The sequence below is a fragment of the Phascolarctos cinereus genome, unplaced genomic scaffold, assembly GCF_003287225.1.
Source record: "Phascolarctos cinereus isolate Bilbo 61053 unplaced genomic scaffold, phaCin_HiC Scaffold_1;HRSCAF=81, whole genome shotgun sequence".
NCBI classification, from domain to species: domain Eukaryota; kingdom Metazoa; phylum Chordata; class Mammalia; order Diprotodontia; family Phascolarctidae; genus Phascolarctos; species Phascolarctos cinereus.
The window spans coordinates 229,981,988-230,270,345 of record NW_027555514.1 but is presented as its reverse complement, the minus strand read 5'-3'; the positions used below and the strand labels follow the sequence as shown (position 1 = coordinate 230,270,345).

Here is a 288,358-nt window from a genome sequence, read left to right as displayed (position 1 = left end):
TACCTTTATCAAGGTCACTGATAAAAGTGCAAAATGTTTAAAGAGGGGTCAATGATATTCCCAAGGACTCAGAGAACCAGGAAGAAACTTAGGAGGTTGCTTACTCCTCTTTGACAATGCAGAAGATCATACACTGTAAGAGTTGGAAAGGATCTTAGAGGTTATCTCTACTTCTCATACCTAACCAAGAATTCCTTCTTCATCACAATAAGCCAGAATTCACCAGTTCACCTAGACTAGGATTTATTTACCTTTTGATCAAATCTGAGTTTTTCCAGTTGGGTGCCTTTCTCCCAATACTTCATCTTATCGTCAGCCCTGCCCTTCAAAGGCTAGCTGGATAACCTATAGGGGCTGATTTCTGAATGAGAAAATAGTAAAGGGAAAAACCTTAGTCCTAATTCAATAATTGGCTATTAACATGAGAGAAATAATCATTTCTCTCACTTCTAAGCATTCTCTTCTTCAGCTTAAATAGTATTTCCAATCTATTCAGTCAATTCTTATATGGCATTCTTTCCAGACCATCATGGAAGGCCTACAGGAAGGCCAATGAATCCATGCAGTTCTCCCCAAAAGAGGGAGCCACAGGTAGATGGATCAATATATCATGGAATAGATTAGAGAAGGTGAAAGTGCATAGGGCCCATTCTTTTGCTGATATATTAATGGAGGCCACTGGTTTATATGACTTTTTAGCAAACTCTGGGCAGTTTGTTGGGGTGGGGAGGAGGGAAAAGAAGGGGAGAGGGAAGCACAGGAAACCTAGGATGGTATCTTAACCTTGGAGGATTATGAAGGTCTCCAGTGAATATGGAAGCCCACCAGAAAGGGAAAGATAATTAGCTTGACTATTTATGAGCTCAGGTACATGTCCCTTAAGTTCTGTTGGCTAAACTAAAGCCTAGCCTAATTCAATGTTTTCTTAGCCTAAGTATTTGAATGGCAGTCGAGGGCCTATATCCTTTTGTTGTGGAAGCCTAAACATGAGTCAAATTTTATCATTCCCAGGAAAAACCCTGGGTGCATGCAAAATGAGCCAAAATGTGGTGTACTCCTAGGAAATCCTGGATGGGGGCATGAAACAGAGACTTATATATGAGAATCAACCAAGATTGCTCCTAATCCTTGTGATCTTGAAGCTTTTGGTAATTGGCCAATGGTCACACCAGTTTATAGCATATAACTTTGCATTTGCCTATATTAGGCTCTCTGCTTTTTTTTTAGGATGTATGATTCAGTCTGTGTGACTAAGTGTTTGGTTCAAGGTGTTTCTAGTTTAGTTTGTGTGTTTCAGTGCCAGTGATTCAGTCTGTATGTTACAGCGTGTGTTTTATCTTCTACATTAAAGAACAAGGCAGGGCCAAGTCTATACCTAAACAGAGTAAGGAGTGATGGACTTTTGATGTTCCTTGCCCAGCCCCAGCCCACCAAAATTTCTTCTTCTATCTTCTTTTCTCTCATTTTTTTTTAAAATTTCAATTATTTTATTTTCCTCTATCTTCTGAAATGCTATTAGCAGGGGATGCTACCTGTCATTGTACAATCAGAGATAAAGGATTGAAATGGAAAGACAAGGGATGGCACTCAAGTGCTATCAGATTCTTTTCTGAAAAGAGGTTTTCTGTTTCCTTTGTTTGGTGAGATTAAAGAAAGACCACCAGATCTGAGAAAAGTGAGGGTAATATTGTGGAGTGCCAGGACACAGCAAGAGCGTAACTGGGCCAGAAAAAAAAGATGAATCTTAAATGTGTCATCCTTTTTGCCCAAGAATAACCCTAATTTCAAGCCTCCCAAGGCCTACTGCCCTTGAATTTCAGCAATAGTAACAATAGAAATCAAAATACTTGAGTTCTTCAAGGCCCTGTGATTGCTTTAGAATGAGTATGTGCTCTACTAAGCATTTTGCTGCCTTTACTGAAGTAGGTAGTCTTTAAAAAGAGTTGAAAGGGAATAAAAATTAATCATGGTTATCTATTGAACTCCTCCTAGTGACAGTTCTAAACTTTCCCTTCTCTACTCAAGCTGTCCACATGGTCCTCTCCTTAACCTTTTTCAGCTAGGGCCCTTGCCTCATGCTTCACTGAAAAAAAAAATGAGACCATTGTTAGAAACTCTATCTTCCCCCCAGTTCCATAATTCAAATCACTTTAACAGCACCCTACCCCATTCTTTTACCACTCATTCTAGTCACAGAGTGTGAGGTGGTCAGGTCCCTTGCCAGTGCAAACCCCTCTACTTGTGCCCTCTTGTCTGCTAGGGCAACTTGTCCCTTCAATCATTCCCTCCCCAGTTTTCAACTGCTCCTTATCCCCTGGCTCTTTCCCTGATGCATTCATATTGGTTCAATTATCATCCTTTGAAAGCAAAAGACAAAGATGAAGAAGAAGAAGAAGAAGAAGAAGAAGAAGAAGAGAAGAAGAAGAAGAAGAAGAAGAAGAAGAAGAAAGAAGAAGAAGAAGAAGAAGAAGAAGAAGAAGAAAGAGGAGGGGGAGATGAAGAAGAAAGAAGAGGAAGAAGGAAAGAAAGGAAGGAAGGAAGGAAGGAAGGAAGGAAGGAAGGAAGGAAGGAAGGAGGAAGGAAGGAAGGGAGGAAGAAAGAAAGAAAGAAAGAAAGAAAGAAAGAAAGAAAGAAAGAAAGAAAGAAAGAAAGAAAGAAAGAAAGAAAGAAAGAGAAGAAGAAGAACCTTGGCCCTATTATTTCCTTCAAGCTACACCTTGAATGTACACTAGTACATAGAAAAACTCTTTAAAGAGAAGTCTGCACTGTTTTTTTCCACTTTCTCATCTCCCACACCTCACAAATTTATAATCTGATTCCCATCCCCACCTTGGCTGGAATTCCTCTTTCCTAGCTCATCAATGACATCTTTATTGCTAAATCCAATGGCCATTTCCCAAGTTTTCATCCTTCTTAATTTCTCTACAACATTGATGATCTTCTCCCACTGTACACTCTCTCCTCTCAAAGGTTTCATGGCATTGCCCTGTGAGAGGGTTTTCTTCCTGTGTGAATGCTCCATCTTGTTCTCCTTTGCTGGATCTTCGTCCATGCCCTGTTCGTGTGTGTGTGTGTGTGTGTGTGTGTGTGTATCTGTGTACCCTACAGGGCTCTGTCCTATGTCTTCTTTCTCTCTACTTCTACTACAGATATTCTTAACATTCAGTCTATGAATCTGTTGATAGGTTGCTAGCTAGCTAGATTACATAGACAGACAGATACAGAGATATAGATAATTCTATTTTGATATAATTGGTTTTCTCTGTAATTTTATCTATTTTGGTTTTGGGATTTTTTTGCATTTAAAAACATGATTCAGAGAAAGGGTCCATAGGTTTCACTAGACCATGCCAAAGAGGTCCATGAAACAAAAAGATTCCCTGCTTTACTTTTCCCTTTCTCTCCCAGTAACCTCATCAGCTCCTGCGGGTTCAACCCCTCTCTCTATACAAATGATTCCCAAATCTCCACATCCATCCCTCATTTCTCTTCTAAGCAGTCTTGTATCTCCACCTTCTCAATAGATATCTCCATCTGGATATCCCATAGAAATTTCAAACCCAACCTTCCCCAAAACTGAATTCATTACCTTTTCCCCTAAACCCACTTTCTCTTCCTAACTTCCTACTTTCCTGTCAAGAGTGTCATTTTTCCAGTCTCAAGGTTCACAACTTAAGGGTCATTCTTTTCACTTCATTCTTACTGGCCTCCATATTAAATCAGATCTTATCTCCTGTCATGTCATATATCTATTTTCTATACGTAACACATTTTACTCATCTGTAACCACGTCGTATCCTCCAAGAAGGAAAGTAAGTTCCATGAAGACAATGACTGAGACACTTTTGTACCTGTGTTCCCAGAACCTACCACAGTGCTTCACACATAGCATATGCCTAGTAAATGCCTGTTAATTGATTGATTAATTAGGGATATGTCTACAAATAAGGGGCAATATATGAGCTATAGTACTGCAAAGAAGGATTGGTGAGATTGATGGGAAGAGAACTTTAGAGCAGTGTCCTGAAAGACAGTGGTGAACAGTGTCAAGTGCTACAGAAAGGTTAAGAAAGATGAAAACTGAAAAATGCTTATTGATTTTACAATAAAGAGATCACTGGTGACCTGGAAAGAGCAGTTTTAATCAAATGGTGGGAATGGAAGCCAGATCACAAGGGGTTGAGAAGTGAGTGGAAGGTGATAAGGAGGAAATAGCTAGTAACAGACGAGCTTTTCTAGGAGTTTCACTATGAAAAAGAGCAGAAATATAATGACAGCTTGAAGTGATGGTAGGGTCAAGTGAAGGTTTTATAAGGATGACAGAGTTCTGGGCATGATGTGGGTAGCAAGAAAGATACCAGGGCATAAGAAGAGGTTGCAAATAAAGGAGAGAGAGACAGAAGGAGAATTATTGAAAGGCAAACTTATACAGTCAATATAGATTTTGATCTGGAAGGGACCCTCTAATACAGGTCTTGAAATATAGCTTTTTCATTTTACAGATAAGGAAACAGATCTGTAAAAGGATCAGAGAAATGAAATTATTTTCTCCAGGTCATGAAAACAGTAAGTGGCAGAATCAGGACTTAAATTCAGGTGCCCTGATGCCAAATCCAGTGTTCTTTCCCCTTGAAAGAACCAAACTACCTCCTCCAGAGGAGATGGAAAGGATTAGAATCAAGAGCTCAAGTATAGGGATCCACCATTGGCAAAGAAAAGGACCACTTCATCCTCCAAACCTGGAAAAGAGGATGAAAGAATGAAAAACACTGCTGAGATGAGATTTGTCATTGAGGTTTAGGGAGGAAAGGGATTGCTTAAGGGATGGCCTCATTTATTTCAACAATCTATAAGGTGATGTCCTTTGACAAATACAAGAGGGGAGGAGGTAGTTTGGAACAGCCATTCTGGGTAGTGCAATCAGTGAGGAGTGAAAAGATTGGTGCACAGCAATGAAGGACCCATTGGATATTAGATAATGTCATTTTGTAATAGGCCTAGTCAGGATAGTCTAATGACTTTCTCTAGCTGCACTCATCAGGATGTGAGTAAAAAGGTGAAATAGCAGAAGCAATACAAGGTTGGCATAAGGAATGGGATGAACAGCTCAAGCAACAGGGGAAATAATTCAAGTGTCAAGGAAAATGTAGAGTTAAACTACTTAATGGAAGGGTCGAGATTTTGGATACAGGAGAGTGAAACCAGGGCAAAGTAGGAGCAACGTCCTAGGAAAGCAGGAATGTGTATAGTGCCCGGAGACTATAGTGACAACAGAGAATAGGTTTAAGTGGGGTGAAGCACAGGGAACAATGGAAGGACAGGAGTTTATGGCAGCTAGAGGAATTTCAGGCATTTATTAAGTGATTACTATGTGCAAGGCCCCATGCTAAGTTGTGGGAAATCATGCATAGATATATAAGACAACAATATATGAAGAGCAAAAGCCAAAAGAATATTTTTTTTAATTGAAGAAGGGCATAATTTGGGGTGGGATAGAAGGATAGAACAAGAAAAGGTAGGAGGTAGTACTCAAGCTAAGTCTTGAAAGAAGCCAGAGGTAAAAAAAAAATATAGAGGTAAGGAAACTTAATTTAGGTAAGCCAATTTATCTGAAACATGGTACATGAAGGAAAGTAATGTGAAATTAGATTGGAGCCAGCTTGCAGGACTTTAAATGCCAAGTAGGGGAGTTTGTATTTTATCTCAGAAGCAATGGAGAAAAAGAAGTGACAGAGTGAGATGTGTGCTTTAGGGGTACCAGACAAGGGAGAGATTGAAAGCAGGAAGACCAATTAGAAGACTATTGCCACCGCTTAGTAAGAGTTGATGGGGGCCTGAGCAATGGTGGTAGATGTATGATCAGAGAGAAGAGGGCAGATTCAAGAGTCGTGGGAGCAGAATTGGCTCCAATATTTTCAAGGAATTAAGTCAAGAAAACCTCATAAAAACTTCTCGTTTCAACTAACAAAAAGAACAAAGATGGGTGCTTAACCACAGGACTGAGGAGGGCAAATATATATTCTGTAAATTTTCCTATAAGCCAATTAAGGCTGCAAGGCACATTGTAGTAATTAAAATTAAACTATGCATTCATTTTCTTCAAGTTACAGGGCCTGAGTGATCCGTTTAGGCATATAGAGTAAAGAGACCTGATCATTTTGGTTGCTAGATTTTAAAAATCACTAGACCTCAGTTGTATTTTTGTGCCGCCCACAAGAAGAACTGCTCATCTCATCTAAAAGTGCCATTGTCTCTACCCCACCTTCCCAACCACTTACAAGTTTTCTCCTGTTTTCTGATTATTCCAAGCCTTTTGAGCTGCCAGGAGGAATTTATTCTCCAGGGTGCACAGTTTTTTGGTTTGTTTTTGTTTTCCCTCTGCTGCGTAGTTACCAGGAAAAGTCAACTTCTTTGGGATCAAAAGGGTTTCCAATTTCTGTGATCAACTGTATGCAGTTAGGTATTTTCAGAATGTCCTGAATGTGGAAGTACTCAAAAGCCCATAATCTGGATAATAACGGTCTACGATGGCCACATCCCTCAGCAAAGTCTCTTCAAACCTGGGTCAGAAAACTCACAGTGTCTTGTTTGGCTCAAATGCACTCCAAGCTGGATTGGTTAGAGTATTTCTTTAACGTTACATGATATGGGGTGATTTGAGGTATCATTCTGTTCTACTTTCTCTCCCTGAAAGACCTGTCCAAATCCTTTCCCTAGTTAATTGTGAAGGAATGCTGCTCCAGAGACGGTAGGTTGGAAGTGCTCAATATATCAATCCAGATACACTTCTAATGAAAGGCAAATTAAGCAGCATTTGTTTTCAGTTCATAGGTCTCCTTTAGAAGATGGCTTTTGAATGAAAGTGAAATACCTTCAGTTGCCCAGTATTGGAATTTGCAAATTCAGACATGCTAAAGACCACCATCCGCAGCTACATTTTTAAAGGACTGAGCCCAAGCAATTTTCTGTCCTTCCATTTTCACAGCCAAACAGTTCACTTGAAAGAATTGAGCTGTAACTGTGTTCTAGGGGATCTAACCAGAGAGGACCCAAACTCTTTCTGTTTGGGTCACCACAGCTCATTAAAGCAACTATGGTAAGGAGGATAGGTAACATGTTCATAGAGCTAGGGATAGGTCTCCTGCAGAAGGTGGGATGTGAGCTGAGACATTTTTGCCAAGAGGCAGAAATGAGGAGAGGAGCCATTTCAGGCATGGGAGGCAGTCAGTAAAAGTCATGGTGTTGGGAAATGGAGAATCGTGTGAGGAACAAGAAAGCTAACGTTACTGGGTCCTAGAATAATCAGAGGGGAGTAAAGTGTAAACATACTGGAAAGGAAAAGAGAGGACAGGTTGTGCAGAGCATTAATTGCAAATTTAATAAAATGCAAATAAAGCATTTTATATTTTATGCTGGAGGTTATAGGGAGCGCTAAAGATTGTTGAGTAGGAGTGGTGACATGGTCAAGCCTGCAGTTTTGGAAAATCATTTTGATAGTTGAGTACAGGATACATTTGAGTCAGGGAGAATAATCAGAAAGCTATTGCTATAGTTCAGCTAAGAGGTGATAAGGACTTGTACCAGGGAGTGGCTAGGTGAATATGGGAGGTATGGTGAAAGATCATTAAAAGCCAAAATGGATTCATCAAAATAGGACATACAAAATTAACACCAATTATTTTTACTAGACTTGGTCATCAGGAAAAGGCTATCAATATAGTCTTCCTAGAGTTTAGAAAGGCATTTGACAAAGTGCCTTACATGACTTACATGGTTTGGATAAGGACGGAATGAATAAGCATTTATTAAACACCTAAATACGTGGCACTATCCTGAATGAAACAGAAGTCAGAAAATCCTTGCTTTCAAGAAGCTTAGACCACAATAGGTGATAGAATTCATATAGGTGACAAGGATAGTAAGTGTCATCGTCAGATGAGCTGTCCAGGAGATTTAGAGGTATTTAGTCTAAAGAAGAGAAGGCTTACCAAGAATATGCTTACTTTCTTCAAGCATTTAAAAGTCTGTCATGTGGAAAGAGGATTAGACTAGTTCTGCTTCGTTCCAGAAAGAGGAATGAGGTGGAAATGTCAGGGATGCAGATTCCAACTCAGTATAAGGAAAAAGTTTCTAACAATAAGAATTATCAAAAAGTACAATAAAACTTAAGTAAGGTAACAGATTTCTCTTCACAGGAGATCCTCACATATAGGCTGAACACTTACACATTAAGCACAGGGTTGAAAGGATTCTTGGTTAGGCGTGAGTCAGAGTAGCTGCTTCTCAGGTCCCTTCTGACTCTGAAATTCTGATTCTGTGCATTGGCAAAGAGGATTGACCATCTTTGCGAAATTCTTTCTGGTCCTTTGATTCTATGGGAGTGTCCTTAACCCCTCTTTAAAATTTTCACACTTTTATCAATTACTTAGATGACAATATAGATGCTGTTCTTGACACACCCTGACTCAGGTCATTCTCCAGTTAGTATAGGTTCAATATTGGGACAAAATGAGATATATCCAGGTCATTCAACCGTTAACAAAAGGAGATTTACTTATCCATGGCAGGAGAAGAATATTGAAAAAGGATATTTATTGAGAATCCCTTGATTTAATTCAGCTGAGGGAAGCTCCCATCATGACTCACTATGGAAGCATCTGAGAGGCCCCCATATCCTTAGATCTTTGTGGCTACTTTGTATTTGGGCAATGAGGAAGTGACATTAACAGTCTCCACCTTTAGTCTCCTGACCCAACCAATTCATAGAGATCACCTCGATACCTTTTAAGGAAAAAGATAGCCTAACTTGGTGGAGGGGGGGAGTTAGGATAATGCTCCACAAATATCATGCTTATCAAATTTGCAGATGCCATAAAACTATGAGGGATAGCTAATATGTTGAAGTAGAGAGTCAGGATATAAAAAGATCTTGACAGACTGAAATGATGAACTGAATCTAATAAAATGGAATTTAACATGAATAAAAAATATAATATGAATATGAAAAATATATAATATTTGGGCTAAAAAGTTCAAGTATATGATAGAGAAGATATGACTAAAGAGCATGTTTAAAATATGAAAGCTTTAGATATGAATTCAAGATAAGTCAAGAGTGTGATATGGCCATCAGAGAAGCTAATTCATTCTTAGGTTTCGTTAAGGGAAGCATACTATCAAAAATGAGGTAGACAATAGTCTTTCTGTACACTATCCTGGTCAGACACATATAGAATGGTTCCGGACAGCACACATTATGGAGAACAAGGATAAGTTTGAGCACATCCACAGAAAGGGGATTAGTGTGTCTGAGTGACTAAAAACTGTGCCATAAGGTGATCAGTTACAGAAAATGGACATTTCAACCTGGAGGAAAGAAGATTTAGAGAGGATGCACACGATCACTATCTTCAAGTAGTGACACAGGCACAGTGCCTGGCCCTTATGTATAGCAGAGGCTTAATAAATGCTGATTGACTGATTGATTGAAGGCCTGTCATGGGAGCAGAACTATAAACAGTGAGGGAATTCTGTAGAACAAAGACTCTCAAACTGGGATCCGCAAACTTGATTTTTAAAAATATTTTAATAACTCTATTCAATATAATTGGTTTCATTTGTAGTCCTCTGTATTTTATTTTATGTATTTAAAGTCACGATTCTGAAAAGGGGCCCATAGGTTTCACCAGACTTCCAAAATGATCCATAACACACACAAAAAGGCTAAGAGCTCCTATTAATGATAGAGATTTTCTGCTCAACATAAGGAAAAGCTTCCTTCATTACATCTGTCCTAAACTGGCTTAGGTTTTCTTAAGAGATAATAATTTCTTTTCAGTAGAGGGTCTTCCATTTGGAATTATAATCCCATTTGTTTGGGATGTTGTTGAAGGATGTTGCAGATATGTACTAGTGGTGGAGTGGACAGAAAGTTTGAATTATGGTCAGAGAGATTTGAATTCAAATCCTACTTCAAATACTTGCTATGTGACCCTAGAAAAGTCACTTAACCTCTCTGTGCCTCAGTTTCTTCATCTATAAAATAAAAGGGTTGTAGGCCCTTCTAGCTCTAAACGTATAATTCCATAATTCTATGGAATAGCTATCATCTAAGTTTCTAAGTTTTAAGATCATTTTATTTGGGAAATTGCCTTCCTTCTTTACACTCTAGTATTGTTACCATAATACCTGTGAAAATAAATGTAAATGTATAAATATATTTTCCATAAAAGAAATCAGATCACCCTTCTCTGCTTTCTCACCAAAAAGGAAAAGAGGAAAAAAGATACTAGGTTTCAATAAAAGAACCACTATACCATGCCACTTTTTTCTGCAGTGGATCCTTAAAATCCTGTATTATCCAAGGAGAGTCCAGGGTTGAAAATCTCACCAGGGTTTTAAAGAAATATATTTGTGGAGGAGCATACACTTGCCTTAAAAGTTTCAAATTTACACTCATCCTGAGAACATTTAGCCTATTTACACTTGGTGCTAAATGAGAATTATATATTAAGTGGTATAGTGGAAAGAATATTGTTCTGAGAATTGGTAGACTAGTTTTAGCTCTGGTTCTGCCACTGACCTCTATGTGATTCTGGACAAATCACTTTGCTTCTCTAGGTCTAGTTTCCTCTTTCTTTGGAGTAGATTGTCAAAGCCCTGGGAAAGCCCTGGGTGATGAAGGGTTAACAATAAGAAGCCATTGCCTATGGGCCCAGGTAAAGAAGGATTTTAGTCTCTAGACCAGAGCTCTAAAGACAGCAGGGACCTTAGTGGCCAAGTTCTTTGTTTATTGGTTACAAAAAGTCTTGTAGCTGGTCAAGAAGCTTGAACATTCCAGAAATAAGTTACTAGGCAGAAATAGAAAACAATACAGCTGGGTAGGACAAAAATGAGTTAAGATGAAGGGGCTGGAGTAGAATCTATTAATGCATCAAGTGAATTCAAAAGACTAAGGTTAACAATGAAGCTATTAGACAATAGTAAAAACTATATATATAGTTAAAAGAAATAAGTAAGAAAACTATTTTATGCTTAAAGGTATTATATGCAATGAAAGAATATCAATTCATATATATATATATATATATATATATACATACACACACATACACATGTGCACACACACATATATATGTATATATACACCAAAAGTCATGGTATCTAAATAACTGAAGATAAAGCTTATTGAACCACAAGAAGAAATTGAAAAAAACAATAATAGTTATGGAACTTAATGTGCCCTTTGCAGACTTAGATAAGTCTAACAAAAAGATAAGCAAGAAAGGAGATTGGAATAGAATTTTAGAAGTTAAATATGGTATACCTCTGATGGTTAATGAATAGGAATCACAAAGAATATACATATTTTTCAGCTTTACATGTCACCTTTACATAAATTGGTCATGTGCTTTATAAGGCATTAAAAAAAACTTCAGGGGCAGCTAGGTGGAGCAGTAGATAGAGCACCAGCCCTGAAGTCAGGAGGTCCTGAGTTCAAATCCAGCCTCAGACCAAATACTTGACACTTACTAGCTGTGTGACCCTGGGCAAATCACTTAACCCCAATCATCTAAAAACAAAAACAAAAAAGTCATAAGTGCAGAAAATCAGATACGAAACACATTCCTTACTAACCACAATCTAATAGAAACTATAATAAACTGAGTAATTTGAAGAAAGGATTCAAACTTAAATGGGGACTAAAAATCATGGAAACAATAGATCATTTTATCAAAAAAAATATGAGAAAACATGCCAAACCTTGTAGGATGCAGCCAAAATAGTCCTTTTCTCATTTGAAGGGTTTACTTTTGCTCCTATAGGCAATAGGGAGCCACTGAAATATATTGAGTAAAGAGGTAGCATAATTAGAATTATGTTTCTAGAAAATCACTTTAGTGGTTGAGTGGAGGGTGGATTGGAGTGAGGAGAGACTTAAGATAGGCAGAACCACCAGCAGGCTAACTGTAGTAATCAAGTCATGAGGTAATCAGGGTCTGTATCAGAGTGGTAGCAATATTAGAGGAGAGAAGAAAAATGACTGTATTTGAGAGATGACGCGAAAGTGAAATTGAAAGGCTTTGGCAACAGCTTGGTTAAGTTGGGGGAGGGGGGTGAGAGATAGTGCAGAATCCAGGATGACTCCTAGGTTGTGAGCCTGAGGGACCAGGAGGATGGTATTGCTCTCGATAATAGTGGTAAGGGTGGGGGGGAGGGTTAGGAGGAAAGATAATGAATTCTGTTTTGGACTCATTGAGCTTAAGATGTCTAATGGACATCCACTTCAAGATGTCTAAAAGTCAATTGGAGATGTGAGATTGGATATCAGGAGAGAGATTGGGACAAGAAAGGTAGCTTAATATCCAATCTATATAAGGAATTGATGAAAAACTATATAAACAAGAGTCATTCCCCACAAGAGAAATAGTCAAAGGATAGGAATAGGAAGTTCTCAAATGAAAAAATGGAAGCTATCAAAAATCTTATGAAAAAATGCTCCAAATCACTAAGAACAAGAAAAATGCAAATTAGAACAATTCGGAGGTTCCATTTCATAGTCATTACTTTGGCAAATATGACAAAAGAGGAAAATAGCAATTATTGGAGATGCTGAGGGAGTATAACCACATTGGTTCACTGTTGGTAGAATGGTGGACTAATCCAATCATTCTAGAAAACAGTTTGGAACTATACCCCCAAATCATTAAGCTGTGTATGTATGTGTATATATATATATGTATGTATGTATGTATGTATGTAGTTATGTATGTATGTATGTATGTATGTATGTATGTATGTATATGTATATACTTATATTTGGTCCTGCAAAACTGCTATAAGGTATGTACCCCAAGGAGATCAGAGGGAAAATACCTATGTATACAAAAATATTTATAATAGCAATTTTTCTTGCAGCAAAGAACTGGAAACTAAATAAGTATCCATCAGTTTGGGGGAAGGACTAAATAAAGTGTGTTATGTGAACGTGATGGAATATTAATTCACCATAAGAAATAGTGAATATTATAGTTTCAGCAAAATATCAAAAGATTTGTATGAACTGATGTAATTTTGAGAAAAAAGTACAAGAGAACAAATTAAGCAATGATCACAATAATAATAATAGTATAAGAGGAAACAACCCTGAAAGATCTCAGAACTCTGACCAAAGAATTGACCAATCATGACTTTGAATGATTCAGGATAAAATATACTTCCTACCACTCAAAAGAGAGGTGATTAGCTAGACTCTAAAGACATAAAATTAGACATTCAGTCTCAATCATGGCCAATGTATTGACTTATTTTGCTTGACTATATGTATTTATGACAAAGGAAGGGGTAAGAAGGAGGTATATTAATGATCAATGATAAACATGAAAAAGAACACAAATAAAGCATTTTTAAGCATATAAGGAAAATGCTTTTTTGCAGTGTGTCAAACTTAAATAGAACTAGATCCCTGCAGGTGACATATTGACTTAGAAAACCACAAATTGATATTATCTATTTTGTGTGTGTTTTTTTACTTGTTTTGTTAAACATGTCCCAGTTACATTTAATCTGGGGAAACAAAAAAAGAACAATTTTCTTACTACCATATAAAACTTATATTTCCTTAAAAAAAACACTAACAGAAGTTCACACTTTTTTGATATAATCCTTTGTTCTCTGAAACTTTGAAATGTTGTTGATTGTTTAGTTCATAATCAAAAAGAAAAAAATTTAAAAGAAAGGAAAAGTATTTTCAGGGCTATACTATGAATATTCTCTCTGAAGGATGCTGGAAAGAATTCCATGCCTAGTAATGGGATATTCCCAATGGAAGGTGTCTGCCTTTATAATTCACCCTGAGACCTTGTGCCAGAACCCAAGTTTGGTGACCTCCAGGGCATGTGATAAGACTTTTGAATTTAATTAAATCTGTGATTCATCAAGCCTAGGAATATTTAATATGAGATGACAAGGCAAAGCTATATAATATAGATGCCTTTGCCAAATTTTTATATTTTCAAATACAGAGGATATTTTATCACAATTACATCAGTGGACCAGGGAAGAGAAAACAGAACAGCAAAGGGGTGAAGATGATGAAGTAGGGGAATGAGGAGTTGGAATCTGATTCTTAACTACACTGTCAATTTAAAGTAGAGGGTAGTGAAGGACTCAGAATCCCAGCTTTCCCATTTCTAAAAACAAAACAAATATCTCTCTCCCAACCCCCAAAGGCAAGACAAGAAAAACCTACAGCAGTCATTTTAAAACAGATTACTCTAAATAGTTTGCGAAGGACTTACTGGGAGAGTAATGTACAAGGAAACCAACATGAAACCATCAATGGGAAAATGATCCCAAGTCTCCAAACACTATCTAATGTCAGACCCCACAGTAGAGAGGAAAATAAAAAGATCAATATGTCCCCCAGGAAGCTAAATGAACAATTCATGCCTGTTTGTCCCTTTGCCACTAGCAAAGTTCAGTCCCTCCTTTTCTCTTGTGGTAACCTTGTAACAGATTTCCCTGCCTTCAGTTTTTCCTCACTTTAACCTATCCTCTATACCATGGGGTTCTTAATCTGGATCCTTTGAAGGGATAGATTTCAAGAGATCCATCAACTTGGATGGGGAAAAAAAGTACTTTATGTAAATTTTTTCACTAACCTTTGTTTTCCTTTATAATCCCGTGTGTTTTATTTTATGCATTTACATTGTTCTGACAAGGGGTCCATAGATTTCACCAGACTATCAAAAGGGTCCAGGACACTAATATGATATCATATTAACCTCCCTTGCTTAATGTCTTCGGAGCTGTTACTCTTGTGTAGCAAATAAAGTACAAACTCAGCCTGGTGTTCAAAGACCCTCCACTTTGTGACACTACCCTACCTTTCCAGATTTCTCTACCCCTGCTACTCTAGTCATGCCTTATTTTCAAGCCAATCTGATCAACTCATTTCCAAAAATATAGCTTACATTTGCCCACTTCTGCATCTCTGTTCATTGTGTTCTCCTCCTGGAACATTACCCACCCCCATCCCCAAGCTCTCCATCCCTGCCTATTGAAATCTCATTCATTTTTCATGATTTCCCTGACCTTCCCATTCCCCCATCATCCCACTCCCATCCTAGACTGCACTCACTTTTCTGAATCATTTAGAACTTTATACCTCCCATGATGATGCCTCACTACAGCTATTCATGCCTATGTCGGCAGCATAGTGTTGGAAATAGGACCAGATTAGGAGTCAGGAAATGTAAAATATAATCCTGTGTCTGTCTCAGACTAGCTATGTGACCTTACATAAGTTAAAAAAAAAAGACAAAAAGCAAAGCTGACTGAGTAGGAGAATGGGAAGGCATATATTCAGAAATATTACCTTAATACCAATGAGTCATTCCTTTTTCTATCCTGTCAAATGCAACTGTATGATACAGATTGACTAAAACCAGATCCACTTTATGGCCTCTGTTTCACACCATTTCTAATAGGAAATGGATCAGACAAGATCCCCTCCACCAAGCATTCTGTCAGGAAATTGGTCACTGGTGAGCGGTTCTGGATAAGCAACCTTGTATTGCTAGAGTCCAAATCTCCTGACAGCATCTATTGTAACTTGGAGGCATGGGAAACCACTTCATCACCACAAAATGTGCTTTGGAGCAGGGCCGAAGTCAGGAATGGGAAGTGTGATAAGTGGGGAAATTCCCTTGAAGTCTTTGGAGCTGCTCAAAGCCATGAGCTAAGGAGAGTTCTTTCAAAGCTCAGAAGAGAAATTCCATTTTCTCTTTCCTACACACCAGTTTTTCCATTTCAGACTTGAGTCTTGCGGGGTTAAGTCATTTAATGAATGAAGGATTGTGTGGGTATTTCCAGGGGTTCACCATGATTTTCCTACATTAAAAAAAGGAACCTATATGTTCTCTTGTTTTCCCTTTAAGAAATAAGTATTCTAGTTTACCGTTAACTGACTGCCGCTCACATACTTCCTGAATAGGGTGCCTGCCTATTCTATGGGCTCCTATTATTCTCTCAAGAATACCATCGCAACTCAAAGATGAGTTAAGCATTGGATGGGGAATGAGTATCCTTTGACCAGCTAAATTGTCTATCATTGGAATACCTTTTGTCCTCTTTTCTAACGTCCTGAATGATATAACATTCAATATGTATGTATATTCATATGTACACGTATCTATATCTATATCTATATCTATATCTATATCTATATCTATATCTATATCTATATCTATATCTATATCTATATCTATATCTATATCTATATCTATATCTATATCTATATCTATATCTACATCTATATCTACATCTACATCTACAGCTACATCTACATCTACATCTACATCTACATCTACATCTACATCTACATCTACATCTACATCTACATCTATATCTCTACTTATATCTATATCTATATCTATATCTATATCTATATCTATATCTATATCTATATCTATATCTATATCTATATCTATATCTATATCTATATCTATATCTATATCTATATCTATATCCATATCCATCTATATCTATATCTATATCTATATCTATATCTATATCTATATCTATATCTATATCTATATCTATATCTATATCTATATCTATATCTATATCTATATCTATATCTATATCTATATCTATATCTATATCTATATCTATATCTATATCTATATCTATATCTATATCTATATCTATATCTATATCTACATCTACCTATCTATCTATCTATCTGTCTATCTATCTATCTATCTATCTATCTATCTATCTATCTATCTATCTAGTTTGTGTGTTTATGAGAGGGAGAGAGAGAGCTTGAACCAAGGTTTTTTGAGCTAGCAGGCCAGCTCTTTGCTCACTAGGCTACGTTGTTTTCTATTATTGTGGGTAATTGAGAGTTAATATACCGACATGCTCACTCACACTGTCTCTGTCTCTGTCTGTTTCTCTCTCTCTAGAGAGAGAATATTTGTGTGTGAGAGAAAGAGAAAGAATATTTGTGTGTGAGAGAGAAAGAGACAGAGAGAGAGGGAAAGAGAGAGAGAGAGAGAGAGAGAGAGAGAGAGAGAGAGAGAGAGAGAGAGAGAGAGAGAGAGAGAGAGAGAGAGGTAATGTGGTACTCTAGGCCTCAGTTTCCTTTTCTGTAAGATGAACACATGTCAGATTTAACTGCATAATGCAGATTGAATAAAACCAGATCCCACTTTGTGGCCCCTGTTTTATATCATTTTTTAATAGGAAATGGATCAGAACAGATCCTGCCAACCAAGTATTCTACCAGGAAATAGGGCATTGTTAAGTAAGCCTTTCTCACCAGCAAATGACTGGAAATGTGGGGGAGAGGGAGAGGAGAAAGAATGGACTTGATGACCTCTAAGGTCCATTCTGGTTGTAAATCTACCATCCTATAATGCTTTGTATATATGTAGTACAGTGGCATTGATCAGGAGACTCCTAATAATTGATATTCCCACAGCCTAGTTGACAAAATTTACAAAATAAAAGGCAGATAATACAGACAATGAAGGGTTAAAGTCTTAAATTAAGTGGAAAGGGAGCTCTTAGATCTAGTTTGGAATTAAAGGGCAGTTAGCCATTAGCTGACCACTTAAAGATAATCCATACCCCTGACAGCTCTTTAAAAAATGTTGCTTAAGTTGTCAATTAAGGCTGGAGAACACTCTAAGAGCAGAGAAGAGAGACAGCTATGCAAGAAGAACTCATCTCTTAAGGGGGAAATCTGTCCTTTCTCTCGGAAAGGGAGATCATTTCTTTCTTCTACACCCTCTTTATTAACAATGGCAGTAGTAGGCATCACACAGCAATCAGGGAGCAGGCCCAATCTACGGAGGCAGGGGACAGTGTCAATGATTATGAATCCTGTGATTTGAGAAGAGGACCAGCCCTGGAGAAGAGCTGGCCCGGGGATCCCAGCTGAGACTCTGCTTAAGGGGAGCAACATGAGAATACCATGAAAAGGGAAAGGACAGAGGCATCCCATTATGTTAGAGGTATAAGTTTCCTGCTTCATATGTGCTTCTTACAGGCGTTGCTCTTTTCTAATGAACTCTGTGTGTGTGATCAGCTGTCTCATCAGAGCTGCATGTGGCTGTGGGAGAGTGAACCCCAAGTTTATGAACAAGTTTTGTTACTATTATTTGTACGATGCCACCTCAGTAAATGCCTTTGTTTTGAGCTAACTGAACTACTAGCTGACTATTAATCACAAGTATACTGATGGGGGCTTATGAACTTTAAGAGTGGAGACTCACATGGTACCTTGAACCTGAGGATAGCCCAAACCTTTAGTGACCCTAACAATGAATGTGAATTAAGGGTTGACCTGAGGGGACTATATAGAGAGAGTAGGGACGGGGATAAAATCTGTGATTTTTCACTGGCAATGAGAATTCTCAGTTGAGGAAACTCCCTCTACCAATGCCTATCACCACATGTCCTGTATCTTATAGTCTTAGTAGCGTAGAGAGTACTAAAACTATAAATGACTTGGTCACATAGCCAGTATGTATTAGAGAGAGAATTTGAATTCAGGTCTCCCTGGCTCCAAGACCAGCTCTTTATCCACTATTCCATTCTGCCTCTCATCAGGGCCAAAGAATATATATATTTCAATAAATCTAGATCTGTAATTTTTGTCAGACCCTTTATCCACTGGCATAGATAAAAACTCTTCATTTCTTTACTAGGAAGTGTTCAAGAGCTATCATGGCCAACAATAACCGTCACCTGGTACCCATCTGGTAATGCATTTCTTTGGACATAGGTTGGCTTTTAGGTGGCAGACTTAGAATCCATAGTCAGACCTTTGCTCAAAGCCTTTGTGGCTTATTAAAAACCTGTCAGAGCTAATATTCCCCCTAGAGAAGAAGCCTTTGAGAAGCAAGAATATCTTCTGTGCCATAGTGATATTGGAGGATGGAAGAAGTTATCTCCTATTAAGAATGAAGAGGATTCAAAGATAGATGGACAATTACACATCATTTAGTCCAATCATCTCATGTTACAGGCAAGGAAACTGAGGCCTAGAGCAATTAAGGTCACTGAGGCCCCAGGTCACACAGGTAACTGAGCCAGAATGTAAATGTTTTCCTCAATTCTAATTTCAGAACATGTTTCTTTGTTTTTTTCCATTATATCAAGCAATTTGAACCTACTTATAGAGATAGGGCCTGAAACTCCCATTTCACTGGTATTAGGAAGTCCTTGTTGAAGAAATTCCTCCTACTAATGAAGACCAGTTCCTTCTTTGCAGGTCATTGTCCTAGAAAACTACCTATAACACTAAAAGGTTAAGTTTCTTCCCCAGGGTCACACAACCAGTACGACCTGGCTCTGAGGCTAGCTCTCTAGTCACACCACACTGAGGCTATTTATTTGTGTGGTCGTGTATTTAACCAAAATAAAATTAACATCCTCTTGAGAATTTCTGAAAGACTTTGTAATAATCCCCTTGAAGCAGAGCTATCAATCTATCAATCAATCTATATTTATTTAGCATCTACTATATGACAGGCATTGTGCTCAATACTGGGGATACAAAAAGAGACAAAAGATAGTCCGTGCCCCCAAAAAGCTTACAATCTAATCAGGAGCTTACAATCTATCCCTGGGGTTTTACAAAACCAGGATTGAAAATCACCAATGTACCTCTTTCCTTATTAGATTCAGCATGTATAGATAGTCCCAAATGTTTCCTCAATCCTAATACTTCACTTTGTCCACAATCACACCTCATAATGCAAAATTACAGTGGAAAGGATACTGGGCAGGAGGTCAGAAGATCTAAGATCTAGTCTAGTCCCTACTCAAACAGTCTAATTGTATAATTACTAAGGTCCCTTCTAGGTCTGAAATACCAAGAGGAAAAAATCTAAATTGTAAACCAGTAGACAAATTCATGCTGTTATTCTGAGTCCTTGAATCAAATGTCAATGTAAAAATGTCATCTCATTCTTTGACATTTTGACAGTTGGTCCTCCTTTCTCTCATGAGGAGTGAAGATGTTCCCAGTCAAGACCTGAAAAGTGTGACTAAAAAGTAATGAGACTGGTTTTATTTTTAAGTAAATATACCAGAATCTACATTCCAATGAGTTACCTTGAGAAGTCACAAGTTCATGCCAGGCCAGCCTTATCTCCCACCACTCCCCTACATAGTCCATAAATTTGTACCAAAGATGTTAATGTTGTTCAAAATATTTTCAGAAATCTGCTCTTGGAATAATCTTCAGAAGCAATTTGTGGATCACCCAAGAAAATCAGTCTTGTGATTTTATATTCATATCCAATTTTTAATCCTTTATTAATGATTGATTCATTAATTCAACAATCACTAACAATGCCTATAAACAATGCATTTTTGTATATATGGGATCTTTCTTACTGTCAATAATATTCTTAGTATATGATTCTGGTAGTGTGATCTCTGGGGCAAAGATTATTTAGCAAAGAAAAATTTAGCAACTTTTCTTCCATAATTCTAAATTGTTTTCCAGAAGAATTGAACCAATCCACCATCCCACTAACAATGAATTAGCATATCTTTGTCCATGCAAGCTCTCTTAAGAGTTTTCCAATTTTTTTTTATCTTTGTTACTTTGATGGAGCATGAGGCAGTACCTAACAATTGCATACTTTTATCAAATAATAGATTTTTTTTTCTGATCTAGAGCTCTACTTTTTTTCATTTAAAAAATTTTGTTACATTTTAAGTTCTGACCTGTCTCTCTTCCTCCCTCCCTAGAGAAGGCCTCTATTTGACATGATAGATAGACAGTCAGACAGATAGATGGATAGATGGATAGATAGATAGATAGATAGATAGATAGATAGATAGATAGATAGATAGATAGATAGATAGATAGATAGATAGATAGATAGATAGATAGATGGGTGGACAGACAGACAGACAGACAGATGGATAGATAGATAGATAGATAGATAGATAGATAGATAGATAGATAGATAGATAGATAGATAGACAGACAGACAGATAGATAGAGATAGAGATAGAGATAGAGATAGAGATAGAGATAGAGATAGAGATAGAGATAGAGATAGAGAGAGATAGAGATAGAGATAGAGATAGATATAGAGATAGATATAGATAGATATAGATATAGATAGATATAGATATAGATATAGATATAGATATAGATATATATAGATATAGATATAGATATAGATATAGATATATAGATATAGATATAGATATAGATATAGATATAGATATAGATATAGATATAGATATAGATATAGATATAGATATAGATATAGATATAGATATAGATATAGATATAGATATAGATATAGATGATATAGATATAGATATACACAGACATATATATATACATACATACATACATATATGTAAAACCATACTATACATACTTCTATTTATCAGTTCTTTCTCTAGAGGTGGATAGCATCTTTCTTCATAGGTCCTTTGCAATTGATTTGACTATTTATAATGTTGAGAATAACAGTCATCCACAGTTATTCTTCGAACACTATTACTATATGCAACATTTTCTTGATTCTGATTATTTTACTCTTCACTATTTCATGCAAGTCTTTCCATGCTTTTATTCTTATTCCTACAGAATTTATTCTATTTGTGTAAAAGCTTTTTAATTGTTTAAAATCAAGTGGTTTATTTTGTTTTATATTTTTCCCATCCTTTCAGAGAATCACAATTTTGCAAGTGAAGGGGTCCTCATTCATCATCAAACCCAACCCACCAAAAGGAATCCTTCTGCAACATACCTAGCAAGTTATAAAAGAGTCTCTGCTTAAATTCCTCCAATGATGAATAACCACTACCTCTGGAGGTAGCTCATTCCATTTATGAACAGGTCTAATTAGTAGGAAGTTTTTCCTGAAATTAAGCCTAACTGTGCCTATTTATAACCACCAATTACTTCAGGCTTTGCCCTGCGGGTCCAGACAAAACATATCTAATTCTTTTTCTGGGTAATAGCACTTTAAACACTTACTGAGCTATCATGCATAATCTCTCCCAACCTGGCCCAACTAAGTCATTTTTCTCCAGGTTAAATATTATCAATTCCTTTGACCCATTCTCATATGACTTGTCCAGTAATGAAGTTTCTCCTGTCTATGATTGTAAAATATACATATACTGTCCTAAAATTTTATGTAACTTTTGTATTGATTAATTAGATATTAATTATAGTATGAGGTTTAGGCTGCTGATATAAACACAGTTATTTTCCACCAAACTAATTTCTAGTTTCCCCAGAAGTGCTTGTTGAATAGTCATTTCACCAGTTGCTTTCTGTTTGGGGGTTTATTGAACACTAAACTGACATGTTTATTTGTTTCTAGGTCTTGTTTATCTAGTCTCTTCTACTTTTCTACTTTTTAACTAGTGCTGTTGTTTAGTGGGTTTCAGTTGTGTCCGACTCTCTGTGACCCCATTTGGGGTTTCTTGGCAAAGATACTGGCGTAGTTTGCCATTTCCTTCTCCAGCTCTTTTTACAGATGAGGAAACTGAGGCAAACAGGATTAAGTGACTTGCCCAGAGTCACACAGCTAGGAAGTGCCTGAGGCCAGATTTAAACTCAAAAAGATTACTTTTCCTGACTTTAGGCCTAGCATTCCATCCACTGCACCACCTAGCAGCCACTAATAATAATAATAATAATAATAATAATAATAATAATAATAATAATAATGGCTATCATTTCTATAGCACCTCCTATGTGCCAGGTGGGATTTGAACTCATGTCTTCCTGACTCTAGGCCTAGTGCTCTACCCATTATGCCACCATACCAGGTAGCTTTATTAATTGATATTTTCTAACACTCTGAGACTTGATAATTCCATGATTTTTTTTCCCCAAGAATTTTCTATTTTCCCCTCTTTCAGCAATCTTGAAAAAGAATGTCTTCAAAATTATGTTGCTTCTAGGGCAGCCAGGTGGTGCAGTGGATAAGGCACCAACCCTGAAGTCAGGAGGACCTGAGTTCAAATCCGACCTCAGACTAAACACTTGACACTTACTAGCTGTGTGACCCTGGGAAAGTGACAACCCCAAATGCCTAAAAAACAAACAAAGAAAGAAAGAAAGAAAGAAAGAAAGAAAGAAAGAAAGAAAGAAAGAAAGAAAATTATGTTGCTTCTAGCATCAAAGCCAATCATTTGCAGTTGATCCTAGTCTAGTGTAACTGCTTTCCCTAGATTTGAATTCTTTACTGCTATTCCTATTTCCTCTTACAGAGCATTAAGGACTGTGATGTTAGAACCCAAATACAAAATTCCTCGGGCCTTAGTGAAGAAAACTGTTGCAGAGGTATTTGTTAATTTTTTCCCTGTTTTTATCTGTTCATTGTCCTCCTTTCAATTTCATCCTTTAATTTTCTCAGGATAATCTGACTGAGTTGAACCTCTCATCACTCTTTCCATATATTCCACTATTTTTTTTATAGGCAATACTGCTTATAATATTGTCTCTTTTTTGTTTCCTCTAACTTGGCATTGATTTTTTTTTTTTGGTGAGGCAATTGGAGTTAAGTGACTTGCCCAGAATCACACAGCTAATGAATGTTATATGTCTGAATCCAGATTTGAACTCAGGTCCTCCTGACTCCAAGGCCAGTGTTCTGTCCACTGTGCCACCTAGCTGCCCCTTGGCATTGATTTTTCCCTTTACTTTAACAAATCAACAGTCTGACTGTAGACAGATGGTGGCTTCAGAAATGATCCCAACATGTGTAAACAGTCATTGACTATTTATTTGAATGTGATCAGTTCCATTCTTATGATTTTTTTTCAGTGTTTCTCATGTCTGGAGCATCCCAAATCTCTTCTTGAAGTGGTATATTGTATAGTCATGATATTGAAGCGAGAGAATTCTGTATGATCTATAAGCTTTTGGCCTCTCTTTGTTCATACGCTTGAACCATATTTTCCAGTGTATTTTTTACCATCCTTCCCTATGCCTACCTTTGCTTTAAAGTTCCCAAGTATTAAAGAATGTGTTTATTTAATTTGGAGAATTATTGTTTTTCACTGAGTCTCCCTGCCTCTTTAACTACTACAAAAAATATTGACACAATATGAAATTATAATAGTCTTTTTTACAAGTGTTCTTTAAAATACTTTGATGACCCAGTATTTCTGACGGATTGATGACCTAGTACCCAATGAAATTGTTTCCTGTTGTCTTTGGACAAACAATAAAAGCAATATTTCCAATTCCTTTATTTACCTCTCCAAGGATAACTCATAAACTATCATCCTCTCATTTAGTTATGACTTATTTTATGTAGGTCTCATTTATAACAAAAATGTCTAGATTGATATGAAGCAGCTCCTCCAGTAAGTCGGTCACAGCTCAAGAATTTTACATTTAGAGTACCAACTGCTAAGTTCATATTTACAGAAGGTCTAAAAGCTATGTGATTCTTTCTGCCCTTTGCCCTCTCTTTCATAGTCCTTCCAGAGTCACTGTAAAAGTAGAAGGAGATGCATAAGACAAAAGGGCATTTTTGTAGCTTTGGGTTTTTTTCATGGATTGACAAAGCCAAAAGAATTAATCCACAAGTGGCCAGCTTTCTATGACGAGCTTTCTATCATTAGTTAGGCTCATCCTTGGAAATAAAAAATAATCCATCCACAGGACTATATCCAAACTGTTTCCAAAATAGTAGAGCCTTCAAGACTTTGTGTTCTTCCAGCACAATGCCACAGTCCCCCTATGCTATGATGAGGCTTTGGAGTTGGACTTTGTAGACTGCAGAATACAGAACAAAAGGATTAATACGGGATTGAAATGCAAGATAAGTTGAGATGCACAAAGAGCAAGTGCCTAGTTGTCCTCAATGAGTTCAGGTTACCAGGCTTCATGAATCACATTACAGTGTATTGAAAGAAATTGAGAATGTGATTACTAAGCTTCTATGGGTATTCTATTTTTTAAAATTATGTATAATGAGAGGAATGCTTTGGGACTGGAGATGAGCAAATGCTATCCTGATTTTTTTTTTAAAAGGCAGATTGTCAAAAAAGCTCAGTGATAATGATTTCAATTCCAGGTAAAGTCTTAGAACATATTAAAGGAATGATTTGCAATTACTTTGAAAAAGGAAATGGTGATCATTAAGAGTCAATATGAGTACATTAAGAATATCATGCTAGACTAACCTTATTTCCTCTCTATTACAGGTTTATCTTGATAGTACATCAGAGAATGACATAGTCACATATACCTAAACTTCAGCAAAGATTTGACAAAAAGGCTCATGATACCCCATAGACAATATGAGGGCTGTTCAACAAGATGAATTCGTAAGTGACTGAATGACCAGAACCCAGGATTGTTCATTCATCTGTAGATGTCAGCCTAGAAAGAGGTCTCTAGAGGAGTCCCCAGGGATCCATCTTTGGGTCTAATCCATTGAACATTTTTATCAATGCCTTAGAACAGTAGTATAAAAACTAGAATAGAAACCCTGCAAGCCACATATTGCCTTAGAAAACCACAAATTAACATTAATAATGCTGTATCGTATTTTTATTTATTTTATTGAACATTTCTCAATTACATTTAAATCTAGTTCAGGCCTGGGGAGAAGACTGGCAAGTTTGATACCTCTGCCTTAGATGAATGTATGGATGGTATGTTCATCAAATTTGCAGATCACATGAAACTATGTTTGTGTCTCTATATACAATATATACCTATACATAGGTATATATTATATATGCAGACACATTTATATAGTTTCATGTGATCTGCAAATGATGACTATACCATTTGTACATTACATATATGTATCTAGATATCTAAATCTAGTTATGTGTATGTATGTATGTATACATGTTGTTGTTCAGTCATTTCAGTCATGTCCAAGTATTCATGACCCTATTTGGGGTTTTCTTGGCAGAGGTACTGGAGTGGTTTGCCATTTTCTCCTCCAGCTCATTTTACAGATCAGGAAACTGAGGCAAACAGCATTAAATGACTTATCCAGGGTCACATAGCTAGTAAGTGTCTGAGGCCAGCTTTGAACTCAAGAAGATGAGTCTTCCTGCCTCCAGGTTCAGCACTGTATACCACCTATCTGCCCTGCAGATTAATAGGTAGATCTATATCTATATATGTATATATGTACATGTGTATATATGCATGTATATAATTTTTATTTTGGCATATTTATATTTACATACATATATAATATAATGTATGCGTGTATAAATGTGTATATATATACCTATATATATATACACAAATATGAGATAGAGATGTTAGAATTAGAATCCAAAAAAAACACATCTTAACAGGTTGGAACCACAGGTTGAATCTAAAAAGACTAAATTTAATGAGGCTAAATGTACCTGAGTCAAAAAAAAAATCACCAAAGTGCCTAACAGAGAAGGCATACCTAGACATTGCTCATGGGGAAAGACCTTGGTGCTTTTAAACAGACTCCAACTTCTATTTGCATCAACATGTTGATGAGACAGACAGAAAAAGCTGCCACCATCTTTAACTCTATTAACAGAAACACAATGTCTACAATGAGGCAAGAAATAGTAATCCTGCTATTCTCTTTTCTGGTTTAGCCTAAATCTAGAATAAGGTGTTGAGTTGTTTATTCCATTTTTTTGTGAAGGATATTGTTAAACTGGAGAGCTGAAAAGGGTATGGAGGCCTGGAAACTACTAGACATCAATAAGTTGAAAAGTGAGGATATTTACCCTGGAGCAGAGAAGATTTGGTGAGGGTACGATGGCTGTTTTCATGGATTTGAAAGCCTATCCTCCGGAAGAGAGAGATTAGATTTTTTTTTCCTTCCGCAGAGGGCAATACTAAGAGAAGTGGCCAAAAGTTGCAGATACTCAGAGTTTGGCTCAATATAACAAAAAAAGTTCATAACAATGTAAAAGGAGACCAGCCAAAGGGGGTCTTAGTCTTTGGAGCATGTATAATGGGCTCAACCTGCTGCCAGATCACATCAGGGCTTTGGCAAGCCTGCTTCTAAAAATGCATGGTGATGTGGTCATAGAGAAGCCCTGTCCCTGATCCAGACAACGTGCAAGTATTCTTTGATTCTTTTCTGTCTGCTTACTGTGTGGAGAATGTAAGATATTTATTTGGGTTTTGAGTCAGCACTGAGGAAGCACACATAAGAAACTCCAACTAAGAAATTCAATCTCTCTCTTTCCTTGGGGTGAGCTCAGAATAACTGTTGTAAGCTTCTGAGTGGGTGGAGAGAAGAGCCACTTCAGCTATCATACTCTTTCCACCCAGGCAGATGCATGGCCTCTTTGAGAGTCTGTGTGTATATGTATGTGTGTGTGTGTGTGTGTGTGTTTCTTGCTTTTGCCATTGTTCAGTTGTTTTTCAATTGTGTCTGACTCTTCATGACCCCATTTGGGGTTTTCTTGGCAAAGATACTAGAGTGATTTGCCATCTCCTTCTCCAGCTCTTTTTACAGATGAGGAAACTGAGGCAAGCAGGATTAAGTAATGGGGTCACATAGCTAGTAAGTGTCTGAGGTCAGATCTCAACTCAAAAAGATGAGTCTTCCTGACTCCAGGCTTGGCACTGTACCCACTACACCACCTTTCTTGCTCTAAGGTGAATGAGTATTGAAATGTAAGCTTCAACCACATGAGCTTCATGAGGTTTGAGGAGCCTCCAAATGCAAGTGGCAGAATCTGGGGGAGGAGTCAACTCTGAGCCAGCTTATCTAAGATGTGGTATCTTGCAGGCAAGAGGTTACCCAAGAAAATGAGCAGCATGGTAGAAATGTTTTGTAGCCACCATATTAAGTTCAAGTCTACTCTTCCCAGAGAAAAGGCAGGTTGGAGAGGGAAGAAGGAGCCCTTGGTTTCAGAAGTGTTTGTATTTTGCTTCTTGCTATATACTTTCAGTAAATATCCCTTTGTTAAAGCTAATTGATATTAACTCACTATCAATGGTATTGAGGAGATATCAACAAGATAAATGATAGTGGAATGCTTATCACTGTTGAGATACCAAATGGGGATTCCAGCTAATAGTGTTAGAAGAAACCCACAGTCCCTCAGGGGTACCCCTAGAATCTCAAAGGGGACAGCAAGCCAACCACACTCTGAGGACGTGATTTGCAAAAGTGAGTGTGGGTAGGGATGCCACTGCAGTGTCTCAGTACCACCATCATAGCTATCTCAAAGAATGAGTCTTGGCAAGCAGTAAGCTCCTCTTCACTGGAGTTCCTTAAAGACTGGTGGTATAATCATTTATCAGAGGGCATTCCTGTATGCATACAAGTTGGATCAGATGACTTTTGAGGTTCCTTTCAGCTCTGAGATTCTATGAACCATCTGTGACTCCTTCCTTTCCCTCACCTTCTACATCACTACACATAACATCTACCTGGGTTTAGACCCTCATTATCACTTATGTGGACTATTTAAATAGCCTCCTAATAAGTCTCCCTGTTTTCAGGTTCTCCCTTTTCTATTTTGTTCTCTATACATCCACCAAACTGATATTACTTGAATACATAGTCAGGAAATGTCATTCTCATCTCAAAATCGCTGGTGTCTCTGTTTTGTTGTGGTTCAGTCATTTCTGTCATGTCCAACTCTTTGTGACCCCATTTGGAGTTTTCTTGGCAAAGATACTGAAGTGGCTTGTCATTTCCTTCTCTAGCTCATTTTACAGATGAGGAACTGAGGCAGTCAGGGTTGAGTGACTTAGGGTCACACAGCTAATAAATATCTGAGGTTAGATTTGAACTCAGGAAGAGTCAGCTTTGACTTCTGACCTAGTGCTCTATGCACTACGGCACCACCTAGTGTGGTGTCGCTGTATAGCCTGTCAAATAAAATGCCAAATTTTCAGTCTGGCTTTGCAGGCTTTTAAAGCTGAGAACACACTGGCTCCCACCTACCTTTCTATTGGTATTTCCTGTTACTCTGCTTCTCACTCTTTTATGTTCCCATCAAAATGGCCCATTTGCCATTCCCTGTCCATGGTATTCCATGTCCAGGTTCTGTGATTTTTCACAGGGAGGTTGGAATGGTCACTTTACTTACCCCTAAGTCTTTAGAATCACTCGTTTATTTCAAAGCATAACTTGGGTGCCAACTTCCAGAAAGGCTTTTCCTGATTTCACAAAGTTTTTAATATTCTCTCCCTCTTAAAATTACTTCATATTTCTTAGTCTATATTTTTATATAAGCCCCACCCCATTTGATAAACTATAAACCACCTGAAGGCAGAAACTGATTGATTTTTGCCTTGTGTTCCTAGAACTTAGCACAGTATGAGATATATATATGTATATATATATATATATACATATATATAAAATATATACCAACATATATTTATATATATATAGTAATAATATACTATTATATATAGTGCTATTATATAGTACTTAGCACAGTATGATGTATATATAATATATATTAGTAAATGTTTGCTGAATTGACTTCAATAGCACCCCTCCCCAAACCCTGTTCCCAAACCAATTAGCCATGCCTGTCATCTTCTCTCCTCTCCTCTATCAGGGATTAGTTCTGTCTAGCTTAAGCCTTACCCAGCCAAACAGCCAGGACCACATATTAACCCAAACCTCTCCTCTGGGATGAGGAATAAATGGCATGGTATTGTCACCCTCAGTTTATTCACTTATGTCCAGAGGCAGCTAACCTGAGATACATGTCCTTGCTCCTTCCTTCATGCTCCAGCCAAGCTTTTAAAGGTCTCTAATAGTTCATTCTACAGAGTCTGGGCAAGATGTTGAACATAAAAGCCTTTGTGCCTGACACCTACTCACTCCTTTCTTAGCCATGTACCTTTGGAGAGCCACCAACATGGAAATGCTGCCCCACACCTAGACAGGATTTCTCTTTGTGTGACAGAAAGACTAATATTATTCCTAAGCCACATGCTGCAAGAAACTGAGCTTGGTTGGATGCTCTTTCTTAAGCTCCTGGGGTCTGGAAGGAAGCTGCCGGGTCTGGTTTGATTCTGCAAGAGAAGCTTGTTTTTTTTTTTAATCTTTACAAATAGTCCTCTTGCTGTTAGGGAGTGAGCAGCATACATCATCATCATCATCATCATCTCTTCGGCAGCCAGAATTTCTGGGGCATGGTCCTCATTAAAGCCTTTAGTTGCAAAGCTTCTGGAGACTTTCCTTTGATATTTAGAAACATCAAGCTAAAAGGCTATGATGGAGAGGAGGAGGTCAGGCTAAAGAGGATGGTGGGGCCATTGCTTTCCCTGAGATCACCGGAGTCCCAATAGGAGGAATCATCCTTCCCACTTACAAAAAAAAAAAAAAGCAGAAACAGCAGAAGCAATCAGACCTACAAAACAGAAGCCAAAGCTTTCCTAGAAAGAAAAGGGGGGAAAAAATGAATCAGAGCTGATGGCTTCTCAGAGGTAATTCAAGAAAAGGGAAATGTTGTGCCCTTACTGGGCATGCTAACAGGCTTTGGCCCAGCAGGCTCTAGCCATCAATGAACTAACTTTTCCTAAGGCCTAGTTTCCCTGCTGGGCAGGAACTCAGCACTCAGACAGGGCTCTCTGTGAAGACCATCTTGCTGCTGGCAGCCAGCCCATCCATTCATAAAATAAATCCCTTTGTGATAAGAGCCAGGTTGAGAAAAGGATGCAATGTGTGAGCAGGAAGCTGGGCTGGATTCTGGGAGCATTCCAAGGAGAAGTGCAGCATAGAAATCATGATGAATCTATATACACATGCATGTCCCTTTGCCCAAGGGATGTGATACTAGCAAAGTGTGCAAATCCAATTCCTGTAAATCAGTTCTCATTTTTAAGACACTAGGGAAGCTGGCCAGCTCAAGGAACCTTGCAGTGAACCTTTTCATAGGGGGAGTAATCAACTCTGAATTTATCTGTTGTGGAATCAAATAGCAAGTGTTTTCTGAAATCCCACTATGCACCATCCATTGCACTAAGCACTCTGCAATTTTCTTGAATTTGGCCTCCCCTATTCTTGGAAGGCCTCTATAGTGAGCCATGAAAAGAAGCAGAAAACTGTTTCTCTTCTTTCTTTGTCTAAGCAAGATGAGGAGAAGCCCCAGCTGGTGTGAAATCTTTGTGTTGCCCCGAGAGGGCATCAAACATTTGGTCTCTCTCTGGCTAACTCTGCTGCTCATTCACAGAGACAGTCCTCTGTGAGATTTGTTATTGTTCAGTCATGTCTGACTCTTCATGACCCCATTTTGGGGTTTTCTTGGCAAAGATGCTGGAGTGATTTGCCACTTCCTTTTCCAGCTCATTTTACAGATGAGGAAACTGAGGCAAGTAAGGTTAAGTGACTTGCCCAGGGTCACACAGCTAGTAAGTACCTGAAGTCAGATTTGAACTCAGGTAGATGAGTCTTCCTGACTCCAGGCTTAGCACTCCATCCTCTGCACCATCTAGCTGCTCAGTTTCCTCATTTATAAAACAAAGATAATAATAGTGCTTAGGGTTGTTGTAAAGGTCAAATGACACAATATACATAAAGTGTTTTGCAAACCACAAAGCATCATATATATATATATATATATATATATATATATATATATATATATATATATATATATACACATATATATAACACACATATATATATAACATATATACATATATATGTATATACATATATACATATACATATATATACACACACACACATATATATATACACATATATACATATATATGTATATACATATATACATATACATATATATGTATATACATATATACATATACATATACACATATACACATATATATGTATATACATATATACATATATACATATACATATACATATGCATATACATATACATATACATATACATATACATATACATATACATATACATATACATATACATATACATATACATATACATATACATATACATATACATATACATATACATATACATATACATATACATATATATATGTACATATATATACATATACATATATATATAATATATATACTTGCTATTATTTTTATTAGAACTTAAAACAATTCCTAAAGTTTTCTGTCCATACAGAAGTATCATGGCATAGTGACAAGAATGATGGATTTGAAATGGGAAGACTGAAGCTCAATATTCCAGCTATGGTTGGATGAGCTATGGGCAAGTGACCATCTTCTTGGGTCTCAGCTTCCTCATCTATAAAAAGAATTCATAAGACTAGATGATCTCTAAGGTACATCTCTTCCAGCTTAAAATCTCTGCTCCTGTGACATACCCATAGTGCCAATGCTATATTTTCATAACCCTTCCCAATCCAGGGGATGCCAAATTCCCTTCTAGGCTGATTTATTAAAGATCTTTGGGGGAAATCTACTCTTCTGCTAAGATGTAGAAATGGAATAGCTCCTACCAGCCTAGATCAGCCATGTTCCAGAGCTACTGAAGATCAAAAGTGATGAGAAACATGTTGGATCAAAGCTATTCAGATAACTTAGGGAGGCAGAATACAAGTCTCCACATAGGAATGAAATCAGATTGTTGCTGTTCTTCAGTTGTGTTTCAGTCATGTCCAACTCTTTGTGATTCCACTTGGGATTTTCTTGGCAAAGACACTGGTTTGCCATTTCCTTCTCCAGCTCATTTTACAGATGAGGAAACTGAGGCAAACGTGGTTAAGTGACTTGCCCAGATCACACAGCTAGGAAGCGTCTGAGGTCAGTTTTGAACTCAGAAAGTTGAATCTTCCTGACTCCAGGACCCCATGCTCTATGCATTATGGTGCCACCTAGCTGCCCTTTGCTACTCCCTTATGAAGCTATCTTTCATCTACTCTGCTTAGCCAATATATACTTGGTAATTAACTTATTGATCAAACGAGAAAGGAAGAGGATATAATTCACAACTATGAAGACCAAAGGATAAAAATGATTATAAAATATAAATTGGATTATCCTGACTACATAAAATTAAAGAACTTTTGCACTAACAAAATAATTCAATTAGAATTAGAAAGAAAAAAGCTAACTGCCATAAAAATGGCTCATATATGTATTAATATCCCTAGAGTGTGATGTCTACGGATATTAATACATACATGAGCCATTTCTTAATAAAGAAATATTTTGAAGGATATGAGCAGATAACTTTCAAAAGAAGAGAAATGAGCTTTCAACAGCTACATTAAGTACTTCTATTTAAGAGTGGAAGGAGTGAATTGTGTGAAGTAAAGCTAGTGGGTTGTGATAGGGAGGCAAAAAAAGAATAATTGTAAGTGAAACTTTAAAAAAAACATAACAGGGAACACAAACAAGTGGTAAAATTATGTTACTAAAATTAAGTGAAATCAACAAGTATGTAATAAATAATAAATTTTAAAATAATACATAATTAATCAACAAGCATTTAACAAATTTAATAATTAACAAAATTAATAAATGATAAATAATAATTAATAATATTTAATAAAGAATAAATATAACAAATGAGAATAAATGCTTGTTATTTACATTAAATTTCATGTACACTTTAAAAATAAATCATAATAAGTTTATTTTCATATGTAACTCTATTTTCTGTTCTCTGAATATTAAGATATTAAGTTCATAATTTTAAAAGTTAAAAGAAGGGGAAAGTAATTAACTTCCTAATTGATAAACTTCTGAAAAGAGTGGTTATGAAAAAAAAAAACAAGCAAACAAAAATCCTAAGACACCTGACAATTAGAAAAAAGATTCCTGATCACACATTCAGTTCAATTCAATAAACATTTATAACGTTCAAGGCTCTCAGGCTGAGGATACAAAGACAAAATATAAGGTCATTGCCTTCAAGGAGTTTATACTTGGCCCAGGTAGGTGGCGCAGTGGATAGAGCACCAGCCCTGAAGTCAGGAGTATTTGAGTTCAAATCCAGCCTCAGACCAAACACTTGACACTACCTGTGTGACCCTGGGCAAGTCACTTAACCCCAGTAACCAAAAAAACAAACAAACAAAAAACCTAGGAGCTTATACTCTAACGCATGTAAAGTATAAAGCATAAAACATGCTAGATATGTTGAGTCAACTTTGCTTGGTAAAAGTTGATTTTAGGGTTATTGCTAGTTATATTTAGATTTCATAGTCATTTAATTACACTGTTTCTACCTTTCATGATTTCTAAAGTCTTTGATTCTAATTGGAACCTTTCATTGTTATTTGTAATTAGAAGTTGAACATTCTATGTGCTATTTTAATAAAAATTTGTATCTTATGTACGTAACCAGAGCCACAAAAACCATTTGTATAGGATTCTCCTCATTTTTGGAGATTGATTACTGCATGAGAGGTAGAGTTGGTAAGAACTGGAAAGAAGAGAAATTCTGATCTTCTAGTTTCCAGTTTTGAAAGAGAAGTTAGGCCATTACAGAATTTCTTCAGGTCCCTGAAGGGAGAGAAAGAGACTGGGAAAAAGCTGACAGGTAAAGGAGTCAGCATTTCAATCACATACCTATTCCCAGGTTATAGAGACTTTGGACAGGTTCCCCTTGGATGAGACCTGAAACTGTCTCTTGGTTGAGATGGACTATCTCACTTGCACTAGGAGAGTTCATTCCCCTTGGTGTATTCTCTGGTATATATTCTCATAATTTGACTTTCTCTACTTTGCCATAGACTTACCTCCTCTTCCCTCTAATGAGAAGGCTAGAGGGTAAAGTACCAAACTCCTCCCGATGCCTTCCATTATAGAGGGTAGAAACTGGATTTTCAGCTCACTCCACTTTACATCTGCTGTCCTGCCTCCTTTCAACTCCACAGAATAAGATATGCCCTTTGCCAGCTATCCCTTAGCGCTCATACACACACACACACACACACACACACACACACACACACACACACACACACACTTTCCTGCCTTCTTTTGTATGTCGTCTCTTCCAATTGTATCCTTAGTGCTTAGCATAGTGCTGGGCACATAGTAGGTGCTTAATAAATGTTTGTTAGATTGGATTGGTTTATTTGTTATTTTCTACATGTATTCATTGTGAAATTGGTATCTGGTGCAAGAGAGTCAAGCCTTGGAAATAAAGCTTGGGGTAGTCCTTCCCTATTGAGGGATAGTGATCAGGAGCATAGCTTGAACCTAAAAATTGTCTTCTCTATACTCACAATACGTAAGGGAGTAGATAGATATAATTCTAGCCTAGTACCTCATCTATCTGAGGAGAGCAGAGTGGCCAGCCCTGGGTGCCAACCTTCTGCTTCCCATCCTTGCAAGAATCAAAGGGATTCCTTTGGGAAGGAAGAGATTCCAGAGATATCTATTCATGTTTCCCTTTGGGACACATCTAGACAGACCCATGTGGATACACACAAACTTCATGGACGAAACAAAACAGAGCACGTGCGCACACACACATATACACACACATACACACACATAAAATACATAGAAATCTACATATAAATATATACACATTATGTATATATAACATACATATGTAAATAACAAATACATATATAAATATGTTAAAAATACATAAAATAAACAAGTGGGTGAGATGTCATCTGCACGTTCTTCTCTCGGGAAATTCATGCCTGGGTAAGCCTAAGTAATAGGTTGCTATTCAAAATAGGCAGCTATTTACCTTTTGGTAGTTAACCAAAGTATAAGCAATTTAGAAGTATTGAAAAACCTCTATAGTAATGACTAAAATACTCAAACCCTTTGACCCAGAGAGTTCACTGTTAGGCATATACACTAACGAGGTAAATGACAAAAACAAAAAAAAATCCCATATATACAGCAATATATTTATAACAGTATTTTTGTAGTAACAAAAAAAAAACACTACAAAGTAGATGCCCATTGATTGGGGAAGTGGATAAACAAATTGTGGTATATGAATATAACAGACATTGTGCAGTAAAAAATGATAAATACGAAAACTATAGAGAAACATGGGAAGTCTTATGAACTGAGGCAAAGTGAAGTGAGCAGGGCCAGGAAAAGATATTTACAATGATGATAACAATGTAAATGTAAATGACAAAACAATTAAAACAATGCTCTGAAATGAAAATCTTCAAACTTGGTCTCCTCAAAAAGAATTAATAGAAAGTACTTCCCCTTCCTTCTTTGCAGACACTATGAATGTGGAACACTGAACAAACTTTTTTGATACATTAGTTAGTTGGGGAGACTTTTTTTTCTTTTTTATTATTTGTTATGAAATGACTCTGGTAGGGAAGGGATAGAATGGTAAACATGGGTAATACAAAAACAAAATATAGCAGTAAAAATTATTTTTAAAAATAAAAGCTTCCATAAGACATATCTTGGAAACTCCAACCTTCTCAGTGATAGGAAACATAACAAAGGTATTATTATTTTAATAGAATGAAATCTTCTTAAAGAAAGGGATTCATTTCTTTCTTTTCCTATCCTAGTGCTTTGCACACTATGAGCATTTAAATAAATGTTTGTTGAATTATTTAATTGAATTAGCATTATAACTGTTACAGTTTGAGTCTACTACCCCAAGCAATGGAAATTAAACAATGTAGACATTATGGGTTTAGAATGAAGGGGGAAGAGTAAAAATTCTCCCATCTTTGGCAAATATGTAGGTTTCACATGCTCTCCATATGCTATCTCCTTGAATATTCTTTATTAAGATTACATTTAAAGGAGTCTCAGAGGCAAAAAAAAAATCCTCAGGAAATCTAGAAATTCTTCCTTATGCCTGAGTAGAACCCATTATGTATCCAAGATGGCTCCCCATTCTCTGCTTTATCCAATATATAACAATAACTCATAACAGTATCACTTTAATAAAGAACAAAGCACTTTCCTCATGTAAGGGGGTCTTAGATTACCTAAGATGGAGGCTCCCACTTGGGAGCCAGGATCTGCTTTTAGGAGGACTCTATCTCTAACTCTCTATCTCATCTGTCTCCTTGGTCTGTCTCTGTCTCTGTCTCTTTCCCTCTCTGTCTCTCTCTGTCTCTGTCTCTCTCTCTCCCCCTTCCTTCTCTTTCCTCTCCTCCTCCCCCCCAACGAGTGGTGTCAAGGGGTGAAGGATTTGTTTATTCCCTGAGTGGCATCATGATAGTAATTGGAGAAGGGCCTAAAAGCACCATCCCTTTCCCCTTTAACCTCACATCCCCCAAAACAGACTGGGGGTTTTGGTTTTATTTCATTTGTCCTTTTTACTTCTAGGTGCAGGGAGTAGAAGCTATGGAAACCTTGAAGCCAGTATTCCATGTTGGATGTTGTAACCAGAGCAGCAGGGCAACCCTGAGAAGCCATGGTTGCAGGGGGCAAGTCCAGGAGGGGCTTGGATTTGGAATTTTGTAGGACTAATAAACCTTAAAATATGAGCCTAATCCTCCTTCTCTTCCCAGAGACTGAGAGGGTATAGAGGGATTATGCCCTCTCTCTTGGGGGAAATGTTTATAGATATATAGAGATATAGATATGTATGTATATACGTATATGTGTATGTGTATGTTCTTTCTATACCTTTGAAATAAATATTCCTTTCAAAAGTTAATTTATGAAGTGGTTAAATGGAACTATTAAGGGGTTGCTTGGACCCCTAAAATTGGGAAAACACAATTGGTGGGAGCTTGAGTCAGTAGAAGAGAGGAAAGACACTGTCCAGGCCCCTAAAGATACTGGAAAATCCTAGGGGGGAGTGGGTCGAAATGTACTGGTCTCCTGGCAGTGGGAGACCAGGGTAGTCACTCTATACTCCTATTAACTCTGTAAAATCAGTGTAAGTATTATAATCCCTCTGATAGAGGTGAGGAAAATGAGACTTAGAGAGGTTATGACTTGCTCAGAGTCACATAGCTAGCAAGCATAAAAGTCAGGATTTAAATTCAGATTTTCAGATGCTATCAGTGCTCTGTCCACTTTACCAAGCTTTATCACTACATGGTACCATTGGCATTCCACAGTCATGAGGGAAAGAACTGAGTTCGATTGTGATTAACTACAATGCCCATTCCTTCAGTTTCTATGTTTTCCCTCAAGTTCCTCAATATAAGGCCCAACCCATCTTAACTCCACTCCCTCTCCATCCTCTTTGCTTTATGACATTCAACAAAATGGTTTACATGGATATATTCAGTCATGTGTCAAGCTGAAAGCTAAAGTCAAATCCAGGATATTACATGACTGATTAAAGTAAAAAACAATCTACAACCAAAGTTGAACCAAAACAAACAAACAAAAAATCCCCAAACCCAAAAGCTTGGATAGTCAATCCTTAAGATAGAATGAAACCTGGTGTGGGCATACCAGACGGGAGCTTGATGGAGTGGGGGCATCCAATTTAGTGGTAAAAATAATGAAAGTGGTGTTAAGGAAAGATACTGGAAAGGCAGGCAGGAAGCAATGACGTTATTCCAAGGGAAAAGCCTGCTGGGAGGGAACAAAATGCCAATGGAGAGTCATTGGTAAAGAGACAGGCTCAGATTTTAAGGATCGTGTCAGACAGAGACTTGGAATCATGTTGATCCCTCTGTGCACCATGACGCCCAGGGGAAAGCTTGCAAAGGAAGGAAAGGTGGAGGGGCAGTTCCGTGTAGCAAAAGTACTGACTCAGTCACTCAGATAGTGTTTGACAGTGAAAACTTTGGTGGTGAAATGCTTTGAGTTAGGATTCAAAGAAGGGGAAACAAAGGTCAAACAGTGATGGGATATCAGTCCAGACCACCAGCACTGGCAAGAAGGAGAAGTGAAGAATTTCCAACTCATGCTCAAAGTATTTGAAGTTTCATGGAAGCACATTTTTAATGAAGGCCAGACACAAGTCCAGCCAGTTAGACCACTTGTCAGTTTCCTTGGGAGGAAGACAATAGCTGCTCATTCTAGCCCTTTGACAATTGACCCTTCCTCCAAAGAAGTATGGGCTACCTCCACAGGGCATCAGTTAAGTGGCTAAAATTTATATAGGTTAGTAGCTCACTTAAAAAAACCAAACTACCTAAATAATTACTGACTCAAGACTCTGCAAATGTTTATCGTGTCTACCATATACAAAGCCTTCTCCCAAGTGCTTAGGCTACAAAGACAAAATGAAAAATGGACCTTGCTCTCAGAGAGTTTGCATTCTATAGGTGGGGGTGGCAGGAGGGGGGGTATACAATATTTCAGACAAATAATTTGAAGAAGAGAATGATGACAATTAAAGGGTATGAGATTCCCAAATTATGGAAATGAAGACATTAAACCCAATTGAGACACCACCACAATGGAGACTGTTTGTTTATTTGTTTTTCTCATCCTTTGAATCTCTCTCTGGGAGTTATTACTGGGAAATTGCTTAAGTTCTAATCATCCACCTCATCTTCTCTCCCACTAGTGATAGGAAACAGTGTAGGGTAATTTGAATGATCCCCTTCAATGCGGAATGAGACCAAGCAGAGATACCTGAGAGAAAGAGGACATCAGATTTTGAAGACGGTTTATCTGAAGCTCATGTCAGTAATTGAGAAGCGCTTGGCTTTAGAAAAGGAAAATGTGTTCCTGATTCCTGGGCAAATTTTTGTGAGGCCAGAGGGAGAATGTAAGGCATAAGGGAGGAGCCCAAAGCCAGAGGTCCCTCAGCTAGCACTGCAGTAGAGCTGCTTGACATAGCATCTTTTTTTATCCTATTTGAACTCTCCCTAAAACATTTTTGTGTTCTTTGGATCATATAGTTGAAAAGGGATGTGACCATACATTGATGGTGTCATATAGTAAACTCCCTAGATTTCAGGGGTGAGGGAAAAGTGTACCTGGGCCCTTGGTGTCACCTGAAAGCTTTTGCCAGAAGTATTATATTATGACCATAATAATTCTCTTAGGACAATCCACTCATCACCCAAAATCTCATCATTGTGAAGATTGATTCCATTTTGATACTTAACACCTCCTCAGCATCCTTACATGTTTGTCCCCTCTGATTGGACTGGAGGGCAGAATAATAGATTTCTCCCACTGCCTCCCTCTATAAAAGGCTCAGAATTTTCTAACTCCTTTTCTCATCAGCTTTGCTTGGTTTCTACTCCATAAACATCATGGCTACCCTCTGGCAACCTCTCCCCCAACCTTCAGCTTTGCTTTATTTCCTTCCCTCCCTCCATTCAATTGTAAGCTCCTTGGGGGTCTTTATTTTTTGTCCTTTTCATGATTTCTATCCTTACTACTTAGCACAATACCTGGCAAAGTAGGTGCTTAATAAATGTTTGCTGACTAATTGATTGACTAATTCTTAGACAGTTGTGAAAGACAGTGGTATATTGGAAAGTGCACTAGATTTGGATTCAGAGGGCTGGGGTTTAAATTCCAACTATGTTACCTACCCTTGTGAGTTTGGGTAAGTTACTTACCCTCATATTCCTCAGCTCTACAAGTTTTCATCCTGTATTTCCCAACCCCATTGTCCAGTGAGGTAGGGTAAGGAACACTGGCCTAGGAATGAGTCAAATGATCTGTGTTTGAATCCTATCTCTACAGTTTTGTAGTTGCATGGCTTCCAACATGCCACTGACTTTCTCCAGCTACAAAATGAAAGAATGGAATCAAAAGATCTTTACAATCCTTTCAGCTCCAACATTCTAGGATTCTATACCCATAAAAATAAGTAAATAAATAAATAAGATGCATGGGAAACAAAGAATCCCCAGGATTGAAAGGCTATGAGATCCCATGTTATATAAATCACTGCCGGGGGGGGGCACTTAAGAATATGGGAGAGAGGATTAATAAACAAGAATACCTCATTATAATAATGAACTTATTTTAAAACTATATACAATATAATGGCCTCTAAGGTCCATGTGGTTCCCTCCTCTGTTATTTAGGAAATTTACTTTAGGAAAAAAAAATGATGAATACAATCACTCTGAACCCCCATGTAAGAATTTTCCTAACTTTTAGGTAGCATTTGAGCTCTCTGCCTTAATTTACATGCATATCTATCTCCCTGACCTCTGTGGTTGAGGCAAGACTTGGTGTGATGGAAACATTTGAGTAATGAAGCAGCAGGTTATCTTACCATGTGTCTATTGATAGACCAGGACTGGCAAGGGAAATTGGGAAAGAGCAGACCGTTTTCTTGGAACTTTTTGAGTAGGTTGGTATTCAAGGGGCACTAACCTGTTTCTTCTCTGAAATGCCTGTAGGGTCCATGGATCTCCTCAATATCTCTCTTCTCTGCCACAGTTCAGTCTTACTTTCTCTTTCTCCTTTCCTGATTGCCCCCAGGGCTCTCAATTCTTTCTGAATCAGATCAGCATTACCCTACTCCTTTCTTTCCACTTCCAACCTCTCAAAATCTCTACCTGGTTCTGAGATATCTCCTTTTTTTTTGTAGCAGTTCTTCTGGGGAAGAGAACAGAATAAACATTTATATAATGCCTAGTATTGCAAAGCACCATGCCAAGTATTTTACAAATATTATCTCATTTGATCCTCACAACCACCCTGAGAGGTAGGTGCTATTGTTATCCTCATTTGACATACAAGGAAACCAAGGCAATAGAGGTTAAGTGACTTGCCATTCTTTTTTTGTACTCAGAACTTTACTTAGCTATCAACTTCTGAGCATAGACAAGCTCTACTCCTTTCTTACCCTTCTCTTGGACCTGTTTTGGGGTGCTGAATGTCTTAACATTTAGTGGTGAGACAGGACATACATAAGTTTTCTTTCAGGGTAAATTTTTTATTTCTATGTTCATTTGTCCTCTTGGAGCAATTTCCTTTATGGGACAGGATTCTTCAGAGCTGAAGTGATTTTTTTTCCTTAAGTTATAGTTCTTCCCCACAAGTTGCTTCCCAAAGAACAGTTTATATATTGGATCAAAACATGAATCAACACTTGGCAGTTATCAAACTTCTCTCCTCTCCTAAGTCACCCCTGCCCTATGGATGAGTGCCTTAATCAAGATAAAATTAGAATTTTTAAAAATAATATTGATCTGTTTTTATTTCTTTCCTTCACCTATCCCTCCTTTAAAAAAAGGGCATAAATAAATAAATAGATAGATAGATAGATAGATAGATAAATAAATAAATGCCCATAATTCTCTTCCAACATCAGATGAGAAAAAAGTAAAGAGAACAATAGAAACAGAGAACATGACAGTTCTAAGAAAACTCAGTTCTTCTCTCCCTGTCCTCTCCTCTCTTTCTCTGCCTTCTCCTTTCCTCCCTCCCTCTCTCTCTCTTTCTCTCCATACATGCATTTATACATTCATGCTTCGAAAATACAAAGTGTCTGAAGTTCAGAGGAGAAAGATTGTAGGGATTACAAATAGCTGAGGAAAGAAGAAAAGCAAAAGGGAAAGGAGAAAGGGAAAGATATACCCAATTGAATGCAGGATTCCAGAGACTAGTAAGGAAAAATAAGAAAGTTTTCTTAAATACAGAGAAATAGAAGAAAACAATAGAATGGGAAAGACAAGAGATCTCTTCAAGAAAATCAGAGATATCAAGGAAATGTTTCATGCAAAAAATGGGCATGATAAAAAACAAAAACAGAAGCAGAAGAGATTAAGAAGATGTGGCAAGAATATACAAAAGAACTATACAAGAAAGATCTTGACATCACTGATAACTAAGGTGGCCTGGTTACTGATCCAAAGCCAGATACCTTGAAGAATGAGGTCAAGTGGGCTTTAGGAAACATTACTAACAATAAGGCTAGTAGAGGTGATATAATTCCATCTGAGCTTTTTAAAATCCTAAAAGATGAGGCTGTTAAAGTGCTGTGCTCAATATGCCAGCAAATTTGAAAAACTCAACAGTGGCCACTGGATTGAAAAAGATCAATTTACATCCCAATTCTAAACAAGGACAATGCCAAGGAATGTTCAAATTACCAAGCAGTTGTGCTCATTTCACACACCAACAAAGTTATGTTTAAGCTTCTACAAGTATGCTTCAGCAAAAAGTGAATCTAGAATTACCAGAAGAGCAGGCTAGTTTTTGAAGAGGCAGAGGAAATTGCCAATATTCACTGGATTATGGAGAAAGCAAAGGAGTTCCAGAAAAAAAAAAACATATACTTTTGCTTCACTGACTACACTAAAGCCTTTGACTATGTGGATCACAAGAAAATGTAACAATAAGTCCTCCACTTTTCATCTTCCCCAATTAGAAGGAGTAAGCGGTGCCAGGAGCAGGGGCACTAAGGAGTAGTGAGCTTCCAAGTTGATGTCATCTTACAAGATCTTGCCAATTGATTGGCATTTGCTCTCTTTTTTTTTTAGTTCTTTGATACTATAATAACTGTTGTTGTGTTTTGATGTCTATAGGACCAAATGTCTATATTATGAGAAGCCAAGAGAGGAAGAAGAAATGGCAAAAAAAAAAAGACGAAGAAGACACCGAAGTGGTACTCAATGCTGGAGAAGGAGAACCACCATGAATATCACTGAAGCCAAGGAAGGAAAGCATTTCAAAGAGGACCTGATCTGTGTCATTAAATGCTACATGCAGATGAAAGGATGAACACAGAAAAAGTCATTGGATGTAGGATTAAGAAGTGACCTTTGAAAGAGCAGTTTCAACTGAGCAGTGGGGAAAGGCAGAAAAGGCAGCCCACAGGAGTTTAAGGAGTGAGTGGGTAGAAGTGGAGACAGCAAGCGTAGGGTGCTTTTCCTTGTTTGTTGTTTGTTTGGGAGGGTTGTTGCTGCTGTTGTAGTTTTGAGAAATTCCACTGAGAAAAGAAAAGCTGGAGGATGATCATTTGAGAGGGTAATAGGGTTTGCTTTTAAGATAGTTGATCCCTAAGTATGCTTATGGGCAGAAGAGAAGGAGGCAATGAAGAGGAGAGAGATTAAAGATGCAAAAGAGAAAGGAGATAACAAATTAACAGAAGGTTCTAGAAAGGATGTAGCAAGCTCTCAAGTGGAAGGGTTCACCTTGGCCAGATGGAGGGACAATATTTTCTCTGACACAAGAATGAAGGGAGAGTAAGGTGGTGAAAACAGGAGGGGGAAAAAGTGGAACTGGAAAGGAGGAGAATGGAGTGAGCTCATTCAGTTGACCTTGATTGTCTCAGTACAGCTTAGTAAGGAGCAAGAGTCTCTACATAGCCATTTATGCCACTTAAATTCCCTTTGTTCCATAAAATGGATGCTATTTGGGGCTCCGTGCTCAGAAATCACTCAAAAGCATTTTTGTAGCTATTGAAAAACTCCAACCACAGGTCACATACCCCCAAAAGGGGTACATAATGTTAAAAATTGTTCAGGTGACTTTTGTAATGCTCTGTAAAGTTTACTTTTCAGTGAAGGTGCTGAGAGCAAGCTTTCACTGAAAAATGATTTCTAGAGCCCAAGAGAAAAATTCTCATTACTGGCACAAATATGTACATGCCTCATTTGGATAAGTGCTCATTTCCACAGGATCTACGTCTGAAGGCAGAGGGATGAAGAACTTTATTACCTAAGTCATGGCAGTGTGAGAATATTAATGGCCCACACTTTTCTCTGTTGTTGTTGGGGTTTTTTTTTTAAATAAATAGAATAGACCATCTTCTCTTCCCCTGCAGTCTTTGGACCCTCTCCTCTTTGAGAAATCATAGAACCAAAGCAATGACACCAAGAAAAACTCATGACTGTCTGATGCACAGAGGAAGGAAGGGAAAGCCTATTGTCAGTCTGACATGCTTGTCACTTGGAACTATAATCTTTTGCCTTTAGGAAATGGGAGAATCTTGTATTATCTAAGATAGTCTTTTCTAACAGCTGACCCAGCTCTAGAACCAGATTCATTCTTTTTAAAAAAATTTTAAATAATATTTAATTTTCTCCCAATTACGTTAAAACAATTTTTAACAGTTTTTAAAGTTTTGAGTTCCAAATTCTATCCCTCCCTCCCTCTCTCCACTACCTCCTCCCTGAGATGGTAGGCAATCTGATCTAGGTTATACATGTGCAATCACATAAAACATTACCAAATTATTCATTTTGTACAAGAAGACTTGAACCAAAAAAAAAAAGAAAGAAAGTGAAAAATAGCATGCTTCAGTCTGTATTCAGACAATATCAGTTTTTTTCTCTGGAGGTGGATAGCATGCTTCATTGTTAGTCCTTTGGGCTTGTCTTGGATCATTGTATTACAAAGAATAGCTCAGTCATTCACAGTTCTTCATCATAAAATATTGCTGTTATTATCTATAATGTTCTCCTTGTTCTGCTCACTTTACTTTGCATCTGTTCATGTAAGTCTTCTAGGTTTTTCTGAAATCATCTTGCTTCTCATTTCTTATAGCATCATAATATTCAATTACAATCATATACCACAGTTTGTTCAGCCATTCCCCAATTGATAGGCATTCACTCAATTTCCAATTCTTAGCCACCACAAAAAGAGCTGCTATAAATTTTTTTTAACAAATAGGTCAATTCTTTTCCCTTTTTAAAAAATCTCTTTGGGATATAGACCTAGCAGTCTGGTATTGCTGGATCAAAGGGTATGCACAGTTTTATACACCTTTGGGCATAGTTCCAAATTGCTCTCCAGAATGATTGGATCAGTTCACAACTCCACAAACAGTGCATTAGTGTCCCAGAACCAAATTTATTCTTAACTCTATAACTAGTATATTCATCAACAGCTATTCCACAAACATTGATTTAGCACCATGTGAATGGTGCTATGGAGATACAAAAATCGATGGTATGGTTCTTTTCTCAAAAAAAGAACTTAAAATCTGAAAAGACTAGATGGCATGTATCCAGATGAGAAAAGTAGGAATAGTATTAGGCCACTGAGGTTCTTAACCTGATGTCTGCAACTTGTTTTTAAAACTATTTTGATAACTGTATGTTAGCATAATTTCAACATAATTTTGACAATTGTATTTCAATATAATAAAATAATTCACTTAAATCATTCTTCTTTCCCTTGAGTATGAGTGGTTTCGCTCACATGTTCTCTTTCTTGCTTTCTTGCTTGCCTTTGTGATCCTGAGTATAATTGCTGGTCAGAAGTCAGAGAGTTCTAATGAAGAGCTCCGGCTTTGTAGTTAGATGACATGTATTCAAATTTCAGCTTTACTACTTTAAGAGGGTTGTTTGGGCCCCTGTAGCCCTTCTTCAGTATGCCTCATATCTTTCATGCCCCTTTAGTAGATTTTGAGTTTTTTTTCCTATAATTCTCAGTACTAGGTGGCTCAGTGGATAGAGCTCTGGGCCTGGAATCAGGAAGACCTGAGTTCAAATTCAGTCTCAGACATTTACCAGCTGTGTGACTTCAGGCAAGTCACTTAACCTCTGTTTGCCATAATTCACTGAATAAGGAAATGGCAAATCACTCCAATATCCTTGATGAGAAAACCTCTGTTTTTTTTCCCCTTTTGTTCTGTTTCTCCTTTCACAATATGACTAATACGGAAATATGTTTAATATGAATGCACATATATAACCTCTATCAGATTGCTTGCTGTCTTGGGGAGAAGAGGGAGGAAGGGGAAAAAAATTTGGACCTAAAAATTTATTTAAAAAATGAATGTTGAAAACTAAAAAAAGAAAAAAAGGAAAAAGAAAGAAAGAAAATGCCATGGGCAGTGTGATCTACAAAGTCACAAAAAGTCAGACACAACAGAATGACTGAACAACTACCCAGCAAATAGTATAAGACATCTTGGAAGGGCCCTGTTCTACTAATCTTTTGATAATTTCTACTTCTTAGCAGGTAATTCTTCATTTTTCATTGACCCTTTTCCCAACATACCCATTTCATTTATCTGCTGATGAGAGGAAAAGAGAATAGAATGAATGTTGCTGCTGGGTTCTGAGAAATGGAGAAGGAGGTTTGAGGAAGTTCCTATCTGATGGCCTCCATCTTGGTTTTTTAAAGGATGGTCATTTGTTGTAATGGTGGAATCTCAGGGAGCAGTTAAAGGATGAGAGAAAATGAGAGAGGAAATTGTTTGGAGTAGTCATTGTGAAGATGAAGTGCTTAAGCTTTATTCATTCTACCAAAATCATTGATTATCTGCTGTGGGCAAGCCATTATCCTGGGCTCTGAATGATACCAAAAGGACTAAGGAAGAATCTCTGCCCTTCAGGAGTTTCTACTCTAATAAGAGAGATAAGATCCAGTGGAACCTGTGGTCTCGAGGCCACATGTGGATTTCTAGGTCCTCAAGTGCCGCACTCATTTTGGATTCAGTCAAAGGGCTGCACTTGAGCACCTAGAGGGCCACACATGGCTTCGGGGCCACAGGTTCCCTACCTCTGTATAAGGCAGAATATGACAGCATGTAAGAGAGTTACAAAGTATTATTGTTCAGAGAATAGCTGTGGGGAGGGGAATCACTTTCAGTTGTAGGAATGAAGCAAGGCTTCATGGAGAAAGTGGCGTTTGAGTTGAACCATGAAAGATTAGTGAGAACCAGACAGAGGAAGAACCGAAGGAACAGAAAGAGATGGGAATTAGTTCTTCTGAAAACAGTGACTGGGAGTGAAAATTTATAGATTTCTCCCTTGGTTGGCCAATAATTTCTGAATGTGAATCATATATACATAGGTCAATTAGATGGTCTGGAAGATTGTAAATAAAGTGGAAGATATTTTTCCTATAGGGGCTTAGCCCGCACCAAAGAAATTTAGATTTCCATTGTCATCAAAACTCTGATAAGCTTTTTGAGGTATCACACTACGGGGTGCCACGTCATCTAATGGTTCATCAATAACCAAAAAGAAGAGGACAAATTTAAAAGTCCAGCATAGCCTACGGAAAGGCTGAAAGGTGGAGTTGGGTGATAAGTTCTGAACCAATCAAAATCTACCAGACAGGAATTAGTGACCTTGAGACTTTAAGCTTCCACAGGTTGATCAGAACCCTGGGTCAGTTGCATCAGTATGACCCACTGGTTCTGAAGGTGCATAAAGGAAGCATCTACAAACAATAAACTACTGGGCTGCAGCCAGATTTTCAGGATTAAGGCACTGCTTCACAACATAACACTCTGAAGATGGCCACATGTGGGGAGCAAATGGTCAACCTGCGGCAAGCTGCCGAAGATAATTTGGAATCCTAAGGCCATAGCCAAAGCATAGAGAAATCCAGATTATTTAGGGAGAAAGGCTCAGGCAGTAGAAAAGGAGAGGGGAGAGGTCAGGCCCAGTGAAAGGCAACATGTAGGAATGCCTATTTTAACTCATATGGCCAGGAGAAATTTATTACACATTTCTCACACTTCAGGGATTTGCATATATTGACCATTTTCAGTACAGAGCCTTTCCAAGTGTGTGTAGCAATATCCAGTTAATAAACCCCCAGTGCAAAAGTGAATTAAAAACTCAGGAATGAATGTGACTCCTAAAAGAATAGCACTGAATGTACGAATCTGCTTATTTTTTTTTATTTCTAAATGAGAGTGAATATGAAAAATTCAGAGCTAGAGAAATGTGAAGAAGATACCTTCAAACCAGTAACTATGATATCCTATACCCCAGAAGCAGAAGTATGCTAGAGCTAACTTAAACCAGCTTTTAGGAGATCTGGTTGTTAAATTTCCAAATGAGCATTTAAACCTAAGAAACTGGCAAACATTTCAAATTAAGGCTTGATTTTAAATTGTTTTGTTGATCATGTACACTTGAGAAAGTGATAGAGAAAATGCAGCTTCAACTTAAAAGTGTGCCCTGCTACATTTTTTGGAGAGCCACTTGTTAAACACTTACTGGTACACCTCTGCAAGGAAAAAGTAGAATCATTCATCTGGAAGGTACCTGAATAGGTTTTCTTTATTCCTTTGCATCAGAACTGCCAAAGCAGGACAGCTGACATGCTTTCCTTTAAAATCTCTGATGTAGGTAGGACTGGCCAACAATAGACCCCGTGAAACAACTTTGAGCATTTGGCCAGCTAAGTTTTAATAGTCCCAAGGGATAAGGCTGCCATCACCTCCCTTGGGCGGCAAGTCATGGCAGGTATCAATGGACCTCCCTGGGCAACAAATAGCAAACCTACTTTGTTCAAGGCATGGTGCTAATCCCTGAGAAAACACAGATAAAATAAAAGGTAGTCTTGGCACTCAGGGGAATTTACAATCTAATAGGGAGTAAGAGACATGTATGTCTAATTATAACAAAAGGCAAGATGTGTTAAGTGCAAAGGAGAAATCCACCTGAAGTTCTAAGAAACATTGGGAAGGGAATGATAATATGTGTCTTTTTTGGGGTAGAGACTCTGCCCTTTTTAGTACTTTGCAAATATCAGTGGTCTAATGCGTTCTGTCTCACCGCCCAAATTCACGATTGGTGGGTCAGCTAGGCTATAGATTTTTAATCCTTTATTTTTTCTTATGAAACAATTCAATCTATTCTTCCTCATGATTTTTGCTTCTCATCTCTATCATGGTTCTTAATTTGGAGTCTATGAATTCATTTTAAAAAATATTTCAGTAGCTGTATTTTAACATAGTTGGTCTCCTTTGTGTATTTTAAAAGCCCTTTTTCTGAAAAAGGAGTCCATAGGCTTCACCAGGCTGCCAGGGGAGACCATGACACAAAAAAAATGTTGAGACTTCTATATAAGGTAGGGCAACCTATGGCACTTGGTGCCACTCAATGTCATCCGAAGCACATAAACCCACCAAATGTCTGCTTTTTTCTTCTTCTCCTCCTCCTCCTTTTCCTCTCTTCCTCTTCTTCTATATTCTCATTACCTTCCATCTTTGATCTCTCCTTTCATCCCCACTTCTTGTCAATAACGTTGGCCTTGCTGCCAATGGAAGCTGCACGCCTTGCTTAACCCCACTGGGGGTACTCGGAGATGAAGGAGCTGCTGATCACTGCTGGTTGTCTCCCCACTAACTTGGAAGCCAACAGAACATGAGATTGGAGGTGGAGCTTCAGGACTGCTTTGTAGTAAGGGCTGAAGGAGGGAAGGAGTGAGAAGTACAGTTGATCTGTTCTCTGAAAAACTGACCCTCAAATAACATGACCACAGACAGCCCTTTGAATGACCTGTCTTCAACATATACCAGTATCGGAACACCAAGGAAACAGCCCCACAGATAATATGTGGAAAACTTTTCTGTAACAATTGTTGCACTTATTATCACTGGATTGCTCCATTTCTCTTTTCTAGATAATAGCTAGCATTTATGGGATGTTTTTAAGGTTTGGAAAGTGCTTTACACATCATTTCATTTGATCTTTATTTCAAATTTAGGTAGGTAGGTGCCTTTATAATACTCATTTTATCTATGAGGAAACTGAGGCTAAGTGACTTGCCCAGGACCACAGAACTAGAAAGTGTCTGAGGCAGGACATGATCTCCCCCATCCAGTGCTCTAGTCACTATATCTGTTTCATTTAATGAATCATTTTCTGAGTTATCTCATTTTCTTCTTATTCTATGCTGTCCTCAGTTCTATACTGCTTCCTATATGTTTCTTCCTAGGGCCTTTATTATCGCCCATCCCTAATGGACAGCAACTTTCACTGGGGTCCAAGGAATTTTGACTCTCCCACCTTTCTGATTGTTCAAAAAGATATTAAATTCCATCAGGCTTCCTAACACTTGGTCAGAGGAATGTACTTTCTCTTCCCAACTTCCCACCTTTGTACCTCTCAATCCTTTTTCAATCTGTTGAACCTTAAGGCAAAATGAAGTCATTTTGGCAAAATTACTCTTTTGGGCTTAAGGAATTTTATAAGTGATGTTCTGCAATATACTGGCAGTATATTTGACTAAATATAAATCTTATATGTAGACTTGTCTCTTCATGCCTTCATTTAATAAATATACTTACTGAAATGCCAGTTGCTTTGTCTGTATTTTTATACCTGTATTTTCATATTCTACCCCAATATAATTCCAGAGCTTTACAAATGGCAGAGAGAGGCGAAGGAGGGAGGGAGAGAGGAGAGGGGAAGGAGAAAGAGACAGAGAGAGAGACAGACAGAGAGAGAGAGAGAGAGAGAGAGAGAGAGAGAGAGAGAGAGAGAGGGAGAGGGGGAGAGAGAGAGAGAGAGAGAGAAGAGAAGGGAAGGAGGGAAGGAAAGAAAGCCTTTTCAAAATAAGTCCACAGGGGAATGGACACTGGATTTGGAGAGCGAACATCTAATTTGGAACCTTGAATCTTCTCCTTACCCACCTGTGTAACCTGTACATGGAACTTAAACTTTGGAGGAGGCCTCAGTTTCCTCATCCATAAATTGAAGAAGTTGAATCAGGTGATTGCAAAGGTCCCTTCTAGCTTGAAATCCTGAGGGCCTAGGTTTTCTTTAATTAAAAGGAGATTAGTGGATATGCCAAACTTGAGTTAGTAGATACATTAATGGATTCCATCAATATTCATAGACTGACATTGCAACCTTCAGCTTTCTATCTCTGGGGATTTTAATATATTTAGCATCCACTGCACTGGGACCTCTGAAGAATCAAAACTACAAATAGTGCAAAGGGCAGTGATGGTCATTAGTAGGTTAAAGCATATTACCAACCATGATGTAGTCAATGATATAAGACACATTATCCAAGATATGTATGACTGGTAGGCAGCATGTTGGTAATTTAAAAAAAAGTAATTTTACTTCTAGCTTCTGTGGGAGAAAGTTGTAGGGAAAGGAATAGGAGAAGAGAAAGGGTCTTGAGTTGAATAATGAGAAGGCAATCATAAGTGATTTAAAGGGGACTGGATTAATGAAGTAGGTAAGAGGTTGGATTTGAGGTGGATTAATTTAGGAGAAATTTAGGAGAAAATTTAATTGAGGAGAAAAAATTTAGGAGAAATTTGGGAGGAAAATCTCCAGGCCCAAATATTGATCCAGCTTCTACTTCTATGTTGAAAGAGAAGCAGAATCAAAGACAGGGAGGGTATAAAAGGATGAATGAACATTAAAAGGAGAATTAGGGAATTGACCCTGAATTCAAGAAGGAAAAAAAGGTAACTGGCAAAACAAAGCAAATAAGAAAAGGCTAGTGAAACAGAGTAAAATCAATTCAATAGTTTGTGATAGTAATCCACAATAGAGTAGACTGGTGGGTAGAGAAAACTGGCTAAAGATGTTGGAAGTGGGTGCAAGTCTGGAAGCAAGGTGAGTTTGACTGAAATTGTTGAGACTAAGGAAACTAGTTATCAGGTTGTAAGAGATAATAATTGGCTCTAAAAGTTTTAACCAGGTGCTTAGGGTTGAGATGTAAAGACCCACAAGTAATTCAAGAAAACAAAGTTGGAAATGTCAACCTGTGTGGAGAACAGGGGAAATTGTGCAGCCAAACAATCCTCCTTGTCCATAATAGATTCCCAATCCCTTTCCCCACAACAGCTGTTGCAAGTCTTTTCTTCTCTCCTCAAGTCCCAAAACTATTTTCTCTCCCCAGCCCTCTCTGCTGAAGATCTCACCTTGTATTTCACCATTTGATGGTGATGGTCTCTTCTGCATTCTTCTTTCTCTTACACACCTCTGAAATCATCCTCCAATTGTTTCATCTTTCATTCCAGTCTTTAATGATGAGGTAGTCTCTTCTACTTGCCAAGGTCAAACCTTCTACATGTTCCCTTGATCTCATCTTCTCCAGCAGATTTCCCCCACCATCATCCCCTCCCCCACCCATTCTAATCTTCAGTCTCCCCCTATCTACTGGTTTCCCTTCTGCTGCCTAAAATCATGTCTAAGTCACTCCATCCTAAAAAAATAAAAAAGTCCTCTCACTAGAACTATTATGCCCTCCAGCTATCATCCTATACCTCTCTTCCCCTTCTCAGCTAAACTTGAAAAAAGCCTTCTATGGTTGGTGCATCCACTTCCTCTCCTCTCACTCTTCTAAACCCTCTGAAATCTGGCTTCTGACCAAATCATTCAATTGAAACTGTTCTTCCAAAGTTATCAGTGATCTCTCAATTGCTAGATCTCATGTCCTCTTCTGTATCTTGCTCGTTCTTGACTTCTTTGCAGTATTTGATACTGCTAACCATCCTCTCCTCCAGGAAACCCTCTCCTTTCTGGGCTTCCACAACTCTGCTCTCCCTTGGTTCTCCTCCTGTCTGACTGTTCCTTTTTAGTCTCTTGTGCAGGATCTTCACCTGTATATCACACCCACTAACTATAGGTGTCCCCCAAGACTTTCTCCTAGACCTCTTCCTTTTCATGCTATGGGTAAGTAATAATAATAATTAAGAAATAAAATGATATTTATAATATTAAAATTAATAAAATACAATGTAAAAGTAAACACTGAATAATAATAGCTAGCATTTCTAGAGTGCTCTAAGGTTTGCAAAGTGTTTTATAAATATTATTTCATTTGATCCCCCACAAAAAGGTACCCATTTTACAAATGAGAAAACTTAGGCAGACAGTAGTTAAGTGACTCCTTCAGCATTGTGAAGCTAATAAGTGTTTGAGACTGGATTTGAACTCAAGTTTTCCTGACTTCAGGTCCAGTGGCTGTGTGTTTGCTCCCATGACTTTTAGCATGATGTTTTCATCAATATTGTCAGATGCCTTCAGTGAAGATGAACTTGGTATCAAGGTCAGCTACCACACCAATGGTAAATTATTTAACTTGAAAAGGCTGCAAGCCAAGACTAAAGTAGAGGGGAAGTTGGTGCATGATCTTTGTTTGCCTGCTACATAGTAGACATTTAATAAATGTTTCTTAATAAATTGATTGACAAAAGAAACCAATTATATTGAAATATAGTTATTAATTTTTTCAAACCAAGTTCATGAATCCCAGGTTAAGGACCCCTTCCTATATATAAAAGCAAGTTGTTGTTGTTGTTGTTGTTATCTTTATGGCTAGAATTGCTCCTCTAGTTCAAAGAATATCTTCTCTTTTAGACATCTGATAGTTTAAGTCAGGGGTCAGCAAACTACAGGCCAAGGGCCAAATTCAACCTACTACCTGTTTTTGCATGGCCTGCAAGCTAAGAGTGGTTTTTACATTTTAGGATACAAAGAAACTGTACTAAAAATGTAAAAAAACCACAAAACTCAGCTCTCAGGCTCTACAAAAACAGGTGGTAAACTGGATTTGGCCCATGGGCCAAATAATAGTTAGCCAACCCCTGGTTTAAATACCACTCAACTGCTGTGACTGAAATTATTATACACATGACTACAGGCTCACAAAGTAAATCATCTGAAGAAAGAAAAACAAATAGCCAGACCAGTCAATATTAATGAATGTGCCTTATATTCCTTCCTCCCTTCATATATTCCCATCCCTCCCTCCCCACCCTCAACCTCTAATTAACTAGGTAAGCAATTGAAATTGCAGCCACAGGGGCAAAGTCCTGCAATGATTATTTCACTTGAAACCAACAGTGAGTAAGAATACAGAGTCGACAGGGGAGGGACCCTCAATGGCTTTTCCTTTCATACAAGGAAATGGTAAATAGGCGCCTGTTGTAGAATAAGGACCGATATTAGCCCATGTCCGGAAATGTCAACCATATTAACCTGAAATCCTAAACTCCTGTGAAAGAAGGGCTCTAATGGTTCTCCTGTCTGTTTTCTGTCCCATACTGAACGCCAGCATTTGAAGAAAAAAAAATCCCAACTATTGTCAGCTTAAAGCTGTGCCCTCTTTAAAGTTAGCCCTGTCTGCTTGCCAAGGGCCCTCATTCTGACACTTTCAGCGTCCCTGTCTCGAGGATTTATGACGTGCTGCCTGTGTTATTACTTTTCCTGCTTCCACCCCCTCCCCGCAATATTTTAGGCTTTATAAGTGACACATTTCCACATTAGGGTGATGAAAACACTGAGAAAACAGTGAGAAGAATGGTGTGAGTGTGTGTGTGTGTGTGTGTGTGTGTGTGTGTGTGTGTGTGTGTGTGTGTGTGTTGAGAGTGGGGGGGAATGAAGAATAACTAACCCCCTAGATTACTGCACCAGCTCACAGGAGGCTTCACACAACATATGGGAAGCTGGAAAGAGGGGGGACAAGCAGGAGGACTGAAGACCAACCATGTATGTACACCCCCTTTTCTTTTCTCTCCTCCCACCATGGGGATGGGATCTGGACCCCAAAAAGGAAAAGCCCCTGGACTTTCCCACATGGCCCAGATCCCAAAGACATGTTCTTTTCCTTTTAGGGGTTCAGATCCCATCCTCATCACCTCCATCCATTTTCCAGTGTTTCCTTGGGGAGGACTGAGCGCTGAGCTCTCTCTCTAAGCTCTGAAGGGGTAGCCTGCCTTTCTCCCATCCTCCACGGGAACTTGTTTGGGAACTCTGGCGGGGGACCTGATAGCCCCAGGAAGCGTTTAGAAATGTAAGCCACCCACAGTGCTAGGCCTGCATTCCCATTGAAATAACAGGCCAACTACTCCTCGAATTCTGGTCACCAAATACCCCTGGGAGTTGTAAAGAGCTGCTGGCTTGGCCTCGGCCTTCCAGGAAAGGTTTCCTCTGACCCTCTGTGGAAACAACAACAACAACCCCCGCTGTTGGCGTTCTGTGCTCTCTGCAAAGGCTCCTTATGCCCACAGAGTAGTCAATTAATGACTTCCCCATTAATGGGCTGCCTTTCCCCACGTCAATTGCTAATACACCAAAGCAAAAGTGGGGAACAAAATCAGGTGACAGTGTATGTGGGGGGGAGGTATCATCTGTTGCTAAAGGAAACCCTTTATTTATTTATTTAATTATTTATTTATTTATTCATTCATTCATTCGTTTATTTATTTATTTATTTGTTTGTTTGTTTGTTTATTTATAGGTATATATGTGTGCATATATGCATATACACACCCACATGTATTTATATATATGTATATATGCATGTACACATATGCATGTGTGTATACATACACACATACGTATATGTATATGTGTAATAATATCGATGCCTATTTCTATTTATCAGTTCTTTCTCTGGATGCTGTTAGCATTTTTCTTCACATGTCCTTTATTTTTAATTTGTGAATTTATAATAGTCAAAATGACTTAGTTGCTCAAAGTTGCTCTTAAAGCAATATTGCTGTTGCAGTTGGCATGCCACCTTGGAGTCAACAGAACCTTGAGTTCAAAACCTGCTTTTAACACTGATTAGCTGTATAAACATGTGTGAGTTACTTAACTTTGTGGTACTTTAGTTTCACCATCTGTAAAACAAGAGAATTGGAGTCAATCATCCCCTATGTTGCCTCCAACATTTGTTAGGCACTTAACTGGCTACTTTGCTAAACCTGGGGGCAAAAAGAAAGGCAAAAATATAATCTTTGCCTTCAAGGAGCCCGTGTTGTAATGGGGCCGACAACATGCATATAACTCTAGGCTTCCTTCAAGACTCAGCTCAGATCCCCTATTCAGTTTTGGTTTTTTTGTTTGTTTTTTTGGGCGGGGTTTGCCTAGGCAATGGGGTTAAGTGACTGGCCCAGGGTCACACAGCTAGAGAGTGTTATGAGTCTGAGGCTGGATTTGAACTCAGGTCCTCCTGACTCCAGGACCAGTGCTCTATCTACTGCACCACCTAGCTGCCCCCCAGATCCCCTATTCTGCAAGAAGACTTTCCCAGGCCCCCAAATGCTAGTGTCTTCACTCTGAAAATACATCCCATTAACACTATACATATCTTGTCTATACATAGTTGGATGCACATGTTTTGGGGTATAGCTTCCCTTGCATCTGAGTAAGGCTTTAAGACATACTTCTGAGACAAAGAAGGATCTCTCCTTTGCCAAAGTAGAAACCCCATAATGGTCCAAGATTCCATGGCAGGATACAAGGCTGAGTTGGGAGCAGGCCTTCAGATAGATATATGTCTCCTCTACTGCCCCACACATGGACTCCAAAGTCAGTTTTCTAGAGTCCATTTTATGTGTCTCCAGACAACAGCTACTGACATCTACTGATAGAAAATTAATCTGGCCAGGAAGAAACCAGGAAGGGACTTTTGAGATGAAAAAGCAGTGGGTATAGTCCTTGGTAGCTTGGGTCTTACTGCAGGGATCAATAAGGCATGGGCTGATAGAACAATAAATTCCAAAACAGTTAACTGTCTGCTGACTATCTCTGAAATAGATTTAAGTAAACAGAGTTACATCCATCATGCTTTTCTGCCCTCCTTGTCTAGAACCGTTGTGAACCATAATAACCGAACTGAGAGCAACCACAGGGCCTGAGGAAGCCGCGATGAAAAAAACCAAGTCATTTGTGGTTTCTGTTCCTGCAGTCAAATTAAGGGAAAACAGAATGGTTTCTTGAAATAAATTGTCAAATTTATAGAGTGAAAAAAAATTCTTGGTTTTAATTACAGTCTAGACCGCCTGTCTTGGCTACCATCCCACCCAAGGCACAGTAATTTGTGGAGGCAAAAGGGCAGTTAGATAGAAACAACGGGTTGGGGGTGGGGGAGAGAAGTGGTCCTACTCCACTGTAGGAAACCTACTTCTCAGCACAGCTTTCTAGACAAGCCATGTGGGGAGAAATTTAATGAGGAGCAAGGTCATGGAATGAGTCTGTGTTTAAAAATCCAGTGGAGATGGCAATGGTTATTAATGCTTCCAGATTCTCTCCTCACCCTGAAGGCTAAGGGAAACACCACCTGCATCTTTTCTGAACTCATTTGAATAACTGCTGGCCAGAATAATGTTATTTGTCAGTTATGGGGAAAACACTATAAAATTCTGTTTAAAAAACATTTCAGTGTTGTCCAATTATGTTTTAAAATGTCCAGGGTGGCAGGAAGGGGTAAAGGTTTTGATCTCTTTAAGAAATGCAGGTTCAGAAAATCTTGAGAAAAGGCAATTCTAAAAAACAGACATCATAGAAGAAATAGAAAGGAGTGGAAAAAGAGTGAGAAGTAGAGGCCTCTTTGAAAGGAAGAGAAAAGAAGAAGCTGGGGCAGATAAGTAGTGCAGTGGGTAAAGTACAGGGCTTGGAGTTAGGAAGACCTGAGTTCAAATCTGGGCTTAGGCACTTACTAGCTGTGTGACCCTGGGCAAGTCACTTCACCTTGTTTACCTCAGTTTTCTCATCTGTAAAATGAGCTGAAGAAGAAAATGGCAAACCACTCCAGAATCTTTGCCAAGAAAACCTCAAATGGGGTCACAAAGAGTCTAACTCAACTGAAAGAGCTCAACAATAACAAGTAAAGATTTCTGCACAAGACTTTAGGAGACCAGAGCACTTTTGTTTGCACTGGGTCTTTGGCAGGGATCTGCTCATTAGGAATCAAAGCCAAGTGAGAAAGTGAGGCCTCAGCTCTAATAGAAGCAGGGAAACCTGAGAAAGAGGTGGGAAATCCCATTCTAGATGAAACTTTGCTCAGTAAGCCCTAGCTTGGTAAATACTACATCAAACAAGGAGTTGGCTGCGCCAGTTAGCTAGGAGAGTTAGCACCCAACAGAGCAACAGAAAAATGAGAATCTCCGATCCAGCAAATGCAGAATACAAAGGGAAATTTCCAGTGACCTCCAGTGCCAAATGACATTTCTCAGAATCGTTTCCTTACTTGACAAGGCCGTAAAAGGACTGGAGGAATACATCTCTCCTCTTTCTGAAATCAATACAAGAAGTCCCACTGCATTCTTAAGAATGGGAAGACCACCTGGGTTGAGATGTCATGCATCACTCCAGTTTGGTGAATTTTCCATATTGAAAATCAACACCAGAAGATCCACCATGCTATCGAGGGGTGAAACTTGGTACAAGTATTCCAAAATGGTAGATTTCTATCTATTTACTTTACCATCCTCCATACTTTATGTTCAGTTAATGGGGCTTTTTGGACACCCTGTATACAGAACACATAAGGTAATCTCAGAGGAGAAGGTACTAGCAGCTAGGGAGAACAAGAAAGACTTCTTGCAGAAGATGAGATTTGAGCTAAATCTTGAAAAATCCAGAGAAGCCAAGAGGCAGAGATGCATTCTGGGCATAAAGTAGGGAGTCAGGAGATGAAGTGTCGTTCCTAAGGAAAAGCAAGGTGGTTGGATCCTAGAGTGTGTGAAACGGACGCTTCCCAGAAGAGTAGGGACCTAGGAAAGGTTGCAAAAAACTTTAAATGCCAAACAGACGGCTTTCTATTTGATCTTGGAGGTAATAGGCAGCCAGTAGCCATTTCTGACACAGCTTTGGCACAGCCCCTTTTGACTCTCCCACTGGTTCTATCACAAGAATGGAGTGGAGGGACCCAGGGTTCATTGTATCATCATGGAGTCTTTTGCACTAAGTACTTAAGTCCTCGGACACATATGCCACTGGAGGTGGTAGATGGCAGCAGGTTCTGCATTGCATGGGGAAGTGCCCCAGTCAGAATTGCATGTGTCGCTGGAGGTCCCAGAGATCAGGAAGTGATCACCTGGTTGTCCTTATTGTATTCAGTTGAAATTCCACTGAGGATATGGCAAAAAGAGCACCTAGATACCCTCAAAGAGCTATCATAGGGCTGAGACAGACCCCATCCCCGAGTACTGAAAGAGCGTGGGAACTTTTTAGATAATAGGAGGGGCAGAATGGAGATCCCTTGAACACAGAATAGTTTTCAGTTTTGTTTTTGTATCCTCAGTACTTACACAGTACCTTACACGAAGTTGCTTGATTGAAAGGCAGCATGGCTTTAGAAGAAAGCTTCAGAAAATTTGGGTTTGAATCCTGCCTCAGACACTAAATTTCTAACTGTGTGACCCTGGCCAAGTCATTGGACCTCTCTGAGTCTCAGTTTCTTATTGATAAGATGAGGATAATAAGAGCCTACCACACAGCAATATTGTGAAGATTGAATGAACCAGGTATGCAAAGTGCTTTCAAACCTTTTGTAAGGTTAATTAGTAGTAATAAATGCTTATTGCATTGATTTGAATTGATGTACCAAAGGTTTGGAATCAGGAAAATGTCCTGATTTTATTTCTTTTCTTTTTTTCTTGGATCTAGGTTTCCCTATCTTACCTAGGCAGGAACCTTCTGGACCCACTGCTGACTGGTACAGAAGCTTTGACCTGTTCCATTTCTGATATGGACCAGTTTGCCCTTCCTAAGGCAGCCTGGCCGCTCCCTTTGCCCCCATTCCCCAGTGCTCACCAAAATGGTGCCAGACAGGGTGGACACTTGATCAGTTTTAGCTCTACTGTCACTTAGAATTCCTGAACTTAAGCAATCCACTGACAACCTTCTCCATTAGCAAGGATTATAGATATCTACCACCATGACCCCCAAAATGTCTGAATTTTCAAAAAAAAAAACAGAAAGGAAAAGGGTAGAATCTTCAAACTATAGGCCAATAGGATTGACTTTAATTACTGGAGTTATTGTGGAATTCATTTGGAACAAAAATTTCCTCAGTGTCCTTTACTACGTCATCATCCATATCATTCCTCCTAACAATGGGTATATGGGTATATAGCCCAAGGCTTTGTTCTGTTCCTCTTCTCTCCTTTCCCTTCCTTTTCCTTCTCTTCCCTTTCTTTCCCTTCCCTTCCCTTCCTTCCTCTTGTTTTCTCTTCTTCCCCTTCTGTTCCTTCCCCTTCCCTTCCTTTTTTCCCTTCCCTTCTTTTTTCCCCTTCTCTTCCATTAGATCTCTCACTTTGTGGCTTCATCTATTCCCATAGGTTTAATTATCTTTATGCAGATGATTTTCACATCTATATATCTAGCAGTAGTCACTCTCTGAGTTCCAGGTCTGCATTACTAACTGCCTCTTGGACATTTCTAACTGGATATCTTATGGGCATCTCAAATTCAACAACATATCCAAAAGACAATTCCTTATCTTTCTGCCCCAAATTCTTCTTCCAAATTTCCTTATTACTGAAAAGAGTAGCTCTACCACCATTCTTCCAGCCACCCAGGTTCACAGCTTTGAAGTTATTCTTGAGTACTCATTCATATTCATTCCATCTATCCTAATTGTAACTAATTGTTACCAAGTCTTGTCATTTCTACCACCAAAACATCTCTTGAATACATCTCTTTATCTCCACTATCCTTGACACCACCCTAGATTCAGCTCCATAAATCCCAAGAAAGAACCACCACAATGGACTCTTAATTGGTCTGCCTGCTTCACATCTCTCCCCACTCCAATCTATGCTCCACACTGCTGCCAACGTGATTTTTCCCAAAGCATAAGTCTAATGATATCACTCCCATTGGTAACTCTAATGTTCCCAATTATTTCTAGGACTAAATATAAACTCCTCTGTTTGGATTTTAAAGCCCTTCACTATCTGTTCCCAACCTACTTTTCTAGTTTTTTTTTTCTATTTCACTCCCCTTCACACTCTCTTCTTTCCAACCAAACTTGCCTTCTTATTGTTCCTCATACATGACACTATATTTCCCATCTTCATTCTTTTGCATTGGCTACGTCCTATGCTTTGATTGTACTCCCTCCTCCCTTCACCTGCTAGAATTCCACTGTCCTTGAAGATCAGCTCAAATGTTACCTTCTTTGTGAAACCTTTCCTGATCCTCCTCTGGACCTCTTGAACTAACAAGGTTGCTCCTAAGTCTGGACTTGATGGTTCTAGAACACACTCAGTACAAGTTAACAGTGTAACATAGTGGTGTTAGATTTTGTTAATAGAATGATGACGTCTAGAATGAAAGAGATAACAGACAAGTTATACTCCATCCAGGACAGACCACATTTATAATATTATGTTCTGGGTACTACATTTTACAAATGACATTGACAAGCTAGGGCAAGTCAAGAGAAGAGCCTTGAAACCATGTCATAGATAATTGAAAAACTAGGGATGTTTGGCTTGGACAAAAAAAATGACTTGGGCTTGGAGAGGGGAGACATGATAGTTGTCTTCACATATCTGAAGAGCTGCCATATAGAAGGAGGATCACCTTTGTTTTACTTGGCCCAGGGAAAAGAACTGGGATCCATGGGTAAAAGTTGCTGAAAAACAGATTTCAGCTTTCCAGGAGTGAAGTGGACTCCCTTAGAAGATAGCGATTTCTAAATCAGAGTAATACTTGATACTTTGGATTATTAAGGAAACAGAAGATTAATCACCCAGAGCATTCAATTATCATACAAGATGGAGCTGTTGTCAAAGACCGGAGACCTCTACATGGCTATACCTTAGAGAATAGTGAAAAGTGTTGTCAAGGACATAACTGTTGCTGACTTGTGACACTGGATTATCACCACCTCGCTCTTTGGTGTTGTCTTTGTTTAAGACCCCGAGTTTTGTAGAAAAGTCCAATGCAAATGACCATATCTGAGAAAAACATAACATAGCAGGCCATAAATTCAGACAACTAAGAAAGCCTCCTAGATACCCACACTCTGTAGAGCTGCACTGCTATGTCACAAAGTGGTCTCACGTTCCTATTTTCTCTTCTTCAGACATGGTTTGCTCTATGGCCACAGTATAATATTCAGTAATGAACACTGGGCTCAAAAGATGGGCTCTCTCTGTTTTTTTATGTTGCTTACATATATGCTACGTCACATGTACTCTAGGAATGGGAGACAAATATCCCCATTGAGGCTACTGCCATTCCTGCCTTCCTGATTCCAAGGCTCAACTGCCCTTCCTTTCTGATTGTGGTAATAACTTGAATTAACTGACATATCCTTGATTAACAAGGATATTTCCCCTCTTCATTGCCAGAACTGAATTTTGCATGAACCTAACTCTATGGTATCTGCAAGAGCTCTGCATTCAGAATAGCAATAATGTGTGTGCGTGGGGGGAGGGGTTAGGTGGAAGTAACATGGAGATGGCAGACAGAGTAAGGAGAAAGGGATTCTTGGCAAATAAGAAACTGGCTTAGAGCAATCTTTTGTCCAAAGAGCATCACAAGCAATGATGCTGCAGAAGTCAGCAACGGCAAAAGAAGATGGAGTGTTTAAAATGCTATGGTAATTTGATTTCAATAGTATTGGTTTTAGAGAGAGAATTACAATTAATCCCCCATCCAATCCTCAATTTGGCCTTTCTTGTGTGAGTAGAATGCATCTTGTCAATTCTGTCTCCCTAATATCTCTTATAACTGTTTCCTTATGTCCAGTCATGGCTATCACCCTAGTTCAAGCCCTAATCACTTCTTAATAACTTCCTAATTTATATCCCTGCTTCTGGTCTCTCCCTTCTTCAGTCCATCCACACAGCTGCCAAAATAATCTTTCTATGCACAAGCATGACCATATCAGAGTCATAAGACCCATAACTACTAATTTTTTCACTTGGGGCAAGGATAGAGGTAAGAGATGGGGCAGATGGGATTGCTAACTGAGCTACAGGCTCTTAAACTTTCTTTTACCATGTGGTTGGTTAGAGAACCATAAACAGTCATAGAAAGTCTCTGCGAACTCCACAGTCTCTCCAAGGCAATTCTATCACACATCATCATAACTCTCCCAGAAGCAGGCTCTCCAGCATCTCCATTTGGGGAGATGCCACCAGACGTACTCTGAGAATATACTAGATATCGTCACAGTTGTATTCCCAGAGTCTAGCACAGGGATGGGGAACCTGTAGTCAAATTTGTTCTGTGAACAAATTTGTTCTGGAATCAGTCAAAGGGCTGCACTTGAAGATCACGTGTGGTCTCGAGGCCACAGGTTCCCCAACCCTGGTCTAGCATAAATGCCTTATACATTAATAAATGTTTAATAAATACTTTATATAATAAATGTTTCTTGGATTGATGTAAGCTTTCTTAACTCAAACACCTCCAGCCAATTTTCAAGGCAAAGAGCAGAACCTGGTGGGGCCCATTCCTACTGATAGCTTTGCTACTGATCCAGCCAAATGCCCCAAAATGATGGTGATCATAAAAAGTTACAGCCTGGTAAGATGGGAGGCATTATTTTCAGGACCAGTTTCCCACAAAAAAAAAATAACATTCATTTAACCAAGGTATATATAAAATGTATTTTCAAGACACTTGACACTTACTAGCTGTGTGATCCTGAGCAAGAGACTTAACCCCATTGCCTAGCCAAAAAAAAAAAGTATTTTCAGTGTGAAAATTTTCCTCACAAAATGCTTTTTCTCAAATTCCCAATGTTCTGAAGTGATTAAAGAACATTCTTGAAATGCAATCCATTTCTTCAACCAAAACATCAGGAGTTTTGTCATCCCTAGGACAGTTTCTAATCGGGCTCGGCCAGGTACCCAAAACATGTTTGTAAGTCAGTTTCTTAGTAACTTTTCAGCCATTGACATCTTCAGCAGATTTCAGCAGCACAGCAAAGATGGAGTCCCAAAGGATGGAGCCAACACTGTCTAAGACAGAATAAAGAGGGAAATCTGAACTACAAGGCTGGAATCTCCCAGACTCCCCTTTTCTCTTGTCAGTGGGGAAAGCAAGCAGTTTGCACATGACTGAAAGACTTGTAAGATGGGCTGTGGATGGAAAGTCATTGTTTATACTGCCTGAGGCAGGATCAAATGACTTGAAGGATTAACATATCAGAACAGTAAGTCTCAAACACCAACTGAAAAAGAGCCAGAAAAATCCACCTTCCCCTCTCCTACCACCCCACCACATACACACAGTGTCATGTTTTAACATATTCATTTTTGGGAAAAAAAAAAGTTCGGTGGAGGGGCAATCCTAGGATAGATTCAAGAGACTGGAAACAAAATGTAAGGAAGCTACCAGTTGCCCAGAGCAGTTTTGACACAAATCCAATTCTTTTCCTTTTTCCTGAAATACTTTCTAAGAAGTTCCTTCGTTAAGCCAATAATAAGAGACAGTTTCCACTCTGATGTCAAATTGTCATTCATTTTCAATCCTGTGACTTTTTGTGACCCCATTGGGGTTATCTTGGCAGAGATACTGAAGTGGTTTGCCATTTCCTTCTCTGTCATTTTTACAGATAAGGAAACTGAGGCAAGCTGGGTTAAGTGACTTGCCCAGGGGCACACAGTTATTAAGTGCCTTAGGCCAGATTTGAATTCAGGAAGATGAGCCCATTCTATCCACTTCACCACCTAGCTGACCTTATGTCAAATTTATTGTTGTTCAGTTGTTTCAGTCATGTCTGACTCTTCATGACCCTATACTTGTCAAAGATTTCCTTTTCCAACTCATTTTACAGATCAGGAAACTGAAGCAAACTAGGTTAAGTAACTTACCTAGGGTCATATAGATAGTATTTAAGGCAGGATTTGAACTCAAGTCTTCCTGACTCCAGACCCAGAGTTCTATCCACTGTAATGGATATATATTGAATGTGTATCATGAAAGTGCCGCTAAAAGCATATCATTCTCCTGCACTAGAAACTTCAGTAGCCCCATTTTATCCACAAACCCCTCCTCCATTTGGCATTTTAAAGCCTTTCACAATCTGACTCTAGTCTATCTGCCTGGCACATAGTAGGCACTTAATAAAGGTTTATTCACTGACTAAATGGCTGTCCAAGACCCTCTTACTCACCCTCACATACTACTGATCTGCTTCCTCTTTTTTCATCAAGATGCCTTTCCTGATTCACTGAGTTGTTAGTGTCCTTCACCACAAATAACTATTTTTTTATTGGCATTATATCTGTATTTATTTCTCAGTAAATAAGTTGCATCCAAACCCCATCTTTTCCCCATCCTTGCCAACATAATGTAAGCTCATAGAGGGACTGTATCATTTGTGTGTTTATGCATGCATACATATATGTGTGTAAATGCATATGTATATATGCATGTGTATATAAACATATATAAATGTGTGTGTGTATATGTATGTGTGTATACAAATATATATACATATATACAATATATACATATATATGTATTATTCTCTGAGCTTCCCCCCCAGCCAGCCTCCTGTTCTAAAGTTCTTCACAAGGACATTACTGATAATCTTATCCTGGTCAAACTTCAACCCAGGCCTGAATTAATTTAATCTGTTTAGGATTGGGTGGAGACAGATTCTTCTGCCTAGATAGGGCAAGGCTAAGAGGGGTGTGGTTGGAGAGTGGTCTGATAGAACAGGTATTTCCTCTGTCCAAAGGTAGAATGATGATGGGGTGATATCAGCCCCTGTTGAAAAAGTATTGTACTAGGATTAAGTGACCAAAGTCACGTACTCAAGACCCTCATTTTAATATAGCTCACCTCCGATTGTGTTGACCAATCAGAGTTGATCAGCACCCCTTGGGAACACCTACTCTTCCAAGGGCATTTAAGTCTGTACCCTCAATCCCCAAATTGAGCTAGTTCTGGACTGGACCCCTTAGGGGGGCCCAGTTCTGGACTGTGACTCCCATGCAGTACATGTCAAGCTAGCTGTTAGAGAAATAAAAATGTGGACACACAACCAAATAGTTTGTCTTTCTTAGATCAAACTCTGTTTTGGGATTGACAATATGTATATATTTATGTATATATGTATGTGTGTATACATACATGCACACACAAACACACATACACACACATATACACATACTCCTTCTACCTAGCATAGTGCCTGGTACATAATAAGTGATTAACAAATGTTCTTGATTTATTGGGGGGGGGGTTTCAGTAAAAATACATTAATCTCAAAGAATTTCAAAAATCTATATGGTTATAGGCAGAACCTCTCCTGATCATTAGAGACAATGCAGTGCCATGGAAAGAATACTGAGCATAGACCTGAATTTGTGGTGCTAGTCTGTTACTCACTAGCTATAGGGCTTTAGGAAAGCCTAGATTTCTTTGATTCCCAGTTTTCTCTGCTGTACAAATGAATTAATAATGCTTGCTACACTTATCTCACAAAGTTGTCTCCAACTTTATAAGTGTTGTTGGGTGTGTTCCCTTCTCTTCACTCACATAGCCCTGTGGCTCATGCACATTATGATAGCTTGCTGATTGGTCTCCTTGCCTCAAGTCTCTCCCTACTTCAGGCCACTTTCATTCAGCTGCCAAGGTGATCTTCCTAAACCACGGATTTGACCAGTACTCCCTATTACCTCTCGGATCAAATAAAAAAGTCCTCTGGCTTTCCAGTCTTGTGTGTGTGTGTGTGTGTATATGCATTCTAGGATCTAGGTACACTGGCATCCTTGCTGTTCTTCACACAACACACTCTATCTCCTTACTCAATACCTTTTCCCTCCCCCATACCTAGAATGGTCTCCCTTATTTCTTCTGCCTCCCAGCTTCTCTGGCTTCCTTCAAGACTCAGCTCAAATTCCACTCTCAGCAAGACAAATTCCTTGCCCCCTCTCTTCCCACCCCACTCCCAACCACCACTAGTGCTTTCCCTCTGAGATTATCTCCCATTTGCACAATAAATAAATATGTGTTATATACATGTGTTATGTATATATGCATACACAAGTAGCTTTGTTACATTTTTCATGTTTCTTATATAACACACAGCTGTTCACATATTGCTTCTTCCTAGAATGTAAGTTCCTTGAGGACAGGGACCGTATTTTTTTTATATCCCCAGTGTTTAGCATGTGCCTGGTACATACATAGTAAACATTTAATAAATGCTTGCTGACAGATTGGAAGATATGTGCAGGAAAGCATATTCCATAAAGAACACAGAAAGAAGTGATGCCCTACTTAAGGGGAACTTCATGAGCACTTATAAAGAAGAGAAAAGAAATTCCAAGAACCCAGAGCTTGGTTATACCTTTGCCATAGGGACTCTAGTCTTAAATCCACTTGTCTCGGATGGAAGAGAATGTCACACTTTTTTTTTTGGTGGTGGTAGGAGTGGTGGGGTGGGGAGAGGGGATTCTGTTGTACACTATTCCACCTTAAACAAAGAAGGAAGGAAACAAAAATCTATTAAACACTTTAATATATTCCAGGCATCAAGCTAAGTACTACGGGTACAAATAAAAATAAAAAGAAAGACGATCTCTGCCCTCAAGGGGTTTATATTCTAACGGGGTAATGAAATGCATAAAAGGAAACAAAAAGTGTGAGGGATGAGGTAGGAGATGGTTTTGAAGTCAGGAATTGGGTGAGCAGGAAAATAAAGCTTAGTCAGGGCCCTTCCACAAAATGGAGGTTCCAAGAAGAACTCACCAATCAGAGAAGCAGGTCTAGCATTATAATGGGACTTCCATGTTGACAAAGCTCTAGGGAAAGTTGTATGTTCAAGGATGAGGCGGACTCAAGGTCTGAGGGAAGTCCCAGGATGAGACACCATAGTTTTAAAGACTGGAAGCCAGGAATGGGAAGGGGAGGGAAATGAAAGTGGTACAGAAAGTGTTGTTACCCTTTTTAAAAGCTAAGTCTGACTGCATAACTGATAATAAACTGACAATCATGATGGGAAGACAACCGAGAGAGGCTCATGAGCTATAGCATTGTAAAGATATCCTCTATCTCTCAGGGCCATCTCCAGAACATGGAAGTGATATAATAGCAAGACTCTGGGAACAAGACCCAACAAGATTTAGGATAGTCAATTCAGAGAACATGGGCTACATCTAAAGGGCTCTATAGATGCTATTATTATTATTATTGTTATGGTCATAAAGCTACTACATGTTAAGGAAGACTTACTTGAACCACAGGGCTTTCTGACCCCAAACTTGACTCTCTGGTCCTCTACCTAGATATTATTATTGTTCCCATATTTAGGTAAAAGTGAACCCAGAATCTACCATTAGACCAAATTATAAACAATGGCATAGATTATAATAATGGCATTACAGAGCAACAACTGTTCCCATTTATAAGTATGTAGGGCAGAGGGAATTGGGTAGCTCTCACACTTCAGGATTACCTGAATAGTTTTTGAAAGCTCGGTTTCTATGAGTAGCTCTTTTTTTTCCTAATAGACTTTGCTTGTCTTCAATTCCCAGAAGCCATGCTCAAAACTCATATTTATGTTCACTTTCAAACCCCTGTGTCATATTACAAGTGGCACTAAATTCCTACTGCTGCCTCTTTGGGGGGGGAGGGGGAGAATAGTATTTTTCCAGGACTGTTTATTTTAAATTTCACATTATTATTGCTATTTCTTCTCAGCAGTTAAAAAGTCCAGTAGGGAGGATTTTCCACGAGGTTGAGAATTCCTGGGAAACCATGACAATATTCAGCCTTCACGATTACATAGAGGGACATATTTCATGAAAATTACATCGCCTTTGAGTGCCGCCCTATGAATGAGCTCTAATGTTGGAATTCTATTGGATTGAATTTCAGGACATATTTTACATATTTCCAACCGGCAACCTTGAGATGTCTTCTCAATAACTGCGATTATGAAGGGTAGCCTATTTGGTATGAAAACATTTGTACAGGATGGACAAGGCTTCCTGAAAAATGTTGTATGTCTTTATGGCTGACATTTTACTTGTTTGAGTTAGATTTTTTTTTTCACAGCCAAAATGAAATATTTCACTATATAACTCTTTCTCCCCTACTTCAAACAGAACTGGTTGTTCTACCTCAGAAATTTCTCAGCTGTAATAAAATCTCACGCATAAGAATACTGTTGTATATTAGAATGTTTTGTTATCCCATAATGCCAAGAAATATAAACATGCTCAGGTAATATCTTATTACTTTGGCTGGTGATTCCTGGAGCTAACACTAGACACGTTCTATGCCCTTCAACGTGTTTATTTCAGTTTATAGCTAAAGCACAATCCATTCATTCATTCTTGCATTCATTCACAAACTATTCAAATACCTATTATGTATAAGGCAATATGGTAAATGCTGAAGGAGATAGAAAAACAACTAAGACCTGGTACCTGCTCTTATGGAACTTAAGGAATCTCTTTTTTAAAGCAGAAAGACTTGCCCAGTAACTAGGGTAAAAAATCTTAGATTCTCTTCTCTTTTATATTCTTTTCTCTGGTTCCTTTGGAGTCTAGACTCTGAAGAAATTAATGTTTCTGTTCAGTTGTTTTCAGTCATGTCCAACTCTTCATGACCCCATTTGGCATTTTCTTGGCAAAGATACTGGAGTGGTTAGCCATTTTCTTCTCCAGCTCATTTTAGTTTATCTCCTAGGAAGGAGATTCAGCCTGAAGCCCCAAGAACAAGGGAAAAGAAACTCCCAGGTAAATAAAGGACCAGAGCCCTAACCCTACCTTCTTATAAGAATTCCATATACTGTATAATCTATATTTAATTTCTTGCTGTCTCATGGAGGGGAGAGGGAAAGGAGAGAGGAAGAAAATGTGAAACTGAAGTTTTTTAAAAAGATGAAAGTTAAAAATTGTTTTTACATGTAATTTGAAAAAAATAAAATGTAAAATTTTTCACATTAAAAAAAAAAGAATTCCATACACCTTCTAATTTTCAGTCTCTGAAGTTCAGGCTATAAGCCAGGTAATACTTATTTGCCCAATAACTATAAAAAAAATTGGGGTCCAGGGCTCCCTCATTTTCAAATCTTAAGTCTTTTCTGTTCTCTCACTTAGAAAAATTAATGGAGAAAACAAACTAGAGACAAGCTAAACCCAGGGGGCAAGGTCATTGTCTCTTCTACCTACTTACCTGCATTGCTGGTCTTTTCACATGCAGTTAAGGCCAGCAAAGAATTACATAAGAGAGGTACCTTCAAGATACCTGATCGTATATGGGAAGAAAAGATAATTTCAGACTAGGGGATCTGAGAACTTTTCCAGGAGGAGGTGGTGACGTTTGAGACTGTCCTTGAAAGGAAGGGTAGAATTCAATATGGGGAGATAAAGGGGAGGAAACTGCAGACATGAGATGGTAAAGTGAGGGAAATATTTAGGAGATAAGTGAGAAGTATAGTTGGGATACAGCATAGAGTTCATGAAGGCAGAGTAGTGTCAGAGAGAGAAAGGGAGTTTGTAATCAGATTGTAAATGACTTTGAATGTAATAAAAAAAAAAAGGATTATGACCAATGTTTTGTACATAGGATGGGCCTAATATATGTTTGTGGAGAAATGAATGATTTTATTCACCAGGCAATAGAATCATACAGGATTTTTTTTAGTGCCACGTACAGAGCTATGTATTAGGAAGTTGAATTGGCAATGACATGTAGGATTGAAATTGGGAGAAGCTAGTGGGCAGGAAACTGGTCCAGTGGATGCTATTAGTTCAGGAAGGAGCTAGTGATGGGCTAAATTAGAGTAGTGACAACATTAATGAAAAGAAGAAAAGAGATTCAGGAAATATTACAGATGGAAAATCAACAGAATTCTAATTGAATATGAGGAAAGAATCCAAGATTACCTTTCAGTTTTCAAGTCTAGGTAATGAAAAGAATAATGATAAAATTAATATTGCTGTTCATCATTTTCAGTCATGTCCAACACTGCGTGACCCCATTTGGGGCTTTCTTGGCAAAGATGCTGGAGTGATTTGCCATTTCCTTCTTCAGCTTATTTTACAGACAAAGAAACTGAGGCAAAAAGAGTTAAATGACTTGCCCAAGGTCATACAAATAGTAAGTACTTGAGGACAGATATGAACTTTAGAAGATGAGTCTTTCCAACTCCAGGCCTGGCACTCTATTCATTGTACCACCTGGCTGCCTGATGTCATTAATAGTCACTAAGACATTAATAGAAAGAGAGGGTTCTGGAAGAAAAAATGAATTTAAATTCTAATCATTATTGTCTTTGCATTAACTGAAAAAAATGAGGATTATCTGAAAAGATTATTTGATTACAACCAACTTATTTTTTTAACTTTTAGAAGATGAAAGAAAGGGAAGGTAATACAGGATGAAAATAACTGTGGAATAATATTGGAAAATGGAGAGGATTCTGGGAAGATGGAGAAGTAGGTCAGAGAATTCCAAGCTCTCAAGATTTTCCCTCACAAATGAGATGAAATAGTACTTCAGGGCAAGTATTGAAGAGTAAAAATAAATGATTAGGGGCAGAACAGGGGTCCTCCTGGGACAATCCGAGAAGATCTGAAGAAAAGTCCCAGACCAGGGTTGGTCCTTGTGAAGAGTAAACGCCTTCAAGGTAGATCCTAGGTCAGCTTAAACAATAAGTGGTAAACCGTGGGGGTAGCTGGGTTGGGACACTGATGGCAGCCCCAGCTGCAGGAAATTTTACCCAGGGGACAGTTAGGAGTGTTGGGCATCTGAGCCAGGGAAGATCAAGGGAACCTCTGCTTACAAGGAACATCAGACCCAGCTATGCTGGGTGAGTGCAGAAGCAGTGGGGCAGGACACTGCTGGCTGTGGGCACTTACAGGAGGCTGGAGGTCTTGGTTCCAGTTCCAGGCCAGAGGGGAGAACTGAAGAAGTATTTGAGACTAGAGGCACCATCTCCTGCACCCCAGGACTAGAAGTGATTATAAAAACCAAGTTATTACAAATTTTTTTAAAAGTGCACAAAGGAGAAAGAATCCAACCATAAAGAGTTACTATGGGAATAGAGAAGACTGGGGTTCATCTTCAGAGGAGTATACTGAAGCAAATAAATCCACTTCTACCCCAAAGAATAATGTCAAATGGTCACCTGCTCAAAAAGAATTCATAGAAGAACTTTTAAAAGACTTTTAAAATTAAGTGAGAGAGATTGAGGGAAAACTTAAAAAGAATAAAAAAATCCAAGAAAAACAAGATAATGTTAAGAAAGTCAACCAATTAGAAAAGGAAATCCAGAATCTTAAGGAAGAAAGTGACTCCTTGAAAATCAGAATTGGGCAAGAGGAAGCCAGTGAAATTATAAGAGATCAAGAAATAATAAAACAAAATATAAAGAATGAAAAAACCAAGGAGAATGTGAAACATCTCATAAGAAAAACAACTGATCTGGAAAACAGATCAAGAAGAGAAAACATGAGAATAATCAGACTACCTGAAATCTATGATAAAAAAAAAAAATCTTGATACAATAATACAAGAAATAATTAAGGAAAATTTTCCTGAACCATTAAAACAAGAGGGGAAAGTAGAAATAGAAAAAATCTACCAATCACCACTTGAGAGAGATCCTATGGGGAAAACTCATAGGAATATTATAGTCGAATTCCAAAACCCTCAGCTCAAGGATAAAATGCTACAAGCAACAAGAAAAAAAAATTAAATATGGCAGTGCCACAGTTAGAATCACACAAGACCTAGCAGTAGTGACATTAAAAGACTGCAGGTCTGGGAACATTATGTATCAAAGAGCAAAAGAACTGGAGCTTCAGCTGAAAATATAATACCCAGCAAATCCAAGCATAATCTTGAATGAAAAAAAAAAATGACATTTAATGAACTGTCAGACTTTCAGGACTTTGTTATATTAAAAAAAAACTGTACTTAATAGAAAATTTGACATACAAGAGCCAAGAGAAATATAACATACATACCAAAGACTAATTTACAAAGGGCTTAATAAGGACAGACTGTTTACCTTTTATGTGTGTAAAATGTAAAACGTATGTCTAAGATTGTTATTAGTAATTGGGTAGTTCATAAGAAAGATTGGGGTAGACCTGAGTATGATATGATTTTAAAAAGTAAAACTGTTTAGGAACAGTTAAAAAGAGTAATTATTTTATACAAATGAGGTGTGAGAGGAAGAACCGACACAGAGGAATTAGCTGGGGGAGGAGGGCTGTTAGTTCTGGAAACCTGCTTTCATTGGGAATGGGTTTAAGAGGGAACAATACATATATATATATATATATATATATATATATATATATATATATTATATATATATATATATATAATATATATATATATATATCTAGAAGAGTGTAAAAGTCTTCTAAATTCAGAAAGAAATAAAACACTAAGGGTATAGAGAGAGGGGAGAGGATAAGGGAAGGATCTATAGAGGGGAAGGTGAAAGAATAGGTTTAAGGGAGGGGTATAGAAGCGAGTTTAGATTAATGGGAATTGGGAGAACAAAGGAGGGATCCTTGGGAGGATAAGGGAGGGATCTTTACAAGGAGGGTGAGGGAATAGCTCAAAGCAGTGTGAGGAAAGGTGTTTAGATTTAGATTTATGGGAGACTAAAAATTGAATAACTCAACTTTCTATCTATATTCAGTTACCATCATCTGACTGAAACTTAAATACACAATAAGAAAAGAAAAAGAAACATTATAAACAAATACAAAATAAGAAAAGAAAAAAAGCGTGTCATGTGCACAGCAGAACATGAGAGGATTCAAAATATATAGCAATTAATTTCCATTTCAAGAAAGCCTTTTTGTGTATTTAAGTTTCAGTAACAATTTTTTTTTAAATGTCAGAAGTGTGAAAGATCAGAACGGGTTGAGGCTGGCAAGGAAAACAAAGAGCAACACAAACATTTGCTGTATATATGATTTTGTAACCTATATTGAGGAAAAGAAGAAAAGCAAAGAAGAAATAGGACCAAAGCTTAGAGTGGATTGATGATGATGATAACTGAATATAGAAAGAAAGTCAAGTTTTTAGATTTTGGGGTTTGTTTTGTTTTGTTTTGGGGGTTTTTTTGGTCTTTTTTTTTGGTGGGGGGAGTTGGTTTGCTTCAGTTTGCTGTGCCAATAGAATGATTTCAACACTGGAAGTGAGAAAATAAAAATAGCTAGTAGGGGAAGGGAATAAGCATTGTTCTTGTCCCATCATGTCCCAGAACAGAAAAGATCTATAATCGGTGGACGGGGTAGGTAGTAGAAGAGCAGAGTCAAGATCACAGAGTGAAAAGAAACATTTTTGCCTAGCTCTCCCAGAATATCTCCTCAACCACAACCTAGAAAATGAGCCAGACTGAATTCTGCTTGGGAAATAAAAAGTCACAGTGAGTCTTTTCCCTAGCCTAGTATAGTTTAGAAAGACAGATAAAGGGGTCTGCAGACACTGGGGTGGGAACTAGCTAGGAGCATGACATGGTGATAATAGCAGCAAGAGTGGAACTGGGAGCATTCCAGTACCTAGGGATAGAAAGGGAACCTAGATAGAACATATGGGAAGGAAGTAATAAGATCCCAGGGGACCTCTGAACTGAAGCTGAGAGCAAGAAGGAGGTGCCACCTGGAAGCTCTGTCACCCATTACCCAGTTCAAGGTCACAGATCCAGGTCAGAAAAGAATGGCCACAACAAAATATGGAGCCCTCACCGAGTACTAAACAAATTCCAGAAACTTATCTTTGAGTCTCTGAGCATAGGAGCAAAGAGGTGACTCAGTTCCAACCTTTAGTTAAACACGTAATCCTGCAGGGGAAAAACCAGATGAGGACACAAAGACCAAAGGGGAACTTGTAATTAATTCATTTGCTCTGAACCTACAGAACCTCCTAGCATACTAACAGTAACTGACTCCAGCAATAGTCTACTGAAACTCAGTCACATGAAAACCAAAAGAACCAAACCTGGGTCAGGAACTTGTAGAGGTCAGACCAGAAGGTCAGCGAAGAGGTGGACATCTCCCAGAATTAGATCACTGGGTATCACCAAAAACTTTCAGGCCCTCAAACTGAGCTGTGAAAGCAGCAGAAGCCCAGGTCAGACATCCTCCCCTATCCCCAGAAGTGAGCAGAGCTGAATACTAACATTAAGTCCAAAGTAAAGAAGTAGGCTGGAAGAATGAGCAAAGGAAAACAAAACTTGACCATAAAGAGATAATATGGTGACAGGGAAGCTCAAGACACAAACAAAAAGAAAACAATGACTTAAAACCAACTACAAGCAAAGCCCCAAAGGGAAAGAAAATGCATATTGAACATAAGTCCAATAAGAGTTAATTAACTCTACAAGAGTTAGAGACCTAAAAAAAGAGATATTTAAAAGAGCAAAATATGATTTTAAAAACCAAAAACAAGGAGTAGAGGAAAACTGAAAAAAAAGAGACCTATTAGAGAAAGTTATAAAAAACAGAATTAACAGCTTGGTAAAGAGGTAACCTTACTGAAGAAAATAACACCTTAAAAATTATAACTAGCCAAGTGGAAGTTAATGACTCCATGAGACATCAAAAAATAATAAAACAAAATCAAAAGACTGAAAAGATAGAAGAAAATATGAAATATCTCACAGAAAAAAAAACAACTGGTAAGAAATAGTAAGATTGATGAGGAGGGACAGATTAGGCATATAAATAAAGAAGTAAATGAACATAGTATAATCTGGCATTTGCTAAAGCCAAAGATCCCAGATATTGGAGTAAGAACTCAATATTTGACAAAAAGTGTTGGGAGAACTGTTAAGTAGTCTGGCAGAAACTTGGAGAAATATCTTACCCCATAGGTTCAAAATGGGTTCCTGATTTAGCCATAAAGGCTGATGTCATAAGCAAATTAGTGGATGTTAGAAATTACTTGTCAGATCTATAGACAGGAAAAGAGTTTATGACTAAACAAGAGATTGAGAGGATCTAAATCAAATGGATAATTTTGATTATGTAAAATTTAAAAGTTTTGCATAAATAAAACCAATGCAGCTAAAATTAAAAGTAGGAAATTGGAAGGAAGGGGAATTTTGCAGCAAATATCTGTCATAAAAGAGTTACTTCTCAAATATATAGAGAATTCAGTCAAATTTACAAGAATAAGAGCCATGCTGTTGATAAATTGCAAAAGGATACACATAGGCAGTTTTCAGAGGAGTAGCCATAATGGAAAAAAAATGTACCAAATTACTAGTAATTAGAGAAATGCAAATTAATGTAACTTTGAGATACTATATCACACTCATCAAATTGACTAAGATGAAAAAAAGAAAAAATGTCAATACTGAATGGGGTGTGAGAAAATAGGTATACTAATGAACTGTTGGTAGAGCTGTGAATAAGTCCAACCATTCTGGAAAGCATTTTTGAACTATGCTCAAAAAACCATTAAACTGTACATATACTTTGACCTAGCAACACTGTTATTAAGTCTATACTCCAAAGAGATTAAAGAAAGATGGAAAGGAGATATAGATAAATAGATTATGTATATATAGATATACAAATATGTACACACATATATATGTATAGGCATGTATGTATGTATGAAAAACATTTTAGCAGATCTTGTGGTAGCAAAGAATTGAAAACTGATGGGACCCCATTAATTAGGGAATGGCTGAAGAAGTTATGGTATATGAATGTGATATAATACTATTGTTCTATAAGAAATGATGAAAGGGGTGATTTCAGAAAAACCTAGGAGGATTTGTATTTGTCAGTCATTCAGTGGAGTCTGATTCTTCATGACTCCATGGACTTGTCCATGGGGTTTTTTTGGCAGAGATAATGGATTGGTTTACTATGTGGAAAAGAGTTTTTAAACTCTAAAATATTAAGTTTAATTATTAATTATCATAATTCAATATTTATTTTTAATATTAATATATGTTATAATTAAACATTTATTTTTGATATAAATAAATGATTGTGATTAAAGATATTTATTTTAAATATAAACATATAAGTAATATAGTTGAATATTATAATTGAATGATTTAATTAATTATTAATATTATAATCCATGTTGAGGTCACTGGACTTGACACTAAGGGAATTGATGAGAAGTTAGGAGGGCTTCTTCTCAAATGTCATTGGCCTTCCCCTTGAAGAGCACAAATACCAGCCTTGTGAGTAGAGAATCAGAAATTGTACTGGCTATGTGCAAAGAGGGAAAGAAGGCCCCTCTTGAGTAATTGGTTTCCAATGGGTATAAGGAGGAAAAAAATCTGTTTTAGACAGGCGCAGGGTTTTGGCTGAAATTCAGCCACATACCTATTCTAAGCTGAGTTTGGGTATAACCCTAATAATTATAGTTACTCCTTAGAGAAAGAGCCCAAGAGGTTCACCTGGAGATTTTTTCCAGATGTAAGCAGGTATGTGAGAAGCACAATAATGAAGATGTAAACCGGATGAGGCCATTTTGTGCCCCCATACACTTCTCTCCAATAGCCCGAATGCTAGGAGATGTTCTCACAGCAATCATAAGGATGATGCAACCCAGCCATCTAACCAACACCAGATGCCTGCCTAGCCTTACAACCTGTAGTGTTAAAAGAGAAGAGGGAGGGAGACCTGAAGTTTGAGTGCCTTTGCAGTTATCAATCTGTCATGCATTGTTATCAAACCAAAATACACCTCTTTATTCTATCAGGTCTTGGGCTAGGCAGATCATATGCAGTGCAGATCTGCTGTGTGAATGGCTGAGGCCCTAAGAACTCACACCCCACATTTATCTCAGCGCCTCATTGATCGAGTGACTCTACTGAGGCCGATCCAATGGTCAAACACGTGTTCTAAGTTTTTTTCCTCTTGGGGGTGGGAGGCCAAGGAAAGGTGAACTAGATCAGGTGTGTCAGAAACTGAACATTTCGGTAAATACACACTTAGTGTCTTGTATGACAGATATCATTCCTCTCACCCTTTCTTCCTCTTTCTAATATAAACTCAGTGCAACAAAATGAAACTGCTGCTGAGTCTGCAGAGGTTGGTGCTGTGCCCAATACCTTCTCCTCTAAAAGGGCCCTTCTACTCTGGACCCAGTCATGCTTCTGGACTGGGTTCAACCCTGAGGGAGCCTTGCCTCTAGTAGGAGGAGTGTCCAGGATCACCAGTTTTTTTCATACTCTTTGGCTTCTGAAATCCCCATCTTGGCATCCTATAAGCAAATTATTTGAAGTTTACCATTTTGCTCATGTTAGGCTTTCCTCAAAAGGAGTAGTTAAAAGGTACTTACTGTACTATATGAATCAGTTATGGGAGAAGCATTTATTTCCTACACACAAAAGGAACAATAAACACAGAACACTCACAGCCTGCATCTGACAAAAACAAGATCCAGTACAAACCTATAAATACTGATACTTAAACCTCATTAGGACATAAAAAGTTTATAGGACTGCTGACCAGACGTTATACATTCACCTCAGCTCTACACTGTCCACCAACTCTTGGTATGTGTTTGCTAATAAAATGGTCCAGCCTTGAACTCATTCTATTCTTGTGAGCAATCATCTCAGATGCAGAAAGTTGACACATGTCAACTTCACTCTTTGAAAAACCGACGGTTCTTTTGAATTCACAAGATGTCCTCCAAGCCTAGACCCATATATTCTATGAAACATATTCATTCATGTGAGATTAGGTGAATAAACACAAAAGTAGAAAAGGCAGTCAGTCAAAGGCCCGGAGTTTGCCATTAAATGCCAAAATGCAAGGTTCTTTCAACTGTGGGTCACCTCATGGCTGTAAGTAATCAGGGAATTTATCATTTTCTACAAACTAAAATTCTGAGTCCCATTGTCTCTGGAGTCCTCAGAAGTTTCCAGGGGACAGCTAGGAACACATTTCCTGAAATGGCCTCTACCAGTCTCTTCTATGTCAGAATAGATATATTCGTTTCTTTCCATGGTATTTAGAAAGAATTACAATACTAAATTTAACCCTACTAAAATCAAAAGCTCAAATTTCCCCATAGTAATGCCCTGAAAAATACAGGAGTACAGTATTATTAGCCCCTATAAAATAAAGCTAATCACTTTATAGTATTTGAGGACCAAAAAAATAAATAATGAGTGAATGAATGCCTACAATTCCTGTTACCAAAGAGGCTGATGCATCACTTGAATTTGGGAGTTTTGAGCTGTAGTATAGCTAGAACTCATTAGATGTACACACTGAATCCAGCATCAATGGCACATGCCCCCTAGGAATCGGGAGCCACCAAAGTGTCTAAGGCTAGGTGAAGCAGCCCAGGTTGGAAAAATGGAGCAAGTTAAAGCTTTCATGCTGATAAACAGTGAGATCAGGTCTGTAATTAGCTACTATACTTCTAGCTGGTGAAAAAGAATGAAAGAAACAAAATGACTCAAGGAAAAGAAGGAAGAAAGGGAGGGAGGGAGGGAGGAAGGGAGGGAAGGAGGAGGATAGAAAGGAGTGAGGGAGAAAGTGAGGGAGGGATGGGGGAAAGGAAGGAAAGAAGGGAGGAAGGAAGGATAAGAAGGAAAGATGAAGGAAGGTAAGAAGGAAGGGAGGGAGGGAGAATGGAAGAATAGGAAGGAATAAGGAAGGAAGGAAAGAAGGAAGGAATGAAGGAAAGGAAGGTTATCCTTTTAATGTACTTCTCCTCAACTAGATTGAAAAGTCAGTCTATCTCTTGGTTACTTCAAATGCTCTCATGGGTTTAACTATCATCTCTATGCATCTGGCTCCAGTGTCCCCCTGAGCTTCAATCCAGCATTGCCACTTGCCTATTGGCTATTCCAGACAAGGTGTCCTGGAGACATCTCAAGCTCAATATGTCCAAAATAGAATTTATTATTTCTGTTCCAAACTTAACCCTCTTCCAAACTTCTTTGTTTCTGTCAAAGATATAGCCATTCATTCATTCAGGGTCTCAAGTTCATAATCTTGACATTATTCTTGACTCCTCATTTACTTTTCAGTTGCCAAATCTTGCTGTTCCTCACTCCTCAATATCTTCTGCATCTGACTCCCTCTCTTTGCTTATGAAGCCATCATTTCAATTCCCCTGGAATTGGAATCCTCAATCTCCCCTGGATTTTTTGCAATAGCCTCCTAATTGTCTTCCAGTCTCCAGTCTCTCTTCACTCATCTCTCCACCACAAAGCTGCCAAAGAGATTTTCCTCAAGCACTGATCTGACTTCAATTCTCCCTAATCAATAAATTCCAGTGGCTCCCCATTATCTATAGGAATAGATTTTAAGGCCATCCATGCATGACCTGCCCCCAAATAATCTTTCCTGCCCTCTTGCACATTATTTCCCTTCACACCATCTCTGAGCCAGTCAAATGAGCTTCCTCTCTTCTCCTCACACTTTCCACTTCATCTGCCATCCCTGTGTAGTTGCACTGGCTATCCCTGATAAGAATATCCTCGATAAAGAATTCCCTCCTCCCCCAAGTGAAGTGGATAGACAGCTGAATCTGGAGTCAGGAAGACCTGAGTTTGACTCCTGCCTCAGACACATACTAGCTGTGTGACGCTGGACAAGTCACTTTAGCCTTTTTTTTTTTTGCCTGTTTCCTCAACTCTAAAATGAAGATAACATCTACCTCCCAGGGTTGTTATGAGAATCAAATAAGATATTTGTAAATGTTAGCATAGTGCTTGGCACATAGCAGGCACCACATAAATGTTTATTCTTTTCTTTTCTACCCATTCCTTACCTTCACACCTCAAAGAACTCCTCTCTTTCTTCAAGATGCAGTTCAAGCACCATCTTCTACATGAAATCTTTCTTATTCTCCCAACTGCAAGTACCCTCCCTCCCTCCCTAAATATCCCAAATTTACTCTTTGTATTTATTCTGTTTCTGCTTTTATGAATACTTCTTTCCTTACCCATTAGAACGTAATCTCTTGAAAGCAAGGATTCATTCTTTGTATTTGCATCCCTAGGACCTAGCACGTAGCAGATGCTTAATAAATATTTGTTGAATGAATAATTGATGGATTGATGGACTGGTGTCCACCATGGTCTAATATAATTCTAGGTACTCAGCAGGCTTTGTAAACAAATACAGAGGCAGGGAGGACTTGGTTGCTTCCCCATCCTGAAGACCTTGTCAAGTTCTTGTTCAAACGGAAATATAGGTCAGAGTTGATCAAAGGCATGGAGGGGAAGGAGTGATGTGCTTGTGTGTGCATGTGCATGTGTGTGTGTGTGTGTGTGTATGTACATGTGTGTGTGTGAGAGTGAGAGAAAGGGAGAGACAGAGGAAGAGAGAGAAACAAGAGGGAAGAGAGGTGAGACAGAGAGGGAGAGAGACAGAGGGAGGAGAGGAGAGAGAGAGAGACAGAGACAGAGAGACAGAGAGAGAGACAGAGAGAGAGCACTCTGGTAGCATATTAATAACACAGCCCTGCATAGGCTCCTAAGAGATCAGTCTGGTTATGACATTTATCTGGGGATTTGAATAGTCTCTGGGAGTCCTAAGAGTCTAGCCTTTTCTTGTCATAACTAAACTCTCATGGTGACTCCATGATACCCCATGTATCATTTGTACCAGGGATGACTTACAAATTAGATCAGGCCCCATAGTCATCTTCAGGTGAGATTTTCATCTTTAAAATTGAGCCTATTTAAGGTTCTTGGCCTGTGGTACCTTATGAAGCATTTTCTTAAAACTGACAATGATGTAAATAATGAAAAATTTTAAATGGATTGTATATAGACACACACATACACACACAGAGCATTTGGTTCTTCATGAGTTTTTGGAGTTTTTAAGATGAATGATGCTATGGACATCCTAGATTTTCAGGAAAGGAGAAATTTCCAGAATGGTCTAGTGATATCATCCCTCTCTTCATCTAATAACTACCTCTTCTTTTGACAAACAAGTCTGGGCTCAACTGAGAAGTAGGAATACCATTTAGAGAGGCCTACAAAAACAAATATATAGGTAGTGAAAAAAAGCACAATTGAAAGCTGTTAACATTTGAGGTGTCTAAGTATTCTGAGCCATCTCGACCTTTAGAAAGCCACAGAAGAAAAAAAGTCAGATGTTTCTAAAAAGAATACCTCTTACCACCTAATGTCTTCTAGGGGTGAGGGTACAGGGGATGGAGTGTTGGACTTGGAGTTAGGAAGACCTGAGTTGACTGCTACCTCAGACATTTGTTGTATGGCTGCGGCCATGGAAAAATATTTAAATATCTCTCAGCCTCACTTTCCTCATATAAATGGGAGTAATATAATATAATATAACATGAGAGTAATAATAGTACCTGTTTCGCAGGGTTATTGTGAAGAAAAAATGAGGTAATATTCATATAAAACACTTTCCAAATCTTAAAGAGCACATTATATAAACTTTATTTATTATTATTCTGACTGAACACCAATAAAGATGCCTGTAGGTATTGGTCAGTGAGTCAATCTTCAAGCATTTATTAAGTCCTTACTATATGCTAGGCACTGTGCTAAGTGGTAGAGATGCAAAGAAATGAAAAAACATAGTCCCTGATCTCAAGGAGCTCACATTTTAATGGGGAAGATGACAGACAAGTATACATGAGACACAGACTGCATAAATAGGAGATAATCTCAGAGGGAAGACACTAGCTTGTGGGGTATGCTGGGGGAATTGGTGACCTAGAAAGATCAGTTGCTGAAGGTAGGATTTGAGCTGAACTCTGAAGGAAGCCAAGAGAAGGAGGTAAGGAGAGAGAGCATTCCAGGCATGGAGTAACAGTCAGTGAAAAAACATGGAGGGGGAAGGACATTGAGATTAGAAGCCCGAGTGACTGGAAAGATGGTGGTGCCTTCTATAGTAATAGGAAAGGCTTGGAAACTGAAGTGTCATACCAGTATCCTTTAGGATTCCAGGGATATAATCACAAAAGTCCAGTGGAAAATAGCATCCAGGTCCTCATCACTGCCCACCCTCATTCCCCTCCTCCCTTAAAATATACACTATTTCTGTAGCACTGATTTCTCAAATTGAGTTAATCTGGTGAGCAAAGGGACATTCCTAACCTGTTACCCTAGTGACCAATCCTCAACAACAATCCAGTTTTCAGCCAAATTCTTCAGCAGCAGTTTAGGCACTGGTTTTGTGACATTCTTAGAAACTGTCAAAAGTATTTTCTGGAAGAATTCCCCAAAGCCCTATGCTGAACATAGGAAGTGTAAGACAGTGAAGATTTTGCGAAGGCAAAACTTGAGTGGGTTTGTAGATGTTTACCTTGCCTCCATTTTTTGAGGTCCCTGAAGTATTATTCATTTGTTTATTTGTTTGCTTGCTTGTTTTGAGACTGGTTCTCCTTATCTTAGCCAGGCTAGACATGCAGCAGCCACTCATGGGCTTGACCCCACTACAAATCAACACGAAAGCTTTGATCTGTTCCATTTCTAAACCGGACCTCTTCATCCCTATCTAGGAAGCTTTTTGGCCTCCTATTCCCTAGGGATCATGAAAATGGTGCCAGATGTAGTGTGGATACCCCATAGGGTTTTGCCCTACTGCAACTCAGAAATTTCCAACTTAAGAGATCCATTAACCCCTGCCTTGATCATAGGCACCACTTCTAGCTTCCTGAAGTATTTTTCTAAGAACTGGTGCAAGCAAGGAACTGCAGTTCATCCCACTTGCTCCAGCCATGCTTCTGAAGTCCATGTCACATGACAACTGACTACCCATATTTGAAGCATAAGTTAAAGGAAGAAGTCTCAAAGAACTAAAGCAGGAAACATTTCTTTATAAAGGAATTTTATTGCATAACTCTTCATAATACAATAGGCATAAGAAAAGCTCTGTCCACTGAACATTTTATAATATTTTTGAAAAGTTTGTAGTGTTTAGAGGGGGAAAATGTTATTACAAATCTACTTAAGGCAAAAATATTTGATTCAACAATTCAATAAGTTCAATTCAACTATTGAGTGCCTTCTATGTGTAAGGCACTGTCCTAGGTGCTGGAAGATAAAAGATGAAGATACAATCCCTTCCCTTATTTACATCCCTCCCCCCCCATTATTCATATGTTAAGAAACGCATTTCAAATAAAGTAACAATATGGAAGACTATTGTAAAATACATTCTCAAATTGCTACATCATTTGGATTCAGATTTGAAAAGCATAAAAGAAGTGCAAAGTTAAATACATAGAAATGCTCTCATAAGGCAGTATTTATATCATTGCTCTCTCAAGTCCCATTCTCATGACCACAAGCAGATCAATGTTTGTACTGTATAATATGAGCAGGGTCCAGCACCTTCTAATAGCATGACAAGGAAATCTATCTTGCCTCGCACCATGCTGTAATGCATGGAAGGGGAGCACAATGAATTTCCTATTTAAAATGCTGCAACTCCCACAGATCACATGTGCCTCACCATATTGACTCCATTCACTGCACTCCATATCCTGCAAAAATAAATCTAGTGCATGACAGCTAATATTATTGCTCATTGAACTTTTAGTAATATATTTTTTAACATAAGACAGAAATACACTGAAATTTGATAATACAAATCCAAAAGCAAAATGGAATTAAAACACATATATGCACCCCACTTCTTTTTTTAATGGACATTGGTGCTTTTTTCTTAAAATTGATGTTGGAAAATGCAAGAAGAGAAAAATGGGCTTTCCTGGAAGAAAAAAAAATGAAGGAAGAGAATAATTCTTTCCCGGGAAATGCTAAACCTCACAAAAATAAAGATGAAGGAATGGCAATGAAGAAACCAAGGGAGAGGAGGCCCCCTTTCTTCTTTACCTTTCTCCACTAAAATGTCAAGTCCAATGTAATGTGAACGTCCAATTAAATCTAGGCAGGTTTTTCTATAAGCAGCTATAGTCAAAGCACTTGGTATTTCTTATTACCTGGACTACCAAACCTTCTCTGGATTCCTCAGAACTATAGCTCATGAAGGGAATGACTGAGGGAGGTGGGGTTCCCCCCTCCCCAACTAGGAACCAGAAGAGGAGAATTCATGACTATATGGTGTACTTCCAGTGCCTGCTTGGGTCAACCTCAAAAGAGATGTCCAAGGAGGCCTAAATGTAGTAGATCCCTGAAATGGAGCTGGGGGTAAGGCAGCTATAGACAGGTCTATCTTAGTCCTGATTTCTACCTCAGGGAGGAAAGAGGGACCCTTGGGTGTTTTGGAGCACAAGGAGAAGACTGGCCACAGAGTTGACGCAGAGAGACTCAAACCCATCTAGATGAAGTCCATCTTGCAATAAAAAGGCAGCAGGATTTTAGAGACCTAGGATACGTCTTAGGGACTCAGATCACATACGCAACTAACATTGCAACTCAAATCTTTTTTGGTTTTACTCACTTCTTTTCTTTTCCCAGTGTTCCAAAGAATTCTTTCCTTATCTTTGATTTAGTTCCCAAAGAGGCAATATGGCACTTTCCATGAGCTTTTCTCCATTCACATCTTTTTAATTATTTATAAAAAAAGAGTTGCATTATCAAACTCAGGCCACGAGCTATAATTTCAGTTATCAATTACTAATTGGTACAAATTAGATCTGGTATCAGTGGGCAAACATTCTAGGCCACTGCCCCATTGGGTGACATCACTCCTTCTTGTAGTCATCCTCCAACCTTATTGTGTACAACAATGTCTGTCCCCAATCTGACTAAATATTCAAATACAAATGTGCAAGAACAAAACCAGTCCCTATTGCTACAAAGAAAAATTTCTGGCTCTCAACCCCACTGTTTTCATGCCAATCTACTAGGTGAACCTAATCCCTACTCCTTTTCCATTTGAATTGTCAAGCCTGAGACCATTGAGGCTTTTAGGACCAGAAAAAAATTTTGCTTTGAAAATGGAGAATATGACAATAGTTTTAATATTTAGAGGCAGCTAGGTGGCTTGGTGCATGGAGTGATGGATTTGGAGTCAGGGAAGACCTCAGTTTGGATCTTGCCTCGGACATTTACTAGCTGCGTGACCCTGGCAAGTCACTTAAACCTTCTTTGCTTCAAGTTTCCTCATCTGTAAAATGGGTTCAATAATAGCACCTACCTTTCAGGATTTTTGTGACAGTCAAATGAGTTAACATATGTAAAGCACTTTGCAAACCTTAAAGCACTATATAAATGCTAGCTATTAATATTAATATTCATATTAATTATACAGCAATATAGTGCTTTTGCCCTGAGGATTTCAATGTATTTTACATATGCTTTAATTCCCATTTCACACATGGGCAAGCAGGCATAGATAGAGTAATGTTTAACACAGCAGACCAAGATAAGCATGGGACTGAAATCTAAACACCTAATTCCTGACTTCCTGCTTTAATCCCACTAATCCCACTTCCACATTTATAGAGTGACCCTATACCCTCTTGTATGGTAGCACATGTTCAGGTCCCTGTTGAGTTGTTCCATGCCCTGTCTGCCCAAGCATGATCCACCATGCTACGGTTCCAGTCCTCAGTGTATCCCCTAGTTTTCCCACTACATCCCCTACTTTGGTTTGAAGCTTCCCACTCCCAATATTTTAATTAAAGCAGTTCAAATTTCCCAGACTGTTGCCTCAGTTGCAGCTGGTGTTGGGTGTGGAAGGGAGGACTTATGAAAAAGCCATGGCAGGTGTTCTTCAGCACGAACCTTGAGCAAAATGGAGCCCAAAGTTTTACTTTTGTCTTGCATTCCAATGTTTTCGATGGAAAATAAACTAAAATAAAGGCATGAAAGTGAGGTAATGTTTATTTCCCCCTTCCACAACACTCCCTGTACCCTCTCAGATCTGGCAGCAATTTAACATAAGGAAAGACTTTAGACCTTCACACCCTTTTAGTGGGAATAAACTGCCTTAGCTCAAACTTTCCACAAAGCCTATAAGTATGGTAAGGCATTAGTCTATCCTTATCTTCAATAGAGCCATACAAATGCCCTAAGGCCATCTGTCTTGCAGGTCTGAACTCTCTAGTGAGGCTCAGTTCTCTTCAAATTGCATTGACACTGGAGTGTTCTAATTTGGAGTCTGGAAGCCAAATTACCCTTTTCTTCTTATGCAAGGGAGAGATTTTATAAATCCACTTTTAAGAAAGTACTGCCGCTTAGTACTCAAATATCTAGTGATAAGACATTCTCAAAACTATCTCTTTTCCCTAAATCTACATACAAATAGTTAAGATTATATTAATGGCAAAATATATTCATGTCTAAGGCCTCTCTGTTTAAGCAAAAAGGAAGAGGAGGAAGAAAACATCAATAGCACAAACTGCCCTTCTATGTTTGAAAAATATATATGCATATATGAAATAAGATAGTAGTAGACAATTTTGATTTTTTTTCCCCTACTAACTAGTAAGATCGTTGTCTCATATCGAATTTCATTCTACAGCTCCATTTTGCCAGCTTGGGTAGGGATGCTAACACTGTTGTCTTCGGTGTTACCATTCTCTGCAGGAGTGAAAGACAAGGAAGCAGAATTTATGCAGTATCTTTTGCCAGTTGGTCGTGGCCCGTCATCGAAAACATGCCCAAGGTGAGCACCACACTGAAAGAGAAGATCAAAATGTGAGGAAGAAATCTGTACAAAGCAGGCTTTGAGTTGTACTCCTATTAAGTGGCTTAAATGGATGACTAGCCTAGAGTGGAATGATAGAAACCATCTTGGACCATTTCTAATCTACCTGTCAATAGCTGCGAGGATGGTTTCTGACAGGCATTGCACCATATGCCAAGAGCCCAAAAAAAAAAGAAAAGAAAAAGAAAACTTGAATTGTGTATATCAGAAATCATTTATGAGCCACCGTATTTTTTTTTGATCTGTGAATTCTCTCAGCCAGCTGAAAATGACTGCAGTAATTTTATGAATTGAGTTCAACCCTTGATCTCCCCCTTGTAAGAAACATGGCAGAATAAAATCTCTTCCCCCTCCCCCCATTACTTTTGGCTTTGGATGGGTGGGTTTCAGATATGCAAAAGTCCACTGTAAAAGATACTATTTAACTGGCCACGACGGAGGTGATGTTTGCCTTCATGGGCAGTAAAACTTAACATCAGACAAGCATTGGATGTTCTCAGTACCCAGGAAAGCAATGGTGAAGCTTGGTGGATTTATGTGTTATGGTCATTGGGTTCTAAGGGTAGCCAATGGAAAAGTCTCAGGCTTGTATGATCCTTTTTCTGGCTGAAAATAGGGCATCTGAGCTCTTTCACCTATGCGAACTGGAGGTTGGGAATGAGAGGCTGCAGAACGAATAGGAATAGGATTCCAGAGAGGAAGTAAGCTTTCCAGCTAAAGGCCACCCTCAGTGTTGTTCGGTCATTTCAGTTGTGTCTGCCTCTTTGTGACCCCATTTGGGGTTTTTCTTGGCAAAGATACTGGAGTAGTTTGCCATTTCCTTCTCCAGCTCATTTTACAGATAAGGAAACTGAGACAAATAGGGTTAAGTGACTTGCTGAGGGTTACACAGCTAGTAAATGTTTGAGGCCAGATTTGAACTCAGGAAGGCGAATCTTTCTGACTTCAGGCCCTGGACAGTATCCAATATGCCACCTAGCTGCCCCAAAGGTCATGCTACCAAAAACCAAATAATCAAGGGAAGGGAAACAAGCCCAGAGTACAAGGGCAAGATGAGGATATAAATGGTTATGATGGTTATTAAAAGAAATCCAACTCTAAAAAAGGTTTTATTGAGGAGCTTATCTTACAGGGGTTCCCCCCAAAGACCAAGGCTATGAAGATGTTCTTCCACTCAAGAAAGGCCTTAAGACAACCACACCAATGGTGGATGAGTCACAAAAGATGACAGTGTAAGTCATACTTAGCACTCCCCCTTTATCAACAAGAATGTGAATGGACTACAGACATTAGTATAGCACAGGTAAACACTAGAACCAGTTTTTACAAACACAATGACCTGTAACATAGACACTAAAGCCTGGGAAAACATTTTCTAAGAAATTTGCATAGTCAAGACTTTGGAAAGAACATGAAAGGGCATTATTACTACTAATGCTAATCACTATGCTTTTGGGGGTTAGTAAATAATAGCATGAGATTTGTAGAGGGAAAAGTCTAAGGATTTTACAAATGTGGGGTGGGGAGGTACAGTGGATGGGGATGGTAGGAGAGCCTAGATGAAAGGTCTCCCCCTCAACCTGCCCCATTCCCTGCCCCCATCTCCCTCAAAAGTGCTGGAACTCAATGCTCAAAAGTTTCCTGGTTATTAATAAACAGCACAGATAGCAACTTTGACCGTGTGGCTCTTCTATGTTAAAAGTGCATTCTTATTTTCCTTCCAGTCAGCTCATCAAAGAACTAAAAATGAACCCTGGATTGATGCAATCTATCGCCTGGAAAATATGAAACAGGCTGAAAAAAAATAACAAATCTTGCATTATTTTTACCACATTCTATACAGGTTGAGGTAATATCAAGGTTGACAGCTCAGATTGCTTTTCATTTCTATAAACAATCAGAGCCAAATTTTCAGGCATCAGCAGCTGAGACACACCAGCAAAATCCATGTGGTTACCCACTGCCTGCAGGAAAACACCCATCTCTGCCTGCCAAATGAGCAAGTCAGTGCACAGGCCAACAGGAACTGGTGCTCACAGGGACCAGGATGTGTGTGCAATTACTGACCTCACACACAACTCCAGCATTTTGATCATTTGACATCTGAGAGGCGAAGCTTTCACATGAAGGTCTCAAAGAGGTAGTTTTTTAATGAGGGCATTTAGCTCTCCTAGGCAAAATGATGATGATGCCATAATTAATCATCTACAGAGCCTATTTAGAAAACAGTCTCTTATTTACATTTCTTTGAGAACAAAGCTCTGATGCACGTATACTTTAAACCAGTAAGTATTAGGTTTTAATTTCCTAATCCAGATTTGGAACAGGAGCTGGGAGGGTGCACAAAGGTGCTTTAATTTGGTAAACACAAATTATAAGAACTGAATCTGGTGCACTGAGTTGGTGTCAATCTGGAAACAGCCTTCCTGTTTAACACCAAGGAAAAAACTTACTTATATGCTTTTCTTCTGGGCAACACAAGAGACAAAGAGAAATTATGGGCAGGTGGAATCATTGGAACCCAAATTTATGAACCATCCAAGCAAACTGATCACAATGGAACATACCCAGCCTAAATTGGGAAGCCATAAGACATATAAGGATGGGCTTCCTTGTCTCGGCTCCAGTGGAAAATCACAAGTGGTGACTGGGAAGATTCACACCAGGCTGGGATGACTAAGGGATCCATTCTCTCTAACTAAAGAATGGTGTTAATTTGTATTTGTATCACATAATAAGCCTATTCCCCCTACAACCCCCCCCCCAGACCAGTTGTCTGCAAAGCAGACTAAGCCCACAAGGCAGCTTGTGTTATGGTATGTCTCCCACAGAAGACGATTAGCAGATTTCTTTTAAAAGCATATAAGCCCTGAAGGTTCCTCCTGAAGGGGAACTTCCACACATGGATCCCATCCTTGGCTGCTTAGACCCTGGGTAGAATGCTGGGATGATGGATGGAAGTTGTCAGTGGTGCATTGTTTCTCTAGCTGCCTTCGAGCTTTGCTGCACCAGCCCAGGCCAACTCGCAATATGTGGGGATAGCACAGCACACCTGGTTGTAACTGAAACAAACTGGTTGCCACAAGATGAAGAAATCTCTGAAACCTGCTGCTAATGATTTATTCCAGGGCATAGTCTTCAGTGTGCTTGCTGTTAAAGGTTTCTTTCTTTTTCTTTTTTTTTTTGCATTTATTGATTTTGCAGGTAATATGTAACTATGGGATAGTGGATAGTCAGAGTTGACTGGTCAGACACTTGTGCCTTTATCCTGAAGAAACATTAAATCACCACGGCAAAAAAAGAAAAATCACAAATTCCCTCAGGACTTTTTTTCCCCCTTTTTAAGCTTCCTGCCCAGAAAACCTGGCAGCCCAAAGAGCCACAGAGACCAAGGGGGAAGGACCCCCCTGAAAAACAGAACCATTACGCATCAAATTTAACATAATTCCCCCAAATCTGACTGCAATTGTCAATTATGTGAGGAAGAAACACAAACAGTGTATTCAGCACTCCTGCATATTTCTTCACTGATGTATTTCCAACTGTCCTGTAGAGGTTTTTCTCCTAGCTCTGCCTAGGATGTTTTAAGCTTTGTAGTTGTCATTTTCTCTGAAGTGTTTGATCCAGAAGATGAGGCACTTTTAAAGGTAGGCTTTTACACTCAGGCACATGGGGAAGGGGTGGGAGGAGGAAACCAGTTTTAAGAAAAGCAATTTACTTTGCCAGTAGTTTTCTGTTTTCTCCCACTGTTATTGAAGACACTTGTGTTTCGGTAAGAGCTATTTTCCTATGTGCTTGTGATATCAAACTGTTGCCAAGGAAATGATTATGAAGTCACCAGTTTAGCTTATAATTTTACCAAAAGATCAAGAAAAAGAGAGATGGGTTGTGAAGCTGAAAGCCCTCATGTAACACATGGGTATCTTTAACCATCAGCAATATATGAGTTGTCATCTGCAAAAGATTAATAAGGCTTTCAGTTTTACCAAAAACTTTTAATTAAAGAAGAACTCCCCATATTGGTGCCTGTTTACCTTTCTGTTGTTTTAGCTGACTTAGGATAAATTAACAATGATCTAAAAGAAACTTAGGGGACTCTACCAGAGACTCAAGTAGGAAAAACTGCAGCCATAAATAGCCTCCAACTTGGGTAAACCCTGGGATCTGACGGGTCCCTTAAAGATTATTATAAAAAGTTAAGTGATTTATTGGTCTCCCATTTGCTCCAGATGTAGAATTTTGATCTGAAGAAACAATTCCTCAAGTACTTCCAGGAGGGACTCATTCATTGAACTTTAGCTTAACCAGGCAAATCTTGCCTCCTTTGCTCTGAATTTAAACTCCTACCAAAGGTTTTGTTTAACAGGCTAGGGTGGGAAGGAGAGGGGAGAAAATGATATCTAATTATTCACAGTACTTAGAGGAGCTGAAATAAGCAGCAGCACGTTTTATCAATAACTGGAAAATGTGAATTAAATCCTATCAAGGAAAAGTCTCCAATAACAGGAAGGAATTAGGGAATTGTCTAAACCAGGGGAAGGTGTGTGGGCCCACCATTGCTTGAAAAATTTAAGACTGAGATGAACTCCATTCTAGAATAAATAACTTGGGAATAATCCAGTGAATTCATTCAATGGAAGAATAAGGAGAAAACTGTTCCAGCCCAGATACTGAAGTGATGTCAACATAAATTTGTATTCTACACGATAATCCATCTCTTCCAACAAGCAGCCATCATAATAAAGGCAAAGGAGAATTCCCCACCACAGTCTGTTCTCTGTGATCTTTCCTAAAGATGACTGTCTTTAGATTGCAATATATCATATTTCTCCTATACCAGTCTTTCAAAAAATCAGAGAACATTAGAATTGAGAAAAAAACCTTAAAGGGTCATGCAATTTAATCCATAAATGAACAAAAACTCTGCTCTACAGCAAATTCCAGAAGTGGTCATGCAACCGTTGCTTGAAGACCTCCAGTGATGGGAAACTATCTCTTCAACCAAGAAGACTTTAGGAAGTTTGTCCCAACCCTACATTGGTTTCTCTGGAATTTCCACTCATTGCTCCTACTTCTACTCTCTGGGGCTAAGGAGAACAAATCTATTTCCTTTAATATACTGAAGTCCTTCAAACGTTTAAGGACAACCCCAGGTCTCCCCCCACCTCACCCTCATCACTACCATCCAATATTTATCTATTCTTCCTACCTTTAGGTCATCTGCCACTGTGCTAAGTATGCCATCTATGCTTTTGTCCAAGCCACTGATAAGAATATTAAGTAGAATAGAGGGGAGATAAAGCACTGACCTAGAGTATTGGCAAGGTGGTGACCAGATGAGAGAGAGAGAGAGAGAGAGAGAGAGAGAGAGAGAGAGAGAGAGAGAGAGAGAGAGAGAGAGAGAGAGAGAGAGAGAGAGACAGAGACTGTAAAAGCAGAAATGGAATTTCTCTTCTCCATCTAAATTAGCCTCAGTTCCTTGACCAGGCCTAATAAGGCATCACCTCAAAGACCTCCAGCATTCTGGTTGCCCTCTCTTGGGCACTCTCTGACTTATCAATATCTGATTTTAAAATGTGATGCCCCAAACTGAACCCATAGTCTCATATGAGATTTGACCATGGCAGAGCAGAGCAGCATTATCACTGCTTAGATCTGTGTACAATCCTTTCTCAGAGTATCCTCCTAACCCCACATTAGCTTTCCTCCCTGTGATATTGGAGCAGTGAATTATGTTGAGTTTATAGTACACTAAAACCTTGATCTGTTTCTGATGAATTGTTGTTTTGCCACACCTGAACCACCTTGTACATGTATTCAAGTCTAAGACTTGACATTTGTTCTCATTAAATAATACCTTATGAGTTTGGGAGTCAGCATAGTGTTGTGAAAGATTTCTGAAACTGGGGGCTAGGAGAAACTGAGGCTTGTATCCCACTTTCCTCAGTGGGGAAACAGAGATAGCTTGGTGGCACAATGAATAGAGCATTGGGCTTAGAATCTGGAAGAACTGAGGTCAAATCTGGCCTCAGACATTTACTAGCTGTGTGACTCTGGGCAAGTCATTTAAGCTCTGTTTGCCTTGGTTTCCTCAATTGTAAAATGGGATAATTATAGCAACCTCCAGGGTTGTTGTAAGAACCAAATGAGATATTTGTAAAAGGGCTTAGCACTAGTACCCAGCACGTGGTGCTTACCAAATCCTTATTCCCTTTTCTTATTCCTTCCTCTAATGCTTACTAGTTGTGTAACTATGGACAAACAAGAGCACTTTTCCTTCTGTCAACTGAGGATAATAATAGCACCCATTTCACAGAGCTATTTGTGAGGGTAATATGATATAATGCACATAAAGTTCTGCAAACCTTAAAGCGTTATATAAACATCAACTATTATTATTATTATTATTATTATTCATTTCAACATTCTAGCCCATCCAGATCTTTTTTTTTTAATGCTGACACTATCATCTAAGGTATTAGCTCTCCCTCCTACATCACCTTCAAGTTCGTCATCTGCAAGTAGCCTTTATCCAAGTCACTAATAAAAATATTAAATATGATAATGAGTTAATGGTCATTAAAGTACAGGCGATATGGGGGGGGTTGGTTATTGTTTTTTATTCTCAAAGAGAATCAAAATGATATCACTATGTTAGAGTCAAGGAATTGTGTGTCTGACTGTGGCTGATCAGACCTATACGAGCTCAGAATGCTCCATCACAGATTGGGCACAAATAGACCATGTGAACTTTTGGGGTAGATTTTCTAAATTTGTGCATCTTGCATTTCTTTTGGGCTACTTCAGTTCTGTTTTGCTCATAGAGCACAATGCTTTCTTTGATGTGGGCATACCATGCTGAGCAGCCTTTTGCCACTGTCTCCCATATCGTGTAATCCATTTCAAAGTTCTTCAGAAAGACTTTGAAGAGTGCTCACATGGGGTAGTGGTTACAGATATGATGGAAGCAGAAATAAATTTTGGCAACTAATTGGATATTAAGGGCAAGGAAGAATGAAGAATCAAAGGTGATTTCTGAGATTTGAACCTCAGTGACTAGGAGTCATCAACAAAAACAGGGAAATTGGAAGGAAGGCAGTTTTGGGAGCAGATGACGAGTTCCACCTCGTACAAAGCAAATTTGGAGCGTCACTGGGACCATTCAGGCAGTAGTGTCAAAAATGCAGAATTAGATTTTCTCAGAGATCAGAGATCTAGCAAAAAGCGGTATGGTCCAGAGATAAAAGAAGACTAGATTTGAAGTCAGAGGGTCTGGTATCAAATCCCAGTTACGCACTTATCAGCTGTGTGACCTTGAGCAAGTTATTTAATTTCTTTGTATTTCCTTTCTTCCTTAAAATGAGGGGCTTAGATTAAATGAACTCCAAAGTACTTTGCACCTCCAAATTTATGATTTTGTGATGCTACATAGAGATTCAGGAGTCATATCCATAGACAACCATAGCCCTGGGAGTGGATGAGAGTGCTAAGGGAGAAAGTATGAAGCTATGGTTAAAACTTTGGTACGCACTCACCCTTAGAGTTCAGGGGAAAAAAGATGGACCACAAAAGATGACAGGATGGGGGCAGCTAGGTGGCACAGTGAATAGAGCTCTGGCCTTGGAGTCAGAAGGACCTGAGTTCAAACCAGCCTCAGACAATTAACACTTACTAGGTGTGTGACCTTGGGCAAGTTCACTTAACCCCGATCGCCTCACCAAAAAGCAAAAAAAAAAGAAAAGAAGAAGAAGAAGAAGAAGAAGAAGAAGAAGAAGAAGAAGAAGAAGAAGAAGAAGAAGAAGAAGAAGAAGAAGAAGAAGAAGACAGGAGAAATAGTCATTTAAATAAAAAGAAAACCAGGAGAGAAGAGAATAGGATCACATAACAAAATGAGAAGACTGTGCTGAGGAGGGGATGATTAATAGTGATAAGAGTTGCAGAAAAAGACCTTGAAGACAGCAGCTTCAGCTAGGGATGGGAACAGAAGCTAGAATGCAATGGTTTGAGATGTGAGTAGGTAGTGAGAGAGGCAGGCAGCTAGGTAGCTCAGTGGATAGAGCTCCAGTCCTGGAATCAGGAAGATTCATCTTCCTGAGTTCAAATCTGGTCTCAGACACTTACTAGCTGTGTGACCCAGGGCAAGTCACTTCACCCTGTTTGCCTCAGTTTCCTCATCTGTAAAATGAGCTGGAGAAGGAAATGGCAAAACACTCTGGTATCTTTGCCAAGAAAACCCCAAATGGGGTCACAAAGAGCCAGACATGACTAAAAAACAACAATAAAAGTGAGAAAATGGAAATCAGAAAGTATGAAATAATCTTTATAGAAATTTCCAGTGAATAATGAAGAGGAAACCCAGACAAGAAACTCAAAGAAAAACACAATTCATGTGACCTCAACATTTGGAGGTAGAAAAGGAGGAATAAGTTTAAGCTGTCTGAAGATGAAGATGTCTGACATCTATGAAAATGTCTATGAGGGTGTCAGAGAAAAGCATTTTGTATTCTGGACTAGCACTTAGTAATCACTAGCATTTATATGCCACTTTAATGCTTGGAAAGTGCTTTACATATGTTTTTTACAATATATGTAAATGTCAATATTTATAAATGTCAATATATGTAAATATCAATACTCTCTCATTTATTTAACAGTCAATGATTGTTATTTACAACAGAGTTCAAGCAATCAGGAGCCCTTCAGTCTGAGGGCCTACAGCCAGCTTTGGCTTTTGGCTTTTGAGATGCACAGTGCCACTGGATACTTACAACAACCCTGTGAGATGGTTATCATGATTCTCCCCATTTAAGATTAGGTAACCGGCTCAGAGCTGCAGAGCCCATTTCCCCTCAATGGTTCATTGATTTCTTTGGGGATGTGTATATCATCGTGTTATGAAAACCCTAAATGGGGTCACAAAGCATTAGACACGACTGAAATGACTAAACAACAATGACTAGATTCCATAAGATAACTGACAATGTCTCCTGTGATATCATAGTTAAGTGAATTTAGAACTGGTTGAACGTCCATACTCCATGAATCACTATTAATGTATCAATGTCAACGGGAAGTAGCCTCTAATAGAGCACCCTAAGGACTTGTCCTTAGCCAGGAGCTAGCTATTCAAAAGTGTTATGTGCATTTTGAATAAAGGCAATTTAGCAAATTTATAGATAACATGAAGCTTGGAGAAAAAGGTGACATTTGGGAATGACATAATAAGAATCCAAAAGGATTTTGATAGGTTACAATGATAACAAGATGAAATTTTATAGTTACATGTAAATACCAATCTATGTCTATATATACATATATATGTATGTATGTATGTATGTATGTATGTATGTATTTGTTATCTCTCCTGATAGTGTCTTAAGCAGAATTGTTCTATCCTTTGACTTTGTAGCCCCAGTTACTTAGTAACTACTAGCTACTAAGCTACTAGTAACTAGTAATTACTAAGCTACTAGTAACTTAGTAGCCCCAGCTACTAAGAGCCTAGCTTAGCAACTTGAATATGATAGGTGCTTAATAAATGCTAGTTGGTTGATTGCTTGATATTGATTCAGTTTCTACTTACAAGTGAGAAGATCTTATTCACGTGTTTGGGTATATGCATTCTATACAGGCCTTATGATTCTCTCATTCATACTACATGCCACTAATATTTGCTACATTCCCATGAAGGGATTAGAAATTGTAGAAATTGGGGCAGCTAGGTGGCACAGTGGACAAAGCACCCACTCTGGAGACAGGAGGACCTGAGTTCAAATCAGTACTCCAACATTTGACACTTGCTACTTTTGTGACCTTGGACAAGTCATTTAACCCTGATTGCCTCACAAACAACAACAAGAAACTGTAGTAATTAAAGTGGAAAAAAAATAATTGAGTGTAGGATTGTGGAAACGAAGAAATCTAGAGTATGACACAAAGAATATGAAGCTAGATGTGAATAAGTTTCTTAGAATAATAAATTCTAAAGAAGAAAGTAGTTATTCTTGAATAAAAAGTCTTTCAAAAATACAAATTTCAAAGAAGAAAAATATTTTAAAATTAAGCAACTATATGTAAAACATAAAAGAAACAGGAATGAAAAGTATCAATATATTTTTAAGTTACTGAAATAATACTTTGTTAATGTTCCCACAGTATATTGTATTTCTCTGGCAGATATTCCATAGCTCCATCCATCTGGGGAAGGAGATAGCAAGCAGTAAGTTTCTGTAAAGTCTTATTATTTCCTACAGTTGGCATGTAACTTACTTAAAGCATATATTTTCATATATGCCAGAGTGAATGGTACCTTCCTCTCCTCTCCTTCCTTCTCTCCTCCCCCCTCTCCTTTAAAATTAAAGGCTTGACATAAGCAAGGGGAAAAAAAACCTTTGTAAATAATATAAATTTAGGGGTTGAAAAAGACCCCCAAAAGGAGTATGGCCAGTGCCATTCCTCTAATAAGTAATTGTTTAAAAAAAAACCTGACTTGCTGGTCCCCAGGAAAGGTAACCATTGATCATCAATTCCATCAATGAAAGGAGTTATACCGAATTTGAGTTGATATCTTTCATGGCTGTTATTTCCTCTTGGCAAGGGATTCATGCTTAATTTATCTTTAACCACTGAAGGATATCACTAACGCATCATTTTTCCTTGACTGCTACTAAGTTACTAATGTCATCTCTGTTGCAGGGTACTCTGAGAAAGAGAATTCATACACCCATGAGTATAAACATTGGCCCATGTACCTGAAACCTAAGAGACATAAAACAGTGGTACTTAAATGAAATTTAACATTCTACCTCCCCTTTTCCACTTATTTATTTATTTATTTATTTTAAAGTAGTTATGTTCTGCCTATTAGGGGTTCTTATTGTGGGGACTGTTAGCTTTAAATATATATACACACACACATATACATATACATACATATACATATACATATATATACATATTCATATACACATATATGCATATATACATATACATATACATATATATACACATGTACATATATACATATACATATGTGTGCATATATATATATATATACATGTGTGTGTGTGTGTGTGTGTGTATGTGTGTGTGTATAATCTTAGCACTAGCCCTGGAGTCAGGAAGACCCTAGTTCAAATTCAGCCTCAGACACTTGACACTAGTTGTAAGACCCTAGGTAAGTCACTTAACTCCAATTGCCTCACCAAATGTATATATACATACATACATATATATATATATATATATATGTATATATACACATATATGTATGTATGTATGTATTATATTTCAATATAATTGATTCCTTTGTAATCTTATATATTTTATTTTATATATTTAAAAACATTCACTATATGACTTTGCCAGTCTGCCAAGGAGGCCCATTACACACACACACACACACACACACACACACACACACACATTCAAAATTCTTACAAATCTCTTCTTGTGGTTCAGCATTGCCAGTTCTGACCCTATGTTGTTAATATGGCATGAGGTTGCATTAGTATATACATCAGGAGACCAAGGCCCAGTACTGACTCTGTCTCTTACTGGCCATATGACCTTGAGAAATTCACTTAACAACTCTGAGGCTCTGTTTCCTCATCTGTAAAATGAGGTAACAACAACAATAACACCAACAACAATAGCAAATTGCAAGATTGTGTGGATTTGCTTTTGGAAACAGGGGTTTATGATCCCATGTCAGCACCCAGTCACTGCCATCAGGGATCACAGGAGGGTTTCTTTTCCTTGGGACCCTTGTGCAATGATCAGGGTAGATTATGCAGAGAAAAAGTAGAAGCTGTGAAATATCACTTGCAGACTATAAAAATTTACCACCTACTAATAAATGTCTTTCAGGTCCAAAGCTTTTAGGCCCCTTTGTGTACTGAGAAGCAACAAAACCTCATACTGGCCTCAAATACACTAGACAACTCAACAAACTAATTGCACTGGAACTAAATCATTATCAGAGAATGAAGTGTTGTCTACATTTGCAAAAAACAATGGTATCAGACTCAGAATTCCTGCTGGCCACATGTTGACTTAGAAAACTACAGATTAACATTATTTATGTTATATTGTATGTCTATATTTTAATCTGATACAAGCCCCACTCAGGAATTTTACCACCTGGAGTCTGACACCTCTGGCCTATACTTTGTAAAAATGATTTATTAAAACTTAAGAAAAAATGTTTCAGTAGATGTTTCCATAACAAATACTCATATTCTCTAAGCTACATAGAAAGAAAAGCCTTCAAAATATAGAGACCTACCAGCGGAAACCAGAACTAAGTGGAATAGGATGAGAGCTATATCATCCCTTTTATCTAGGCTGCTACTAGAATTGTACCAAAGGATGCTTTCCAGAAGCCTATAGATTATAAGCTTATGTCCTGATGCTTTTGTTTTCCAACTACAAAAAACACATAATAGTAGGACAGCAACTCGTCTCAAGATCATTTCTATCTGAACTTTTATCATCGATAAAGATGAGAAGAATGAGATTATGTTAATACCAACAACAATGATGAGGTCATGATATGCAACATTTCTGAATATGCCCCCTTTAAGGTGTACAAAGTGCTTCACTGTAGCATCTTTGTCAGATATGGAATGCAAATTTTATAGTAATATGTCTACCAGCTAATAAGGTTGCTGCAAACATCAAATGAGAACATTAGGGTTGGTTTTTTTTTCCCCTAATCATAAAGCACTACAGAAATATAAGTTCCTATGGTCAGTGCTGGTTTTGTTATCCCAATTATTATTCATCCTGAAAGGGAGGGGAGTATATTTTTACACTAGAAAGAGTAATTTATGGGGTAAATTACATTATGAATGGACCAAGAATGAGGCACCAAAGGAGAGGGTGGGGAGAACCAAACACACACTTAGATTAAGCCTGTTTTGAGGGCTTCAGAGACTGGTATGCAGAGAATGGAACATTTCCAAAAGAGGCATTGTGCCCAAGTGTTAGGAAGTGGACAAGGCTGAGAGGGAACAGTATTTCCCACATTAGGCCAAGTAAGGATTTATTAGGGATCCTCAGATGCCTTAAGGACACAGTTCACTCCTTGAGGTCTGAGGTAAGTGAAGTTGATCTTCCTCCCTTCTTTCCTCTTTACTCCTTGTCACCACCACCACCCCCTCACTTTTATTAAGTTGGTCATCTGTCACCCTTGTAAGTGATCATTTGGCCTTGGTAACTTTACCTGACACAATCACAAGTCTTGGGTGCATTTCCCAATGCAGGTAAAAGTTGTATTTTGAATTTCGCATGTTGTTAACTGACCTGAGAGCAGCTTGTTTCGACCCTATGCATCCCATGGGAAAAGTCATCAGTGAATGTAATTGCATCTGAATTTATCACATCATGGAATGAGGGCCAACCTGGGGAGAAAGGTACAAGAACACAAAGAGTGAGAATGAGATAAATGGCTTTCAGTTACAAATGTAATTTTAAAGACATACTACACATAGGAAAGGCAGCTAAGTGGTACAGTAGATAAAACACAGGGCCAAGAGTCAGGCAGGCTCATCTTCATGAGTTCAAATCTGGCCTCAGACACTTATTAGCTGTGTGACCCTGGGCAGTTTTTTCATCCATAAAATGAGCTGGAGAAGGAAATGGCAAACCACTCCCCAGTATCTTTACCAAGAAAACCCCAAATGAGGTCGCGAAGAATCAGACACAACTGAAAAAAAACATAGTACAGAAATCCTTAATATATGACTCACACTTAACTTGAAGGGGGGAAAAAAGAAAGCATAACATAGCTAACAAAAGATGATAGATAAATGACAGAAGATAAGGGATGAGATAAAATAGATGATGGTAGAGGGAGAGATGGGTGATAGATTGACAGAGATGATAACAGATAATAGATAAATGATAGATCAACAGATAAAACATAATAGATGATAGATAAAAGATGTATAAATAGATAGTTTGGCTACAAAGTGATGAAATTTTGTGGCTATTTTCATTTTCAAAGTGCTGAATGTGATGCTCAGAACTGGTAGATTCAAAACCCTCATAAATAAACTCATATCTTCTTGAAGTATTGAAATAAAATTTTTTCTTATGTCTATTACCTTTTTAAGTTATTTATTGACATCAATGTGGTATTTTGCTACAATGCACTAGTACCCAAGCGATGACTACAATTTCAAACATGTTGAAATAATGAAAAAGTAGGTAACAGGGTTAAGTCAAAGAGACTCTGATCAAATCTAACCTTGAATGCACCTCACCCTTAATGAAGGTGTTTTCCAATGATCTGCACAAGAGACTCTATAAAGAATCACCAGTCCCATTCCCTGTGTTCTATCTCAAAGGGTAATTAATGTTATACTATAGTTTGTGTTTTCTTCCATTAAATGCATGCACACATTATTTTACACACATACCTATACAGAGAGGTAGGGGAGAATAAAACAATATACATGAAAATAATTTACTATCATCAAGTTGGAAACATCCCAAAGATGAGTCAACACTGGGGAAACAATTAGCACAATTAATCCTATAAGCATATAAATGACAAAGATTACAAAAACCACATAGTTATTTCAAAAGGTACATAACCTTTAACAAAATTCTGCCTTTAACAAAACATGAAACTCACTTATTTTAAAACTTCTAAAAATATAGGCATAGAAGAGACTTTCTTTAACCTACCAAGACACATAAAAGATTTAGATAAATACTTTTTTACAGAAACAGGGACAGAAACAATTAAAAAAATATTCACAGCTCAGCTCATGTTTGGACTGAATCACTATAATAAAAGTGACATTACTACCTAAAATAACTTATAGATTTAGTGCTATGCCAATGGAATAGTTTCACAGAACTAGAAAAAAAATAGTAATTAATTTGATTTCAATGCATGAAAGGTCCAGAATCCCAAGGGAAATAATGAGAAATATTAATGAAGGGGCTTAGCATTCCTAGATCTTAAGCTATGTTATAGTAGAGTAGTCATCAAAACTATCTGCTACTGGTTAAGAGGAAAGAAGATAAATGGAACAGACAATATAAGCAAGAAATAAGCAGTTGAAAGCATTAGTCTGATGTTTTATAGAGCCAAGGACATCAATTGTTAGGTAAAGGACTCTATTTTTTACAAGAATTACTTAGAAAACTGTAAAGCAGTTTGGCAGAAACTAAGTTTGGACTAACATCTTACACAATATACCACCATGAGCTCAAAATTAACCTAACCAGATGAAACCTGAAGTTCCTCACTACTCTGAGTGAAAGATGGCTTGAGTAGCCAAATTCTTTCAAGGCAGACCCTTGTACTCTTCCATTTTGGGATTCCCAGCACCCCAAATCACAAATGGATAGAAATAAGTTTTCAAAAGAAGATGGTCCGCTAGTGTTTCATTTTGTTCTGATGCCAAGCTTGAACCACCAGACCAGCCTGAATTAGAGCTACCCCACAACAGGGAGAAATGTATATCAAGGCTGAAAAGACAGAATGGGGCTAGGTTGTGAAGGGATATAAAAATTAAACAATTTTATCCTAGAGATAATAGGGAGCCACTGAAATTTATTGAGTAAGGGGTTGTGACTTGATAAGAACTGTACTCAAGGCATGAAAGATGGGTTAGATAGGGTGAAAGTTGGAAAGGGAGGCCAATTTTGGAATTCTTTTAAATGGTCTAGCTAAGAAGTGGAAGGCATGAAATAAGATGCTTACTGTGTGGTTAGAAAAAAAGGAGTCAAATGCAAAAGATATTAGGAGATAGAAATGGTAATATTTTGCAATGGACTAACTACGTGGGTTGAGGGAAGTAAGGGAGAAGGTAAAGAAAGGAGTATAATGCCAACATTACAAACTTAGAGAGTGGAGGAGTAGAGATACCTCTGACAAAAATACGGAAGTTTGGAAGAGAAATTGGTTTTAGGGGAAAGATAATTAGTTCAGCTTGCACATGTTGAGTTTGAGATGTCTCCAGAGTGTCATAAAGGATTAGGTCAAGTGAGATGGGATGGAAGTCCTCAAATGGTTTCAGTGTGTACTATTTAAGCATTGATGCTTGAAAAGTGAAATTTGTTTGTTTACCTTGGCACCATCTAAACACTGGGGGGGACTCTGAGAAAAAGAAGCATTATGGGGATTAACATTTCAAAACTAATATGAAACGGACAATGTACCTTTCGAGCTGGGGAGGAAATTCATTCAGTAAACATTCAATATACTGCCTAAGGCTTACAGATGGGAAGGTCTAAAAGAAAACTAGTGAGCAGCATTAAAAACTCTGCAGCTCTTGGGTTATTATTCATCTTTTAAAAAAAGACTCACATGACTTCCTTTTAAGATGGTTATGTCTTAGCTGTGTCCAATTCCCCTGACAAATATCCTGATAAGATTTAAAAGGGTACCAAATTAAACAAAGACCAAGAAAACTAAAGGAAAACACCACTAAGCTCCTTTGCTCAGTCCAGGACTACCCAAGGTGTCCAAAAAACCTTTGGGTGTTTGAAGCACAGATGCACCTTTGAAGCCATGGACAATATTAATTTTAAAAAGCCTGAAGCCAACAGGATCTTAACCAAAATTTGGCAAGGGTCAAAAGCAGTTTCTGATAGATTACTTCTCCAGAAGATTGACAGGACTCTGCCCCCAGATAGTCTGCACTTACAATGGGGTGCTCCAAGAGGCTCGAAGTCACTTTGGCTTCAAAATCCTGAAAGGGCCATTGGATGAAACAAAGCCAGTTGCCAGTAGGAGACTGCTCAAGGAAATGGAGAAGTGGCTTGTCCAGACAGCCTATAGCAGGGAACCTGAGTTTCCTTAATATAAAATGGTGATACTTCTCAAAGTTGTTGTAAGGATCAAATGAGTTAATATTTGTCAAGCACTTAGCAGAGTGATTGACATATACTAGGTGCTACATAAATGCTTATTCCCTTCTCTTTCCCTATATGAATGTAACTAAATGGTATTGGGCCATAATAAATAGCAAAAGAGCTGAATTCAGAGAAAGCTGGAAAGAGTTGTACAGCCTGATACAGAGTAAATGATTGGAACCAGAACAATTTCTACAGTGAAGGATTTGAGAACCACGGTAGATAAGAGTGACCAATCACATCTTCAGAAAACTGATAAAGAATGCTTCCCACCTCTTGGCAGAGAGCTGTCTAGCAGGGGCGCAGAATGAGGTAAGCATCTTCAGATATGGCCAGTGTGTGACTCTGTTCTGCTTGACCATTTGTATTTGTCATAAGAGAATGTTTTTGTTGGCAGGAAAGATGGGTGGGATGAGGGAGCAGGTGAATAAAAGCATCAGTGAAACATTAAAACAATACACAGAAGAGAGCACGAGGAAATTCAGCAGAAGCCACATAAGTAGGACAGTTTTGTAACTATTGTATTATATTTAATAGACACAAACCACAACTAATATTCATTCATTGTTTCATGCACAATTCTCTTTTTCTGTTCTCTGTATCGAAATTCTCATATCTGTTGGTGTTGGTTAAACTCACAATAATAGTGAAAACACAATTTTAAAAAGAAAGAGAAGCACATTTAACCCCTCAGTAAGATAAACAAAAGGCAGGGCGGGACTTCCTTTTAGCAGTCCTTAAAAAGGGAATATCCTTACAAACCTCCCTGGACAGCTCAGATGAATTCATTTTCTTTCATTCATTTCTGAAATAATTATTAAGTACCTACTACACATAAAACCAAGGTGAGTCACTATTGACAATCAAACTAAGGAAGGCCTTCATCTACAATAAATGGCTGAAAATACCCAGTGATGACAGTACTTTGAACAAGGAATTCCCCCCATCATGTGAAAGTATTTAAAGGAGGAACTCTTCACTGCTGTAAAAATCCTCAAAGGAAACCCTGCCCCCACTCCTAATAACAAGGAAATTGCTTCAAAGGCTGATATGCAGAGACTGGAGCAATCTGTGTCTTGTTGAGAAAATTATCTTGAGCAAAAGGGTTGGGGGGGATGTGTTTATGTCAGTTTTGACATTAAAGAAAGATCATCCATCCTCCTCCTTTTCGCTTTTTGCTTTTGCTTTTGGTCTTCCCATCTAACAAAATATTATTTGTTTTGGATGCAGTCCACATTCTTTTAAAAGGAAAGTCATGTGAAAACCTGCATAAACAGGACTGGTGTGCCCCTCCCCCAATATACTCTTTTGTTTCTCTTTGATGGGGCTAGATTTGGGCCTATTATCTTATTTCCAAGCACTGTTCTTTTCAAGTAGTCACCCATTATTCTCAAGAATCCAGACGCTACTTGCAAACATAAATAAATGAATTTCTTCTCCTTGATGAATTTACATAATATATATATATATATATATGCATATATATATACACACACATATATATACATATATACACATATATACATATATATATACAGAGAGAGAGAGAGAGGGAGGAGAGAGAGAGAGAGAGAGAGAGAGAGAGAGAGAGAGAGAGAGAGCGCTCATCTGTTTTACAGTAAAAGTAAAGAGACCCTTAGCTCCCATGCAAGCACTATGGCTAACAATATAATAAAGGAAAGACAAGTTTTATTTTATTCAACTGACTCAAAGTACTTGTAGCCAAGATTATGAATAGTCACAACAACTTTTCTTCCTGCTCTTTTTTTACCTTCCTTTTAGACATCCCTCCAGACCGTTTGGGATGGATGTCCCACCATAAAGGAAAAGAACTGGGGGTTTCTAGGGGGGCAAACCTCTTCTCACATACTTGCAGTTCCATATAAGAACAGTATTAATAAAGATCAAGGACAAGGTTTGCTTCTGTGAATCATGGCTCTGTCCATTGCTACTTCTTGGCTTTGGCTCCTATTTGACCAACTTTTAGGGAGATGATGAAAAGTTTCACTTGAGACATCATCATCAGTACACATGTAGTGCTTTAAGGTTTACAGAGCACTCTACAAATTTTATTTTACCAAAACAATAACTCTGGGAGGTAGATGCTATTATTATTCCCATTTTATAGATGAGGAAACTGAGGCAGATACCAATTGAGTGATTTGTCTAGTGTCACACAGTGAGTGTCTGAAGCCAGATTTGAATTCTGGTCTAGCACTTTAAACACTATATCACCTTAGGGTTTCCTTCCTGCATCTGGTAACTCAATTCAGGACCATTCCTGAAGTATAATAGTAGAAACCTACATACTATCATTAACAATAACAACAACAACATTTAAAAAGAAGGCAGCCAGGTGGCTCAGTGGATAGAGCGGTGGGCTCAGAGTCAGGAAGACCTGAGTTCAAATCCAGCTTCAGATACTTACTAGCTGCGTGACCCTGGGCAAGTCACTTAACCTCTTTTTGCCTTAACCTACTAAAGAAGGAAATGGCAAACCACTCTAGGATCTTTGCCAAGAAAACTCCATGGATAGTATGGTCCATGGGGTCACAAATCTGACATGACTGAATAACAACATTTAAGTAGTACTTTACATATGCTAACTCAGTGGGTCCTTCAGACAATAACCCTGTGAGGTGAGTTGTTATCATCCCCATTTTACAGATGAAGAAACAGATTAAGTGACTTGCCCAAGGTTACCCAGATAGTAAGTCTCTGAGGCAGGATTTTAACTCAGATCTCCTTGATTAGGCAACACTAAGATGCCTAATGTGTGACCTTATAAAAGTCACATCTAGCCAAAAATGTCTCCTTCACCATCCTGCCTAGATACAGCCTTCCATGTTGACATGTCCTAAAGCATTCACCATTAGAGTAAGGACTTCAAGTCAGATAACAAATGTCTCTCTCTTCCTTGCCCAAATCATATTTTCAAGTCCTTCAAAGTCCATTTAGAGAGTCTCACCTGCTCCAGGAAGTCTTCACTTCCCCTGAGAAACAACTTCTCCCTTTGACTTCTATTGCATACACAGAGTCATGTCACAGACTTAGAACTGGAAGGGCCCTTCCGGGTTATCTAGTCTAAGCCCTTTCATCTTATCAATGAGGAGAGTAAGGCCCAGAGCAGTTGTGATTCACCTACAGTCACAAGGTCAGGAACTTGCAGAGTCCGGCTTTGTATTCAGGTTTTCCTGTTTCTTTTTTCTTTTTTTTTTTTTTGCTTTTTGTTTGTTTGTTTGTTTTTAGGCAATTGGGGTTAAGTGACTTGCCCAGGGTCACACAGCTAGTAAGTGTCAAGTGTTTGGTCTGAGGCTGCATTTGAACTCAGGTCCTCCTGACTTCAGGGCCTGTGCTCTATCCACTGCGCCACCTAGCTGCCCCCAGGTCTCCCTGTTTCTAAACGCAGTACAGTTATCCCTTCCACACTGCAGGTGCTAGAGGCACAGTGATATGGAAAAATCTGTATAAAAATTTTTAGCCCTCCCTTTGAACCAGAACAGTTTGAATTTTTTTCTTTTTCTTTTATGGAGCGTTTATAGTACTTTATTATAAAATTTGGCTTAAGTATTTGGTCATAGTCTCTGTGTTGTCTGCTTCGTGTGTTGTCTGCTGTTTCCACAAAACTCCCCCAAAATTCCCATTTAATTTCTTATGCTCACCTGCAATATATCAAAACCTTGATGGGGAAAGTCACGATATGGAGGGGATAACTGCATTCCTTCTCCTGTGCCATGCTGCTTCCTGCACCATTCATTTCTTGTTGGCACTCATAACATGCTTGTTAATATCATTATGCATTTTGGGGGGGCTAGGCAATGGGGTTAAGTGACTTGCCCAGGGTCACACAGCTAGTAAGTGTTATATGTCTGAGGCCACATTTGAACTCAGGTTCTCCTGAATCCAGGGCCAGTGCTCTATCCCCTGAGCCACCTAGCTGCCCCCTCATCATCCATTTTTTATGGTATGAGTCCTGTATCCCAAACATAAGTGCAAAAGTATCAAGGGGCTCTAATTTATTCATTTCAGCATTCCCTGGCACCCAAGAAATCAATCAATACAGAGTAAAAAAGCAGCAAGCATTTGCTGATGTGGTTCAGTTCTGTCTAGCTCTTCATGAGCTCCTGGACCACAGCACACCAGGCCCTTCTGTCCTCCACTATCTCCCAAAGTCTATCCAAGTTCATATTTGTTGCTTCTATGACACCCTATCCTTCGCATCCTTTGGCCTTCAGTCTTTCCAAACATCAGGGTATTTTCAATTGAGTCCCATCTTGTCATCATGTGGCTAAAGCATTCAAGCTTCTGCTTCAGCATTTGTCCTTCTAATGAAGGGTCTGAATTAATTTCTTTAAGTATTTAATTCAGGCCATAGCAAGCATTTATGACACCCCAACTATGCATGAATCATTGTTCTAAGACTGAAAAAGCCAAAAGTGAAACACTCCCTGTCCTCAAGAAGTTTACACCCTATTTGGGGAGAGAACATGGACATATATGAATATACACAAAATGAATACAAGCTAGTTTTGGGAAAGACAGCACTGGCAGCTGAGGGGCAGGAGGAAGGGAGATATGCAAGAAAAGCTTAAAGAAGATGTTGCTATTTGAACTGAGTATTGAAGGAAAGCAAGTATTTTAAGAAGCAGAAGGAAGGAAGGAGTGCATGCTAGCATGGGACATGGTCAATGCAATGGAGATAAGAATCAAATAGGAACAGCTAGGTGGTGCAATGGATAGAGCACTGAGTGTAGAGTCAGGAATCTGGCCGCAGACACTTGCTAGCTGTGTGACCCTGGGCAAGTCACTTAACTCTGCCTCAGTTTCCTCATCTGTAAATGGGCCGGTGAAGGAAATGGCAAACCACTCGAGTGTCTCTGCCAAGAAAACCCCAAATGAGGTCATGAGGAGTAGAACATGATTGAAAAATGACTCAACAACAACAAAGAGTCGAATTGTGGTGTGTGCAATACAGTAAACAGACCAATAGAGTTGGATCACAGAGTACATGGAGGGGAATAAAAGGTAAGAAGCCTGGCATTGTAAATGGAAGGAAGGTTCCAAGCAGAAGGGCTACCTCTTCATTAAAGACTAAAATAAAGGACTAAATGCGGCTGACTTTCAAATCTGTATCTCCTGTTCAAACTCCCCATCTGGAATCTATCTGGAATTTGCTTCTCCACCTGAAATCAGCAAACATCCATGAGGATGTCGCACTGGCCCTTCAAATGCAACACTATTTAATACAAGCTAATTATCTTCCCTTCTAAACCTGCTCCACCTTCTAGTTTCATTATGATTCAGTGAATAATTGTTTATTGATTTACTGAGTACATCTTTGTTTATTGCTTTTATTCCTGGGTCAGATTAGACCCCAACAAGAAAAGAATAAATGGTTCTTTTCCCAAGATGAGGCACCTGGGTTGACAGCACATTGATCCTCAAGTCAGAAAGACTGAGTTCAAATCTGGCCTCAGACACTGGCTTAAGTGTGTCCCTGGACTCAACTATCAAACAGGGATAATAATACCACCTACCTCTCAGAACTGCTATGAGAAGAAAATGAAATAATGTTTGCAAAGTGCTTACTTAGCACAGTCCCTGGCACATAGTAAAAACTCAATGAAATCCTTATTTTCTTCTTTCCTCCTATTAAACCACAACTGTACTAATCGGGAACAATGAGTGACCTCAGACTTTGCTTACTAATGCCTTAGAATGGATAATTTACCAAATTAGCTACTTGCTGTCTTGGAAGAAATAGAAAATATGGTTCCCAGGAAAGGAGATTACAATACAACTAAATTTCAGTGATGGAGCAAGGACTTGACAGAGATGGATTCTGGATGTTAGCAGCAGTGGTATGTGCCAGAAACATCAAGTCTGAGCTAACTGGGGACCCAGGGGAGAGAACAAAAGAGAGTGAAAAGAGAAGCTAAAAGTGCACTGAGAAGGGGAGATGCTAGAATAAATTTTATCTTTACAGTTTGGGCTAACATCCACCCTCTTCATAGGAAAAAAATAACTTTAGTGTTCTACTTTAATCGCAAATAATGCAAATGAATTAATTCTAAAAAGTGTTTGAGTACAATGTTACATTGTACTAAGCAATGGGGATACAAATGGAAAAAGCACCACAGACCCTGATCTCCAGGCCCTCAGCCTCTAGTTAAGAAGCAACATACAGACAATGTGTGATACAAATTATCTTTCTTAGTCATCTGAACTATTTCCTACCCCTTCCTTGACACATAGACTTTATGACTTTAGCATTATTTCGCACAGTTACAAATTGAATGGTAGATAAAAACAGAAAGAACACACCTCAGGGGTTCAATGAATCTTGGAGTTAGGGGGAAGTGTAGAAGTCCCACCCAATGTTGGAATTCTTTTTATAATATCTCCAAAAGATGAGTATCTAGTATCTGGCTAAATATTTCTGGCAATGGGGACCTTATTTTGCAGGTCTGCTTTTTGTATTATTGCACTGCTTTAAATAGTTAGGAAGTTCTCCTCTATGTTGAATCACAATCTATAGTTTCATATACTGGTAATATTTCTACTGTCTGGAATAACACAATGTAAGCCTACTCTCTCTTCCACATGACAGCCTTCAAATACCTAAAATCTTTTTAGCAAGTCCCAACCTCTACCTTCTTAGTTTTTTTTTTTTTCAGGCTAAACATCCCCAGCCCCATCTAACATTTCTCATAAGACATGGCATCCAGACATATCCCATCTCCTCCTCCTCCCTCATTCTGGTCACTTTTTTTTCCTGTATAACCTCCAATTTATTAATGTCCTTCTTAAAATGGAGTGTCTAGAACTAAATATAATACTCTGCTATTTTGCCAGTCCAGAGCAAAAGTGATATTATTATCTCCCATGATCTGGACCCTATGCCTCTATATAAAGAGTATAAAATAAAATTATTACACACACACACACACACACACACACACACACTTACATACATGCTTGTAATAAAAATATAGGCAACCAAAATACCTAGGCTTTTTTTTATTTTTCACATGCACTGTCAAGCAAAATTCTTTTCATCTTTTAACTAAAATGCCTAGGGTTTGTTGTTTTTTTTTTCAGATGTACTGCTATCCAACCAGGTCTCCCCTATCTTGTATTTGCTCCATTGATTTTTTTTAAACTACTATTGTAGTTTGGTTCAAGAAATATAAAATCTAGGTAAAGATTTAAGTAATCCTCCCTATTGCTTGGAATACGGTTGATGAAAAACCAATCAATCAACAAATATCTATTGAAGATCTAACATGTGCAGGCTGACTGTGCTTTCTATTAGAGGGTTGTAGAAAGAGTTCCTACCCTCAATACAACAATTAAGTATCTATTACGTGGAAACAAGATATTCACAGAAGTACTGTCCTGATGTCTAATCATGAGCTGGAGGTAAGTCAGGTTGCTAGAAAATTATGCAAGTAGAAAATAAATTGAAAAGACCTTAATTAGGATCCTAGAATTTGGTCTGAAGGCCAAGAGACATTTGTGGTGAAGTTCACTACCAAAAGATGTGAGAATGATAATGAACTTTTTGGTCATGGCAAATTATAAAACAGATAGATGAATAACAGAAAAGGGGACAGAGTAAAGTTATTCAATACTCAGACCAGCTACAAAAATTGATTTAATTTTTGATATTCTCGTTCCCAAATCTTTGTCCAATGACTAATGAGATGACATTCCACTGGAGGGACAGAATTACATCCATATCAACAGGCTTGCTATAAAGGAAACTAGAAGACACGAAGATAGTACAACTAAATGGAAGCATGATTTACAGGATCTCCTCATACAGACAAATCAAGGAATCAACAGAAATACTTTTATTGTGTGCTAAAATACAATGAGAAACACTATTTTGTGAGTTTTGTTGTCATTTCAACTTGCGGTACTCACAATAAGCATCCATAAGCCTATATACCAAAATCTGTTGCAAAGATTAAAGAAAAAGAAATTGTGAATAATTTGATAAGATTCTCCAAGCCAAGTCAATACATACCTTGGTAATTAAAAATTTCAAATGACTCAGGAGTTTAAAATGTCAGAAAATATGATTTGTGTTAAAGAAGTGAGAAAGGCCAAGGCTTAACAGACGACTCTTTCCTGTATATCCTAAGCACTTTCTTTTTTCTCAAAGGGAATAAGAGGCACTAGATGTGACATAATGTAAAAGTGACTATTATCTTTCACACAGAAAATGATTGGTTAGTTACCCATTGTCTACTGACTAGTTAGTCAGTGGTCATTTGATCTTGCTGTTTTGTTTTTTAATCTGGACTTGTGATTTCATCAATGTAAAGAATTCCTAATGAGGAAATCCCCTCTACCAATACTCATAAGTAACTACTCTTCAGCTATAGTCTTAGAGTTACCTAACCCTAACAATGCTTTCCTTTTGCACTTATAATCCACCTAGATCCTATCCCATCTCTCTTTTCCTCTTCCAAACTCCAGGGGGAAAAAAACCACTTGTATTTGAGACCTCTACTTCACTACTTACTACATCTCTTTAATTTGTCACCATCTGGCTTTTGCCCCTATCACTCTATTGAAACGATTTTCTCCAAAGACATCAATGACCTAATTGCTAAATTAAATCAATTATTTTAGTCCTCATCATCCTTGACCTCTCTCTCTCTCTCTCTCCACTGCTTCTGATATTGCTAACCATTCTCACCTACCGGATATTTTCTCCTACCTTGACTTTGAAGACATCACAATCTTGGTTCTCCTCCTACGTCTCCCTCTGACCTCTTTAATCACTCTTTCTCTGTCTCCTCATCCTTTTTCTACCCTATTACAGACATTGTTACTGAGTAGTCTCTCAGTGGTTCCAGTTTTCTTTCTTTACATTGTTTTCTGGAAATCTCATTCACTCCAAAAGTTTCAGTTACCATTTGTATGAAGTTGATCCCCAGTCATGAATTCCAGGCCTGCATTACCAGTTACCTTGAGAACAAATACATCTGGATATATCATTGACCTTTCAAACTCAACATGGTCAAACTCAAGTCTATGATCATCTGGACTAAACCAATTCCTCTGAATTTCATTTTTGGAGGGTCTTTGATCTTACCATTCAACTTTGCTCACAAATGTATGGTTTTCTCCAACTCTTTTCTTATCCTCACCACTAACATTCACTCAGTTATCAGCTCCTATCAAATCTAGTTCTACAAAATCTCTCCCATCTATTCATTCCTCTCTAATCCACCACTTCTCTAGCAGATTACCTCAGTGCTATGTGCCTGCACTATTCCCATATCCTCCTAATAAATCTTTCTCCTCACTCTCTTTACTCTAATTCATTTTTAACACCATAACCAGAATAATCCTCTGTTCAAAAATCTTTGATGTTCAGTCATTTTAGTCATGTCCAGCTTCCTGTGACCCCATTTGGGGATTTTCTTGGCAAAGATACTGGAGTGTTTTGCCATTTCTTTCTCCAGCTCATTTTACAGATGAGAAAACTGAGGCAAACAGGGTTAAGTGACTTGCCCAGGGTCACACAGCTAGTAAGTATCTGAGGCCAGATTTGAACTCAGGAAGATGAATCTTCCTGACTCCAGGCCCTGCACTCTCCACTGTACCACATAACGTATATGATAAATTATATGTAATATTAATAATAAAATGTAAATCTTATATTCTCCCCTCTAGCAAAAGTACTTTAGTGGCTGTTCTTGAATGAACTCTGTACCCTTTCCTCCATCTCCACACTTTTTATTCATGTCATTCTGTATTCCTAAAAATACTTTGCTCTCTTGCTTCATGACAGAGGAATGATCTAGCATTTAAACTTATCTGTGAACAATTTTGGAGCAGGATGATGAAAAATTATAAGTAGCATTAGCCTAAAAACACCAGTTAAAATAATTGAGGAGAAAATGGCCTATAGACTAAAGAAAGTAAGATCATGCAGCCAATGTTTCCTTTGAAAACAGGACAACAAATGGATAAAAGTGGAATAGAATTTCTGATGTTTCTATATTGATCTATCTCATCATCAACAACAGCGGAACTACCAGATTTAGACCCCACACCCCAGTACCCAATGTTAAGAAGTGGCAGCCACACTTAAGAAGATAAAGTTGTAAGAACAGTTGGACTGAATCCACACACAGAAGAAATCCATAGGCAACAGAAGTACAAAGACACTCAGGAGCAGATTTTCAAGATATTTTATTAAGGAGAATATTCTAAAGTAATGAAAAAAATCAGAGCAGTTCGATTCATAAGTAAATGTGAAATGAGAAAATATCAGCAATTTTCTTATTCATAGAAAACCTTCATGAGAATTTTCTATGAAAAAACAGAGTGTTCTTATTGAAAATATAAAGAGAAAAGAAGCAGCAGGCTTTCACACACAATTTTCTACAGCAAGCCACGTCTTCAAAGTCATACAATTGTCTGAGAGTCAATTGAACAAATCAAAAATATCCTGGCATTTGACCTTGAATAGACCTTTGAAGTCAACTAGATCAGATGAGGAAAATGAGACCCAGAGAGGTAAAAATGACTTAAGACAAAAGAGATAGCAATGAACAGAAATGAAATCCATGCCAGTTATCTGATTCCAAATCCAGTTCCACATCTAGCATAAACATTTGACTTAGAACAAAATATGTGATAAAGGTTTAGGTGGCACAGTGGATAGAGAGCTGGGCCTGGATTCAAGAAGACTCTTCAAATCCAGCCTCAGATACTTACTATCTGTGTGACCTTGGACAAGTCATTTAACCCTGCTTGCCTCAGTTTCCTCACCTGTAAAATGAGTTGGAGAAGGAAATGGCAAACCATTCCAGTATCTCTGCCAAGAAAACCCCCCAAAGGGGTCATGAAGAGTCGGACATGACTGAAACTACTGAACAACAAACAAATTGTCTCCTATGCATCTTATTGCAAGATTCTGTGACGGAAGTAACCGTGGAATGAATTTTATTCAAGAATCACTGAATAATAAGCAAAGTATTGAAAATAGTGTTCACCAGTATCATGGAAGACATCCAGTGCAAAAAGTCCTCAGAAAAACGGGGTTTCCCAGAGTGGATAGAGCACCAGCCTTAAAGTTAGGAGGACCTGAGTTCAAATCTGGCCTCAGACCAAACACTTGACACTTACTAGCTCTGTGACCCTGGGCAAGTCACTTAACCCCAATTGCACGAAAGAAAGAAAGAAAGAAAGAAAGAAAGAAAGAAAGAAAGAAAGAAAGAAAGAAAGAAAGAAAGAAGAAAGAAGAAAGAAAGAAAGAAAGAAAGAAAGAAAGAGAAAAACAGGGTTTCCTCATCAAAGACAAGGTTTCTCAGATGTTCTTGCTTATAGAAGGTATCACAGTGATAGTACAGAGTCCTGGAATATAAAGGGGCCTCCTTGAGAAGAAACAAGGCTATTCGAAAGAGATCAGTTTAGCCATCCTCGATATAAGGGGAAATCAAATGATATATTTTTCATTCACTCTACACATATTGGCCAGATCAATGAGTTTGTCCATCAGAACACATACCTTGGATAGACACTAGAAGTAGAAAACTGAGCTCTGCTTGGAGAACAAGAGATAATATACCAACCAATCAACAAGTGTTTATTAAATGTGTCAGGCACTTAACAGACACCCAGAGATAGATGCAACATGCAAAGATCAAAACAATCCCTGCTCACAAAAAGATTACACTCTAATTGGAGAGATGACTCGTGTATGGTATATGTAAGTGTGTATGTATATCCACACATTTACGAAGCATAAAGTGAATAGATTCAAAGCAGTTAAATATGCACCAGTATAAAAGACATACATAGTAATTAAATGTAAGATCATTTGGAAAGGAGAGAACTGGGAGTGGGGCAGGCATGGGAAAAGGCTTCAGGTAAAAGATGGCGTTTGAGCTCCATCTTACATAAGAAGGCAAAGGTAGAATGTCATGTGTGAGGAACAAAGAAAAGGGCAGTTTGGCCAAATCACAGTGTAAAGGGAGCAATAAAATACAAGGCACTGGAAATACAGGTTGGGGACAGGTTGTGTAGGGCTTTAAAAGCTAAACAGAGGAGTTTATCTTTTATCTTTGAAGCAATAGGAAGCCAAATCAGCATGGGAGTCTGTGTTTCAGGAAAATTATTTAAGTTAGCAGTGTATAGAAGGGACTGGAATGGGAAGAGACTTGAGGCAGAGAAACCAATTAGGAAGAAAGTTATCGTAATAATTTAGCCAAGAGGTGTGATGGCCTGAAGGAAAGTAGTAGTTGTGTGTGTGGAGAAGAGGTCTGATATGAGAAAGGGAGTTAGAAGGTAGAAATTGCAAAACCTTGCAACTGACTGGACATGTGAGCTGGAGAAAGAGTGAGGAGTCTAAGGATTACAAGGATATTATTAGCCGGACAGGCTGGAAGAATGGTGTGATTGACAAAAACAGGGAAGTTTTGAAGATGAGAGGGTTTGATAGTGAGTTTAATGTTGGACGTGTTGAGTTTGAGATGTCTCTGGGACACGCAGTTTAAAATGCTCAATAGGCAATCGGTGATAATGGGAATGACGCTCAGGGGAGAAACTGCAGCTATGTATACATATAGATTCATCTATCTTATCTATCAATCTATGTATGAGTCATCTATATAAAGATATAAATACACCTGGCAGCTGATTAAGTTATCCAAAGAGAATGCTGAAGGAGAAAAGAGATTGGCATAGGACAGAAACTTGGGGAACACCAAAATTTAGGGGGCTTGTTATTTGTGATGAGCCAGCAAAAGAAAATGAAGAGTGGTCACAGAGGTAGGAGGATAACTAGGAGGAAGTAACCTATCAAAAACATATTCAGGAGGGACAGGGCAGTCAAAAGTTTCAAATGAAGCAGAGAAGTAGAGAAGGATGAGGACTGAGAAAAGATTCTCAGATTCAGCAAGTAAGAATCATCGACACCTCTGGACCATTTCATTGAACACCTTTTGAGTTGAGTAAAGAGGCTGGAAACCAAACCGCAAAGCGTTAAGTAGTGAATGAGAGAGAAAATGGAGGCAGTGAATTTAGATACTTTTTTCAAAGCACGTGGCTGAGAAAGGGAGGGGAGCTATATGATGTTAGCTTCAAGGGATGGTAGGGTCTAGTGAGTGTTTATTTTTTTTTAAATGGAGGAGACCTGAGCATTTCCCAAAGGCAATAAGGAAGGAACTGACAGATAAGGAGAGGAGAGGCTGAGGACTTGTGGTGAGGGTGATCATTGAGATCCAAATCTGCTGGAGAAGATGAGATGATGGGATTAAGTGCACATATAGAAGGGCTGGCTTTGGCAAGGAGAAGGGTCACTTCTTTGTCAGAAACTAAGGCAAAAGAGTACAACAATTTTAAGGGGTTTTGAGACGAAGCGAATGAGGCTTCACATTGAATGGCTTCGATTTTCTCAGTAAAGTAAGAGTCAGAGAGAAAAAAGAAAGAGACAGGCAGACAGAGACAGAGAGTCAGAGAAATGGGATAATGGGAGGGAGGTATTGGAGAAAGGAAAGGGTTTGAAGCAGGTTTTATGGGAAGTGAGGAAGGGAATCAGGGAGGAATAAGAGGACTGCTTTGCTGCAATGGAGGTCAGTTCAAAGAAGGAAGAGGAACAGATGTAAATATCCACTGCTTGGTATATCTATACACAAATGGGGAAAGTATGGGCAATAAATGAAGTAAATGATAGATCCATACAAAAGAATATAAATTTGACCTCAAAGGTATCATCACTGATATTTGGTGAAATGGGACTTATGACTGAAATATGGCAATAGAAGGGCATCTTATTCAAAGGGAGGCACTATAACATAGTTTCCTCAAAGTCAGGGAGACCAGGGTTCTAGGTCTACCTCTGACCTGGATTTGTGACCCTGGGTGAGTTTATTTTTCTGTGCTCTCAGACAACTCTTTGAAAGAAATTGCAGAAAAGCTGTTGATCCGAGTTGATAAAAGCTCCCTAGACTGATGAAATCCTAGGTCCAAACCTTCCTCCCCCAAAAAAGGAATAGAGGAAATAATGCCATGGTACTGTAAATTAACAAGATATACTCAGGTGATTAGGTCCATGAACCCAAGCAGGCAAGCTTGGCAAAGAGCGTTAATGAGTCATTGTTCCAATGGAAGCAATGAGAAGAACAGTCCTTCTGGTTCTGATGCTGACAAATAATGACAAACTGTAAGTGGAAATAATGGAAACCTTGGTAGTAAAAGACCACTTGCAATGGGAGATGACAAAGGTGGGGGACAGTAACTGATGTTATTTCCTTTTCTTTAAGAAGGACCAGGATTTTCAAAGCAGAAGACAGAAGAAAATTGATTAACAGGAAGGTGAAACTCAAGATAAATGAGGAAATAGTAAGAGAGACTCTATTTGCCCTCAGTGAATTCAAATAACCCAGATCCAGACAAACCGCATTCCAGGATATTGGGAGTAGGGGGTGGGTGGGAAACTGGATGACTGCTGTAGTAGTCAGTGGTTTCCGAAAAATCATGGACAAAAAAAAAGTACATAAGTTAGGAAGACAAGAAGATGAAGACTATTTCAGTTTTTGGAAAAAGAAAGAGGGTGGCATCTGCTACAAGCTGATAATGAGCTTTACACTGAAATCTCTGAGTAATGACCAATGGTGCTGTTATGGAGTATGTAGTCAGTAATCCCACAAATTCATCAAATGTCTTTACTTAGTGTTGGGTGAAAAGGGGGGTGATAGGGAGTCTTACTCTGCCATATGTTTGGACTCTGTGGAATTATCAAGAACATGACCGTCAATTTCATTTGCTTCTGGATAGAAGCAATGTATTTCTACATAACCATGCCAGGATGCTGGCCAACTATCATCAAACTCTTTGCCATTTTCCAAAGCAGCTATTTTAAGCCCACAAATCTGCTCAGGTTCCAGTGAGGTAACTGAATTATTTACTAGCATACTTAAGAGTACAGTTCTATTGCCTGCAACTGTGTAATTTAGCAGCATTCTATTCTCATCACCAGAAAATGTGTGGTATTTATTAGTAAACAGGGAGGAGATAAGTAGGTTTTTAATATATAGTCCTTTCACTATTGCAAAATTGTTGGGGGGGGCAGGGAAAGCCTAGTTTAGAAATAACTGTAGCATACAACAACAGGAACTCAAAAGAAACAAAACTAAGAAATGTGAAATATTGGTTGTTATTATGACATCTGAATAAAGGATTTGGGGGGGGGGAAGACTAAACATAGGCACTGAGTGAAATAACTATAACATAAATACAGAGGTTCCAGGCAAATTTTGAGTCAGTATCTCTTGCATCTCCCCCTATGCTCTACTCCCATAATAGCCTTTCTAGATTAGGGCCTCATCTCTTCCCCTATTTACTATTTTGATAGCTTCCTGATTGGTCTTCCCACCTCCAATCCATCCCTTCTCTGACATTCTCCACATCCCACTATCTCTGCATGCTTGTTAATACTTTACTAAGAACAAGTCACTATTCTATTAGAAATTTTTCAGTGGTTCCACACTACCTACTGAACAGAAGAAAAATTCCCAATCCAGGCATTTGAAGCTCATTGCAATACGGCTCCAGGCTCCACTGCCCTTTACCATTCCACATCCCAAACAAACCGTATTACATCCATTCTCCATCTTCATTCTGCCCTCTCTCATTGCCTTACCTTTTCTCATGCTGTCCTCCATGGAATGTCTCTGCTTTCTTTCAAAGCCTAACTTAGATGCTACCTTCTTCATGAAGTCATATGAGAATGACCTCTCTCCAGCAATTTCTCACAGCTCTTTACTCAGGTTTCTACTTGCAATATATCATATTTTCCCTAATATCTCAGTTATTTACATTATTGTTCTTTCCCCATCAGAAAGTAAGTTTGAGATCAATCATATCTATCTTTAGACTATGTTACTTCATATATCAGATGAGAAGAATGGGGAGAAGGTGCCCCCTAAACCTGCCAATATGGTTTTATTCATTAAATCCTTTCTTTCACTATAATAATTCATCATCATCATCATATCACATAATATTTCACCGACTAATCTCAAAATCTGACTTAATTAACAATCAATCATTTAATTTGAGCCTAGCTACTACTGGAGCACTGGTCAGGGTGGGGTAATCAGGGAGAAACAAAGGATTTCTTCTTCCCATCCTGTTTGTTCTATGGATGTTAATCATCTTTTCCAAGCACCAAATTAAAAATACACCTCATTTATTTTGTCTGCTTATCAAATGATGATGCATTCTTTAAAAATGTTCATTAAGAATTTCAAATGTAGAACCCACAAATCCTTATCTTCCATAATCATTCCAGGCATTTGGTCCCATTAAGGACAATATGACTAAAGATTGTCAAGAGCAACATAGGTACCCCTTGAGCAATGTGAACATCTGGTACTGATACTCTTTGGAGATTAATAATGTAACTTATTGTAGCAGGCTTTACTAATTCCTTGGGGTACTGTACAGAATTTTTAAATGGCTCCAAACACACAAGATCAGTAATTGGGGATGGATTTCCTCTATGATGGGCTCAAGGTTTCAAACATTTCTGAAACTCCAATCCTAAAGAAGCCCACTTCCTTATTTCCCTTTGTGAATGGAGCTATGAATTATTCCCTTTTTGGTTCAGGTTCAATAAAGCTACTGAACTCAACCCATTTCAGTCAAAAGGAGGGGAGTGGGCCTTTATTTTCCCCGGCCTGAACAGCGTCTTTTCTTAGTTTAAATCATAGTTAGTGTTCTTAAATATATCTTCCACATAAGTCAATTGTAGACCTTCAGCATCAAAGGATCCGAGTAACATCAGTGGAAAACCATAACCTTTAGCCATCATTTTTAAATGCCATTAAAAAATGTCTCTCAAACGGGTTTTAAATTTAGTGTTGACCTAGTAACCTCAATCCAAAAGCATTCAACTTGAGCTGATTGTTTTATTTTGCTTCCAAAACCTCTCCAATTCAGTGAAGAATTGGTTAGGATACTCCACAAGAGGTTTACTGTTTGTATAGAATTTATTAGCTACGTTAGACAGGAAAAAGGTGATTTGGGTTGGTTACTGAGTGAAGATTATTTACTGTGTTTAACTGACCCTGAAAATACCAGGAGGAAAATAGGATGAGAAGACTCAAAGAAATAAGATTGTCTTCTCTGTCTCACGAAATATGAAATAGAATTAAAACAATGACCAATTCAACCGTAGTACTGAATCACATCTATTTATGACAGACCTTTATTTGGGGCCCTTTGTCTAATCACCATCAAAATCCTTTCTTTAGGTAAGCACTAGAAAACTTCAAAATGTCTCCCAACTACATCCCTGATGAGAATGGAAGCATATTTATTCTCCAAATTATTCTATGGAATTGAAGCAATTTTCTCAAAATGAAATCTCTCTTAACCTGGAGAAAATTGTTGATCCCATGACATAATGGGCTTTCTTTTATGACAATCTGAAATAAAGTATTACTTCTCAAAAGTCTCCTCGAGTGTGAATCTGTGTGTCTATATCTATATTTATACTTAGACATATACTCTATACATGTGCATATACATGTATATGTATGTATATGTATATGTATCTGAAGGGTTGGTCTATGTTAACTCTTTAAGATGTATTAAAACTTTACCTCCCCAACCACAATTTTAAATACACTCTTTGGAAATCTGTCTCAGATGGACATTTAGAAAGAGAACAGATTGCTGGGAAAAGCTATTAAAAACAAATCTTTTGGAGGAAAAACATTGCTTAGAATTGTTTACATGACAAAAGATGTTTTGCATTTGCAGCAGACACATGGCAAGATTGAAGTAATTTATCAAACATTGTTCACTCACCATTATATTAAAATTTTTCAATGTTACATTAAAAAGCCACAAATCAATTCACATCAAACAAAATGCACTATGAATAATCCATAGCCATATTTAGATAACTATCCCTCTTTGATAAATTCATTATGGAAAATTTTCACTATCACCTTACACAAATTCTTATTTTATCATTCTGGCATTTGGGGCAATGCCTACTTGCTTGTATTTTTAAACACTTTGCATCACAAAAATTTTTTGAAAGTCATAAAAACTGCTCATATAAAAATGCATAAGCAATCTAAATCATAGAATTTAGGCATGTTTTGGTAGATTATAGTGAGAAATATTAGTATATGAAATTCAAAGTTTATGATACCTTGAAGGTGAATCAATTCCATTTGGAAAGTATTTATTAAGCACCTTCTATGTACAAGACACCGTATTCATTACTTGTGGTATGAAGACAAAAATAAAACAACTAGGGAAAACTGCACATCACATATAAACAAATATGGACATAGTAAACACAAAGAAATTGAGAGTGAATAGAGGAAAGCATTAAAACTAGAAAGATCAAGAAACTGTTTAAGGAATAGCTCTACATCACCAAAGAAGCTAGGGATTCAGAGATGTAGAACTGAGGAAGATGATTTCTAGCATGAGGGAAAGCATATGCTAAAGTACAGAACAAGGGGAGGAAATGTATATGGGGACCAGTGAATAGCCCAGTTTGACTTCAACAGAAAGTGCCTGAAAGAGAGTAATGTGAAATTGGTCAGAAAATTGGTTAGGTTAAAAATCATATTGTGAAGGGCCTTAAATACCAAACAGAGGCATTTCTATTTTAGCCTAGGGGCAAAAGAAAGCCAATGAAACTTCTTTAGCAGAGCAGTGACATGGTCAAAACTGCATTTTAGAAATATGAATTTGGCTATTTTGTGGAGGATGAATTGGAGACAGCAAACTAGAGGTAAAGCAATCAATTACGAAGCTAGTACAATTGTGTAGGTGAGACATGATGAAGGCATGGAATCGGGTGGTGTCTGCATGAGGTGAGAGAAAAGGACTGATAGAAGAGATGCCATGGACAACATTGACAAAAGTTGGTAATCGATGTCGATACTCATCAGGTCACTGAACAAATAATCATTGGATCAAGTGAACAAGTTAATAAGCATTTTTAAAGCACGTATTATATGCCAGCCACTATGCTAAGCAGTTCAGCAATCTTTAACATATCTTAGAGAGGAGTAGATTTCAAATATTGTAAAAGATCTAAACTATGCTTTTACCAAGACTAAAAAGGTTAGGCAGAAAAAAAAAGTAATTGACCACAAAATATTCCTTCTTCTCATATCTGCAAAATCTTTAGGAGAAAGAGCTATGCACAGCTCAAGAACATCCTTTATGAAAATAACAGATGGAAACAGAGAAGTCTTTATAGACAGTTTCACAATGGACAACATTATAGTCATACTAATGAATGAAACCTAGAGGATATAAGATCCTACTGCATTTATTGTTTGCTGATTTTGTGAAAACAATTACTTGGTAGAACAAAATGCAACCTTGAAGACCCTCCACAGACAAGGTTTTCTTTCTGTGTCCAAATTATGAAAGACCCTACAATTTATACTATATATTCAGCTTTAAAAAATATTTTGAGAATAAAGCAGTCAAATAAAATATATAAAGTCCAAATTGTAATCAAGGATATGAAATCCTTGAAAACAAATACTTTTGGTTGGAAATCAATATTGTCACACATAAGTTCATTAGGTTTTTTTGTTTTTCTATACAGCAATAACTGGTATTTACACTTTGTAGTGGTTAGAGAGATAACCTCAGACCTAGAGAGACATGGCTGTATGACCCTAGGCAAGTCACTTAACCTCTCAGTGCTCTTGGAAATTCTCTAAGACTATAAGTTGCATAGAAGGTGCCAAACTGCTGAGAGACAGGGAGATGAGAGAAAGAGAGAGAGAGAGAGAGAGAGAGAGAGAGAGAGAGAGAGAGAGAAGAGAGAGAGAATTTCCTCACCTGGGAACTACCTATGCCAATGAAATCACAAGTGCAGTCCCCCTCTCTGTCCTCCTCTCTTTATTGCTTTATTAAAGTTTGCACATATTCCAACACAGTTCCAGAACATAGAATCCACCAAGAATTTGCCAGAGAATACCAGGATCCAATATAACATCCTCTTTTTGGCTTTTAAAGTCCTTTATAAACTGGTCCCTTTCTTAGCTCTCTAGTCTTCCTAATATCTAACTCCCCTTCACATACTCTCCCATCCAATGCCATGCTTTTCCTCACCCATGGCTCTCCATCTCCCCACTCCATACATTTTTACTCCACAAACTGGGAATGCTCCTCCTCTTCCTCTCTGCCTCCTTGCTAACTTCAAATCTCAACTAAAATCCCACCTTCTGTAAGAAGTCGTTGCCAATCCCTCTCAATGCTAGTGCCTTCCCTCTTAGATCATCTCCTGTTTAACCTATAGGTATGTGTGTATGTATGCATACGTGTGTATGTATGCATATGTGTGTGCATGTATGTATGTATCTATCTATATCTATGTAGATATAGTTGTTTGCATGTTATCTTGCTCATTAGATTGTGAGCTCTTTGAGGGCAAAGACTCTTTTACCTTCCTTTGTATCCCTAGGGTTTAGCACTGTGCCTGGAACAAAGTAGGCACTTAATAAATGTTACCTAACCATTTCGAAGAAAAGGGGAAGGGCGTTAGGAAATGGCATGGGGGAACTGGGAAGAGAGAAGAGGGAAAGACAACTTGCAAGAAAAATGGATGAAGGTACTTTAATTTTTTTTCTCATTTCCTCAGAAAGTCACTGATAAATGAGGGTGTTGCTTTGGGTTGTTTTGTTTTAGTTTTTGACTGTCTTTCTAGATTCTTTGTAAATGCTGATAATAACTAATGGCCTGTTATTTGTTATTACATGACTCAAATTTTGGGTTTTATTTTTTTTAAATAATAAATACTCCTTTTCTCTTTCTCTCCCACCTCACATGACTCTTGAAGAAGTAAGACCCATGGAAAATAGAAAATAGTAATTATTTAAGAGGCTTTGGAAAAGTGAATCAGTTACATTACTTTAGAATCACTGCATTGTTGTCCACCATATTTGAAGGTATAAAAACAATATGATCTTCCATATTAGTCTTTTCCCCCCCAAGTGCACATGTGGCTGACCCTTGTTAAATAACTGTCACTGCTTCCAAGGGTCTGTACTAACTTATCACTCTCCATCTGGCTCAAGGACTCAAATTGTTCCTAGGACTTAACTAGGTAATGATGAAGAACAGTAAGATGGGGGCAGCTAGGTGGCACAGCGGATAGAGCACTGGCCCTGAAGTCAGGAGGACCTGAGTTAAAATCCGGCCTCAGACCAAACACTTGACATTATCTGTGTGATGGCGGGCAAGTCACTTAACCCCAATTGCCTAAAAAAAAAAGAGAGAGAGAGAAAAGAAAGAAAGGAAAAAAGAAAGAAAGGGGGGAAAAAAGAAAAACAGTAAGATGACATAATCTTACTTAGAGCAGTAAGAGATCTTAGGAACCAAGGGGTTCAACTTCCTCATTTTACAGGTGAGTAAACTGAGGCCTAATTAAGAAGCTGCAAACATTTATTGAGTGCTCAAAAAAGCACATTGTGTGACTACGTTATCATTTTACAATGAAAAAGGAACTCTCCAGGTCATCTCCAATACTCTCATTTTATAAAAGACAAAACCAAAGCCCAGATAAGCTAAGTAACTCAAATAAACACAAAACACATTAATAATCAGCAGCAAGCCAGGATTCAAATACAGCTTCTCTGATTCCAAATCCAGCTAACTGCAGCAATGGATTCTATTGGCCCTCATAGGAAACCAAGTGATATTGTTGGCTATGAGATCTTTAGGTATTTCTCTGCAGCGCTTCTTAAACTGTGGGTCACGACCCCTTATGGGGTGGCATAACTGAATGTGGGGGAGTTGCAAAAAAATTTGGCAACAGCAAAAGGTTTCTGAATGCCCAATGATCAAAAATTAATTCAAAACCAAACACATAATGAATCTGAGGTGTTTCTGGTAGCGCTTGCCCATGTTGCATCTCATGACTTTACTGCAGCCTTGGTTCTGAACAAACAGCATGTGCACTTCGCACTGTGCATGCCACCACACAATGCCAACAAATGCTGCCAGAAACACCTCGGCTTGGATTCGAGACTTTTTACATTGTGAGTTGCAGTGTTTTTACTTTACATACAAAATTTTCTGCTCTTACAGAAACATAATAGTTTAATTATGTAAAACAAAGACTTTTTAATATTTTCCTACTGTCATTCCTCAGCATTTAAATATCAAATTAGTATATCTTTGGATAGTATTATGTTAGAATGTTTAATTTTTAAAATTGCTCTTATCTCCTTCTTTTACAGAAATCTAAGTGTTTAATTGCAGCAAATAAAGGCAAAGGCCCTTTAATAATATTTCTCCACTATCACCACTGTATGTGTAGGCAAGTATGAACATCAATTTTTTAAATTAAGCACAAATAAATGTAATTTCATAAATTAAAGCTAGTATTTATTTGAGAAATTATTAGCAATATTTATTTACATTTTAGGACAAAAATATTTTTTGGCTATGAATAAGTGGCTAAATCTAGACAGAAGAGGTAAAAATACTGATGACAATATGGCAGGGTCTTTGCTACCAGGTTGTAGTACACCTAAATTGACAAGAAAAAGAAAATTTGCCAAATCATGTGGCTGTCAAGAGGACAAAGTTTAAAGAGATGGTTGAAATTGAAAGATGAAGTTGTTACATTTTTGACTGAGCAGAAATCCGATTTTGTTAATTTTTTTCATAATGACATAGCTTTCAAAACTATTATTTGTCAGATATTTTCAAAAAACTCAATGCTTTAAAAATGTCACTTCAAGGAAAAAATTGTAACATATTTATGTTAAAAGATAAAATTGAAAGCTTTACTAAAAAACTTAACATATAGAAGAATAGGGGTGAAAATAGTTCTTTTGAAATGTTTACAGTTACGGATGACTTTATAATTGAAAATAACCTTCCCAAAGGTTTAATTGTAAAAGTTGTGATTGGTCATCTGAAGTGCCTAGAGACACAGTTTCGGAAATACTTCCCTTTGAATATCAATTCTAAACAATTAAGTTGGGTTCATAAACCATACTCAACTGAAATAAAAAACATCAGTCATCTGCCATTAAAAGTTCAAAAAGAATTAGCCAAGTTATCAAGTGACAGGTTTAAAACTTGAGTTTCCTACAAAATCATTAAATGAATTTTGGCTTGGTATTAGGACAGAATTTCCAATAATTTCTGAAGTGGCCCTAAACATACTTCTGTCATTTTGTACTACGTATTTATGCAAAGCAGGATTCTCAGCAATGATGATTATAAAATCAAAATCAATCAACTCTGAAAAAACATTGAAGTTGCTCTGTGTCCTGCAGTTATCACATATTCTGCCAAGGTTTAAGTCTTTATGTAAAAATGAACAAGCGTATCCATCTCATTAGTATGCACATTTGCTTTCATCTTTAATAAATGATAATATTATATGTATACCAAAGAATTATTTTAAAATACATTTCTTTATGATTTGTTATCAGTAAATGTTTGATTTGTATACCTATTTTATCTACCTATATACCCAACCAAAAATTTCTCTGGCTAAAAGGGTCACAACTGGAAAAACGTTTAAGAAGCCCTGCTCTAGAGCTCCATGTGTTGAAGAACCTCTAGAAATAATATGCTTAAATACTTCAAACTATTGCCTATGTAGGACCTGGGAGCTTCTCAATCAGGCATGGCTTTCACCACACTGTTGAGTTTGATGTCACACGTTGTTAGTGTTAACTCTTGGGCTAGAACTCTAAGCTCTGAGTTTACATAGAAAAGGCTCAATCTTGGGGGGGGAGGGCTTCCCATAAAACACTCTTTCAATCATGCCCCCAACCCAGAGTTTCTCCTGGGATCATCAGAATATAGCTATGCCTGGGTCCCTACAGATGTGGGCAAAAAAGGCCCTTGGCTTCTGTGAAAGCCCCCAAGCTACCTATATATTGGATAGAAGACAGCCTTTATTTTACCCCATAGAAAATACAAAGCATATATAAGACCCACAGAAGCCATAAACAGTCAGGACAACTTTTCTTCCCTCTCCAATGAGTCCTGCTGTGACGGCCACCACCCAGAGACCTATACACTTCTACAGACTCACAGCGCCACCCTGTGGTAAGATTCTCTTTGAAAGAAGATGCTTTCTGAGAGTGGTAGGAGAAACTACTCTTTATTATCTGGTACAAAATTCCACACTCATTAAAAAAAAACTCCACAGTCCTCTCTCTATATACCCCAGGATTTGGGGAATTTTGCATTTGGGATTGCTAGTGCTCAACTTCTCACCTTATGGTAAGTTTCCTAGGGATATGTATATGCATATGTGTGTAAAATAATACTAATAGTAATAATAGCTAGCATTAATATAGTATTTTAAAGTTTGCTATGTAAGCACTTTACATATGTTATCTCATTTGATCCTCAAAACAGCTCTGTGAGGTAGGTGCTATTATCTCCATTTTATAGATGAAGAAACTGAGGCACAGCTGGTATCTGAGCCAGGATTTGAACTTATCTACCCGACTCAAAGTCTATCACTCCATTCACTATGCCACTTAGCTGCCTGTAATACTTATTTTGTATATGCCTATCATAAAGAATAGAACCTTCTCGTGGACCAAGAATTGTTTCATTTTCGTTTTGTATCCCCAGCATGTAAGGTAGGACCTGGAAATGTTTGGTGATTGATAAGCATCTTTCCTAGGGACCAACACAAATATCCACTCTTTTGTTCTTCAAGGTCTCAGAGACAGCCTCCCTTCCCACTGGACCTACGGAACATTCATAATTCATGACAGTCATGGACAGCATGGTCCAGGTCTGCAGCTCCACATTGTGACTCAGTTTCTTGCTGTTCCTCTAATTCTGGTGCCGTGTGTCACTTTTCTTCTCTCCAGAAAGCTGGCTAAGGGAATTTGTGCAGCTGGGTCCAGGAGCTCTTAGGTCTTCACTTCTGAGACAATCCCATGCCATGCCACCTCTACTTGGACCATCACTTCTACCTCCTTCCCCACTCATAACCTGGACTATTTCTTGGTCTCTCAGCTCTGATCAGTCAATTCTGTCTTATCTTGCCAGGTCTCCACACCTCCCATACTGCTCCATGCTTTGCCTGCCAGAATACAGTGCACAGACATACCTTTTCCATTACTGAATGAGAATGTAAGGTCCCTGACATCAGGAACTGTCTTACTTGCATGGATTTATATATTTATATGTTTCATTTTATTATTTATTATTTAGTTTTTTTATTTTTTATTATTTTTATTTAGTTTATTTATTATATATATTTATACATTTAATATTTAGCACAGCACCTGAAAAATGGTAAGTGCTTAATTAATGCTGTTTATTTTTCTCTCTCTCTGCTATCCTGGCAGTCACAATTTCTCAGACCCAGAGGCTTTGCCACTGCTTTTCCATGGTTACCATCTCTGGAATTTGAGGGTCCCCTAGGTGCTGTACAGATGTGAAGGTGTTTCACTACCATCACCACGCCATCCTGCAATAGCCTGAACCATATTTGTGCACTTAGCTCAGCTCTGCTCTAGTTCTCTCAACCTTGCATATCTAAATAGGCCTAAGACCAAGACTGTATCTTGGATTTAAGAAAGCTCAGAGCCAATCAATCACCCCTATCTGCAATGCCATGATTCAATCAATTAAATTATTTTTAAATGCCATTTCCATATTTTCCACAGAGAAGTGACCTCAAAAATAGAACAAAGAATACTTAGTTATTTTAAATTCAAATTTTTTTCAACTAAAAAAAATGAATCTTCTCTCCTTCCCACTTCCTTCATCCTTTAAAACCTTATCAAATTGACCAAGCTACTGGTGGGATGAGTTTCCAAGACACTAAGGATACATCATCAATCATGGAAATGCCCACAGTTTGCAAAGGAAAATATTGTCAAACTACGCCTGGTCACACAATCTAAACAAGTCTTTTAAAAACATATTATGGATTTCCAGACCAGATGGCTTCCTAAATGGAGGCAGTCAGCCCAGTTCTCATACCTCTACTCCAGGGGACACCCAGAAAATAACACCCAATCAAATAATGATCAAGAAAGTCAATAAGCAATAAGAATAAGTGATTTCTTCTACCTCAGAACTACACAAACAGTCAGCCAGAAATCCATGGACAATAGGAAAGGGGACCCTCCAGAAAACCCAGCAGCTGTCCTCAGACAAGCTGGTGGCCTGCAAGGCTCTGTATTCAGAGGCAGCCACAGGAGAAGCTCCCCTGAGAAAACCCTAAGGATAATCATAAAGAAAAACAACTTTGGAGGTCTTAAGAGCTCTGATCATCAAAGCAATGACAAACCATGTTGCCAGAGGTCTTCCTGACATAGAGTATTGCAATATTGGGCAGGAGACATATGTTTTTTGGACATGGCTACAATGTGGCTTTGTTTTGTTTGACTATGCCTCTGTTACATGATTTTTGTTGGGGATGGGAGTGCAGAGGAAGGGGAAAAAGACAGATACAAAGACAGAGAGACAGAGATAGACAGGAACAGATAAATATTTAATGGGGGGAAAGGGTCAGGAGGGGTAGCAATGGTGATCTGCTCCACTCTACCCCATCCCCCAAAAAAGGTAAAGAAAAGAGAACCATTGAAACATTTTAAAAGTGCACAGAGGAGAGCACAAAGAAGCACAGACAAGTAGGACAATTTTGAGAGTAACATGTCAAATGCATTACATACATTTTTCTAAAGCAACCATTCTGAAAAAAAGATTTAGGGTTTCACATGCAATCATCTTTTAGTGTTCTACTTTGTACATAGGAATACCTCTTTCTGATGTCTGTTAAGATCAGAATTTAAAAAATTAAGTTAAAACATTTATCCTGAGTTCAAATCCAGCCTCAGACACATGACACTTATTAGCTGTGTGACCCTGGGCAAGTCACTTAACCTCCACTGCCTCACCAAAAAGCAAAACAAACGAACAAACAAAAAAACCCAACCACTTATTTTACTGTTTTATCAGGGACAGTAATTGCGTATTTTGGCTGCTAGGAATCAAGAGAACAACTTCCACCACGACTACAATAATGTAAAGAAAAATAGCACTGAAAGACTTAAGAATGTAGATGTTTATGCAATAAATATTGACCCTAGAGGACTGAAACAGTACTCCCTCCTCTCAGCAGGAAGGTGGCAAACTACCAGGGTAGAATGAGGCATATATTGATAGACAAGGCTAAAGCATAGGTTTGTTTTGCTTAATTATGCTTTTTTTTTTTAACAAGGGGAGGTTCTTTGTAAGGAGGGGATTGCTAGGAAATAAAAGTTATGTTTAAAAAAAACCAACTGCTGTGGCATGACTGCCATCTTTACAAAATTCCTTTCTTCTCAGAAATAACTGTAATTCATGAGAGAAGTGGCTACGAATCCATAAATTATTTGCTAGGCACTTTCACAAGTTTTTTTTTTTAATTGAGTGCTCTCAAATTGCTATGCAGGAAACAGATAACCTCAACATGAATTGCCAGTATAGTGAAGCCATTTCAAATGCAAGTGCATTATTAGGGTGCATAAATAGAAGTATCAAGTATAATTAATCATCTTATTCTCAACACGACTGCTACAACATGTCAGGATTGTAAAGACAAGGAACTCTGGTCAATGCAACAATCAACCATGATTGCAGAGCACCAATTACATGCCATGCTACCCACCTTCTGACAGAGAAAGAATGGACTCTGGATGCAGAGGGAGATATATTTTTCATTGCAGAGGTTTTGGTTTTCTTTAATTTTCAATGGGGAAGGAGAGAAAATAAGAAAATAATTTTTTTAAAATCTAATAAAACAAAAATTACACAAGGAAAAAAAAAACACTGTTGTTAGAATATTAGTATCAAGTTTGGACTCGTACCTAAGAGAGAGATGGGCGCAATTTAAAGAAGATTCAGATTTCAAATCATGAAAATGATTTGTAAGAGCTATAAGGGGCAGCTAGATGGTACAGTGGATAAGGCACCAGCCCTGAAATCAGGAGGCCCTGAGTTCAATTCCAGCCTCAGACACTTACTAGCTGTGTGACCTTGGGCAAGTTGCTTAACCGCTATTTGCCTCAGTTTCCTCAGCTGTTAAATGTGGATAATAATAGCACCTATGTCCCCAGGCTCTTACACGCCTTGTATAGCCTGATGGTCTCCATTTACCAGGTCACCTAGTGGAGTCCAGAATAAGGCAGGCCACCTTGCTGGCTTTGCTAAATACTAGAATACACTCCTGAAAAAAGTAGCTCCATCATCAAGCCCCCAGTTACCAAGGTTGAGTCTGAGCCTCCCAAAAGCCATGCCTGAGATGAAGTGGTACCACCCCAGGGACTGGAGGGCTCTCTGATGCAGTTCCTTGGATCCAGACTTCAGGAAGACTTACTTGATGAGAATAGACTGCTTTTAGATATAGTTCAAGGTTAACCCTCTCTGTCTTTCCTTACTGTGTCCCCTGTGTAGTCACCAATGTCCTGTACCCTCAGAGGACTTCATACATACCAGGGGAAGGAAAGGAAATAAGCATTTATATAGTGTTTCCTATGTGCCAGGCACTGTGCTAAGTGCTTTTACAAATGTTAGCTTATTTGATCCTCACAACAACTCTGGGAAGTAGGAGCCTTTATTATCCCCACTATATAGTTGAGGAAACTGAGGCAAATAGATATGGTGAAGACCTCAGATGATTGTGACCCATGGCAAGGATTGGTGAATGTTATTGAAGTCACAATCTGTGCCAAGGTCCTGCTCATCAACACCCTTTACAAAGAGAGGAGATGATAATGGTGATGGTGGTGATGATGATGACAACCAGCATTTGTATGGGGCTTTAAGATTTGGAAAGTGCTCTACAAATATCATCTCATTTTATCCTCACAATAACCCAAGAGGAAATTGAGGCAGACAGAGGTTAAATGACTTATCCAGGGTCACATTACCACTTCCCCCAGGTATACATACATATACACACACACACACACACACACACACACACACACACACACAAATGTTAAGAACCAGGCCTCAGTCTTTCTGAAGGAGGCAGGCAAAGCCTCAGTAAACATAGGTAAGCTTTACTTAAATTCCTGGCAAGGAATTTAACCTAAGATGCTTTAATAAAGGCATAGTCAGGGAGTATTAAAAAGGGAAGATTACCAAGAGCCCAAATGGTGAACAATTCCAAAGGACTCATGATGAAAAATGCTATCCACCTCTAGAAAAATAACTAATAAATTCTGAGTATAAATGGAAACAAATTTTTTCCACTTTCTTTTTCTTGCTTTTATTTTTTGCAACATGGCTAATACGGACATAGGTTTTACATGATTCCACATGTATAACTGATATCGTATTGCATGTCTTATCAATAGGTGGGATGGGGCTAGAGGGAGTGAGAGAATTTGGAACTGAAATTTTTTTTAAAAAATTAATTTTAAAATAATTTTTAAAATAGATCATGACAAATCAGCTTCATACCCTTTTCTGACAAAGTTATTAGCATGGTGGAGAGGACCATGGCATGAAAAATAGTCTGACTCAGGGTTAGGAAGACCTGAGTTTAAGGCCTACCTCTCATATACATACAAATGTTATTTGATTTGGAACAAGTCACTTAAATACTCATTGCCTTTACACAGTTTTCTAATGCTGTAAGTTTCAGGACATTTGCTGATACACATTGACAAAAAGGAACTTCCTTGCTAGGAGTCTGCTACACCAAAGAAATCACCCATCCTGGCAAAAAACAAAAACAAAAACATAAACAAAAACACCCCAGACTGGTAGATCAGGGCAATGCCAGGCCTGGAACAGTAGTATGCTCTGGGAATGCAAATACAAAAGCGGAGCAGGGGAGTTATGTTGGTACTTGGCTTTCAACCAAACATTTAACATGCTATCCCTGTGAACGAGAAAGAGGTATGTGGGCTAGATGGTAACACAGCCTTATTTGGAAATGGCCAATCGAGTGGCACAGAGAATAATCATTAATAGCTTACTGTCAACTGAGGGAGAGGTCTGCAACAGAATGACTAAGAGAACAGTTTTATTGGTGACTTGGATATAGGCATAGATGGAGCAATTTAGCAGCTAGGTGGTGCAGTGGCTAGAGTGCTGGACCTAGTAGAGTCAGGAAGGACTGAGTTCAAATCCAGCCTCAGATACACAATAGTTGTGTGACCCTGGGCAAATCCCTCTGTCTGCCTCAGTTTCCTCATTCATAAAATGGGGATAAGTTCCTCATTAGTATTATGTGACAAATTCTTTGGACGTGTGATTTTTCATAAGAATCATGAAGAATATTAACAATATGGAACTCATCTAAACAAAAGTGACTAGAATAGTGAGGGGCCTAATATCACGCCATCCAATCATTCTTCCGTGGGCCTCTTGTCATCTTCCCTGCTGATGCCCCTTTTTTTTCTTCACTTAGAATAGCATTCTCTAGATTGAACATGTAGAACTCAGTTGCAGGGGGAGCTAGGTGGTACAGCAGAGAGAGCTCTGGGCCTGGAGTCTTGAAGACCTCCAGATTCAGACAGTTACTAGCTGTATGACCCTGAGCAAGTCATTGACTTAATTTCTCTCAGCCTCAGTTTCCTCATCTGTAAAATAGGGATAGCACCTACCTCCCACATGATGTATGTAAAGTGCTTTGCAAACCTTAAAGCCCTATATAAATGGTAGTTATCTCTAATATTAGTAGTAGTTAATCCACCCAGCCTGGAGCTAAATTGTTCTACTTGGTGACTGTGTATAAATTCATTGAACCCACTACATCTAGCCAGCGCCAGACCATGCCTCCCATACCATCCTCCCATCCAACAATTTATCCTTACATATCTTCAACGTTTGTCTTGCTGTATCCTAGCTATCTTCTCACAGCTTCTTCCTTCTATTGCTCATTCTGAGTACAGTAATCCAATCAACAACATTAATATTTCTGGAAAGAGTGAAACAACTGGTCGCCCTATGGCTCCATTCACCACCTCTATGACTCTGCAGCCCAAAACTCTCATCCCTACCACCAGTCCTCTCAATGTGTTGCCTCCTCTTTGTGAATGTAACCTCCTTGAGGGCAGGCACTCCTCCTACCATTTTGTATTTGCATTCCCAAAACATACTACTGAGCCTGACTAATAAGCACTAAATAAGTCCTTTTTCATCCATTCATTCATTCATTCATACAAAGATTAACTCAGGAAGGAAAGTAAATTCATTTATTTGGGACCAGAATGAGAAGAAGGGTGCTTTGTAGAAGGGAAAATGGATTGTGTTAAATTTCATATTGTGCTAGAACACACTCATTTCAACACTCTTATTTTGTTATGTTATCATCATGCTCCTAATAATTTTTTTTCTAAAAATTATTAAATACATTCATCTTTCTTTACTACAAAAACTGTCCTGCGCTGGAATCTGGTTCCTTTCTCATGGGTCTAACATTTCAGTTTGTTGTAAACAGCATATGGATATAGATTATGCAACGATAATGTGTGCTACATTCCAAGGATTTATATTGCCTGTATACATTTGTACAGCAAGTAATTAATTCATCATTTTTTTCCTCTTCCCTCAAAATAAATAACATAGAAATATACCAAGTAAAATGCCAGTCCAGTATTTTTGCTATAGATCTCCTCCATCTGTACTTTATAAACATCATCACTTCTTTTATCAACTGAAAATTATTTCAATGCATCACATGAAAAACAGCCAGAAAGTGAATATTGTATGATCCGTGTATTGTGGCATGATGGGGTCAAAGGGTAGGGGAGTGAAGGGAACAAGCTCTTATTAAGTGCCTACTGTGTGTCAGGCACTATGCTAAGCAATATACAAATACGATCTCATGATAGGGCAAAACTTTAATACTTTTTTTAAAATTTCTAATAATGTCATGCGTCCTTTATTCCCTCATGCCAGTATAATCACTAGATTCACACTTTTTAGTTGTCCAATGCCAGATGAATGAAAGGATATCTGTCATTAAACTTAATTCTCTTTTACACATGCTTAGTTGTCATTTATTAATAGAATGCATTGTCTCTCAAACACACACACACACACACACACACACACACACACACACACACAAGTAAAGGAAACTCTTCAAACAAGCAGAGCTCACATTCACCATAATCACAATGGGAAAAAAAACCCTCAAGCTCACATGTCAAAAATTATCATCTTCAATTTGCTGAAGCTTTCAAACAAGAACACACAAGGGTTCTGGTATTCTACTCTAACCTGACTTTCACCCCCTTCAAAAAGAACTAAGAAGAAGGAGAAAGGATATCCAAAGGCATTTCTCATCAATTGCTAAATGGTCCAATATATTCGTAACTCTATCTGCCTTTCCTTTACACCAAGTGAGTGATGAAAACCTGATGGGACAGGCCTGCAAGCAACACACAAAAATAGCAAGTCACTGAAGTGAAATCACAGAAATAGACAAAAGCATACCCAAGGATGCAAGAGAAGATGAATACTAGTAATCTGCCTAGGGATGAGGGAAATATCATCCTTGTGAAAGGAAGAGGTTAAAAAGTTTAAGGAAATTTCTGAATAAAATTACTATGACTATGGCAGTGAAAAGGATTCAATTTCCTTAAAAAACAGGAGTCAATCTCTGACCCAGCTCCCCAGGTATTACATGCAGCCCTCACGAACACAACCATTTAGTAAGTAACTGCTTCAAGGAGTCCAGCTAAAACTACAAAGACATGAAATTCCAGTCAGACACAGGAAATCCTTTAGGGAATAAAAGAATTTTATGACTCAGAAGATGAAAATCTCCATGAATACTCACCAAACTAATCTAATGAAGTATTGTCACTGGGAAAGGAGTTTGATGAATTTATGGGTAGGGCAGCAAAAACTGAAACAGGAAATGGGACAAACTTGAACCCTGTTTACATTTGTTCTCTTTTCCTTTCTCAGTGCAAACTGGCTTTAAATGACCCAGACTTTTCTGTGTTGTCATTTTTGATATGCTAATCACCTTTAATTTTTTTTTTAATTACCAGGATTCTGAGGAATACTTCACCCAGATTCAGAAACACCACAAATCCATCCCAGGAACATGGGTCATGATGAGGTTCCATTTTTTAAAATTTCACCATTAAGTAAAACTTCACCATTAAGTAAGATTGAAAAATAAGAAGCAGCCAGTCCAGTCAAATGTTATTGTAAAGGAGAAATGAGGCAGCAATGCACAATCTTTAAAAAACAAAAAACAAAAAAAATCCTACATTTGACTTTCACTTCATTTAGATGATGCTTCAACTTGAATAAAAAACAAGATCCAAGGTTCTATTTGCCAGGCACTGTGCTAGATGCCAAGGATACAAATATAGAGAATGAGAAAATCCTTACTCTTAAGAAGATTCCATTCTAACAGAGGAGCTTACCTAATTTTCTATTTTCTAATGCAGTCTTTGATTCAAAATACTACCTACAGCATAAGAAATTATCTTCTGGTAATTGGCTGTTAAAAAAAAAATTCTGCCAACCATGAAAGCCTTCTGTTTGATCTAGCTTCCTCTACTGCTGGGCTTTATCCTTGAGCTATCAGTCTGCATCCTCCTATTTAGGTTGGATTCTGGAGTCCACTTAAAATAGTAAATGTTTACATTAAATGGACAAGAGAATGTGTGATACATTTTAGCTGTCAAAAGTGTTGTGAACAGCAGCAGCTGGAAGAAGAATGTGTAGACCACTTCACTGTTAAGATGAAGCCTTTTACATTCTTCAAATCAGCAGCTATATTCTTCATCTCATAGGCAAAAAGTGGGGTTTTTTCTCATAGAGTAGGGAAGCCCAATAAACATGTGATGGAGGACCAATGTGATCACTGCCATCATTCCCCACTCATTGGTGGTTTTTTTACATTCAAGTACCAAGAACTAGCCATAATTAGTGCTTCCCCCCCCACACACACACACACTTAAATAAGATGTTCAGTGACAAAGGAGCTGAGCTGGACAGTGGAACTTTTCACCCTTAGGGCCCAGATTCAGATCTAGGAAGGGGTTCAGAAACCGAAAATCATTCCATTCTGGACTGCCTTTGAGAAACAAGCTGATGATCTACCAATAGTGGCAGTTATACTGTGGTATTTAGGGCAAAAACCTTTCTAAGCAGAAAAGAGCAGCATTAAGGGCAAAAATATCCATTATTGGTTTCCTTCATTCATTTAGGACTTGGGGAATAAAGACAAAAACAGATTTCCAGTTAAGATAGTTGGTGATTAGTTGCAAGGGAAGCCGGTTCTCACAAATGTACTCTAGCAAAAGTCTAGAAAAGAGCACCAAACTGAATAATAACCACAAATTCAAAGAAAAACTATAGTAAAGGCCTTCATTTAGTCCAGGCATGCACAAAAAAAAAAATCCAGCCAGAAATCTGTGGGTACAGGATCTTGCCAGAACAGCAAGTATATACACAGGTTAAGAAGCCTGAAGCCTGTCAGTCTGGACCAGAGATGCTGCAGGGGCATCTGACGCCTACAGTAATCTGTACCTGGGGGCAGAAAGACAGGAACAGGCAGGCAAAGAAACTCCAAGGTGGTCAGAAACTAACATCACTCTGAGTGTTCTGACTGTAGGCATGAGGCTGGAAACTGGCAGTGCTTAGACCTGGATGATCCATGGGCACTGGAAGCTTACATCATTCTGGTATGAAATGCTCCAAAAATCCCTGAAAACTATGGCACGATGAACGCAGAAAATCTGGAAGACCCAGTAACGTTCCAGTGCTCAGAGCACAGAGACACAAAGGAACGTGGAAGGCAGCTTAGGCAACTCAGGTCAAGGCCAAACAGGCATCAACCCCCACCCCCAGCCCTGTCCCAGACCAGGGCTTGTCCCTGGTTGCTGTTCAGTTGTTCCGTAACACCTGACTTTTGGTGGACTATACTGTCCACGGGGTTTTCTTGCCAAAGATATTGGAATGGCTTGCCATTTCTTTCTCCAGTGAATTAAGGTAAATAGAGGTTAAGTGAATTGCCCAGGATTACACAGCTAGTAAGTGTCTGAGGCCAAATCTGAACATGGGTCTTCCTGATTCCAAGCCCAGGGCTCTATCCAATAATCTGCCTCCTGGCCCTGGCACAAAGTTCCAAATCAAGAACTGGGGTTGGAGATGTGAATAAACTGCTAAAAAAAATTATTAAGAAACATGATGAATCCAGAGATGTCCAAGAGACAAACCTCAATGAAGAGAAAAGGTCCATAATAATCATGAGCAAAGTAGCAGAAGAAAACAGAAAAACAGCTTAGCCACAAGGAAAACAAGAGAACTCAGAAGAAATGAATCAAAAGATAAAAAGTAACATGAATGCTAGGGGGCGGCGGGGAGCGGGGGGGGGCAATTCGAAAGAAAATGAATAGCTTAGTATAGAAGGTAGAAAACCTTAGCCAAGGCACAAATTTCCTGAAAATTAGAATGGATGAAATAGAAATCCATGGTTGCATGAGACATTATTAGCACAAAATCAAGAAACTGAAAAATAAAAGAAAATATAGAGTTATCTATTATCAAAAACAACTGAACTACAAAACAAGTTGAGAAGAGGGAATTGTATAAATCATCAGATGCCCTAAAATGGATTTTTTAAAAAGCTTGAATAACATCAAGAAATCATGGATAAAAACCAAGCAGATCTATTAGAAACAGAGGGCAAAGTGAATTTTAAAAAAAAATCTACCAGTTACTTCTTCAAAGAAACCTGAAAATGAAACTCCCTGGATTTTCAGAGTCAAAATCTAGAGCTTCTATGTCAAAGAGAAAATACTGCAATCAGCCAGAAAAAAAAATTCAAGTACCAAGGAACCACCAATCAGGATCCAATAATAATAATTATTATAATAATAAGCAATAGCTACTATAAAAGAAAGAAAATAATGGCATGTGCTATTCAAAAGGCAAAGGCTTACAACTAAGAATAATTTACCCCGAAAAACTGAGTATAATCCTACTTGGGGAGCAGGACATTCTAAGCAGCCAAATCTAAGCAGAAACTCATAAATGCAACTGCAGGATGCAAGAGAAACCTAGAAAGATAAATACATTTAAGCAATTGGTAGATGGCTATGCAATGATGAAGTGCTTACATTCTAATAGAGGGAGAAATAAATAGAACCTTCATATGTTCAAGGGTCATAGTGGAAATTAAGAAAGAGAAACAAAGAGCCTGGGAGCGATTTTGTTCTATTTTTATGGTCTTAAGATTTGTCTTTAAGACAGGAAAGAATAGGGAGGTTTAATAATAATAATAATAATAGGGATAAAGGGGAAGGGAGTAGAATTTACTATTTCTCATAATCAGAGTATACAAAAAGAAGGCTATACAAACATGGAGAAAGTAATAGGGGAAGAGCATTACATGAACCTCATTCTTGTATGAAAGAAGGTTAAACACACATATACACACATACTTACATATGTAGTTTAGTGTTGGAATCCATTGAATATAACAGGGACAAGTGAAGGGAAAGAAACTTACTAGAGAGGGTAAGGTCAAGAACAGAACAGTCAAAATCAAAATAAACTTCAATCTCATAGGATGGATCATGAAGGGAGGATGAAAAGGAAAGAAATAAAGGTTAAGAAACAATGATCAGGGTCAAAGTAAAGAGAAGAGAGGAGGGGCAATGGAGTAGAAGCAAACTGTTTTAATTACAAATCACTGATATTGGTCACTCCTATTCTTCATTACCTTCTTTGTTAAAAAAGAAAAGTGGGACTGTGAAAGAAGAATAAGAAGATATGAATATGATAAAGGGAAAAATAATTAATAAACACAATTTTGAATGGGATTGATTGACCCACAACATGAAAAATAGCAAAATGGATTGGAAAGCAGAATTCAACGATATGTTGTTTAAAAGAAACATACTTGAAACATAAAGATTCACACAAACTTAAAATGAGGGAATAGAAAAAAAATTATTATGAGTCAAACAAAAAGAACTGGGGATCACAATAATGATCTCAAATATTCATGAAAAAGGGTATTGTTAATTGAGATGAACATGTAAACTACATTATGCATAAAAGTGTCACTTTCAATTATGAAATTATTGAATACTTAATATGTGTACTAAATGGCATAGAACCTAAGTGCTTAAAGTGAAAATTAACTGGATTGTAAGAACTAAATAATCAAACTATAACAGTTAGGGGATTCAACATTCTTTGTTCAGACCCAGACAAATCTCAGGGGGAAAAAAAACTAAAGGAGTTAAGGGCTTGAGTAGAATTTTAGAAAAGTTAATTATGACAGATGTCTGAAAGTTGCCGTATTTCTGTAAGTGTATTGCATGGAACCTTTATAAAAATTGGACATATGATAAAACCTCACTAAACAAATGCATAAAAGCAAAAAATTTAGATATTCTTTTACTTAATACAAAGCAATAAAAATTATGCTTAGTAAAGGGCCTTTGAAGAAAGAATTCAAACTGAAATAGAGAAGAAATAATTTGATCCTAAAAAATTGATTGGCCAAACAACATATCCTAGAAACAGATTATTTCATCAAAGAAAATGGCAACAATGGCATGACATAGAAAACTTTTTTAATGTAGCTAAAGCAGTACTTCAGAGAAAATTCACATCTATTAACATTTTCATTAAGAAAAGAAAGATCAATGAATTTGCATATAACAAACAGAAAAGCAACAAAAAACAGATCATCATCAAAATAAGAATTCTGTGAATAAAAGAGATTTTTTTAATTTCAAGAAAAAACATTGAATTGATACATGTAAGTAGGAGCTAGGTTTTTTAAAAAATTAATCGTATAGCTAAGCTAACTATAAAAATAAAAATTCTGTAAATCAAATTAGTTTTTAAATTAAAGGGAAAAAACCCACTGAATTGATAAATAAAACTAGGAGCTAAATTTTTAAAAATTAATGAAATAAGTAAAATCAGCTAGTCTTGTTTTAAAAAGAAAGAGGAAAGTCAAATTGACAATTATCAAAAAATTAAAAGGTAAATTCACAGCAAATAGAGAAGAAACTGAAAAAAAACTATCTTGCCCAATTATTTGACAACAAATTGATAAATGAAAGAGATGAATATTTACAAAAATAGAAAATGTCCCAAATAATAGAACAAGAAATAGAGAATTAAATAACCTAATCTCAAAGAAACTGAACAAGGAATAAATGAATTCTTAAAAGGGAAATAAACCTGGATCAAATGGATTTACAAATTAATTATGCCAAATGCTCAAGAACAATCAATTCTAATATTCTATAAATTTGGTAAAAAATAGGAAAAGAAAGGATCATTCCAAATTCCTTCTATGATACAAGACTTCTATGACAATCCTGATACCTAAACTAGGGAGAGACAAGGAAAAGAAGGAAAACTACAGACTAATATTCCTAAGGAATATCAAATTTAATAAAATTATCAAAGAAACTCTAGCAATATATTTGAAAGTTTATGTACTATGACCAGTTTGAATGTACTACAAGAAGGCAGAGTTTATTCAATATTGAGAAAGGCCATATGACAATCACAATTATACAAATACATGCAGAAAAAGCTTTTGAGAAAACACAACACTCATTTTTGTTTAAAAAAAACACTAAAATTATAAGAACAAATTAATCTTACTTTAATAGGGTAGACAGTATCTATCTAAAGCCGAGTCATCACCATCCATAATTGAAAAAATGCTATGAGCTTTTCCAGCAAGATTAGATATAGAAGCACCACTATTATTTTATAAAATGCTAGAAATGCTACCTATAGCAATAAGATAAGAAAAGAAAGTGAGGGAATGAGTATAAACAAAGAAGAAAAAAAAGATCACTTTTGCAGATAAAATGATGGTCTACTTACAGAAACTTAGAGATTCAAACAAAAATGCATTGAAAAAAATAATAAATTCAGGAAAACAGTAGGCCATAAATGAACTCATATAAATAATGAGTTTTTTTCTGTTTATTACCCCAAAAAATCCAATAGGAAAAGAGAAATAACTATAGAATGTATCAAATATTGATGAGACTACTCGTGAAGATACACATAAGAACTATATACATGCAACTACCAAACTCATTAAAAAAAAAAGATAGTCCCAATTAAGTGTAAAGATCATTTACTCATGGTTGAGATATACAAACATAACAAAGTAATAATCTAAATTAATTTACTTATTTAGTGCTATATCAAACTACCAAACTACCAGGGATAGATTTTATGAGAAAAATGTACTAATAATATTCTTCTGAGGAAACAGGTAAAAATCTCACTGGAAAGACTGAAACAATTCAATAAGACAGGAAACAATACCAGCAGTAACTAGATCCCAGCTATACTAAAAAAAAAAAAAAAAGCAATGACCATTAAAAGTATTTCATACTGGCTAAAAAATAGAAAAGTTAAACATTGGAAGAGATTAAGTTCAGAGCATAGAGAAGCACACTAATTGTAGTATAATGTTCGATAAACCCAAAGATGCCATCTCTGGGATAAGGACTTATTATGAAACAAAAACCACTGGGAAAACTGAAAGCAGTGGCAGAAACTGATTTAGATCAACATCTCACACCATATACCACAATAAAATCCAAATGGATAAATGACCTAAGATATAAAAAGGCATATCATAAATTAAATAGAGGAACCAGGAAGGAGAAACCTTTCACAACTACTGATAGGGAAAGATTTCTTGAGCAAACAAGGGATAAAAAGAATCACAGGAGATAAAATGGACAATTTTAATACATAAAGTTTATGTTTCTATAAAAACAAAATCAAGGCTATTAAAATAATAAGGTAAACAGTTAACTGGGAAAGAATATTTGCAGAAAATTTCTCTGTTAAATGTCTGTAATTCAAGATATGTAGGGGATTACTTCAAACACATAAGCACAAGAGGCATTCACCAGTAGCTAAATGGTCAAATTATATGAACAGCCTGTTCTCAAGATAAGAAATCCAAGCGACCAACTTATGGGAAAAAATGTTTTAAATCACTAATAATCAGAGAAAGGCAGACTAAAACAACTCTGAAGTTCTAACTCATACCCATCAGATTAGTTAAGATGAGAAAAAAGGAAAACTACAATTATTGGAATTTCTGACAAGGGATGGGGAAAATAATGTTAGTGGAGCTATGAACTGATGTAACCATTCTGTAAAACAATTTGAAACGACCATTAGAAAGTGCTTAAGCTGTGCATACTTTTTGACCCTATTATACCACTAATAGACACATACTCCAAAGAAGTAAAAGACAAAGTGTGAGGGCCCACATATGTTTAAAAAAATGTATTGAAGCTCTTTTGGTTATAATAAAAAAAAAAAACAGAAATTATGGAAATGCCCATCAATTGGGGAATTATGAACAAATATGGAATATGTACGTACGAAGGAATTTTACTGTGTCATGAGAAAAGATAAAAGAGAAACTTAGGAAGACTTATATGAATTGATACACTAAGAAATGAGCAGACAGAAGAAAATAATTTATATAATGACTACATTACTTTTTTTAAAGTAAATTTGAAACATAGAAGCACTCTGATCATAACCTGCCATGACCTCTGAGATGTGATGATGAAGCATGAGACCCACTTCCTGACAAAGTAACAGTGGATTAGAGGTGTAGAGTGAGACACATTTCTGGACATGGCTAACATTTGGACTTGTTCGTTTTGACTATGCCTCATTATAAAACAGGTGGCTTTTTTTTTAAATTAAGGTAGAGAGGGAGATAGGGACAAGGATGCAAAACAGTCAGAAAGAAAAGAAAGAGGGTAATTAAGTCCATTTTTAAATGCATATATGAGAACAGAAAGAAGTTCAGAGTGAGATCCAATCTGGATAGCTTTGAAGCAAACATCTAATTTATTGTGTACTTTTAAAAATAAGCTGTATGTCATAGAAGTTTGTGGTTTTCTCATGCAATCCTCTTTCTGTTCTTTGTATATGGAAATGCCCTACTTGTGGGTCTTTTTCAAGTTCAAAATAACAAAAAGAGTAAAAATGGGTTAAAAAAAAGACTAAGGAGGAAGTTTATACTATTCCTGAGTTTACTGAAATTAGGGTACTTGACTCTTTGGGACTTCCCATAAGTACCTGAAGCAAAGACCTAGAAGGTTACATCTGGATTGTCATGCAGGATCAGAAAACTGGGACATTTATCAAGGATTGGTAGATCATATTAATTGTAGCAAACAATCTGGGATTACAATCTGATTACAACACAGAGCCAACATGTAAGTCAAAATATATGAGGGGTTGGAAGATTTATGTTAAACAGAAGTAGCTGCAAGCTCAAAACAACAAATCAACTCTATATTTTCCTTTTTAGGAAAAAGCGACTGGTCAGTGACTATGCTGCTTGGATGTGGGTCGATACAGAAGGATTATGTATGAATAATTAAAGAAGTAATTAAGTGTTTTTATTATGTTATTTATTCTCATAACAATCATGCTATTATTATTCCCATTTTACAGATGAGGAAACTGAAGCAAATAGAAGTTAAGTGGGTTTCCCAGGGTCACATAGGTAGTAAGTGTTCGAGACTAGATTTGTTTGTTTATTTTTTGGTGGGGGGGAGAGGCAACCAGAGTTAATTGACTTGCCCAGGGTCACACAGCTCAGGGCAGATTTGAACTCAGGTCCTTCTGACTCCAGGGCCAGTGCTCTATCCACTGTGCCACGTAGCTGTCCCCCAAGACTAGATTTGAATTCAGACCCAATGCTCTATCTGTTGGGGCACACCTCTGGCCAGGAAGTGACCTAATGATAGAAACTAATAAATGTTACCCACAAATTGTAAGATTGGGAGACAGAATATGGAGAAGTCCTGATTGAAAGACTTATACTCTTTATTGAAAGTATTTAAATCAAACTTCAATACTTCAAGGATCAGAACTAATAAAAAGGATTATCTAGCTGCAGAGAAAGCCCAACTGAATTTAGATAAAATGAATTTATAACATGAACTAATATGAACAATCATCATGTTTGTGTGACTTATAGCAGCAGCACATGAGTAGGAAATGAAGAGACAGACAGTAGGAGTAATTCAGCATAGAGGTTTGGCCAAGGATAAGCAGGAATTATACTAGCAAGAAAAGAAAGGGCTAGTCCTATTGTTTCATAATCATTCCTCCAGATATAGTCTATGATCTTGTGAAAATTGAAAGCCTTGACATGAACAAGAAGAACAAGAACAGGAGAGGAAGACAGAGGACAGAGAAGAGAGAAAGATAAGGAGGAAAAGGAGGAAGAAGAAAAAGAGGAGGAGGAAGAAGATGAAAAAGAAGAGTAGGAGGAGGAGAATAGGAGAAGGAAGAAGAAGAGAAGGACAAAAAAGAAGAGGAGGAGGAGGAAGAAGAAGAAGAAAAAAAGAAGAAAACTTAGTTACTTAATAAATTAATACAGTGTGGAGAATCTGCTCTTCAGAAATTCTATTGTTAGACCATGAGTTCTTAACTTTTTTGTGTGTGTCATGGAACCCTTCGACAATCTGATGAACTCCTCAATAATGTTTTTAAATATGTAAAATAAAATATATGAGTATAAAAGAAATGAATTCTATTAAAATATAGTTATCCTTTTTTTTTAAGTTCACAAACCCCACGTTAAGGACCTCTGTGTCTTAGAGACTCTTAGAATGTATTCATAGAATATCACAGTTAGAAGGAAACTTCTATCATAGAATCATAGAATCCAAACCCATTATTTTACAGAAGAGAAAACTGATATCCAAGAAAAAGAATCTTGCCTGAAGTCACAGTGAATTGGCCAAATCAAGACTAAAACCCAAAGGGTAAGTTGAATAACTTGGGTAACATTCAATGCAACTGGTAATTGACATTTCTATTATTTTTCATGAGTTTTTAAGTGGATAGGCACAGTCAATGAGTTACTGAACTTAGCCCTGGATAGTCTTATTCAATAAAGATGGTCATTTAGAACTCTCTGAGGATGATGGAAATCCCTACACATGCTTTCAAAAACCCTACTGTAGGCACAGTACAAAATGGCAGCTGCTGAAGAGATCATGCTGAAGGCCAGAAGAGGAAGAGGGTGAAGGGAGTAACCAAAGGTCTTTAATCTCTATCATCTTAGACAGCTGGTTGTTTTGAAGGTCTCCACAGATAAACACTCTAGGGCATTTCTCAGTAACTTGTAGTGATATCTCCTAATCATACCTATCATGACAATTTTTAATTTTAAAAAACAGCAGAAGAATATGCCAAATGACTAGACAGAAATAAAATGAGTTCCCATCATGCAAGTAAATGTCATTGAATGGGCCTGTGACGTTTCCACTGGATGGAAAATGAAAAGTCAAAATAAAACAAAAAGATTTTAGAATTGACTAAAAATGGGGCTGCATATGTAGAAATCAGAAAATTCCAAACCACATCCTCTCCTTTTTATAAATAGCCCACTACACAGATATAATATAAAGTTGCACAAAAACAGTGATTACATACTCCCTCCCCCTTTTCATTGGTAACCAGCACTTTTTTGCTGGGGGAGAGGGAGAAGCTTCCCATAAAATGTGCATGATTTTTTTTAATGATTGAAAAATAAAGACTGCTTTCCAAAGGAAGGGGATTTTATGAGAATTCAAACATTTGCTAAACTAATAATCAAAAAGCCATGGTGGTCATTACAAAGCATTTTCAGAGCTATAAAAGTACAAACATTTGCCTTCATTTGTATGTACGGTACTCTAAGAAGGTGATCTAAATATCTAAATATAATAGGTAGCATATGTACCAGAGGTTGCTTTGGTGATCATGGGAAGGATCTCTTTTACTGAGCTGAAGAATAAACAGAAGCATTAAAACTTGCATAAAAAGTCAAAACAAAAATGAGACTTCTCCCTCTGGAAAGCTTCACTTCGATCTCCAAGCTTTCCTTGGAAAATGTCACTTACAAAAAAAAAAAGAGTGAATAAAACCTCCCAGGGACATTCAGTCTAGGAACAATGGTTTGTTCACCCACTCTGTCTTCGACTTGTACAATTGCCACTTGTGTACAAGTTGGGAAAATAGACTTAATGGAGTGTAAAATTGTTCACTGTCTTGGAGGACAGTCCTCTTCTTTGCAGACCTTTATTTATATGAAAAGTAAACTCAGCTGAAAACCTGCATAAATTGTGCCCAAAGCTTTTGTGAAGTGGTTCCCAAGTCACTGAAACAAAACGGGACTGTGTGTTAGTTACGCTCTGTCATAAAAGGTGGGCTGCTGGCACTTCTGACAGATGTCATCTGGGTTAAGACATGGGGGATGAGACCCCAGCAGGTTTTACCTAGACAGGAAGTTCAGTGAGAAGCTAGCCGTATCTTTGAATAGTACATCCTGCCTCAGTAGGCTAATGAAAGGTTCTCATAGCTGAGTGTTCCAGTAATGTTCAACCAGTTTGGCTTGTCAAACAGCACTAATGAAAGATCATTTGTATTAACCAACTGTTAAAATAGAGCAAGATCACCAATATTTTATTCAGTACCCACCATGTGTATGGACAAACGCTGGCCTAGGTCCTTGAAGGGATCAATAGAAACCAGACTTAAAAGGAAGGGTAATCATAATAAAGAACAAACAAACAAACCAAAGATCTCACTAATTTGAGGAAACAGGCATTCTTAAGTAGTGAAAGAGAGGGATTAAATTTTTTTTAAATAAATGAAATTTTATTACTTTTGAGGCAATATGAACCAAACTCAGAGAGGCCTGAAAGAAGAGATAATAATTATTTTAATTAAGTCACATAATGAATATTGCTGATGTAATTGAGAAGGCAGCTAGGTGGATCAATGGATAGAGTGCCAGGCCTGAAGTCAGCAAAACTCCTCTTCCTGAGTTCAAATCCAGCCTCAGACACTTACTAGCTATGTGACCCTGGGCAAGTCACTTAACCCTGCTTGCCTCAGTTTCTTCACTTGTAAAATAAGCTGGAGAAGGAAATGGCAAATCACTCCAGTATCTTTGCCACAAAAACCCCAAATGGGTTCACTAAACATTGGACACAATTGAACAGCAGCAAAGTAAGAAGTTAGCTTTAGCTGGATCACCTTAGGAACCACAAGAGGGTGGGGGTACGACACACAAGAAATTCTAAGAGCAAATCTTTGATCAAAATAGCTTTGTAAAACCAATCAGTGACCTTTCTTGCCTCGGTTTCAATCTATATATCCCTCCATGACCACCTAAGCTCTTCCTTATATCAAAGCTCCCCTTTATATAAACTTATATGGGACAGAACTTTGTCTTGACTTTCCATACAATGCTATTTCTATTACCCCTTCTTTCATACTACTCTTAATTTCCTGAAAGCAAGTTTTCCCCATCTATACTAGAATTGCAACTACCCTCCTACCTTCCATCTCCTACATTCTCCATCCCCCAAAAAAGTTCTACCTGATCCCGTACTCTGCCCTCTCCTTTATTCAAAAACCAAAATTACATATTTCTCTGGGGGAAAAGAGAGATAAATGACTTCATAATATCCTTTGGGGAAGGGTTGTAAATAAACCAATGTGTCCCTTTCCTTCCTCCAAATTTGAGAAACTACTTCTCAACTAACTTTAATAGAAAATCACATGATCATCAATTGCCTGAAGAAGTATACTTAAAAATTCATGTATCTTAAAATCTTAGAATTTTTGTGATAGAACGAGATAAAAATAAACCAAATTGAGAGAATGAACTAAGAAGTTGAATATGACAAGAATGAGGTTTTTTTTTATTGCATTGATTTCCCTAAGCCACTTAACTCTTCCTACATGCTTTAATTCTATTTGTCTTTAAAAGATGAGAACAGAGAGCTCCCAGCACCATGGAGCTGGAACATGCCTTTCAAAAATGACAAAAGGAATTCCTGCTTGCTTCCCAATGAATGGGAGATTTCACTGAAGGTAATTGAGCCTTAAAGGTTCTTGTTAATGGAAACTCTACCACTCCCACTTACCATTTAGTCTTTAAAAATAACTCTACCCTGCTCTTTGGGGATTCTTTCCCAGCACCTTCTCCCCTTGGAATCCTATCAAACAGGTCGGGGGAATTTCTGTTCTGACTACTGTAGCACAAACAAATAACAGCCAACCATGTGCTTTCCTGGATGAGCATGATATTGGACCTTAAGCCCCTGTGGGCCTTCTTCTGCCTTTCTGTTTCCTTCTGTAAGTATAGGTCAGAACCTAGCAGAAATGGACATTTCTAGCCATGTAAAGTTACCTCCTGGACTAAAGTAATGACTGTAAAAGCTAGATTTGAGAGATGGTATGGGGGAAGGGAATAAGTATTTATATTGCATGTACTATGTGCAATATACTCTGTGTGTGTGTATGTGCGTGTAAACATACATGCATACACATACATATATACACGTGTGTGTATACACATATACACACACATATTGTGCTAAGCACGTTATACATATTATCTCATTTGATCCTCATAACAACCCTGTGAGGTAGGTATTATTATTATCCTCATTTTACAATTGAGGAAACCGAGGCAAACAGGGTTAAATGACTGGCTCAGGGTCACACTGCTAATAAATTATCTCAGGCCAGATTTGAACTTAGGTATCCCAAACTCCAGGCCCAGTGCTCTATTCACTGCTCTACCTGGCTGCCTCTGTATGTATGGAAATAGAAATGCAAAATTTGGTAACTGACAATGTGTGGGAGGAAGAACTAGACAGTGGGGATAACAGTGATATTAATCTGGGAGGTTGAAAGAACTTCATGCTTTGGTTAGAAAAAGAAAGTTTAGAAGTAGCTTAGGGGAGAAAGATACAAGTTCTTTTGTAGATACATAGTTTTAGATGTCTCTGGACATAGTCCAGTTTGAAATGCCCCCAAAAAAGTTGGTGACGTGAGACTAACATTCAGGAGAGACACTAAGGCTAGATACCTTGAGCTGTCAATAATCTCATAGAGGTGATAATTAAACTCCGGGAGTTTGTGAGGTTAGCAAGAAAGGATAGAGAGAGAGAAGAGAAAAGGGCCCAGGATGGCCTTAGAGAATACCCACGGTTAGGGGGCATGACATGGAAGAGAAGCCAACAAAGGAGACTGGGGAGAATCAGACAGAGAGGTTGGAAGAGAGAAGAGTGTCACAAAATCCCAGAGAGGAGAAAGCATCCAGGACAGAGAAATCAACAATGTGAAATGCAACAGAGAGGCCAAGACGACTGATGACTGAGAGAAGAATATCAGACTTTTTTTTCTTTTTTTTTTTTTTAGGCAATTGGGGTTAAGTGACTTGCCCAGAGTCACACAGCTAGTAAGTGTCAAGTGTTTGGTCACAGGTCAGATTTGAATTCAGGTCCTCCTGACTTCAGGGCTGGTGCTCTATCCACTGTGCCACCTAGCTGCCCCAGAATATCAGATTTGACAGTTAAAAGATGGGTAGTAACTTTGGAGTTGGGTGATGAGATTGTGGCATTTCAAAGGCTTGAAAAACATAATTTCTGGGTAACTTCATCATTTCACTAATAATGCCAGCATTTTAATAAAAGGATGGTCACTTGGCCAGTTCTCTCTTAGACCAAAGACCATCATGGTTGTAGGCCCCCAGTTTATATGTCCATTGAAAGAGAGGTGTTCCCAAGGGTGGCAATCAACTCTGATTGGTTAACAGTTAAGAAGAAAATAAATGAGGAGCTGAACCTATTCAAATGAACTTTGATTATGTCATTTACTTTTAAGTTACCCCCATCCAGTGCAATCTATTCAAAGAATTTATTCCTACCCAAACCTGAGTAAAGCACAATGGCTTCCCCACCTGGGTGAGGTCTGAAAAAGATTGTTAAGAAAGTTAGTCCAATCTCATTGTAAGTAATGTCCTTCAAGAGACTGAACTTTTGAAATCAGGACTTTAGAAAAAGGAAGGAACTCTAGATCTCCCTAAATCATTGGTTATTAATAATCATTTCTCTCAAGGTCATAAGTTAGAGTATAAAAAGTTAAGAAATGAATGAGATAACAATAAGACCATCTTACATGTGTCCAAAGTTTTACAGTTTACAGAATGCTTTTGCAAACATTATCTCATTTCATGAGTAAAGCAATGAAAATGAGAATGAAAATGGCATGTGTAAAAGCCAGTGAGTAGATAAACTTGAACGGAAGAATCATGTTGGGGAACCGAGCCAAAACTAGAAGAAGGCATTAAGGTCTTGCCCCAGGAGCCAAACCTTGGACAGGCTTGCTTAACTGGGATCACAGACAATTCAGCTGCTGGGATTAGATGTAAAAGAAAAAGCCAAACGAACAAAAGCATATCATCTGTCCTGTTGCTTAAATCATTTATCTAACATAAGCAGGCTTCCTCTTGCTTTGCCCCAGTTTCTTTTGCTCTGAATTCTGTTAAAACTATTTTCTCCACTCCATTTCAAAAAGCATTCCCATTTACAAATGGCTGTCATAGCAAAGCTTTTTGTAGGCAAAGCCACATCAAATAAGTCACAATAATGATTCACCTCAGTACTGCAGGTCACTATTCTAAAGAGTCTGCTCCAGAATTACTGACATCATCCATCTTTTTCTTAGGCAGGAAAGGGAAGCTATCTAGGATGGAAAACCCTGTGTCATTAAGAAACACCCTTTGCCTAGGTTTCTGCTCCAAAAACCATTTCTTCTACCATCTACCATCCAAGGCAAACAGAAAAAAAGTTCTCCAAAATGGCTGAAAACCCTTTAATATCAGTGATCTGCCCAAGTGATACTTCATCAAATTGGAGGAGGGGGGTTATGAAATCAACCCAGGGTGAGGCAAAAGTTCAGGAAGAGGGGGCTGAGGTTAACATTTATATAACTGTTCACTCTGCTTCATAATTCATTTGCTACTCTTATGCCATTAATGTTGGCTTTTCCTAAAGCCATGGACCTTTTTCTTTGCTATACTATTTCCTATGACAATCTTGTCCACACCCATCCCTTCAACCATCATCCCTATGCAAAGTACCATCAGGTTTATGTCTCTAGCTCCAGCCTTTTTTTTTTAAGCTCTAGACCTGTATCACTACCTGGATGTCCTCATTTTAAAAGTATCCTAAAAATAACCAATCTTACTATTTTGCCCTATAAACCTGCTCTTCCTCCCGATTTCCTTCTTTCTGTTCATTCTAACACCCAAGATGCAAATCTTCAAATCATCTTTGATTCCTCCTTCTCACTTCCCCTTACATCTAATCAATCAGAAAATCATTAAGTTCAAAACAGAACTCGTTATTTCCCCCAACTCTTTTTTTCCTAACTTGTCTATTTTTAGTGAAGATTCCATTAACTTTCCAGTCAGTCAGGTTGGCAATATCTGATACTTCTTGATCTTCACCCTCTTTCAGTGCCCATATCTAATCAGTTGTCAACCGAAATCCCACAACATTACTCAATTTGTACTGTGCCCTGCATTCACAAGGCACCATCCAAGTTCATGCTCCTATGGATTCTTCCCATATAATATCTCCTTTCCATCCTCAGTGCCACTTTCAAAGTTCAGGATCTCATTATCTCTTACCTACTTTTGCAATAGTTTCATAAGCAGTTTTCTCATTTCCCACTTTTTCTAACTCCTGTCCATCTGAAGTAAATTTTTCTAAGTACAAATTAGATCATAATACTACTAAGCCACTTGTCAAAAAAAAATTTCAGTGACTCCCTGTTAGTTGGAGTCCAGATTTCTTAGTCTGGCACTCAAGGGGCTCTACAATCTAGTGCTAGCCTACTTTTCTAGTCTATCTCTTCCTATTCCCCTTGACACAATTCATGTTTCAATCTAAAAGGACTATTTACCATTTGACCAAAAAAAAAAAAGAGTCAAGAAGCCTTGTATCATCTATCACCTTTGGATTCCAAGAGAGGAAAGGTCAAGAAACTATGTGTACCTAACTAATTCAAGAAGCCCAGAGTAGACTGCCCTGAGTATAAAATCCCAAACCAGGAACCAAGGTTTAAAAATAAGAAATGACAGAAGAAAACACACAAAAAATGAAGGAACATCATTAATTAAGAAAGCCCAAGAAGTAAAAAGAGAGAAACCCTGCAATAATTACAATTAAAGCCTAAGAGCAAAAACTGGCTTGGCTACAATGAAAACAAGAGTGGCTAGAAAAATAATAAAAATAGATTTTTTTAAAAAATTCAATTAGAAATGAAATGAGAATTGAGGATAAAAGTATTGAAAGGAAAATAATTAGCCTGCAAAATCTTACCCAAGTAGTGCTTTCTGTGAAATACAGGATGATGCAAATAGACCTCAATGACTCCACTAGACTACAAGAAATGTTAGAACAAACTCAAAAGATTTTAAAAAAAAAGAAGAAAATATAAGGTAACTATTATCAAAAACAAGAGATTTAGAAAAGAAGTCAACAGGATAATTTAAGAATCTACAGGCCAAATCATTAGAAGAAAAAAAAGAGGACCATTGAGTCATCTTTAAAATGTGTAGGAGAGAATAGAAGTTCAGAGGGAAACACAGATAAACCAGAAAGCCTCAAAAATAACATATTGAATTAATTCCAATGTTACACATATTCACAAAAACAAGGAAATAAGGGTCCCTATCAAGCTACTTCCATGAAACAAATAAACCTAAACCAGAGGAGATAAAGCAAAAAAGGAAAACTATAGAATGCCAACCTAATGAACATCAATGCAAAAATATTGAAAAAGATAATACAGTTATAATAATATATTAGAATGATTTTATACACTCTTACCAAGCTGGATTTATACCAGGACTGTAAGAATGGTTCAGTATTAGGTAAACTATAAACATAATAAACCATATGAATAACAAAATAAGATCACATGGTTATATAAGTTTTTGACATCTATATCCAAAATTAAAAAAAAACACACACATTAAAAAGTACAGGATAAATGTACTATCCCTTAATGTATAACCTGTCTAAAACTAAGAGCTAATATTATCTGTAATGGATAAATGCTACAGCAGTGGAGCCAACTCAAACAGAAATGGGGTCCACTAAAACATATATAAGGATCTCTGTGGGCCACATATATTAATTTAGAAAACCACGTATTAATACTATCTATTTTATTACATTTTTATTTATTTTACTAAATATTTACCAGTCACATTTTAATCTGGCTTAGGTTATACTGGAGAGAACTATGGAATGCATATGGCCCATACGCCATGTGTTTGACCTTTCTGTGCCAGAACAATGAAAGCTCAAACTACCATGGCATTGTTATAACAGAATTCATCTGGAGAGGGGAAAAAAAGATGAAAAATCTCAAAGGAAATTATGAAAAAAAAAAGTGCAAAGAGGCCAACCTGTATCAGATATCAAATTACAGTACAAAGAAGTAACCAAAACTATTTGATACTAGTTAAAAATAGGAAAGTTATTCAGTAGAACATATTATAAACAAATTAGAAAAGCAGAGTAGGATATAACTTCCACAATTATGGTTAGAGAAAGAATTCTTGCCCAAACAAGGGATTGAGAGAATGAGGAGATGAAACTACTAATTTTGATTATATGAAATTGAAGAGTTTCCACACAAACAAAATCAATAAGTTAGAATTAGAAAGGGACCAATTACTAGGAAAAAAAAACTTGGAGGAAAATTTATTTGATAAAGATATCACTTTCTTAAGTCTAGCCAGTCAACAAAATAATAAATCAAGCCCTGATTTGCATTTTCTGATTTCTAAGGAGTAAATACTCACACTTAAAATTTATCAGCTCTTTAGAGCTGGTTCAAACTGACTCCAACACACCCTTGATGACAGGTAGAGTCAAAATTAAAAGGGATCTCATGGGTCATATATTCCAATGCTCTCATTTTAAAGATAAGGAAACTGAGACCCAGAGAGGTTTTGCCTTGCTCAGGGTCACTTAGCTAGCAGTTGGATTTGAAACCAGGTCCTTTGACTCCAAATCCCATGATTTCCACTGTACAGATATATCAGACTCTGTCCTGACATGAAAAGTTGCCTAAAAATGTAAATTTTGCTCTATTTATTAAGTGATTATTATTATTTATTTTACCATTATTCAAACTTTCTCGATTGATCTAGGTTTTTTGTTTCTTTTTTTTAAATACAAAACATCCATGCCATCAAAAGAATAGAAGTGTCAAGTATGATCTCTCCTTGGGAAGTAAAGGTAGTGTGCCAGTAACAACGTAATTTATTTGTTTCATTCTTTATAGTTGAATCCCTGGTGCTTGGCAGAGTCCCCAGCACACAGTGGGCACTTTATAAGCATCTGGCTGATATTTGTTCACATCCCTCTCCTCCTATCTGTGCCATCTCACATCCTTCAAGCTCCAGTTCAAATGTTCCTTCATTTATGTAGCCCTCCTTGATCCCTGTACCCAGAAAGCCATCCCTCTCTTTTCTGAATTCCAATAGCATTTTGTTTATGCCTCTGTTTACTGACACTACTTCCTACTATAATTATGTCCCTATGTTTCTTACCTCCTCCATTACGTTTTCCTTGAGGGCGGTCTTATTCATCTTTCTATTATATGTCTTATTCATCTCCATATGTGTTAAGGAAATGTTCTAGAGTCTGTTATAATTTTCTAAGCTTCTTTGTACAACCGGCAAAAACACATTTTGATAAGTTAGAAAAATCAAAGTGTGTATTCACTTTGAAAACAAAGGTAATTTAATCAAACACATAGAATGGAAATACAAATTGACTACTGAGATGACATTTTGATCTCAAAACCAAGTGAGAAGGAGAGTGGTATAGTGGACAATACACAGACCTTTCCTAGTTGGGTGACCCTGGGCAAGTCACTTAACCTCTCTGTGACTCAGTTTCTTATCCTTAAAATAAGACGTATTTGATGGCATCCAAGGTCCTTTCTAGCTCTACACCTATCATCCTATGATATGTTAATAACCAAAAATAACTTCTACAAATTGTTCATTTGATTCCAATATGGAAATCCTCAAATACTTTTTACAGTGATAAACCTAGATTATATCTTCCTAGCCCAAAACCTTAGGAGTTCCAAGATACCAACTCATAAGATTAAAGTCCATACTAGAATATAGATAAGGTCAGCTAGGTGATACCGTGGATAAAGTGCCAGGCCTGGAGTTGGGAAAACTCATCTTCCTGAGACCAAATTGGCCTCAGTCACTGACTAGTGATCTTAGGCAAGGCATTTAACCCTGTTTTCCTCAGTTTCCTCATCTGTAAAAATGAGCTGGAGAAGGAAATGGCAAACCGCCCCAGTATTTTTGCCAAGAAAACCCCAGAAAGGCTCACAAAGGTCAGACATGACTGAAATGACTGAACAATAACAGTGTCAGCTATAAACATATATCTCTCTTTTTCTTCCCACAGAGAGAAAGCACAAAACCTGAAAGCATCCAGTTTCAGAAAGCATGATCCCTCTCAGTCAAAAAAGCAACCCTCCTCACCAGTCACCAGGCATGTTGGGCCACAGGCTTGCAAGTCTCCAAATAGGGCCAAGGACTAGACTGTGCGATGATTAAAAAGGTTAAAGAGACATAGTTTCTGGGTAATTTAATAATTTTATTAATAAGGCCCACATGTTATTAACAAAAGGATGGTCATTTGGCCATGTCTCTTAGACCAAAGACAAACATGACGGTGGGTTCACAGCTTATATACCCTTGGAAGAGTTGGTGATTGATGAGGGGCTGAGAGTAACATCATGTCACCCTTGGACACAGAAACTATCTCTATACCCTATACCCCCAGCCTTGGATGCAATTTAGATAAAAGGATCTGTCTCCACCCAAGCTTTGTGGAACACAATGGGCTTCCCCATTTTACATTAAATTCCTTTAAGTTGGGGTGGGGTCTGACCAAATTAAGGAGAGTTAATTCCATCTCATTATCAATAATGTCCTTCAAGTGACTGAACTTAAAATCAGCACTTTGGAAGAAAGGGAGATCTCCGAATCTCCCCAAGACATTGGTTATTAATAATCATTTGTCTCACTGAAAACCCATAAGCTCCCAAGGTTTCTATACCAAACACTCCATCAAAGAAAAGGAAAAAAAAATCTTCCAAGGCCTCCAGACTTTATTCCAAAGTTACTCACATGTGTGAGTCAAAGGTCACATTCTTCCTCAAAGGATGTGTTCTTTGTCAAATGTCACACAATAACAGGGGTAGGGAGGGGCAGCACATGCCATCTAAGGCTATGGTCCAACTGCATTTGGGATTGTATTCCCTCCCCATTAAAGATCAAGGTCTGATGAGCTCAAAGAAAATCATCCCATTTTGAATAAAATACTGTCTGCATTTCCTATAGTGTCCCTTTCTAGGGCAGGATGTCTTAGGTGGTCTTCATGAAAACCATCAACAGGCAGCTAAAATGAATAAAGTCTCATCCATTCAGTCGCTGCCTACCTGGATCACTAGCAGATGTCATCCACCATCTTCTTCAGAACCTTGGCTCAGGGCCTCACACACAGTACATAGTTAATAAATGTTGAATACGTAAGTAATAATCTCTAGTAAAACTGGAGGAATTTTGAGGCTCCCTACTATTAATATAAAGTGCATTGGAAGACTGTCCTGAAGGTAAGATGCCTTAGAGATTGCAGTAGGTTCATCAAACCCATTGTATGGCTGACATGGAGTCAATAAGACCTGAGTTTAAATTCTGACACAGACATATATTAACTATGTGATTCTGGACATGTCAGCCTCTCTCAGCCTGTTTCCGCATCTGCAAAATGGGGAGAATAATAGTACCCCCCCCACTGAGTTGTTGTGAAGATTAAATGAGACAATATATGTAAAGCACTTAGTAAATCCTAAAATGCTTTATAAACACTATCACCACCATCATCATCATGGCACCAGACTCCAAGGGCCTTTTGGCCCATTTAGTGAAAGCAGTTCAGGATGGCAGACTGACACCAAGGAGAAAGAAAAGAGATTATTTTAATTAAGTAATTTTAAGGACATTGACAGGGTCATGGGGTGGCTGCATTGGGATGCAATATCTGTTATCAGTGTCTTTATTAGGTGCATTATGGCCAGCAAGCTGATAGGAAGGATATTCATGGGACTATTTAGCAAAGTGAATTTTGCCAGGTTTCCAAGAGGAGCAGGAAATAATCAAACGTGTTAATCCTAAAAGAATAATTGAGGCTCAGATTCTTAGAATCTAAGCCACTGCTTAGATTCTTATAATCTAAGCAATAGCCCACAGATGCTCAGATTCCTTAAGAGTCTGCATGATGGATGTTCTAATAAACCTTGTCTTTGGCTGGGAAAAAAATAGATAGATAGATAGATAGATAGGTAGGTAGATAGATAGATAGATAGATAGATAGATAGATAGATAGATAGATAGATAGATAGATATTTAAGACTCTTCACAGCCCTGGTCTCAGAGATTAAACCTAAATTTCAGAAACTCTCAAGATATGCTGCATTTATAACATGGAAAGGCAGCTTAGTTACACAGAGGTGATGCTCAGTGGAGCAGTGGACAAAGCATAAGACTCGGGAGTCAGGAAGACCTGAGTTCCAATCATGTCTCAGACACTCCTGAGCTGGATGATCCTGGGCAAGTAACTTGTCTCTCAGCCTCAGCTCCCTCATCTGTAAAATGGGGACAATAATATCACCTACCTCACAAGGTTGTTGTAAGGAATGAATAAGTTAACCTAGGTAAAGGGCTTTCTAAACCTTAAAATCCTACATAAAGTCTAGTTATTATTATTTTAACATAAGTCCTAACTAATGACCAAGCATTAGCAAATACAAGGAAGAACAATTAGCTAGTTCACTGAACTACTATTCTCTATATACTTCTGTTACTAAGAGTACATATCAAAGTCATTTCAAATACATTTGTAAATAACGCATATTAATGTCCTGAAGGACATTTTAATGTCATGCTTCTAGTATTTCACAGCACACTCAAAGTCACCCTCTGACTTACAATTAAAGAGCCTTCTTTGGACTGACATGTGATTACCCTTCCAAATGTAAACAACCCTGTAATCATGAATTTGTAGACTATTCTTCCCTACTATAACACTAGCCTGGTACTAAATAGCTCTTTTTCCCTTGGGAGATTTTAAATGGTAACACTCACATTTTAAAGACAGTTTGTTTTAATTGGATGCTTAATCAATAAAGAAACAATTGCTAGGTTATTTTTAATTTGTTTAATATTCAAATGAAATGGTCTCACTTGGTTTTACATATATATGTATGTATATATGTCTATATATATATATAATATGTCTATAATCCATCTTAAAATTAATGCACGAGATAGATCTTGTTCTACATATATATTATATATTCTGATTTCTATTAGCTAGAAATTGTTGTATAAGTTAACAGAAAAATTGCTCCTATAGCAAGTACTAATGGCAAAACAACATAAATTTTGGAGAATTTTTTTCCCTCTAAACAGAAAAACTGATAATGGGACTGATTCTGTAAGGAATTAACTGATGGTGTTTCACACAATTTGCAGCATTTTTTCTTTTGCTTCACTTTTATCTTTTTACCTTCCCCTTATCAAAAGTATTCACTATAATTATCCTTCTTAAAAATAGATTGTTCACCAAAGTCAGGGATGTTTTCTCAAAATGAATAGCATCTTTAGACAAAGCAGGCTCTTACAATTTGCTGTCTTATACAATACACACATCAATCATATAGACAAATAAGAAATTAAAATTACTTCCTCAGAGAATACATGATAGAAAGTGAACAAATATTGTATTTTCCAGATATAGAAGATGGCTAAAAATCACTGCATTGTTCAACAAAGCAACTGATACTTTGTCAAGTACTAACGGGAAAGTAATATAAATTGGTTTCCTAAATAGTACTCAGCTACCACAATAAAAATTACATTGCCAAGTAATACCCATCAAGAAATAGATTACATTTTAATAGATAGGAAAATACTTATTATTCATATGAGACTTATCTCTGAGTCAGCTATGTATATATAATCAGACCAAAGATTTGACAGAATAACAGAACGAGAAGTGAAAAAAATGGAAGAAATGAAGATATACTACGCAATTGAAACAACATAATGCTGAGCTATTTAAACAAGTAATTGATCATTAAAAATGAGAAATAGATAAATTACATTGTACTGACTAAAATCAGTTTATCCAAAAGTTTAATCAAAGTAAATTCAATGCCACAACAAGAATACCAAAAGAGCCCAGAAAGTACCTTACAGGAAATATACAATTTAATTTAGTGAGGGAGGGTAGGAATAAGTATTTATTAAGTGCCTACTATGTACCAGGCACTGTGCTAAATGCTTTACAAATATTATTTCATTTGATATTATATGTTTTATGTATATATAACATGTTGTATGTTATATATAACACAATTATGCATTGTTTATGTTTTGTATGTATTACATTAGATATTATACATATAATATTGTCTCATTTAATCAACAAGATAAAAAGAGTGATAGATAATTGTAAGCAGTATCATCTCATAAAGGAGAGAGAAGTAGTGAAGGATGAAACCAATTCAAAGAAAGCCTGGGAACATATCCAACTAAAAAGGGCAATTAAGGAAGAAAATGGAAAGAGGGCAACAAACAGAAGAAAAATGGAAAAGATTTGTAAAAACCATTACAACAAACTTATCTTTATCAACTACAGTGGAACCACCATACTTTGATGCTAATCTAATAATCTGAGATGTGCTTTTAAAGAAGGCAGAAATTCAGCAGAAATAAATAAGATGACAAAAGCAGATTCAGTTACATAGAGGGGAGAACATTAATATTGGAGGCAACATGATGTCAGGAACAAAGAATATAGAACATCTAAAGAAGGGGAGCCTTATTAATACAAAAAAGAAAAAAAAAGTGACTGAAGGATATCAATAAAATAAACCTACATACCTACTCTCCCATCTTTAAAATAAAAAAAAATTCCTTATTGGAGTCATATACACATAAATTGAGGGCATGCTCAGTAAGAGTATTAGAAAGGAACAAGCAGGTTTTCACAAATAATATTCAACAATGCACTACATTTTTAACATTTTACTGAAAGATATAGAGAATATAAGATACCACTATGCCAACTATTAATTTTTAAAGCTGATTTGTGAGAACAAAAAGCCATACTATCTCCTCTTCCACATATTGGAATCATTCAAGATTTATAAAAAGATATAACAACAGAAATAAACATGTTTAATGATGCTTTGGTCATAAATATCAAGTGAGGAATAAAACATGGAGTTGCACTCACCCCAAAGAAGTTCTCCATGATGATGGAGGAGATTCAGGACAGATATAAAATTGAAGTTGGTGAGGTCCTCCAGATGTTACTATGTACAGATGATACTGTACCCCAGACCATTGCAGAACCTCCTAGAAAACTTTACAATCACTCAAAGGAGTTTGGCCCAACCATCCACACAGAGAAGATCAAGTAGATAAAGGATGCCTGTTGCCTAGATTAGTAGTTAGAAGGATAACCTATAGAATTTGTCTATCAACATGACTATCTGGTATAGACAGTAGAAATAAATAGCAAGTTGGGTGCAGAGTTGAACAAGAAAAGAAGAGCAGGCAGATTGTCTTTGGGAAATTGCAAAACTCCTTTAATAACCTCAAACATCTCCTGAAAGCAAATGCCCATCCTTTAATATCAACATTTGATTTGATGTTGCTACATGGAAGAGAGATATGGAATGCCAATCTCTAAAAAAAAAAATGATAATGAGGGGCAGAGAGTGGATAGAGCACCAGCCCTGAAGTCAGGAGGACCTGAGTTCAAATCCAACCTCAGACCAAACACTTGACACTTACTAGCTATGTGACCCTGGGCAAGACACTTAACCCCAATTGCCTAACAATTTTTTTTAAAAATGATAATGAATGTAGCACAGAGAGCAGTAAAGAGGTACATAGTATGTGTGAGCAGGCTGCAGCATGAAACCAATGAAGAACAATAATAAAAGAAGTTTTCAAAGAATGTTAAGATAAGAATAGAAGGTGTCAGCCACAAGGCCAGGGCAAACTGACCAACTGCTCTACTGGCCCCCTTGCAATGTCATCAGAAGTCATAGAAGACTTCCAGCACATTGGATAATTTATGGGAATAACTAGGATTAGAGTAGGTCAACATAGGCCAGCATGAACGTGTTGCAATCTGCACCTTTGAAGAAAACTTACAAATTGATGAGCTTACAGATTTGAATATATATTAATACAGAAGACAGATCAAAAGGCCAAAAACAAAATCAAGAGGCCAAATCACAATGGACAGTTTACACATCACTTGTTATATATTCAAAAGGCTCTTTTAAAATTAACCTTTCCAAAGTGGCTGGTTTCCAAATAATGAAGATCTACTTAGCTAATAAAGCTGAACATGAAAGCTCAAATTGATAAAGATCCTTGCAAATTTATCTTTAATGGATCATAAATATGTCTTATTGAACATACTTCTTGCCTATTTTATGCTAACAAATATCAATATTTTAATGCCATCTTATCTAAGAATTAAATGTCATTCCCACAGTACAGTTTAATTAAAACAAGTTTTCATTTTTCCTTATGTGCTTTTGACTCAAGCAAGCTGAAGTTGATAATGAAGAAGACCACTTCAAGTAGATTATAGCAGATAGACTTTTCCTGTAATACTTTACTAGTCATAAATTTGCAACATAAACACAAGATAGTAGTCATTAAAAGCAAAAATTGAAAATATTTTCATCTTCCTTGGTCATTAATCTTGTCATTTTTATCAGACTGCCTGGCTTATACAACATTTTTTCATCATTACTTTCTTATTACTGTTCATCCTGTGAAATGATTCTTTGGGATTTATTTTACTTAGTGCAAATAAATGAAGATGATAAATACACAAGTTTTCATATCATTGATCAGGAGATTCATGACCTCTTAGATTTAGCAAATAAATAAAAATTAAGCTTAATTGAGAATTTTTTTTAGAAAAATAGGTTTATACAACAAATAAAAGAAATCATTAAAAGTGAAGTGAAAAGAGGCAAATAGGAAAGAAAGTAATTTCTGAATTACTCTGGCAACTATACAATCACAAAATTAATTCTTTAAAATGCAATAAAAATCTTTCTATATTTTGGCTTTTTAAAAAAAAGTTAATTTCAAATTCCATAAATTCATTTCATTATGAATTTTTCACAAAATAGCTCAAAATTAACAATGCCCACAAATAAACTTGGACTAGTTTTTATTTTAAAGCATTTTTAATCTGTTTATAAAATAGCTGCTCAGGAATAAAGGTGGGTGCTATCTTGATTAGGTAAACATTAAGTCTGAGTATTATTAATATTAATAATTATTAATATTTAGCCTCCTCTTTTAACCATTGAATTTAATTTAATAAATGTTTACTACACACACCTGTGTGTGTAGTAATTTTAATCTTTACTTACTGGGAAATTTCATGCTCACCTAGGGTTTTTGCATAGGTTCTCCTGTGACTGAAATGCTGAGTCAGGGTTTTGTTGTTCCCGGGGTCTCTGTGGTTAACAGACTCAATGTCCATCTCTCCCTTGCCCCAGCCTTTCTCTATAGTGCAGCCTTTTGTCAAGAAGTGTATAGTCTTATGGATTTTCTACCTCTCCCTAGTGACTAACCTTTCTTACTGACTTACCTTCATCTTATATTTAAGTGAGGTAGTTATGTGACTGTGGTATAACAGACTCACTTTTCCCAGGAGCAGACATGTATTCAGAAATCTTGTATGTAGTGTTGTTTACTCTTACCAAAGAATGAATAAATAAATAAATGATACTTGATAACCAAAGAACACAACATATAAAAAAACAGCTATCAAGAACCTAGAGGACTGGGGTAGCTAGGTGGCACAGTGGATAGAATGTCAACTCTGGAGTCAGGAGGACCTGAGTTCAAATCTGGCCTCAGACACTTCTGGACCCTGGGCAAGTCACTTAATCTCAATTGCCTCACCAAAAAAAAAAAAAAGGCTAGAGGACCTTACCACTCCTCCAAACTGCCCCTTCCCCACAATCATACAAATATACTCCAGGAAAACTTACAGATAACAAGGAAAGGGAGATAACAAATAGACAGAAAATGAAACAGATCTTCCAGCATTTCTATAGTGATCTCTTCTTATTAGACTCACATAGGATAACAAGATATAGGATTTGTCATCAAATGATTCCTTTCCAAACTGTCTATAAAATATTTCCTTCCTCCTTGGGTGGAGTGATCAGATTTTTGGGGTGTAAATCATTTTCTTAGTGAACATAAAAGTCAAATGAACAATACATGAAAAAATTAAATCATCATTTTTTTTAAAAAAACTATAAGAGTTAACCAATCATGTCTTTATTGTACATCAAACAAACAAACAAAAAGTTCTTTGGCAACCATTTGCTAATCTGTCAACAGACTGATGTTTTAAATCAACACATGAAAAAAAGTTACTATCCAAAAAAATATTTTTGTCTTTTTAAGTTGTCTTGATGTCTTTTGGTTTTCATACCAATAATTTTCTGATACAAAGCTAGCTGACAGAGCGAGCATTTCTGACAGCATAGGTAACATTCCTATTTCATCATCTGTTGTCCAGGACCAAGACTGGTCACTGTAATTAATCTGAGGCTGGCTGCTTTTAGTATAGCTTTTGTTTACATAACTATAGTCACCTAATAAAATATTTTAGACAAATCCTATCTGAATTCAATTATGTGTTATAATTCTAAGAAACCTCAATAGAGTCATTCAATGGTTTATACAATGGCTTTCAAATCTAATGTAACTGAGCATCCTGAGCTAAAAATCTGAGCACCACAAAATTCTCATGCTTTACACTGTCAGTTTGTGCGTTCTAAAATCTACTTTCACTCGCCAGTTTATTTTAGTGACAACCAGAAGACCCATTTATAACAAGGAAAACCAAATCAATGCAAAAAGGGATGCTTCCACAATTATAAAGAACACTGCAAGTTTCTCTTCTAGATAAAGTTCTAACAGATCTGTTTACATTAATAATATCAAACTGGAGAAGTCAAAGCTCTGATAATTTGCATTATAGGACCATACAGAAACAAATATATAATGCATCTGTCCCTTACACATAGGAAAAGACTGGCGAAAGCAGGAATCACTTTAATACCTGAAGGAAGAAAAAAATTTGTGATTTCTAGTGAAAATTGGCTACAGGAAAGGTGACAGAGGATCCCAACTCTTCCACAAGTGTTCCGTCAAAGATCTAAAAGGGGCAACAAATCCAATAAAACCAAGAAATCCAAAGACAAATTACAATAAGGTCCTCCATCCAGTCTAGGACTGCATAAAGAGACTTCCAGAAGTCTTCAGGCACTGAGAGGGATCTGACAAGAGAATCAAGTGTGACCTAAAGCTTTCCAGTACAATGACTAAGGACACTCCAGAGGATCTGAAGCCCTCAGGACTCTTCATGTCATTTAGGTCATTCTATGGGAGGTCTGAAGTCCACAATGCACTCCTACTGGGGTCAGAAACCATTCTGTGCTTGAGTACAGAAACAGGAGGGGAGACAGAAGCCAACCAAGAGCAGTAACACTGGATATTAGAGAAAGGACTAAATAGGGCCTGAACACACCATCCAAGAGTGCTAAAGGATAAGGGTACTATCCTGGCAGGAAACTACTAACCAGGAATAAGACCTAGTGATGTGAGTAACAGAAGAAAACAATAAACACAGTGAAGAAATGCTATGGAATAAAAGATGTCCAACAAATGAACCTATAAGAAGAGAATAACGAGGAAGCAACTATAAACAGAAACTAAAAGGGGGAAAAAAACCAAATTGACCACAAGAACTACAAGTATCTAAAAGAAATGGAAAGATTTTTTTTTAATGAAATAAGAGATCTGGAGGGGAAAAAATGGAAGGATTATAAATAATTTAGAGCAGAAAACAGAAGACATGACTCAAATAAAAGACTCATTAAAAGTTAGAATGGAACAAACAGAAATCCCTTGCTCCATTAGAGAAAACAAGAAATATCCAAATAAAGCCAAATAATTGGGAGAAAAAAAAGAAGAAAGTATAAAATATCGACTATTGAAAATAACTGGCCTGCAAAGCAGGTTAAGGAGAGAAAATTTAAGAATTATCAGCTTCCATAAAAACCATTGCCAAACAAAGAACCTAGTTACCATATTTCATGAAGTCATTTAAAAATTGTATAGAACTAATAGAATTACATGTCAAATTGAAAATAGTTCCTTTTAATTTACTCATTGCTTTTTAAAAACTGAAAAAATGCAGGAATGTCATAGCCAAAATCCAGTGCTCACACAGATTAAATGGGGGGGAAATTAGTACAATTAGAAGAATAATAGCAGCTAATATTTATGTAGAAAGAAGAAGAGAGAAAGGCATCAAAAAAGGAAAGAAGGAAGAGGAAAGAGGACAATGGAAATTACTTAGAAGAAATGAGTGAGATGAAGGATGAACTTACTATTTCTTGTAATTTGGATAGTTGAGAAAAATTATAAAAACATGGAGGTGGGGGGAACAAGCATCTCAGGAGTCACTCTCAGATGAATCAGGAAAAGTGGCTTTGAATATCCATACACACAAACACGCACAAACACAAACACACATACACGCAAGTGTTTGGTGGACAAATATATTAAACGCAGAGAGAAAACAAATGGGTTTAAGACGGAGGACAGAGTTGTGGAGATAACTGACACAGTCTGCAGCAGGTGTATTGTAAAAAGGGGATTAGAATGAAAAAAAAATTAAAAGAACAGTTATTGGGATCTGGGGTCTTAAGGAAAGAGAGGAGGAGCAGTTGAACTGACCAATTAATTATAGATTATCAGTATTAATCACATGGCTTCTCATTCACTACTTTCTTCTTTGTAAATGGGAAGGGGAAAGAGAAGAAAATCAAAAGAGGAAATGACAGGGAAATGCAAAATTAACAATCATGACACTGAATGTGAATGAGATACACTCACCCATAAAACTGAGGGGGAAGGGGGCAAAATGGATGAGCAAATAGATTCTACCAATATAAAAAAGAAAAGAGAGAGAGAGAGAGAGAGAGAGAGAGAGAGAGAGAGAGAGAGAGAGAGGAGAGAGAGGGAGGGAGGGAGGGAGGGAGGGAGGGAGAGAGGGAGGGAGGGAGGGAGAGGAGAGAGAAAGAGAGAGAAGAGAGAGAGAGAGAGAGAAGAGAGAGAGAGAGAGAGAGAGAGAGAGAAAGAAGAGAGAGAAAAAAGAGAAGAAGAAGAAGAAAGAAAGAAAGAAAGAAAGAAAGAAAGAAGAAAGAAAGAAAGAAAGAAAGAAAGAAAGAAAGAAAGAAAGAAAGAAAGGAAGGAAGGAAGAAGAAGGAAGGAAGGAAGGAAGGAAGAAGGAAGGAAGGAAGGAAGGAAGGAGGAAGGAAGGAAGGAGGGAAGGAAGGAAGGAAGGGAAGAGAGGGAAGGAAGGAAGGAAGGAAGAGGAAGGAGGAAGAAGGAAGGAAGGAGGAAGGAAGGAGGGAAGGAAGGAAGGAGGAAGGAAGGAAGAAGAAGGAAAAGAAAGAAAGAAGAAGAAAGAAAGAAAGAAAGAAAGGAAGAAAGAAAGAAAGAAGAAAGAAGAAAGAAAAAAAGAAGAAAGAAAGAAAAAAGAAAGAAAGAAAGAAAGAAAGAAAGAAAGAAAAGAAAGAAAGAAAGAAAGAAAGAAAGAAAGAAGAAAGAAAGAAGAAAAGAAAGAAAAAGAAAGAAAGAAAGAAAAGAAAAAGAAAGAAAGAAGGAAAGGAAGGAAGAAGGAAGGAAGGAAGGAAGGAAGGAAGGAAGGAAGGAAGGAAGGAAGGAAGAAGAGGAAGGAAGGAAGGAAGGAAGGAAGGAAGGAAGAAGGAAGGAAGGAAGGAAGGAAGGAAGAAAGAAAGAAAGAAAGAAAGAAAGAAAGAAAGAAAGAAAGAAAGAAAGAAAGAAAGAAAGAAAGAAAGAAAGAAAGAAAGAAAGGAAAGAAAGGAAAGAAAGAAAGTTAGTTTAGGAACCAGTAATCTAATTCTATACTCAGTGAAGAGGAATGGGATTCCACCTAAAAAATAGATAACTACAATTGATCCCATTCCCTTTCATTTTTCACCTCCTTTTTGATTCAAAACAAGGGTATGGAAGGGTCAAAGGGTGGGAAAAATTGTAAGAGGATTTCTTCAAGGGAAAAACAAAATGAACACTCATAATCATAAATATAGATAGAATGGACTCTCACACGAGAAGAATAGGTATAGAATAAAGGACTGGAAAGCAAAACTCATCAATATGAGGCTTACAAGAACATACTTGGGACAGAAAGATTTACACAGAATTAAAATGATGGACTTGGGCAGCAAGATGGATCAGTAGATAGAGTGCTGGGCCTGGAGTCAGGAATACTCATCTTCCTGAGTTCAAATCTGGCCTCAGACACTGTATGACCCTGGGCAAGTCACCTAACCCATATTTGCCTCAATTTTCTCATCTGTAAAATGAGTTGGAGAAGGAAATAGCAAACCACTGCCAAGAAAACGCCAAATAGGGGTCACAAAAAGTTTGACAATGACTCAAAAACAACTGAACAACAACAAAATGATGAGCTTAACCATACTTTATTATGTTTCAGATGAAGCAAAAAAATCAAGGGTGGCACGCATGATCTTAAACAATGTTACAATAAAAAGTCATACTTCAAAGAAATAAGCATGCAATTACATTATGCTTAAAGGAATCACAGATAATGAAACAAGAACAATTCTTAAAATATATGTACTGTATGATATATTATCTAAGTACTTCAAGGAAAAGTTCATTGAACTACATAGAGAAATACATACTAAAACCAAAATAGTTGGAGGCCTCAGTGTTTCCCTTTAGGACTCAGAAAAATCTACAAAAAGATAAATAAAAAGGAAGTTAAGAATAAGAATGGAGTTCTAGAAAATTCAGATAAGATAAATCCCTGATGATTACTGAATCGGAATCAAAAGAAGTATACTTATTCTCAAAAATGTATGGCAATTTTCAACAGAATGGACTAAATACAAGAACATAAAAACTTCATAAACAAATGTAGAAAAACAAAAGTAACTTCATTATCAAACGTAGAAAAGCAAAAATTTCAAAGAGGAGGTTAGTCAATATTTTTTTAAGTGGCTACTATCCTCAATGCAATAAAAATACAATAAATGGCCTTTGAAGAAAGGAATTAAATTTAATATTGACTAAATAAAATAACTCTAGAGAATATGAAGATCAAAAGTGAATTATGAAAATAAATAATTTCATCAAAGTAAATGACAACAGAGAAACAAAATACTAAAACTTGTGGTATGTAGCCAAAGCTGTCAATAGGGTAAATCCAAATCTTTAACCACATTCCTCAACAAAAGAAAGAACATACCAGGTTAATCAATTGAGCATGCAACTAAAAAATATCAAAAACCCCAATCCAGTCCAGAAATGGAAATATTAAAAATCAAAAAATAGCTAAAATGAAACCCAAAAAAGTGAGTTAATTAGTAAACCAAGAGTTTAAAAAAAAACAATAAAATAGACAAGCATTAGCTAATTTGATAACAAAAGAAAAACCACATCACCAAAATCAAAAATGAAAAAGGAGAATTCACAACAAATGGAGAAGACATAAGGGAGATTAATAGAAACTATTATATGCCAAAATAACTGATAAATTAGGTGAATGAATATTTACAAACATATAAAATATCCAGATTAACCCAAAAATGGAGAAATTTACTTACCCCAAACAAAAAAAAAAAGAAATTGAAGCAGAAAGGAAATCCCAAAGGCAAAAACTCCTAGGATGCAATGCATTTGAAATGAATTCTAGCAAACATTCAAAGAATAATTAATTCCAATATTACATAAATTCTTTGTAAAAATAGTAAAAGAAGGGAGCCTGCCCAATTCTTTTTATGATATAGATATAGCCTCAATACTGAAACCAAAACTATAGACCAATATCCCTGATGAATACTGAGTTGCTTCAATATTAGGAAAACTATAAACATAATAAACCATGTTAATAACAAAATAATTAATATCACATAATTATATCAATAGACACATAAAAATTTTTTTATGAACTACAAGACCCATTTATGGTTTTAGAAAAAATGATGGAAAAGTATAGGAATAAATGGAGCATTCTTTAATAGTGTAAGGATGAGGTCATTGATTTACTTAATGCTATGTTGCTTAAAACTAGTGATAAGATATCCAAGTGATCAATTCAGTCATGGGCCTTTAACAAACTAAGAAAAAAGCTTTCACTCTGGAATATTACTCAAGAATTATGTTCATATTGAACAAGGAAACTTAACTATGCCCCAAGGGTCATCCACAAATTATCAAGCAAATTGAGAAGAATTCCAGAAATTGGAGCAAGTATGGCTTTCTAGCACAACCCTGAGAAAGCAGTGCCTGGGGGTGAAGGGGTAGAAGAAAGGAACAATTTTAGCTTTTGCCTAGGCCAGGACTCCTCCTTCACTACTACCCATCACTCTGGCTCTCAGTGATTGGCCAACAATGGGTCCCAACTCAAGTTTTCACTAGGTCATTGTTTGGGCTCAGATGGCTCAGAATTAGTGTAAATAGCAACTGTTTCTCTTTTGGCCAGAAACCTTGAGGATCTTCCCTTCCCAGACTGATATTTTTTTACTATGTAAAAGAGGCCATTCTTTGCCTTATTTCTTACCTAGCCTTAATCACTGAATGGGTGTTGCCCATGTCAACTGAGACCTGGGAAAGACTTTGACTTAAACAGGTCAAGGTCTTCCACTGCACTGGGGCCAATTACAGTCATCCTGATCTATATCCTGCCACTTGACCCATATGGTTCTGGAGAAGAGAATAAGGCTGTTAATTTTGTACAGCCCTTCCTCACTTAAATCCAATTCATGGCATCACCTTTCTGATGTTATGGTCCTCTCTGATAACGAAGGACAAACAACAACAATCTATGTCTAGAAGAGGACCAATCTTCTCATCAGTATACTAGTGGCATTCCTGGATCAACTGACAACAGCATCTGATGTAAGAACCAAGGACATGCAGGACATAGATTCTTATCTCAATATGGAACCCAGCAAAAAACAAACAAACAAAAAAACTATACCATGCCTCAGAGGAACTTCTGAAGCATCCCCAAAATAGGGAAAGGACTTCCAGAACTAAGAGCTGTTAGTTACCATTTTGCACACGTGAGTCAGTCAATAAACATTATTAAGTACCTACTAAGTTCCAGGAATTGTGCTAAAAGGTCAGGATATGAAGAAAGTTGTAAAAGACAGTTCTTACTCTCAAGAAGTTCACAATCTAATGGGAGAGACAATATGCAAATAACCGTGTATAAACAATATATATAAGGGATAAATTAGAAATAATCACCAGAAGGAAGACTCTAGAATTGGGAATTGGGATTGGAAAATACCTTAAAATAAAAGAATGTGGAATTTTAGCTGGGATTTGAAGAAAGCTAGAGAAGGCAGGACACAGAGATTAGAAAAGAGAGCATTCCAGGTATAGTGGATAGTCAATAAAAATGATTGGATTTGGGAGATGGAGGTAGGATCTTATTTGAGAAACAGTAAGAAAGCCAGTGTCAAAGAATTACAGAGAATAAGGATAAAGGGTGTAAGGTGCAAGAAGACTAGAAAGGTAGGGAAGGAACAGGATTATGAAAGGCTTTGACCACCACACAGAGAATTTTTAATCTCTAAGCTTGTACCCACCTTCTCCTGGACTCAGTATGTATTGGTGGAAGAGTATGTCAGAGAATTGGGCTGGGGGAGGGAGGGGTTTACCAGCTGTTCTTGCTGTTTCACTTTAGCAAGTACCCCTTTGTAAAAGCTACCTGAGTCTGGATAACTAAAATGATTCTCAACTAATAATACAGACAGGAGATGATTCACACCGACAGGGGTTTGAGCCAATGGCATTATGGAAACAGCCCTGACAGGAAAGAGGTAATTCTGAGCCTGAGGAGGAGGCATCCCCAAGCTCTAGGGACCTGAATTGTCATGAGAGTGAGAATTAGTATATGGATCCTTAAAGCTTATATAGTATACAATATTATCAATTTAAAATCAAGTGCTAGTATTACCTGTGGTAAAGAAATGCTAGATTTTTTTCCAGTAAGATCAAGGGTAAAGCAAAGACATGCAATGTTACCATTATCATTTGAAATTGTTCTAGAAATATTAGTGATATCAATAAGACAAGAAAAAGAAATTAAGGTAATAGCATAGGCAAAGAACAAAGTAATTGCTTTTTACAGATAGTTTATGGTTTAACTAGAGAATGTCAGATATTCAATCAAAAACTTCAATGAAATAATTTTAGTAATGTAGCAGCATATAAAATAAGCTCATAAAAATCATCAGTCTTTCTGACCATTACCAACATAGTCAAGCAAAAAAAAAATTGAAAAAGAAATTTCATTCAAAATAATCAAAGAACATATACAATTTCTGAGAATCCAGATACCAAGACACATAGGAATTATATGACTACAACTGTAAAGCACCATATACAAAGATAAAAACAGACAAATAATTGGAGATTAATTTCTCATGACTGGATCATGTACATATAGTAAAAATAATGCTACCTAAATTAATTTGACAATTCAATTTAATGCCAGTCAAACTGCAAAGAGTTGCTTTACAGATTATTAGATAAGTAGAGAAAACAGTAATTTTTTTCTTTTAAATTTTATTATTCATTTTTAACATTTTTTTTAATTTTGAGTTTCAAATTTTCTCCCTCCATCTAGTCTCTTCCCCACCCATTGAGAAATCAAGCAATATAATAAGAACTTTGCAAGTGAAATCACACAAAATACATAGAAAAATAATTATAAAAGCAAAAATCATAACATAATTGATCTAGAAGAACAAAAGGTCAAGAATCCCAAGGATAATACTAATTTTCAAAAGAATGGGAAGGAAGGATGCCTAGCAGTACTAGATTCCAAACTAAACTACAAAGCAGTAATTATCAAAATTGTTTGGTATTGGTTGAAAAACAGAAAAGTTGATTAGTGAAACTGATTACAGACAAAATATTCATAAGCAACTAAATGCAATGGCATAGTGTTTGATGAAAATACAAGGACCCCAGCTTGAGATCAGGACCTTCTATTCAACAAAAACTGCTGCAAAATCTGGAGGGTATTTTGGAAGAAATTATGTTCAAACCAACATCTCACATCATTAACCCAAATAAGTTCTAAATGGATATAAGTTCTTAACATAAACAAATTAGGGAAGTAGGGAAGGAAATATCTCTGACATCTATGGTAGAGACAAATGATAGACATAAAGGAACAAAGAATGAACTATAGACAATTTTGATTATGAAAAAAAATTGAAAAATCCTTGCACAAACAAAAGTAATGCAGCTAAATGGAAAACAGTTAACTGAGAAAAAAATTCTTGCAGCAGATTTCATTAATAAAGGTCTGGGTTTCTAAGGGGTATAAGGAATTATACAAACATGTAAAAAAAAGAGCCATTCCCCCAATAGATAAATTGCCAATGACATAAACAGAGTTCTCAAAAGATGGGTCAACTAACAACAACCAAATTAAAAAACAATGCTCCAAATCACTGACAATAAGAGAAATGCACATTAAAACAACTCTGAAGTTGTCACTCATGTGCAACATCCTGACAAAGATGCAAAAAGCAGAAAATGATAGTTCTGGTGGGGATGTGGTAGGATGAGCTTGCTAATACACTGTTGGTAGAGCTATGGCTTTATCTAACCATTTTGTCATGCAATATGGAACAAAACCCAAAGTCCCTTGACTTTTCATACCCTTTGGCCCACTAAAATGACTCCTAGGCATAAATCTCAAAGACACCAAATAAAGGTCATATTTACAAAAACAATTAGAGCAGCACTTTTGTTGCATCAAAGAACTGGAAACAAAGTACATGACCATAAATTGGGGAATGGTCAAATAAGTTACCATACAGGAACACAACTTATATTATTGTCTCAAAGATATAAACATACATACACACACACACACACACACACGAGACAGATTCCTAAACCCTAGGAAAATTTCTACTAACTAATGTAGTGACTATAATCGTATAAAGGAAAAACAACTTTGAAAAATGTAAGAACTCTGATCAATGTAATAAGCAATCATGACTTCCAAAGACTGGTGATGAAATATGTTTCCCACTTCTTGGCAGAGAGGTGACACACTACAGACATGAATGAAACATACATTTTCAGATAGGGCCAACATGTGGCTTTGTTTTATTTGACTATACTTATTTGTACCAAGGAAGGATTGTTTTGTTTTGTTTTGGTTTTTTTGGTAGAGAGTGAATTCTGGGAGGCAAGAAGTTTATAAATAGTGATGGTTATGAAAAGAATGAAGAGAGAGAGAGAGAGAGAGAGAGAGAGAGAGAGAGAAAGTAACGAAGAAACAAAGGAAGAAGGAAAAGAAAGCATTCATGAAATACTTAAAAATAGAAAAAAGAAACCAGTTAAATTTATTACACCCTTAAAAACAAACTGAGATGTTCAGTGTCACATAAAACCTTTCTTCTGTTCTTTATGTATTTAAATATTCATGCTGATACATTTTAAGCTCATAATAAAAAAGGAAATTTAAATTAAAACATTTTTAAGAAACTTCTGATTTATCATTCTATAAGAAAACGAAAGAGATTCTGGTAGATTTGCAAAAGGTTTTGAGCAATGTCTCATAATTACAAGATTTGCAAGTGTTTTCCTTCTTAAAGTTTTTGAGTCAGAACTATCACTAACTTGGGAAATTCAGAAATGTCCATTTATCTTTTTCATTTATGAATGAGCTTGGGAAACTCTCACTCTATTTTACACTTGTAAAACTCCTCATTTCCTTCCATCCTAGTGCCCAGCATTGACTCATTCTATTTTCTACTGCCTATCTTTTTGCCTCAAGCCTTAACTGACTGCATGTTCTTCTTTAGTTCCCGTATTCTTTACCATTTGTGTTGTTGATTCCTTTTTAACATCAGGTCTTTGAAGCCACACTGGCTGCTTTTTGTTTCTCAAGTTCTTTTGTGTTGGTGGTTTTTTTTTTCTATTTGTCCTCGGGAGTCATTATACTCTGTTGTCCCTTTTCTTATGGTGTCTTTTAGGATTTCTTAACTTTCATCCACACTCTTGCGCTTTCAAGCTCATTAGCTCTATTAATTCCACTCCCAATTTGCTTTCTTGAAATCTTAAACTTTTAAGCTGGCATGTTCTATGAGTCTACTTCCTAACCACAGTCAAATCAAATAACCAGCATCATTAGGTACTAGGTTTCCACATTATATTCACTTTCTCAAGGTTTCCCCCATTGTATTCATTTGCTCAATCAGCTCCATTTAGTGGATTAAAAATGAATAAATAAATTCAAGGTGGACTTTGTATTTTTGAGAAGCTGCACTACTTAACTCGGAAATTAACAACCTTACTGGTACTTAGCTAGTTCTTGGTCTCATCAAAAAGCTGCCGGCCCAGGTCAGGCCTCCAGAAGCACAGGCAGCTCTCAATTTACAATATTTCATTCTTAGAGGAACTATAGTACTCCAACAATTAAAGACATGCTATTACTTACAAATTATAAATTATTATTTTCTATAATTATAAATACATATTATACATTTGTGGGCAGGAGACACACAGCCCTATATATTTCAGCTATTCAGTTCTGAGAACATTGATTACCCCAAATGTGGCAGAAAGGTTGGCAACTTGTCATCTACTGGTATTTGCTATAGTGAAATCTATTTTTAATGACATGTGATTTCATCAGTATTGGTACTCCCTCCGATGATGCAGATTGGTAGCCATCTCTTAGCTGGGCTGTCTCTCAGAAGGAACTCAAGACTACTGTCTCTCACTGGACCTGTGATCAGCCTTTCTAGCTTAGGTTGTCCAACCTCCACACCACCTTGAGGCACTGGAGTTTGACTTCTTGTATGCAAACTTGGTGAGAGAAATTTAGAGAAAAAAGAAGGCAATCAAACAAATTTCCCTGGATCAGCAAACATTTGTGCTCAATCTACTCAAATTCTGGGATTCTGCAGCAGGTAAGTACTGTCCCAAATACTTCTTTTTTCCTTTCATTTATTACATCCCTATTGTATGTAGATTAAAAAAAAAAGATGCACACTCTAATATGCAGGACACAAAGGGTTCTTTTTTCTTTTCTAATTTGTCTCTACAAGCACATATCTCTAGAAACAATAACTAGCACTCTATTAGTGCTCTAAAGTTTGCAAAGCATTTTATAATACATTATCTCATCTAATCTTTTACAACAACCCTGTGAGGTAGGTGCATTATTATTATGCCCATTTTAAGGAGTTTGAAACTGAGCCTGAGAGATTAAATGACTTGCCCAGGGTAACACAGCTACTAAGTGGTTAAGGCAGGATTTGAACACAGTTCTTCCTGATTCCAAGTACAATGCCAAAAAGAGGGATGTGTTTATGTTATATGGATGGCCAACAAATCTGTCTCAAGCCCTGAAAAAAACTCTTACATCCGTTAGTCCTATCACTTTGTTAAAAACTTTTATAAATTTCTTCCTTTTTCAAACTGTGATTGTTTATTACATGTACAGGGAGGGACACATGCTTTAAAAACCTGACAACAGATTACATTTTTGGAAGAACCACTGGGAGGTGGTTTTTCTTCCAAGCTTTCTGCCCTTTTGCATTTTATTCATCAATAAGCAGCTCTGCTAATGTGTTCCTGTTGAAATAAAATTTAAACTGATGACTTTGTTCTTACTAGTAACTAGTAGAAAATATAGTGATGGTTTAAGAGGTAGCCAGGATGCTTTAAAGGGTCCATTTCAGCTTGTGATCCTTCTCATTCTGCCCATAGAAAGTAACTTCTGTAAGTCCTTTATTTAATTGGTTTGCATCCACATACTGCCCTCATAGGTTTTGTTTACATAGCCTATCATACAATGTGCTTCCACAATTCTGTGTCTTTCCAAAGCATATTTCTCTTGAGATTTGATATATGACTTTCATGTTTAATTACCATATTAAACTCAATGCTCTGTTTCCTCCAGCTTCAACCAACTTCCCTTCTTGGGGGTTGGGGAGTAATGCATAGCTTCTTGCTATTTCTGAACATCAAAGAAGGTTTGTTTTACTGTACTAGGAAAATCATCAACTCGACACTGTTTCCAGGCAAGCAGTGTTAGAAAGCGCTATTCAAAATGAAATATATTCTCTCTTGTAGAAAGAAACTGGGTTTTCTGTTCTCAATTGGCAAAGCCAAACCCTTCAGGTCACTGACTTACAGTCTAACAGAAGAGGATTGTAAATAGTGCTAAATAGCAGTTGACCTGGCACATAAAGCACACAGCTAGACTGAAGCTAAAAGTTAAGACACATGAAAATACAGGGGACAACAATCCCAGAGTTCTTAGAACAAGTCTAAATTCATTTTCAGTTGTGAGTCTTCTTAACCATACAAATCACCACATTGGGCTTTCAAACACTTGTCGACTATGTATAGACACAAAAATCTCATAGCTATTCCCTCCAGATTTCTAAGACAGATGAAAACCTCAAGAAAATAAAAATCTAATCAATCCTCTAAACTAGTTAAGTATATAAAATCAAATCTTTTCAATAACAAAATTCACCTGGGTATGCTTTAGACCAGGAATTCTCAACTTGCTTGTGTATTATGGGAGCTTCCAATAATCTCATTAAGCCTATGGACTCCTTTCTCAGAATAATATTTTTAAATTCATAAAATAAAATACATAACACTGCAATGAAAACCAAATACAGCTGAAATAGTTACCAAAATTATTTTTTTTAAAAAGTTCACAGGCCCCAACTCAAGAAAGAAACTCTCCCTTTGAAGGAGATTTGCAAACAGTTTTGACACAAACAAGTTTTCACATATATATATATATATATATGTATATATATATATATATATATATGTGTGTGTGTGTGTGTGTGTGTGTGTGTGTATATATATATATATATATATATATATATATATATTTCTAAGTTATCTATCTCAGTGTATGCTCAATTTTTTTTGGAGAGTCTTCCCAAATTTTGACAATGCAAGCTTTCCTTCCTTTCTCCTGAATCCCATTCTAGAGTCCAAAACTCATTTATAAAACTGGCTGAACTTTGGCAATAATGTCTGCATAAACTGGGCACTTTGCTACAACAGTGCCTAAATATATATAAAATTTGACTTTGTAATCATTTCCTTGATGGCTAGTCATCAACTTGAATGCTTATTTTTCTAATTTTTTTTTAAGGAAGACTGTCATCTTCCTTTATTTAAAAATCTTTCTTTGTCAGGAACAATCCTACAGCTGCTCACTACATTAAACAGAGCTAATTTGCTTTCAGTGTTTGGTGAACAATAGAGGATTTGAACCTGTCAAAGTCATACATTTAATTGTTCCAATATGCTACCTTATTCCTAACCACATAACGTACATGGAAGAGTATGATTTGCATGATATAGAATGTCAAAAAAAAAAAAGGAATTTTCAGTTTTCTTTTTCATGGTGCCCTCCCTACTAAGTTAATTTAAAGTAATAATTAGCCATTTCTCAATTTGAAACTAGTTGAATTCTTTCCTCAAATTATTTAAATTGATATTAAAAGAATAAATACACTTTTAATCATTATTTCCCATAAGAATTGTCAAAGTACAGATCTTTGTGATTTTCAAGGCCTACAGATGTTGTCAATGATAGGCATAAAAATTAGCATATGAAAAAAGTATTTCTTGTGGACAAAACCTTTGGTCATAAGAGTGAGGATGTGTGCCTGTACAGATGTTAGAACTATTCACGTGATAAATACTTACCTTTAATACAAGAACTTAATAGCACGCCTTTAATTTGGATGCAAACATTTAATATGAATCATTTTATTTTGACAATAGCAGCTCAATATTTCAGTTTGGTACAATGTTTCCAGGTTTTATTTTACAATGAACCTAGTGGGTTTCTTTCTTTCTTTCTCTTTTTTTTTTAAAGCTGTATTCCAGACCTTGTACCATAAGAACAAAGTTTCTACAGGCATTCATATTTCTGATTTTCTGTCTGGAGAATTTTATCTACATGAGAGCCTAATACGATACTTTCCACAAAGTGAGCTTTCGATAGTACTTAATAACTGACCAGAGTAAATTAAAAGAGTCCTAATGGATTTTGTGATGAATATAATAATAATAAATTTTCCTCTCAACTTAAAACACTTTTTATACTGCGTTTGTCCATTCCAAATTCTTTTTTTAAGTGTAGAAATTGGTTAGCAAAACAGGCATTTTATATACTGCTTTGAGTCATTTTTTGCTTATTGGTGGAAAGGTAGTTCAGTTAGGACAATACTACTTTGCCTTTAACTGACTGCCTCAATAAATCAATATAAGCCTCCCAAATAAATCAGATATTTTTATCTCAAGTAATTGACATCTTGCAATTATTAGCCCCAAAACACAGGCTGAAAAGTCTTCTATAATAATAGATTTCACCTATTAGTGAAGCAATAAGCTACAACCTACACATTTCAGATTTATAGAGTCACATCAATTTAAACAAGATTCATAAAGTCATACAATGGGAAAAAAAAAAGGTGCTTGCAACTTAATGCCTAGGAAGAAAGTATGACATTCCATTCCAAAACCACCATAAAGTTCAAGTAGAACATTTCAGGATTCTTCATAATGCTAATGAATAGGATGTTTTCCAATTTTAAAAATAAATACCAAAAAAAAGAAAGAAGAATAAGGGAACTATTCTGGTGGTATTTTTCCTAAAAATTATTTTTTCCTTGGATTAAAAAAGTGCATTTTTTCTATAAACCATTTAAAAGAGAGAAAGGCAATTCCTCTTAAACAGCTCCAGAAACCCTCGAATAAAATATTTTAGCCAGTAAGACACAAAACTAAGTATATAAATGGCTAATATTCCTCATTTGGAGAAAAATATTTATGGGCTCTGTACTCCCACTACTGACTTGAGTGTAAATTTTTGTGTTAGATAGAGAATAAATGCTTATGAAGATCTCTATCTTTCTACCTTCCACAAAATAATATTAATAACAATACCAATAAATAATATTTGTCAATAACCTAACAATAATAACATCACTTAATAATATAACAATAAACATATTTAAGGAAAAATAGCTAGCATTTACTTAGCACTGATGTTTGCAAAGCATTTTGTATGTGTTAGTCTCAAAATACTTTTTTAAAAAAAAACAACAACAAACTAGAGAAATCACAGAACTTTTTCCATTGGATGAATCACTTCAGGATAGACCTGGGCCAGTGCATAGGGAGGGATCTGTTAAAGACAAATCACTTGCTTCCTGGTGTAGGTTACACAGACTTAAGTTCTCCAGAATGTTTTTTTAGGTACACCAGAAAGAATAATATACTATTTTAAACAATGATCGCTCCCCACCCCCACCCAGCTTTTTAAATGGAAGTTCTACAGATATTCAGTACTTATAAATGTCCACTGCAGAGCTATCAGGGATCTCTAGTGAACATCCCAAAAAGTTAATAACACTGTAGTTTAAAAATCTCCTGCCCAGTCTGCTTAAAATCAAAACTGTACTTGAACTGATGAAATTACTCTTTAGAGAATAACATAAATAAAATATACTCAGAATAACATTGTAAATGTAAACATACCTGAACCAGAGTCATATTTGGTTTCTGAACTGTAAAGAAAAAGAAATTTCTTACATTATAAAAATGGTAGGGTAAGTAACAGTTATTTATTTTATGAGAACAAGATGTCATGGTTATAGATTACTGTACTTTTGAGAACCAAGTGGAACACAGCACACTGAGAAGCAAACACATATTTACTTTAACTATCTGAAATATACTCCTTACCCTAGGGCCCTTATGGAGACACATATTCATACAGATAGCACAATATGGAAAAGATATTAACTTTTAGTTTGTTTTGTGTGGGAAGGGGAGGGAAGGGATGATGCAAAAAGCATCAGAGCTCTTCAGTTTCATGGGTTTCCAGTAATGTAATAAATAAAGGAAAAGGAATACCAAAAAAAAATGGACAACCATCTTTATTATTGTAGATTTCCACTTTATCAACATGAAGCATTTTTCTTTCCAAGCACTTAGTACACAGCAAATGAACCTAGGAACCCATACATTTAATAAGAGGGAGGGGAAAAAAAATGAGCCCTGGTGGGAACATTACATTTCAGATATAGGTTAATACTGGCTGTAAATCGAGAAGCCTTTGAAGCTCTCAATTGAGCTGTGGGAAAACTTCGGTTGGGTAATTACTCTCAAGATGCAGCTGATGTTCTGTCAAGCAGAATTAACCTTGTGACTAGGCCTATCTGCACAGGCTACTATAAAACAGCATTGTCTATATCGAGCACACAAACCAATTAGCAGGCATGCTCCAGTCCGATTTATATTGCACATTAACAATCCTTAGTACATATGTTCACAGCTGCCATCACAAGATGCAAGGACTGACCAGCAGGAGTCCCGTTCAAGGATGTTACATTGACAGAGAAGATTTTCTGGGGGAAATACAGTTTAACTAACAAGGAAAATATTTTTTCCTCAAAAAAACAATGCCATGGTATCAGTGTACTTTTGAAAGTCATTGCTTTCTCTATCCAGGTTCATTTCAATAAGTCATCAAAGAAAGAAGGGGGTGGGAGGAGGGGATAATAGGAAGATGCCCCGGTCATTACTGTTTCTACATATCATGCTTTTAAATTACTAACATGAATGAATACATTACATCAGAATTCATCTTCTCAAGCATTTCCCAAAAGATTTGCTTTGAACAAAGGCAAAATTTGGAAAGATCATTATTTTAACCATGGCCGTTGCAAGATGCCAAAGTCACTATATTCTTCTGAATGAATGTCAGAGAAGCAAGAAAATCAATAATGCCTTTCCCAAACTTTCTTTAAAGTGTTAATATATCAAATAGCTACATACCTACTTCCAGATTAGGAAGATAACACCAAAACCCAAAACTGGTTTTCCTCTCAAAATTTTCTCAGACATTATGTATTTAGTATGTGAATAGCTAAATGTTAGCTATCATAGGAACAATATAAAATAAGCACTTATAGTAGAGAGAATAACACAAGACAACATCCTAACTAAAGAAGAACACTATAAGAAATGATATGTGAAGCACTGACTGTTTAAAAATGTTTATGTATCCTTTAAAAAAAAGTCACTTCCCAACAAAACTAAGAGGGGAAAAAAGCAAACACTTTGTTTCAAAGGTAGTGGGAGTGGGGAATGCCAATCCAAAATAAGGTCTGTTGCATTATTAAAAGTCTGGATTGTCCTTAGGTCATTCTATAAATTGTATTAATCTGAATAAAGTTTACTCTTGAATTTAGGCTACAAACCTAAAACGTAATCTTTTTCAAAGGAGAAAAACGCGTAAGTTCATGGAGCTCCTGGTGCACACCACTCTCATAGGTGAACCCCTTGGTTAAGTTATTCTACCTTGACTTCCCCCCACCAAAAAACAAACAAATAACAAAAACAAAAAAAAAATAGCTCACAAGCCCCTATCAATGCATCTATATCAACTTATCAGGCACAAGACATATATGAAAGGCATTTAATGAAATAGCATAGAAAGAAAGAAAAAACTTCCCAAAAAAAACAGGGGCACATTCCTTCCAAAATGCACACATCATCAGTGGGAAAAGGGGACATAACTAGTCAACACATGGATGAACATATATATACAAACAACATGTGGACTAAGTACATGTGTGGAAGCATACACATAAGGAATACTGGTATCCATGATACATGAATAGAAGGGCAACTCATGCCTACATTATTGGGCTGCTAAAGTTTTCTGGTAATGTCATTGCATGGCTCCTGCTAGACCTCTTCCATCTCTCTCCTCTCTTTCTCAGTTAAAACCCTAGAAAAAGCCATCTATGCATGGTCCATCCATTTACTCTGCTTTGATTTTCTTCTAAATCTTTGGTAATCTGGCCTCTATCTCCATCATTCAACTGAAACTGTTCAAACCAAAGTTGTCAGTGTTCTCTTAATTCCAGAGCTAATGGCTTCTTCTCAATCCATATCTATCATGGCCTCTCTACATCTGACACCTTTAACCAATATCCTCCTAAATATTCTCTCCTCTCTAGGTTTTTGTGCCACAATTCTCTCTCTTGGTGCTACTCCTACCTGGCTGATCACTCCTTCTCAGTCTCCTGTGCTGGATCTTCCTCCATGGCATGTCTACTCACTGTTGGTACACCACAGTTTCATCCAGGGCCCTCATCTCTTCTTTTCTCCATATATTTTCTCACTTGGATCTCATCAGGTACCATCGATTCAATGATCATTTTTATCTAGATGACTCCCTGGTCTATATCCTGTGTTACTCTTTCTGCTGAGCTTCAGTTCCACATCATAAGCTATCTCTTGGACATTTTTAACTACATGGCTTGTAGGCATCTCAAGTTTGATGTGTGCAAAAGAGAACTCATTTTCCCCACAAAACCTAGCCCTCTTCCAAACATCTCTATTTTGGTTGAGGGCATGACCATACCTTTCAAAGCCTCCATTTATAAAGTGAGGGAATTAGACCTAATAGACTCTCAGGTCCCTTAGAGCTCTACATCTATGACCTTTGATCTTTTCAATTACCCACATTTACAACTTTGGTGTCATCTTTTAGATGAGAGATCACCCTACCTTCTTTCTCCACTTCATATCACAAATACATCTCCTTCCTTCATCTCACATGGTCACCACTCTCATTCAGACCCTCATCACCTCTTACCTGGACTATAGCAATAGCCTCCCAAATGGCTTCCCTGTCTCACATCTCTACTCACTCTAACCTAGCTTCCACACAGCTGCCAAAGTGATTTTCCTAAAGTGTGTGATTGTCATCCCCTACTCCAAAATTAAGAAATTCCAACTGCTCCCTTTTACCTCTAGGATCAAATATTTTAAAAAATATAAAAATCCTCACTTGGCATTTAAATTCCTTCAGATCCTAGTCTTTTCCTATCTTTCTGCACTCCTTACACATTACTCCCCTCCATGTACTCAACAATCTGGCCACACTTGCTGTTCCTCGTGTAACGATGCCCCAATTCCCATGTCAGTCCACTGGCCTGGCACTGGCTATCTCTCATACCTGGAATGTTCTCTTTCCTTGCTTCTCTATCTTAGAGTCCTTGGCTCTCTACACAACTTAATTCAAATGCCCCCTTCTGCAGGAGGTTTATCCCAGTCATCCAAGGTTAGGGCTTTCTGCTCCAAAGTTAGCTTCCATCAAATCTGTAAGTATCTTATGTGTACCTTTTTACATACATGCTGTCTCCCCCATCAGAATGAAAGTACTTTGAAGGCAGGGATAGATAGCTTTTGCTTCCTTGTACCTCCAGCACTCAGCCTAGTGGAGCACAATTGGAGCTTAATAAGTCCTTGGTGACTGATTTCATTTGGCATTTATTGTCTGGTGGGTGATGCTCCACTCGTCTTGTGGTTTCTGCTAGGCAGGGCTAGGTACGTTAATAATGATAATAATTAATAGTAGTTAGATTATATATATATATATATATATATATATATATAATATCCTTTATATCATTTCTAAAATTATCACTTTACAAATATTAACTCATTTGATCCACATGACAACTTCGGAAAGTAGATACTACTGTTAGTAGGTTAGCCCCGTTTTAAGAGGAGGAACTGAGGCAGCCAGAGGTCGTGACTTGCTCAGGGTCACATATCTGAGGAAAGATTAAAACTCAGGTGTTCCTGACTTCAGGCCCAGGGCTCACTCCACTTTACCACCCAACAATCTCTAGAAAAATCTGTCCATTCCCAGAGTTTTCACTTTAGATGCTTTTCTCTTCAGAAGAACATTCTCCTATTCCATTCTCTTGGATCATGGTACAGTAAGCCTTTAAAAGTTATAGATTCAAGGAGCAGAGAGAATGAGACAATTTGGAATTTGCTGGAGAAGATGGGCTGATGAAGCCCTTCCAGATCTCCCCAATTGCTGGTACCACTCCTCCCAATCTACTTTATATTTTAATTATTTTGTATTTATTTCTATTTATTCTCTTCATAGCTATTCTGCATATGCTTATTACAGATTTGTTGTCTTCTCCCACAAAAATGTAAACTCCTGATTAGGGATTATTTCATTCTTTATATATGTCTCTCCAGTGCCTGGCACACAAGAAGTGCTTAATAAATTCTTGCTGCTTGCTACTTCAATTTAAAATCTTCAGACTATGGCATTCCATGATTCACAGGCGCATAACATCTCTAGAAAAATGTTAGTGTTTAAGAAATGGGCCCTTGTTTCAGGGAAAATTCCATATGGGGTCATTAACTTTGAAATTCACTAGCTCACTCTCTACTTGTAGTGTCTTTCTAAAAGATATGTATCAATGAATCAGCCCTTCACCTATGTCCATCTGATATGGATACAATATAGGGTGCCCTAAGAGTGAAAAAGAATATTAAGGGTTGCTTTTCCAGGACTTTGTGAAGCCCTTCCTGAGGGAGTTGGGACTCATTCTTTAACTTGAGGGTGTCATCAAGTCCTTTTCCCTTTATCTTGAAATACCATAAGACTTCTCCTTATCTTGTAAGACCAAAAGAATTGCTTTTTTCCCTCCTTATCCTGTGTCTCTCTCTTTCTTTTCCTGTCAACCATCTTCCGCATCCTGTGTCACAAAATTCCTCCTTATCTTGTAAGCAACCTTCTTCCTCACCCTGTTCATCCTTATCTGGTCCCTAATCTTCAACCCTCATAAAAAACCCTAAAATTATATCATCATTCTGAAACTTTTATATAAGCCTGGTTCTCCCAAATATTACGGCCTTCATTAGCTTCTTGCTAACTAGGCTGTATGCTTTTCATGTAAATAAAAGCAGCTCTGGATGGCTAAGAGAATTCTTTGACCCTCAAACTGCTCTCCTGAATCTGACCTCAATACATCCAACTGAATATCACAGTCTGAGCAACAGGCACTTTTCATCCACTTGGTTTCCTCTTTGTGGAGTGTCAGGCCAAATTCCAAGACTGTGGTTGGTTATGGGAAGTTTCTGTACTGTTTTGGAGATTAATGCAACTAGATTTACAAACAGGAACATTTGGAGAACCTTACCACCAATACAGAATCCTTCTTCCATTTGGATTTCATGTTGAACATCCTCTATGACAGTGGCAAATAATTTTGGCTAGCACATCTCCCTGTACTATGCCTCCCCTGATATTAATAATTAGAGGGTGGTAACATAGGGCTCTGATATATACACAGTTGACATACTGTTAGAGAAGGGCTTTTAGAATGTTTTTTTTTTTTACCAAATCAGATTTTTTTTAAGTCAACAAACACAGCAGTATCACGTATTCCATATGCCTTTCAGCTATATAACTGCTAAGGTGTGTTCTGTTGAAGAATAAATCAAATACAAGGAAATAGTAATCCCTGAAAGAAGGTTAAAAAATGTAACATGCTCTTTCTAAACCTCAAAACCCAGAAATAAAGGTTTTAACATGAGGAGAAGCTCAAAATGGTCTGTGTATCCTAAAATACTATAGTCCTTTGTAATTGTAACTCCTTTCTAACAACCAACTTCTTTGTCATTGCAATTTTATAAAGCATTTTTTATAAATTTTATAAAAATAAATTTTACTTATATTTTTATAAAATTTTATAAAGTATTTTTTTTAGTTCCACTAGTTTTTTAATAGAGGATTTCAATTTTTTTCAGGACTGGTACTATCAGTCATTTAGTTGGAGGTCTGTATTCCCAAACTTATATAAATATAAAGTGTATGTTTTCTTATAGCTATAAAGGAGCCCAGTTTCTCTAAAAGTTTCATTTACACAGAAGTCAAAGATACTTTTACTTGGGGGCTACTCTGTTTTTCTGGGACCTGTAAGTATCCTGAGGGCGCCTGTTTTCACACCTTGTCTCAATCTGGGTTCACACCTCTTTTGTTTAGGGTAGTTGCATCGAATGGTAGAAAACACCTGAGGCAAAAACTAAGTAAGTGTGAACTCCAGTCTGCTAGTTATTCAAAACAGTCAATTATTGGTTCAAAAATATGTCAAGGTTCTTTAAAAAAAAAAAAAACTGATAGCAATCTGAAAGTTCTAAAAGCTCCAGAGGAAAAAAAAATTGAGTGTATGTTTGGGAGAAGGGGGTATAGCCTGATCCTGGAGCTCTCCATAAATGGAATGGAACATTGAGAGTACATTCCCATTATAGCTTAATTGGCTTTAGGTAGAACTTTTGTTAGCAAATGTAAAAATGCATCTACAGAAAGGGGATACCTCAGTAAGTTTTTCTTTTGAAACCTGAGGATTTTGTTCCAATTTGTTCAATATTACATAGTGATTAAGTTTTTACAAAATATATCATACATTTTCATATTAAAGCCTGTCTAATAAACACAAAATTGGCCGAAGGAAAAAAATTCAATGTTGGGTTAAAGAAAAAAAGCCTAATTTACTGAATACTTATACTATCTTTTTTTCTGTGAGAAAAGATGTAAATTAATTTTTGGGGGTACCTTGTACCATGGATGCCAAGATAGATTGAACAGATTAGGTACATAAGTTGGTCAAAATGACAAATGGTAATTAGAAGTGACAGGCATAGCAATGACATTTCAATTTTTTCCCCACAAGAAATCAATAACTTATAGATCTTTATTTTTGAAAAATCACAATTAGAAATGATATATTGCTTACTCTGAACTATGTAAAATTTGTTTAGGGACAAACTAAATACCATGAGATACTTTGATCCTATTTCTGTGCTAAAAATTTATATTCCTCTAGAAATGGTATGGAAAATGGCAAAGGCATAAAAAAAGAACCAAGGCTTTTTTAATTTGTACTAGTTTCTTCCCTTAAAATGTGAACTAGTTGGCATGATGTGTAAAATTCTTGGGCTTCATTCTCCTTCCTGCCCCAATTATATTCTGTTTACCAGCAGAATTTAGGGCAGACAATGCACTATCTATTAGTCTTTTTTTTCTATGTTAGCCATGTTGTGATAGAAGAACCAGAAGAAAAGGGAAAAACAACGAGAAAGAAAGAACAAAAAATAAACCAAAAGAGAGAGAGAAGAGTATGCTTCGATCTGCATTTAGACCCCAAAGTTCTTTTTTGGATATGGATAGCATTTTCCAACATGAGTCTTTTGGAACTGTCTTAAATCATTGCAATGCTGAGAAGAGCTAAATCTATCAAATTTGGTCATTGCACAATATTTCTGTTACTGTGTACAGTGTTCTCCTGGTTCTGCTCACTTCACTTAGCATCAGTTCATGCAAGTCTTTCCAGGTTTTTCTGAAACCCACCTATTCATCATTTCTTATGGAACAATAGTATTCCATTACAATCATATACCACAGCTTGTTCAGCTATTTTCCAATTGATGGGCATCTCCTCAATTTCCAATTCTTGGCCACCACAGAAAGAGCTGTTATAAATATTTTTGTACATGTGGGTTCTTTTCCCTTTTTAACGATCTCTTTGGGATACAGACCTAGTAGTGGTATTGCTGGATCAAAGGCTATGCACATTTTTATAGCCCTTTGGGCAAAGTTCCAAATTGCTCTCCAGAATGGTTGGATCAGTTCACAACTCCATCAAAAAGGCAATAGTGTTCCAATTTTCCCACATCTTCTCCAACATTTATCATTTTCCTGTTTTGTCATGTTGGCCATTCTGATAGGTGTGATGTGGTACCTCAGAGTTGTTTTGATTTGCATTTCTCTGATCAATAGTGATTTAGAGCATTTTTTCATATGACTACAGATAGCTTCAATTTCTTCATCTGAAACTTTTTTCATATCCTTTGACTATTTAAATTGGGGAATGACTTGTATTCCTATAAATTTGACTCAGTTCCCTAAATATTTTGGGTTTTGTCTTTTTGGTTTTTTTTTTTTGGGGGGGGGTTAGGCAATTGGGGTTAAGTGACCTGCCCAGGGTCACACAGCTAGTAAGGGTCAAGTGTTTGGTCTGAGGCCAGATTTGAACTCAGATCCTCCTGACTTCAGGGCCAGTGCTCTATCCACTGCACCACCTAGCTTCCCCTTTCCCTAAATATTTTGGAGATGAGGCCTTTATCAGAGACACTGGCCATAAAAATTGTTTCCCAGCTTCCTGCTTCCCTTATAATCTTGGGTGCATTGAGACTTTTACTATCTTAAAGAAACAGGCCTGAAATAGACTAGATCAGGATTTCTTAATCCTTTTCTTGCATGATAGACCCCTTCCACAGTCTGGTAAAGCTTATGGATCTCCTCTCAGAATAATGTTTTTAAATCCATAAAATATAGAAGTTTACAAAGAATACCAATTACATTGACATAAAAATGTATTTTTTCCCATCCAAGTTCACAAAACTCTTGAAAGGGAATGCAGAACCCCTGGACTAGATGATTAGCTAGAGAAAACTAAGGGGCAATACTGATAAGACTTTAACAAAATGCAAGATTAAGAGAGTGACATTTTTGCTGACTCAGTGATCCCATTGTTCCCAGCTCTGTTTGTCAATCAGTTTTGAGGGAGGTTCTGTTCTGTTACCTAGTCGGCAGCTTTTGTATTACCTACTATTCAGAACATAGCAGGTAACCCCAGCAATTGGGGAGGAGCTGAGATACAATAGCCTTTTGCTGACATGGATCCATCCAAATTGTCTTTATCAATAAAAGCTGGCTCCATCTTGAATTCTTTGCTGATCTCTAGCAATTAACTTGTCAACATGTTGCTACCTTGGCATATTTTTTAATAAATTACTTTTAATTCTTTTTCTCCCCCCCCCCCAAGTTTTGCCTTGTTAATCAAGGTAAAAGCCCAAACAAAGAATTTTCCTTTTAACAAAGTTAACATATTAGTGAAAGTGAATCTCATATCACTATATGAGAAAACACAAGAAGGCTGAAGGATGAATTCATTAATTTGATGACATCTAAATTAAGATGCATACTTTGTGATTAACACAGCAGGCACTTAAGAAAAAAATTTAACTGAATTATCATATCACTGATAAATTAAAGAAGGTTAAAAGAATTGAATCAAATTTGATTGAGAAATTGGGGAACTGGTCTAACAGAGAGTTAAATTGATAACAAGATATATAAGGAAAATCCTACCTGTCCTTCAAACTCACATTCTATGTCCTTCCCCAACTTAGAATGACATTAAAGTGCATCTGGAATGGGAATCAGAGATCTGGGTTCTAGTTTCAGCTCTTCCACTAAATATCTGTGGTCTTGGGCAAATCACAACCATTATGAGTTTCAGTTTCCATATGCATAAAATGAAGGGATTAAAAGATAATTGCCAAAACGTCTTCAAACTCTGAAGGAGGTGCTGTTGTCCATCCTTTGTTTTTGAAGAGGAACAATGATATCATGGGAAATGTCTTGACTTTCATGTGAATTGGCTTTAAGTGAGGCAGAATTGAAGTAGTCAGCCTCATTCTCTCTTCCAGACTCACTGAAGTCCAATGGCAAGACAAAAGTCAAGATGACCTGCGACGGCCCACACTGATTTCTGTTTTCAATTCCTACAACCATATTCTGCCTTGAAATGCCATCTAATTATTTTATGTGAGGATGCCTTGTCTATACCCCAAAACTATAAGCTCCCAGAGAGGAAGAACTCCATAGAGGAAAAAGAATATAAGTTCTGTAGTCGGAAAAATCTGGCTTGAAAACCCCACTCTGGACCTTACAAGTGACACTGGCCAAGCCATATCACCCTGATTCCCTCACATTCCTCATTGATAAAATGAGGGGGTTGGACTCTGGCCGAAGTCTTTTCCAGCTCTTAATCTGTGATACTGTAGTAGCTATAAATTCCACAAGGCATGCCTAGCACAGCCCTAACATATTGAATATGGATACCAATCAGTTAATAGTTGAAGATAAAATGCACTACAAAGTATAAACAATAATCATTTGGATCTTCCTATCAATATGGCTATCTGAGCAATAAGAAGACTGCCCAGGTCCCAAAGGTCTACTCCATAAAAACCCTGAATTTTGTACCAGACCAAATAATGATCAAAAAATCCAATAAGAAACTACAGTAGGTGATTTTTTTTCCATTCCAGACATTCAGAAGAGGTCAGAGAGAAGCCTGAGGAAAATCAGAAAATGCAGGAAAACCAATACTACCTAATGTAGCCTTTCAGCACAATCAGGGACAATCAAAGACAAGGGCAGCCTGCAAAGCCCCATGTCCTAAGGCAGCTAGAGTGGAGGGCTTCCCTCAGAAAGTTACAGGGGGGTCAAAAAACCCCAGAGTGAGGACTTTAGAAGTGCCTAAGAGCTATCATGTCCAGACAGGGGCCAACCAGTATGGTGCCACAATGTTCAGACAAGAATAGCCCAGACACAGTAGTTCTGACATTTGTAATACTCATTCCTTGAACACCACAGAAGGCCCTCAAAATCCAGCATTCTGAACCTCAAATATCCAGGTTAGACTTCTAGGCCTTCTTCCAGGGGGTTTAATTCAGTTTAGGGACTCAGGGCAAGACCATGTAGAGCCAATCACCACACCGAAAAGTATAGTAGGGAATAGGTGCAGCCTTGACACAAAACTCCAATCTGGTAAACTAAAGTTGGAGAGATGGTTAAAACAAAGAAAGCACTAACCAGTAGAAAAATTATTGCAAATCTAGAAATCCCCAAATTACAAGCATTACTCTGTAACAACTATAAGCTCAAAGGGGGAAAAAATGGATTTTCCATAAGGACAACATTAAAATCCAGAAAAAATGAAGTAAGAAATTTTTAAAATGAAGTGAAAGTTTTAAGGAAAGAACTGAAGGTAGAATAAGTAATTTAGAAGAGAAAATGGCAAACCTTAACAAAATAATGGACTTCCTGAAAACTAGAATGAACCAAACAGAAATCAATGAGTCCATTGGACAAGCAAAATATATTAGGACAAAAATAAAAGGCTGAAAAAATAGATGAAAGGTATAGACCAACATAAAAAATATTGACCTGAAAAATAGTTGAAGGAGAGATAGTTTAAGAATCACTGGATCCTCAGGAAAACATGATTTAAAAACAAAAAAAAAAGCATGGACACTAAATTTCAAGAAATCACAAATAAAAACTTTCCCGATATATTAAAATCAGAGAATGAAATATAGAACAAATGCACTAATCACCTCCTAAAAGAAACCTCAGGAGGAAAAATCCCAGAAATGCTAGACTCAAAATCCAGAGCTCCCAACACCAAAATAAAAACATGACAAGCATCCAGAAAGAAGCTACAGTCAGGATCACATAAGACCTGGCAATGACTACTCAAAACTAGGGATCTGGAATATAATATTCTAGCAAGAAAGACAGGCTTAAAATCAAGAATAATTTACCCTGTAAAGCTGAGTATAATCCTACAGGGGGAAAGGATAGATCTTTGCTGTAATAGAAGGTTTTCAAACATTTCTGATAAAAAGATCAGAGCTGAGTGAGAATTTTTACGTACAAACATAAAAGATAAGATAAATCTGGAAAGGTAAACTTATTTGAGCAAATGAATGGAATTATATGGTGATGTAGTGCTAACATTCTAACAAGAAACAGGTGTCCTTTCGGAATTTTCATGTATTCCAAGGGCATTAAGGGCATGCAATAAGAAAAACAATGTCCAGAGGGTAGATTGGTTCTGTTCTGAGGGTTTCAATAAAAGAAAGAAAAAGGAGAGTAAGAGGAGAAATATCTAAGTGTAGAAGGAGGCAAAAGGGGGGTAGAACTTGCTATTTCTCAAAATTAGGTGTTAGAGGAGAGTATACAAAAATATAGAGGAAAGAATGGCAGGAATGTAATCTGAAATAGACAAAAGAGGGCCAATCTCTCTCTCTCTCTCTCTCTCACGCGCACACACACACACACACACACACACACACACACACACACACACACACACACACTTTGGTGTAGAAATACATCAGCCTCAAGAAGGAAACAAGCAGGAAAAGGGTGAGGTAGATTAACTGAGAGAATGCTATTGGGGAGGGAAGAGCTACAAGCAAAACAAATTTCTTGAACCCAAACTGAGGAGAATAACAAGAGAGAGAAAAGAACTAGAATTGAGAGTGGTACCATAGATTGTCTCTTAGGCAATTAGGAATGGCTAAATAAATAATGGTATATGAATGTAATACAATATTATTTTGCCAAAAGAAAGGATGAAGGAAATTATTTCAGAGAATCTTAGATAGTATGAACTGATGCAGAGAGAAGTAAGCAGAACCAGGAAAACAATTTATTTGTGAACAGCACCAATGTAAAGGGGAAAAAAACTTTTTTCAATTTAATTTTTATAACTGACCAAAAATCTATTTTTCCTCATTTCTGTACTACTTCCTATGAGAAAAGAAAATTCTCATTAACAAATATGTATAGACAAGCAAAATTAATTCCTGCATTAGTCCTATCTATCTATCTATGCATAAAAATATGCATCATTAAATAACATTTAGTATCAAAGGTTTTTCAGATTAAAAATACAAATATATGTATATATATATATATATGTAATCATCAATCCTCCCACTAACCCTAGAATATATGCACTAAGCAGATATTCTCTAGAAACTACAGTTTTTTTTAAGCTGTAGAATCATCACTCTATGTGCAAATTCCCCAGTGATACTAGACATAGCATAGCCAGAAATGAACAATATAATACACCTCAGAGATCAACAAAAATGCAGCAGGTACTCCCCTCTAAGGGAAATACCACACTCCTAAGTGAATGGCTGAGATCTTGAATTTGTGCCTTTTGTGACTATTTCCTTAAATGATTTTCCCATCCTCAGTACTAATTCATAAAATCATACCAAAGTTTGATACCCAAGTTAAGTGCTTGCCCAGAACTTGGTGTATTTGTAAAAGGATATGCCTGAAATTTTCAGATGGCCCCACAGTGATTAACTATGAAGGGCAGATGTGACAAGCAAAAAACAGCTCACTGAGTCTTTCCCTATAATTTCTGTCCCCACGTGCCCCCCAAATAGGGCTAAAATTAAAGAAATCATGATTAGGAAGAGAAAACTGAAGCAGTTAAGATCATCAGTAAATTCAAAGATGTAGAGCTAGAGAGGATCCCAGTGGCTGCCTAATAAACAAGCCCTTCACTTGACAGACAAGGAATATCTGTCTGGTCCATTCAATAATCAGTAGAAATGGGGAACATGATCATCAACGTCCAGCTGCCTTGTGTGGACGCTAGTAATCTAGGGATCACATAAAGCTTTGCTGCTGTTTTTTATAATAAGCCACTAGAAAAAAAAATAAACTGCTAGAAATAAAAAAAACATTTTCAACTCTTTAAGGAGATAAAACTATTTGTTAATTGAATGCCAGTGTAAATGCCAGTCTACTCTTAAGATCACTCTACACATTCTAACAAATATTTATGATTGACAGAGGTTTCCCAGATAAATTTTCAATTCCTATTCCAATATTCTTGCTAGGAGCAGAGTCTCTGCCACCATACCCTCTCACCATTCCTAAGTTCTTTTTCCATCTCCCTCATGTTCAATTTTCACTAACACCTCTTCTTTCAATCATGTGAAATCCTAACGAGAAAGACAATATCATCCAAACTTGAGGTTTGCTTGTAGTCATTTAATCTCCATTGTCTCAGTTTTCTTATTTGTGAAATGGGGATAACAATAGCACCTACCTCCTAGAATTATTGTGAGGATTAACTAAGCTTATATATATATATATATGAAGTGCTTGGCAAACCTTAAAGTTCCATATGAATGCTACTTATCAGTATTATTATTATTTATTGTTGTTATTATTATTACTATTCAGTATGCTTTGATTATAAATTGCTCAAGATGCCAACAAACCTTTCTTTCCCTGAAGAAGGATGTTTCATTTGACATCTGAGAAAGATTTGGATTTTTCTTCAACCCATAGTCCTGTGATGAGGCTAGCCTTCCAATCAAAGAAGTTTCTTAGAAATAAAGACTAAGTGAATTATGTTTAGAAATGACAACATACACCTGATGTTCTAGTTGGATATTTATCTTTTTGAAAGAAAACTGGTTTTTACATACCTCCTCCTATCTTATTCTATACCCAGCACACACATGCATGTGTACGTACCCACACACAGAGAAATTATTTATATTAACATTTCACAAAGGAAGTTCCTTCAAAGTTCAGAGTGAGCTACATGGCTGCCATAAAATATTGTATCACTTAAAAGGAAAAGGCTTTAACTTTCCTCAAGATGTCAGAGTAAGTTGGGGCAAAATAACAGCTTTACTACAACTATTCCTCTGAAGACATTTTTAAGAGGACAGAACTCAAAAACAATCAAGAAATTCAAGGAAAAACTATCACGTGTATATTTTTCCAGCTCAGGTCCACATGAGGAGACAGACTTAGAAGCCTGTAGGCTTCTAAGAAAGGGGTCCAGACAGAAAATCTGTCCAGGGGTACACCTTAAGGAAACTTTCCAGCTCAGATGCCAGCAAGCCAGGGAAGTTTAAAATCTAAAGTTGTATACTAAGACAGGAAGAAGAAATCCGACATCAGAATCTATCCAAGGCCACCTAGAGCCTACAACAGTGTTGCTCTGCAGCTGGGCTAGGCCTAGCTCAGCAACTTGTGAGGTTTAAAAAAGGGGGCAATGATCAGATCATCAGAGCACTCTAATATAGACCACCCCATGTGTGTCACCTTGGCACAGCAAGGTCTACAGCCCGTTGCTGAAAAACATGAAGAACATAGTGTCCATTACCCAGATACCAGCTAACATAGATCAGCACAAAAGAAAGTCTCATTATTCCCACCAAAATTCACCAGACCCTGGCCTTGAAATAGAGTCTAAATTCAGGAGAAATAATGAAATGAGCAAACAGAAGAAAATAGTAATGATAAAGAAATATCATGGAGCCAGATATGCTTGCCACAATCCCCACAACACTAATTACATAAGTCTCAAAGAAAATTATTGCTATGCCACAAGCTCTACTGGAATTCTTGGGAGAAATGAAGCAATAATTTTTAAATAATAATACAAATAAAATTGGAGTTTTAAAGGAAAGGAAAGGAAATGACAGTTCTATAGGAAAGAGTTAGAAGGAAAATAAATAGTTTAGCATGGCAGTTCCAAAACTTAATTAAATAACAGACCCCTTGAAAATCATATTGGATGAGACAAAGATCAATGACTCCCTGAGTCAACAAGAAATATTGAAACAAAATTGAAAAACTAAAAAAAAAAATCAGAAAATTAAGATACCATCTACCAAAAACAGCTCACCTGGAAAATGAGTAAAGGATAATCTAAGAATCAAAGACTACCTGAAAACTTAGACCATAAAAAAGCCTAGATGCCATATTTCAAAAAATCATGAATGAAAACTGCCCAAATGTATTTAAATCATCAGGTAAATTGCTAACAGAAATAATCCATCTGCTAATCTCTGTTTTTGGAGGCAATCAAATTAAATGACTTGCCTAGAGTCACACAGCTAGTAAGTGTCGGAGGTCAGATTTGAATTCAGGTCCTCTTGACTCCAGAGACAGTGCTCTACCCTCTGCATCACCTACCTGCCCCACCATCTATTATCACTTGAAAGAAACCCCAAAACAAAAATTTCCAGCTATGTCACTGCCAAAATCCCGAGATTCCAGATCAAAGAAAAAATATGGCACTCATCCAGACAGAATGAATTCAAGTACATTATAAATGAACCTCAATCAAGATCAAAGAAGACCTGGCAACCTCTACTTTAAATGAGAGGTGATCTTGAAATACAATATTTCAAAAAACAAAATATCTAAAACTACAACCAAGAATAATTTATCTTCTAAGGCTGAGTATAATAGTACAGGGGAAAAGATGAATCTATAATGGAATAAAAGGACTTTCAAGCATTTCTGATTAAATTATCAGAGCTGAGTAGATATTGTGAAATTCAAATGCAAGAATCAAGAGAACCTTAAAAAGTAAATACATTTAAACAATTAGAAGGGACTATACAAATAATCAAGTGCTTTTATTCTATAGAGGAAAAGAAACAAGTGCCCATTCAGAATCCTAAGGTCATCAAGGATCACAGAGGGAAGACAAAAGACAAAGGGCCCTGGGAACAGTTTTATTCTATTTTGTGTGACCCTGGACAAATTATTTAAAATCTCTGTGCTTCAGTTTCTTCATCTGTAAAATGCAAGGATTGGCCTCAGTAGCCTCTAAGATGCCTTACAACTTTAAATCTATGATTCTATGCTGATTGTAAGAAGAAAAAAAAGAAAGAAAGAAAGAAAGAAAGAAAGAAAGAAAGAAAGAAAGAAAGAAAGAAAGAAAGAAAGAAAGAAAGAAAGAAAGAAAGAAAGAAAGGGAAGGAAAAGGAAAAACACTAGGGAAAAAAGGGAGGAAGGGAGTGGACCTTACTATCTCACAGGGTGTTAAAGAAGACTGTACAAACATTGAGAAAGGAGCAGGGGGAATAGGCTACAAATGAACCTCACTTTCATCTGAACCAGATAGAATTGAACACACACACACACACACACACACACACACACACACACACAATTGTGATGGCTTCTCTAGTCATCTGGATCTATATCTTGCCAGATGGCTCCAGTAGAGAAACTGCAGCTGGTGACTTCTCATAGCCCTCCCTCCCTCCCTTAAATCCAATTCATTTGCATGTCATGGGATCACCTCCCTAATGTCATGGTCCTCTTCAGGAACAAAGGACAACCACAACCCCAGAGCAAAAGATGTCCTTCGTCTCACCCCATTTCCTATCTTCTTTTATGTGTTATCTCCCCCCACAACCCCCCCTTCTGACTGCAAGCTCCTTGAGGGCAAGGACTATCTTTCTTTTTTATTGTGTCCTCAACACTTAGCACAGTTCCTGGCACATGTTGCTGTCCAGTTGTGTCCAACTCTTCATGACCTCATGTACCATACTCTCTTGCAAAGACACTGAAGTGGTTTGCCATTTCCTTCTCCAGTGGATCAAAGCAAACAGAATTTAAGTGCCTTGCCTAGGCTCACACAGCTAGTAAGTGTCTGAGGCCAGATTTGTATTCAGGTGTTCCTAACTCCAGGCCCAGTGCTCTATACACTGGCACATAGCAGATGCTTAATAAATGTTTATTAGATTATATAGGATGTGTTAGCCTCTGAACTTAATTTTTGTGCAGTGCAAGTCAAATGCTTAATATCTTCCTAAAATTAAATTCATTTAATTTGAAGAACAACTTCAGTTCTCTGCTTCAGAAATTTTCCTTGTATTTTTCATATTCTATAATTTATTATATTTATTTTTCTCCTCAGCTCAAATATATATAAAAGGTCTACTAGATGAATGGCACTATGCTAGGATGAAGGAAAAAAAAAAGACATCCTCAGGGATACCAGGGACCTCAGAGGCCATGTATTTCAATCCGTTGAGGCAACAAGGTTGTCCAGTGGATAGAGTGCTAGACTTAGAGTCAGGATGACCCTGTATTCAAATTGTGCCAGAGACAATTTGAATTGTAATATGTGACCTTGGGTGAGTCCCTTACCATTTCCATACCTCAGTTTCCAAGCTGGTATGTGCCCCTGTGATTAGAATCTTAGAGTCCAAAAGAACTTAATTTTGCATCCTGCCTTAGACATTTATTAGCTGCTATGTGACTCTAGGCAAGTGACATAACCTCTCTGTGCCTCAATTTCCTCATTTGTAAAACAAGGGAGTTGGATTCAATGACCTCTAAGGCCCCTCCAAGCTCTAAATTTATGGTCCTGTGAAACATACGAAGTAAGAATCTTGTTTAATAGATAACCAACATTAGTCATCCAAATCAAGGCTTTGCCTTAAGACCTCCCAGGATGGGAAATCCAGCACCTCCCAAGGCTGCCTATCACAGTATTAGATTCTTTCATTGTTAGGAAGTTTTTCTTTATGCCAAGATCTCATTTGCTTCTTCCACCCTTTTCTCATAGGTCTGCCCTCTAGGGTTACTCAAAACAAATCTAATCCCTCTTCTTCACATCAGCCTTTCAAATGCTTGAGGACAGCTATCATGTCTCTATTAAGTCTGTTTTTTTCCCTAAGGCTCACAGGGCTTTAGATTCCTGGATGATATTTTGTTTTGTTTAAATTTTATCCCTGAGGCAATGGGGTGTTGCTAAAGTTTTTTTTTTTCAGGTAAGAAATGGCATGGTCAAATCTGCTAGAAATAATCAATTCAGCAGCTCTGTGGGGATGTATTGAAGGAGGGAGAAACTAGAAGCAAAGAGACCAATTAGGAAGTTGTTTCAGTAGTCCAGGACTGAGGTGATGAAGACATGAATAAATGTGGTTGTCTTGTGAGTGGGGAAAGAGAACAGATGCAAGAGATGTTTTGGAGACAGAACTGAAAACATGAAACCACTGGGTGATATGGGTGGAGGGGATGGGGCAAGAGAGGAAGGGTCAATCAAGTTCTATGGCTGTGAACTGGAATAACTGGAAAAATGGTGGCCTCACCAGAATGGGGACATTTGGAGGGAGATTTAGGTTTGGAAGGAAAGATAATGGGTTCTCTTTTATATATGTTGAGGTTGAAATGCTGATAGGACATCCAGGTAGAGCCGGTCATGGGGAACTGGAGAAGACATACAGATTTAGAAATCAATAGAAAATGATGACAACAGAACCCATTGGAGCTGATAAGATTGGAACTGTGGTGTTTATTGACGTTTTTAGTTGCGTTCTACTTTGTGACTCTTTTGGGGGTTTTCTCAACAGAGAAACTAAAGTGGTTTGCCATTTCCTTCTCTAGCTCATTTTACAAACAAGGAGACTGAGGCAAACAGGGATAACTGATTTGCCCAGGATCACACAGTTAGTAAGTGTCTAAGCCCAGTTTGAACTCGGGAAGATGAGTCTTCCTGACTCCAGATCTGTTGCTCTATAAACTGCACCACTAGCTGCCCTAAGACTAACTAGAGAAGAGGGTAAAGAGAAAAGAAGGAAGACTAAGTTTCAGAAGGGCTGAGATCTGCATCAGCAGAGGGAATTCCTACATCAATGGAAATACTGATCTTTTAAACACTGCAATATAAGTGCCAATAACATGTATGCTACAAATTACCAATAAATGCCATTTATAATAACAAAAAAAAGTGTTGATTTACCACCGGACTTTTATGAGACAAATTTTAAATGGTTTTATGAGAAATAAAGGAAGAACTGAAGGTATATCATTTACAAACAGTTAAGACAATGGCTTATCTAAAATGTAAGTGAAATAAAGGAAGAACTGAAGGTATATCATTTACAAACAGTTAAGACAATGGCTTATCTAAAATGTAAATGTTTTTTCAAATTGATTATAGGTATGTTTCAAAAAAAATCAATCCAAACATCAATAGATTGTTTTATGCAACTAGACAAAAGTTGTATATGTGAGGGAAAACAAGCAAAAATATCAAGAGGAATTATAATAAAGGTTGCCAAATCAAACTTCAAAATATTCTCTAAAGTAGTTATCAAAAGAAAAAATTTAGAAAAATAGCTCAATGGAACAAGTTAGAGATGAATGAAGGAATGAAGTATTTATTAAGCACCTACTGTGTGCAAGACACTGTTCTAAATGCTAGGGATTTAAATAGAAAGTAATACCACCATCTCTACCCTCAAGGAGCTCCTCAATGTAAGGAGATAACACATATGGAAGATTTCAGCTAAAGTCAGACAGAAAAATCCCATGGTCCTTAGGTGTCGCAGCAAAACAGATGTTAAATCCTCTTCTTTAATGGCTTTTTTTTCCCCCACTGCTAAAGTGATATTAGTCCCTGGTGTTGAACCACTTGACAAGACTGAGGATGTTGGCTGGTAGCAAGAACTTTCTTTTCTGGGTGTTCAATAGCTGTAGGCCCAACAGCAGTTGCTAGGCTATATCTCCACTGGGGTTGCTTTCAGGATTGTCTACAGGCACTGGGCTGAAAGTTTGCTGTTCCAAAGGCTCTTGGTCCAGGGCTCTGAACTGTCTCCATCAGGGTCAGAGGGGAGATGGTGGTGATGGGGGATGGGCCCAAGCTGAGACCTTTGCCCCTCACCTCAAAAAGAATTTGGGTCCCATTTGTCTACAAGCCTCAGAAAATCCTTAAACTTTCTTTGAACTTTCAAAGAAGTCTCAAGAGGTTGCCTGAGGCTATTATCCACTCTACTGGTTTTTCCTTATCTCTTATTCTTAATCTGATGGGCCCTATCCTAGGTCCCATCTCCCTTTGATACCCTAATGAAGCCTAGTCTTATCCAGACCCCACTCAATCTCTTCCTTCCCACTCTCCCAGACTTTTTTACCCTGGTGGGCCCTGGCCCTCCGTTGTCTATTCCCAGATGACCCCATTCAACCTTCCAGACACTCCCATTCTCCCTAAACTCCTCCCCCAGTCACTCCAGATCCTCCTCCCAGCCCCTCCTTTGGACACCCCAAATTACTTGCCTATAGATAAGATCCATCCTGGCTCCCATTTAAACATTGAGATTTCCTCATCCTGGCTTGTACTTATAGGCTTCACAAATGTTCAGATTCCTTAAGAGTCTGGCCTGTCGGGTTCATTTCTAATAAAACTTTGTCTTTGGCTGAAAGGAGACTTGGGTGGAATTCATTTGGACAGGACCCACGTGTCATGATTTGGGGTCAAAGTGCCCTTATATCTACAACAGTGCTGGTGGTTCAACTTGTCTGGCACTTGTTCCCTCTTGTATCTCTGTGTATGTGTGCTAGTTAGTGCTTCATATTTCAGAAATACAACCAAATATAAAAAACAGGTTTGCATTGAATATTGCTTCATATTTCAGAAATACAACCAAATATAACAGGTTTGCATTGGATAATCTAAAAGACAATAAAAACTAGAGGAAAGACTCTTTATGTAATAAAAATTACTGGGGAAATTGGCTAGAATGTTATAAACTATAATCCTAGATCACCATCTTCCCAATCACCCAGGCTCATGATGTAGGTGTCATCCCTAACTCCTCAATGTCTCTCACCTCCAAATCCAATTAGCTGCCTAGTCCTGTCTATTCTATCTTCATAGCATCTCTCGTATATGGCCCATATTTCCTCTGATACTGTCATCATCCTGATTCAAGTCCTCATCACTTCACACCTGGACTATTGAACTACTGCTGGTTAGTATCCCTGCCTCCACTTTCTTCCCTACTGCAGTCTACCTTCTACTCAGCTATCAAATCAACCCTCCTAGAGTACAGGTCTGCCCATATTACTCCTCTATTCAATAAACTCCAGTGGCTCCAAGACCAAATATGTAAAATCCTCTGTATGGCTTTTAAAGTCCTTCATAACTTGACCCTTTTATACCTTTCCAGTCTTTATTCTCTTCTACATATTCTGTGGTCTAATAACACTGGCCTCCTTGCCCTTCCTTGCACAAGACAATCCATGTCCTCATTATGTGACTTTTCACTGGCTATCCCCAGGACTAGAATTCTCTTCCTCCTTATTTCCACATCCTGGTTTCCATGGCTTCCTTCAAGTCCCAGCTAAATCCCATGTTCTACACAAAGCCTCTTCCAATCCACCTTAGAAAATGCTAGTGGCCTTCCTTCTGTAACCAACTCCATTTTATCCTATATGTCTCTTGTTTGTACATATTATAAATCGTCTACCCTATTAGACGGTGAGCTCTTGCCCCTTCATTTTACAGATGAGGGAGGTTAGTTCCAGCCCAGGAGGTTAATTAAACAATTTGTCCAAGACCAAACAATGGCAGAGATGGGGTGTGAAACTTGAATCCAAATCCAAATCCAGTGCTCTCCACATCATATGTTGTTGCTGCTCTCTTCTATTTAGTGTGTAAATATTTTTGCTAGCTGGATCAAGAGATTATAGTCCCCATCCTACTGGGGGAAACTAAATCACTCCAACCCATTCCCCACTGCATGTCCTAATTACTCAGGTTCCCATGCATAGTTAGAACAAACATTAAAGTGGATGAAGAAAAAAAAACATAATAGAAGAGAAGGAATTCTGCCCTTTTCTTACCTGTCTAATCTTCCATATACATGACTCTGACATCCACCCATAATGGCCTTGCAATTCTGCATAGAGCCCACCTAGTCTTCCTATACTTTTCCACATTCCCTCTCCCTCCCTCCATATCTCAGAACATTTGGTTTCCTCTAAAATTCAGCTCATGACCCACCTTTTAACATGAAGCCTCTAATATACTACTTACCCCTCCAAAAAACACCAAAACTACCTTGTATTCCCCCTGTATCATCCTAGAAGCCGACTCCATCCCTGGACTTCTTTTCACATTAGAAGTACCCTCTCTCCCCTGATTGGTCGATTCCTCTCAGAACCATTCACTTTAACGAGGTCCAAGTCAACCATACCTTCTTTCCTCCCCAGGTTACACTGCTGATTCACCAGACTTTCCCTACAATGCTCTTGTTCTGGGTGTCTTCACCCCCCCCATTTTTTTTCTGTCTCCCTCCATTAGAATGTAAGTTCTGAGAGGGCAAGGATTATCTTTCTGCTTATATTTGCAGAGAACCTAACACACAGTAAGTGCTTAATAAATGCTTGTTGATATAATATTCTATATGCATGCATGTGGATATGTTGTCGCCCCCATTAGAACATAAGATCTTTGTCAGAGATCAGGAGATGGACTGTTTTGGGTTTTTTGTTTGGGGTTTTTTTTTTGTCTTTATCCCAACAATGCTTAGTGATAGCATTGTGAGACTTAGAGGTGGAAGAGACCTTTGATATCATCCATGCCAACACCTTGAAGAAACTAGAACCAAGAAAGGTTAAGATTCTCTCCCAAATGCACATAGGTAGTGTGTTTAAGAGCTAGGATCTGAACCTAGGTTTTCTGATCCAGTGTTCTTTCCATTGTATCATGTTGTATCTCTACATGCCTATAGTTGTACTTCTCCAATTGTCCCCATTATTCAAAACTCAGCTCAATCTGTTCTGTTAAGTCTGCCCCAACTGTTTCATCCTATACCAAGCTGTGTTTCCTACAACCTTGTAACTGACAAGCTATCTAAATGGAACTGGAGATTGGGAAGGGGGGAAAGCAAAGGTTTATAATGCACACATTGTCACACAAATATGCACTGATTTCTACTCTTTTTAATCATCTTATTTGACTAGTTCACCTGTCCAATGAGATCAGAAGCTCTTTGAGGCCATAGATATATAACATTTAAGCTCCCCACAGTATCAATAGTGTGGAGCATAGGCACATATTAGGTGATTTATAATGCTGCCATCAATAGAATCTAGTTGAATTGAATTGTGTTTGAAGTACCTTCAAGGTAGCTCCTTTCATACAAAATTTTTTTTTGAAATTTTAAGAGTTAAGGGAAATAAAATACGCCTCTTTACTAACAAGCAAACAAAATTAGAATACACGCACACACATATGCATACATAAATTTGTTCTCAGTATTTTTAAACTAGCTTAGTAAAATTCATGCACATTAAAAAGAAATGTGAACCATGAATAAATTACACATTTGGTTTATAAGAAGTCTCTGAATAAGGTTCTTGTGCCTGGAAAGCAGCAAAAAAAAGTGGTACATTGTTCACTGGGGGAAATGTATTTAAGATAGAGTACTAAGTTTAAGAGTGACTTAAGAGCAACTGAATGGTCTTTTTTGTATTATGTTATATTTGTGTTAGGAAAGTGAATGGAAGAAATTCTTAGTTTAGTTTTTTTTCCCCAAATACCTGGATTATGAATGAGAAAACAAGCCCTTGCCCTTTATAAAACATTTTTAATCCTATAATGTTTTGGCCCATCCAAACTTCCCTATTTCCCTGTTTTTTCTGCCTTCCTCCCCCAGCTCTGACACAATTCTCTTCAAACAACCCTTTCTTCATTTTCTTCCCTCATTCCTGTCTGTTTTTTCCTACACACACACACACACACACACACACACACACACACACACACACACACACAAAGCCTCAGTTGTTTTTAGGAATACCTCGTGTTCAAAGCATGAAACTACCTCCCTTGAGAGGGCCACTGATGGTGATTCCGCTAATCATTGAGCCAATGAACTAGTTGCTCTCTACAATGCAACACAAAGCAGAGGATTTCTTTCCTCTTTACTCCTTTCCCCCACCCCTAAATAGCCAAGAAAACAAATGAAGAGAAGCAAACAATAGGAATGAAAAACCAGCACAAAGATAAAAACGCTGCCACCTAAAATCTCAGAGAAAATAGGTGGAAAATGTTTTTTTCCCCTAGAATAATGCTAAAAGAAGGGAATCAATGTCACAACACATGTGAAATCTGACTCCCATCATTACCTGTGTTTGGATAAGGGTCTCACTTTGAGGATTTCTGACTCAAAATCTCACATGGGATAAAGCCTTCACTTATAGTGGCTCTGTTTCTTATTTAAAACAGTAAGTCTTCCTTAGCTCCACAAGTCAGCTAAGTCACATGATAGGGAAAGCAATGGAGAATCTTAACCTAAAAGCAATGGGGATGTTGCCAATTTTTACCATTTGGGATATTAACAAGTTTAACATGGCTCAGCAACTATCTAAGTGTTACATCAACTATTATGACACAAACCAAGGGTGTTGAAATGTAAAGATCTGTGTTTTCTGAGAGGAAATGGGTGACAATTTGAAAGGTTGATTTTTTAACATGAAGAATAAATATACAAGAATTCAGAACAGATTCTCAACCAACATTTATGTATAATAAATTTCATGGTTAAAAGAGTTTTTTGTACTTTTATAATTCTCTTTCAGAGAACTAATTTTGATTCATTTTTTTAAATGTAGGAAATGACAGTGTTTTGAAAGAAAAAATACATGTAGTGATATTTTAATAAAGTTTTACAATCAAAAGATATTATTCATTAGAGATGGACTCTTTATTATAATATCATATGAGTTATGAATCAGGGAACACTGAACCATATGTGCATCCAAGGTGCTTGCCATTGTCATAGAGGATATCCAGTGCAAAGTTCAAAGGGAAGAGAGATTTCCTTTATTTAATTAGATCCTCCAGATCCCCCTGTTTGGGTTGATTTCATCAAACTCCAGAAATCTGCAAAACCTCCTAAATGAGATTCACAATCACTCCAAAGAGTTCAATCTAACTATCCACATGAGAAAAACTAAATGGATGAAGAATGCCTATTGTCTGGAACAGTGGTGTCAAACTGGATGGAGTGAGAGAAAGGGAAGGAAGAAGGGAGGGATTAAGCATAAATAAGGATCCCAGTGAGCCACATATTGACTTAGAAAACCACATTGTGGCCCACAAACTACATGTTTGACACTTCTGGTCCAACATGTATTATATAGTTTTTAGCCCTGTCATCTCAAGAGATATAGAAGACCCTAGAGGATGGGTGGACTTTTGTGGAAGATTTACAGGAGGACACAGAAAATTCAACAAGTATTTATTTATATATATTCACCTATTAGGTGTTAGTAACTATGCTAGGCACTTGGGATACAAGTACAAAGAACAAAACAATCCTTACTCACAAAGAGCTTACCTTCTAAGGAAGAAGATAACAAATAGATATTTAAATACATAGATACAGATATAAAACAGAAAGACAAAGTGAATAAATACAACCATATACAAAATAAGTAAATACCACTAGGGCGCTACTAGTTGGAAGAATCAGGAAAAGGCTTCCTGAAAAAGATGGTGCATGAGCCACATCTTAAAGGGGAAAAGAGACGGTGAAATGTGGAGGCAAGGATACAGCATATTACAGTCTCAGAGAATGGCCAATTACAAGGTACAAAAACGAAAGCTAGAGTACTTATGAAGAAGAGAGAAAAGTTTGCCTGCGAAAAGCTTGCCTGGCCCCACGGGGATCCAACTGTCCAGGTCCAATTGAGCAACTCCTTGCTTAACCTCACCTCACCTCAGGGTGCTCTGCCCAAAGGAAGGTAGATAAAGCACAGGAGGGAGAGCAATGTCTAATGAGTCTGGCAAGATGGGCTGATGCCAATTGCATAGGGCTTTAAAAACTAAACAGAAGAGTTTTATTTGATTGTGGAAATAATAGGAAGCTACTTAAATTGGTGGAGCAGAGGAGTCACATAGGCAGATATATACTTAAGGAGAGTTTCTTAGCACTAATGTGTAGAACAGACTAGTGTGAGGAGAAATGAGGCAGGAAGACTAATTAGAAAGCTGTCTTAATAACCTACATGAGAGGTGATGAGAGCCTGAATTAAGATGCTAGCTGTGTGAGTAGAGAGAAGCGGTCAGATGTGAGAGATATGTGAAGATAGAAATGACAAGATTTGGCCATTGATTGTACAGGTGGGTGAAGGAGGATGAGGAGTCCAGAATAATGGCAAGGTTACGCTGTGGGAGACTGCAAGTATGGTGGTGCCTTTGTTAAAAATAGGAAGTTTAGAAAAAGGGAGAGTTTTAGGAGGAAATAAGATGTCTCCAAGTCGTCCAATTTTAAATTCCTAATAGGCACTTAGTGATATGGTACTGAAGCTTAGGGGAGAGACTTGGCCTGGATATGAAGACCTGGAAGTCATCTAAATAGAGAACATAGTTAAACCTATGGGAGCTAATGAAGTTACCAAGAAGAGCATTTTTGAGGTAGAAAACAAGAAGGTTAAGGTCAGAACCTTGTGAAACATCCACAATTACAGACCATGATATGGATGATGAGCCAGCAAAGGAAACTGAGAAGCAGACAGGAAGGCGGAGAACCAGAGAGGAAAAGGTATCCAGGAGGAGAGGGTCGTTAATCGTGTCAAATACAAGAGACAGGTCAAGAAGAATAAGGACTGGGAAAAGACCATCAAATTTGGTCATTAAAATAGAAGTCATACAGGATGAAAAAAATATAAACAAATTAAAATCAGCATCAGGAGAGGGAATGGCCACATTGCTAAGATCACAGAATGATTCAAGTATCAAAGTAGCTCAAAAATCTCTTTTTAAGTGAAAATAATTTAGATCAATATTGTTTCTTTATCTTTCTTAAAGTCTGCTCAGCAGAAAAAAAAAAGTGCTTCCAGAGGTATATTTCGTCAACTTGGACATATAAATTCTTGATGAATTTCACAATCTATAAGAAGGTCAAGAACATTCTGAAGGTCAATTTGAGTCAGAGACTCCTTCATGCCTACCTACTGTGCTCTGTAAAGGGTGCTTTGTCATTTCAAGAAAAGAAGAATCTCAGGATTAGAAGGACCCCTAGGAGTCTACTCTACAAAAACATCCTATCCACAACATTACTTAACAGAGTTACAGAGCCTCTTCATGAACACTTTCAGTGATGGGTAACTTATACTCCATTAGGTAAGGAACTCACTATCTCATTTAGGTAGATAATATGGTGGCCAGTGGAAACAGCATTGGCCCTGAACAGAGGAGAACCTAAGTTCAAATCTCACCTGTGATGTTTACTATCTCTATGACCTTGGGCAAGACACTTGACTTCCACAGACTCCAGTTTCATCCTCTGTAAAATGAATAGGCTGAACCAGAGGGCCTGTGAGGTCCCTTCTAGCTCTAGATATAGGGCCCTAGATAGAACATTCTTCTTCTGTACATCCCTGATTGTTATAAAGTTCTTCATAAAGAGCTTAAATTTCCCTTCCTATAAATTCTACTTTTGTGCAACTTCTTCTCCGGAGCTCCACAAAAACAAATCTAATCCCTTTTCCAAAACAAATAGTTCTCTAACTATCTTAAGGTCCACTGCCAGCTAATTTGGGTGGCAGAATGGACTTTGCCAGAGATTTAAATAGTATATATTGTGACAGGAAGAGAGTTATTGCCTATTAACAAGTACCCCAAATCTCTCCACAATTCCCTTTTCCAAACTAAACATCCCCAATTCTTTCATCTAGTCACCATATGATTATGGTTTTGGTTCTCTCACTATCCCATTCACACTCTTTTTTATTAAATGTCATTGGGTCTTGTCAATGTGCTTCTTAAAATGTGATCGTCAAAACTGAATGCAACAATGCAGTTATGGGGTGACCAGCCTAAAGATCAGTGAAACTATCATCTTTCGTATTCTGGATACACAGCTTCTATTAATAGTAGCTAAAACAACATTCTCTACTTTGACAGTCATGTCATACCACTACCTCATACTGAGCTTGGTGTCAATTAAACCCCTACCTCCTTTTGAAAGCAGAACCACATCTCCCTTGCTCTGCCCTTCTGTGTTTTTTGAACCTATGGACAAGACATCACATTCGTCCCTCTTAAATTCGATCTTGCCATACTCAGTTTGTATTTTCAGACTGTTGAAATCCTCTCAGATCCAAGTTTAACTTATCCAAAATAATCTTCCTAGTATGTGTCATCTGCAAATTTGATCAGCCAGCTAGCCATGTCTTCAGAGATGTGTTGATACAAATCTTTAACAGGATTGAGATGAGAAGAGAGATCTAAGTCATGGCCCTACAGGACTTCTCTAGGTTGCCCTAATTCATAAATCAACATTCTTTGGGTTTAGTTGTTCAACAACCTACAAATCTACCCAACTGCGCTATCGTGGTCTGAAAAAACACATATATTTGGTGCACATGCTATGTGTACCATGTGCACACATGCAATGTGTGCTGTTAAGTGTTCAACACCCAGTTCTCCAAAAAAAATTTTTTTAAGTATACATGATACATTTTTAAATTTAATTAATAAATTTAATTTATTATTAATATTTCCTCCATCACTTTCTTAAGGCTAGACAATTAAGAAAAAATAAATCAAGCCCTGATTTGTAGCACTTGCCAGTTTCCAAGGCAATTTAACAATCAGCTCTGGTGAGGACCCAGGACAAGCCAGCTCTACATGTCTGTGTACAACCCAATGTGTATTCTCACCTAGAAATCCATAGATGACCTTTTGAAAATCAGCTGCTTTGACAACTTAGTAATTTTATCACGACTCACAAAATTCCAAGCTATTTTTATTTTCTAAAAAAGAAAATGTTCACTCTTAAGAAAATGCAAAGTTATTACAAGCACTCTGTTATTACAAGCCATTGGGTCTAGCACAGTCACATGAAGATCCCCAGTGTTCAAAAGCTGTATTTGTACCCTTTTACTTACTTGAATAAAGGAGTCCCGCATACAACACACTTGTACATTCCATGATCTTTATGACTTGTATATTTTCCTTCAAAGGCACTGAGAAGCAAACAAACAAACAAATAAGCACTTGAAGGACAAATAAGGTAACATCTTTCTCATAAAGTTACAAGGCTGGAGCAACTTTCTCTAATAAAACTCTTTTAAAATTCATGAGGATCAACTCATCCCAAAATGAAGAATTAATAATATAAAAACTGGAATATCACAAATTTATCTTAATTTTTTCTGTAGAAGGGAACAGGCACAGAAACACATCAAAAGAGCACAGGTTTGGAGTCAAATTCTCTAGTTAAATAATTCACAGAAAGAGTCTTTTCCTTTTCAAAAATGGTCTTTTTTTAAAAAATGGCTATACTTTAAATTGAGCATTGTCTTACTCAACCAAGGGTAAGTTTTTGGAGTCTCTGAAGTGTCCCTTCCAGGAGTAACTGTCAGAACATGAAGTTGAGGCCAAGACTCCAAATTGGAGGAGCCTTATTTTTTGGTTTGAGGAGGAATATTGAAGCTTTAAGGGAATATTTTTCTAAGTTAACAATCTTAAAGGCTAGGAGGTCATTCAGTTAATACAAATCAGCTGTGCTAGCCCAACAAAAAGTCTATGTGTGCTACAGCTTGTTTTTATTATACCTTCACCCTCTTTATGAGGTCCAATTTTTTTATAAACAGAATTTTTAAGAATGACCTAATCTCTGGTTGTTTGTGGGCATTAAATCATTTGTTAGTCGTGTACACAACAGCCATGATCTGGGTAGAACTCCTAAGCCGAGACCAAGGTCCACTGCCAGCTAATTTGGGTGGCACAATGGACTTTGCCAGAGATTCAACATTTGGTCAATTCAGTAAATAGTATATACCGTGACAGGAAGAGAGTTGTTGCCTATTAACGAGCACCCCATGTGTGGTAAAGAGCCCTTTCACGTCTTGAATAGAAACAAGCAGTTACATCATTAATAAATCTGGATCAGAGGTGAGTTAGGGCCTTGTGCCAAGCTCCATGGTATAAATTAGACAACAAAATGGTTAGACCTTGGCAAGTTTACCTTTGAGCTGGAATCAGCTGAGAGAGACCTTATTCACTAAAAACAGTCTTGAAAGGGAACACACTCCTTTTTTTTTTCAGGATGTAGGGCGAACTTCCAAGGACTAAAGCCATGTGAGGGCAGTTATTGAAAATTTTTGACATTCCAACCACAAATGAGCCAATAAATACTTTCTGCACATGTGCTTCAAAAAGAAATTGGAGTGGGGTGGAAAGGAACTAAATTATGCTACTTTCTTTTTGCAGCCAAAATGTCTGTACTTACAATGGCCACCTTCAAAATTTCATCATCCTGGTGCAGGGCTGTTGTTCCTCAAGCTTTTGCTTAATGTGATGCTTTCCTCCCTCCCCCCGCCAAAACCACCTAAATCGCTCTGACTTACACACATTTCAGAGTAAATGAAAGGCAAGTCCTTAACAAAAGTGCTGTGACTTTAGGGGGAAGATGTAGTAGTAGTATTCATCAACCAAGGGGGGAGAAAATAAATAAAACATACCACAGACTTTTCCAGCATAATTTCTGTCTTTTCAGTGATATTAATGTGTAGAGGTTAGCAAATGTGCAGAATTCTTAACAACAGTCAGTGAGGAAGACAAAGAAACGAGGAGTTATGAGGGGGGCGGGGCGGGAAGAGAGAGAGAGAGGTTCGGTCGGCTCACCTCTCAGTGCCTTTCTCCTGAGTGACATGGTACTGCAGGGGTGTTAGTCGCTTCTTCAATTCCTGCTGGGAAAAGACCACCTTACAGTTCTTTCTATCCCTACATGACCCTAGAAAAAAGAGAGGATATGGGAGAAGGAGCCTTTTTAGGTTAAATCCTGAATAATTGCTTTGGCCGGCGGCCACAGCAAAGCTTCTGCATTCACTTGTCAATGACCAGACCGGTCCCTAATGCCCGAGAATGGCTCAGCTGAACTGCCCTTGATTATTTCAGCAAGTCCGAGTTTTAAAAGAATGCTGCTCAAGAGCAAGGTGATTCCACTGGAGCAGGGACAAGGTGCTTCGCCAAAGCCTACTGGATGGGATACCAGATTTTTTTGAGATAACTATTCATTTGATGGCAGCGGCCATCCTCTCAAACCCGCCCCCCCCCCACAAAACACACACTTCATTTAAAAAATTGTTTTGAAAATGTTTTTAACATACTGTACATACAGAGTAATGGGCATATGATCATAGGTCGAGTATTGGCAAATTGTGACTTCCCTGAGGTGTCTCTGTCACACGTGGAGGATATCAGGGATTGGATTTGAACCCAGGTTCTCTGATTCCGCAGCCAGTGTTCTTTCTATTGTATTTCCAAATGGCTGCCTAGCAAATTAAACCTCCCACCTGGCAAGCAGCGATTTTACAACCTTGCAGTATGGCTTAAAATCGAAAATTATTAAATTTCTATCCTGAGCGATTTAACTACTCCCATATTGTTGTGGGTTTTTTTTTTTCCTTATGCCTACAGATATAGTTTCCATTTACTACCAAGTTATTCTCAGTCATTCTATCCGGTCACAGCAATAGGTTACGCTGACTTTGAAAACAAATGTGTAAGAGCCATGTCTCCTTGAGTGGACAGAGCAAGACAGAAATTGTCAAGAGCCTACACAAGAAGTCACTTGCTATGATTCTATTAGCACCTACCTCCCAGCATTGCTGTGAGGATGAAAATGAGATATTTGTAAAGCACTTAAGATAAGGCCTGGTGCATAGTAGGTGTCTGATAACTGCTTATTAATTTTTTTTTAACTATCCAGCTTCTAGAGAAGCAAAAGAAAATGCTAGAGGGAACAAGAAGGATAAAGGGCACTATTTCTTCAGAAGTCTACCATTTCCTTTTGCAACTACATGTAGAGCAAAGGTCCTTAGCCTAGGGTCAGTGAACTTTAAAAAATAATAATTTAATGACTGTACTTCAATATAATTGGTTTCCTTTGCAATCCTATTTTTTTTATGTTATACATTTTAAAACATCATCCTGAGAAGAGGTTGATAGGCTTCACCATGGCACAAAGAAAGGATAAGAACCCCTGATCTAGAAAGACCACTCTGATTAAAGTGTATTTGAATGCTGAAATAATTTTATGCAGACATAATCGCAATGACAGCTTTTATTTCAACTCATATAGTCTGTGATAAAATGTTCAGACAACATCTCTTTATATCATCTCTTTCTATACCTTATTTTATTTTACCTGTACACAAGATTGAAAAGAAAAATAACACGCTACAATGAAATTGCTTTTCTTTGCAATCCATCACAATGGAGAAAGACTTGCAGATGGTCCAAAATATAAAAAAAAATTGTTGTTTTTAAGTTACTGAAAGTTAACTTAAGTGCCCTGATCATTATGTCACCCAATTTCTTTTGTGATAGAAAAAACTCTGAGTTAGAAAAAAAACCTAATGCCTAGTTTCTTACTTTGCAAAGCATCTCATTTCACAGCATGTGGGTCCAATGAAATAAACCCGTGAAAAATTAGCTAACCGGCCCTCCTGATTGATGGAGCACTAGCATCCGTAGCCAAGGCAATAAAAATACAGTGACTAATTCAACTGTTTGAAAATATATATATATGAATGGAGAAAAATACCAAGCAAAAACTAGATATACAGACTTTAGAATGTACCCTGCAGGCTCTCAAACTTGGACCTCCATTGACTTCCCAAAAGAAGCCAATGTAGATAACTATATACAAATTTAGCAAGCCCATCTTCACTGCCATTTTGGTTGAGTACCTCACAGCACTAGATCCCAAAATATTTAAGTCTTTATCAGTACACCAAATGATTAAATCATCTGAATTATCTGAGAGATAGAGGCTACATTCTCTCCCTCTCTCCCCCAGCTCAGAATTAATCAATCCATCAAGCTGAATTTAATATATCTTATTACTTTCTGTAACCTGCTGAACACTGTAAAAGGAATGTGAGTTTCTATTCACTGTTGCAGGCTTAAAGGTCATTGTATAACTATTTTTTTTAATCAAAAGTGTTCTGTCTTTGTTCATTTTGTCAAAGAAATTCATTTTCCAAATTTAAGATGACAAAATGCCTTGTTTAAAATTACTCCTTTCTGAGGCTCAGGTAATTAGAATTTGTACAATTCAATTAAACAATTCTGTCTAAAATATTTTTGTTGTTAATATATGTTCATTCATATAAAAAGACCAATTGTGTTCCCAAAGTTGAGGGAACCAAGCTACCCATCTGTATGTCATTTAGTACAAGAGAAGCAACTGCAGGTTTAAATTACATGGTATTGGATTGCAATTTCCTAACATTGGATGCTTTTCTGCTTTTTTACCTTGAGTCATTACTAAGGAGTGTTCATAAAAAGTAGCTTAAAGCACAGATGCTTGCAAATCATTTAGGCAAAGATGTTTCTTTCTTTCTTTTTTTTAGAAAAAGAATAATACTGTTGGTCACTATTGACTAACCATATCAAGTATTTCTAAGAGGAAAAAAAGGTAAAATTGAAAACATCTGATTGAAGTAAATAATGCAAACATAAAAAGCTTTACTAGCGAATGAAGGGTATTGAAGAGACTTTATTTCATAGATTAGAAATTACTTTTGATCTAAACATTCTCAAAAACAGATTGTTTTCCACTATGAACCATCTCATTAACTGTTCCACAGAGCCCTCATTTTAATGGCAAGCTCTGAAAGTACTGCTGTACTCTTTTGTTAGCCTCAATCTTTTTGGGGAGGGGATAAAGATTTCATTCCAGGTTTCTTTGTTTGTCTTTCAAGAACCACTAAAGCAGTATTCACACAAATTTTGTAGGAATGCGCCCTGTGTCATAGCCCACAAATTATTTGGTTTCGGTGCACTTAAAGGTCACCTTCCAAATTAGTGAAATTTTCCTTCATCCTGGCTTTTCAACTTTAAATATAAATATTGTTTCCTAACTGTAAGTGAGATTTGTTCTCCAAGAAATTCTATTGCTTATTTAAAGTTGTCAACTTTTTCTTTTTGTAGGTTTTTATTCTCTGGTAATGCTGTTTCCTAAAGTAACAGACCTTTTAAGGTATATTTAGCAGTGAAAGGAAGTATGCGTATGTTAGAAATGATTTTCGTGTTGTTATACCAGACAACTCAATGAGATGACTGTATATTAAACCAATTCTCCAAAGCAAATCTTATTATTAATAACTTCCTGAGCAGTAACTAACTTCAGTAAGCTGCTACAGAACATCACTAACAAAAATTCATGATAAACATTGACTTGATCACTTTATTGCTGGTCCTGGGGTTTTTTGTATTGTTTTGGTTTTTTGCTAGACTTCTTTCTTACTATTTTGGCAAAACCCATGTAATGCCTTTGCTAATTCTGAAAAAAGCCATCTCCTTTTAAAAAATCCCATAGCAATTCATTCACTGGGTGTGTTCCCTTCCTCTCCTGTTGTTTTTTTTTTTAAGTATCTTCACTCTGACACTATAATTCTGTAATTTTTCAGGGAAGCTTAACTGAAATAATAAATGAGAAAGCATCTGATTCATAACCTTAAAACCAGCTTAGAAATCTACAAAAAAAAATTTGTTTTCTTATTTAATAATGTACTTTGCAACTCACAAGTGGCTATGCACATATATGTAATTTACTCTGTAATACATATCCTCTGCAGTGAATTAGGTATAGAGACTTTCCTAGGTTTTGGGGTTTTTTTTTTTAACTAAAAGGACATTCTCATAAGGAAGTTTCTCCTTTATGGTGACCCTATGTCATAGACGTGAATTTGGCATTATACCAAAGTCCCGGTGTGTCTAATTAGAAGTCAATATACATAATTTTCACAGGCAAAAAAAAAATTATCTTTTTATCCAAATAACAATTATCAAGAATACAGTCTTGGTCAGATTACATTATATTTGGTGTACTGTAAATCATATTTTAATGTAGTAAAAGACTTTTTTAAATAAATCTTGCCCAGAATAATATCCTCAAACTTAATCTTTAAAAAATACATATCCTGTTAAAATAAGTCTTAGAATATTTAGAGAACAAAGACACTACAATTAACCTGCTTATTCAATGTAAATTACATGGTAATTTTCAATGTTGAATAATGTCATAAAAACATTAAGATCAAAAAGGGAAGTGAAATCAGTGATGGTTACAGAGCATCCCACTGAATGATCAGTTTTTGTATAGTAAATTAGTTTGTCAATCAACCAACCCTTATTTTCTCTGAATTAGTTCCCTGAGCATTTCAGTCAGTGATGAGATTCAAACAAGATTTTCATATGATCTAGAAAACCTTTGAAAGCTTAACTTTGCATCCATAAGCAAATCAGAGCTATTGCCTAATCTTAGGTGTGCATCTCAGTTTTATTTCCTCTATTTCAATGAGAAATAAAGAATTCCAATAATTAAGCATTTCTTCAAGATAATATACACACAACAGACTCCTTTTTATTTTGCTATGATCTTTAAGTTTACTAATGGCGTTGTAAATGAAATTTTTTAATGTTATGCCTAAGAAGTATAAGATGTGATTTCCATTGTAATTCCCAATTTTTTGAAGTTTATTAATTGATCACATTCTCCCTTTAGAAGGAACAAATATCTGTTCCAAGCTGCATCTTGTTATATCTGAACTTTCTTAGTGCTATCTAAATAAAGAGAAGAAAATAAAAGTCAAATCCAGTCCATTTTTAGAATGGAAGAATGTAAAATACATACTGTGACCTAGGATGCTTTTTTTTAAAACATTCCAGTAATTCAAGAAAGACTACAAAAAATTCCAAGTATGGGAGTGAGGATTTGGAAGGGGTGGAGGGCAGCTCAGAGAGAAGTTCAATGCATGTACAAGCATGCCCAAGTCTCAGTTTACTCTCAGAGGTAGACGTATACAGGAAAAACATTCCTGAGATGATCATGTGACCTCAAATGTCAAGATATTCTTACTTCAATATTCTGGCTTCCATGAAATTTAAGGCTCCAATACCTCTTACTGAGAACTTTAAACACAATATGATTCTTTTTAATCCTTAAGAAAAAAAAAAGCAGTTCAAATGTGCAAATGATCTATGAGAACAAGGAAATTCACATTAAATTGGATAATTCAGAATTTCTGTCTCTGGAACTTCTACCTGCCAAAGAAATCACATCAACTCAATTTCTCAGTGTCTAGCACAGTACTATGCACATGCTAAATAGATTCAGAGCCAGAAGGGACTTGAGGAAAGAGAGGTCCAGAGAAATATGGAAACCTTCCCAAGCTTGCACAGGCAGCAATCAGAATCTTAGCCCAAATCTTCTGACACCAAGTCCAGTGTTCTTTCCTAACACACAATGAATAGTTAGTATTAAACACAATAAACAACACTGAAATAAATGAACAATCATTAGTGAATGGCTTTCTGGGGTAAAGGCACCAGCTTCACATTCATAGGTAAACCAGAACTATTACCTAATTTTGAGTACACTTCTCAGTCTTACTTCTTCTATTCTGATATTGTCACATTTAAAACATTTGAGAGATAGTTTCTGGATAATTAATCATTTTATTAATAATGCTAGCATGTTTATTAATAAAAGGGTCAGTGATGCTTTTGAATGTGAAAAATATCTCATGGGGGTGAGCTCCTAGTTTACATGCCCTTGGAAGAGCGAGTGTTCCTGAGGGTGGCAATCAACTCCGATTAGTTAACAATTAATGACAGAATGAATATGACAATGAGAAGTGGGCTCACTCCAATGATGGTCTAGATAAGATCTTGGATAAGATGGTCTAGGTGGGGTAAATTTTTGGCAGAAGTCAGTAGTGTCTTTCAAAGGCTGGGCTTTGAACAAGGAAACAGGACAGATAAAAAGCCTGGATCTCCCCCATAATTGGTTATTAACAATAATTTCTCTCAATAGGAAATATATAATTCCAACAATTAAGCATTTCCTCAAGTTAATAAATACATACGCACAACAGGCTCCTTTTTTATTTTGCTATGATCTTTAAGTTTGCTAATGGCATTGTAAATGAATATTTTTAATGCTATGCCTAAGAAGTATAAGATATGACTTCCATTGTAATTCCCAATACTTAGAAGTTTATTAATTGATCATGTTAGCACTCTAAAATGAATAAATATCTATTCCAAGCTGCATTTTATCATACCTGAACTTTCTTAGTCTAAATAGAGGAAGTCAAATGCTTCGACCAACTCAAGGTTTCAATCCTACACTAGTGGGCCACAAAGATCAACATGGAGGCCCATGCAGATGGATAGTTAGTCAATGAAAGTTTTTTGATGACAATTTTACAGTACCCCTTAAATGTGGGCTTATAAATCTTTGGCCTATCAGTGCTTTTACCCAACTGAAACATTTTCATTAGTCCTTGACTTATTTATTACAGTTGGAGTAGTGATGTATAGCCAATGGTAGTGACCTCAAAGCGGCACAAAAATGTGCTAAGGTCGTGGTTCCATTACTTTCCAACAACATAATTTCTTTCAAACTCAATCCAATTTCTTTTGGGCCCTCTTTTACCAAACACAAAGGAGATATGTTCCAGAACCTCAGGAGTCAAAAATAAAAGTGTTTATTGTCTATTTACAAAGTAGTGATTTTTTTTCTTTCCTGTATTTGAGAAAATTACAACTTGATTTCTAAAAATGATCACATTTCTAGCTTTCATGCTGCTTTGGATGATTGTATTGAAGACAATTCCATAGATAAGGTTGAGTTGGCATGTTCTATTAAGACTTGCATAAAAGTTCCAATTAATATCAAGGGAATGGACCATTTTAAACGCCTTGAATTTTAAAAGACCAGATGTTTCCATAGTTAACAGTTGCATGACAAAAATGGTCTTCTGACTCTCATACTTAAAGGATCGTATTAATAAACTGGAAAATAGTTTTCTAGAAAGTTGGAAAAATTCTATATTCCTTTTACCTCCTTCACAAAATCAGGAAGTCTTACCTGATAAAAGTCACGTTTACTTGGATCATTTTTTTATTCTGGCTCCCCGATCCCTTGTTCATTTTAGTGTGTGCAGTATTATTTTAAGTGTTCCTTAATAACCATTCTCAATCTTCATTTGTATGTTTTTTCCTCATTTAAATAGTTAACAAGTAGTTATTAAGCACCTACCATATGCCTGGCTCTGTGCCAGGCTCTTGGGGAGAAAAAGAAAGGCAAAAAGAGTCCCTGCTCTCAAGGACCTTACAATCTAATGGGAAGATAAATTGTAAACTCATTGAGCTCTCTAAACAACATGCATAAAAGGCAGGGTGTAGGGGTTTAGTATAACCTCATATGTCTGTCTTGATTGATCAAAACCAGCAACAACTGGGAGTTAGAAGAAGACTCAGGTAACCTGAAGTGACACTTTCCCTTTTGTGGGGAGAGGGACTGGAAAAGTCACTCAAAATAAGAAAAACCCATCTCCAAAACTACCTCTCAGTGGCATATTTGACATTCCAAGGTACTCAAACATTCTGGCCTGAGAAAGTGGGTGGAAAGGTTGCCTTGAGTTAACCCTGAAAAAAATCATCTAAATAATAAGATCTAGATTTGTAGAGGGGGAGGGTGGAGATTGAAAAATAAGGTGAAATATTTGACTTCCCATTTATTAACCCAAGTATATAATTACTGCCTACAACAAATTTGAATATGTTTAAAGTTCATTCATTCATTTAATAAATATTTTTAACAGCCTACTATGTACAAATACTACATGGTTTAACATTTCAGGCTAAGAATCTAAATGGGTAAAATTTCACTCATGAGATTGTATGGAAGAAGCTTTAGACTGGGAATCAGTTTACCTGGGTTCTAGTCCCAGCTCTCACACTAACTTGTTTCACCTGTCTGCGTCTCAATGTGCTTTCCTGTAAAGTAAAGAAGTTACATTTATGTACCTTTTCTTAAGAGACTGATAAAGTTCACTATGATGTGAAACACATTAACCAGTCTATATTCACCTAACTGGTGACTCAAAAGAGAAGCAAAGTTAAATCTAAAAAACCTCCACTATGGTATATGTGTTTTATTTGGGGGCAAGCAAATACATCTTATCCATTGATAAACTACTTATGAGAGCACTAGCCACTTTAATTATACAGAGCAAGGTGCCATGGTGGCTAGGATGTTGGACCTGGAGTCCAAAAGACCTGATTTCAAGTTTGGCCTCAAATACCAGTTATGTGTCCCTAGGCAAATCACTTAACCTTTGTCTGCCTCCGTTTCCTCATCTATAAAATGGGGATAATAATACCACCTATGCCTCCTAGGGGTGCTGGGAGGATAAAATGAGAAAATATTTGCAAAGTGTTCAGCAAGCCTTAAAGTGCTACATAAATGATATTATTATTGCCACTGTCAACAATATGAAGGCTACTGTATTCTTTGGAAACTGACTGCAAGCACTATGATAATAATGATTTAGATGTTAATGTGGGTTGTAAAGCCTCCAAAACCTGGGATTTAGAACAATGTTCAAAGAAGTTTTGATTCAAAGTACTATCTGAAAGTACTATTTCTAACTTGTAAAGCAAGATAATAAAAACGGCTGTTTTGTTTTTGATGTTTGGGTTTTTTGTAAGATACTACAGTGAACAAGAGGTAACAGCGAAAGAGAAAGTCATTTTATCTGTCTGATTGCTTGTGAAACTTCTGACCAAGCTGGAATTGCCTGTTTTTAATTTTTTTTTTGTATGGGTCTTCAGTAGAACATCATAGAATGTACAGAAGGGAAAAAAATTAAAAACAGACAACCTCATTTCCATTCTACATTTCACATACAATCAAAAAGACTTGCAAACAATAGCTCTCTCTCCCATACCTCCTGGCCCTGGGGAGTCATGGACTGCAAGGCAGGGTTGACATGTAACCACCCACAAAAAGGAAGTAAAGGAGCCATCCCACAGACTAGCATGCAGAGCTTTATTTAAATTTTAAAACAAATAGAGTGTATTGGAGATGAAAAAGAGACTGGTGTTATCTGCAAATTCAAATTCACATACTTCCAAAATTGTATCATCATATAAACCAGGCTTGAAATCTAAACTGACAAAATGCTAAAAGCAGAGAACAAGCAGATAGTCAATACAAACTGGATTGGTTAGTTGTTCTTTCTCGAAGAAGGACAAGATGGCATCACTATGTTGGAACCAAGGTACAGTGTGTCTGACTGTGGCTAATCAGACCAATACAAGCTTGAAAGTTTCTACCATAGATCAAGCCCAAATGGTCCACGTGAACTTTTGCAGCAGAGATGGCTCTAAATTTGTTTCTCATATTTCAATGATACAAACTAAAATCAGGTCAAGGCAATCATGTATTTGGGGTATGACTTTGAAAACCTTATTTTTTTCTCAGTTACCTAGATGGATAAAGCACAATTCTCTGACTTTACCCACTTTTTTAGCAAATTTTAAAAACCTTTCATTTCACCCAGTGCTGTGTTCTTGGCCGTTATTCTTTGGGCATTCAATGGAAAACCTGAACTAAAAAAGCTGCAGCTAAAGTAATTCTCCTTGATTGCTACCATGAAAATCCTCCATTTTACGTTCCTTTGCCAGCTCTTTTGACTTCCAAAATCTAAGATCACCCTCTCAATATTTCATTGAATAACAGAATTCTAGAACAAAAAGTCTTCCATCTCTTCCAATACTCCTTTTTTTTAAAAAAATGTGGAAACTAAGACTCAGGAAATAGTAAGTGACTTGTCCAAGGTCAGACAGTGAGTTGGAAGTTTTCACTGATGTCAAGTCCCCTTTCTTTTGTTTCTCTGCTTTCATTCACCTCTATGTCTCCATCCCAAGTCTCAACTATTCTTATTCCCTCCTTAAATGACTTTTTCAAGAGGCATTTTTTTTCCCCTAAAGTCTAACCAGTCTTGAAGGATTGACAGGCTCTCTCACCCTTCTCTTTCACCATAAACTAAAGTGAAGATGAAAGGACTTATATGTACATAGTTTTTCTTAGAAGAATGTAAATTCCTTGAGAACAGAGATATTAAAATGTGCTGTGCTTTGTATGCAGATGATGGTTTATTTATTTATTTGTTCATTATTATTTATTCAAAACAGGTAGGACATGAGCTAATCTTTTTCTTATAGTGGTAAAGAATTTTCACTGATCTAGTCATACACTTTTGCCCTGTCTACCTTATGGCCAAAGGCATGTTCTTCCAGATAGCTGGTTGGAGGCCATATAGCATACTGAAACTAACATAGAGACTGAGTTAACACTGGTGCTCTAACAATCCAAATGAAACCACCATTGACTATATCTTCCTAACACCTAATGAATATTTAATCAATATAAAATATGATACTAATAGAATATTTTTTTAAAAAATTAAGCATTTAGTAGTAAATTTATTTAATTGTGAAAGTATTAATTATTAATTAAATGTAGTAAGTGTATTTAACCACTGGGTCAAGACTCATTGATTCCACTATGCATCTCTCACAGAAATCCCCTTCTCTCCACTCGTATGACTACCTCCCCAGTGAAGGAGACTTGATCTCCTCTGGTCTGGACTACTGTAACAGTTTCCTCATTGGTCTCCCTGTCTCAAGTCCTTCCTACTCTAACCCTTCACCATACAAGTGCCAAAGTAATACTACTAAAGTCCAAGTCTGACCTTGGTACTCCTCTCCTCACTCAATGAGCTCCAATGATTTTCTGTTACCTCTAGGATCCAATCAAATACAAACTCCTTTTTTGGGGCATTTAATGCCCTTCACAACCTGGCTCCAACCTCCCTTAGCAGGCTTATTTCCCTTTAGTCCCCTTCATTGTTTCTAATACTCCATCTCCTGACTCCATGACTTTGCCCAGGCCATTCCTCACACCTGGAATGCATTCCTCCTTACATCTACCTCCCTACACCTACCTCTTAGGATTTCTAGCTCAAACATCCTCTCCTACATGAAATCTTTGTTGATCTCCTGAGCTGACTAGCCTTCTCAACCAAATTAACTTGCTTTTATTTTTTATACTACACATTGTTGTTCATCATTTGTTTTCAAGGAGGACCAATGTCATCAGGACTTGAGTGTGAACAGGATTTAAGTGATGCAGAGCTACACAAAGTTTCAGTCGCGCTCTCTCTTCCAGAGTCATTGAAGTCCAATGGCACACAGAATTGGACATGACTGAAAAACAAATGAATAACAAGAATATACAATGTATACATGTATGCACAGAGCTAGTAAGGGTCTCAGACTGGACTCGTGTTCCTGACTCCAGGCCTGGTGCTCCATCTGCTCCACCACCTAGCCACCCCTCAAGCAGAGATTAAGTAACTACTTGTCCAGTATGTTGCTGTAGATTCCTTTTCAATTATGAGTTGGCCTGGATAGGCCCTAAGGTATTCTTCAGCTCTAAAATTCTGTGATTCTGGGACTCAATGATTTATTTCAAGGAACTCTTTCTATTTCTAACCATCTGTGGATCCACCATGGACCATTTGGGCCGACAAATATGAATCACAATATAATTCTGATAAGATAAATCCACTCTCCTTTACTGTACTTAGCTCTCTATAAAAGTCATACTATTCAGATGACCGACAAATCTCCACTGCACTATTAGGTAAAGTTTAAATTCTCTGTGACTATAAGAAACATAGCATCTCTCTTGCAGACAATTTATGAGGACCATAAGAATGCCTTCCATAGCTTTTAACAAGATATCATCACTATTACTTTCATTTATTTTAAAGACCACCACTAGTAATAATAGGATTGTGAAGCACATATTTTTGTCCTTTTGCATCCCAAACAAGCTAGCACTCAGTGTTTGGGAGAATGTCTGAAAAGAGGATAAACAAGAAAGTCTCTGTGTGAATTTAAATCTTCATAATTTAAGCCTCTTGTGAAGCAGTTTTTTAAAAAATGCTATCTTAATTGTAGCTTTGTCATTTCAGTGTCAACCTTTGTCATAAGAAAAAGATGTTCATAGAATAAAAACTATGAATGTAAGTTATGAAATATGCTAATATTCCACTTAAAAGATATGGAAGATTTTGGCCTTAAAGAAAAGATCTATTTACATTTTTTAAAAGTACAAAAATTAAAAGAACAGCAATTGTACAGTGGAAAAACACTTGGTTTGAAAATAGAAGACCTGCTTTTGAATCCTGGCTCTGCCTCTTACTGGCTTTTTTCTCCTGGGTAGCTGGTAGTCACTTTGTGACTCAGTTATCTCATCTGTCAAATGAGGATAATAATAACACAGATAAAACAGACTTCATAAAATTTTTCTGGAGATTAAGTGAGAAAATGTATGTAAAGTACATTTGTAAACTATAAATGCTACATAGACGTATAGGAGATGCATGGATAGAGTGCTGGGCCCGGAGTCAGGAAAACCTGAGTTCAAATCCAGCCTAATACACTTAGTAGCTGTGTGAACCTGGGTAAGGCACTTCACTCTGTTTGCCTCCGTGTCCTCATCTGTAAAAATGAGCTGGAGGAGGAAATAGCAAACCACTCCCGTACCTTTGCCAAGAAAACCCCAAATGGGGTCACAAAGAATCAGACACAATTGAAATGACTGAATAACAACAAACCTTAGAAATATAACAAAAATTTGGTCTTTAATTTTTACTAATTAAAAGTGCATCAGGGAGACGCTATTATGAAATATTTAAGTCTTGAGTTTGTCTGTATGAATTATGAAGACTGGAAAAAGCCTGATTTAATACTGGAAAATCCAATAGGTATGTAACCATAATGACATGACTGAGTACCCTTTTTTTTTCACTTTTCATTAACAAATCTTGCCAAGAAACATCTATTAGGTTACATATATTATTAGCAAGATGTTTCTGGCATTTTGTTCTGGAAAATGTAATGCATACTTTGTCCAGTCATAGACAAATTCATAAGTAATTAATATATGTGTCAGATACATGATACAACAAAAATAAAATCTTGCCATGAAGATTATATAACATTGTACAATTATCTCAGATTTTTCAGGCTCATATCTTGAGTGTTACTTTTCATATTCTTTACTAATTGAATACTGAATTTTCTTTCGCAAAAAAACTATAATTTGTTTTCCATTCATGCATGTTTCATTTGTACTGTTACAGATGTTACTATATAATTTAGAACTATTCATGTGTATTATGTATTATAAAGAATTTATGCTATTTACTATAAAATGCATACCATATGCCCAACACCCTGCTCATACAGATGTATTATAGAGCACCAATTTGGCCTTAAAAAGGGTATTGTCCGTAAATAATATTTTAAAGTCAGCCTAGTAATTATACACTGAACAACAATTTCTCAACATTCACTTAAACTTTGTGATAGTATCGATCTACTAGAATACTTTATTCAGCAAGAACTTAGACTTGAATTCTGTAGGGCTTCAGCATCATGGCTCTGGTTAACCAACATTTTACAAGTACTTGCTTTTCTAAAACATTTCTTTGTCATGCAAAATATGTGTGATGCAAGCAGCACTGTCAACATTTAAAGTGTTAGATTAATAACTTTTCAAGAGCCCATAGTAACTAAAAACACACAGCAAAACAAAAATGTGAAGCTTTCTTTAAATCATGGGTAGTCTGCCACAGAAAAATAAATCTGCATAGAAAATTGGACAAATTGTGGCCAAGTCACCTATTTTGATTTTTGGCTTTGTTTTTGTTTTTGCCCAGACCAGCAGTTTCATAGGCATTGAGTCCCCAGTAATGCCCCCCAACCCTTATAGGCAACTTCTAGTCTTAGAGCAGGGTTGGGGAACCTGCAGCCTGGAGGCCACATGTGGCCTTCTAGGTCCTCAAGCTGAGACCTCATTTGGGTTTCATATTTAAAGAGGATGGTGACATATGAATTAAATATTATTTTTATTAATTGTATAAAGTGGTTTAGGAATCCTTTACTTGAAAAATACTCATTTGAGGCCTCACTTGAGGACCTAGAGGGCCACATGTGGCCTCAAGGTTGCAAGTTACCCCCCTCTGTCTTAGAAGGTTCCTTGTGGGCACTGAGAAGTTTATTAATGCCTTGCCTTGAGTCACACACAACCAATATGTGTTAGAGTAGGGACCTGAACCCAGTTCTTCATGACTCTGAGGTTAGCTCTGTATATGCTACACCATCCCACCCCTCTCATTTGGTACATAATTTAACTTATGGAAATCCAATTTCAGATCACCAAGAAGGGTCATTTTTGTTATATATTCAAGATTATAAAGGTTCTGGAATCATGGTAGGAAATGGAAACTGGTTTTGGATGCTACCAATACTGCTGGATTATAATAAAAGCAGAAAATTATGCAGTTTGTAAATTCTAATGGCTCTGAATGGGATATTTTTATTATACTTTTGAGTAAGTCCCACAACAATGTATCTGTGTATTAAAGTATTTTGTAATTGGGATCACCGTATTACATAGCAATAAAGAAAAGCACATAAGACTAGCGCCATCTACTGGAAATTGTGGTTACTGCTGAACAGGCTAAATCAAATGGTTGGTAATGTTAAAACAGATGAAATGGTTGCATCTATTCAGAAAATAACATTTGCGGGGAGGAGGCGAGAGGAATATCGTGAAAAATGTATTCAATATGATAAAATCAAAAAGGTTTAACAAAACTGTAGGGAAACAGCACCATGCAGAGAATGAATATTAGACTGGAAGTCAGAGAAGCTAGGTGGGAATCCTGGCTCTCTTCTTGGCTAGTCGTATGACCTCCAGCACCCTCTCTGGCCACAGTTTCCCCAGGTATAAAATGATGGAGTCAATCAAGATAGACGGTCACTAAAAGTCCTTTCTGGCTCAAACTTTTATGATCTAAAATGAGATGATGACATCCTAAGAAAGGCTGGAGGAGAGCCACTAATGATGCCAACCAGATAATTTCTCATCTTAGTTTTCGTCACAAATTCTGTGAACACCCTCTATAAAAGAGGTCAATTTTCTTTAACTCCATTTCTCCTTATAAGTAGCTGAATAGTAAACATCAGTAAATTGAAGGACTATGTAATGGTTTATTAATAAACCATTGTCATCTTAAGATCCTTTTTCTTAGGATCCTTTTACCATGATAAATTGTATTTTCAAAGTGTTTTTCAATTAACTGTGTCCCTTTGAAATAGATCCCCTTGTTACAAATGGGGAAAATGAGGCATAAAGATTTTTTATGGGCAAAAAAGCATACCACGGGCAGAGTGAGGATTAAAATTCAACAGTTCTATAGCTCTTACCAGTAAGTGCAGACTGCTGCATTCCAAACCTTACAAAAGGAACTCAATGAGAGGAGAAGATAGAGTAAAATGGCTCTTCATACTAAATTGGTATAACCGAGTACTGATGGTCCTAACTAAAGTATAATGTGGAGTCTGGTGATATCACTATTCTGTGATAACTTTATACTTATAAAATTCTCCAGTAATATTAAATAAAAATGTCCTCACATGATCCCAAGCAGGACAGCAATGTACAGCATATGCATTTTAAATGGTTTTTTTCACATAAAGGATTCCTAAATTACTTTCTGCAATTAATAAAAGTGATACTTAATTTGTCTACCACCATCCTCTTTAAGTATGAAACCCAGTAAGTAGTAGTAATTTAACAACAGTGATCTTATAGACTATTAATAAAAAGAGGTTTTTCGAACCCTTGGCTCAAGATTTTCTAGCTATGTGACCCTGGGCAAGTCACTTAACCCTACTTACCTCAGTTTCCTCATCTATAAAATGAGCTGGGGAAGGAAATGGAAAATGACTCCAATATCTAGGCCAGCACTTTATTCGCTGTGCTACCTAGCTGCCCCATAGAAGATGATATTTGAGCTACATCTTATAGAGAGAGAGAGAGGTTCTATAAGAGATGAGGAAAAAGTGCATTCCAAACCCATTAGATTCCAGTTCAACATACTGATAGGAGATGGAGTGTCACGTGTGAGGCTTTGCCAATTTAGCTAAACCTTAAAATGATGATTGGCAGTAATGCATAATAAGTCTAGAAAGACAGGTCAGAGCCATATTTTGAATTTATTTAGACTAGTATTCTCAGTTGGAAGAAAACTTCCAAGAGATCATTTTAGTCACAATGAGCAATGACATAAATTTTTGCATTTACAAAATAATGCATCCTCAAGCCACATTTCAGTTTTTATTTTGAAGAAAGACTTTGCACAACTTAAACACCAAGAATAAAAATATCTCCAGCACTATGAGATTTTCACGTAGGTTCTTTCATTACTGATCTATATGAATTTTTAAGCTAGTCAACCATAACTCAGCAAATGCAATAAGCAATGTGAACGCAATTGCTGTAGGGGAAAATGATGGCATGAATTACCCAAGCCTAAACCATAAACCAAATGAACTAGTCAAGTGCTGATATGTCTTAAACAACAAAAAAAAAAAAAACAAGAAAAGGACGTTGACTGAAAATTGCTTTGGTAGGCTGCGATCTGTCTGAAGGACAAATCCCATTATTATATATTCTGAGGACCTATTTCCAATCTGGCCTCAGACACTTACTATCTGGGCAACCCTGGACAAGTCACTTAAAAACTTCTACGTGCCTCAGTTTCCTCAGCTCTAAAATGGGGATAATAATAGCACCCACCTCCTAGGATTATTGTGAGGATCAAATGAAATGATAATTTTAAAGTGCTTAGCACAGTGCCTGGAACATAGTAAGTGCAATGTAAATCTTAGCTATTATTATTATTATTAATGGCAGCTAGGTGGCACAGTGGATAGAATGCTGGGCCTGAAGTCAGGAAGACTCATCTCCCTGAGTTCAAATTTGGCCTCAGACACTTACTAGCCGCGTGCATCGGGGCCACTTAGCCCTGTTTGCCTCAGTTTCCTCCTCTGTAAAATGAGCTAGAGGAGGAAATGCAAACCACTCTAGTATCTTTGCCAAGAAAACCCCAGAGGGGGTCACGAAGAGTCAGACGACTGAAAACGACTGAACAACAACAACAAAAATTACTACTACTAGCACTGACTTAAGAGTCGATCATACCTGAAACGAGTGTGCTGTGAATGTATTTTCCCTAGAGGGTTCTGGTGCAAGGACAGTGTTCTTAACTCCTCTGAGTTTCCACTCCTGGTCTGTCCCTTTTGTTTCCTACAGCTGCAGTAATTTCTAGGCTAAGATTCTGCCTGCAGTAGTTACCTGACAATCACCTGAAGTTCCACTGATACCTTGCTTATCTGATATACTTAACACTGTATGTTTTCTGGGGGGCGGGGAAGAGGCTGGGCTGGGTTGTTGTTAAACCTAGGTCATCAAAATTCTAGTAAGCAATTGAATATAACCTCCACTCTGAAACCAGAGCTGAGATTCAATTCAATTCAACATGTGTCATACATGAGGCCCTGTGCCAGAGATGAGCTTATAATGGCTTATAATGAGCTTATAATGGCTCTAATAATGGAGTTGGTTATGGGACAATCAACGGCCCTATTTCACCAAAGAGCAACACATTGAGTGAACCTGTGTGGTTACTGAATGTACCCTTCCTCTTAGGCCCATCAGTTTTTGCTCAGGCTTTTAAATCTTATAAAACAAGAATCAATGGGCTGGGGAAACCATGTCTCAGTACTGTAATTGGAAATTCCTGAACTGATATGTTTTAGCTTTCTAGTTTATGGAGATTTCACAGTTAAGTCCTTCAATTAAGGCTTTCCACTGCATCAGATTTGACATTAATAATGGTCCAGGACAAAACACTAGGCCTTCGGTAAGGTATCATTATATTCCACAGAAATTAAAATTAGTTAACAGGCAGAGAGCTCTTGTCAATAAGATCAGCTGAATATAGAAAACAGCAGGCTCACACTCAGTCACACAGTACTAGGCCCGAGTAGGATGTTGACGGTGGTACTGAGGCTCTGTTCACAGTTTCAAGTACACAGAGCCTATATGTTTTACAATAATTTGGGGCCACTTTGAAAACATAGGCTGAAAAAGAATGCAACTGTAACAGTCATTCAAATCTTAAGAGGAGGAGAGAGCACAAAGTGTTTGGTATAGTGGTTTATAGCACCTGATTTGGAGTTAGGAAGAGCTGGGTTCAAATCCTGCCTCAGACATGTATTGAGTGTGTCATCCTAGGCAAGAATCAGCTCACTGCTCTCGGCCTCGGTTTCCCCATTTGTAAAATTAAGATGATAAAAGCATCTACTTCACCGGGTTGTGAGGATCAAAAAAATACATGTAAAATGCCTTACAAACCTTAAAGAATTATAAAACTGTGAGCTGCTTTTTATCTGGCATTTTTCACAATACAGAATCTCTCTATTGTCACATTCAAGGGGTTAGTGGCAAGATGCTACAGTATATCTTAGTAGGTACAAAATCATTCACACACCACCATGAGCATGAGGGGAAAAAAAGTCCAATATAATTGGGCAGCTAGGGTGGTTCAATGGATAGAGTACCAGGCCTGGAGTCAGGAAGACCCGAGTTCAAATTCGGCCTCAAACACTTACCAGCTGTGTGACCCTGGGCAAGTCATTCAGTTCCTGTTTGCCTCAGTTTCCTTACTGAAAAATGAGATTTTCAGCACCTACCTCCTAGGATTGTTATGAGGATCAAAAGAGATAATAATTGTAAAGTGTTTTGTAAAATTTAAAGCACTATATAAATGCTAGATATATCATTATGCCCTTCTAACCCTAAAATTCTATGAAAGGATATTGTAGATGACTACTAAATTGGTCAACAAAACTCATTAGGTCTGTAATTGTAACATACTGTGTCGGGTTCAATAGGTGTGTTGATGATGCCAAATTATTAAGGGGCAATATAAGACAGTGTGGTGAAGTTGAAAGGGCTCCAGAATGGAGCTGGAAGATTTGGGGGTTCTAATCCCAGCTCCAACTCTTACATGAAGGCATGAAGTATTTATTAAGCACTTACTAATACAAAGCACTGTGCTAAGTGCCGGGGACACAAACAGATAAGGGCATCTCAAGTCTCTGAGCCTCTATTTCTTTATCTGTAAAATAGGATGAAATTTAAAATTTCTTTCCTAAACCTATTTAAACCTATAAATCTCTCAATCTGGTTCATCATCCAATGATAAGCTAAGACAAGCTTCAACCAGCTCCATACAGAATTGTCTAAGGATGTGCCTAGCAAACAAGAACCAGTCTGAGATGCCAATTGTCTGCATCTGCAATTCACTTGTTTTGGGGAAAAGGATGAGCATTTCCCAGGAATTAGGGAGCTAGGCCTCCATGGAGTCCTGTCACTCCAACTAAGGATCTGTGTCATGTAGCATCAAATTGACAGTTTGACTTGTATCAGTACCATGTTGATCCCTGGCAAAAAAACGAAAAACAAACAAAAACAAACATTCCTTTCCAGAGTGAGTCAATGACCACAGAAACATTAGAAGCATCTCGGTTAGAGCCATGTGGTGCTGATTTTTTTGTCTATACCTCCTGAGGACTCACAAGTCCACAAAGTGAAGGAAGTAATAATTCTTCCCTGGCCACTACAACTCCTTAAGTGGAGTCACCTGGTATTTCTACATGCATTAGTCTAACACAGAGATGGTCTCACAAAAAGGGTTCTACCTCTTCGTTGGTGGAAGGATTATGTTGGCTAAGAGGAGGAGGGCTGTAGTGGATATATGCCAGAGGGCATATCTATGTAGCTACAAGGAAATGTTTATGGCATGTTTGTTTTTTTTTTCCCTCAAGTTGCTATTAATGTCTTATCCCTAATTGCATGTAACAATGCAGGAAATCCCAAAATCATTTTATAACAATAAATGGACTGCAAACGTAAAGATCTGTATATCCTTTGCCTGTTTGACTTGGAAAGGCTTTTTTTTGTTTTGTTTTGTTTTGTTTTGGTAAGGCATTGGGGTGAAGTGACTTGCCCAGGGTCATACAGCCAGTGAGTGTTATGCGGCCAGATTTGATGGAAGGATTTTGTTGTATAGAAATTTTTGCTGCAATGAATTTTGGTCAGAGGTAGGTATGCTTGGTACCAAATTAAAGAGGTGCTTTCCCCTTGCATAGAAGAAGTGAGAAGCAGTGTGGCACAGTGGAAAAAAGTAACTGGACTTGCCATCAGAGGGCTTGAATTCAAATCTTACCTGTGTTACCTCTGAAACTATGGGCAAATCCCTAGGACTTGTTTCTCATTTTCAAAATGAAGGGGCTGGATTAACTGGCCCTGAAGGACCTTTCCAGCTCTAAATCTATAATACTGTGAATAATCAGTAGCTCTCTTTTCTTAATCTTCCCTTTTTTACTTTTCATGTAAAATTATTTCTACATATCATTATGATGACAAGTTGACTAGCACTGTTTAAAACGTTAGGAAAACTAGCACAATGTTTTGCCAAAATATAATGGGTGGATACTAGAATAATAAGAGGAAAAATTTCACAGTAGTTGATGAACAGTGATTGTTTGGTTAAGGAATTCAGCATGGAATACTGTCCTGGTGGCTTTATTTTATCATATTAAAAAAAACCTAGGAAGAGAATGCTGTGTTCTCCTAGCTCTGTAGCCATGACGAGCTGCCTTCTCCACTTACAACATCCTCCTATCATATCTGCCCGCTTTTCCCACTGGTGAATTCCTTGCATGGGCCTCAGTTTTGGGGGTGGGCCCAAGGCAGACATATTTCATTCCCTCTCTGCTGAGCTGGGAACCTCTTCTCCACCCACCCCTTTTTTTTCCAGCTTCTTCTACTACATGGCCTCTACTGTTAGAATTGAAGCTCTTGTGGGCAGGGACTGTCTTTGGGTTTGTAAAGTATCTCTAGCATTTAGCATGATATCTGGAGCATGTTAAGCACCTAATAGAGGCTGGCTGTGGAAAGCTCTGAATAAAAAAGATGTCATCTACTCTGGACGTTCACCAGAATTGGCTAATTAGAATAAAAATTAGGTGCCACTTTAGAGGAAAAAGGGCAGCTAGATGGTGCAGTAGATGGAGCACCAGACCTAGAATCAGGAATACTCACCTTTGTGAGTTCAAACCTGGCCTCAGACACTCATTAGCTGTGTGACCCTGGGCAAGTCACTTAACCCTGTTTGCCTCACTTTCCTCATCTATAAATGAGCTGGAGAATGAAATGGCAAACCACTCCAGTATCTTTGCCAAGAAAATAACAAATGAGGTCACAAAATGTTGGACACAACTAAAACAAGTGAACAACAACAACAATTAGAGTAAAACAATTAGAGTAAAAAGAAAAACAGGAGTCACATCAGAAGGATGTACCCTCTTTAAGAGCAAAAACTGTCTCGCTTTGGTTTTTGTATGCCCAGCACCTAATATAATAATATTCATTACATTATTTTGGTGTCCTCAATAGTAAACATATCTGTACATAGAATGGCTTGGTGGTTTCAGTTTGTTGATTTTGACTAAAGCTATGACTTTCATCAGTGTAGGGAGGTCTCAGGGAGGAAACTCCTCTGCCAATGCAGATCAACATCTTTTCTACAATTTATAGTCACAGAGAGTTGGCTGGGTGACTGAGAGGCTGAGTAACTTAGGGTCACAAAACTTGAAACCAGGTCTCCCTGACTCCAAAGCCAGCTCTTTATTAAATATAGATGGGTGTATACATATATACACACAACAGTGCATACACACAGACACACACATATGTATGTATGCATGTATGTATGTATGTATGTATATGTTGTTCAGTCATTTCCATCGCGTCTGACTTTTCTAACCCCATTTGGGTTTGTTTGGGTTTTTTTGGCAAAGATACTAGAGTGGTTTGCCATTTCTTTCTCCAGCTCATTTTACAGATGAGGAAACTAAGGCAAACAGAATTAAATGACTTGCCCAGGGTCACACTAGTAGTAAGTGTCTGAGGCCAGATTTGAACTCAGAGAGATAAGTCTTCCTGACTCTAGGCCTGGTCCATTATCCACTGTGCCATATAGCTGCCCATATGTGTATATGTATACATGTATGTATAAACTGTGTGTATGTGTGTATGCATATACATATATATGTATACTTATATATTAACAAAGTTGTGTTGCATATCTTCCAAAATGTCTGGTTTGGCTATAAACCTCATTATGTACATATGCATATGTGTATGTGTGTATGTACATATACAATATATGTGTGTGTTTATGTATATACACATACATATGTATATGTGTATTTAGATATATGGATGCATGTATATATGGATATGGACATACATACGCACATAATGATATGCATAGCCAAACCAGACATTTTGGAATATATGCAACACAACTTTGTTAACCCTAATCATTATTATTGTTATTATTATATAACATTTATAATATAATCAATAATCATTAATAATAACAACTGGAGATAACAATATAGATATACTTAAAATAACTGCTTAAGAAATGTTTGTTGAATTTAGATTGACTGAATTGCTCAATATTTATGGGTTTACAATATGAATGAAAGGAAAATTAAAAGGTTACACCCATATAATTGCAATGACTGTCTCTGCAATATAGTATATTCAATTCTTATTTCTGTTCCTGAGTATTATATGTACAAAATGAAAGGTAACACATCTAATTGTTTAAAAAAAAATCTAAAGTCTTGGTTGTGAGACTACAAATACAATGCAACATCATATCTACGTAGTTCTCACATTTTCTCTCAAAGCTAAGAGGTCCACAGTTAGGGGCCACCTAGTCCAATCCATGCCCAACCAGGAATTCCCATTACAACATCCTTAATAAGTGTTCATTAGAATCGCTTCCTGATGGGTACTTGCTACACTTCCCAGGCAGCCAATTCTGCTTTGAAACAGCAGTCTCATGCCTAACAAGAGCCCAAAAGTACAAAATAATAACAGCTTTGGCCAAAAACATAGCAATGACTCAAAAGTGTCAAATTTAATCATAATAAAAATTAAATAAATTACAAAAATAAAAGTTGAAAATGCCAATTCCTGAATTATTTTCATGTCAATTTCAATATTTATGTGCTGTTTTTTGCCTGTTTTAGTCATTTAAATGTGAAAATTTTTCATTCTCCAGATGTTATATTCCAGTCAACAGGGCTGATTAATTTATTGATAGAATAGATGCTTTCTGAGTACCTGCATTCTATATTTAACCCTAGAATTAATAAGGCAGTGGAATGTGGGGGCAGAGGTGGGAAGGAGGGGCAAGGAGATCACATCGCCACATCTAAACAGGGTCAATTTTACAATAGAATGTAAACCAAGATTGCTACAGGTTAAATACTGTGCATAAAATAACATAGAGCAGAGGCTGTTAAACACAAGAGAAATTGTATCTATTTTGAGGTTGCTTTGAAAGCAATAGAACATATTGGCAGGCAAATAAAGAATGTATAAATGCTAATGATGATAACATTTGGCATGCAAATTTGATGCAGTCAATTAAAATTACTTCTAAAATTAAATTTAAATGATGGTCTTTTGGTTTGCTACTATAGATAGACACATAATGAATTTTTTAGATTTTCCTTGTTTTATGATTTTGAAAGACAACTTAGATTTGAGGTAAAAAAAATAGCGTTTTACTTCTCTGGGTCTCATTTTTTTCATCTGTAAAATTATGGAGCTAGACTACATGATCTCTATGGTTTTTTATAGCTCTAAAATCTGTGAGCCCATGACCTTGGAATCATGAATCTCAAAAGGTAAATAAAATGTGGCAACCTTGGTTTAGGTCCTAAGCAATGTAGCCACCTTATAGATGTTGTTGTTATTAAAGAGCATATTTTTCCCTTTTAACTGATATAAACAATGGATTTCTTTATAATAGAATTATTATTTTTAAATTATTCTGCTAGTTATAAAAAGCAACAAAAATGACTGTATAGATTCCTAGGGAAATGGAAAGCATTTTCACTGGCTATCATTTGGAAAGCAGGAATGATTCTGGGAAGTTTTTTTTTTTAATCAAGACTATCAGGAATTTAATGGCACTAATTTTCTGCATAGTAAAGAACACGAGGCTCCTATGAAATATTAACAATATATTCTGGGCCAGGAAACTGGACTATGTTTCTGAGGCTTTGTTAAAAAAAAAACTGAAAAGGTGAGAATGTTGCCGAAAGCACAGCAGTGATTTAGAACCCGTTTCTGCTTTCAAAAGGCGCACCTGACTAGAGGAAAACTTTAATTGAGCAAAACATAGCAAAGTATCATTTCCTGCAGCAGAAACACCCACTCCTACCAGGGCCCTCAATACTCAGGACAAAACAAACAGCACACATTCAACCTGAGGGAAGCCCACAGGCTCGCTGGGCCACTGGCTGGCTCTTTGTCACCAGATGCAGCAGGTTGAATGCAGACATCACTGTGCTATCTTCACCAACAAAACGAGAGGCAAAGAACGGGGGCAAGAGCTGAGTAGAAAAAAAAAATGAAAACAATTGAAGCATCACATATGTTAGACATTCTATTAATGCAACTGATGAGCTTGGGGTGCTTTATCAGTAACTAAATGCATAGTTCTAAGGAATTTAAATGCCAGGTTTTTAGATGGACTGAACCTGCCCTTTGGTTTTCATTATGACGGTCTTTGAGTTGCATTCTAGATCTTTGTGTTGCATTCTGGGTGCTTTCTTTAGAAATAAATCTGCTACACGAAAAACAGAATAGTCATGCCACCATACTTGGGGACTACCATTTACATAAGCTTGAGTCAAGGAAAATGGGGGAAGGAGGGAATAAAGAACAATTTTTTTTAAAATCTAGCACAGGAATAAAATCTTGAGGGTGGGGAGCATATTTATAAAAGCCCTTTTACTTTACCTTTAAAAAAAGTTAAGTGATTCCTCTAGCTAGAGGGCCACATTCTAGAATGTAGGCTCTAGATAAGCAGTACTCAACATGCGGTCCATGGACCCCCTCAATCCTTTGGTCCATGAGCTCAAAACTATCTTCATAATGATGTTGACATTTTGATTTCTAACATGGTAAATACTGATATAACCCCTATAGAAACAAAAGCTCTTTGGGAGGTCCTTAATAACTTTTAAGAGTGAAAAGGTTAAAAGGGGTCTTGTGACCAAAAGTTTGAGAACTGCTGGTGTAGACTCAAGCCATCACTTAACACTGGAAAGGACCAAGTATGACAGCTAATGCAAAATAAATAAGTAAATGTGTATGTGTGTGTGTGTGTGTGTGTGTGTGTGTGTGTGTGTGTGTGTACATACACAACACACATATAATTTTGCTTTGAAATAAAAATTTTCATCCCATTGTCTCCATTTTCTTTGCCTTATGAATGAAAAACATACTCTGCACATTGAGGCAGCATGGTCCTTTAAGGTTTTCTTAAAGAGCACTGGGGAGGGGTAGAATGGCAAATTCAACTCCAACATGTATTACGTGTAGCCTACATGGTATTTAATAAATGTGCTAGAAGTTAAGGAGACATAAATTAAAAATGACAAAGACCCTGACTATAGGAAACTTGCAATCTAATTAGGGGAAGCAACACAGCATAAATTAAAAAATGATAGGAGATGACTATGATAAAGGAAGAGATTCAGACAAAGCAATCCAAGGAAATTTGAGGAAGGAAAGATGACTGCTAGCTAGGAGGATAGAGGAATGTAGCATGGATTGCTTTTCAAACATGTAGAACAATCCATGTAAATGCATGAAAGCAGGGAAAGCAGAATGAGATCCTGGTGAACAGGTAATGTAGTTTGGCTGGAACATAAAGTGCATAAAGGGAAGCAGTATGAAATGAGGCTGGAAGGCCAGTGACACTGGCCTTGCAGTTCCTCATACATTCTCTCCTGACTCCCAGCCTTTGCAATGGCTGTGCCCTATGCCTGGAGTGCACTCCCTCCTTATCTCTGTCTCCAGCTTTCCCTGGCTTTCTTCAAAACTCAGCTCAAATCTCACCTTCTAAGGGGACTTTCCTGGGTTCCTTCCCCATTCCCCACCCTACCTCTCAACTACCACTGCTAGTGCCTTCCATCCTGATATTAACTCTCATCTACTTAGTACACAGGGTGTCCCAAAAGTGTCAGGGCAGTTTTAAGTTTTTAATAGCTCTCTCTCTCTCCATATATATATGTGTCTACGTGGTGTGTGTGTATGTATGTGTATATAACAGCTATACAAGTATGTGTGTTAATATATGTATGTATATATTATATGTACATGCATTTATTTATATATATACATATACATGCATATTATATATATATATATATAGTTTGATGGTGAAATGGATAGAGTTAGAGTATTGGGCCTGGAGTCAGGAAGATCTGAGTTCAAATCCAGCCTCAGAACACTTACTAGCTGTGTGACCCTGGGTAAATCACTTAACCCTATTTAGACCAGTTTCTTCCTCTGTGCAATGAGCAAGGAAGGAAATGGCAAACCACTCCAATATCTTTACCAAGAAAACCCAAAAAAGGGTCACAAAGAGTCCAACATGACAGAAAATGCCTCAACTACAACAACATTTACATTGTCTTTCCTATTGGAATGTAAGTCCTTGAGAACAAGGACTATGTTTTTGCCTTTCTTTGTATCTCAGAGGCTTAGCACAATACCTGGAATATAGTAAGTAAATACTAATTCAAAAGGTTAATAAAAACATTAATAAATACTCATTAATTAACTGACTGACCAAATAAAAGGCAATTGGCCTTCAAAGCCAAGTACGGTACAAAGTTCCAGAGACAGAGAGAAAGGCAAAAATCAGTCCCTGCCCTTAAGGACTTCATAATCGAATGAGGGAGACAAGACAAGAGAAATAATGTATCTAGTAAATAACTAGATACAAATAAGATATATAGAAACAGATTACATGGAAGGTTATCTAATGGGTAAAATGGTCTATTTAACCAACCTTCTCATGACATTCTTATGACAAAGATAAAGAGATTCAGTGGATTTGGAAATAGGTGAATGGTAAGAGCCTAAGTGATCAAATCTTTACATTAGGAAGATTTTTTTTTAAAGTAAATGAATGTCTAGCCTCAGTTTTGCCCTTGATTTGAGCCACCATGTGGCAGTGAGAGAGTGTATTTGACGTTTGGGGCCCTTGATTCCATACCTGGCTCCACCTGTGTGGCCCCAGACAATCAGTTTCCCCCCTATATAATGAGGGTCCTTCCCAGCTCTAAGTCTATGATCCTATAATATTATCCAATAACATTAATAGATGAGAGGCTAGAAAGAGGGTCTTTTTTTTTCTTTTTGGTCTAAAAACAAACCATGCAACCAAATATCAGGATGTGGACATCAGTAACCTTTACAGAAGGAAGAAGGACAGTTTCCTCTTGCCATACTTTTTTTTAAATGTAAAATATTTCAAGGGGCAGCTAGGTGGCGCAGTGATAGAACACCGGCCCTGAAGTCAGAACGACCTGAGTTCAAATCCGGCCTCAGACCAAACACTTGACACTTTACTAGCTGTGTGACCCTGGGCAAGTCACTTAACCCCAATTGCCTACATATATACATATATATATATATATATATATAATATATATATATATATATATATATATATATATATATTTCAAAAGCTTGTTGCCCATTACTAACTATAAATATCAAAGTAAAACACTGTCAGATGCTCCAAGGTCTGAGGTGAAACCAGCATTAGAAATAATTCGAGATACCAAACTTCTAGCAATTCCTCGATCTCCCTAAAATTAGTGAATCTTGCTCATTTCCTGAACCAAAAACAAAAAAGTCTTCCCCTGGTCTCTTTTGACCTCTTTTAAGAACGAACACATAGGGCTCTGATTCTTATAATCTAGCCATTGCTCAGATTTTTACAATCTAGCCAATAGCTCACAGGTAATCAGATTCCTTAAGAGTCTAGCTAATATGGCAGATCTTTAAGAAATCTTGTTTCTGGCTGAAAGAAAAAAAAAGAACAAACACATAGTATACAGTAATATATTTCACCAAATCACTCTGGAGTCTGACAGAAATCTGCTTGTATTACCATGCCTGAACTCTGACTTTTCTAAACGAAACCCACCTCAAACCCACCACATTTTTGCATTTACTACCCAGAGACAAAAGGGAGCAAAGAAGGGAAGGTAAGTTTCACAATGCCCTGCCTGGAAGAACCATTAAACAGAAATAAACATGTCATTTTCACGAGTGACTACAGGACCAGTAAAAAGAACATTCCTCTGGAGCAGACTACTGGCCAATAAAAGATCAAAAGTCGAAACCTAACAATACCACAAATAAAATTTTTTAAAAAAATGTATTTGGGGGCAGGAGGGAGGGAAGGAAAAGTGACCTTCTCTGTGAGGGATAAAGTGTGCAGTGAAAATGTAATTACCCAGCAAAGCTGCAGCCTTATTGTACTTCTGCAGCTGATCGTAAAAAACCCTCTTCCTATTCTATTTCATCAACTGCAGTCCCAGGCAGCCTGACCAGCTTCCAATCACAGCAGCCATCTGGCTTGTGTCAAAGCCCGGCGAGCCAAGCCAGCTACAATGCCATGAGAAGAAAACCAGTGATGTCACTTTCCTTCGCAGGTCAGGCCAGCAGCAGAAACACATGCTGCAATTAAAAAGTCCTCGTCCCTTCCACCGAGGAACCTCCAGCCTGAGGTGACCAACTGTTATTTGAAATAAGGCCTGCTCTTGCTTTAACCCAAATAGCCAGGGCTCCATCTAGTGGCAAAATCATTTTGCCCAATTTTTGGGGAAAAAAAATGTGTGTGTGTGTGTGTGTGTGTGTGTGTGTGTGTGTGTGTGGTGTGTATACATATGTGTGTGTATATATATATATATATACGCACACACATATACATATATACATATACATATGTACACATACACACACACATAAAAGTCCAAATCAAATGGTTTGCATGGAGAAAAGGGTCTTGCCTTTTGCAACAGCAGAAATAGAGCCCCTATATTCATGGATTTTGAAGCAGTATGCCTAGTTGCAATGAGGTATGAAAAACACATGACTGGGCACTATGCCTCCAATCTCAAATAAACTGAGTAACCATTAGTTAGCTAATATAGTCTAATAATAACAACAACTAGCATTTATATACCATGTTAAGGTTTGCCAAGTGCTTTACGAATATCTCATTTTATCCTCACACCCAATCCTGGTTTGATAGTAATAAAAATAATAGTTTTCAAAATAAACAGTGATCATTTCACGAGCCTCTTAGTCAATCTGGTCTACTAATAATAGCATTTAGGTAGCACTTTGAAGATTGCAAAGCACTTTACAAATATTATCTCATTTATCCTCAAAAAACTTTCATCCAACAATAATAATAATAATAATAATTCTCAAATAATGATTGTTTCATAATCCTGTTAGTCAATATAGTATTATAGTAGTAATAATAATAGCTAGCATTTATATAACACTTCAGGGTTTTCAAATTGCTTTATAAATATTATCTAATTTTATCCTCACAAAAAACCTTGTCTAATAATGATAAATAATAATTTTCAACAAATAATGATTATTTCATACTCTTGTTAGTTTATATAGTATAATTATGACCATAATGATAACAAAAATGGCTAGCATTTACACAGCACTTTAAGGTTTCCAAAGTACTTTACAAATATTATTTTATTGTACCCTCATAACAACCCAGGGAGGTAGCTGCTATTGGCATTCCCAGTTTTCATAACCTATATATTTTAATACTTGCCCCCAAAGAAGTGGAAAATCCAGGAGGTGCATGCAGAATAGCCCTATTTGATTTTTTTCCTTCCTTTCATTCCATCATTTATAAGAAACACAGAATCTCAAAGTTCAGAGGGATCCAAGCCTAACCAATCCAAAACATACCTGAACAGGAACCTGCCCTACAACACACTCACCCAACTTTCACTTAAAGGCTTGCACTGACAAGGAACCCTTTGGAGGCAGCCCATTCTGGATTTACATGGCTTTCATCATTAGGAAATTTTCCTTTACATCTTATTATGTCACTTCCTTGCTCAGGAATCTTCAGTGGCTCCCTATTACCTCTAAAAATAAAATGCCCTCCTGCTGTCCAGCTTTTAAAAATCCTTTACAACTTGGCTACCACCTATTTCTCCAACTTGATGAGACACTACTGTCTCTCCTTGCGCTCCAGCAAGGTGGCCTGCTAGATGCTTGTCATACGTGACATCGTATCTTTCATGTCCACCATTCCCGAAAAGCTCCACCTCTTGAAAGCCCTAACATCCTGCAACACTCAACTCAAGTGGTACCTCCATCAGGCATGAGGTTTTCTGTTATTCCCCAGCTGTTAGTGCTTCCACCACTACCCCCTAATTACTTTATTTTAATTTGGTAGATATCTTGTATTTGCCTATCTGTGAATATTCTTCCTCCTTTCCTTCCAGGAGAATTGGGACTATTTGATTTTTTTTTTCCTTTTGCAAACCCAGCACCCAACACAGTAGGGGCTTAAAAATTCTTTACATTAAAGCAATTCTACATTTGCCTTCTAGCAACCTCCACACATGGCTCTGTCCTCTGGGGCCAAATAGAACAAAAATTGTTCTACAGACTTTAGAATGTAAATGATAAATGAACACATGATTTAATGTATACTAGAAAATAGTATTGTTATAATAATATTGTTAGAAAAAATACTAAAAAAAATCCCCTAAGCTCTTAATGATTGCCCACCCTTACATTTTATCCCTCCTCCAAGATGGCTCTGCAAAAAGGTTCCTACCTTTTAAGAGATTCTACTACCTGTTTTCCTAAATGCAACGTAAGCTTAAACCATTTTAGAGTCTCCAGTTCAGGGCTGAACGCCTAGATATCAGAATGAAAAATCAGGGAAGCAAATTGAGGGAGCCCTTGCAGGGAGTCTCCTTTACCATAACATGGGGCAGGGGAGAAAGCGCAAGCCACAAAAGAAATCCCTCCACCAGGCCGAGGGAGCTGGCTGCCAGAGCCAGGGCTAACATTGGTGTCCACTTTCTCACTTAACTTAATGGAGGTGTAGAAGGTAAGGCCTGCCCTCCTCCCATTGCTTCCCATATCATTCCACACATGTACATACACACACCCTTTATTTGCAGAATGTAGGCAATCCTTTTCTGATTTTCTTGACATTGTAACTATTGGATTAAGAACTGGATAGTGCATTCAACTAGATCATAATCTCATAATTATTTCCAAGTTCATTGAAACTGGCCCACAGGGTTGCCTCAATACTATCTGTCTTAAGGACAAACAATGACTATTTCAGGTTATTTAAAGACGTTTTTGTCTAGTATACACTCCCAGGAAGAAAATCACAAACAAATCAATTTACAGAGAAGAATAGATACATCTTTATTATCCAGGGCATTCAAGGTATTTTAAGCATATTGATCAAACCCGTTAACATTAACATGAGTTTCTGGTATTTTCATTGCATTGGAGTTCAATTTTTTTTAAAAAAAATTCATTTATTATTCCATTCATGTTTCTAAAATATAGCATTTCCAAGACCAGAGAAATCATTAGATCCAATCCGAATTTCATTTGGAAATTCTTTCCTCTATTGCAACATTTCATGGGCAGCTAGGTGGCGCAGTGGATAGAGCACCCGACCTAGAGATCAGCTTATAGCAACACACATATTGATATTCATGACTTCAGGCAAAATTGACCCAATATGACCTGAAAACCACTCCCAGGGATATCAACTGTTTCTGAACACATGAACAGGGTCTTGACGTTTAGAGTATGATATTTGGAGGGAAAGCACATTCCAACATGAGCATTTATGAATCATCTACTGAGCTTCTGGGCATTGTACTACTATATACCAGGGAGACAAAAATAAACCAAAAAACAATCTCTGCCCTGAAACAGTCAGGGGTGGGAGAAGGAGAGAACAGATAAATGAAAAGGATATACAGTTATCCCTTCCACATTGCACCTTTCCCCATAGCAGTTTCGATATACTGTGGGTTGGCATAAGAAATTCAATGGGAATTTTTTGTGAGTTTTGCAAAAGCTGCAGATGACACACGAAGGCCAGCAGATGATAAGTTTAGAATAATTCTGTTTAGAAACTCATAATAATAAGTTTAGAAACATATATTTAGAAACATAATAAGTTTAGAAATTCAGAAATATATAAAATAAATGTATAGTATTGTATAATATCAACATATTTTATCTTTTAATACCATAATAACTCGGACTTCTTCTTTGGTATGAAGGGAGGGCCAAAATATCTTATGCAGAATTTCCAGATTGCCAGGGGCACCATGTCCTTAACCCCCACAATGTGGAAGGGATAACTGTATATTTTCCTTTGAAGAGGGAAAGAAACCATATGAACTTAAGGGACGGAGAAGACTTCCTGGAGGATGCAGAGGAGCTGGATTCTGTTTTTGTTTTTTTGCTTAGGTAATCGGGGTTAAGTGACTTGCCCAGGGTCATACAGCTAGTTAAGTGTCAAGTGTCTGAGGTCAGATTCAAACCCAGGTCCTCCTGCATCCAATGCAAGAGCTCTATCCACTGTGCCACCTAGCTGCCCCTACGGAGTTGGACTCTGAAGGAAGCCAAGAAATCCAAGAGTCAAAGGCAAGAACGGGGTGAATTACAAGCACTGAGCAAAGCCATGGAGATGGGAGATGTCATTTCTATCTGGGAAAACAATAAGGGCACCATTTTGCCTGAAATGTAGAATACATGCATAAGCTTGGAGGGGTGGGCTATGGCCGTATTGTGAAGGGATTTAAATGGGTATTGGATGTCTTGCAGAGGGGAGGGTAGAATCTATTAATTTATTAATTAATTGATAATTAATTAATTAATCTATTAATCTGATTAATCAATCAGATTCAGGAGAACTAGGTTTCAATGATTAACTGTGATCTCAAAGGAATAGAAAAGAAAAAAATTACATTCTTTATATAAGGAATGAATGACTTTTTAAAGGGCGAATTTATATTTGGAAAATCCAGTATTTTATTCAGATTCCTATAAATATAGAATGCTCAGTGCCCACAGCCTCACTCCATCAAAATCTAGAAGTTCATACCAAACTAGAAAATGATCAAGAAATCCAATGAATACTAAACTATTTTCACAGTCACAGAGTAGTCTACTTTTTTGAATTGGTGCTGAATGTTGACACTATTAACTGTATAAATATACTTGTATCACTCTGTCATTTTTTTTACCCTAATGATGTCATACTGAGATTTAAAACCAGCATAACAGTGGAAGGAAGAGGATCTGGTGCTGCACTAGTCAGGATTAAATTTGTCTTGCTTACCAAAAAAGAAAAGAAATCAATGAAAAACTACAGTAAGTGACATCTTCTAGCCTAGAACTACACAAAAACCAGCCAGGAGCCTCAGGACAATAAGAAAAGGGGTCACCAGCAAAACCAAGGTCATCATAGGAGAGTCACAGTGTGACCAAAGGTGGGCCAAGGACACACGCATCCTTCGAGGCTCTGTGTCTGAAGGCAACAATAGGGCCACTCTGAAAAAGCCTTAGGGAGCAAACAGTACTGTGTCATGCTCAGAGAGGGTAGACTCAGGCCCAGGTGATGTGAGGACCCTAAAACTCTGTCCCGAAATGCCACAGAGGGCCTTGAATATTCAGAACTCAAAACCTCAAAGATTCAGTGGGACCTAACCCAGGAGACAAAGGTCAGTTCAGATGACATAGGGTAGGACCAGCTGAGTTGACCCTATGTCACTAAACACCACAGGAGTTTGACCTTAGCATAAAGCTGTAAAGGTGAAGGGATAAGTAAATTTTAAAAAAATCAATGTAGATCTGCTGTTTAGTTGTTTTCAATCATGTCTGACTCTTCATGATCCCATCTGGGGTTTTCTTGGCTAATATACTAGAGTTATCTACTATTTCTTTCTCTAGCTCATTTTACAGATTAGGAAACTGAGGCAAAGAGGGTTAAATGACTTGCCCAGGGTCACATAGCTAGTAAGTATCTGAGGCTGGATTTGAACTCAGGAAGATGGGTCTTCCTGACTCCAGGCTCAGTTCTCAATGCACTGTCCCACCTAGGGCAACTAAGGGAGAGACAACTCAGGGAGAATTGAGAAAGTGTAGAGTATGTATAGGGCAGGACCACTCTCCAGCAGAGAAGTGGCATGGTCAGATGTGTGCTTTAGCAAGATGACTTTGGCAGCTAATGTCCAGGATGGATAGAAGAGCTTCTAATTAGGAGGCAAAGCAAATACTTCAAAGTAGGAGATAAGGCTGAAAAGGTAGGTTGGGCCCATGGCTTAGGGGGCCCAGAACAAAAAGCTAAAACATTTAGATTCAATTCAGCATTCAACTGATCCAACAAATAATTATTAAGTGCCTACTACGGGCAAGGTATGATGCTGGGTGTTGGGGGAACACAAAGAAAAGCTGAACTACAGAAAAAGAAGAAGGAGGAGAAGGAGGAGAAGGAGGAGGAGGAGGAGAAGGAGGAGGAGGAGAAGGAGGAGGAGGAGGAGAAAGAGGAGAAGGAGGAGGAGGAGGAGGAGAAGGAGGAGGACGAGGAGGAGGAGGAGGAGGAGGAGGAGGAGGAGGAGCAGGAGGAGGAGGAGGAGAACAAGAACAAGAACAAGAAGCAGCAGCAGCAGCCTGCCTCCTCTCTGGCAGGGACGATTCATCCTCTAGCATCACTTAGAGTTCCTATAAAGTGTAGACAGCTCTGGGCCCAGAGGTGAATAAAGGAGACAATTAAAGGCAAAGAGTCAAGTCTGGAGTTATATCCTGATTCTGGCTGGAACTCAGACAGATGGGCCAAGATTATAGGAAATTGTGACAAGGCTCCTTCTGTGCTATCATCTAGAAGGAAAGATTTATCTCTATTTTCCCAGGTCATAGTCATTCGAGATTACAAACTTCCTGGACTTAGGGACCAAGTCTTATTAACATTTATACCTCCCCCAGCACGTCGCGCATAGTAGGTACTTAATAAACTATTTGCTGAATGACTGGAGGAAACTCAAAGATTCTTGCTTGGCATGAATGAGTCTGGAAGATGTTTCAGTGAAGAAATCGCTCCCTGTCATTTCGAAGGCTTTCTATTTGGTTACCATTAGGACACTCAGTCTCAAGTGTATCCTCACAGTAGATTGGAGAACTGCGGAACATTGAATGATCATCTTTGGGTGTAGGTAGCCAGGAGTTATCAGGACGACACTGAGAAGAGGCTAGAAGGATCGAGCTCTAATCTAGAAGTGAGACAGTCAAAATATAGGGTTGGGAGTGAAGTGATAAAATTTTCACTGGCCTTGTAGGAGCCACAGATTCCATTAAAAGGCAACAGCAGTTGCTACTACCTACCTCATAAGGTCATGAGGAGAGTACTTTATATATCTTGAGATATTAGCAAAATTCGAGTTGTCATTATCAGTCAAACAATCAACAAGTATTTATGAACCACGCACCATAGTGGGCACTGGAGATCCGGGGGCACAGAGCATTAAACAGAAGGGAGAGGGACGCTGAAACGGAGGTAAAGAGGGAGTGCATTCCAAGCCTGGGGGCAGCCAGTACATCCTGTGTAAAGAAGAGCAGGCCAGTGTTCCTGGATGGAGGAGTATGGGTGACAGAGTAATATCCAGGGGGGCTAAAAAGATGGGGGCTTTAGAAGATAAACAGAGGAATTTATATTTGACCCTAAAGACAAGAAGAAACCACTGGAGTTGATTGAGTAGGGGAGTCACATGGTCAGATCAGAGCTGCCTTTTTATTTGGGGAGAGGGGGAGGCAATGAGGTTAAGTGACTTACCCAGGGTCACAGAGTGGATCTGCTTTTAAGAAAAAGTACTTTGGCAGAATTGTGGAGGATGAACTGGAGTGGGGAAAGATTTGAGGCAAGGAGACTATGGAGGCTGCTGCAATAATCTACACTTTATAATTTATATGGTATTTCCCTCGCAACAACACTAGAAGCTATGTAGTAACAATAATATCATCATTCCTATTTTAAAGATGGAGAAAAATACAATTGAATAAGAGGAAGTTGGGGCACCTAGGTCACTCAGTGGATAGAGCACCAGTCCTGAAGTCAGGAGGACCTTAGTTCAAATCCAGCCTCAGACACTTGATACTTACTAGCTGTGTGACCCTGGGCAAGTCACTTAACCCCACTGCCTAGCAGCAAACAAACAAACAAACAACAACAACAACAACAACAACAATAAAAAACAACCATTTTTAGTAAACTAAGAATTGGTTTCTGGACCCAGGTCTACCACACTGGGTGATCTTGGGCAGGTCCCTTTCCTCTTGTGTTTGAGTGCTCTCATCTGTAGTGTCAGAGAACTAAATGTCCTTTAGAGTATCTTCTGGTTCTACAACTCTATCAATAAAACTCCTTGAAAAATCTGTCTACATTCACTGCCTCAGTTTCCCTCTTCTCACCCTTGAACCCTTTGCAATCAGGTCTCTCACTCAACTAAAACTGCTTTCTACACAGTGACCAATGAGCTCTTCATTGTCAGATTTACAGATCTTTTATTAGTATTCATCCCTCTTGACCTTGGTGTTTTGTTGACCACTTGCTCCTCTTGGATACTCTGTATCTCCTTTATTGGTCCATCTTCCAAATCACACCCACTAATTGCAAGTCTTCCCTGAGGTTCTTTCCTTGGTCCTCTTCTCTTCCTTTTCTATACCCTCTCTTGATAACCTCATCAGTTAGCATGTCTTTAACTATCATCTTTATACAGAAGGCGCTCTCTCCCTCTCTCCTCCCTCGCTCCCTCTCTCTCTCTCTCTTCTCTCTCTCTCTCTCTCTCTCTCTCTCTCATATATACACATACATATATATAACAATATATACATAAATGTATGCATATACACACATGCATATATATATATACTATATATATCCAAATATATACATACATATATACATATACACACACACACACACACACACACATATATATATATATATTTTCAATCTTTCTCCTAACCTTCCCATCCATATCACCATTTGCCTGTTGAACATTTCAAATTAATGTCCCAGAAACACCTTAAATTGAATATGTTCCAAACCGAACCCATTTGCTGAAGGCATCACCTGATTCTTCCAGTCTCCCATGTTTGTCTCACTGTCCTAGACTGCTACACACACACAGACACACCACACACACACACATATGATCAGTTGCCAAATCTTGACCTGTACAACATATCTTGCGTACAACTACTTTGTTCTATTCACACCACTATCATCTTAGTGTGGGCCCTCTACCACCTCTCCTTCAAATGAGTTCCTCATCCATTCATTTTTAGAAATGTTGGGGTCTTTAAAATAAGATAAGAATTCCTTCTGAAGTTCAGTTGAGTGATTGATAACAGGTATCTACCTTCTTCTACTCCATGTGCAGGGTAGGTATTTTTTAAATCGGGAGACATATCAAAAATAGGATTTTGTAAACTTATCATGCACAGCTCTAACTTTTTGAAGATGCAATCACTTTATCTTTTTGGCTCAGAAGATGAAATTGAGACATCACATTGAATTATTTTTCAGTGCTCAGTTTGGAGTACTCAAAAACATACACCAAATACATGTTTCAGGAAGAAAATTTTGCTTCATCTTTTTTGTATCACATAAAATGACTATTTCTTCTTTTAATTCAAACACCCTTAGAAATACTTCAGCACAAAAAAGGAAGCGAGTTCTGTAGTAATGTAAAAATGACCTATGCTGGATAGAGTGCTGGCCCTGGAGTCAGGAGGACCTGAGTTCAAATCTGGCCTCAGACACATAACAATCATTAGCTGTGTGACCATGGGCAAGTCACTTAACCCCACTGCCTAGTTAAAAAAAGTCTCCAAAAAAAAATGCCCTATGCTATGCCCCCACAACACATCAATTTCACAAGTGAGATTTTCTTTTAATGTTTAAAAAAAATAAAAACAACTTTAAAAAACTACATTAGCATAATTCTCAATATAGGTGACTATGAAGCATGAAATGTATCCATATTGCAGAGGGAGCATGCCACATTTTCAATTAGTGCTTGAAGACCAACATTTTGTCCTGATGCTGATTGAGCTGTCATTGAGCCTAATACAATTCTTCCACAGTATACCTATTTCATCTAAAAATCTGCCAAATATGTTGAAAATTTCTATTTAATCCACCTATCAATAGATATACAAAGTAATGAATCTTCCTCAATAGTAGTTTCAACAGCACATCATACATTTTTAACCAAATGAACTTCTTTAACTGCCTCTGTTGCTTCATCTGCTGGAAATTCAAAATAGGAAGATCTTGGTTGTTTCAGATATATTTCAAAGGTCTTTTAAAATATGTCCTTCCCACTGCAGTATTTGCAAGTGGAAACACTTGACTCTGTTTTGAATATGATTTGCCAAGTTTCATTTCACCCACATCAGTAGCTGTAGATTTTCTCTCATTGAATGTGGTATTTTGTGATTCTGTAAGCAACCTCATATGATGCAAGTGTAGCTCAGAAAACCTCTACAGGTCTTTATCCCAGCTACCACTCCCACTTAAAAGTTGGATGCCCAGAGCTTAAGCTATATCTCTTTCTCAGGGTTATAACAGGGTACTTCTGAGGAGTTGGGGGAAACTGTCTAATACCATTAGCTTAAGCCCCAACAAATGTTCTTCTCCCCAAGAATCATTTATGCAGCCACTTTAAATAGCATTTATACTGAGTTGGTACGATAGGAACATTTGAAAAAAACAATCCCTCAAAATCTGCAACACACTCTCTCACAATTATATATACAATCCAGGGGAAAGTGGGCTCAAGCTTAGGGAGTTCATGTAGCAAAGAGTTAGCTCACAGCTCCTGGCAGCTACAAGTCCTTTAGATCTACGGTGGGTGCTCAAGACATTCTCATTAGGTATGGTGTAGTTCATTGTCGAGCTCCTTGTAGAGCCATGAATCTAGTCTGTTACTGGATCTTTATGAAGAAACTGACACCAACCACTGCATGGACAATGGGACAATGGGAAGGAAGGGACGATGGGAATGGAGGAATAATAGGAAGATGGGAAGTATAAAATCTTCCAGACCCTTTGAAGCTTTTTTTTTCCCCCTGTGAAGCTTCTGAAGTTCTTCTTCAGCCAAAGGTAAGGGAGGGAAGGACACTCACAGTCTCTCCTTTTCTCTCTTCCCCAAGCAATTCCTTCTCAGGGGGTTTGTTGGAGAGCCACTCTTGCTCCAGTTTCTGAAATGAATCTCTTCCAACTCACTTGGTAATTTATAGATAATCCTTGGGGGGCTGTGCAAGGTTCCGTATATCTGAACATGATTCTTATGTTCTTGTGCAACTATTCCAGTTCAAAGGACTTTCCACTTAGTTGAAAGCCTACGATCAAATTGATTGATTGGACATCTATCTTATGACTCACTTTAAGCAGGGTGAGGTTGAGTAAATCAATGAACTCCACCCTTACTCAAGAAATCTTTTTGATGTCACAGATGTGCTTTTTATAAAAGTTGTTTTTGCTTATTAAAAGCATTCATTTTTCTCCGGGAAAATGCCTGTTCTTGATAGCACATTATACATATTTATATATATATACACATATATATATGTGTGTGTGTGTGTGTGTGTGTGTATATATATATGTATATATATATATACATATATATGTATATAGGTGTGCATATTCAGTCTTGGAGTCAACTATGTGAGTTTGAGAGGTTGGAGGTCCTGGGTTCATTAGTTAGAGGTGAATGGGAAGGGGGTGGGGGAAAAAGGGAAGGAAGATGGGAGTTTTTGCATCAAGAAAATGGCCCCACGCAAGAGGACAAACCCAAATCTGGTCTGACTTGACAGAAAACTGGGACCTGGAGAGAAGAGCCAAGCTGAAATGTTAAGTATCTCTTCAGCAATCTTGCCAAATATTTTATGTTTAATGGTTTTGTCTTAACTTCCCAAGAAAGTAAAACAGTACTTATAAATTATAAGATACTGATTTTCTTGTCAACCCACGCTTATTAGAAGCTTTTGTGTTAATAACTTCTTTGTGTAGGAAATAAATAGTTGTCCTATGTCTGATTCATGTTGAACACCGAGTATGTTTGCACTCCTCTTTTGGGGGAGATTCTAGATATGAGACAAACTAAGCTTTAAGTAATTTTCCTCCAGGTGTCGGGGGACACATAATGAGCAAAATAGTTCAAGAAGTGGTTTAACCCTTCTTCAAAATGGGCAGACTCCCCATGGACTAAATCAGTCAAAAAATATGTGAGTTAAGAGCAGAGGGTCCCCTTAGTGAAGAATGAGAGGGCATAGTAAGATGGGAGATGGAACAACACAAAAGTGATAAGGTAAGTCAAATCAACAGGCATTTTTTTAAAAGCTACATCACATATTTGAGCACAAAAACTAGTAAATCTGACAAAACAGATTACAAGTTGAGCCCTTTTAAAAATTTTATGTTGCACAAATACAGTTCACACCCATTTTATGAAAAATTCCAAATGGGAATAAGTCTACTTGTTCAATGTATACATCAACAAGAAATTGTAAGATTAACTTCTATAAATAATTTATTGCAATTTTTATATCAAGCCCCAATGGCTCTCAATTTCTATAATAGGTACTTTCCACTTAAAACCCTATTTTTCCCATCCTATAGAAACTCATTTGTTTTCTTCCTCCAACTACGATTGCCAGCAATTTGGTTACAGCTTCAAGGACCAGTGCAGCACAGTACAAATTTCATTTATGGGGAAAGTTTATAAAAAATGAGATCATTTTGTTTTGCTTTTTCACTGAATTTTTTAAAAGTGCAGAAAAAGACCTTTAGAGGGAAAGCATAGCATCTCAGAAGAGGAAGTTTTGAAAGAAAAAGGGACAAAACAAGAAAGCAAAATCAACAAGCATTTTTAAGCACCTTCTTTGTACCAGGCACTGTGCTAAAACTGGAGATACAAAGAAAAGCCCCAAACAGTCTCCCCCCAACCCCAAAGGAGCACACAATCTAATGAGGAAGACAACATGCAAACAAATATACACAAGATAAATCGGAGACAATCAATGTAGGGGAAGGCATGAAGATTAAGGACTTCTTACAAGGTGGGATTTTAGCTGAGACTTGAGAGAAGGCAGGAGGCAGAGATAAGGAAGAAATTATCCAGACATCTATTTGCACCCTCTGTCTCTATCAAAAACAGACCAGCTAATAATTTCCTGTGGTCTGGGTCTGTGATTTCATTTATGAACTTAAGTACTAGTGAGGAAACTTGTCCTATCAATGCAGATCTGAAACTATTCTGCAATTTAAAGTTTTAGAGAGTTGCGTGGGCCATAGAGGGATTCAGTGACTTACCTAGAATCACAAAGCTAGTTAGGTATTAATGGTGGGACTCGAACCCTAGTCTTCTTGACCCAAAGTTTATTTCTTTATTTACTAGTGATACCGCACTGCCTATCCTTCAAAGGGTAGAGGAACCAACAAAGGTAAATTCAACAGAAGAAACAAGCTGTTAGAGAAGAAATGATGGAAATTTTATGGGGAAAGGACCATCATATCTTAGAACGTGTCACAGAGCAAAGTAAAGAAAGGAATAATCTTACAACAAGTCTATTAGATTTGAAGAGAGCAGATCTAGAAATCATCTGCACAGAAATGATAGTGGAACTCAAGGGAGCAAATGGGATCACCAAGTAGGAGAGCACAGAGAGGAAAAAGAAGAGGGTCCAGGGCAGAGTTTTTGGAAATACCCACAATTAGTTGGTAGGACAAAGGAGCCTTTGAGAAGGAAGAGTCAAATAGGAGGAAAATTAAAAGACAGCAGAGACATGAAAATCCCAGAGAGAAGAGAATATCCAAGAGAAAACACTGTCAACAATATCAAAAGCTGCAGAGGTCAAGAAGGATCAGGACTGAGAAAAGGCCAATGGAGGATTGGTCCAACCATTTGGGAAAGCAACTTGGAATCACATTTAAAGAGTGATGAAAATATCCATAGCCAGGGATCAGGATGCTATACACACACCCCACAAGGAAGTCACAGACAAAAAGATTCCATATACACCAAAAATATTTCCAGAATCACTTTTCATGGTAGCAAAAAAAGAAAAAAGGAGGGAAACAAAATAAATACTCATCACTCAGGGAATGGCTAAACAAATTAACATTAAAGCAACATAATGTCAGTGCAGCAAGATGAAGTGAATGTGAAAAATTCAGAGATGCATGCAAAGACTTAGTTGAACTAATTCACGATGAATTTGGCAAAATCAGTAAAACAACATACACAATGAGAACAACAATGTAATTGGAAAGAACAAAAAAAGTTAAATAAATGCTGTATAATTAAAATGACCAAGAAGTGATGATAAAATGCTGCCCCCTCCCTTCTTTGAAGAGCTGGAGTATTATGGGTACAGAACACAGAATATATTGTCATGGTTGATTTGTTGGTTAGTTTTCCTAGGCGCTTTTTTTTTCTTTTTTTATGTTTTGTTACAAGGGACAGCTCACTGAGTATGGTATGGAGAAGGATCTACCTGGAAATAAAGAGTTAGGCTAAAACAAATGATATCAATTAAAACTTAAAAAAAAATAATTAGGTCATGCCAGACTAAGCTCATTTCCTTTTTTGTAACAGATTACTAAACTAGTAGATCAGGGGGAAAAAAGTAGAAATACAGGCATACCTCATTTTATTGTGCTTTGTTTTATTAAGCTTTGCAGATACTGCCTTTTTTTTTTAACCAAAATGAAGGTTTATGGCAACCCTGAGTGAAGCAAGTCTATAGATGCCATTTTTTCAACAGCATGTGTTTACATTGTATCTCTGTATCACATTTTGGTAATTCTCACAATATTTTGACCTTTTTCATTATTATTATATCTGTTATGGTGATCTGTGATAAGTGATCTTTGATGTTACTATTATAATTATTTGGGGGCACTGTTCAGTTCACGGTGGTTCATCTTATATGGGTCCGGTACCCATACAAGATGGCAAACTTCATTGATAAATGTTGTAAATGTTCTGACTGCTCCACTGACTGGCCATTTCCCATCTTCCTCCCTCTCCTCAGACCTCCCTATTCCCTGAGATGCAACAATATTTAAATTAGTCCAGTCAATAACCTTATAATGGCCTCTAAGTTCTCAAATGAAAAGAAGAATCAATTAATGCGGCAAACTTCACTGTTGTCTTATTTTTTAAAATTACCACAGCCACCACAGCCTCCAGCAACAGCCAACCTGATCAGTCAGCAGCCATCTGCATCGAGGCAAGCCCCTCCACCAACAAAAAGATGATGACTCGCTGAAGGCTTAGATGTGTTAAGGGATGTTAGGGGGTCCCCTGAACTTGTCTTTTTGAGTTGCCATATTGTCCAGAAACCCTGGACCCGGAGCATGCAGGAGGCCCTGAATGTGTCAAGGACAAAGCTGCCAACCCCAGCTAAAAAAGAACGTGGCTTGTGTCATCACCTCGCTCCTCCTCTTGGGGCGTGGTTTTGCCCTTTTTCTCACCTCTATGGCACCTTTCCCCTCCCATGCCACACCCCTTCTTGTTTTCTCCTCCTCCTTTTGTATGCAAACTTCTGTAAGGACTATTTGGGTGAACTCTTTGGGTTCCACAAGCATGTTCATTTCTCTTATAATAAACCTGGTTTTCACATGGTCTTGTGATGTGATTGCCTGTTGACAGAGGAGGGTAAGCAAGCATTTTTTAACAATAAAGTATTTCTAAATTAAGGTATACATATTGTTTTTTTTTAGACATAATACTGTTGCATATTTAATAGACTACAGTATAGTGTAAATATAACTTTTACAGGCACTGGGAAACCAAAAAATTCATGTGACTCATTTTATTACAATATTTGCTTTATTGCAGTGGTCTGAAACCAAACCTAAGAGATCTCTGAGGTATGCCTGCAGCTAATCAGGCAGTCAGTAAGCACTATTAAGTGTGCACTATATACCAAGCACTATATTAAGCCAAAATAGTCCCTGCCCTTGAGGAGCTTATATTCTAATGAGAGAGATAAGATATAAATACCTAGATACATATAAGATATATACAGAGTAAGTAATAGGTTATCAAATAGGTGAAATGGTCTAACTATATTTTAGCTAAGTATTTACCCAGGTTTCTCATGACATTTTCAAGGAAAAGAAAGAGATTCAGTGGATTTGGAAATAGGTGAATGATGAGAACCTATAGTCATTAATGTTTCAGTTGTCAGTTTGGAAGGAGGTCCCAAGTGGAGTCCCCAAGGATCTGTAATTAGCCCTATGATGCTTACTGTTGTTTTTTTTCCAATGGCTTGGGTAATGACATAGATGCCATAATTATCAAACTGACAAATAACCCAAAAGCACAGATGTCCTTTGGAGGAATAACTTATGTACTGAATGAAGCAACCAGAATTTAAAACAATCTTTATAGACTAGAAAATTTGGCCAAATCTAAAAAGATAAAATTTAATAGGGATAAATATAAAGTCTTATAGTTGGATTCAAAAATCAGCTTCAGAAGTACAATATGGTAGAGGTATGGTAATTAATCTGAAAAAACATCTGAGGGTTTTACTGGATTGAAAGCTCAGTACGAGTCAGCAGTGTGATATAACTTTTAAGAAAATGAATGCAATCTGTCACCTCCTGACAGAGAGGTGATGGGCTCAAGATGCAGAATGAAACATACATTTTTAGACAAGGCCAATGAGAGAAGTTGTTTTGCTTCCTTCTGTGTCAACCCTTTTACAAGGGTTTTGCTTTTCTTTTTTTAAGTGGAGGAGGGGATGAGAGGGAAAGAAATCAAATGCATGTTAATTTTTAAAAAGTTAAGAAATACAAATGCTGTATATATGTACATATATATGTGTATGTGTGTGTGTGTGTATATATATACATATATATATGTGTACATATATATATATACACATATATATGTACATATAAAATTGCATATGTACATATAAAATTAGGATTGTCCCCCAGGCTACTACAGATCATCATCTCAGGGGTCCTAGCAAAAACAAACTGTGATGAAAGAGAGAGGAAAAAAGAGAAAAGAAAAAAGAAGGAAGGAAGGAGGAAAACTAATACCATCTCAGGTTGCATTAATAAAGGGATGGGATCCAGGACCAAGAAAGTGGTGCTCCATTTATACTTTAATCTGGTCAGTTGGTCAGTCGGTTAGTAAACTAGCATTTATTAAGTGTCTACTATACGCCGGAAACTGGGCAACAAAAAATAGCCACTGCTCTCAAGGAGCTCATGAAGGAGACAAAAAGCCAACAATTATATGTAAACAAGCTATATGCACAGAATAAATTGGAGGTAGTCTCAAATACAGTCAGACCACATCTGCACATGCATTTAGTTGTAGGCGTCACATTTTAAGAAGGTCACTTATAAGCTGATCAAAATGGCAGAGGGTCTCAAGTCCATGTTACATGAGAATCTACTGGAGAAACTGAGCCTGTTTAGCCAGGAGAAGAGAAGACTAAGGGGAACTGTAATAAATGTCTTCAAGTATTTGAAGGACTTTTATGTGGATGGGATATCAGACCTTTTCTGCTTAACCTTATAAAACATAACTAGAAAAAATGAGTAGAAGGGGCAGCTAGGTGGTGCAGCGGATAGAGCTCTAGCCTGGCAATCAGGAGGACCTGAATTCAAATTCAGCATCAGACACTTGACACTTACAAGCTGTGTGACCCTGGGCAAGTCACTTAACCCCAACTGCCTAAGCAAAAAAAAAAATGAGTAGAATTTATAAGGAAGACTAAGTATACTTGATGCTGGGGAGGAAAAACTTCTTATCAATTAGAAATATCCAAAAGTGGAATACACTGTCTTGGGAAAAAGTGGCTTTCCTCTTGCTAAAGATCTCCAAGTACATGCTTTGTTGTGTATGTCGTAGAGAAGATTTTTATTCAGGTATGGATTATACACGAGGGCATTCTCCCCTCTTAGCATGTAAGCTTCCTGCAATTAGGGGTTGTTTCATTTGTTTTATATTTGTATCCCTATTGCACAGAGTAGGTGCTCGGTAAATATTTGTTGATTGATTTGTTGATTGATTGACTATGAAGTCCCTTCTACCACTGAGATTCTATGACAGCCTACCAAAGCTACATAGAACAGTCCTACTCTGCTATTCCTGGCCCCCTATCAGAGTCAATCAGAGAGGCAGAGGAAGAGAATATGCCAAAGGCAAAGAGAGTACTTGGAAACCACAGACTTTGTCCTTACATGGACCCAGATGATCCCTCCATGTGTTTGGCCATTGAAACCAAAATAGAGGCCAATCCAAACAAGACTGACCTGAATGGATAAGTTCAAGCTAGGCCTGCTGCCCCTAGAACACTGTTCAGGGTCATTCACTCCAAGAAAACAAGGAAGTTCAAATGCATGGGTCAAGACCGTCAACTCCAGGAACAACTCTTAAGCTGTACCCACAGAGACCAAATGCTGTTTTCCCACAACTGTGGATGATATGAATATATGGACACTCAATGCAATCGAGATGGGAATTGGGCATTGTTTCTCCAGAAGCTAAGGAAATGGACATGAGATCAGGAATGGGCCCTCTTCCCAACAACTTCTCAGAAATAATGCCTTCCCCACCAATGTTTCCTTGGTCCTTTTCACCCGTATTCATAGATTCCCATGCAACAGTAATGGCGAAGAGTGAAAATGTTGCATCCTATGGTGCTGGACAATAGATCTGTTGTGGATAGCAGCATGGGGTATGAGGATGGCCAGGGAGCAGCAGTAGCATAGTGGGTCTGGGTCAGTCTAGTTACGGAGCAGGCTTACCAGTCAGAAACCTAGGGTTCCAGGGTGGGAGTGCCTGGAACTGGGGAAAGAATACTCGAGGGGGACAAGGCAGCTGGCTGTAAGAATTGGAAGACTGTAGAGTAGGAGAGGGATTTGGCTTACTCGGCTCTGCCTCAGGGGGCAGAACGAGCAGCGATGGGTGAAAGTTGCTAGGAAGTAAATTTAGACTTGATATAAGTAAAACCTAGCTAATATTTGAAATATACAGACTCTAACTAGGTCGCTTTAGGAGTCAGTGGTCCTTGCCACCACTGGAAGCCTTCATGTGCTTGCATGAACACCTGTCAAGTACACAGGAGAAGGAATGCTTTGTCAGGTATGAACCAGATTGCCACACATATTCTAATTGTGGAAATCTATGACTCTGTGATACTTGTATCACAGTCATAGTCATAGTCACATATCACAGTCGCTTGTCAGGTCAGAATCCCTGTATTAGAATCTCTAGTTCATTTTGATTGTAATCTATATTTTGGAATTTTATCAGCATCTGAGATTGCAGATTTAATCTCTAGTTCTGTGCTTGGATATTATCTACTGTGAATTCTTGGTCTTCTCTTGTCTTCTTATCAAGTAAATATTGTGTATTGTATATGACCTTCTTCCCTCCACTTTAAAGCCCTCATGATCAGATTCCCTTCTAGAAGACCACTTGGCAATTCTCAGACAGCATCATTCCCAGGCACATGATGGGAATATATGAGATTCCATGATATCACAGAAATAGCATTGTTTAAAGATCATCTGAATATTCAAGAAAATATTTGACCACTGAAGGTGCTCAATGGGATTAAAAAGGTTGTCTTCCTCAACATGCAGATTGAAGAGGAATTCTCAGCCTGTACCATGAGAGCAGTAACAAAGGCAAGGATTTAACTATGATGAGCTTCTGAACACTCTAGTCCATCCTTTATCCACCTACCAAACTGTTTTTCTTTACACATAGATCCGACCATGTTACTTAAATTCCAGTGGCTCCCTATGACCTGCAAAATCAAATGCAAACTCTTCCCTTTCGGCTTTTAAAGCTTTCCATAACCCAGCCCCTTCCCACTCTTCTAGTCCAGTTATACCTTGTTCCCTCCTACATACTCTTGTCATCCAATGACAGCTCACCTCCTTGCTATTTCTCACATGACAATGTATTCTGAGAATTTTCACTAGCTATTCCCTATGCGTGAAACATTCTTCCTCTTCATCCTCCTCATCCTCCATTTCCTCGCTTCCCTGGCTTCTTTCAAGTCTCTAGTAAAGTCACATCTTCTGCAAGAAGTCTTTCCCACTCTTCCTTAATCTTAGTGTCTTCCCTCTGAGACTAGCATCAATTTATCAAATAGATAGATGAGATAGGTAGATTGTTTTTGTTGAGTCATTTCAATCATGTCCGACTCTTCATGACCCTATCTGGAGTTTTCTTGGAAAAAAATACTGAAGTGGTTTGCTATTTTCTTCTCCAGCTCATTTTACAGATGAAGAAACTGAGGCAAACATACTTAAATGACTTGCCCAGAATCACACAGCTGGAAAGTATATGAGGCTGGATTTTAACTCAGGAAGATAACTCTTCCTGATCCCAAGTCCAATGTTCTATCCGCTGTTCTGCCTAGCTGGATAGGTAGATAGATTAGATAGGTAGATAAATAGATATTTTATTCGTACATAGTTGCTTGTATATTATCTCCCCCATCAGATTGTGAGCTTCATGAGAGCAGCAATTGTTTTTTGTCTTTCTTTGTATGCCTAGAACCTAGCACAGTGCCTGGCACGTAGTAAGTGCTTAATAGATACTCTGACAAGTTTCAAAATACCTCCCCAAGACTAGATTAATACAATTGGACTAGAAAAAGAATGATAGTTGAGTTATTTGGAAGAGATAAATGAGAAAAAATTAAACCAAAGACTGGAGTTGTTTTGATAAAAGAGACATAAAACACAAAAAGTAATGCAGCAGTCCACCCAAAAAAAGGTAAACTACTCAAATAATCCAAGACAAGTAAGGGTTAAACAATCTAGATTTAACAGATTCAATGTAAGAACTACAACTCAGGCCACTAGAGAACCATCAGAATTTAGCAGAAAAACTACGTTGCTCTGATAAGTTCTAACTGTATTTTAGATAAACTTCTGACTCCTAAACTATTCCTCTTTGCAATACCTATAATTCTAATCTTTTGGTCCAGCCCTGTGAATTCATTAGTGTAGGAACTCCCACTGATACAGAATGACGACTTTACAATTTATAGTCTCAGAAGATTACTTAGAGTACTACAGAGAGGTAAGTGATTTGTCCATGGTCATACAATTATTGTATATCAGAAGAAGCAATTGAATGGTAGTCCTCCTTACTCCAAGGCCACTCCTCTATAGACTATGCCAGGCTGTCTTCTCAATAATTATAATTACTATGCACAATTACTACTACATAGTTCTAATTACTGTATAGTTCTAATTCATATACCTACATAATATATATATATATATATATAACACATTTCTCATCATACTAAAATAAAGAGCTTAATATTTCCATAGTCAGTTCCTAATTCTCTGTATGTAATTTATATACACCATGAATTAGCGGACGTAGGCTGGGTTTTAAACGAATCCTGGGACTGAATCTCAGATCCAAAAGCAGACAAGATTCCCACTGTTCCCAAAAGCATTCTCCTGCCTATGGGTTGTCTCCACAAATTGTCATGTGGCTCTCTTGGATACGGATGAACAATCTTAATTTCCTGGGATTCCACTGAATTAACCACACTTCTATTGTTACAATCAAGAGAAAATTATAGCTTTTAAGGAAAAAGATAATTCTATCAGCCAAAAATTCCAGTTTCATTTTTCTGTATGGCTGTCACCCTATATTTCAAAAATTTAATAACATTAGGGTGGGTAGGGGCTTCAGGGACCATACAGTCCAATCTCCTTCTTTTAAAGATAAGGTAATTGAGGCCTCAGAAAGGTTGCATCTTGTCCAAGGTCAAAAAGCTAGTCAACTGCAAAAGACAGAAGGAAATTCAATTCTCCTGACTCTTTGTCAAGGACTATTTCTCAAAGATTGATAGTAGTTATGTATATTTTAAAATCAGACATGGAAATGTATTGAAATGGAAAAATTTTAGAGATTCATTTCAATAAACCAGTGTTCAATGCCTGTATGGTACAACAGGACACTACGCTGGGTGTTTAAAGATAAAATAAGACATAGTCCCTAACCTTGAAGAATTTAAAATCTGGCAGATGAAAAGAGGGGGGAGAGAGGGAGGGAGAAAAACTTGGGACTCAAAATCTTGCAAAAATAAATGCTAAAATTGTCTTTCCATATAATTGGGGAGAAAATGAAAATACTATTATATAAGAAAATTTTAAATCTGGCAGATGAAATAAGGTACCTGTGTAAATATCCTTAATGTCAATTAGAATATGATATTCTAATGCAAAGATGAGGGCCAAAGAAAAGTATTTTAAAAGATTCTATAAATAAGAAACCATTTCTATGAAGGAGGAGATTAGAGAAAGCATCATAAAAGATAGAGCACTAGAACTGGTCCTTGAAGGAAAAGGAGTCGTTCAGTCAGTCAGTCGGTAAGCATTTATTAAATACTTAATGTGTACCAGACACTGTGGATTTCAATGAGAAGAATTAGAGTGAGGGGAGGTCACCCAATCCAGCCATGGGGGAGGCCATGAGCAAGTTCTAGTCTTGCTAGTGTTAAGAGTATATGAAAGGGAGACATATTGTAAAGGAGAGTAGTGTGAAACAAGGCTGGAAAGAGAAATTGGAGCCAGATTGTGGTTTAAATGCCAGATAATGGAGTCTGCATTTCATTCACTATAACTGAGGAACTTTGAGATGGGGGAACTATGAGATCTACATTTTGTAAAAAATGACTATCAGTAGTGTGAGAGAGGGATTACAATAGAGGAAGGATAGTAGTGGGGAGAGTAATTAAGAGGTTATTGCAATAGTCCCTGTGAAAAGGAATGATTAATGCAATCCTGAACTGGGGTGGGATGAGTGTGAGTAGAAATGAAGGGATAGATGAAGTTGAATTTATAATATTTGGCAAGTGACTGGGTGTGAGAGGGAGGGGAAAAGTAAACAAAGATGCCAAGATTTCAAGCCAAGATAATCAATTAGGACCAACCCAGTCATAATGCCTATTGCAATAAACAGAAATAAGTTAGAAGGAGAAAGGGTTTTTTTCTGTTTTTGTTTTTGAGGGTAATGAGTTTGAGGTATCCGTGGAACATCCAGATAAAAATGTCGAATAGGCAGTTGTAAATGCGGAGACAGGAACTGAAAAGAGAGATGGAAGAAATATTGATTTGATGGTTATCACAACAAAGGTGATAGTTAAAGCCCTGATTGTAGATGAGATCACCAAAGTAGAGAATGGGTAGCAGTAAGTATAGACCATTCTTTCTAGAAATGTGGCAATCAGTAGGAAAAGAAAGGCTGATAGCTTGAGGGATGTAGTAAAGACACAGGAGGATGGGAGAGATCTGAGTAAAAGCTAGTACTGAAAAGACTGAAGAAGCAAGCAAGATAGTGGATGATCATGGGAACAAGGCACCACATGTGAGAACAGATCAAGGCAAAAGGTAGAAGGACAATCTCTGGCAAAAAAAAAAAATGAAAAAAGACCCTTAATTTTCTGATACTGAAGGGACAGAGAGAGAATTTGAAGAATTGGAATAGTACAGTTGAGGGAGTGCAAGATGGATGTTGTGCAGTGGAAAAAGTACTGAACCTGGAACAAGGAAGACCTGAGTTCAAATCCAGCTTCAGACATTTACACTGTGTGACCCTGGAAAAGTCATTTAATTTTTCTGCCTCAGTTTCCTCAGCTGTAAAATGAGGCTAATAATAGCATCCACTTCTCAGTGTTGTTATGAGGACAAAATTAGTGAACCAATAGATAGATAGGTAGATAGATAGATAGACAGATATACAGATATATATTGCTTTGCAAACCTTAAAGTTCTATATAAATGCTACTTAATTAGTATTATTATTCAGTGTGTTCTAATTACAAATTGATCAAGACGCCAACAAACATTTCCAATGTGTGTAAGGTGCTTTGCAAATCTTCAAGTGCTATACATGATTACTACTGAAATAGGGAGTAAGGTCATCTGCTAAAAGGAGAGGGAGTGAACTTGAAGAGGGTGGAGAAGATATATAATAACATTTTTAATAGCTGTGATGGGGGAAAGAATGACGAATAAATACAAGATGAATGTAAATTTTCTATAAAGCAAAAGAGAAAGAAAACTCAGGAATGGAGGCAGCTAGGTGCGCAATGGATAGAGCACTGGCCCTGAAGTCAGGAGGACCTGAGTTCAAATCTGACCTCAGACCAAACACTTGACACCTACTAGCTGTGTGACCCTGGGCAAGTCACAACCCCAATTGCCAAAAAAAAAAAAACACAAAAAAACCCCCTCAGGAATGAAAAAGGGTGGTTTTGCCAAATAAAGATCTGTTGATGTGTTTATTTTTTTGTCTTAAAGTGTTTGGTGTATTTCAGGATGTGAAAAAGTAAGATGGGCATAACAGTATACAACTAGTTTGAGGATGTTTGAAAGAAAGTGAAATTCATTCTCCAACTGATAAATGCTCAAAGGATATGAACAGGCAGTTTTCAGATGAAGAAATTAAAGCTATCTATAGCCATATGAAAAAATGCTATTGATTAGAGAAATGCAAATCACAACAACTCTGAGGTACCACATCACACCTATCATATTGGCCAACATGACAAAACAGGAAAAGGATAAATATTGGAGAAGATATGAGAAAATGGGAACACTAATGCATTGTTGGTAGAGTTGTGAACTGATCCAACCATTCTGAAAAGCAATTTGGAACTATGCCCAAAATGCTATAAAAATGTGCATACCCTCTGACCCAGCCATACCACTTCTAGGTCTATAACCTAAACAGATCATAAAAACAGGAAAAGGACTCACATGTACAAAAATACTTACAACAGCTCTTTTTGTGGTGGCCAAAAATTGGAAATTGAGGGGGATGCCCATCAATTGGGGAATGGTTGAACACGTTGTGGTATATGAATGTAATGGAATACCATTGTGCTATAAGAAATGATGAGCAGGTGGACTTCAGAAAAACCTGGAAAGACTTATATGAACTGATGCTGAGTGAAGTGAGCAGAACCAGGAGAACATTGTATACAGTGACAGCCCCATTGTATGATGACTAACTTTGATAGACCTAACCCTTCCCAGCAAAGCAAAGACCTAAGACAACTCCAAAAGACTCATGATGGAAAATGCTATCCACATCCAAAGAAAGAACTATGGAGTCTGAATGCAGATGGAAGCATGCTATTTGTTCTCTTTTTTTGTTGCAGTGTTTTTGTTTGTTTCTTCTTTATCGTGGTTCCTCTCTTTAGTTCTAATTCTTCTTTACATGATGACTAATATGAAAAAATGTTGAATATGAATGTATATGTAGAGACCATATCAGATTGCATGCCATCTTGGGGAGGGTGGAGAAGAGGGAGGATGAGAAAATTTAAAACTCAACATCTTATGGAAGTGAATGTTGAAAACTAAAAATAAATAGACTAATTTTAAAATATTTTTGAAAAGAAGGAAAGTGAAGTTAAGAAGAAATAAATTAGAAAAATAAGCTATATGAAGAATCAATCAATCAACAAGTATATATTAAGCACCTACTGTGTGCAGGCACAGCACAAGTACAAAGAACAAAACAGCCTGACCTTGCAAGGAGTTTACACTCTAATGAAGGGGACAACAAATACATATATAAGCATGAGCAGCATAAATAGGAAATAAATAACAAATACAAATACATCCAAAGTAGTTACATTCAAAGTGATTTGTCAGAGTGAGCACTAATAGTTGGGAGTTATCAGGAAAGGCTTTGTGAAGAAGATGGTGCTTGAGCTGGAAGTTAAAGGAAGACAGGAACTCTATGTGGAGAAGGGGAGGAAGGAAAGTATTCTAGGCATGGAGATGGCCAGTGCAAAGGCACATAGACAGGAGATGAAGTATTATGTGAGAGGAACAGAGCCAAGAGGGCCAATTTAGCTGAACTGAAGAGTATGGGTGGGAGATCAATGTTCAAGGAGGCTGGAAAGATGGGCTGAAGCCAGGTTGTGTAGGGCTTAAAAGATAAACAGAGTTTATATTTGATCCTAGATACATGAGGAAGCTACTAGAGGTGACTGAGGAGGGGAGTCACGTGGGCAGATCTGCACTTAGGGAAAATTACTTTGGCAGCTGTGTTGAAGGAGGGAATAGAGTGGTGAGAGACCTGGGTCAAGTAGACGAATTAGGAGGATGCTGCAATAATCTAGGTGAGAGGTGGTGAGGGCTCTACTGAAGCCATAGCTGTGTGAATGGAGAGAAGGGGTTGAATCCAAGAGATGTTGTGAAACTAGAAGTGGCAAGATTTAGCAACTGGTTGGAAATATAGAGTGAGGGAGAAGGAAGAGTCTAAGATAATATTGAAGTTAATGAGCCTGGGAGACTGGGAGGATAGTGGTACATTGGACAGAAATAGAGAACTGTGGATGTCTCCAGGATATCTAGTTTGAAATGTCCAATAAGCAACTGGCAATTAGGGACTGAAAGTCAAGGAAGCTGCATATATGGATTCTGGAAGTCCTCTGAAAAGAAAATCATGATACTTAGAGTCATGGGAACTGATAAAGGTTACTAAGGGAAGAAGGGAAGGGAGGAAAGGAAGGGAAAAAGGGAAGAGAAGGGAAAAAGGGAAGGGAAGGAGGGAAGGGAAGAAAGGAAGGGAAGGAAAAAAGGAAGGGAAGAGGGAGGGGAAAAGAAGGGAACGGAAGGGAAAAGAAGGGAATAGAAGGAAAGGGAAGGTAAACAGAGCCTAAGAAAAAACCTCGTTGAATTCACCCATGCTAACTTATTGATAAGTTAGCAAAAGTGACTAAGGAGGAGAACAGAACCAGGAAAGAGTTGTTTCCAGGAACTCAGAGATGTTGCTTAATAGTATCAAATACAGCAAATAGGTCAAGAAGAATTAAGACTGAGAAAAGACCATCATGTTTGGCAATTAAGAGGTCACTGGTAACTGGAGAAAGTCGTTTCAGTTGAATGATGAGATCTGAAGGAAAGAGAACATGCATTTGTTAAGCAGCTATTATGTGCCAGGCACTGGACTAATCGCTTTACAAATATTATCTCATTTCATCCTCACAACAACCCTGTCAGATAGGTGCTATTGTTATTCCCATTTTACAGGAACTGAGGCAGAGAAAGGCTCGGTGGCTTGCTCAGGGTTACACATAGACAGTGCATTTGAACACGGATCTCCCCGACTGCAAGCCCAGCATTTTATCCACTACACCCACCTAACTGCCTTTGAAGTCAGAGGCAAGATTGCAAAAGGTTGAAGAGACAAGTACTAGAAGCAGTGGAGTACAGACAATTTGAGAAAGGGAAAAGAGATATAGGACTCTCACCTCTTCCATCTATTAGGTCTCCCTGGCTCCCCTCTAACAACACTACATCCCTCACTGTCCTTTCCAGCATTGGTTGGCCCTTCTCTCCCACTCTGACAAACTGCTTCTGGAAGGCAAACTAGAATATTCCTTGCTCCCTACTGTTATTTCCAGAAACTGAAAACAATGACAAGTTATATACGAGACATTAAAAGCACTATAAACTTTGTTTAAAAAAAACCATATCAGGAATTATAGAAAAAATGCAAATTACTTTCAAATCAAACCTGGACTTCCCCCAATATTTCTCAGAAAAGTAACTAGGCAGGGAGAGATTAGGGTTAGAATGAGAAACCAGGGCACCATCTTCCTTCCACCCTTTCCCAGAAGGCCCTTTGACTGTGAAAGTCCTGAAAAGGAAACCTGAAAACCATTCCTGTAGTCAGAGTTGTTCCTCTCTGACCCATTTTCCAAAGAAATGGGGGAGGGACACAACCCCAGCCCTGGGATAGAACAAAAGAGGCATTATAACACATCCCAGGCACTAAGAAAAGGGGCTAAGGGCCCTGCCCACTCCACTCCAGTTTACCTGAGCTTATCATCTAATGAGGGGAAAGAAATGTATTTACCCATATAACTGTGCGATAAGAGGGATGGAATAAGGTCAAAAATGAGATGCGCTCAAAGTGCTATGAAAAATCTGAAGAAGAGATCACGGTCATGGTTGGTTGGTTGGTTGGTTGGTTCTGGATCTTTGTTCTCAAAGAAGACCAAAATGACATCATTATGTTACAGTCAAGGCACAGTGTAGTGTGTCTGATCAGACCAATATGAGCTTGGCAGTCTCTACCAGGTCTGGCACAAATAGTCCACATGAACAATTCATGAAAAGGACTTCATGGAAGAGGCTGTGCCTGAGGTGGACATTAAAGGCAATGGTTTCAAAAAGCAGAGATGGTCAAGAGGGGAAAGATTGTTCATTCCTGGAATGTGGGATACGGTGAACAAAAGTACAGAGATGGTAGAAAAAAAGGATGAGACAAGAATGGGGGACAGATGAGTGGAGGAACACAGAAATATAGGAAGGGAGGGTAGCAGGAGATAAAGTTAGAAAGGCAAGGTGGGGCTACCATGTGGAGGGCCTTGAATGCTAGGATAAGAGTTTATATTTCATCTGATCAGGCAATAGGGAGCCACTGAAAAATTCTGAGCAAAGAAGTAATGTAGTTGGAGTGGTATATTCAGAATATTACTTACATAGCAATGACAAGGATGGGAAGAGGAAAACCAGTTAAAGGCTATTATAATATAGATCAATGATAAGGAGTTAAACTCATATGGTGGCAAAGAGAGGAGGAAACAATTCAAGAGACATACAGTGCATCACTTTATGTAAGTCACTTAATTTTATGTTCCCTTCAGTTTCCTCTCTTGTAAATTGGGAGAAATAATACTAGTACCATAGTGAACTCTCATTTAAGGAAACTCCCCTCCCAACGAAGGTCAGCATCTTCTCTGTGTCTTATAATCAGCAAGAATTCACCAGGGTACTACACACTTAGCTGACTTGCTAGGGTCACATATCTGTTATATGTCAGAAGAGATCAGTAGTGGAGGAGTACAGGTGAGGGTGCAAGCGCGATTCTATAAAACTAGCAGACCCTGGTCAATGACATGACTGACGCCCAGTCTACCACCTTCCTGGATTTTTTTTTCTCTTTTCTAGGGAAAAAGCTGTTACCCGTCACCCATTGCCTCTTGATAATTTTCTTCCTGGTTCCCCTTCTGATCCCAAAGAAGAGAGGGAGGAGGAGAGAAATAGTCATTCATCACCTCTGACTGTAGCCAAAACAGCCAGTATTTGGAAACTTCAGGTGTTTTTTTTTTAAACTTTCATTCACATTACAATGTTATTTGTAGCTACTACAGTGCTCAGCCGGTAGGTGCTACAGTGGACAAAGCACTGAGCTTGGAAACAGGAAGATTCATCTTCCTGAGTTCAAATCTAACCTCAGACATTAGCTGTGTGACACTGGGCAAGTCACTTAACCCAGTTTGCTTCAGTTTCCTCATTTGTGAGCTAGAGAAAGAAACTGCCAACCTCTCCAGTATCTTTGCCAAGAAAACCCTGAGCTGAAGGAGGAAGTGGCAAACCACGGAAAACTCCAAAATGAATTCATGAAGAGTCAGACAGGACTGAACAACAACAAAACAGTGCCTGGAACACAGTAGGTGCTTAATATATGTTTATTGATTGATTGCTACTTTAAAAAAACTATTTGGTCATTCTCCATGAATGTGTCACTCTATTAGAGTAGTCTATTAGGGATTGAGAGAAAAGAAATTCACTCGAACTGGGGGAAGGGATTATATATTTTTTTTGCCCCCAGCACAGCCTGAGGGTGGGAAAGAGAAAGCCAATTAGAGTTTCTGCAATATGTTAGTAATATATCTGTATAAGAGTTTATCTGAGGACTCCCGATCAACTGAGTAAACCCTAATGAACTTGCTGAAATTACAGAATCTGAAAGGAAGATAATTGGAAAACGATGGGGTTTTTTAGGTTTTGCCTCATTCAGACTTTTAGAGGTTGTACTCCCAGCTTGTAACGGGTTTGAAACCTTAAGGGGCACACATCTTGTGACTTCTTCATGGATTATAAAGGATGAGAAACTGGGAGTCTGCACCTAATAAAAGGTTCCACTCTTTCAGAATTTGATGGGCCAGGCTAGGGTAAAGGAAATTTAAAGAAATTATTACATTTCTCCTCTTTCAGGAGTTATGAAGAAGTCTTTCAATCATAGCCATTGGTTGACTGAAGGAAGCCAGAGCAAATTCTGACAAGGCACAACTCTGAGAAGAGTCATCCTTGGCAGGCAAGAAGAGAGCTAGTTACAGAGAAAGGACTGCCATTTTCTTTTTCTCTTTCACATCTTTCAGAGTATGGCAGATGAGGGAGGAGATTTCTCTCTTCTCCTCACCGTCACCAGTGGTGTCTTTGAATGAAGCAACTCATGAAGATGCTATGACTAGCAGAGAGCAAGCCCAGGGAATATCACAATTGAGTCAAGTTGAATTATAACAACAACAATAATAGCTAACATTCATATAGGGCTTACTAGATGGTGCACTGGGTAGAGTTCTGGCCTGGAGTCAGGAAGATGAGTCTTCCTGAATTCAAATCTGGCCTCAGACACTTACTAGTTGTATGACCCTAGGCAAGTCACTCAACCCTGTTTGCCTAAATTTCCTCCTCCATAAAATGAGCTGGAGAAGGAAATGGCAAACCACCCCAGGATCTTTACCAAGAAAACCCCAAATGGAGTTATGAAGAGTTGGACATGACTGAAACGCTTGAACAACAACAACACTGGGAGGTTAAGTGCTACTATCCCCATTTAACAGATGGGAAACTGAGGCAAAAGGAAATTAAAGGGGTCAGGGAGCACAGTGGGGCAACCTGCCCAGCAGAAATGCTACACCCAGTACACCATGAGGAGAGTAAAGACATTAAGAATGTGGTCCCAGAGGGATGAGTTGCCTTGACCATGAGTATTCCCTACTTGGGAACTCTCTGTGGCTGCGCATTCTTCCTATAGGTGTAGGGGGGTGAGGTAGTGATGTTTTCTTATTCCCATTCATGCTACACCTTTTTTAGTAAATACCTTTACTATTTGTGCAAACTGGCTGATTACTAATGGTGAATGCATCAGGAAGAGCTCTTCCTGTGATAGTTTTAGGAGCAGGGACCCACAGGAAACCTAAATCATTGAACGTGGGGCAGCTAGCCTTTTCCTCCCCAACCCTCAAGGAGAAGCACAGTGTATTAAAAACTATTCATACCCTAGACTTAGTTCCTTTTGAACTTGGTGAGCAAAGTTGATAAGAATGAGCTAGTTATAAACTGATCAATGAAGGGGGTTAACAGAGGCTTCTTCCCTGAGGACATCTTTGAAACTGCCACTACAGCTATAGCTACTTTGGAAGCTGATCTTGCCTTGATCTCTCTTACTGGATCTTTATTCATGTCACACACACTAACCACGGGTGTCCCCCAGTGGCTCCTCTTGTCTTTCTAAACTCTCTCTCAATGATCTCTTTAGTTCTCAGGGGTTCAATTATCATCTTTATGCAAATAATTTCAAGATGTATAAATCCAGTCCTAGTCTCTCTTCCTGAGCTCCATTCCCACATCACCAACTGCCTATTGGACATTTTGAACTACACATCCCACAGACATTTCAAACTCAACATGTTGAAAACAGAACTCTTTATCTTTTCCCCAAAACCCTCTCTATCCTATTACTGTCAAGGGCCCCAACATACTCTGAGTCACAACCTACACAACCTTCATACAGTCCTCAATGCCTCACTCATGTGGGGTGTCACCCCAAATATCCATACTTTTTTTTTTCATTTCTACCTTCACAACATCCCTGATATATGATCCTTGTCTTTCCTCTCATACAGCCACAACCCTAGCTCAGGCCTTCATCACCTCTTGCCTGGATCATCACAATGGCCTTCTAATAGATGGATCAATCAGTCCTCCATATAGCTGCCAAGGGTGATTTTCCTGAGGCATAGGTCTTACCATGTCATACACTCTCTAACTCAATAAATTCCAGTGGTAACATATTACCTACAGAATTAAATACAGAGTCTGGCATGTAAAGCTTTTCCCAACCTGGCCCCTTCCTACTTTTCCAGTCTTTTTACTTCATATTACCCTTCCACAAACTCTACAAGTCCAGCACTTAGTATTAACTGAACGGAAGGGAGTAACAGTGACTTGGAGATCTTCCTGCCTGCTTGCCTGGCTTCACAGAGGTACTTGTACCCTCAAAAGGCCCTTAGTAGCTAAGGCTAGTCTAAGCCCCCTAGAGCTAAAATCAAACTCATCATGTTCGATTGGGACTGCCCTAGCTGGGATTATATTGTATACTGCCAATAAGAATCTAGATCCAGAAAACTGAAAGGAAGCAGGGAGGAAGACAGGACAGGGAGAAATAATGAGATATAGACACTGATAACTCAACAGCTTCCTACGGCTCAAGTTTTGAAGGTAGGGACCAAGTTGGGGCAGAGCTACAAGCAATATTTGTTTAGTTTTTCTTTAATTTACTTTCAATCTTCTTTTACATCAATAAATCAATATTTAATAGCTTTCCTATGAGCCTGATCATTAAGGCATTTGGGACAAAAAGCAACAAAACTTTAGGGTTTTTTTTTCTAGTTACTAAATTTTAGCAGAATTGTGGGACTGTGGATAACAACGATTATTCCAAACTCAAGTAGGGGTTAGTATTTTAGGATGTTAGCACAAACACCCGGACCTTTTTTTAAAAAAAAAAATTATAAAATAGAGTGTGTGTGTTGATTCAAGCCTCAAATGACGCCAGGCACTTGTAACCTTGGCAGGCAAATGGTCTAGGCACGGTGACAAGACTTTAAAGGGTAGGCTGCAGCTCAACTTTAAAAAAAAAAGATATGCCTGTAAGGATGCTAATAAAAGTCACCAAAAATTAAATTGTTAACTGGGACCAAAATCATATGAATAAATGTTAAAGGAATTCAAGCAGTAAGTCTGCTACTGCATTCAAAGTCATGGTCAATAATACTATTTGGACTAGTACTTCTTCTAATACTATTGGACTAGAAGTATTAAGTCAATTAACATATCACCAAAGCACACAATAATCTCAGCACTATTTCCCTGGCAGTCCATGCTACTTTAAGCAGAGCCTGAGAACCCTTTCCATAAAAGGTGGAAAAGTTCTTGGGCCTCCTCGTTTGTCCTCAAAACTATAAAAGGATTATATAAAAGATTGGTATCTTTTTTGGAAAGCAAAAAAACCCAACAACAACAGCAAAAAACAAACAAAAACCAAACTTGATGTGGTCATTACTTAAGCTGACATTTATAACATTAAGTTTTTCTTTCTGACATAAGTTCTGTGCCTATTTAGTTACATTCATATATAGCAAAAATCTGCATGAGCTTAAAACACATTTTAAAAACTTAATTCTCTCTAGTTTGTCAAAAAAGCATTCAATTTTTTAAAAAGAGCTACTTTTTAATAACTTTATCCTAGTCCTCACAAAGGCCCTAAAAGGGAACACAAGTGAATGAATGTGGAAGTAGCCCTTTATCTTGATAATCTAGTTAACAACAAGAGGAAAAATAAAATGTCATTAACTAAACTTTGCTATGAACAAAAGTTTCCTTTCCTCAGTGCTCTGTATTTAAGTGCCAAATTATTTTGATGACTAATAGTTTGCCTGTAACAAATACGAAAGTACATGGAAACAGTACAAATACTTTCCTGTTTTGTTTGCACCTGATAAACTGAGTCCCTTTAAACCAGGGGCTCTTAATCTCTGGAGCCTATGATCTTATTTAAAAAAAAAAAAAATGACTATGTTTCATATTATTTTTGTAATTGGATGTATTTTATGCATTTTAAAACATTATTCTGAGAAGGGGGCCACAGGCTTCCCCTGATTGCCAAAAGAGACCATTGAACACCCAGAAAAAGTGAACTCCTCTCATGAGCAGTGGTGAGTTATGTGATCATAGCGACAGAGATGAGAACTGGAAAGGACCCCCTGGACAATCTAATCCAACCTGTTATAGGGGAGGAAACTGAGGCCCCAGGAGATTAGCCCAGGGCCACATGGGTAGTAAATTTCAAAGTGGGATTCAAACCTAGCTCCTTTGACTCCAAACTCAGTCCTCTTCACTTCAGTATTTTAAAGAAAAGGTTTGAAGAAAGCTATCCTTTTTTGAAACCACTAATATTTGGGATTTGAGAATCACCAAACACAGTAGCCTGTAGTCTCCAAGCCAAAGGCATGAACAGCACCTTTCATTCAATTAGTCTGAATTCAGAGAGTAAGAGTAGTCTCTCTGAAAATATTCAGGTGACTTTTTCCTCTTTTGGAAAAAAAACAAACAAACCCAGACACATAAGAAGGAAGACAGGCAACTTCTGGGTTACGTTACACTGTGGCCTGTTCACTGCTGCCCAAAGAGGACTCCTAAGCACAAGGTGCGTTAACTAGGGCAGAAGTGACCAAAAAAGGTGCGAGGGGGCTTCCCTCTCTGGCTCTCTTTTGGCCGCATCACACCCCGCCTGCACCCGGGGTCCTGGCGCATCTCCCGGAATGGGAGGCGGACCAGTCCTTCCCACCCGGCTCAGCCGGCCCGTTACTCCTGGCACTTCAGGGCAGTGTTAAGCGTCCTCCCCAAGAGGTGGGCTGCGCCCGCCCCCCAGCTCTGCTCTGCCAGGGGCTTCCTTTCCCAGTCCGGGGCGGGGACCCTGGGGCTAAGGGAATGGGGGAGGGAAGCCCCCACCCCCCGGCCCGCTCGCAGACCCTGCGTCATTGAAGCTGGGAGGGATCCGGCTCGGGGGTGACAGAGAGGAGCTGCCCCTGTCTTGTCTGTCTCCTTATTGGGCCGCACCCTCCCGAACCCCAACTTTCCAAGGGGGGGGTGGGGAGGTGGGATGCACTTACCCGGCTGCTGGGCAGCCGCCGCGGCCAGGCAAAGGCAGAGCTGGAGGCAGAGCCGCAGGGCGCGCGGCGACGGGCGCATGGACGGCCGGCCTGAGTGACAGATGGACAGACTGATGGGGCAGAGGGAGGCCGCCGCCGTGGCCTTGGCCGGGCTCCCCGCTGTCTGTCCCTCCCCGGCTGCGGGCGACAGGGCGTCGGGAGGCATGACGGGAAATTCCTGGGCAAGAGCAGCCAACTCCAAATATGAGCATAGACGGCGAGAGTGAGGGAGGACAAAGGCGCCCGGGCAGGACTGAGGGCTCCAGTTCCGCACCTCCTCCTCCGCCTCCGCCTCCGCCTCCTCCTCCTCCTCCTCTCCTCCTGACAAGCGGGATTTGAACCTGGGTCCTCTGACCCCAAATACAGGCCTCCTTCCAGTGGACCACACTGTCTTTCTAACGCTCCTCTTCCTTCTCTTCATTCCTATCCCCTGCTCTTTCTTCTCCTTCCCTTTCTTCTCCTTTTCCTCCTTTCATCTCCTCCTCCTTTCTCCTTCTCTTCCTCCTCCTTCACAGCTGTAAATTGAACAGTTGAGCCTGGAATCAGGAAGACCTGAGTTCAAATACGACTTCAGGTACTGACTAGCTGCGTGACTAGGCAGGTCACTTAACCTCTGTTTGCCTCAGTTTCTTCAGCTGTAAAATGGGGATAATAATAGCACCTACAAGACAGGGTTGTCGTGAAGATCTGATGAGATATGTGTGCCTAGCATCGTGCCTGGAAGGTAGTAGATGCTACATAATTGCTTATTTCCTTTCCCTCTGCCTTGCTGCACTCTCCCACCAAAAGACACAGAACCTGGGCAGAGCCAGGGATCGGACGGAGTCAGGAAGGGCCTAGTCTCTTGGGGAGGTCCTATGAATACAGCCAAGCACCACCTCAGCTCTGGGAGGAGTTGAAGGCTAGAGGGCTGCATGTTGGTGGGGTGGGGGAGAGGAGTGCCCCTCCCCACCAAGTCAAGGCAGGGCAGCAGAAACTCCATGGTGCAGGAGTTAGAGGAGTGAACTTCTAGGGGCCATAAGAAAAGGAGGGGCTCCTAGGCCTATTTTCAACAACACAGGAAAGGATTTTAGAGGTTTCATAGGATTACAGGCTTATAGCTGGAAGAGGCTGCAACCCCCTCCTTTGACAGAAACTGGAGCTGAGAGGTTAGTGGTTTGCTGAGGGTTTCTCAGTTAAGTCTCTGAAGCAGGATTTGTACTCAGGTCATCTTGCCTTGGGGCAGCTAGGTGGTGCAATGGACTGGGCTCTGGTCTGGAGTCAGGAAGACCTATCTTCCTGAGTTCAAATCCAGCCTTAGACACTTAGTAGCTGTGTGATCCTGGGCAAGTCACTTGACCCTGTTTGCCTCAGTTTCCTCATCCGTAAAATGAGCTGGAGAAGAAAATGGCAAACCACTCCAGTATCTCTGCCAAGAAAACCGAAATGAGGTAACAAAGAGTCAGGCATGATTGAACACCGTCTTGCCCAACTCCCTCCTTTTGCAGATGAGGAAACTGAAATCCTGAGAGGTCATTGAGACCAGAAACTGTTTCATTTTTGTCTCTGTGCCCTCAGTGCCTAGCACACTCTAGACACTTAGTAGAGATAGCACTGAGTAGTGGACAGACATTGGACTTGGAGGCAAGTCCAACTCTGTCACAGACAATACCAGCCATGGGTCCCTGTGTGACCTCATGCCTCTTTATGCCTCAGTTTCCTCATTTGTAAAAGGATGGGGTTGAATATGGTACCGTGGGAAGAGCTCTGGCTTTGGAGCCAGAGGCTGATGCTTATCATCCATGTGACCACTTGACCTCCCACTACACCAGATGGCATCTGAGGTCCTTTCCCAGATGGAAGGCTATGTGTAATGTTTACTGATTGCCCAAGGTTACAAAAGTAGTATGTGACAGAGCTGGGTTTAAAACTTAGGTCCTATGAATCTTTATGTTGTACTATGTTGCCTCGTCCTATTGTCCAAGAATGAAGAAGTGAGGAGCCAACCTTGCTCCCTCCCACCCTAATCAGACTTCCTCTATACCAAACAATGTGGGGTTGTAGTAGAAATAGTCCAAATCCCAGTGTGGCCTTGGACAAGACATATAGAGAAGCCTATACAGCGTGTTAGAGAGAAGGGCAGCTGGGGAGATTGGGATAGATTTCCTGGAGGTGGTGGGACTTGGGCTGAGCTTTGAAGGACGGGAATCTAGGAGGTAGGGGTGAGAAGGGAGTGTATTTCAGATCTGGAGGACAATTGTACATCTCCAACTGAATATTAAAATGTGTGAGTGGATAGGAGACAGATGGGAGATATTTGTCCAATATAGCCAAAACCAAACTCATTATATCTTTCACTAAACTCCACCACTCTTCCAAACTACCTTATTTTTGTTTATTTTTTTAATTGCTGTTTATCTTTCGGTTTTGTGTCACCTACACTTTCCAAAATACTACTTCCACCCTTCCCCCCAAGAAAAAAAAAAAGGAAAAACAGTTCATCTAAACTAACATACAAACCAGGTTTGACACTACCACCATGGTACCCTGCCCCTGCTTCCCTCTACCCAATGAAAGACAGGAAGTGCATACTTTCTCCTTCCTTTCCCTTCTCTAACTTTTCCCTTTCCCTAGTGTCTTCCCTTATCTCTCTGTCTCTCTCTCTCTCTCTCTCTCTCTCTCTCACACACACCACACACACACACACACACACACACACACACACACCCCTTTCTTTAGGGCCAATTTTGGTCATTATTTCACAGCATTTAGTTTCACCCTATTTTTACTGAGGGTAGAGTCCTCCTCATAGGATTACAGGATCATAGATGTAGGTCTTGGAACCCCAAATACAGCATCCTTTCCGCTGATCCACATTGCTTCCCCCATTCTTCTCCTTTCTCTCTAACCTCCACAATATATCTCCCATTCATCCCCTTCTGTCCATTCATGTGGCCACCACCCTAGTTTAAGAGAAGTCCGGAGCAGCTAGGTGGTACAGTGGATACAGCACTGGTCCTGCAGTCAATAAGACCCAAGTTCAAATCCGGCCTCGGACACTTAATAGCTGTGGACCTGGACAAGTCACTCAACCCTGATTGCCTCAAAAACAATAAAATAAAAAGAGCAGTCCAGACTACTCTCGGCTGAACTACTGCAGTTTACCTCCCAATCTCCAGTCTCTCTCCTCTCTAATACATCAACACAGTTGCCAAGTAGTTATTACTGAACTATAGGCCCGACCATATCACTCCCCTACTCAAGCCCCCAATTCTCTCTTGCCTCTAGGATAAAATACCAACCTTTCTGTATGGCATTTTAAAGTCCTTCACAATCTGGCTGCAGCCTATCTTTCTCGACTCATTACACATTACTCTCTTTCATACGTTATTATTATTATATTACACATTATTCTCTTTCATCCACTCTACCGTCTAATCAAATGGCCTGCTGGATTTCTCACAAATGACATTCCATCTCTGTGCCTTTGAATGGGTGGCCTCTGATGCTTTATTTGGCCCTCTCCTATGTGTTTATAATCTGATTCCTATAATTGTTGTTTGTATGCACATTTTTTTTCTCACCTAGATTTTCTTACCTGCTACATTGTAAGTCCTTTGATGTGAAGGAATCTATTATTCCACCTTTTTATCTCTGCTGCCTAGCACAATAATAAATGTTTGTTGTTGAATTGAACTATCTTATTGTGGGTGGAAATTGGCTGACTATTTTATTACCAAGTGTTTAAAGTATGTGGTATGTAAATTGGTATTGTAAAATAGAACCTTGGATTACCATTTAGGGAGGGGAGACAAACTAAATGAGCTTCCCATGAACCGAAGGAAACTGGCTAACCTAGCCATGCAGCTCATTGGACCCTAGCGGGAACCTGTCAGTCAGTCATTCTAGCTCTGGGAGGTTGAAACCCAAAGACCCTGGTAAATTGCCACAGGCCTTAATGAAAGCCAGAACTTACCAAACTTATCTTTGAAGCATGTAAGTCCTGAATGCAGGATAAGAAACCATAACACAGGCTAAAGAGGCTTCCACGTGTAAGACAGCCTCCATGAGCCCTGTGCAATAGGCTGAGACACCAGCGAGACTGATAAGATTAGTTTCACCTAAGGAAAGAACCAGCCTTCTCTGGGCTGATGAGGTTGCTGGGATACCACCCGTCTGATTCTTGAAATAGGTCAAGATCTAGAATAGAATTTCAGAGAAACGGTCAGCAGTTAACTGAAGATCCTCTGCATCATCCTAAATGTGACAGCCTTGAATTCTATATACCATGATGTTTCATTTGATTTTTTTTTTAATTTGCCAGGAAGCCTTTTTTACTCTAACCACAAATTAAAGGGAAGAATTTTGTTCATGCTCAGGACAGAAGTTTTTGGTTTGTTTTTTGTTTTTGTTTTGGGGGGAACAAGGGGAGCAGGAAACCTGACTGCCCCAAGGCAGAGGAAGAGTGAGAAAGTAAACCCTCTTTCACAGGGGATTTGGGATCAGACCACAAGAGCTGCTCTCTGAGCCTCCAGGCCTTTCAGCACCTACTACTTCTGAATGAGCCAGGGAACCCAGACACTCTTCTTACCCACTTTGAAACCTGCCTTGTGTCAATCCCAAGCATTTATTAAGTGCCTATCACATGCCAAGCAACCCTCCTAAGTGCTGTGGACACAAAAACAGAAAGTAGTCTCTGCCCTCAAGGACCCTACATTCTAACAGAGGAAATAATACATATACCTGTAAGTAAATTCAACATATACATGAATGAAATAAAACTAGAAGCTTGTGGGGATCAGGAAGGGCCTTCTGCAGGTCAGGGTATTTGAGTCGAATTTAAGAGGCTAGAGATTTTAAGGGAGAGAGCATTCTAGGAATTGGAGCTGGGGGTGGGTAGTGGTGAGGTTTAATGCTGTGAAAAGACAAAGGTGGGAGATGGAATATCATGGGTAAGGAACAAGTGAGATAGCTTGACTGAAACATAAAACGCATAAAGGGGAGCTCTGTACAATAACTCCAGAAAGGTACAGGGCTGGAGCTAGATTGTGAAGGGCTTCAAATACCAGATAGAGGGGTTTCTGTTTGGTCCTAGAGTCAAATGGGCGTTACTGAAGCTTTTGGACCAAGAATGTAATATGGTCAGACCTACGCTTTGGGAATATCATGTGGGGGGATAGATAACGGATGAAGACAGGTAGATCAGTCCAGGCAGAAATCCAACATCTTAGAACTTCATTAACTTGTAAGCAACTTATAAATGGGAACTGTCTTGCCTCCTTTTGTATCCCCAGTGCTTAGCATAATGCCTAGTACACAGTAGGTTATTTAATAAATGTTTATTGATTATTGATAGGCAAGAGATGTTATAGGCAACTATGTAGTAAATAAGGCATTGGGCTTCAGGAAGACTTGAGCTCAAATTCTGCCTCACTTAGCTGTATCACTGTTTGCCTCATTTCCTCGTCTGTAAAATGGGACTGATGATAGCACCTACTTTCCACGGTTGTGAAGATCAAATGAGATGATATTTGTAAAGTGCTTAGCATGGTGCATGGCTCATAGTAGGCAAGATATAAATGTTAGCTATATTTTGGAGGTAGAAATGGAAAGATTTAGAAACTGATTGGATATGGAGAAGGGGGAGGAGGAGAACGAAAGTAATGGGTCAAGGATAACTCCAAGGTTGTGACTGTGAGGACTAGAAAGATGGGGATGCTCTTGACATAGAGAAGGTGGTAGGCAAAGAAGGCCCAGGAGGAAAAGATAATGAGTTCTGTTTTAGACGTGTTGAGTTTGATATGTCTATAGGACATCCAGTTGGAAATGTTAGTAGGCATTTGGTGATTTAGGACTGGAGCTCAGGAGAGAGACCACAGCTAAATCTGTAAGTCTGGAGATCATCTGCATAAAGGTAAAAATGGGACCCATGGGGGCAGATGATCTCACTGAGAAAAATGCAGTTCTTTCTCAGATGCAGAAAGAAAAAAGGGCACAGAACAGATCTGGGTTACACCCACAGGTAGGAGTAGCATCATGGATGATAATAAAACAAATACTAGGAAGCACCAGCTTCTTCTGGTAGGCCAAGAACAGTGGGAGGAGGCTCAAGGAAGCAGTGTCATAAAAACCCAGGGAGAGTATCCAAAAGGAGAGGGCAAACAATGGTGTCTAGTGCTGCAGAGATCAGGAAGGAAGGAGATGGAGAAGCCATTGGTTGGAATGATGAGCTCAGAAATATTTTGAAGGGTTAAGTGGTGAGTGACAGGCAAGAAAGTTGAGGTAATTGGTGCAAAGAGTTTTTGTTTTTTCCGAAGAGTCTGACTGACAGATGTAGAATGACCTACTTGGGGTGATGGTCAAGAGAGTCAACTAACCTTATCTTATTCCTTCTCCCCTTTTTTTATAAGTTGTGTTGTTTAGTTGTTTTGAACAGTGTCCAACTCTTTGTTGGACCCATTTGGGGTTTTCTTGGCAAAGATACTGGAGTGGTTTGCCATTTCCTTCTCCAGCTCATTTTAAAGATGAGGAAACTGAGGCAAACAGGGTTAAGTGATTTGTCTAGGAAGTGTCTGAACCCATATTTGAACTTGTGGAGATGAGTCTTCCAGACTTCAGGCCCAGCACTCTATCCACTGCGCCACCTACTGCCCTTTTCTACAGTTACTAGTCTGATATGTACTTAACCAAACATCTTCTATGGCCTAGTAAGCTCCACCAAGGGAGTTTTTTCTCTACTAAAGTTTTGTTTGTTTTTTCTGCTTTTCGAATTAAAGTATAAGGGTATTCATTCTGAATTTTTTCTTTGATGACCAAGTTTGGGATACAGTTGAACAAAATGTAGTCTTGTTGATGCAATATCATTGCACCAAAAGAAATAACAAAAAATGAACAATTCAGAGAGCCGTGGGAAAACCAGTGATTCAGAAAGAACAGAACTGAGAGCGAAAAGATTATACGCAATGACTGCAATGAGGTAAACGCAAATGAAGCAAACACGGGAGAAACATATTTAAAGCTATAGTGAAATATAAATGGCGGCCAATCCCTTCAGGCCCTACCGCCAAAGGACACATAGACTCACAGGTTTAGAGGTGGAAAAGACCCTAGAGGTCATCTAGCCCAAAGGTGGCACAGATAATAAAGCACTAGATCTGGAATCAGGAAAACCAGAGTTCAAATATAGCCTCAGCTTACTTACTGGCAGTGTGCCCTTGGGCAAGTCACTCACATGCCTCAGTTTCTTCAATGGTAAAATGGGGATATTAGCAGTAACCTCTGTTTCACTGAGGTTCACTCCAATTCAAGTTGATCATTCAAAGCCAGAGAAGCATTTATCTCTTAGACTTCGGAACATTCTCTCTCCTTTCTCCAGTTCATTCTCTGGCTCATGGTCATCTTTCACCAACTCTTGTTTTTATAATCAGGGGTATCCTCAACACCCTAAACCCTTAATTCTCAGGGTAGTTGTGAGGATTAAATAAGATATCTGTAAGGTGCTCAGTCCAGTGCCTGACACATAGCAGGTGCTTAATAAATGTGTGTTCTCTTCCCTTTTCATTTTACAGTTGAGGATTTCTGCTAACAAAATTTAACTGTTTAAGAAATGTCTTTTCTAAAGGGGGTTAACTGTTGGGAAATAGCTATTGTGTTATAAACAAAATAGGTAAACGGCTTTAAAATATATTACTGCGCTATAAGATATTTAACCACGGTTAGCCCCAGTTTCCTCAATTGTAAAAAAGAAGATAATAATAGCACTTAACCAGCAAGTTTGTTGTGAGGATCAAATGAGATATTTGTAAAAAGTACATAGAAAGCCTGGCACATAGTAGGTGTTCTACAGATGCTTATCCCCCCCCACAAATAAGGAAAGACAAATAGGAATAACATGGGAATAGATGTATAAAGTGATGAAGAGTGGAGAAAACATGATGAAAAGTAGTAACGAGTGTAGTGAACAGGGGATGAGGAGTCAAAGACCCATTTATTGTGGTAAAATGATTTATCCAAGATCACAACTACTGACAGAATGGGGACTAGAACTCAAGTCTCTTGATTCCTAGTCTAACATTATCTTTATTGTATCATGTTGCCTCTCTCACCTGTTCTAATTATCATCTTCCCAAATACGCAGGCTCTTAATTTCAGAATCATCTTTATAGCTTCCCCAGAGCTTCAGATTTCTGCACACAGTAGGTGCTTAATAAATACTGAACTAAGTACAATTTAATTTCCCTTCCCCAGAGGGTAGCACTGCCTCTTCCAAGAAGCCCTCCCTGCACTTCACAATCCTTTGTAAGTCCTTTGCCACAGTTATCCCTCCCCTCTGATTCATTCCCACCACTCATGACTAACTCCACTCCCTCTGCAGTTACTAAGTTATTGGCATGCCCCACCACAGACAAATTCTTACATTCCAAGGTTATTCAAGAAGCATTTATTAAGTGCTTACCACACGCTGGGGAAAAACCAGTTCCTGTCCTCAAGAAACTCACATTCTAACTGGAGAAACAACATACAACTATCTACTTGGTAGATACACACTCAGGGAGAAGACTGTCTCTGGGTCTTCCTTTACTACCATACCACCCTCCTTCAGTGATGTAGAGGATCACAAACTGTCTGAAGTGAGATCCAAGGCCTGCCCACTCTGCGTAAAGGAGGGGGAGAACCTCTCCCGTCCAGCCCTAATCTACTTCCTCACCACTGAGGATGGGGAGAAGAGGTAGCTTCAGGGCATCCCAGGGTCTCTGTCTTTCCTCCCAGACTGCCTCAATTACTTGTTCCCCAGCCACTTTCAGACTTTCTCTTTGCCACTATCATTCAGCAATTTCTCTTCCTTTGAATTTCACTCCATTCAAATTTATTACTCAAAATCTTAAGTGGAATTTATCTATCAGTCCTCAGAAAATTCTCTCTTCTTTCTCAAATTCAATCAGGGATCATGGTCATCCTTTCTACACCAACTCCTCATACATGTTTTTCTTTCTTTTTTTCTTATACTGCCTATTTTTATTTTGTTAAATATTTCCTAATTACATGTAATTTTTTTTACTTTTAAAAAATCAAGAGTTTCAAATTCTCCCTCCTGCTCCCCCTGCCACCCCCAGAAGGCAAGCAATATCAATTATACATGTTACGTCATGCAAAACACCAATATCTATGTCGACATACCTTTACACACCCTGAACTCTGTTCCTCACACTTCAACTCCCACGACATCCTCCACTCTACATAATGGCTATAGCAATGATTTGGATGAATAACAAATTAGCACTTAATATAGCACCTACTATGTGCTGGGAACCTAGCACAGAGTAGATGCCATACAAATATTAACAGGTCTGAATAACTCTGGAAGGTAGGTGCTATTACTATTCCCATTGTACAGTTGAGGACACTGAGGCAAGCAGAAGTGGTGACTAGCCCAGGGTCACACTAGCTCATGTCGAAGCGGAGATGTGAGCCTGTCTTTCAAGTCCAGTGTTCTGTCGACTGTACCACCTAGTTGCCTTAGTAGGCCTAGTGGGATAGTACTCACATTATATAATATGGATTTTAAATGGTTTACACCAGTCTTAGAAAGACATGATGTATACCCTTTGACCCAGAAATAGCACTTCTAGGGCTATACAGCAAAGAGATCATACAAATGGGAAAAAGACCCACACGTCCAAAAATATTCATAGCAGCTCTTTTTGTGGTGGCAAAGAATTGGAAATTGAGAGGATGCCCATCCATTGGGGAATGGCTGAACAAGTTGTGGTATATGAATGTAATGAGAGCGAAGCACACTATTTGCTATTTTTTTTTCTGTTGTGTTTTGTTTCCTCTTTCTGGTGTTTCTTCCTATTGGTTCTAATTCTCCCTTACAACATCACTAATGTGAAAATATGTTTAATAGGAATGTATATGTATAGCCTATATCAGATTGTGTTTTGTTTCCTCTTTCTGGTGGTTCCTCCTATTGGTTCTAATTCTTACTTGCAACATCACTAATATGAAGGGGGTGAAAAAAGAAAGACAGATATGAGAGATCTGAAGAAGGTGCAGAAGAAAACAGCCTTGGTCGTTAGCTGCTCTTTGTTAAGATGGGAATAAATGGGAAGAAGTCATGAGAACAGAACCTTTGACCATCTCATCAGAACTGTTGTGTACTTGAAGATGGGACATCCTTTGTTTTATTATCATCTTGAACATGGCCATAATAGGTGAACTATTCTGGCAGATGCTTTCCTGACCCAGGAATGGTCACACTTTTGATCTCATGAACACTTGACAATCACAACCAAAAGCTCTCGACTGAGAAATAACCTTCCAGGACTCTCTCTCTCCTTGTGCCTTGCCCTGCACCTAAGCCTCATTCTCACCAATTCGATTCCCTCCACTTCTCAAAAATCTCCCAAACCATCACATCACCCCAGCTCTAACTTCACCATTTTCCCTCCCAATCTCAGGTCTACACTGTCTTTGCTCTTGAATCCTCTGGCCCCCAGTCCTATCTATCTTTGTCAAACCACAACCCTGGATACTTTACTTCCACCATCTTCCTCCTATTTTTCAAGGTGCTGCTGAAAGTGGAATTGGAAGAGTGAATCCCAAGACTGAACTGACTGGATTCACTATGATTTCCTCTAACCTCAACTGGGCGCTGGCCTCCACAAGACACCACTTTGACTCCTAATTTATTCTTTTAAATTACTGCCCACACAGGCTGTTCTGAACCTTCTTTCCTCCCTCAATCATCTCTTCCTTTACTGAGATAGTTGAGGCTATTTGCTCTGGATTTCTTCTTCTCACTAATACTCTCTTAAACTCAAACTGTCTTGAGAATTATCTTCACTTTCTCCTCTGTACTCATCACTGATAATGAGGTGACCTGAGCCAGACTTTTAAGGCTGTTAAGAGGCAGAGGTGAGGACTACATTCCAATCACAGAGCAGTCTTCACAAAAGTGTGGAGATGGGAAATGGGAGTCAATCCTGACCTAATTAGGGATAGAAATGGAGAGCATTGACTTTAGGGCTTTAAGGTTTAGGTCTGAATTGCTTGACAGGCTGTGAGTCTCTGGAAAAATAACTACATTCATTTCAGGACAAAAAAGTAATTATTCATTTAGACAGAAAGGGTGCTTTGTTTTTTTGGCGGGGGGAGCACCATACTGAGAAATCTTCAGTAAGAAATTGGAGATTTTGGGGCAGCTAGGTGGCACAGTGGATAGAGCACAGGCCCTGGATTCAGGAAAACCCGAGTTCAAATCTGACGTCAGACACATAACACTAACTAGCTGTGTGACCCTGGGCAAGTCACTTAACCCCATTGCCTAACCCCCCCCCAAAAAAAAATTTAAAAAAAAGAAATTGCAGATTTGTAAATGCTTGATTGGCCTGGACACTTAATTTCCTTGACACCAAGGCAGGGTAAGAGTGGCCTTTACATCCCATACCTTAATACATCCCGGTAGCACGCTGACTTCTCTTCCTAACAATACAACACCAACTATGTTTATTATGCAAGCTTCCTTCTGAGGTTAGCTTGAGCACCTCTGCAGAAGGCCTTTTCTGATTTCCTCTTGCCCCCACCCCTTGAAGTTACTTCATATTTGCTTTAGATATATTTTATATGTTTATTTCCACCAATAGAAGATAAACTGCTTGAAGACAGAGGGGTCCATTTTTTGTCTTTCTATCTCTAGTACCTGGCACTTAACAGATATATACAAGGGAAGGATGGAAAAGTGAAAGGAACAAGGGAGTTATTCTCAGCTTTTCCATTGTTTACTTGGGGATTTCTCCCTCCATAAAA

At 37.8% G+C, this 288,358-nt stretch overlaps 1 protein-coding gene across 4 annotated transcripts; it reads right to left on the bottom strand.

Annotated features, from left to right (window-relative positions):
• Window positions 1-83,929: 83,929 nt before the first annotated feature.
• On the bottom strand, window positions 83,930-280,711 carry MSRB3 (methionine sulfoxide reductase B3). 4 transcript variants are annotated; one of them, XM_020990201.2, is made up of 7 exons: window positions 280,527-280,687; window positions 238,044-238,170; window positions 213,517-213,625; window positions 211,776-211,853; window positions 182,312-182,340; window positions 101,044-101,141; window positions 83,930-87,708 (listed from the first exon to the last, which is right to left on the bottom strand). In XM_020990201.2, exons 2-7 carry the CDS (start codon window positions 238,117-238,119, stop codon window positions 87,547-87,549), a joined length of 552 nt encoding a protein of 183 aa, XP_020845860.1. In that variant the 5' UTR covers window positions 238,120-238,170; window positions 280,527-280,687; the 3' UTR covers window positions 83,930-87,546. The 4 variants fall into 4 exon arrangements, 3 of the variants coding, with proteins under 3 accessions (XP_020845860.1, XP_020845859.1, XP_020845858.1); XM_020990200.2 differs by lacking the exon at window positions 280,527-280,687 and adding an exon at window positions 276,533-276,617; XM_020990199.2 differs by lacking the exons at window positions 238,044-238,170; window positions 280,527-280,687 and adding an exon at window positions 276,533-277,086.
• Between the last annotated feature and the right edge of the window lie 7,647 nt (window positions 280,712-288,358).

Excerpts from the sequence above, each read along its gene's own strand:
- MSRB3 (XM_020990199.2), bottom strand. The coding sequence starts at position 276,992 with ATGAAGAGAAGGAAGAGGAGCGTTAGAAAGACAGTGTGGTCCACTGGA. Across the intron at positions 213,626-276,532 it reads GGCGGCTGCCCAGCAGCCGG|GGTCATGTAGGGATAGAAAG; the intron begins GTAAGTGCATCC and ends TCTTTTTTCTAG. Across the intron at positions 87,709-101,043 it reads TCGAAACAAGCTGCTCTCAG|TGTGGTGCTCACCTTGGGCA; the intron begins GTCAGTTAACAA and ends CTTCTCTTTCAG.